Consider the following 288,358-nt stretch of genomic DNA (forward strand, 5'->3'; position numbering starts at 1 on the left):
AGCTTCATGAAACAAGTGGGGAGTCGTGTTCTGCCTTCTGCCGGGGCCTGAGTCCCACACGGAAAATGGGTCTGGACTCACTTGCAGTGCGCTCACGCATGCACACGGCAAAATGCGTCCACCCTCCGGCATGGCTACTTTAGCCGAAGCAGGAGATCTCTACAGCGTTGTTCCTTTGAGTTAGGTGGTTGGCTTTAGGCCTGCAGGCACACCCGGGGCAAGGGTACTAGCCTCATAAACAAGAGGTGAGTTGAGAGCTGCCTTCCGCTCCGGCCTGTTTCTCACTCCATTTCACGTATGGGACCCTTTCCCCGGGCTCTCAGACACGAGCACTGTCAAATTCCTCTGGCTTCAGGAACGGCAATGTTAACTAAAGCGCAGTCACTCTATAGCATTGATTCTTGGTGTTAGTAGCCTGGGAACTCGGCATCCAGGCACACAGGGTACAGCAGTGCTAATCTCCTCAAACAAGAGGTGAGTCGACAGCAGCCTTCCTTCCAGGCCTGCTTCTCACTCCGAGTTACGTTTAGGTTCCATTTCTCATGCTTTCACAAAAACACACAACAGATGAAGTGCACGCTCAGGAAGGGCGATCTTTGCTGAGGCACGGGTTCTCTGCACTTTTGTTCCTTTGCGTTGGGTGGATGGCACTGAGGACCCCACGCACACACGGGAGAGCCGATCTAGTTTCCCGAAACAAGAGTTGAGTCGATAGCTGCCTCCTGCCCATGCTTATTTCTGCCTCGGAATTCTGCGGGGACTCATTCGCCAGGTTTGCACTCAAGCAGAGTTGAAAATGCTGCCACCCTGTGGCGAGGCGAATGAGCTGAAGCTGGGATTCTTGACCGGCTTCTTTCTGCCAAATCAGTGTGGAGCACTTAGCATTCCTATGCACACATGGAGCAGGAGTGTTAGCTTCAGGTAACGAGAGCTGAGTCGAGAGGTGCCTTCTGGCCCGGACTTCTTCTCCCTCGGTCTCACGTAAGGAACCCGTTCCCCAGGCTCTCACCCACGGTAGCCTGGAAACCGCTTCCTCCCTCAGAGACGTGGATGGTAGCTAAAGCACGATTTCTCTACCGTGTTGTTTCTTCGAGTTAGAACGCTGGCGATTAGACTTCCATGCGAAAGTGGGGCCGCAGTGCTAGCTTCATGAAACACACGGCGAGTCGTGTTCTGCCTTCTGCTGGGGCCTGAGTCTCACTCGCAAAAAGCTTTGCACTCCCTTGCAGGGCTCTCACGCACGCACACAACAAAATGCTTCCACCCTCTGGAGTGGCTGTTTTAGCTGAAGCATGGATTCTCTACCGAGTTTTTCCTTCGAGTTAGGTGGTTGTCTTTGAGCCTGCACGCGCACCCGGGGCAACGGTACTAGCCCCAGAGCCATGGTATGAGTGGAGGGCTGCCTTGTGTACCGGCCTGTCTCTCCCCCGATTTTACGAAATGGAACCCGTCCCCAGGCTCTCACCCACAGTACACCCTATACTGCTTCCTCCCACAGAGGTCGACGGTAGCTAAAGCACGGTTTCTCTACCGTGTTGTTTCTCCGAGTTACAACGCTAGCGATTAGGCTTCCATGCAAAAGTGGGGCCGCAGTGCTAAGTTCATGGAACAAGTGGGGAGGCGTGTCCTCCCTTCTCCCGGGGCCTGAGTCTCACACGGAAAATGGTTTGGGACTCCATTGCACTTCTCTCACGCAGGCACACAGCAAAATGCTTCCAGCCTCAGGAATGCCTACGTTCGCTGAGGCAGGAATTCTCTACAGAGTTGTTCCTTCGACTTAGGTGCTTGGCTTTAGGCCTGCAGGCACACCCGGGGCAACTGCACTAGCCTCGTAAACAAGAGGTGAGTTGACAGCTGCCTTCTGCACTGGCCTGTCTCTCCCTCGATTTTACCTATGGAACCTGTCCCCAGGCTCTCACCCACAGTGCAGCGTAAACTGCTTTCTCACACAGAGAGGTCGATGGTAGCTAAAGCACGGTTTCTCTACACTGTCGTTTCTCCGAGTTAGAACGCTAGCGATTAGACTTCCATGCAAAAGTGGGGCCGCAGGGCTAGCTTCATGAAACAAGTGGGGAGTCGTGTTCTGCTTTCTTCCGGGGCCTGAGTCTCACACAGAAAATGGTTTGGGACTCAGTTGCAGGGCGCTCACGCTTGCACACAGCCAAATGCGTCCACCCTCAGGCATGGCTATTGTAGCCGAAGCAGGAATTCTCTAAAGAGTTGTTCCCTTGAGTTAGGTGGTTGGCTTTAGGCCTGCAGGCACCCCCGGGGCAAGGGTACTAGCATCAGAAACAAGAGGTGAGTTGAGAGCTCCCTTCCACACCGGCCTGTTTCTCACTCCATTTCACGTATGGGACCCTTTCCCGGTCTCTCGTACAGGAGCACTGTAAAATTCCTCCGTCTTCAGGAACGGCAATGTTACATAAAGGGCAGGAACTATACACCATTGCTTCTTGGCCTTAGCAGCCTGGTAGGCGAATGAGCTGCAGCTGGGAGTCTTTACAGGCTTGTTCCTTCCAAGGCAGTGTTGAGCACGGAGCATTCCAAGCACACATGGAGCAGTAGTGTTAGCTTCAGGTAGCAAGAGCTGAGTCCAGAGGTGCCTTCTGCCCGGAACGGTTTCTCCCTGGGTTTCACGTATGCAACCCGTTCCCCAGGCTCTCACCCACGGTACCCTGTATACTGCTTCCTCCGCCTGGAGGTCGACAGTAACTCAAGCACGATTTCTCTACACTGCTGTTTCTTTGAGTTAGAACGCTAGTGATGAGACTTCCATGCCAAAGTGGGGCCGCAGTGCTAGCTTGATGAAACACATGGGGAGTCGTGTTCTGCCTTCTGCTGGGGCCTGAGGCTCACTCGCAAAAGGCTTTGGACTCCCTTGCAGGGCTCTCACGCACGCACACAACAAAATGCTTCCACCCTCAGGAGCGGCTCTTTTAGCTGAAGCATGGATTCTCCAGCGAGTTTTTCCTTCGAGGTAGGCGGTTTTCATGAAGCCTGCACACACACCCGGGGCAACGGTACTAGCCCCATAACCATGGTGGGAGTTGAGAGCTGCCTTCTCTCCGGCCTGTCTCTCCCTCGATTTTACGAAACGGAACCCGTCCCCAGGCTCTCACCCACAGTACACCCTAAACTGCTAACTCCCACACAGAGGTCGTCGGTAGCTAAAGCACGGTTTCCCTTCAGTGTTGTTTCTCCGAGTTAGAACGCTTGCTATTAATGTCCACAATAGCCAAACTGTGGAAAGAGCCAAGATGTCCACCCACAGATGAATGGATAAAGAAGAGGTGGTATATGTGTATATATATATGTATATATATATACAATGGAATATTATGCAGCCATCAAAAGGAATGAGATCTTGCCATCTGCAACGACGTGGATGGAACTGGAGGGTATTACGCTGAGCGAAATAAGTCAAACAGAGAAAGACGTGTATCATATGACCTCACTGATATGAGGAATTCTTAATCTCAGGAAACAAACTGAGGGTTGCTGGAGTGGGGAGTGGGGTGGGAGGGATGGGGTCACTGGGTGTTGGACACTGGGGAGGGTACGTGTTCTGGTAAGCGCTGTGAATTGTGCAAGACTGTTGAATCTCAGATCTGTACCTCTGAAACAAATAATGCAATATATGTTAAGAAAGAAAAAAAGAAGAAGAAGAATGTAGCAGGAGGGGAAGAATGAAGGGGGGGAAATCGGAGGGGGCGAAGAACCATGAGAGACGATGGACTCTGAAAAACAAACTGAGGGTTCTAGAGGGGAGGGGGGTGGGAGGATGGCTTAGCCTGGTGATGGGTACTGAGCAGGGCACGTTCTGCATGGAGCACTGGGTGTTATGCACAAACAATGAATCATGGAACACTATATCTAAAACTAATGATGTAATGTATGGGGATTAACATAACAATAAAAACATTTAATAATAATAAAAAAAAAAGAACGCTTGCTATTAGACTTCCATGCAAAAGTGGGGCCGCAGTGCTAGCTTCATGAAACAAGTGGGGAGTCGTGTTCTGCCTTCTGCCGGGGCCTGAGTCCCACACGGAAAATGGGTCTGGACTCACTTGCAGTGCGCTCACGCATGCACACGGCAAAATGCGTCCACCCTCCGGCATGGCTACTTTAGCCGAAGCAGGAGATCTCTACAGCGTTGTTCCTTTGAGTTAGGTGGTTGGCTTTAGGCCTGCAGGCACACCCGGGGCAAGGGTACTAGCCTCATAAACAAGAGGTGAGTTGAGAGCTGCCTTCCGCTCCGGCCTGTTTCTCACTCCATTTCACGTATGGGACCCTTTCCCCGGGCTCTCAGACACGAGCACTGTCAAATTCCTCTGGCTTCAGGAACGGCAATGTTAACTAAAGCGCAGTCACTCTATAGCATTGATTCTTGGTGTTAGTAGCCTGGGAACTCGGCATCCAGGCACACAGGGTACAGCAGTGCTAATCTCCTCAAACAAGAGGTGAGTCGACAGCAGCCTTCCTTCCAGGCCTGCTTCTCACTCCGAGTTACGTTTAGGTTCCATTTCTCATGCTTTCACAAAAACACACAACAGATGAAGTGCACGCTCAGGAAGGGCGATCTTTGCTGAGGCACGGGTTCTCTGCACTTTTGTTCCTTTGCGTTGGGTGGATGGCACTGAGGACCCCACGCACACACGGGAGAGCCGATCTAGTTTCCCGAAACAAGAGTTGAGTCGATAGCTGCCTCCTGCCCATGCTTATTTCTGCCTCGGAATTCTGCGGGGACTCATTCGCCAGGTTTGCACTCAAGCAGAGTTGAAAATGCTGCCACCCTGTGGCGAGGCGAATGAGCTGAAGCTGGGATTCTTGACCGGCTTCTTTCTGCCAAATCAGTGTGGAGCACTTAGCATTCCTATGCACACATGGAGCAGGAGTGTTAGCTTCAGGTAACGAGAGCTGAGTCGAGAGGTGCCTTCTGGCCCGGACTTCTTCTCCCTCGGTCTCACGTAAGGAACCCGTTCCCCAGGCTCTCACCCACGGTAGCCTGGAAACCGCTTCCTCCCTCAGAGACGTGGATGGTAGCTAAAGCACGATTTCTCTACCGTGTTGTTTCTTCGAGTTAGAACGCTGGCGATTAGACTTCCATGCGAAAGTGGGGCCGCAGTGCTAGCTTCATGAAACACACGGCGAGTCGTGTTCTGCCTTCTGCTGGGGCCTGAGTCTCACTCGCAAAAAGCTTTGCACTCCCTTGCAGGGCTCTCACGCACGCACACAACAAAATGCTTCCACCCTCTGGAGTGGCTGTTTTAGCTGAAGCATGGATTCTCTACCGAGTTTTTCCTTCGAGTTAGGTGGTTGTCTTTGAGCCTGCACGCGCACCCGGGGCAACGGTACTAGCCCCAGAGCCATGGTATGAGTGGAGGGCTGCCTTGTGTACCGGCCTGTCTCTCCCCTGATTTTACGAAATGGAACCCGTCCCCAGGCTCTCACCCACAGTACACCCTATACTGCTTCCTCCCACAGAGGTTGACGGTAGCTAAAGCACGGTTTCTCTACCGTGTTGTTTCTCCGAGTTACAACGCTAGCGATTAGGCTTCCATGCAAAAGTGGGGCCGCAGTGCTAAGTTCATGGAACAAGTGGGGAGGCGTGTCCTCCCTTCTCCCGGGGCCTGAGTCTCACACGGAAAATGGTTTGGGACTCCATTGCACTTCTCTCACGCAGGCACACAGCAAAATGCTTCCAGCCTCAGGAATGCCTACGTTCGCTGAGGCAGGAATTCTCTACAGAGTTGTTCCTTCGACTTAGGTGCTTGGCTTTAGGCCTGCAGGCACACCCGGGGCAACTGCACTAGCCTCGTAAACAAGAGGTGAGTTGACAGCTGCCTTCTGCACTGGCCTGTCTCTCCCTCGATTTTACCTATGGAACCTGTCCCCAGGCTCTCACCCACAGTGCAGCGTAAACTGCTTTCTCACACAGAGAGGTCGATGGTAGCTAAAGCACGGTTTCTCTACACTGTCGTTTCTCCGAGTTAGAACGCTAGCGATTAGACTTCCATGCAAAAGTGGGGCCGCAGGGCTAGCTTCATGAAACAAGTGGGGAGTCGTGTTCTGCTTTCTTCCGGGGCCTGAGTCTCACACAGAAAATGGTTTGGGACTCAGTTGCAGGGCGCTCACGCTTGCACACAGCCAAATGCGTCCACCCTCAGGCATGGCTATTGTAGCCGAAGCAGGAATTCTCTAAAGAGTTGTTCCCTTGAGTTAGGTGGTTGGCTTTAGGCCTGCAGGCACCCCCGGGGCAAGGGTACTAGCATCAGAAACAAGAGGTGAGTTGAGAGCTCCCTTCCACACCGGCCTGTTTCTCACTCCATTTCACGTATGGGACCCTTTCCCGGTCTCTCGTACAGGAGCACTGTAAAATTCCTCCGTCTTCAGGAACGGCAATGTTACATAAAGGGCAGGAACTATACACCATTGCTTCTTGGCCTTAGCAGCCTGGTAGGCGAATGAGCTGCAGCTGGGAGTCTTTACAGGCTTGTTCCTTCCAAGGCAGTGTTGAGCACGGAGCATTCCAAGCACACATGGAGCAGTAGTGTTAGCTTCAGGTAGCAAGAGCTGAGTCCAGAGGTGCCTTCTGCCCGGCACGGTTTCTCCCTGGGTTTCACGTATGCAACCCGTTCCCCAGGCTCTCACCCACGGTACCCTGTATACTGCTTCCTCCGCCTGGAGGTCGACAGTAACTCAAGCACGATTTCTCTACACTGCTGTTTCTTTGAGTTAGAACGCTAGTGATGAGACTTCCATGCCAAAGTGGGGCCGCAGTGCTAGCTTGATGAAACACATGGGGAGTCGTGTTCTGCCTTCTGCTGGGGCCTGAGGCTCACTCGCAAAAGGCTTTGGACTCCCTTGCAGGGCTCTCACGCACGCACACAACAAAATGCTTCCACCCTCAGGAGCGGCTCTTTTAGCTGAAGCATGGATTCTCCAGCGAGTTTTTCCTTCGAGGTAGGCGGTTTTCATGAAGCCTGCACACACACCCGGGGCAACGGTACTAGCCCCATAACCATGGGGGGAGTTGAGAGCTGCCTTCTCTCCGGCCTGTCTCTCCCTCGATTTTACGAAACGGAACCCGTCCCCAGGCTCTCACCCACAGTACACCCTAAACTGCTAACTCCCACACAGAGGTCGTCGGTAGCTAAAGCACGGTTTCCCTTCAGTGTTGTTTCTCCGAGTTAGAACGCTTGCTATTAATGTCCACAATAGCCAAACTGTGGAAAGAGCCAAGATGTCCACCCACAGATGAATGGATAAAGAAGAGGTGGTATATGTGTATATATATATGTATATATATATACAATGGAATATTATGCAGCCATCAAAAGGAATGAGATCTTGCCATCTGCAACGACGTGGATGGAACTGGAGGGTATTACGCTGAGCGAAATAAGTCAAACAGAGAAAGACGTGTATCATATGACCTCACTGATATGAGGAATTCTTAATCTCAGGAAACAAACTGAGGGTTGCTGGAGTGGGGAGTGGGGTGGGAGGGATGGGGTCACTGGGTGTTGGACACTGGGGAGGGTACGTGTTCTGGTAAGCGCTGTGAATTGTGCAAGACTGTTGAATCTCAGATCTGTACCTCTGAAACAAATAATGCAATATATGTTAAGAAAGAAAAAAAGAAGAAGAAGAATGTAGCAGGAGGGGAAGAATGAAGGGGGGGAAATCGGAGGGGGCGAAGAACCATGAGAGACGATGGACTCTGAAAAACAAACTGAGGGTTCTAGAGGGGAGGGGGGTGGGAGGATGGCTTAGCCTGGTGATGGGTACTGAGCAGGGCACGTTCTGCATGGAGCACTGGGTGTTATGCACAAACAATGAATCATGGAACACTATATCTAAAACTAATGATGTAATGTATGGGGATTAACATAACAATAAAAACATTTAATAATAATAAAAAAAAAAGAACGCTTGCTATTAGACTTCCATGCAAAAGTGGGGCCGCAGTGCTAGCTTCATGAAACAAGTGGGGAGTCGTGTTCTGCCTTCTGCCGGGGCCTGAGTCCCACACGGAAAATGGGTCTGGACTCACTTGCAGTGCGCTCACGCATGCACACGGCAAAATGCGTCCACCCTCCGGCATGGCTACTTTAGCCGAAGCAGGAGATCTCTACAGCGTTGTTCCTTTGAGTTAGGTGGTTGGCTTTAGGCCTGCAGGCACACCCGGGGCAAGGGTACTAGCCTCATAAACAAGAGGTGAGTTGAGAGCTGCCTTCCGCTCCGGCCTGTTTCTCACTCCATTTCACGTATGGGACCCTTTCCCCGGGCTCTCAGACACGAGCACTGTCAAATTCCTCTGGCTTCAGGAACGGCAATGTTAACTAAAGCGCAGTCACTCTATAGCATTGATTCTTGGTGTTAGTAGCCTGGGAACTAGGCATCCAGGCACACAGGGTACAGCAGTGCTAATCTCCTCAAACAAGAGGTGAGTCGACAGCAGCCTTCCTTCCAGGCCTGCTTCTCACTCCGAGTTACGTTTAGGTTCCATTTCTCATGCTTTCACAAAAACACACAACAGATGAAGTGCACGCTCAGGAAGGGCGATCTTTGCTGAGGCACGGGTTCTCTGCACTTTTGTTCCTTTGCGTTGGGTGGATGGCACTGAGGACCCCACGCACACACGGGAGAGCCGATCTAGTTTCCCGAAACAAGAGTTGAGTCGATAGCTGCCTCCTGCCCATGCTTATTTCTGCCTCGGAATTCTGCGGGGACTCATTCGCCAGGTTTGCACTCAAGCAGAGTTGAAAATGCTGCCACCCTGTGGCGAGGCGAATGAGCTGAAGCTGGGATTCTTGACCGGCTTCTTTCTGCCAAATCAGTGTGGAGCACTTAGCATTCCTATGCACACATGGAGCAGGAGTGTTAGCTTCAGGTAACGAGAGCTGAGTCGAGAGGTGCCTTCTGGCCCGGACTTCTTCTCCCTCGGTCTCACGTAAGGAACCCGTTCCCCAGGCTCTCACCCACGGTAGCCTGGAAACCGCTTCCTCCCTCAGAGACGTGGATGGTAGCTAAAGCACGATTTCTCTACCGTGTTGTTTCTTCGAGTTAGAACGCTGGCGATTAGACTTCCATGCGAAAGTGGGGCCGCAGTGCTAGCTTCATGAAACACACGGCGAGTCGTGTTCTGCCTTCTGCTGGGGCCTGAGTCTCACTCGCAAAAAGCTTTGCACTCCCTTGCAGGGCTCTCACGCACGCACACAACAAAATGCTTCCACCCTCTGGAGTGGCTGTTTTAGCTGAAGCATGGATTCTCTACCGAGTTTTTCCTTCGAGTTAGGTGGTTGTCTTTGAGCCTGCACGCGCACCCGGGGCAACGGTACTAGCCCCAGAGCCATGGTATGAGTGGAGGGCTGCCTTGTGTACCGGCCTGTCTCTCCCCCGATTTTACGAAATGGAACCCGTCCCCAGGCTCTCACCCACAGTACACCCTATACTGCTTCCTCCCACAGAGGTCGACGGTAGCTAAAGCACGGTTTCTCTACCGTGTTGTTTCTCCGAGTTACAACGCTAGCGATTAGGCTTCCATGCAAAAGTGGGGCCGCAGTGCTAAGTTCATGGAACAAGTGGGGAGGCGTGTCCTCCCTTCTCCCGGGGCCTGAGTCTCACACGGAAAATGGTTTGGGACTCCATTGCACTTCTCTCACGCAGGCACACAGCAAAATGCTTCCAGCCTCAGGAATGCCTACGTTCGCTGAGGCAGGAATTCTCTACAGAGTTGTTCCTTCGACTTAGGTGCTTGGCTTTAGGCCTGCAGGCACACCCGGGGCAACTGCACTAGCCTCGTAAACAAGAGGTGAGTTGACAGCTGCCTTCTGCACTGGCCTGTCTCTCCCTCGATTTTACCTATGGAACCTGTCCCCAGGCTCTCACCCACAGTGCAGCGTAAACTGCTTTCTCACACAGAGAGGTCGATGGTAGCTAAAGCACGGTTTCTCTACACTGTCGTTTCTCCGAGTTAGAACGCTAGCGATTAGACTTCCATGCAAAAGTGGGGCCGCAGGGCTAGCTTCATGAAACAAGTGGGGAGTCGTGTTCTGCTTTCTTCCGGGGCCTGAGTCTCACACAGAAAATGGTTTGGGACTCAGTTGCAGGGCGCTCACGCTTGCACACAGCCAAATGCGTCCACCCTCAGGCATGGCTATTGTAGCCGAAGCAGGAATTCTCTAAAGAGTTGTTCCCTTGAGTTAGGTGGTTGGCTTTAGGCCTGCAGGCACCCCCGGGGCAAGGGTACTAGCATCAGAAACAAGAGGTGAGTTGAGAGCTCCCTTCCACACCGGCCTGTTTCTCACTCCATTTCACGTATGGGACCCTTTCCCGGTCTCTCGTACAGGAGCACTGTAAAATTCCTCCGTCTTCAGGAACGGCAATGTTACATAAAGGGCAGGAACTATACACCATTGCTTCTTGGCCTTAGCAGCCTGGTAGGCGAATGAGCTGCAGCTGGGAGTCTTTACAGGCTTGTTCCTTCCAAGGCAGTGTTGAGCACGGAGCATTCCAAGCACACATGGAGCAGTAGTGTTAGCTTCAGGTAGCAAGAGCTGAGTCCAGAGGTGCCTTCTGCCCGGCACGGTTTCTCCCTGGGTTTCACGTATGCAACCCGTTCCCCAGGCTCTCACCCACGGTACCCTGTATACTGCTTCCTCCGCCTGGAGGTCGACAGTAACTCAAGCACGATTTCTCTACACTGCTGTTTCTTTGAGTTAGAACGCTAGTGATGAGACTTCCATGCCAAAGTGGGGCCGCAGTGCTAGCTTGATGAAACACATGGGGAGTCGTGTTCTGCCTTCTGCTAGGGCCTGAGGCTCACTCGCAAAAGGCTTTGGACTCCCTTGCAGGGCTCTCACGCACGCACACAACAAAATGCTTCCACCCTCAGGAGCGGCTCTTTTAGCTGAAGCATGGATTCTCCAGCGAGCTTTTCCTTCGAGGTAGGCGGTTTTCATGAAGCCTGCACACACACCCGGGGCAACGGTACTAGCCCCATAACCATGGTGGGAGTTGAGAGCTGCCTTCTCTCCGGCCTGTCTCTCCCTCGATTTTACGAAACGGAACCCGTCCCCAGGCTCTCACCCACAGTACACCCTAAACTGCTAACTCCCACACAGAGGTCGTCGGTAGCTAAAGCACGGTTTCCCTTCAGTGTTGTTTCTCCGAGTTAGAACGCTTGCTATTAATGTCCACAATAGCCAAACTGTGGAAAGAGCCAAGATGTCCACCCACAGATGAATGGATAAAGAAGAGGTGGTATATGTGTATATATATATGTATATATATATACATTGGAATATTATGCAGCCATCAAAAGGAATGAGATCTTGCCATCTGCAACGACGTGGATGGAACTGGAGGGTATTACGCTGAGCGAAATAAGTCAAACAGAGAAAGACGTGTATCATATGACCTCACTGATATGAGGAATTCTTAATCTCAGGAAACAAACTGAGGGTTGCTGGAGTGGGGAGTGGGGTGGGAGGGATGGGGTCACTGGGTGTTGGACACTGGGGAGGGTACGTGTTCTGGTAAGCGCTGTGAATTGTGCAAGACTGTTGAATCTCAGATCTGTAGCTCTGAAACAAATAATGCAATATATGTTAAGAAAGAAAAAAAGAAGAAGAAGAATGTAGCAGGAGGGGAAGAATGAAGGGGGGGAAATCGGAGGGGGCGAAGAACCATGAGAGACGATGGACTCTGAAAAACAAACTGAGGGTTCTAGAGGGGAGGGGGGTGGGAGGATGGCTTAGCCTGGTGATGGGTACTGAGCAGGGCACGTTCTGCATGGAGCACTGGGTGTTATGCACAAACAATGAATCATGGAACACTATATCTAAAACTAATGATGTAATGTATGGGGATTAACATAACAATAAAAACATTTAATAATAATAAAAAAAAAAGAACGCTTGCTATTAGACTTCCATGCAAAAGTGGGGCCGCAGTGCTAGCTTCATGAAACAAGTGGGGAGTCGTGTTCTGCCTTCTGCCGGGGCCTGAGTCCCACACGGAAAATGGGTCTGGACTCACTTGCAGTGCGCTCACGCATGCACACGGCAAAATGCGTCCACCCTCCGGCATGGCTACTTTAGCCGAAGCAGGAGATCTCTACAGCGTTGTTCCTTTGAGTTAGGTGGTTGGCTTTAGGCCTGCAGGCACACCCGGGGCAAGGGTACTAGCCTCATAAACAAGAGGTGAGTTGAGAGCTGCCTTCCGCTCCGGCCTGTTTCTCACTCCATTTCACGTATGGGACCCTTTCCCCGGGCTCTCAGACACGAGCACTGTCAAATTCCTCTGGCTTCAGGAACGGCAATGTTAACTAAAGCGCAGTCACTCTATAGCATTGATTCTTGGTGTTAGTAGCCTGGGAACTCGGCATCCAGGCACACAGGGTACAGCAGTGCTAATCTCCTCAAACAAGAGGTGAGTCGACAGCAGCCTTCCTTCCAGGCCTGCTTCTCACTCCGAGTTACGTTTAGGTTCCATTTCTCATGCTTTCACAAAAACACACAACAGATGAAGTGCACGCTCAGGAAGGGCGATCTTTGCTGAGGCACGGGTTCTCTGCACTTTTGTTCCTTTGCGTTGGGTGGATGGCACTGAGGACCCCACGCACACACGGGAGAGCCGATCTAGTTTCCCGAAACAAGAGTTGAGTCGATAGCTGCCTCCTGCCCATGCTTATTTCTGCCTCGGAATTCTGCGGGGACTCATTCGCCAGGTTTGCACTCAAGCAGAGTTGAAAATGCTGCCACCCTGTGGCGAGGCGAATGAGCTGAAGCTGGGATTCTTGACCGGCTTCTTTCTGCCAAATCAGTGTGGAGCACTTAGCATTCCTATGCACACATGGAGCAGGAGTGTTAGCTTCAGGTAACGAGAGCTGAGTCGAGAGGTGCCTTCTGGCCCGGACTTCTTCTCCCTCGGTCTCACGTAAGGAACCCGTTCCCCAGGCTCTCACCCACGGTAGCCTGGAAACCGCTTCCTCCCTCAGAGACGTGGATGGTAGCTAAAGCACGATTTCTCTACCGTGTTGTTTCTTCGAGTTAGAACGCTGGCGATTAGACTTCCATGCGAAAGTGGGGCCGCAGTGCTAGCTTCATGAAACACACGGCGAGTCGTGTTCTGCCTTCTGCTGGGGCCTGAGTCTCACTCGCAAAAAGCTTTGCACTCCCTTGCAGGGCTCTCACGCACGCACACAACAAAATGCTTCCACCCTCTGGAGTGGCTGTTTTAGCTGAAGCATGGATTCTCTACCGAGTTTTTCCTTCGAGTTAGGTGGTTGTCTTTGAGCCTGCACGCGCACCCGGGGCAACGGTACTAGCCCCAGAGCCATGGTATGAGTGGAGGGCTGCCTTGTGTACCGGCCTGTCTCTCCCCCGATTTTACGAAATGGAACCCGTCCCCAGGCTCTCACCCACAGTACACCCTATACTGCTTCCTCCCACAGAGGTCGACGGTAGCTAAAGCACGGTTTCTCTACCGTGTTGTTTCTCCGAGTTACAACGCTAGCGATTAGGCTTCCATGCAAAAGTGGGGCCGCAGTGCTAAGTTCATGGAACAAGTGGGGAGGCGTGTCCTCCCTTCTCCCGGGGCCTGAGTCTCACACGGAAAATGGTTTGGGACTCCATTGCACTTCTCTCACGCAGGCACACAGCAAAATGCTTCCAGCCTCAGGAATGCCTACGTTCGCTGAGGCAGGAATTCTCTACAGAGTTGTTCCTTCGACTTAGGTGCTTGGCTTTAGGCCTGCAGGCACACCCGGGGCAACTGCACTAGCCTCGTAAACAAGAGGTGAGTTGACAGCTGCCTTCTGCACTGGCCTGTCTCTCCCTCGATTTTACCTATGGAACCTGTCCCCAGGCTCTCACCCACAGTGCAGCGTAAACTGCTTTCTCACACAGAGAGGTCGATGGTAGCTAAAGCACGGTTTCTCTACACTGTCGTTTCTCCGAGTTAGAACGCTAGCGATTAGACTTCCATGCAAAAGTGGGGCCGCAGGGCTAGCTTCATGAAACAAGTGGGGAGTCGTGTTCTGCTTTCTTCCGGGGCCTGAGTCTCACACAGAAAATGGTTTGGGACTCAGTTGCAGGGCGCTCACGCTTGCACACAGCCAAATGCGTCCACCCTCAGGCATGGCTATTGTAGCCGAAGCAGGAATTCTCTAAAGAGTTGTTCCCTTGAGTTAGGTGGTTGGCTTTAGGCCTGCAGGCACCCCCGGGGCAAGGGTACTAGCATCAGAAACAAGAGGTGAGTTGAGAGCTCCCTTCCACACCGGCCTGTTTCTCACTCCATTTCACGTATGGGACCCTTTCCCGGTCTCTCGTACAGGAGCACTGTAAAATTCCTCCGTCTTCAGGAACGGCAATGTTACATAAAGGGCAGGAACTATACACCATTGCTTCTTGGCCTTAGCAGCCTGGTAGGCGAATGAGCTGCAGCTGGGAGTCTTTACAGGCTTGTTCCTTCCAAGGCAGTGTTGAGCACGGAGCATTCCAAGCACACATGGAGCAGTAGTGTTAGCTTCAGGTAGCAAGAGCTGAGTCCAGAGGTGCCTTCTGCCCGGAACGGTTTCTCCCTGGGTTTCACGTATGCAACCCGTTCCCCAGGCTCTCACCCACGGTACCCTGTATACTGCTTCCTCCGCCTGGAGGTCGACAGTAACTCAAGCACGATTTCTCTACACTGCTGTTTCTTTGAGTTAGAACGCTAGTGATGAGACTTCCATGCCAAAGTGGGGCCGCAGTGCTAGCTTGATGAAACACATGGGGAGTCGTGTTCTGCCTTCTGCTGGGGCCTGAGGCTCACTCGCAAAAGGCTTTGGACTCCCTTGCAGGGCTCTCACGCACGCACACAACAAAATGCTTCCACCCTCAGGAGCGGCTCTTTTAGCTGAAGCATGGATTCTCCAGCGAGTTTTTCCTTCGAGGTAGGCGGTTTTCATGAAGCCTGCACACACACCCGGGGCAACGGTACTAGCCCCATAACCATGGGGGGAGTTGAGAGCTGCCTTCTCTCCGGCCTGTCTCTCCCTCGATTTTACGAAACGGAACCCGTCCCCAGGCTCTCACCCACAGTACACCTTAAACTGCTAACTCCCACACAGAGGTCGTCGGTAGCTAAAGCACGGTTTCCCTTCAGTGTTGTTTCTCCGAGTTAGAACGCTTGCTATTAATGTCCACAATAGCCAAACTGTGGAAAGAGCCAAGATGTCCACCCACAGATGAATGGATAAAGAAGAGGTGGTATATGTGTATATATATATGTATATATATATACAATGGAATATTATGCAGCCATCAAAAGGAATGAGATCTTGCCATCTGCAACGACGTGGATGGAACTGGAGGGTATTACGCTGAGCGAAATAAGTCAAACAGAGAAAGACGTGTATCATATGACCTCACTGATATGAGGAATTCTTAATCTCAGGAAACAAACTGAGGGTTGCTGGAGTGGGGAGTGGGGTGGGAGGGATGGGGTCACTGGGTGTTGGACACTGGGGAGGGTACGTGTTCTGGTAAGCGCTGTGAATTGTGCAAGACTGTTGAATCTCAGATCTGTACCTCTGAAACAAATAATGCAATATATGTTAAGAAAGAAAAAAAGAAGAAGAAGAATGTAGCAGGAGGGGAAGAATGAAGGGGGGGAAATCGGAGGGGGCGAAGAACCATGAGAGACGATGGACTCTGAAAAACAAACTGAGGGTTCTAGAGGGGAGGGGGGTGGGAGGATGGCTTAGCCTGGTGATGGGTACTGAGCAGGGCACGTTCTGCATGGAGCACTGGGTGTTATGCACAAACAATGAATCATGGAACACTATATCTAAAACTAATGATGTAATGTATGGGGATTAACATAACAATAAAAACATTTAATAATAATAAAAAAAAAAGAACGCTTGCTATTAGACTTCCATGCAAAAGTGGGGCCGCAGTGCTAGCTTCATGAAACAAGTGGGGAGTCGTGTTCTGCCTTCTGCCGGGGCCTGAGTCCCACACGGAAAATGGGTCTGGACTCACTTGCAGTGCGCTCACGCATGCATACGGCAAAATGCGTCCACCCTCCGGCATGGCTACTTTAGCCGAAGCAGGAGATCTCTACAGCGTTGTTCCTTTGAGTTAGGTGGTTGGCTTTAGGCCTGCAGGCACACCCGGGGCAAGGGTACTAGCCTCATAAACAAGAGGTGAGTTGAGAGCTGCCTTCCGCTCCGGCCTGTTTCTCACTCCATTTCACGTATGGGACCCTTTCCCCGGGCTCTCAGACACGAGCACTGTCAAATTCCTCTGGCTTCAGGAACGGCAATGTTAACTAAAGCGCAGTCACTCTATAGCATTGATTCTTGGTGTTAGTAGCCTGGGAACTCGGCATCCAGGCACACAGGGTACAGCAGTGCTAATCTCCTCAAACAAGAGGTGAGTCGACAGCAGCCTTCCTTCCAGGCCTGCTTCTCACTCCGAGTTACGTTTAGGTTCCATTTCTCATGCTTTCACAAAAACACACAACAGATGAAGTGCACGCTCAGGAAGGGCGATCTTTGCTGAGGCACGGGTTCTCTGCACTTTTGTTCCTTTGCGTTGGGTGGATGGCACTGAGGACCCCACGCACACACGGGAGAGCCGATCTAGTTTCCCGAAACAAGAGTTGAGTCGATAGCTGCCTCCTGCCCATGCTTATTTCTGCCTCGGAATTCTGCGGGGACTCATTCGCCAGGTTTGCACTCAAGCAGAGTTGAAAATGCTGCCACCCTGTGGCGAGGCGAATGAGCTGAAGCTGGGATTCTTGACCGGCTTCTTTCTGCCAAATCAGTGTGGAGCACTTAGCATTCCTATGCACACATGGAGCAGGAGTGTTAGCTTCAGGTAACGAGAGCTGAGTCGAGAGGTGCCTTCTGGCCCGGACTTCTTCTCCCTCGGTCTCACGTAAGGAACCCGTTCCCCAGGCTCTCACCCACGGTAGCCTGGAAACCGCTTCCTCCCTCAGAGACGTGGATGGTAGCTAAAGCACGATTTCTCTACCGTGTTGTTTCTTCGAGTTAGAACGCTGGCGATTAGACTTCCATGCGAAAGTGGGGCCGCAGTGCTAGCTTCATGAAACACACGGCGAGTCGTGTTCTGCCTTCTGCTGGGGCCTGAGTCTCACTCGCAAAAAGCTTTGGACTCCCTTGCAGGGCTCTCACGCACGCACACAACAAAATGCTTCCACCCTCTGGAGTGGCTGTTTTAGCTGAAGCATGGATTCTCTACCGAGTTTTTCCTTCGAGTTAGGTGGTTGTCTTTGAGCCTGCACGCGCACCCGGGGCAACGGTACTAGCCCCAGAGCCATGGTATGAGTGGAGGGCTGCCTTGTGTACCGGCCTGTCTCTCCCCCGATTTTACGAAATGGAACCCGTCCCCAGGCTCTCACCCACAGTACACCCTATACTGCTTCCTCCCACAGAGGTCGACGGTAGCTAAAGCACGGTTTCTCTACCGTGTTGTTTCTCCGAGTTACAACGCTAGCGATTAGGCTTCCATGCAAAAGTGGGGCCGCAGTGCTAAGTTCATGGAACAAGTGGGGAGGCGTGTCCTCCCTTCTCCCGGGGCCTGAGTCTCACACGGAAAATGGTTTGGGACTCCATTGCACTTCTCTCACGCAGGCACACAGCAAAATGCTTCCAGCCTCAGGAATGCCTACGTTCGCTGAGGCAGGAATTCTCTACAGAGTTGTTCCTTCGACTTAGGTGCTTGGCTTTAGGCCTGCAGGCACACCCGGGGCAACTGCACTAGCCTCGTAAACAAGAGGTGAGTTGACAGCTGCCTTCTGCACTGGCCTGTCTCTCCCTCGATTTTACCTATGGAACCTGTCCCCAGGCTCTCACCCACAGTGCAGCGTAAACTGCTTTCTCACACAGAGAGGTCGATGGTAGCTAAAGCACGGTTTCTCTACACTGTCGTTTCTCCGAGTTAGAACGCTAGCGATTAGACTTCCATGCAAAAGTGGGGCCGCAGGGCTAGCTTCATGAAACAAGTGGGGAGTCGTGTTCTGCTTTCTTCCGGGGCCTGAGTCTCACACAGAAAATGGTTTGGGACTCAGTTGCAAGGCGCTCACGCTTGCACACAGCCAAATGCGTCCACCCTCAGGCATGGCTATTGTAGCCGAAGCAGGAATTCTCTAAAGAGTTGTTCCCTTGAGTTAGGTGGTTGGCTTTAGGCCTGCAGGCACCCCCGGGGCAAGGGTACTAGCATCAGAAACAAGAGGTGAGTTGAGAGCTCCCTTCCACACCGGCCTGTTTCTCACTCCATTTCACGTATGGGACCCTTTCCCGGTCTCTCGTACAGGAGCACTGTAAAATTCCTCCGTCTTCAGGAACGGCAATGTTACATAAAGGGCAGGAACTATACACCATTGCTTCTTGGCCTTAGCAGCCTGGTAGGCGAATGAGCTGCAGCTGGGAGTCTTTACAGGCTTGTTCCTTCCAAGGCAGTGTTGAGCACGGAGCATTCCAAGCACACATGGAGCAGTAGTGTTAGCTTCAGGTAGCAAGAGCTGAGTCCAGAGGTGCCTTCTGCCCGGCACGGTTTCTCCCTGGGTTTCACGTATGCAACCCGTTCCCCAGGCTCTCACCCACGGTACCCTGTATACTGCTTCCTCCGCCTGGAGGTCGACAGTAACTCAAGCACGATTTCTCTACACTGCTGTTTCTTTGAGTTAGAACGCTAGTGATGAGACTTCCATGCCAAAGTGGGGCCGCAGTGCTAGCTTGATGAAACACATGGGGAGTCGTGTTCTGCCTTCTGCTGGGGCCTGAGGCTCACTCGCAAAAGGCTTTGGACTCCCTTGCAGGGCTCTCACGCACGCACACAACAAAATGCTTCCACCCTCAGGAGCGGCTCTTTTAGCTGAAGCATGGATTCTCCAGCGAGTTTTTCCTTCGAGGTAGGCGGTTTTCATGAAGCCTGCACACACACCCGGGGCAACGGTACTAGCCCCATAACCATGGGGGGAGTTGAGAGCTGCCTTCTCTCCGGCCTGTCTCTCCCTCGATTTTACGAAACGGAACCCGTCCCCAGGCTCTCACCCACAGTACACCCTAAACTGCTAACTCCCACACAGAGGTCGTCGGTAGCTAAAGCACGGTTTCCCTTCAGTGTTGTTTCTCCGAGTTAGAACGCTTGCTATTAATGTCCACAATAGCCAAACTGTGGAAAGAGCCAAGATGTCCACCCACAGATGAATGGATAAAGAAGAGGTGGTATATGTGTATATATATATGTATATATATATACAATGGAATATTATGCAGCCATCAAAAGGAATGAGATCTTGCCATCTGCAACGACGTGGATGGAACTGGAGGGTATTACGCTGAGCGAAATAAGTCAAACAGAGAAAGACGTGTATCATATGACCTCACTGATATGAGGAATTCTTAATCTCAGGAAACAAACTGAGGGTTGCTGGAGTGGGGAGTGGGGTGGGAGGGATGGGGTCACTGGGTGTTGGACACTGGGGAGGGTACGTGTTCTGGTAAGCGCTGTGAATTGTGCAAGACTGTTGAATCTCAGATCTGTAGCTCTGAAACAAATAATGCAATATATGTTAAGAAAGAAAAAAAGAAGAAGAAGAATGTAGCAGGAGGGGAAGAATGAAGGGGGGGAAATCGGAGGGGGCGAAGAACCATGAGAGACGATGGACTCTGAAAAACAAACTGAGGGTTCTAGAGGGGAGGGGGGTGGGAGGATGGCTTAGCCTGGTGATGGGTACTGAGCAGGGCACGTTCTGCATGGAGCACTGGGTGTTATGCACAAACAATGAATCATGGAACACTATATCTAAAACTAATGATGTAATGTATGGGGATTAACATAACAATAAAAACATTTAATAATAATAAAAAAAAAAGAACGCTTGCTATTAGACTTCCATGCAAAAGTGGGGCCGCAGTGCTAGCTTCATGAAACAAGTGGGGAGTCGTGTTCTGCCTTCTGCCGGGGCCTGAGTCCCACACGGAAAATGGGTCTGGACTCACTTGCAGTGCGCTCACGCATGCACACGGCAAAATGCGTCCACCCTCCGGCATGGCTACTTTAGCCGAAGCAGGAGATCTCTACAGCGTTGTTCCTTTGAGTTAGGTGGTTGGCTTTAGGCCTGCAGGCACACCCGGGGCAAGGGTACTAGCCTCATAAACAAGAGGTGAGTTGAGAGCTGCCTTCCGCTCCGGCCTGTTTCTCACTCCATTTCACGTATGGGACCCTTTCCCCGGGCTCTCAGACACGAGCACTGTCAAATTCCTCTGGCTTCAGGAACGGCAATGTTAACTAAAGCGCAGTCACTCTATAGCATTGATTCTTGGTGTTAGTAGCCTGGGAACTAGGCATCCAGGCACACAGGGTACAGCAGTGCTAATCTCCTCAAACAAGAGGTGAGTCGACAGCAGCCTTCCTTCCAGGCCTGCTTCTCACTCCGAGTTTCGTTTAGGTTCCATTTCTCATGCTTTCACAAAAACACACAACAGATGAAGTGCACGCTCAGGAAGGGCGATCTTTGCTGAGGCACGGGTTCTCTGCACTTTTGTTCCTTTGCGTTGGGTGGATGGCACTGAGGACCCCACGCACACACGGGAGAGCCGATCTAGTTTCCCGAAACAAGAGTTGAGTCGATAGCTGCCTCCTGCCCATGCTTATTTCTGCCTCGGAATTCTGCGGGGACTCATTCGCCAGGTTTGCACTCAAGCAGAGTTGAAAATGCTGCCACCCTGTGGCGAGGCGAATGAGCTGAAGCTGGGATTCTTGACCGGCTTCTTTCTGCCAAATCAGTGTGGAGCACTTAGCATTCCTATGCACACATGGAGCAGGAGTGTTAGCTTCAGGTAACGAGAGCTGAGTCGAGAGGTGCCTTCTGGCCCGGACTTCTTCTCCCTCGGTCTCACGTAAGGAACCCGTTCCCCAGGCTCTCACCCACGGTAGCCTGGAAACCGCTTCCTCCCTCAGAGACGTGGATGGTAGCTAAAGCACGATTTCTCTACCGTGTTGTTTCTTCGAGTTAGAACGCTGGCGATTAGACTTCCATGCGAAAGTGGGGCCGCAGTGCTAGCTTCATGAAACACACGGCGAGTCGTGTTCTGCCTTCTGCTGGGGCCTGAGTCTCACTCGCAAAAAGCTTTGCACTCCCTTGCAGGGCTCTCACGCACGCACACAACAAAATGCTTCCACCCTCTGGAGTGGCTGTTTTAGCTGAAGCATGGATTCTCTACCGAGTTTTTCCTTCGAGTTAGGTGGTTGTCTTTGAGCCTGCACGCGCACCCGGGGCAACGGTACTAGCCCCAGAGCCATGGTATGAGTGGAGGGCTGCCTTGTGTACCGGCCTGTCTCTCCCCCGATTTTACGAAATGGAACCCGTCCCCAGGCTCTCACCCACAGTACACCCTATACTGCTTCCTCCCACAGAGGTCGACGGTAGCTAAAGCACGGTTTCTCTACCGTGTTGTTTCTCCGAGTTACAACGCTAGCGATTAGGCTTCCATGCAAAAGTGGGGCCGCAGTGCTAAGTTCATGGAACAAGTGGGGAGGCGTGTCCTCCCTTCTCCCGGGGCCTGAGTCTCACACGGAAAATGGTTTGGGACTCCATTGCACTTCTCTCACGCAGGCACACAGCAAAATGCTTCCAGCCTCAGGAATGCCTACGTTCGCTGAGGCAGGAATTCTCTACAGAGTTGTTCCTTCGACTTAGGTGCTTGGCTTTAGGCCTGCAGGCACACCCGGGGCAACTGCACTAGCCTCGTAAACAAGAGGTGAGTTGACAGCTGCCTTCTGCACTGGCCTGTCTCTCCCTCGATTTTACCTATGGAACCTGTCCCCAGGCTCTCACCCACAGTGCAGCGTAAACTGCTTTCTCACACAGAGAGGTCGATGGTAGCTAAAGCACGGTTTCTCTACACTGTCGTTTCTCCGAGTTAGAACGCTAGCGATTAGACTTCCATGCAAAAGTGGGGCCGCAGGGCTAGCTTCATGAAACAAGTGGGGAGTCGTGTTCTGCTTTCTTCCGGGGCCTGAGTCTCACACAGAAAATGGTTTGGGACTCAGTTGCAGGGCGCTCACGCTTGCACACAGCCAAATGCGTCCACCCTCAGGCATGGCTATTGTAGCCGAAGCAGGAATTCTCTAAAGAGTTGTTCCCTTGAGTTAGGTGGTTGGCTTTAGGCCTGCAGGCACCCCCGGGGCAAGGGTACTAGCATCAGAAACAAGAGGTGAGTTGAGAGCTCCCTTCCACACCGGCCTGTTTCTCACTCCATTTCACGTATGGGACCCTTTCCCGGTCTCTCGTACAGGAGCACTGTAAAATTCCTCCGTCTTCAGGAACGGCAATGTTACATAAAGGGCAGGAACTATACACCATTGCTTCTTGGCCTTAGCAGCCTGGTAGGCGAATGAGCTGCAGCTGGGAGTCTTTACAGGCTTGTTCCTTCCAAGGCAGTGTTGAGCACGGAGCATTCCAAGCACACATGGAGCAGTAGTGTTAGCTTCAGGTAGCAAGAGCTGAGTCCAGAGGTGCCTTCTGCCCGGCACGGTTTCTCCCTGGGTTTCACGTATGCAACCCGTTCCCCAGGCTCTCACCCACGGTACCCTGTATACTGCTTCCTCCGCCTGGAGGTCGACAGTAACTCAAGCACGATTTCTCTACACTGCTGTTTCTTTGAGTTAGAACGCTAGTGATGAGACTTCCATGCCAAAGTGGGGCCGCAGTGCTAGCTTGATGAAACACATGGGGAGTCGTGTTCTGCCTTCTGCTGGGGCCTGAGGCTCACTCGCAAAAGGCTTTGGACTCCCTTGCAGGGCTCTCACGCACGCACACAACAAAATGCTTCCACCCTCAGGAGCGGCTCTTTTAGCTGAAGCATGGATTCTCCAGCGAGCTTTTCCTTCGAGGTAGGCGGTTTTCATGAAGCCTGCACACACACCCGGGGCAACGGTACTAGCCCCATAACCATGGGGGGAGTTGAGAGCTGCCTTCTCTCCGGCCTGTCTCTCCCTCGATTTTACGAAACGGAACCCGTCCCCAGGCTCTCACCCACAGTACACCCTAAACTGCTAACTCCCACACAGAGGTCGTCGGTAGCTAAAGCACGGTTTCTCTTCAGTGTTGTTTCTCCGAGTTAGAACGCTTGCTATTAATGTCCACAATAGCCAAACTGTGGAAAGAGCCAAGATGTCCACCCACAGATGAATGGATAAAGAAGAGGTGGTATATGTGTATATATATATGTATATATATATACAATGGAATATTATGCAGCCATCAAAAGGAATGAGATCTTGCCATCTGCAACGACGTGGATGGAACTGGAGGGTATTACGCTGAGCGAAATAAGTCAAACAGAGAAAGACGTGTATCATATGACCTCACTGATATGAGGAATTCTTAATCTCAGGAAACAAACTGAGGGTTGCTGGAGTGGGGAGTGGGGTGGGAGGGATGGGGTCACTGGGTGTTGGACACTGGGGAGGGTACGTGTTCTGGTAAGCGCTGTGAATTGTGCAAGACTGTTGAATCTCAGATCTGTACCTCTGAAACAAATAATGCAATATATGTTAAGAAAGAAAAAAAGAAGAAGAAGAATGTAGCAGGAGGGGAAGAATGAAGGGGGGGAAATCGGAGGGGGAGAAGAACCATGAGAGACGATGGACTCTGAAAAACAAACTGAGGGTTCTAGAGGGGAGGGGGGTGGGAGGATGGCTTAGCCTGGTGATGGGTACTGAGCAGGGCACGTTCTGCATGGAGCACTGGGTGTTATGCACAAACAATGAATCATGGAACACTATATCTAAAACTAATGATGTAATGTATGGGGATTAACATAACAATAAAAACATTTAATAATAATAAAAAAAAAAGAACGCTTGCTATTAGACTTCCATGCAAAAGTGGGGCCGCAGTGCTAGCTTCATGAAACAAGTGGGGAGTCGTGTTCTGCCTTCTGCCGGGGCCTGAGTCCCACACGGAAAATGGGTCTGGACTCACTTGCAGTGCGCTCACGCATGCACACGGCAAAATGCGTCCACCCTCCGGCATGGCTACTTTAGCCGAAGCAGGAGATCTCTACAGCGTTGTTCCTTTGAGTTAGGTGGTTGGCTTTAGGCCTGCAGGCACACCCGGGGCAAGGGTACTAGCCTCATAAACAAGAGGTGAGTTGAGAGCTGCCTTCCGCTCCGGCCTGTTTCTCACTCCATTTCACGTATGGGACCCTTTCCCCGGGCTCTCAGACACGAGCACTGTCAAATTCCTCTGGCTTCAGGAACGGCAATGTTAACTAAAGCGCAGTCACTCTATAGCATTGATTCTTGGTGTTAGTAGCCTGGGAACTCGGCATCCAGGCACACAGGGTACAGCAGTGCTAATCTCCTCAAACAAGAGGTGAGTCGACAGCAGCCTTCCTTCCAGGCCTGCTTCTCACTCCGAGTTACGTTTAGGTTCCATTTCTCATGCTTTCACAAAAACACACAACAGATGAAGTGCACGCTCAGGAAGGGCGATCTTTGCTGAGGCACGGGTTCTCTGCACTTTTGTTCCTTTGCGTTGGGTGGATGGCACTGAGGACCCCACGCACACACGGGAGAGCCGATCTAGTTTCCCGAAACAAGAGTTGAGTCGATAGCTGCCTCCTGCCCATGCTTATTTCTGCCTCGGAATTCTGCGGGGACTCATTCGCCAGGTTTGCACTCAAGCAGAGTTGAAAATGCTGCCACCCTGTGGCGAGGCGAATGAGCTGAAGCTGGGATTCTTGACCGGCTTCTTTCTGCCAAATCAGTGTGGAGCACTTAGCATTCCTATGCACACATGGAGCAGGAGTGTTAGCTTCAGGTAACGAGAGCTGAGTCGAGAGGTGCCTTCTGGCCCGGACTTCTTCTCCCTCGGTCTCACGTAAGGAACCCGTTCCCCAGGCTCTCACCCACGGTAGCCTGGAAACCGCTTCCTCCCTCAGAGACGTGGATGGTAGCTAAAGCACGATTTCTCTACCGTGTTGTTTCTTCGAGTTAGAACGCTGGCGATTAGACTTCCATGCGAAAGTGGGGCCGCAGTGCTAGCTTCATGAAACACACGGCGAGTCGTGTTCTGCCTTCTGCTGGGGCCTGAGTCTCACTCGCAAAAAGCTTTGCACTCCCTTGCAGGGCTCTCACGCACGCACACAACAAAATGCTTCCACCCTCTGGAGTGGCTGTTTTAGCTGAAGCATGGATTCTCTACCGAGTTTTTCCTTCGAGTTAGGTGGTTGTCTTTGAGCCTGCACGCGCACCCGGGGCAACGGTACTAGCCCCAGAGCCATGGTATGAGTGGAGGGCTGCCTTGTGTACCGGCCTGTCTCTCCCCCGATTTTACGAAATGGAACCCGTCCCCAGGCTCTCACCCACAGTACACCCTATACTGCTTCCTCCCACAGAGGTCGACGGTAGCTAAAGCACGGTTTCTCTACCGTGTTGTTTCTCCGAGTTACAACGCTAGCGATTAGGCTTCCATGCAAAAGTGGGGCCGCAGTGCTAAGTTCATGGAACAAGTGGGGAGGCGTGTCCTCCCTTCTCCCGGGGCCTGAGTCTCACACGGAAAATGGTTTGGGACTCCATTGCACTTCTCTCACGCAGGCACACAGCAAAATGCTTCCAGCCTCAGGAATGCCTACGTTCGCTGAGGCAGGAATTCTCTACAGAGTTGTTCCTTCGACTTAGGTGCTTGGCTTTAGGCCTGCAGGCACACCCGGGGCAACTGCACTAGCCTCGTAAACAAGAGGTGAGTTGACAGCTGCCTTCTGCACTGGCCTGTCTCTCCCTCGATTTTACCTATGGAACCTGTCCCCAGGCTCTCACCCACAGTGCAGCGTAAACTGCTTTCTCACACAGAGAGGTCGATGGTAGCTAAAGCACGGTTTCTCTACACTGTCGTTTCTCCGAGTTAGAACGCTAGCGATTAGACTTCCATGCAAAAGTGGGGCCGCAGGGCTAGCTTCATGAAACAAGTGGGGAGTCGTGTTCTGCTTTCTTCCGGGGCCTGAGTCTCACACAGAAAATGGTTTGGGACTCAGTTGCAGGGCGCTCACGCTTGCACACAGCCAAATGCGTCCACCCTCAGGCATGGCTATTGTAGCCGAAGCAGGAATTCTCTAAAGAGTTGTTCCCTTGAGTTAGGTGGTTGGCTTTAGGCCTGCAGGCACCCCCGGGGCAAGGGTACTAGCATCAGAAACAAGAGGTGAGTTGAGAGCTCCCTTCCACACCGGCCTGTTTCTCACTCCATTTCACGTATGGGACCCTTTCCCGGTCTCTCGTACAGGAGCACTGTAAAATTCCTCCATCTTCAGGAACGGCAATGTTACATAAAGGGCAGGAACTATACACCATTGCTTCTTGGCCTTAGCAGCCTGGTAGGCGAATGAGCTGCAGCTGGGAGTCTTTACAGGCTTGTTCCTTCCAAGGCAGTGTTGAGCACGGAGCATTCCAAGCACACATGGAGCAGTAGTGTTAGCTTCAGGTAGCAAGAGCTGAGTCCAGAGGTGCCTTCTGCCCGGCACGGTTTCTCCCTGGGTTTCACGTATGCAACCCGTTCCCCAGGCTCTCACCCACGGTACCCTGTATACTGCTTCCTCCGCCTGGAGGTCGACAGTAACTCAAGCACGATTTCTCTACACTGCTGTTTCTTTGAGTTAGAACGCTAGTGATGAGACTTCCATGCCAAAGTGGGGCCGCAGTGCTAGCTTGATGAAACACATGGGGAGTCGTGTTCTGCCTTCTGCTGGGGCCTGAGGCTCACTCGCAAAAGGCTTTGGACTCCCTTGCAGGGCTCTCACGCACGCACACAACAAAATGCTTCCACCCTCAGGAGCGGCTCTTTTAGCTGAAGCATGGATTCTCCAGCGAGTTTTTCCTTCGAGGTAGGCGGTTTTCATGAAGCCTGCACACACACCCGGGGCAACGGTACTAGCCCCATAACCATGGGGGGAGTTGAGAGCTGCCTTCTCTCCGGCCTGTCTCTCCCTCGATTTTACGAAACGGAACCCGTCCCCAGGCTCTCACCCACAGTACACCCTAAACTGCTAACTCCCACACAGAGGTCGTCGGTAGCTAAAGCACGGTTTCCCTTCAGTGTTGTTTCTCCGAGTTAGAACGCTTGCTATTAATGTCCACAATAGCCAAACTGTGGAAAGAGCCAAGATGTCCACCCACAGATGAATGGATAAAGAAGAGGTGGTATATGTGTATATATATATGTATATATATATACAATGGAATATTATGCAGCCATCAAAAGGAATGAGATCTTGCCATCTGCAACGACGTGGATGGAACTGGAGGGTATTACGCTGAGCGAAATAAGTCAAACAGAGAAAGACGTGTATCATATGACCTCACTGATATGAGGAATTCTTAATCTCAGGAAACAAACTGAGGGTTGCTGGAGTGGGGAGTGGGGTGGGAGGGATGGGGTCACTGGGTGTTGGACACTGGGGAGGGTACGTGTTCTGGTAAGCGCTGTGAATTGTGCAAGACTGTTGAATCTCAGATCTGTACCTCTGAAACAAATAATGCAATATATGTTAAGAAAGAAAAAAAGAAGAAGAAGAATGTAGCAGGAGGGGAAGAATGAAGGGGGGGAAATCGGAGGGGGCGAAGAACCATGAGAGACGATGGACTCTGAAAAACAAACTGAGGGTTCTAGAGGGGAGGGGGGTGGGAGGATGGCTTAGCCTGGTGATGGGTACTGAGCAGGGCACGTTCTGCATGGAGCACTGGGTGTTATGCACAAACAATGAATCATGGAACACTATATCTAAAACTAATGATGTAATGTATGGGGATTAACATAACAATAAAAACATTTAATAATAATAAAAAAAAAAGAACGCTTGCTATTAGACTTCCATGCAAAAGTGGGGCCGCAGTGCTAGCTTCATGAAACAAGTGGGGAGTCGTGTTCTGCCTTCTGCCGGGGCCTGAGTCCCACACGGAAAATGGGTCTGGACTCACTTGCAGTGCGCTCACGCATGCATACGGCAAAATGCGTCCACCCTCCGGCATGGCTACTTTAGCCGAAGCAGGAGATCTCTACAGCGTTGTTCCTTTGAGTTAGGTGGTTGGCTTTAGGCCTGCAGGCACACCCGGGGCAAGGGTACTAGCCTCATAAACAAGAGGTGAGTTGAGAGCTGCCTTCCGCTCCGGCCTGTTTCTCACTCCATTTCACGTATGGGACCCTTTCCCCGGGCTCTCAGACACGAGCACTGTCAAATTCCTCTGGCTTCAGGAACGGCAATGTTAACTAAAGCGCAGTCACTCTATAGCATTGATTCTTGGTGTTAGTAGCCTGGGAACTCGGCATCCAGGCACACAGGGTACAGCAGTGCTAATCTCCTCAAACAAGAGGTGAGTCGACAGCAGCCTTCCTTCCAGGCCTGCTTCTCACTCCCAGTTACGTTTAGGTTCCATTTCTCATGCTTTCACAAAAACACACAACAGATGAAGTGCACGCTCAGGAAGGGCGATCTTTGCTGAGGCACGGGTTCTCTGCACTTTTGTTCCTTTGCGTTGGGTGGATGGCACTGAGGACCCCACGCACACACGGGAGAGCCGATCTAGTTTCCCGAAACAAGAGTTGAGTCGATAGCTGCCTCCTGCCCATGCTTATTTCTGCCTCGGAATTCTGCGGGGACTCATTCGCCAGGTTTGCACTCAAGCAGAGTTGAAAATGCTGCCACCCTGTGGCGAGGCGAATGAGCTGAAGCTGGGATTCTTGACCGGCTTCTTTCTGCCAAATCAGTGTGGAGCACTTAGCATTCCTATGCACACATGGAGCAGGAGTGTTAGCTTCAGGTAACGAGAGCTGAGTCGAGAGGTGCCTTCTGGCCCGGACTTCTTCTCCCTCGGTCTCACGTAAGGAACCCGTTCCCCAGGCTCTCACCCACGGTAGCCTGGAAACCGCTTCCTCCCTCAGAGACGTGGATGGTAGCTAAAGCACGATTTCTCTACCGTGTTGTTTCTTCGAGTTAGAACGCTGGCGATTAGACTTCCATGCGAAAGTGGGGCCGCAGTGCTAGCTTCATGAAACACACGGCGAGTCGTGTTCTGCCTTCTGCTGGGGCCTGAGTCTCACTCGCAAAAAGCTTTGGACTCCCTTGCAGGGCTCTCACGCACGCACACAACAAAATGCTTCCACCCTCTGGAGTGGCTGTTTTAGCTGAAGCATGGATTCTCTACCGAGTTTTTCCTTCGAGTTAGGTGGTTGTCTTTGAGCCTGCACGCGCACCCGGGGCAACGGTACTAGCCCCAGAGCCATGGTATGAGTGGAGGGCTGCCTTGTGTACCGGCCTGTCTCTCCCCCGATTTTACGAAATGGAACCCGTCCCCAGGCTCTCACCCACAGTACACCCTATACTGCTTCCTCCCACAGAGGTCGACGGTAGCTAAAGCACGGTTTCTCTACCGTGTTGTTTCTCCGAGTTACAACGCTAGCGATTAGGCTTCCATGCAAAAGTGGGGCCGCAGTGCTAAGTTCATGGAACAAGTGGGGAGGCGTGTCCTCCCTTCTCCCGGGGCCTGAGTCTCACACGGAAAATGGTTTGGGACTCCATTGCACTTCTCTCACGCAGGCACACAGCAAAATGCTTCCAGCCTCAGGAATGCCTACGTTCGCTGAGGCAGGAATTCTCTACAGAGTTGTTCCTTCGACTTAGGTGCTTGGCTTTAGGCCTGCAGGCACACCCGGGGCAACTGCACTAGCCTCGTAAACAAGAGGTGAGTTGACAGCTGCCTTCTGCACTGGCCTGTCTCTCCCTCGATTTTACCTATGGAACCTGTCCCCAGGCTCTCACCCACAGTGCAGCGTAAACTGCTTTCTCACACAGAGAGGTCGATGGTAGCTAAAGCACGGTTTCTCTACACTGTCGTTTCTCCGAGTTAGAACGCTAGCGATTAGACTTCCATGCAAAAGTGGGGCCGCAGGGCTAGCTTCATGAAACAAGTGGGGAGTCGTGTTCTGCTTTCTTCCGGGGCCTGAGTCTCACACAGAAAATGGTTTGGGACTCAGTTGCAAGGCGCTCACGCTTGCACACAGCCAAATGCGTCCACCCTCAGGCATGGCTATTGTAGCCGAAGCAGGAATTCTCTAAAGAGTTGTTCCCTTGAGTTAGGTGGTTGGCTTTAGGCCTGCAGGCACCCCCGGGGCAAGGGTACTAGCATCAGAAACAAGAGGTGAGTTGAGAGCTCCCTTCCACACCGGCCTGTTTCTCACTCCATTTCACGTATGGGACCCTTTCCCGGTCTCTCGTACAGGAGCACTGTAAAATTCCTCCGTCTTCAGGAACGGCAATGTTACATAAAGGGCAGGAACTATACACCATTGCTTCTTGGCCTTAGCAGCCTGGTAGGCGAATGAGCTGCAGCTGGGAGTCTTTACAGGCTTGTTCCTTCCAAGGCAGTGTTGAGCACGGAGCATTCCAAGCACACATGGAGCAGTAGTGTTAGCTTCAGGTAGCAAGAGCTGAGTCCAGAGGTGCCTTCTGCCCGGCACGGTTTCTCCCTGGGTTTCACGTATGCAACCCGTTCCCCAGGCTCTCACCCACGGTACCCTGTATACTGCTTCCTCCGCCTGGAGGTCGACAGTAACTCAAGCACGATTTCTCTACACTGCTGTTTCTTTGAGTTAGAACGCTAGTGATGAGACTTCCATGCCAAAGTGGGGCCGCAGTGCTAGCTTGATGAAACACATGGGGAGTCGTGTTCTGCCTTCTGCTGGGGCCTGAGGCTCACTCGCAAAAGGCTTTGGACTCCCTTGCAGGGCTCTCACGCACGCACACAACAAAATGCTTCCACCCTCAGGAGCGGCTCTTTTAGCTGAAGCATGGATTCTCCAGCGAGTTTTTCCTTCGAGGTAGGCGGTTTTCATGAAGCCTGCACACACACCCGGGGCAACGGTACTAGCCCCATAACCATGGGGGGAGTTGAGAGCTGCCTTCTCTCCGGCCTGTCTCTCCCTCGATTTTACGAAACGGAACCCGTCCCCAGGCTCTCACCCACAGTACACCCTAAACTGCTAACTCCCACACAGAGGTCGTCGGTAGCTAAAGCACGGTTTCCCTTCAGTGTTGTTTCTCCGAGTTAGAACGCTTGCTATTAATGTCCACAATAGCCAAACTGTGGAAAGAGCCAAGATGTCCACCCACAGATGAATGGATAAAGAAGAGGTGGTATATGTGTATATATATATGTATATATATATACAATGGAATATTATGCAGCCATCAAAAGGAATGAGATCTTGCCATCTGCAACGACGTGGATGGAACTGGAGGGTATTACGCTGAGCGAAATAAGTCAAACAGAGAAAGACGTGTATCATATGACCTCACTGATATGAGGAATTCTTAATCTCAGGAAACAAACTGAGGGTTGCTGGAGTGGGGAGTGGGGTGGGAGGGATGGGGTCACTGGGTGTTGGACACTGGGGAGGGTACGTGTTCTGGTAAGCGCTGTGAATTGTGCAAGACTGTTGAATCTCAGATCTGTACCTCTGAAACAAATAATGCAATATATGTTAAGAAAGAAAAAAAGAAGAAGAAGAATGTAGCAGGAGGGGAAGAATGAAGGGGGGGAAATCGGAGGGGGCGAAGAACCATGAGAGACGATGGACTCTGAAAAACAAACTGAGGGTTCTAGAGGGGAGGGGGGTGGGAGGATGGCTTAGCCTGGTGATGGGTACTGAGCAGGGCACGTTCTGCATGGAGCACTGGGTGTTATGCACAAACAATGAATCATGGAACACTATATCTAAAACTAATGATGTAATGTATGGGGATTAACATAACAATAAAAACATTTAATAATAATAAAAAAAAAAGAACGCTTGCTATTAGACTTCCATGCAAAAGTGGGGCCGCAGTGCTAGCTTCATGAAACAAGTGGGGAGTCGTGTTCTGCCTTCTGCCGGGGCCTGAGTCCCACACGGAAAATGGGTCTGGACTCACTTGCAGTGCGCTCACGCATGCACACGGCAAAATGCGTCCACCCTCCGGCATGGCTACTTTAGCCGAAGCAGGAGATCTCTACAGCGTTGTTCCTTTGAGTTAGGTGGTTGGCTTTAGGCCTGCAGGCACACCCGGGGCAAGGGTACTAGCCTCATAAACAAGAGGTGAGTTGAGAGCTGCCTTCCGCTCCGGCCTGTTTCTCACTCCATTTCACGTATGGGACCCTTTCCCCGGGCTCTCAGACACGAGCACTGTCAAATTCCTCTGGCTTCAGGAACGGCAATGTTAACTAAAGCGCAGTCACTCTATAGCATTGATTCTTGGTGTTAGTAGCCTGGGAACTAGGCATCCAGGCACACAGGGTACAGCAGTGCTAATCTCCTCAAACAAGAGGTGAGTCGACAGCAGCCTTCCTTCCAGGCCTGCTTCTCACTCCGAGTTACGTTTAGGTTCCATTTCTCATGCTTTCACAAAAACACACAACAGATGAAGTGCACGCTCAGGAAGGGCGATCTTTGCTGAGGCACGGGTTCTCTGCACTTTTGTTCCTTTGCGTTGGGTGGATGGCACTGAGGACCCCACGCACACACGGGAGAGCCGATCTAGTTTCCCGAAACAAGAGTTGAGTCGATAGCTGCCTCCTGCCCATGCTTATTTCTGCCTCGGAATTCTGCGGGGACTCATTCGCCAGGTTTGCACTCAAGCAGAGTTGAAAATGCTGCCACCCTGTGGCGAGGCGAATGAGCTGAAGCTGGGATTCTTGACCGGCTTCTTTCTGCCAAATCAGTGTGGAGCACTTAGCATTCCTATGCACACATGGAGCAGGAGTGTTAGCTTCAGGTAACGAGAGCTGAGTCGAGAGGTGCCTTCTGGCCCGGACTTCTTCTCCCTCGGTCTCACGTAAGGAACCCGTTCCCCAGGCTCTCACCCACGGTAGCCTGGAAACCGCTTCCTCCCTCAGAGACGTGGATGGTAGCTAAAGCACGATTTCTCTACCGTGTTGTTTCTTCGAGTTAGAACGCTGGCGATTAGACTTCCATGCGAAAGTGGGGCCGCAGTGCTAGCTTCATGAAACACACGGCGAGTCGTGTTCTGCCTTCTGCTGGGGCCTGAGTCTCACTCGCAAAAAGCTTTGCACTCCCTTGCAGGGCTCTCACGCACGCACACAACAAAATGCTTCCACCCTCTGGAGTGGCTGTTTTAGCTGAAGCATGGATTCTCTACCGAGTTTTTCCTTCGAGTTAGGTGGTTGTCTTTGAGCCTGCACGCGCACCCGGGGCAACGGTACTAGCCCCAGAGCCATGGTATGAGTGGAGGGCTGCCTTGTGTACCGGCCTGTCTCTCCCCCGATTTTACGAAATGGAACCCGTCCCCAGGCTCTCACCCACAGTACACCCTATACTGCTTCCTCCCACAGAGGTCGACGGTAGCTAAAGCACGGTTTCTCTACCGTGTTGTTTCTCCGAGTTACAACGCTAGCGATTAGGCTTCCATGCAAAAGTGGGGCCGCAGTGCTAAGTTCATGGAACAAGTGGGGAGGCGTGTCCTCCCTTCTCCCGGGGCCTGAGTCTCACACGGAAAATGGTTTGGGACTCCATTGCACTTCTCTCACGCAGGCACACAGCAAAATGCTTCCAGCCTCAGGAATGCCTACGTTCGCTGAGGCAGGAATTCTCTACAGAGTTGTTCCTTCGACTTAGGTGCTTGGCTTTAGGCCTGCAGGCACACCCGGGGCAACTGCACTAGCCTCGTAAACAAGAGGTGAGTTGACAGCTGCCTTCTGCACTGGCCTGTCTCTCCCTCGATTTTACCTATGGAACCTGTCCCCAGGCTCTCACCCACAGTGCAGCGTAAACTGCTTTCTCACACAGAGAGGTCGATGGTAGCTAAAGCACGGTTTCTCTACACTGTCGTTTCTCCGAGTTAGAACGCTAGCGATTAGACTTCCATGCAAAAGTGGGGCCGCAGGGCTAGCTTCATGAAACAAGTGGGGAGTCGTGTTCTGCTTTCTTCCGGGGCCTGAGTCTCACACAGAAAATGGTTTGGGACTCAGTTGCAGGGCGCTCACGCTTGCACACAGCCAAATGCGTCCACCCTCAGGCATGGCTATTGTAGCCGAAGCAGGAATTCTCTAAAGAGTTGTTCCCTTGAGTTAGGTGGTTGGCTTTAGGCCTGCAGGCACCCCCGGGGCAAGGGTACTAGCATCAGAAACAAGAGGTGAGTTGAGAGCTCCCTTCCACACCGGCCTGTTTCTCACTCCATTTCACGTATGGGACCCTTTCCCGGTCTCTCGTACAGGAGCACTGTAAAATTCCTCCATCTTCAGGAACGGCAATGTTACATAAAGGGCAGGAACGATACACCATTGCTTCTTGGCCTTAGCAGCCTGGTAGGCGAATGAGCTGCAGCTGGGAGTCTTTACAGGCTTGTTCCTTCCAAGGCAGTGTTGAGCACGGAGCATTCCAAGCACACATGGAGCAGTAGTGTTAGCTTCAGGTAGCAAGAGCTGAGTCCAGAGGTGCCTTCTGCCCGGAACGGTTTCTCCCTGGGTTTCACGTATGCAACCCGTTCCCCAGGCTCTCACCCACGGTACCCTGTATACTGCTTCCTCCGCCTGGAGGTCGACAGTAACTCAAGCACGATTTCTCTACACTGCTGTTTCTTTGAGTTAGAACGCTAGTGATGAGACTTCCATGCCAAAGTGGGGCCGCAGTGCTAGCTTGATGAAACACATGGGGAGTCGTGTTCTGCCTTCTGCTGGGGCCTGAGGCTCACTCGCAAAAGGCTTTGGACTCCCTTGCAGGGCTCTCACGCACGCACACAACAAAATGCTTCCACCCTCAGGAGCGGCTCTTTTAGCTGAAGCATGGATTCTCCAGCGAGTTTTTCCTTCGAGGTAGGCGGTTTTCATGAAGCCTGCACACACACCCGGGGCAACGGTACTAGCCCCATAACCATGGTGGGAGTTGAGAGCTGCCTTCTCTCCGGCCTGTCTCTCCCTCGATTTTACGAAACGGAACCCGTCCCCAGGCTCTCACCCACAGTACACCCTAAACTGCTAACTCCCACACAGAGGTCGTCGGTAGCTAAAGCACGGTTTCCCTTCAGTGTTGTTTCTCCGAGTTAGAACGCTTGCTATTAATGTCCACAATAGCCAAACTGTGGAAAGAGCCAAGATGTCCACCCACAGATGAATGGATAAAGAAGAGGTGGTATATGTGTATATATATATGTATATATATATACAATGGAATATTATGCAGCCATCAAAAGGAATGAGATCTTGCCATCTGCAACGACGTGGATGGAACTGGAGGGTATTACGCTGAGCGAAATAAGTCAAACAGAGAAAGACGTGTATCATATGACCTCACTGATATGAGGAATTCTTAATCTCAGGAAACAAACTGAGGGTTGCTGGAGTGGGGAGTGGGGTGGGAGGGATGGGGTCACTGGGTGTTGGACACTGGGGAGGGTACGTGTTCTGGTAAGCGCTGTGAATTGTGCAAGACTGTTGAATCTCAGATCTGTACCTCTGAAACAAATAATGCAATATATGTTAAGAAAGAAAAAAAGAAGAAGAAGAATGTAGCAGGAGGGGAAGAATGAAGGGGGGGAAATCGGAGGGGGCGAAGAACCATGAGAGACGATGGACTCTGAAAAACAAACTGAGGGTTCTAGAGGGGAGGGGGGTGGGAGGATGGCTTAGCCTGGTGATGGGTACTGAGCAGGGCACGTTCTGCATGGAGCACTGGGTGTTATGCACAAACAATGAATCATGGAACACTATATCTAAAACTAATGATGTAATGTATGGGGATTAACATAACAATAAAAACATTTAATAATAATAAAAAAAAAAGAACGCTTGCTATTAGACTTCCATGCAAAAGTGGGGCCGCAGTGCTAGCTTCATGAAACAAGTGGGGAGTCGTGTTCTGCCTTCTGCCGGGGCCTGAGTCCCACACGGAAAATGGGTCTGGACTCACTTGCAGTGCGCTCACGCATGCACACGGCAAAATGCGTCCACCCTCCGGCATGGCTACTTTAGCCGAAGCAGGAGATCTCTACAGCGTTGTTCCTTTGAGTTAGGTGGTTGGCTTTAGGCCTGCAGGCACACCCGGGGCAAGGGTACTAGCCTCATAAACAAGAGGTGAGTTGAGAGCTGCCTTCCGCTCCGGCCTGTTTCTCACTCCATTTCACGTATGGGACCCTTTCCCCGGGCTCTCAGACACGAGCACTGTCAAATTCCTCTGGCTTCAGGAACGGCAATGTTAACTAAAGCGCAGTCACTCTATAGCATTGATTCTTGGTGTTAGTAGCCTGGGAACTAGGCATCCAGGCACACAGGGTACAGCAGTGCTAATCTCCTCAAACAAGAGGTGAGTCGACAGCAGCCTTCCTTCCAGGCCTGCTTCTCACTCCGAGTTACGTTTAGGTTCCATTTCTCATGCTTTCACAAAAACACACAACAGATGAAGTGCACGCTCAGGAAGGGCGATCTTTGCTGAGGCACGGGTTCTCTGCACTTTTGTTCCTTTGCGTTGGGTGGATGGCACTGAGGACTCCACGCACACACGGGAGAGCCGATCTAGTTTCCCGAAACAAGAGTTGAGTCGATAGCTGCCTCCTGCCCATGCTTATTTCTGCCTCGGAATTCTGCGGGGACTCATTCGCCAGGTTTGCACTCAAGCAGAGTTGAAAATGCTGCCACCCTGTGGCGAGGCGAATGAGCTGAAGCTGGGATTCTTGACCGGCTTCTTTCTGCCAAATCAGTGTGGAGCACTTAGCATTCCTATGCACACATGGAGCAGGAGTGTTAGCTTCAGGTAACGAGAGCTGAGTCGAGAGGTGCCTTCTGGCCCGGACTTCTTCTCCCTCGGTCTCACGTAAGGAACCCGTTCCCCAGGCTCTCACCCACGGTAGCCTGGAAACCGCTTCCTCCCTCAGAGACGTGGATGGTAGCTAAAGCACGATTTCTCTACCGTGTTGTTTCTTCGAGTTAGAACGCTGGCGATTAGACTTCCATGCGAAAGTGGGGCCGCAGTGCTAGCTTCATGAAACACACGGCGAGTCGTGTTCTGCCTTCTGCTGGGGCCTGAGTCTCACTCGCAAAAAGCTTTGGACTCCCTTGCAGGGCTCTCACGCACGCACACAACAAAATGCTTCCACCCTCTGGAGTGGCTGTTTTAGCTGAAGCATGGATTCTCTACCGAGTTTTTCCTTCGAGTTAGGTGGTTGTCTTTGAGCCTGCACGCGCACCCGGGGCAACGGTACTAGCCCCAGAGCCATGGTATGAGTGGAGGGCTGCCTTGTGTACCGGCCTGTCTCTCCCCCGATTTTACGAAATGGAACCCGTCCCCAGGCTCTCACCCACAGTACACCCTATACTGCTTCCTCCCACAGAGGTCGACGGTAGCTAAAGCACGGTTTCTCTACCGTGTTGTTTCTCCGAGTTACAACGCTAGCGATTAGGCTTCCATGCAAAAGTGGGGCCGCAGTGCTAAGTTCATGGAACAAGTGGGGAGGCGTGTCCTCCCTTCTCCCGGGGCCTGAGTCTCACACGGAAAATGGTTTGGGACTCCATTGCACTTCTCTCACGCAGGCACACAGCAAAATGCTTCCAGCCTCAGGAATGCCTACGTTCGCTGAGGCAGGAATTCTCTACAGAGTTGTTCCTTCGACTTAGGTGCTTGGCTTTAGGCCTGCAGGCACACCCGGGGCAACTGCACTAGCCTCGTAAACAAGAGGTGAGTTGACAGCTGCCTTCTGCACTGGCCTGTCTCTCCCTCGATTTTACCTATGGAACCTGTCCCCAGGCTCTCACCCACAGTGCAGCGTAAACTGCTTTCTCACACAGAGAGGTCGATGGTAGCTAAAGCACGGTTTCTCTACACTGTCGTTTCTCCGAGTTAGAACGCTAGCGATTAGACTTCCATGCAAAAGTGGGGCCGCAGGGCTAGCTTCATGAAACAAGTGGGGAGTCGTGTTCTGCTTTCTTCCGGGGCCTGAGTCTCACACAGAAAATGGTTTGGGACTCAGTTGCAGGGCGCTCACGCTTGCACACAGCCAAATGCGTCCACCCTCAGGCATGGCTATTGTAGCCGAAGCAGGAATTCTCTAAAGAGTTGTTCCCTTGAGTTAGGTGGTTGGCTTTAGGCCTGCAGGCACCCCCGGGGCAAGGGTACTAGCATCAGAAACAAGAGGTGAGTTGAGAGCTCCCTTCCACACCGGCCTGTTTCTCACTCCATTTCACGTATGGGACCCTTTCCCGGTCTCTCGTACAGGAGCACTGTAAAATTCCTCCGTCTTCAGGAACGGCAATGTTACATAAAGGGCAGGAACTATACACCATTGCTTCTTGGCCTTAGCAGCCTGGTAGGCGAATGAGCTGCAGCTGGGAGTCTTTACAGGCTTGTTCCTTCCAAGGCAGTGTTGAGCACGGAGCATTCCAAGCACACATGGAGCAGTAGTGTTAGCTTCAGGTAGCAAGAGCTGAGTCCAGAGGTGCCTTCTGCCCGGAACGGTTTCTCCCTGGGTTTCACGTATGCAACCCGTTCCCCAGGCTCTCACCCACGGTACCCTGTATACTGCTTCCTCCGCCTGGAGGTCGACAGTAACTCAAGCACGATTTCTCTACACTGCTGTTTCTTTGAGTTAGAACGCTAGTGATGAGACTTCCATGCCAAAGTGGGGCCGCAGTGCTAGCTTGATGAAACACATGGGGAGTCGTGTTCTGCCTTCTGCTGGGGCCTGAGGCTCACTCGCAAAAGGCTTTGGACTCCCTTGCAGGGCTCTCACGCACGCACACAACAAAATGCTTCCACCCTCAGGAGCGGCTCTTTTAGCTGAAGCATGGATTCTCCAGCGAGCTTTTCCTTCGAGGTAGGCGGTTTTCATGAAGCCTGCACACACACCCGGGGCAACGGTACTAGCCCCATAACCATGGGGGGAGTTGAGAGCTGCCTTCTCTCCGGCCTGTCTCTCCCTCGATTTTACGAAACGGAACCCGTCCCCAGGCTCTCACCCACAGTACACCCTAAACTGCTAACTCCCACACAGAGGTCGTCGGTAGCTAAAGCACGGTTTCTCTTCAGTGTTGTTTCTCCGAGTTAGAACGCTTGCTATTAATGTCCACAATAGCCAAACTGTGGAAAGAGCCAAGATGTCCACCCACAGATGAATGGATAAAGAAGAGGTGGTATATATGTATATATATATGTGTGTATATATATATATATATATATATATAATGGAATATTATGCAGCCATCAATAGGAATGAGATCTTGCCATCTGCAACGACGTGGATGGAACTGGAGGGTATTACGCTGAGAGAAATAAGTCAAACAGAGAAAGACGTGTATCATATGACCTCACTGATATGAGGAATTCTTAATCTCAGGAAACAAACTGAGGGTTGCTGGAGTGGGGAGTGGGGTGGGAGGGATGGGGTCACTGGGTGTTGGACACTGGGGAGGGTACGTGTTCTGGTAAGCGCTGTGAATTGTGCAAGACTGTTGAATCTCAGATCTGTACCTCTGAAACAAATAATGCAATATATGTTAAGAAAGGAAAAAAGAAGAAGAAGAATGTAGCAGGAGGGGAAGAATGAAGGGGGGGAAATCGGAGGGGGAGAAGAACCATGAGAGACGATGGACTCTGAAAAACAAACTGAGGGTTGTAGAAGGCAGGGGGGTGGGAGGATGGCTTAGCCTGGTGATGGGTATTGAGCAGGGCACGTTCGGCATAGAGCACTGGGTGTTATGCACAAACAATGAATCATGGAACACTATATCTAAAACTAATGATGTAATGTATGGGGATTAACATAACAATAAAAACATTTAATAATAATAAAAAAAAAAGAACGCTTGTTATTAGACTTCCATGCAAAAGTGGGGCCGCAGTGCTAGCTTCATGAAACAAGTGGGGAGTCGTGTTCTGCCTTCTGCCGGGGCCTGAGTCCCACACGGAAAATGGGTCTGGACTCACTTGCAGTGCGCTCACGCATGCACACGGCAAAATGCGTCCACCCTCCGGCATGGCTACTTTAGCCGAAGCAGGAGATCTCTACAGAGTTGTTCCTTTGAGTTAGGTGGTTGGCTTTAGGCCTGCAGGCACACCCGGGGCAAGGGTACTAGCCTCATAAACAAGAGGTGAGTTGAGAGCTGCCTTCCGCTCCGGCCTGTTTCTCACTCCATTTCACGTATGGGACCCTTTCCCCGGGCTCTCAGACACGAGCACTGTCAAATTCCTCTGGCTTCAGGAACGGCAATGTTAACTAAAGCGCAGTCACTCTATAGCATTGATTCTTGGTGTTAGTAGCCTGGGAACTCGGCATCCAGGCACACAGGGTACAGCAGTGCTAATCTCCTCAAACAAGAGGTGAGTCGACAGCAGCCTTCCTTCCAGGCCTGCTTCTCACTCCGAGTTACGTTTAGGTTCCATTTCTCATGCTTTCACAAAAACACACAACAGATGAAGTGCACGCTCAGGAAGGGCGATCTTTGCTGAGGCACGGGTTCTCTTCACTTTTGTTCCTTTGCGTTGGGTGGATGGCACTGAGGACTCCACGCACACACGGGAGAGCCGATCTAGTTTCCCGAAACAAGAGTTGAGTCGATAGCTGCCTCCTGCCCATGCTTATTTCTGCCTCGGAATTCTGCGGGGACTCATTCGCCAGGTTTGCACTCAAGCAGAGTTGAAAATGCTGCCACCCTGTGGCGAGGCGAATGAGCTGAAGCTGGGATTCTTGACCGGCTTCTTTCTGCCAAATCAGTGTGGAGCACTTAGCATTCCTATGCACACATGGAGCAGGAGTGTTAGCTTCAGGTAACGAGAGCTGAGTCGAGAGGTGCCTTCTGGCCCGGACTTCTTCTCCCTCGGTCTCACGTAAGGAACCCGTTCCCCAGGCTCTCACCCACGGTAGCCTGGAAACCGCTTCCTCCCTCAGAGACGTGGATGGTAGCTAAAGCACGATTTCTCTACCGTGTTGTTTCTTCGAGTTAGAACGCTGGCGATTAGACTTCCATGCGAAAGTGGGGCCGCAGTGCTAGCTTCATGAAACACACGGCGAGTCGTGTTCTGCCTTCTGCCGGGGCCTGAGTCTCACTCGCAAAAAGCTTTGGACTCCCTTGCAGGGCTCTCACGCACGCACACAACAAAATGCTTCCACCCTCTGGAGTGGCTGTTTTAGCTGAAGCATGGATTCTCTACCGAGTTTTTCCTTCGAGTTAGGTGGTTGTCTTTGAGCCTGCACGCGCACCCGGGGCAACGGTACTAGCCCCAGAGCCATGGTATGAGTGGAGGGCTGCCTTGTGTACCGGCCTGTCTCTCCCCCGATTTTACGAAATGGAACCCGTCCCCAGGCTCTCACCCACAGTACACCCTATACTGCTTCCTCCCACAGAGGTCGACGGTAGCTAAAGCACGGTTTCTCTACCGTGTTGTTTCTCCGAGTTACAACGCTAGCGATTAGGCTTCCATGCAAAAGTGGGGCCGCAGTGCTAAGTTCATGGAACAAGTGGGGAGGCGTGTCCTCCCTTCTCCCGGGGCCTGAGTCTCACACGGAAAATGGTTTGGGACTCCATTGCACTTCTCTCACGCAGGCACACAGCAAAATGCTTCCAGCCTCAGGAATGCCTACGTTCGCTGAGGCAGGAATTCTCTACAGAGTTGTTCCTTCGACTTAGGTGCTTGGCTTTAGGCCTGCAGGCACACCCGGGGCAACTGCACTAGCCTCGTAAACAAGAGGTGAGTTGACAGCTGCCTTCTGCACTGGCCTGTCTCTCCCTCGATTTTACCTATGGAACCTGTCCCCAGGCTCTCACCCACAGTGCAGCGTAAACTGCTTTCTCACACAGAGAGGTCGATGGTAGCTAAAGCACGGTTTCTCTACACTGTCGTTTCTCCGAGTTAGAACGCTAGCGATTAGACTTCCATGCAAAAGTGGGGCCGCAGGGCTAGCTTCATGAAACAAGTGGGGAGTCGTGTTCTGCTTTCTTCCGGGGCCTGAGTCTCACACAGAAAATGGTTTGGGACTCAGTTGCAGGGCGCTCACGCTTGCACACAGCCAAATGCGTCCACCCTCAGGCATGGCTATTGTAGCCGAAGCAGGAATTCTCTAAAGAGTTGTTCCCTTGAGTTAGGTGGTTGGCTTTAGGCCTGCAGGCACCCCCGGGGCAAGGGTACTAGCATCAGAAACAAGAGGTGAGTTGAGAGCTCCCTTCCACACCGGCCCGTTTCTCACTCCATTTCACGTATGGGACCCTTTCCCGGTCTCTCGTACAGGAGCACTGTAAAATTCCTCCGTCTTCGGGAACGGCAATGTTACATAAAGGGCAGGAACTATACACCATTGCTTCTTGGCCTTAGCAGCCTGGTAGGCGAATGAGCTGCAGCTGGGAGTCTTTACAGGCTTGTTCCTTCCAAGGCAGTGTTGAGCACGGAGCATTCCAAGCACACATGGAGCAGTAGTGTTAGCTTCAGGTAGCAAGAGCTGAGTCCAGAGGTGCCTTCTGCCCGGAACGGTTTCTCCCTGGGTTTCACGTATGCAACCCGTTCCCCAGGCTCTCACCCACGGTACCCTGTATACTGCTTCCTCCGCCTGGAGGTCGACAGTAACTCAAGCACGATTTCTCTACACTGCTGTTTCTTTGAGTTAGAACGCTAGTGATGAGACTTCCATGCCAAAGTGGGGCCGCAGTGCTAGCTTGATGAAACACATGGGGAGTCGTGTTCTGCCTTCTGCTGGGGCCTGAGGCTCACTCGCAAAAGGCTTTGGACTCCCTTGCAGGGCTCTCACGCACGCACACAACAAAATGCTTCCACCCTCAGGAGCGGCTCTTTTAGCTGAAGCATGGATTCTCCAGCGAGTTTTTCCTTCGAGGTAGGCGGTTTTCATGAAGCCTGCACACACACCCGGGGCAACGGTACTAGCCCCATAACCATGGTGGGAGTTGAGAGCTGCCTTCTCTCCGGCCTGTCTCTCCCTCGATTTTACGAAACGGAACCCGTCCCCAGGCTCTCACCCACAGTACACCCTAAACTGCTAACTCCCACACAGAGGTCGTCGGTAGCTAAAGCACGGTTTCTCTTCAGTGTTGTTTCTCCGAGTTAGAACGCTTGCTATTAATGTCCACAATAGCCAAACTGTGGAAAGAGCCAAGATGTCCACCCACAGATGAATGGATAAAGAAGAGGTGGTATATATGTATATATATATGTGTGTATATATATATATATATATATATATAATGGAATATTATGCAGCCATCAATAGGAATGAGATCTTGCCATCTGCAACGACGTGGATGGAACTGGAGGGTATTACGCTGAGAGAAATAAGTCAAACAGAGAAAGACGTGTATCATATGACCTCACTGATATGAGGAATTCTTAATCTCAGGAAACAAACTGAGGGTTGCTGGAGTGGGGAGTGGGGTGGGAGGGATGGGGTCACTGGGTGTTGGACACTGGGGAGGGTACGTGTTCTGGTAAGCGCTGTGAATTGTGCAAGACTGTTGAATCTCAGATCTGTACCTCTGAAACAAATAATGCAATATATGTTAAGAAAGGAAAAAAGAAGAAGAAGAATGTAGCAGGAGGGGAAGAATGAAGGGGGGGAAATCGGAGGGGGAGAAGAACCATGAGAGACGATGGACTCTGAAAAACAAACTGAGGGTTGTAGAAGGCAGGGGGGTGGGAGGATGGCTTAGCCTGGTGATGGGTATTGAGCAGGGCACGTTCGGCATAGAGCACTGGGTGTTATGCACAAACAATGAATCATGGAACACTATATCTAAAACTAATGATGTAATGTATGGGGATTAACATAACAATAAAAACATTTAATAATAATAAAAAAAAAAGAACGCTTGTTATTAGACTTCCATGCAAAAGTGGGGCCGCAGTGCTAGCTTCATGAAACAAGTGGGGAGTCGTGTTCTGCCTTCTGCCGGGGCCTGAGTCCCACACGGAAAATGGGTCTGGACTCACTTGCAGTGCGCTCACGCATGCACACGGCAAAATGCGTCCACCCTCCGGCATGGCTACTTTAGCCGAAGCAGGAGATCTCTACAGAGTTGTTCCTTTGAGTTAGGTGGTTGGCTTTAGGCCTGCAGGCACACCCGGGGCAAGGGTACTAGCCTCATAAACAAGAGGTGAGTTGAGAGCTGCCTTCCGCTCCGGCCTGTTTCTCACTCCATTTCACGTATGGGACCCTTTCCCCGGGCTCTCAGACACGAGCACTGTCAAATTCCTCTGGCTTCAGGAACGGCAATGTTAACTAAAGCGCAGTCACTCTATAGCATTGATTCTTGGTGTTAGTAGCCTGGGAACTCGGCATCCAGGCACACAGGGTACAGCAGTGCTAATCTCCTCAAACAAGAGGTGAGTCGACAGCAGCCTTCCTTCCAGGCCTGCTTCTCACTCCGAGTTACGTTTAGGTTCCATTTCTCATGCTTTCACAAAAACACACAACAGATGAAGTGCACGCTCAGGAAGGGCGATCTTTGCTGAGGCACGGGTTCTCTGCACTTTTGTTCCTTTGCGTTGGGTGGATGGCACTGAGGACTCCACGCACACACGGGAGAGCCGATCTAGTTTCCCGAAACAAGAGTTGAGTCGATAGCTGCCTCCTGCCCATGCTTATTTCTGCCTCGGAATTCTGCGGGGACTCATTCGCCAGGTTTGCACTCAAGCAGAGTTGAAAATGCTGCCACCCTGTGGCGAGGCGAATGAGCTGAAGCTGGGATTCTTGACCGGCTTCTTTCTGCCAAATCAGTGTGGAGCACTTAGCATTCCTATGCACACATGGAGCAGGAGTGTTAGCTTCAGGTAACGAGAGCTGAGTCGAGAGGTGCCTTCTGGCCCGGACTTCTTCTCCCTCGGTCTCACGTAAGGAACCCGTTCCCCAGGCTCTCACCCACGGTAGCCTGGAAACCGCTTCCTCCCTCAGAGACGTGGATGGTAGCTAAAGCACGATTTCTCTACCGTGTTGTTTCTTCGAGTTAGAACGCTGGCGATTAGACTTCCATGCGAAAGTGGGGCCGCAGTGCTAGCTTCATGAAACACACGGCGAGTCGTGTTCTGCCTTCTGCCGGGGCCTGAGTCTCACTCGCAAAAAGCTTTGGACTCCCTTGCAGGGCTCTCACGCACGCACACAACAAAATGCTTCCACCCTCTGGAGTGGCTGTTTTAGCTGAAGCATGGATTCTCTACCGAGTTTTTCCTTCGAGTTAGGTGGTTGTCTTTGAGCCTGCACGCGCACCCGGGGCAACGGTACTAGCCCCAGAGCCATGGTATGAGTGGAGGGCTGCCTTGTGTACCGGCCTGTCTCTCCCCCGATTTTACGAAATGGAACCCGTCCCCAGGCTCTCACCCACAGTACACCCTATACTGCTTCCTCCCACAGAGGTCGACGGTAGCTAAAGCACGGTTTCTCTACCGTGTTGTTTCTCCGAGTTACAACGCTAGCGATTAGGCTTCCATGCAAAAGTGGGGCCGCAGTGCTAAGTTCATGGAACAAGTGGGGAGGCGTGTCCTCCCTTCTCCCGGGGCCTGAGTCTCACACGGAAAATGGTTTGGGACTCCATTGCACTTCTCTCACGCAGGCACACAGCAAAATGCTTCCAGCCTCAGGAATGCCTACGTTCGCTGAGGCAGGAATTCTCTACAGAGTTGTTCCTTCGACTTAGGTGCTTGGCTTTAGGCCTGCAGGCACACCCGGGGCAACTGCACTAGCCTCGTAAACAAGAGGTGAGTTGACAGCTGCCTTCTGCACTGGCCTGTCTCTCCCTCGATTTTACCTATGGAACCTGTCCCCAGGCTCTCACCCACAGTGCAGCGTAAACTGCTTTCTCACACAGAGAGGTCGATGGTAGCTAAAGCACGGTTTCTCTACACTGTCGTTTCTCCGAGTTAGAACGCTAGCGATTAGACTTCCATGCAAAAGTGGGGCCGCAGGGCTAGCTTCATGAAACAAGTGGGGAGTCGTGTTCTGCTTTCTTCCGGGGCCTGAGTCTCACACAGAAAATGGTTTGGGACTCAGTTGCAGGGCGCTCACGCTTGCACACAGCCAAATGCGTCCACCCTCAGGCATGGCTATTGTAGCCGAAGCAGGAATTCTCTAAAGAGTTGTTCCCTTGAGTTAGGTGGTTGGCTTTAGGCCTGCAGGCACCCCCGGGGCAAGGGTACTAGCATCAGAAACAAGAGGTGAGTTGAGAGCTCCCTTCCACACCGGCCTGTTTCTCACTCCATTTCACGTATGGGACCCTTTCCCGGTCTCTCGTACAGGAGCACTGTAAAATTCCTCCGTCTTCGGGAACGGCAATGTTACATAAAGGGCAGGAACTATACACCATTGCTTCTTGGCCTTAGCAGCCTGGTAGGCGAATGAGCTGCAGCTGGGAGTCTTTACAGGCTTGTTCCTTCCAAGGCAGTGTTGAGCACGGAGCATTCCAAGCACACATGGAGCAGTAGTGTTAGCTTCAGGTAGCAAGAGCTGAGTCCAGAGGTGCCTTCTGCCCGGAACGGTTTCTCCCTGGGTTTCACGTATGCAACCCGTTCCCCAGGCTCTCACCCACGGTACCCTGTATACTGCTTCCTCCGCCTGGAGGTCGACAGTAACTCAAGCACGATTTCTCTACACTGCTGTTTCTTTGAGTTAGAACGCTAGTGATGAGACTTCCATGCCAAAGTGGGGCCGCAGTGCTAGCTTGATGAAACACATGGGGAGTCGTGTTCTGCCTTCTGCTGGGGCCTGAGGCTCACTCGCAAAAGGCTTTGGACTCCCTTGCAGGGCTCTCACGCACGCACACAACAAAATGCTTCCACCCTCAGGAGCGGCTCTTTTAGCTGAAGCATGGATTCTCCAGCGAGTTTTTCCTTCGAGGTAGGCGGTTTTCATGAAGCCTGCACACACACCCGGGGCAACGGTACTAGCCCCATAACCATGGGGGGAGTTGAGAGCTGCCTTCTCTCCGGCCTGTCTCTCCCTCGATTTTACGAAACGGAACCCGTCCCCAGGCTCTCACCCACAGTACACCCTAAACTGCTAACTCCCACACAGAGGTCGTCGGTAGCTAAAGCACGGTTTCTCTTCAGTGTTGTTTCTCCGAGTTAGAACGCTTGCTATTAATGTCCACAATAGCCAAACTGTGGAAAGAGCCAAGATGTCCACCCACAGATGAATGGATAAAGAAGAGGTGGTATATATGTATATATATATGTGTGTATATATATATATATATATATATATATATATATTGGAATATTATGCAGCCATCAATAGGAATGAGATCTTGCCATCTGCAACGACGTGGATGGAACTGGAGGGTATTACGCTGAGAGAAATAAGTCAAACAGAGAAAGACGTGTATCATATGACCTCACTGATATGAGGAATTCTTAATCTCAGGAAACAAACTGAGGGTTGCTGGAGTGGGGAGTGGGGTGGGAGGGATGGGGTCACTGGGTGTTGGACACTGGGGAGGGTACGTGTTCTGGTAAGCGCTGTGAATTGTGCAAGACTGTTGAATCTCAGATCTGTACCTCTGAAACAAATAATGCAATATATGTTAAGAAAGGAAAAAAGAAGAAGAAGAATGTAGCAGGAGGGGAAGAATGAAGGGGGGGAAATCGGAGGGGGAGAAGAACCATGAGAGACGATGGACTCTGAAAAACAAACTGAGGGTTCTAGAGGGGAGGGGGGTGGGAGGATGGCTTAGCCTGGTGATGGGTATTGAGCAGGGCACGTTCAGCATAGAGCACTGGGTGTTATGCACAAACAATGAATCATGGAACACTATATCTAAAACTAATGATGTAATGTATGGGGATTAACATAACAATAAAAACATTTAATAATAATAAAAAAAGAACGCTTGTTATTAGACTTCCATGCAAAAGTGGGGCCGCAGTGCTAGCTTCATGAAACAAGTGGGGAGTCGTGTTCTGCCTTCTGCCGGGGCCTGAGTCCCACACGGAAAATGGGTCTGGACTCACTTGCAGTGCGCTCACGCATGCACACGGCAAAATGCGTCCACCCTCCGGCATGGCTACTTTAGCCGAAGCAGGAGATCTCTACAGAGTTGTTCCTTTGAGTTAGGTGGTTGGCTTTAGGCCTGCAGGCACACCCGGGGCAAGGGTACTAGCCTCATAAACAAGAGGTGAGTTGAGAGCTGCCTTCCGCTCCGGCCTGTTTCTCACTCCATTTCACGTATGGGACCCTTTCCCCGGGCTCTCAGACACGAGCACTGTCAAATTCCTCTGGCTTCAGGAACGGCAATGTTAACTAAAGCGCAGTCACTCTATAGCATTGATTCTTGGTGTTAGTAGCCTGGGAACTCGGCATCCAGGCACACAGGGTACAGCAGTGCTAATCTCCTCAAACAAGAGGTGAGTCGACAGCAGCCTTCCTTCCAGGCCTGCTTCTCACTCCGAGTTACGTTTAGGTTCCATTTCTCATGCTTTCACAAAAACACACAACAGATGAAGTGCACGCTCAGGAAGGGCGATCTTTGCTGAGGCACGGGTTCTCTGCACTTTTGTTCCTTTGCGTTGGGTGGATGGCACTGAGGACTCCACGCACACACGGGAGAGCCGATCTAGTTTCCCGAAACAAGAGTTGAGTCGATAGCTGCCTCCTGCCCATGCTTATTTCTGCCTCGGAATTCTGCGGGGACTCATTCGCCAGGTTTGCACTCAAGCAGAGTTGAAAATGCTGCCACCCTGTGGCGAGGCGAATGAGCTGAAGCTGGGATTCTTGACCGGCTTCTTTCTGCCAAATCAGTGTGGAGCACTTAGCATTCCTATGCACACATGGAGCAGGAGTGTTAGCTTCAGGTAACGAGAGCTGAGTCGAGAGGTGCCTTCTGGCCCGGACTTCTTCTCCCTCGGTCTCACGTAAGGAACCCGTTCCCCAGGCTCTCACCCACGGTAGCCTGGAAACCGCTTCCTCCCTCAGAGACGTGGATGGTAGCTAAAGCACGATTTCTCTACCGTGTTGTTTCTTCGAGTTAGAACGCTGGCGATTAGACTTCCATGCGAAAGTGGGGCCGCAGTGCTAGCTTCATGAAACACACGGCGAGTCGTGTTCTGCCTTCTGCCGGGGCCTGAGTCTCACTCGCAAAAAGCTTTGGACTCCCTTGCAGGGCTCTCACGCACGCACACAACAAAATGCTTCCACCCTCTGGAGTGGCTGTTTTAGCTGAAGCATGGATTCTCTACCGAGTTTTTCCTTCGAGTTAGGTGGTTGTCTTTGAGCCTGCACGCGCACCCGGGGCAACGGTACTAGCCCCAGAGCCATGGTATGAGTGGAGGGCTGCCTTGTGTACCGGCCTGTCTCTCCCCCGATTTTACGAAATGGAACCCGTCCCCAGGCTCTCACCCACAGTACACCCTATACTGCTTCCTCCCACAGAGGTCGACGGTAGCTAAAGCACGGTTTCTCTACCGTGTTGTTTCTCCGAGTTACAACGCTAGCGATTAGGCTTCCATGCAAAAGTGGGGCCGCAGTGCTAAGTTCATGGAACAAGTGGGGAGGCGTGTCCTCCCTTCTCCCGGGGCCTGAGTCTCACACGGAAAATGGTTTGGGACTCCATTGCACTTCTCTCACGCAGGCACACAGCAAAATGCTTCCAGCCTCAGGAATGCCTACGTTCGCTGAGGCAGGAATTCTCTACAGAGTTGTTCCTTCGACTTAGGTGCTTGGCTTTAGGCCTGCAGGCACACCCGGGGCAACTGCACTAGCCTCGTAAACAAGAGGTGAGTTGACAGCTGCCTTCTGCACTGGCCTGTCTCTCCCTCGATTTTACCTATGGAACCTGTCCCCAGGCTCTCACCCACAGTGCAGCGTAAACTGCTTTCTCACACAGAGAGGTCGATGGTAGCTAAAGCACGGTTTCTCTACACTGTCGTTTCTCCGAGTTAGAACGCTAGCGATTAGACTTCCATGCAAAAGTGGGGCCGCAGGGCTAGCTTCATGAAACAAGTGGGGAGTCGTGTTCTGCTTTCTTCCGGGGCCTGAGTCTCACACAGAAAATGGTTTGGGACTCAGTTGCAGGGCGCTCACGCTTGCACACAGCCAAATGCGTCCACCCTCAGGCATGGCTATTGTAGCCGAAGCAGGAATTCTCTAAAGAGTTGTTCCCTTGAGTTAGGTGGTTGGCTTTAGGCCTGCAGGCACCCCCGGGGCAAGGGTACTAGCATCAGAAACAAGAGGTGAGTTGAGAGCTCCCTTCCACACCGGCCTGTTTCTCACTCCATTTCACGTATGGGACCCTTTCCCGGTCTCTCGTACAGGAGCACTGTAAAATTCCTCCGTCTTCAGGAACGGCAATGTTACATAAAGGGCAGGAACTATACACCATTGCTTCTTGGCCTTAGCAGCCTGGTAGGCGAATGAGCTGCAGCTGGGAGTCTTTACAGGCTTGTTCCTTCCAAGGCAGTGTTGAGCACGGAGCATTCCAAGCACACATGGAGCAGTAGTGTTAGCTTCAGGTAGCAAGAGCTGAGTCCAGAGGTGCCTTCTGCCCGGAACGGTTTCTCCCTGGGTTTCACGTATGCAACCCGTTCCCCAGGCTCTCACCCACGGTACCCTGTATACTGCTTCCTCCGCCTGGAGGTCGACAGTAACTCAAGCACGATTTCTCTACACTGCTGTTTCTTTGAGTTAGAACGCTAGTGATGAGACTTCCATGCCAAAGTGGGGCCGCAGTGCTAGCTTGATGAAACACATGGGGAGTCGTGTTCTGCCTTCTGCTGGGGCCTGAGGCTCACTCGCAAAAGGCTTTGGACTCCCTTGCAGGGCTCTCACGCACGCACACAACAAAATGCTTCCACCCTCAGGAGCGGCTCTTTTAGCTGAAGCATGGATTCTCCAGCGAGTTTTTCCTTCGAGGTAGGCGGTTTTCATGAAGCCTGCACACACACCCGGGGCAACGGTACTAGCCCCATAACCATGGGGGGAGTTGAGAGCTGCCTTCTCTCCGGCCTGTCTCTCCCTCGATTTTACGAAACGGAACCCGTCCCCAGGCTCTCACCCACAGTACACCCTAAACTGCTAACTCCCACACAGAGGTCGTCGGTAGCTAAAGCACGGTTTCTCTTCAGTGTTGTTTCTCCGAGTTAGAACGCTTGCTATTAATGTCCACAATAGCCAAACTGTGGAAAGAGCCAAGATGTCCACCCACAGATGAATGGATAAAGAAGAGGTGGTATATATGTATATATATATGTGTGTATATATATATATATATATATATATAATGGAATATTATGCAGCCATCAATAGGAATGAGATCTTGCCATCTGCAACGACGTGGATGGAACTGGAGGGTATTACGCTGAGCGAAATAAGTCAAACAGAGAAAGACGTGTATCATATGACCTCACTGATATGAGGAATTCTTAATCTCAGGAAACAAACTGAGGGTTGCTGGAGTGGGGAGTGGGGTGGGAGGGATGGGGTCACTGGGTGTTGGACACTGGGGAGGGTACGTGTTCTGGTAAGCGCTGTGAATTGTGCAAGACTGTTGAATCTCAGATCTGTACCTCTGAAACAAATAATGCAATATATGTTAAGAAAGGAAAAAAGAAGAAGAAGAATGTAGCAGGAGGGGAAGAATGAAGGGGGGGAAATCGGAGGGGGAGAAGAACCATGAGAGACGATGGACTCTGAAAAACAAACTGAGGGTTGTAGAAGGCAGGGGGGTGGGAGGATGGCTTAGCCTGGTGATGGGTATTGAGCAGGGCACGTTCGGCATAGAGCACTGGGTGTTATGCACAAACAATGAATCATGGAACACTATATCTAAAACTAATGATGTAATGTATGGGGATTAACATAACAATAAAAACATTTAATAATAATAAAAAAAAAAGAACGCTTGTTATTAGACTTCCATGCAAAAGTGGGGCCGCAGTGCTAGCTTCATGAAACAAGTGGGGAGTCGTGTTCTGCCTTCTGCCGGGGCCTGAGTCCCACACGGAAAATGGGTCTGGACTCACTTGCAGTGCGCTCACGCATGCACACGGCAAAATGCGTCCACCCTCCGGCATGGCTACTTTAGCCGAAGCAGGAGATCTCTACAGCGTTGTTCCTTTGAGTTAGGTGGTTGGCTTTAGGCCTGCAGGCACACCCGGGGCAAGGGTACTAGCCTCATAAACAAGAGGTGAGTTGAGAGCTGCCTTCCGCTCCGGCCTGTTTCTCACTCCATTTCACGTATGGGACCCTTTCCCCGGGCTCTCAGACACGAGCACTGTCAAATTCCTCTGGCTTCAGGAACGGCAATGTTAACTAAAGCGCAGTCACTCTATAGCATTGATTCTTGGTGTTAGTAGCCTGGGAACTCGGCATCCAGGCACACAGGGTACAGCAGTGCTAATCTCCTCAAACAAGAGGTGAGTCGACAGCAGCCTTCCTTCCAGGCCTGCTTCTCACTCCGAGTTACGTTTAGGTTCCATTTCTCATGCTTTCACAAAAACACACAACAGATGAAGTGCACGCTCAGGAAGGGCGATCTTTGCTGAGGCACGGGTTCTCTGCACTTTTGTTCCTTTGCGTTGGGTGGATGGCACTGAGGACTCCACGCACACACGGGAGAGCCGATCTAGTTTCCCGAAACAAGAGTTGAGTCGATAGCTGCCTCCTGCCCATGCTTATTTCTGCCTCGGAATTCTGCGGGGACTCATTCGCCAGGTTTGCACTCAAGCAGAGTTGAAAATGCTGCCACCCTGTGGCGAGGCGAATGAGCTGAAGCTGGGATTCTTGACCGGCTTCTTTCTGCCAAATCAGTGTGGAGCACTTAGCATTCCTATGCACACATGGAGCAGGAGTGTTAGCTTCAGGTAACGAGAGCTGAGTCGAGAGGTGCCTTCTGGCCCGGACTTCTTCTCCCTCGGTCTCACGTAAGGAACCCGTTCCCCAGGCTCTCACCCACGGTAGCCTGGAAACCGCTTCCTCCCTCAGAGACGTGGATGGTAGCTAAAGCACGATTTCTCTACCGTGTTGTTTCTTCGAGTTAGAACGCTGGCGATTAGACTTCCATGCGAAAGTGGGGCCGCAGTGCTAGCTTCATGAAACACACGGCGAGTCGTGTTCTGCCTTCTGCCGGGGCCTGAGTCTCACTCGCAAAAAGCTTTGCACTCCCTTGCAGGGCTCTCACGCACGCACACAACAAAATGCTTCCACCCTCTGGAGTGGCTGTTTTAGCTGAAGCATGGATTCTCTACCGAGTTTTTCCTTCGAGTTAGGTGGTTGTCTTTGAGCCTGCACGCGCACCCGGGGCAACGGTACTAGCCCCAGAGCCATGGTATGAGTGGAGGGCTGCCTTGTGTACCGGCCTGTCTCTCCCCCGATTTTACGAAATGGAACCCGTCCCCAGGCTCTCACCCACAGTACACCCTATACTGCTTCCTCCCACAGAGGTCGACGGTAGCTAAAGCACGGTTTCTCTACCGTGTTGTTTCTCCGAGTTACAACGCTAGCGATTAGGCTTCCATGCAAAAGTGGGGCCGCAGTGCTAAGTTCATGGAACAAGTGGGGAGGCGTGTCCTCCCTTCTCCCGGGGCCTGAGTCTCACACGGAAAATGGTTTGGGACTCCATTGCACTTCTCTCACGCAGGCACACAGCAAAATGCTTCCAGCCTCAGGAATGCCTACGTTCGCTGAGGCAGGAATTCTCTACAGAGTTGTTCCTTCGACTTAGGTGCTTGGCTTTAGGCCTGCAGGCACACCCGGGGCAACTGCACTAGCCTCGTAAACAAGAGGTGAGTTGACAGCTGCCTTCTGCACTGGCCTGTCTCTCCCTCGATTTTACCTATGGAACCTGTCCCCAGGCTCTCACCCACAGTGCAGCGTAAACTGCTTTCTCACACAGAGAGGTCGATGGTAGCTAAAGCACGGTTTCTCTACACTGTCGTTTCTCCGAGTTAGAACGCTAGCGATTAGACTTCCATGCAAAAGTGGGGCCGCAGGGCTAGCTTCATGAAACAAGTGGGGAGTCGTGTTCTGCTTTCTTCCGGGGCCTGAGTCTCACACAGAAAATGGTTTGGGACTCAGTTGCAGGGCGCTCACGCTTGCACACAGCCAAATGCGTCCACCCTCAGGCATGGCTATTGTAGCCGAAGCAGGAATTCTCTAAAGAGTTGTTCCCTTGAGTTAGGTGGTTGGCTTTAGGCCTGCAGGCACCCCCGGGGCAAGGGTACTAGCATCAGAAACAAGAGGTGAGTTGAGAGCTCCCTTCCACACCGGCCTGTTTCTCACTCCATTTCACGTATGGGACCCTTTCCCGGTCTCTCGTACAGGAGCACTGTAAAATTCCTCCGTCTTCAGGAACGGCAATGTTACATAAAGGGCAGGAACTATACACCATTGCTTCTTGGCCTTAGCAGCCTGGTAGGCGAATGAGCTGCAGCTGGGAGTCTTTACAGGCTTGTTCCTTCCAAGGCAGTGTTGAGCACGGAGCATTCCAAGCACACATGGAGCAGTAGTGTTAGCTTCAGGTAGCAAGAGCTGAGTCCAGAGGTGCCTTCTGCCCGGAACGGTTTCTCCCTGGGTTTCACGTATGCAACCCGTTCCCCAGGCTCTCACCCACGGTACCCTGTATACTGCTTCCTCCGCCTGGAGGTCGACAGTAACTCAAGCACGATTTCTCTACACTGCTGTTTCTTTGAGTTAGAACGCTAGTGATGAGACTTCCATGCCAAAGTGGGGCCGCAGTGCTAGCTTGATGAAACACATGGGGAGTCGTGTTCTGCCTTCTGCTGGGGCCTGAGGCTCACTCGCAAAAGGCTTTGGACTCCCTTGCAGGGCTCTCACGCACGCACACAACAAAATGCTTCCACCCTCAGGAGCGGCTCTTTTAGCTGAAGCATGGATTCTCCAGCGAGTTTTTCCTTCGAGGTAGGCGGTTTTCATGAAGCCTGCACACACACCCGGGGCAACGGTACTAGCCCCATAACCATGGTGGGAGTTGAGAGCTGCCTTCTCTCCGGCCTGTCTCTCCCTCGATTTTACGAAACGGAACCCGTCCCCAGGCTCTCACCCACAGTACACCCTAAACTGCTAACTCCCACACAGAGGTCGTCGGTAGCTAAAGCACGGTTTCTCTTCAGTGTTGTTTCTCCGAGTTAGAACGCTTGCTATTAATGTCCACAATAGCCAAACTGTGGAAAGAGCCAAAATGTCCACCCACAGATGAATGGATAAAGAAGAGGTGGTATATATGTATATATATATGTGTGTATATATATATATATATATATATATATATATATATATATATATAATGGAATATTATGCAGCCATCAATAGGAATGAGATCTTGCCATCTGCAACGACGTGGATGGAACTGGAGGGTATTACGCTGAGAGAAATAAGTCAAACAGAGAAAGACGTGTATCATATGACCTCACTGATATGAGGAATTCTTAATCTCAGGAAACAAACTGAGGGTTGCTGGAGTGGGGAGTGGGGTGGGAGGGATGGGGTCACTGGGTGTTGGACACTGGGGAGGGTACGTGTTCTGGTAAGCGCTGTGAATTGTGCAAGACTGTTGAATCTCAGATCTGTACCTCTGAAACAAATAATGCAATATATGTTAAGAAAGGAAAAAAGAAGAAGAAGAATGTAGCAGGAGGGGAAGAATGAAGGGGGGGAAATCGGAGGGGGCGAAGAACCATGAGAGACGATGGACTCTGAAAAACAAACTGAGGGTTCTAGAGGGGAGGGGGGTGGGAGGATGGCTTAGCCTGGTGATGGGTATTGAGCAGGGCACGTTCGGCATAGAGCACTGGGTGTTATGCACAAACAATGAATCATGGAACACTATATCTAAAACTAATGATGTAATGTATGGGGATTAACATAACAATAAAAACATTTAATAATAATAAAAAAAGAACGCTTGTTATTAGACTTCCATGCAAAAGTGGGGCCGCAGTGCTAGCTTCATGAAACAAGTGGGGAGTCGTGTTCTGCCTTCTGCCGGGGCCTGAGTCCCACACGGAAAATGGGTCTGGACTCACTTGCAGTGCGCTCACGCATGCACACGGCAAAATGCGTCCACCCTCCGGCATGGCTACTTTAGCCGAAGCAGGAGATCTCTACAGAGTTGTTCCTTTGAGTTAGGTGGTTGGCTTTCGGCCTGCAGGCACACCCGGGGCAAGGGTACTAGCCTCATAAACAAGAGGTGAGTTGAGAGCTGCCTTCCGCTCCGGCCTGTTTCTCACTCCATTTCACGTATGGGACCCTTTCCCCGGGCTCTCAGACACGAGCACTGTCAAATTCCTCTGGCTTCAGGAACGGCAATGTTAACTAAAGCGCAGTCACTCTATAGCATTGATTCTTGGTGTTAGTAGCCTGGGAACTAGGCATCCAGGCACACAGGGTACAGCAGTGCTAATCTCCTCAAACAAGAGGTGAGTCGACAGCAGCCTTCCTTCCAGGCCTGCTTCTCACTCCGAGTTACGTTTAGGTTCCATTTCTCATGCTTTCACAAAAACACACAACAGATGAAGTGCACGCTCAGGAAGGGCGATCTTTGCTGAGGCACGGGTTCTCTGCACTTTTGTTCCTTTGCGTTGGGTGGATGGCACTGAGGACTCCACGCACACACGGGAGAGCCGATCTAGTTTCCCGAAACAAGAGTTGAGTCGATAGCTGCCTCCTGCCCATGCTTATTTCTGCCTCGGAATTCTGCGGGGACTCATTCGCCAGGTTTGCACTCAAGCAGAGTTGAAAATGCTGCCACCCTGTGGCGAGGCGAATGAGCTGAAGCTGGGATTCTTGACCGGCTTCTTTCTGCCAAATCAGTGTGGAGCACTTAGCATTCCTATGCACACATGGAGCAGGAGTGTTAGCTTCAGGTAACGAGAGCTGAGTCGAGAGGTGCCTTCTGGCCCGGACTTCTTCTCCCTCGGTCTCACGTAAGGAACCCGTTCCCCAGGCTCTCACCCACGGTAGCCTGGAAACCGCTTCCTCCCTCAGAGACGTGGATGGTAGCTAAAGCACGATTTCTCTACCGTGTTGTTTCTTCGAGTTAGAACGCTGGCGATTAGACTTCCATGCGAAAGTGGGGCCGCAGTGCTAGCTTCATGAAACACACGGCGAGTCGTGTTCTGCCTTCTGCTGGGGCCTGAGTCTCACTCGCAAAAAGCTTTGCACTCCCTTGCAGGGCTCTCACGCACGCACACAACAAAATGCTTCCACCCTCTGGAGTGGCTGTTTTAGCTGAAGCATGGATTCTCTACCGAGTTTTTCCTTCGAGTTAGGTGGTTGTCTTTGAGCCTGCACGCGCACCCGGGGCAACGGTACTAGCCCCAGAGCCATGGTATGAGTGGAGGGCTGCCTTGTGTACCGGCCTGTCTCTCCCCCGATTTTACGAAATGGAACCCGTCCCCAGGCTCTCACCCACAGTACACCCTATACTGCTTCCTCCCACAGAGGTCGACGGTAGCTAAAGCACGGTTTCTCTACCGTGTTGTTTCTCCGAGTTACAACGCTAGCGATTAGGCTTCCATGCAAAAGTGGGGCCGCAGTGCTAAGTTCATGGAACAAGTGGGGAGGCGTGTCCTCCCTTCTCCCGGGGCCTGAGTCTCACACGGAAAATGGTTTGGGACTCCATTGCACTTCTCTCACGCAGGCACACAGCAAAATGCTTCCAGCCTCAGGAATGCCTACGTTCGCTGAGGCAGGAATTCTCTACAGAGTTGTTCCTTCGACTTAGGTGCTTGGCTTTAGGCCTGCAGGCACACCCGGGGCAACTGCACTAGCCTCGTAAACAAGAGGTGAGTTGACAGCTGCCTTCTGCACTGGCCTGTCTCTCCCTCGATTTTACCTATGGAACCTGTCCCCAGGCTCTCACCCACAGTGCAGCGTAAACTGCTTTCTCACACAGAGAGGTCGATGGTAGCTAAAGCACGGTTTCTCTACACTGTCGTTTCTCCGAGTTAGAACGCTAGCGATTAGACTTCCATGCAAAAGTGGGGCCGCAGGGCTAGCTTCATGAAACAAGTGGGGAGTCATGTTCTGCTTTCTTCCGGGGCCTGAGTCTCACACAGAAAATGGTTTGGGACTCAGTTGCAGGGCGCTCACGCTTGCACACAGCCAAATGCGTCCACCCTCAGGCATGGCTATTGTAGCCGAAGCAGGAATTCTCTAAAGAGTTGTTCCCTTGAGTTAGGTGGTTGGCTTTAGGCCTGCAGGCACCCCCGGGGCAAGGGTACTAGCATCAGAAACAAGAGGTGAGTTGAGAGCTCCCTTCCACACCGGCCTGTTTCTCACTCCATTTCACGTATGGGACCCTTTCCCGGTCTCTCGTACAGGAGCACTGTAAAATTCCTCCGTCTTCAGGAACGGCAATGTTACATAAAGGGCAGGAACTATACACCATTGCTTCTTGGCCTTAGCAGCCTGGTAGGCGAATGAGCTGCAGCTGGGAGTCTTTACAGGCTTGTTCCTTCCAAGGCAGTGTTGAGCACGGAGCATTCCAAGCACACATGGAGCAGTAGTGTTAGCTTCAGGTAGCAAGAGCTGAGTCCAGAGGTGCCTTCTGCCCGGAACGGTTTCTCCCTGGGTTTCACGTATGCAACCCGTTCCCCAGGCTCTCACCCACGGTACCCTGTATACTGCTTCCTCCGCCTGGAGGTCGACAGTAACTCAAGCACGATTTCTCTACACTGCTGTTTCTTTGAGTTAGAACGCTAGTGATGAGACTTCCATGCCAAAGTGGGGCCGCAGTGCTAGCTTGATGAAACACATGGGGAGTCGTGTTCTGCCTTCTGCTGGGGCCTGAGGCTCACTCGCAAAAGGCTTTGGACTCCCTTGCAGGGCTCTCACGCACGCACACAACAAAATGCTTCCACCCTCAGGAGCGGCTCTTTTAGCTGAAGCATGGATTCTCCAGCGAGTTTTTCCTTCGAGGTAGGCGGTTTTCATGAAGCCTGCACACACACCCGGGGCAACGGTACTAGCCCCATAACCATGGTGGGAGTTGAGAGCTGCCTTCTCTCCGGCCTGTCTCTCCCTCGATTTTACGAAACGGAACCCGTCCCCAGGCTCTCACCCACAGTACACCCTAAACTGCTAACTCCCACACAGAGGTCGTCGGTAGCTAAAGCACGGTTTCTCTTCAGTGTTGTTTCTCCGAGTTAGAACGCTTGCTATTAATGTCCACAATAGCCAAACTGTGGAAAGAGCCAAAATGTCCACCCACAGATGAATGGATAAAGAAGAGGTGGTATATATGTATATATATATGTGTGTATATATATATATATATATATATATATATATATATAATGGAATATTATGCAGCCATCAATAGGAATGAGATCTTGCCATCTGCAACGACGTGGATGGAACTGGAGGGTATTACGCTGAGAGAAATAAGTCAAACAGAGAAAGACGTGTATCATATGACCTCACTGATATGAGGAATTCTTAATCTCAGGAAACAAACTGAGGGTTGCTGGAGTGGGGAGTGGGGTGGGAGGGATGGGGTCACTGGGTGTTGGACACTGGGGAGGGTACGTGTTCTGGTAAGCGCTGTGAATTGTGCAAGACTGTTGAATCTCAGATCTGTACCTCTGAAACAAATAATGCAATATATGTTAAGAAAGGAAAAAAGAAGAAGAAGAATGTAGCAGGAGGGGAAGAATGAAGGGGGGGAAATCGGAGGGGGCGAAGAACCATGAGAGACGATGGACTCTGAAAAACAAACTGAGGGTTCTAGAGGGGAGGGGGGTGGGAGGATGGCTTAGCCTGGTGATGGGTATTGAGCAGGGCACGTTCGGCATAGAGCACTGGGTGTTATGCACAAACAATGAATCATGGAACACTATATCTAAAACTAATGATGTAATGTATGGGGATTAACATAACAATAAAAACATTTAATAATAATAAAAAAAGAACGCTTGTTATTAGACTTCCATGCAAAAGTGGGGCCGCAGTGCTAGCTTCATGAAACAAGTGGGGAGTCGTGTTCTGCCTTCTGCCGGGGCCTGAGTCCCACACGGAAAATGGGTCTGGACTCACTTGCAGTGCGCTCACGCATGCACACGGCAAAATGCGTCCACCCTCCGGCATGGCTACTTTAGCCGAAGCAGGAGATCTCTACAGAGTTGTTCCTTTGAGTTAGGTGGTTGGCTTTCGGCCTGCAGGCACACCCGGGGCAAGGGTACTAGCCTCATAAACAAGAGGTGAGTTGAGAGCTGCCTTCCGCTCCGGCCTGTTTCTCACTCCATTTCACGTATGGGACCCTTTCCCCGGGCTCTCAGACACGAGCACTGTCAAATTCCTCTGGCTTCAGGAACGGCAATGTTAACTAAAGCGCAGTCACTCTATAGCATTGATTCTTGGTGTTAGTAGCCTGGGAACTAGGCATCCAGGCACACAGGGTACAGCAGTGCTAATCTCCTCAAACAAGAGGTGAGTCGACAGCAGCCTTCCTTCCAGGCCTGCTTCTCACTCCGAGTTACGTTTAGGTTCCATTTCTCATGCTTTCACAAAAACACACAACAGATGAAGTGCACGCTCAGGAAGGGCGATCTTTGCTGAGGCACGGGTTCTCTGCACTTTTGTTCCTTTGCGTTGGGTGGATGGCACTGAGGACTCCACGCACACACGGGAGAGCCGATCTAGTTTCCCGAAACAAGAGTTGAGTCGATAGCTGCCTCCTGCCCATGCTTATTTCTGCCTCGGAATTCTGCGGGGACTCATTCGCCAGGTTTGCACTCAAGCAGAGTTGAAAATGCTGCCACCCTGTGGCGAGGCGAATGAGCTGAAGCTGGGATTCTTGACCGGCTTCTTTCTGCCAAATCAGTGTGGAGCACTTAGCATTCCTATGCACACATGGAGCAGGAGTGTTAGCTTCAGGTAACGAGAGCTGAGTCGAGAGGTGCCTTCTGGCCCGGACTTCTTCTCCCTCGGTCTCACGTAAGGAACCCGTTCCCCAGGCTCTCACCCACGGTAGCCTGGAAACCGCTTCCTCCCTCAGAGACGTGGATGGTAGCTAAAGCACGATTTCTCTACCGTGTTGTTTCTTCGAGTTAGAACGCTGGCGATTAGACTTCCATGCGAAAGTGGGGCCGCAGTGCTAGCTTCATGAAACACACGGCGAGTCGTGTTCTGCCTTCTGCTGGGGCCTGAGTCTCACTCGCAAAAAGCTTTGCACTCCCTTGCAGGGCTCTCACGCACGCACACAACAAAATGCTTCCACCCTCTGGAGTGGCTGTTTTAGCTGAAGCATGGATTCTCTACCGAGTTTTTCCTTCGAGTTAGGTGGTTGTCTTTGAGCCTGCACGCGCACCCGGGGCAACGGTACTAGCCCCAGAGCCATGGTATGAGTGGAGGGCTGCCTTGTGTACCGGCCTGTCTCTCCCCCGATTTTACGAAATGGAACCCGTCCCCAGGCTCTCACCCACAGTACACCCTATACTGCTTCCTCCCACAGAGGTCGACGGTAGCTAAAGCACGGTTTCTCTACCGTGTTGTTTCTCCGAGTTACAACGCTAGCGATTAGGCTTCCATGCAAAAGTGGGGCCGCAGTGCTAAGTTCATGGAACAAGTGGGGAGGCGTGTCCTCCCTTCTCCCGGGGCCTGAGTCTCACACGGAAAATGGTTTGGGACTCCATTGCACTTCTCTCACGCAGGCACACAGCAAAATGCTTCCAGCCTCAGGAATGCCTACGTTCGCTGAGGCAGGAATTCTCTACAGAGTTGTTCCTTCGACTTAGGTGCTTGGCTTTAGGCCTGCAGGCACACCCGGGGCAACTGCACTAGCCTCGTAAACAAGAGGTGAGTTGACAGCTGCCTTCTGCACTGGCCTGTCTCTCCCTCGATTTTACCTATGGAACCTGTCCCCAGGCTCTCACCCACAGTGCAGCGTAAACTGCTTTCTCACACAGAGAGGTCGATGGTAGCTAAAGCACGGTTTCTCTACACTGTCGTTTCTCCGAGTTAGAACGCTAGCGATTAGACTTCCATGCAAAAGTGGGGCCGCAGGGCTAGCTTCATGAAACAAGTGGGGAGTCATGTTCTGCTTTCTTCCGGGGCCTGAGTCTCACACAGAAAATGGTTTGGGACTCAGTTGCAGGGCGCTCACGCTTGCACACAGCCAAATGCGTCCACCCTCAGGCATGGCTATTGTAGCCGAAGCAGGAATTCTCTAAAGAGTTGTTCCCTTGAGTTAGGTGGTTGGCTTTAGGCCTGCAGGCACCCCCGGGGCAAGGGTACTAGCATCAGAAACAAGAGGTGAGTTGAGAGCTCCCTTCCACACCGGCCTGTTTCTCACTCCATTTCACGTATGGGACCCTTTCCCGGTCTCTCGTACAGGAGCACTGTAAAATTCCTCCGTCTTCAGGAACGGCAATGTTACATAAAGGGCAGGAACTATACACCATTGCTTCTTGGCCTTAGCAGCCTGGTAGGCGAATGAGCTGCAGCTGGGAGTCTTTACAGGCTTGTTCCTTCCAAGGCAGTGTTGAGCACGGAGCATTCCAAGCACACATGGAGCAGTAGTGTTAGCTTCAGGTAGCAAGAGCTGAGTCCAGAGGTGCCTTCTGCCCGGAACGGTTTCTCCCTGGGTTTCACGTATGCAACCCGTTCCCCAGGCTCTCACCCACGGTACCCTGTATACTGCTTCCTCCGCCTGGAGGTCGACAGTAACTCAAGCACGATTTCTCTACACTGCTGTTTCTTTGAGTTAGAACGCTAGTGATGAGACTTCCATGCCAAAGTGGGGCCGCAGTGCTAGCTTGATGAAACACATGGGGAGTCGTGTTCTGCCTTCTGCTGGGGCCTGAGGCTCACTCGCAAAAGGCTTTGGACTCCCTTGCAGGGCTCTCACGCACGCACACAACAAAATGCTTCCACCCTCAGGAGCGGCTCTTTTAGCTGAAGCATGGATTCTCCAGCGAGTTTTTCCTTCGAGGTAGGCGGTTTTCATGAAGCCTGCACACACACCCGGGGCAACGGTACTAGCCCCATAACCATGGTGGGAGTTGAGAGCTGCCTTCTCTCCGGCCTGTCTCTCCCTCGATTTTACGAAACGGAACCCGTCCCCAGGCTCTCACCCACAGTACACCCTAAACTGCTAACTCCCACACAGAGGTCGTCGGTAGCTAAAGCACGGTTTCTCTTCAGTGTTGTTTCTCCGAGTTAGAACGCTTGCTATTAATGTCCACAATAGCCAAACTGTGGAAAGAGCCAAAATGTCCACCCACAGATGAATGGATAAAGAAGAGGTGGTATATATGTATATATATATGTGTGTATATATATATATATATATATATATATATAATGGAATATTATGCAGCCATCAATAGGAATGAGATCTTGCCATCTGCAACGACGTGGATGGAACTGGAGGGTATTACGCTGAGAGAAATAAGTCAAACAGAGAAAGACGTGTATCATATGACCTCACTGATATGAGGAATTCTTAATCTCAGGAAACAAACTGAGGGTTGCTGGAGTGGGGAGTGGGGTGGGAGGGATGGGGTCACTGGGTGTTGGACACTGGGGAGGGTACGTGTTCTGGTAAGCGCTGTGAATTGTGCAAGACTGTTGAATCTCAGATCTGTACCTCTGAAACAAATAATGCAATATATGTTAAGAAAGGAAAAAAGAAGAAGAAGAATGTAGCAGGAGGGGAAGAATGAAGGGGGGGAAATCGGAGGGGGCGAAGAACCATGAGAGACGATGGACTCTGAAAAACAAACTGAGGGTTCTAGAGGGGAGGGGGGTGGGAGGATGGCTTAGCCTGGTGATGGGTATTGAGCAGGGCACGTTCGGCATAGAGCACTGGGTGTTATGCACAAACAATGAATCATGGAACACTATATCTAAAACTAATGATGTAATGTATGGGGATTAACATAACAATAAAAACATTTAATAATAATAAAAAAAGAACGCTTGTTATTAGACTTCCATGCAAAAGTGGGGCCGCAGTGCTAGCTTCATGAAACAAGTGGGGAGTCGTGTTCTGCCTTCTGCCGGGGCCTGAGTCCCACACGGAAAATGGGTCTGGACTCACTTGCAGTGCGCTCACGCATGCACACGGCAAAATGCGTCCACCCTCCGGCATGGCTACTTTAGCCGAAGCAGGAGATCTCTACAGAGTTGTTCCTTTGAGTTAGGTGGTTGGCTTTCGGCCTGCAGGCACACCCGGGGCAAGGGTACTAGCCTCATAAACAAGAGGTGAGTTGAGAGCTGCCTTCCGCTCCGGCCTGTTTCTCACTCCATTTCACGTATGGGACCCTTTCCCCGGGCTCTCAGACACGAGCACTGTCAAATTCCTCTGGCTTCAGGAACGGCAATGTTAACTAAAGCGCAGTCACTCTATAGCATTGATTCTTGGTGTTAGTAGCCTGGGAACTAGGCATCCAGGCACACAGGGTACAGCAGTGCTAATCTCCTCAAACAAGAGGTGAGTCGACAGCAGCCTTCCTTCCAGGCCTGCTTCTCACTCCGAGTTACGTTTAGGTTCCATTTCTCATGCTTTCACAAAAACACACAACAGATGAAGTGCACGCTCAGGAAGGGCGATCTTTGCTGAGGCACGGGTTCTCTGCACTTTTGTTCCTTTGCGTTGGGTGGATGGCACTGAGGACCCCACGCACACACGGGAGAGCCGATCTAGTTTCCCGAAACAAGAGTTGAGTCGATAGCTGCCTCCTGCCCATGCTTATTTCTGCCTCGGAATTCTGCGGGGACTCATTCGCCAGGTTTGCACTCAAGCAGAGTTGAAAATGCTGCCACCCTGTGGCGAGGCGAATGAGCTGAAGCTGGGATTCTTGACCGGCTTCTTTCTGCCAAATCAGTGTGGAGCACTTAGCATTCCTATGCACACATGGAGCAGGAGTGTTAGCTTCAGGTAACGAGAGCTGAGTCGAGAGGTACCTTCTGGCCCGGACTTCTTCTCCCTCGGTCTCACGTAAGGAACCCGTTCCCCAGGCTCTCACCCACGGTAGCCTGGAAACCGCTTCCTCCCTCAGAGACGTGGATGGTAGCTAAAGCACGATTTCTCTACCGTGTTGTTTCTTCGAGTTAGAACGCTGGCGATTAGACTTCCATGCGAAAGTGGGGCCGCAGTGCTAGCTTCATGAAACACACGGCGAGTCGTGTTCTGCCTTCTGCTGGGGCCTGAGTCTCACTCGCAAAAAGCTTTGCACTCCCTTGCAGGGCTCTCACGCACGCACACAACAAAATGCTTCCACCCTCTGGAGTGGCTGTTTTAGCTGAAGCATGGATTCTCTACCGAGTTTTTCCTTCGAGTTAGGTGGTTGTCTTTGAGCCTGCACGCGCACCCGGGGCAACGGTACTAGCCCCAGAGCCATGGTATGAGTGGAGGGCTGCCTTGTGTACCGGCCTGTCTCTCCCCCGATTTTACGAAATGGAACCCGTCCCCAGGCTCTCACCCACAGTACACCCTATACTGCTTCCTCCCACAGAGGTCGACGGTAGCTAAAGCACGGTTTCTCTACCGTGTTGTTTCTCCGAGTTACAACGCTAGCGATTAGGCTTCCATGCAAAAGTGGGGCCGCAGTGCTAAGTTCATGGAACAAGTGGGGAGGCGTGTCCTCCCTTCTCCCGGGGCCTGAGTCTCACACGGAAAATGGTTTGGGACTCCATTGCACTTCTCTCACGCAGGCACACAGCAAAATGCTTCCAGCCTCAGGAATGCCTACGTTCGCTGAGGCAGGAATTCTCTACAGAGTTGTTCCTTCGACTTAGGTGCTTGGCTTTAGGCCTGCAGGCACACCCGGGGCAACTGCACTAGCCTCGTAAACAAGAGGTGAGTTGACAGCTGCCTTCTGCACTGGCCTGTCTCTCCCTCGATTTTACCTATGGAACCTGTCCCCAGGCTCTCACCCACAGTGCAGCGTAAACTGCTTTCTCACACAGAGAGGTCGATGGTAGCTAAAGCACGGTTTCTCTACACTGTCGTTTCTCCGAGTTAGAACGCTAGCGATTAGACTTCCATGCAAAAGTGGGGCCGCAGGGCTAGCTTCATGAAACAAGTGGGGAGTCGTGTTCTGCTTTCTTCCGGGGCCTGAGTCTCACACAGAAAATGGTTTGGGACTCAGTTGCAGGGCGCTCACGCTTGCACACAGCCAAATGCGTCCACCCTCAGGCATGGCTATTGTAGCCGAAGCAGGAATTCTCTAAAGAGTTGTTCCCTTGAGTTAGGTGGTTGGCTTTAGGCCTGCAGGCACCCCCGGGGCAAGGGTACTAGCATCAGAAACAAGAGGTGAGTTGAGAGCTCCCTTCCACACCGGCCTGTTTCTCACTCCATTTCACGTATGGGACCCTTTCCCGGTCTCTCGTACAGGAGCACTGTAAAATTCCTCCGTCTTCAGGAACGGCAATGTTACATAAAGGGCAGGAACTATACACCATTGCTTCTTGGCCTTAGCAGCCTGGTAGGCGAATGAGCTGCAGCTGGGAGTCTTTACAGGCTTGTTCCTTCCAAGGCAGTGTTGAGCACGGAGCATTCCAAGCACACATGGAGCAGTAGTGTTAGCTTCAGGTAGCAAGAGCTGAGTCCAGAGGTGCCTTCTGCCCGGAACGGTTTCTCCCTGGGTTTCACGTATGCAACCCGTTCCCCAGGCTCTCACCCACGGTACCCTGTATACTGCTTCCTCCGCCTGGAGGTCGACAGTAACTCAAGCACGATTTCTCTACACTGCTGTTTCTTTGAGTTAGAACGCTAGTGATGAGACTTCCATGCCAAAGTGGGGCCGCAGTGCTAGCTTGATGAAACACATGGGGAGTCGTGTTCTGCCTTCTGCTGGGGCCTGAGGCTCACTCGCAAAAGGCTTTGGACTCCCTTGCAGGGCTCTCACGCACGCACACAACAAAATGCTTCCACCCTCAGGAGCGGCTCTTTTAGCTGAAGCATGGATTCTCCAGCGAGTTTTTCCTTCGAGGTAGGCGGTTTTCATGAAGCCTGCACACACACCCGGGGCAACGGTACTAGCCCCATAACCATGGTGGGAGTTGAGAGCTGCCTTCTCTCCGGCCTGTCTCTCCCTCGATTTTACGAAACGGAACCCGTCCCCAGGCTCTCACCCACAGTACACCCTAAACTGCTAACTCCCACACAGAGGTCGTCGGTAGCTAAAGCACGGTTTCTCTTCAGTGTTGTTTCTCCGAGTTAGAACGCTTGCTATTAATGTCCACAATAGCCAAACTGTGGAAAGAGCCAAGATGTCCACCCACAGATGAATGGATAAAGAAGAGGTGGTATATATGTATATATATATGTATATGTATATATATATACAATGGAATATTATGCAGTCATCAAAAGGAATGAGATCTTGCCATCTGCAACGACGTGGATGGAACTGGAGGGTATTACGCTGAGCGAAATAAGTCAAACAGAGAAAGACGTGTATCATATGACCTCACTGATATGAGGAATTCTTAATCTCAGGAAACAAACTGAGGGTTGCTGGAGTGGGGAGTGGGGTGGGAGTGATGGGGTCACTGGGTGTTGGACACTGGGGAGGGTACGTGTTCTGGTAAGCGCTGTGAATTGTGCAAGACTGTTGAATCTCAGATCTGTACCTCTGAAACAAATAATGCAATATATGTTAAGAAAGAAAAAAAGAAGAAGAAGAATGTAGCAGGAGGGGAAGAATGAAGGGGGGGAAATCGGAGGGGGCGAAGAACCATGAGAGACGATGGACTCTGAAAAACAAACTGAGGGTTCTAGAGGGGAGGGGGGTGGGAGGATGGCTTAGCCTGGTGATGGGTACTGAGCAGGGCACGTTCTGCATGGAGCACTGGGTGTTATGCACAAACAATGAATCATGGAACACTATATCTAAAACTAATGATGTAATGTATGGGGATTAACATAACAATAAAAACATTTAATAATAATAAAAAAAAAAAGAACGCTTGCTATTAGACTTCCATGCAAAAGTGGGGCCGCAGTGCTAGCTTCATGAAACAAGTGGGGAGTCGTGTTCTGCCTTCTGCCGGGGCCTGAGTCCCACACGGAAAATGGGTCTGGACTCACTTGCAGTGCGCTCACGCATGCACACGGCAAAATGCGTCCACCCTCCGGCATGGCTACTTTAGCCGAAGCAGGAGATCTCTACAGCGTTGTTCCTTTGAGTTAGGTGGTTGGCTTTAGGCCTGCAGGCACACCCGGGGCAAGGGTACTAGCCTCATAAACAAGAGGTGAGTTGAGAGCTGCCTTCCGCTCCGGCCTGTTTCTCACTCCATTTCACGTATGGGACCCTTTCCCCGGGCTCTCAGACACGAGCACTGTCAAATTCCTCTGGCTTCAGGAACGGCAATGTTAACTAAAGCGCAGTCACTCTATAGCATTGATTCTTGGTGTTAGTAGCCTGGGAACTCGGCATCCAGGCACACAGGGTACAGCAGTGCTAATCTCCTCAAACAAGAGGTGAGTCGACAGCAGCCTTCCTTCCAGGCCTGCTTCTCACTCCGAGTTACGTTTAGGTTCCATTTCTCATGCTTTCACAAAAACACACAACAGATGAAGTGCACGCTCAGGAAGGGCGATCTTTGCTGAGGCACGGGTTCTCTGCACTTTTGTTCCTTTGCGTTGGGTGGATGGCACTGAGGACCCCACGCACACACGGGAGAGTCGATCTAGTTTCCCGAAACAAGAGTTGAGTCGATAGCTGCCTCCTGCCCATGCTTATTTCTGCCTCGGAATTCTGCGGGGACTCATTCGCCAGGTTTGCACTCAAGCAGAGTTGAAAATGCTGCCACCCTGTGGCGAGGCGAATGAGCTGAAGCTGGGATTCTTGACCGGCTTCTTTCTGCCAAATCAGTGTGGAGCACTTAGCATTCCTATGCACACATGGAGCAGGAGTGTTAGCTTCAGGTAACGAGAGCTGAGTCGAGAGGTGCCTTCTGGCCCGGACTTCTTCTCCCTCGGTCTCACGTAAGGAACCCGTTCCCCAGGCTCTCACCCACGGTAGCCTGGAAACCGCTTCCTCCCTCAGAGACGTGGATGGTAGCTAAAGCACGATTTCTCTACCGTGTTGTTTCTTCGAGTTAGAACGCTGGCGATTAGACTTCCATGCGAAAGTGGGGCCGCAGTGCTAGCTTCATGAAACACACGGCGAGTCGTGTTCTGCCTTCTGCTGGGGCCTGAGTCTCACTCGCAAAAAGCTTTGCACTCCCTTGCAGGGCTCTCACGCACGCACACAACAAAATGCTTCCACCCTCTGGAGTGGCTGTTTTAGCTGAAGCATGGATTCTCTACCGAGTTTTTCCTTCGAGTTAGGTGGTTGTCTTTGAGCCTGCACGCGCACCCGGGGCAACGGTACTAGCCCCAGAGCCATGGTATGAGTGGAGGGCTGCCTTGTGTACCGGCCTGTCTCTCCCCCGATTTTACGAAATGGAACCCGTCCCCAGGCTCTCACCCACAGTACACCCTATACTGCTTCCTCCCACAGAGGTCGACGGTAGCTAAAGCACGGTTTCTCTACCGTGTTGTTTCTCCGAGTTACAACGCTAGCGATTAGGCTTCCATGCAAAAGTGGGGCCGCAGTGCTAAGTTCATGGAACAAGTGGGGAGGCGTGTCCTCCCTTCTCCCGGGGCCTGAGTCTCACACGGAAAATGGTTTGGGACTCCATTGCACTTCTCTCACGCAGGCACACAGCAAAATGCTTCCAGCCTCAGGAATGCCTACGTTCGCTGAGGCAGGAATTCTCTACAGAGTTGTTCCTTCGACTTAGGTGCTTGGCTTTAGGCCTGCAGGCACACCCGGGGCAACTGCACTAGCCTCGTAAACAAGAGGTGAGTTGACAGCTGCCTTCTGCACTGGCCTGTCTCTCCCTCGATTTTACCTATGGAACCTGTCCCCAGGCTCTCACCCACAGTGCAGCGTAAACTGCTTTCTCACACAGAGAGGTCGATGGTAGCTAAAGCACGGTTTCTCTACACTGTCGTTTCTCCGAGTTAGAACGCTAGCGATTAGACTTCCATGCAAAAGTGGGGCCGCAGGGCTAGCTTCATGAAACAAGTGGGGAGTCGTGTTCTGCTTTCTTCCGGGGCCTGAGTCTCACACAGAAAATGGTTTGGGACTCAGTTGCAGGGCGCTCACGCTTGCACACAGCCAAATGCGTCCACCCTCAGGCATGGCTATTGTAGCCGAAGCAGGAATTCTCTAAAGAGTTGTTCCCTTGAGTTAGGTGGTTGGCTTTAGGCCTGCAGGCACCCCCGGGGCAAGGGTACTAGCATCAGAAACAAGAGGTGAGTTGAGAGCTCCCTTCCACACCGGCCTGTTTCTCACTCCATTTCACGTATGGGACCCTTTCCCGGTCTCTCGTACAGGAGCACTGTAAAATTCCTCCGTCTTCAGGAACGGCAATGTTACATAAAGGGCAGGAACTATACACCATTGCTTCTTGGCCTTAGCAGCCTGGTAGGCGAATGAGCTGCAGCTGGGAGTCTTTACAGGCTTGTTCCTTCCAAGGCAGTGTTGAGCACGGAGCATTCCAAGCACACATGGAGCAGTAGTGTTAGCTTCAGGTAGCAAGAGCTGAGTCCAGAGGTGCCTTCTGCCCGGAACGGTTTCTCCCTGGGTTTCACGTATGCAACCCGTTCCCCAGGCTCTCACCCACGGTACCCTGTATACTGCTTCCTCCGCCTGGAGGTCGACAGTAACTCAAGCACGATTTCTCTACACTGCTGTTTCTTTGAGTTAGAACGCTAGTGATGAGACTTCCATGCCAAAGTGGGGCCGCAGTGCTAGCTTGATGAAACACATGGGGAGTCGTGTTCTGCCTTCTGCTGGGGCCTGAGGCTCACTCGCAAAAGGCTTTGGACTCCCTTGCAGGGCTCTCACGCACGCACACAACAAAATGCTTCCACCCTCAGGAGCGGCTCTTTTAGCTGAAGCATGGATTCTCCAGCGAGTTTTTCCTTCGAGGTAGGCGGTTTTCATGAAGCCTGCACACACACCCGGGGCAACGGTACTAGCCCCATAACCATGGTGGGAGTTGAGAGCTGCCTTCTCTCCGGCCTGTCTCTCCCTCGATTTTACGAAACGGAACCCGTCCCCAGGCTCTCACCCACAGTACACCCTAAACTGCTAACTCCCACACAGAGGTCGTCGGTAGCTAAAGCACGGTTTCTCTTCAGTGTTGTTTCTCCGAGTTAGAACGCTTGCTATTAATGTCCACAATAGCCAAACTGTGGAAAGAGCCAAGATGTCCACCCACAGATGAATGGATAAAGAAGAGGTGGTATATATGTATATATATATGTATATGTATATATATATACAATGGAATATTATGCAGCCATCAAAAGGAATGAGATCTTGCCATCTGCAACGACGTGGATGGAACTGGAGGGTATTACGCTGAGCGAAATAAGTCAAACAGAGAAAGACGTGTATCATATGACCTCACTGATATGAGGAATTCTTAATCTCAGGAAACAAACTGAGGGTTGCTGGAGTGGGGAGTGGGGTGGGAGGGATGGGGTCACTGGGTGTTGGACACTGGGGAGGGTACGTGTTCTGGTAAGCGCTGTGAATTGTGCAAGACTGTTGAATCTCAGATCTGTACCTCTGAAACAAATAATGCAATATATGTTAAGAAAGAAAAAAAGAAGAAGAAGAATGTAGCAGGAGGGGAAGAATGAAGGGGGGGAAATCGGAGGGGGCGAAGAACCATGAGAGACGATGGACTCTGAAAAACAAACTGAGGGTTCTAGAGGGGAGGGGGGTGGGAGGATGGCTTAGCCTGGTGATGGGTACTGAGCAGGGCACGTTCTGCATGGAGCACTGGGTGTTATGCACAAACAATGAATCATGGAACACTATATCTAAAACTAATGATGTAATGTATGGGGATTAACATAACAATAAAAACATTTAATAATAATAAAAAAAAAAAGAACGCTTGCTATTAGACTTCCATGCAAAAGTGGGGCCGCAGTGCTAGCTTCATGAAACAAGTGGGGAGTCGTGTTCTGCCTTCTGCCGGGGCCTGAGTCCCACACGGAAAATGGGTCTGGACTCACTTGCAGTGCGCTCACGCATGCACACGGCAAAATGCGTCCACCCTCCGGCATGGCTACTTTAGCCGAAGCAGGAGATCTCTACAGCGTTGTTCCTTTGAGTTAGGTGGTTGGCTTTAGGCCTGCAGGCACACCCGGGGCAAGGGTACTAGCCTCATAAACAAGAGGTGAGTTGAGAGCTGCCTTCCGCTCCGGCCTGTTTCTCACTCCATTTCACGTATGGGACCCTTTCCCCGGGCTCTCAGACACGAGCACTGTCAAATTCCTCTGGCTTCAGGAACGGCAATGTTAACTAAAGCGCAGTCACTCTATAGCATTGATTCTTGGTGTTAGTAGCCTGGGAACTCGGCATCCAGGCACACAGGGTACAGCAGTGCTAATCTCCTCAAACAAGAGGTGAGTCGACAGCAGCCTTCCTTCCAGGCCTGCTTCTCACTCCGAGTTACGTTTAGGTTCCATTTCTCATGCTTTCACAAAAACACACAACAGATGAAGTGCACGCTCAGGAAGGGCGATCTTTGCTGAGGCACGGGTTCTCTGCACTTTTGTTCCTTTGCGTTGGGTGGATGGCACTGAGGACCCCACGCACACACGGGAGAGCCGATCTAGTTTCCCGAAACAAGAGTTGAGTCGATAGCTGCCTCCTGCCCATGCTTATTTCTGCCTCGGAATTCTGCGGGGACTCATTCGCCAGGTTTGCACTCAAGCAGAGTTGAAAATGCTGCCACCCTGTGGCGAGGCGAATGAGCTGAAGCTGGGATTCTTGACCGGCTTCTTTCTGCCAAATCAGTGTGGAGCACTTAGCATTCCTATGCACACATGGAGCAGGAGTGTTAGCTTCAGGTAACGAGAGCTGAGTCGAGAGGTGCCTTCTGGCCCGGACTTCTTCTCCCTCGGTCTCACGTAAGGAACCCGTTCCCCAGGCTCTCACCCACGGTAGCCTGGAAACCGCTTCCTCCCTCAGAGACGTGGATGGTAGCTAAAGCACGATTTCTCTACCGTGTTGTTTCTTCGAGTTAGAACGCTGGCGATTAGACTTCCATGCGAAAGTGGGGCCGCAGTGCTAGCTTCATGAAACACACGGCGAGTCGTGTTCTGCCTTCTGCTGGGGCCTGAGTCTCACTCGCAAAAAGCTTTGCACTCCCTTGCAGGGCTCTCACGCACGCACACAACAAAATGCTTCCACCCTCTGGAGTGGCTGTTTTAGCTGAAGCATGGATTCTCTACCGAGTTTTTCCTTCGAGTTAGGTGGTTGTCTTTGAGCCTGCACGCGCACCCGGGGCAACGGTACTAGCCCCAGAGCCATGGTATGAGTGGAGGGCTGCCTTGTGTACCGGCCTGTCTCTCCCCCGATTTTACGAAATGGAACCCGTCCCCAGGCTCTCACCCACAGTACACCCTATACTGCTTCCTCCCACAGAGGTCGACGGTAGCTAAAGCACGGTTTCTCTACCGTGTTGTTTCTCCGAGTTACAACGCTAGCGATTAGGCTTCCATGCAAAAGTGGGGCCGCAGTGCTAAGTTCATGGAACAAGTGGGGAGGCGTGTCCTCCCTTCTCCCGGGGCCTGAGTCTCACACGGAAAATGGTTTGGGACTCCATTGCACTTCTCTCACGCAGGCACACAGCAAAATGCTTCCAGCCTCAGGAATGCCTACGTTCGCTGAGGCAGGAATTCTCTACAGAGTTGTTCCTTCGACTTAGGTGCTTGGCTTTAGGCCTGCAGGCACACCCGGGGCAACTGCACTAGCCTCGTAAACAAGAGGTGAGTTGACAGCTGCCTTCTGCACTGGCCTGTCTCTCCCTCGATTTTACCTATGGAACCTGTCCCCAGGCTCTCACCCACAGTGCAGCGTAAACTGCTTTCTCACACAGAGAGGTCGATGGTAGCTAAAGCACGGTTTCTCTACACTGTCGTTTCTCCGAGTTAGAACGCTAGCGATTAGACTTCCATGCAAAAGTGGGGCCGCAGGGCTAGCTTCATGAAACAAGTGGGGAGTCGTGTTCTGCTTTCTTCCGGGGCCTGAGTCTCACACAGAAAATGGTTTGGGACTCAGTTGCAGGGCGCTCACGCTTGCACACAGCCAAATGCGTCCACCCTCAGGCATGGCTATTGTAGCCGAAGCAGGAATTCTCTAAAGAGTTGTTCCCTTGAGTTAGGTGGTTGGCTTTAGGCCTGCAGGCACCCCCGGGGCAAGGGTACTAGCATCAGAAACAAGAGGTGAGTTGAGAGCTCCCTTCCACACCGGCCTGTTTCTCACTCCATTTCACGTATGGGACCCTTTCCCGGTCTCTCGTACAGGAGCACTGTAAAATTCCTCCGTCTTCAGGAACGGCAATGTTACATAAAGGGCAGGAACTATACACCATTGCTTCTTGGCCTTAGCAGCCTGGTAGGCGAATGAGCTGCAGCTGGGAGTCTTTACAGGCTTGTTCCTTCCAAGGCAGTGTTGAGCACGGAGCATTCCAAGCACACATGGAGCAGTAGTGTTAGCTTCAGGTAGCAAGAGCTGAGTCCAGAGGTGCCTTCTGCCCGGAACGGTTTCTCCCTGGGTTTCACGTATGCAACCCGTTCCCCAGGCTCTCACCCACGGTACCCTGTATACTGCTTCCTCCGCCTGGAGGTCGACAGTAACTCAAGCACGATTTCTCTACACTGCTGTTTCTTTGAGTTAGAACGCTAGTGATGAGACTTCCATGCCAAAGTGGGGCCGCAGTGCTAGCTTGATGAAACACATGGGGAGTCGTGTTCTGCCTTCTGCTGGGGCCTGAGGCTCACTCGCAAAAGGCTTTGGACTCCCTTGCAGGGCTCTCACGCACGCACACAACAAAATGCTTCCACCCTCAGGAGCGGCTTTTTTAGCTGAAGCATGGATTCTCCAGCGAGTTTTTCCTTCGAGGTAGGCGGTTTTCATGAAGCCTGCACACACACCCGGGGCAACGGTACTAGCCCCATAACCATGGGGGGAGTTGAGAGCTGCCTTCTCTCCGGCCTGTCTCTCCCTCGATTTTACGAAACGGAACCCGTCCCCAGGCTCTCACCCACAGTACACCCTAAACTGCTAACTCCCACACAGAGGTCGTCAGTAGCTAAAGCACGGTTTCCCTTCAGTGTTGTTTCTCTGAGTTAGAACGCTTGCTATTAATGTCCACAATAGCCAAACTGTGGAAAGAGCCAAGATGTCCACCCACAGATGAATGGATAAAGAAGAGGTGGTATATGTGTATATATATATGTATATATATATACAATGGAATATTATGCAGCCATCAAAAGGAATGAGATCTTGCCATCTGCAACGACGTGGATGGAACTGGAGGGTATTACGCTGAGCGAAATAAGTCAAACAGAGAAAGACGTGTATCATATGACCTCACTGATATGAGGAATTCTTAATCTCAGGAAACAAACTGAGGGTTGCTGGAGTGGGGAGTGGGGTGGGAGGGATGGGGTCACTGGGTGTTGGACACTGGGGAGGGTACGTGTTCTGGTAAGCGCTGTGAATTGTGCAAGACTGTTGAATCTCAGATCTGTACCTCTGAAACAAATAATGCAATATATGTTAAGAGAGAAAAAAAGAAGAAGAAGAATGTAGCAGGAGGGGAAGAATGAAGGGGGGGAAATCGGAGGGGGCGAAGAACCATGAGAGACGATGGACTCTGAAAAACAAACTGAGGGTTCTAGAGGGGAGGGGGGTGGGAGGATGGCTTAGCCTGGTGATGGGTACTGAGCAGGGCACGTTCTGCATGGAGCACTGGGTGTTATGCACAAACAATGAATCATGGAACACTATATCTAAAACTAATGATGTAATGTATGGGGATTAACATAACAATAAAAACATTTAATAATAATAAAAAAAAAAAGAACGCTTGCTATTAGACTTCCATGCAAAAGTGGGGCCGCAGTGCTAGCTTCATGAAACAAGTGGGGAGTCGTGTTCTGCCTTCTGCCGGGGCCTGAGTCCCACACGGAAAATGGGTCTGGACTCACTTGCAGTGCGCTCACGCATGCACACGGCAAAATGCGTCCACCCTCCGGCATGGCTACTTTAGCCGAAGCAGGAGATCTCTACAGCGTTGTTCCTTTGAGTTAGGTGCTTGGCTTTAGGCCTGCAGGCACACCCGGGGCAAGGGTACTAGCCTCATAAACAAGAGGTGAGTTGAGAGCTGCCTTCCGCTCCGGCCTGTTTCTCACTCCATTTCACGTATGGGACCCTTTCCCCGGGCTCTCAGACACGAGCACTGTCAAATTCCTCTGGCTTCAGGAACGGCAATGTTAACTAAAGCGCAGTCACTCTATAGCATTGATTCTTGGTGTTAGTAGCCTGGGAACTCGGCATCCAGGCACACAGGGTACAGCAGTGCTAATCTCCTCAAACAAGAGGTGAGTCGACAGCAGCCTTCCTTCCAGGCCTGCTTCTCACTCCGAGTTACGTTTAGGTTCCATTTCTCATGCTTTCACAAAAACACACAACAGATGAAGTGCACGCTCAGGAAGGGCGATCTTTGCTGAGGCACGGGTTCTCTGCACTTTTGTTCCTTTGCGTTGGGTGGATGGCACTGAGGACCCCACGCACACACGGGAGAGCCGATCTAGTTTCCCGAAACAAGAGTTGAGTCGATAGCTGCCTCCTGCCCATGCTTATTTCTGCCTCGGAATTCTGCGGGGACTCATTCGCCAGGTTTGCACTCAAGCAGAGTTGAAAATGCTGCCACCCTGTGGCGAGGCGAATGAGCTGAAGCTGGGATTCTTGACCGGCTTCTTTCTGCCAAATCAGTGTGGAGCACTTAGCATTCCTATGCACACATGGAGCAGGAGTGTTAGCTTCAGGTAACGAGAGCTGAGTCGAGAGGTGCCTTCTGGCCCGGACTTCTTCTCCCTCGGTCTCACGTAAGGAACCCGTTCCCCAGGCTCTCACCCACGGTAGCCTGGAAACCGCTTCCTCCCTCAGAGACGTGGATGGTAGCTAAAGCACGATTTCTCTACCGTGTTGTTTCTTCGAGTTAGAACGCTGGCGATTAGACTTCCATGCGAAAGTGGGGCCGCAGTGCTAGCTTCATGAAACACACGGCGAGTCGTGTTCTGCCTTCTGCTGGGGCCTGAGTCTCACTCGCAAAAAGCTTTGCACTCCCTTGCAGGGCTCTCACGCACGCACACAACAAAATGCTTCCACCCTCTGGAGTGGCTGTTTTAGCTGAAGCATGGATTCTCTACCGAGTTTTTCCTTCGAGTTAGGTGGTTGTCTTTGAGCCTGCACGCGCACCCGGGGCAACGGTACTAGCCCCAGAGCCATGGTATGAGTGGAGGGCTGCCTTGTGTACCGGCCTGTCTCTCCCCCGATTTTACGAAATGGAACCCGTCCCCAGGCTCTCACCCACAGTACACCCTATACTGCTTCCTCCCACAGAGGTCGACGGTAGCTAAAGCACGGTTTCTCTACCGTGTTGTTTCTCCGAGTTACAACGCTAGCGATTAGGCTTCCATGCAAAAGTGGGGCCGCAGTGCTAAGTTCATGGAACAAGTGGGGAGGCGTGTCCTCCCTTCTCCCGGGGCCTGAGTCTCACACGGAAAATGGTTTGGGACTCCATTGCACTTCTCTCACGCAGGCACACAGCAAAATGCTTCCAGCCTCAGGAATGCCTACGTTCGCTGAGGCAGGAATTCTCTACAGAGTTGTTCCTTCGACTTAGGTGCTTGGCTTTAGGCCTGCAGGCACACCCGGGGCAACTGCACTAGCCTCGTAAACAAGAGGTGAGTTGACAGCTGCCTTCTGCACTGGCCTGTCTCTCCCTCGATTTTACCTATGGAACCTGTCCCCAGGCTCTCACCCACAGTGCAGCGTAAACTGCTTTCTCACACAGAGAGGTCGATGGTAGCTAAAGCACGGTTTCTCTACACTGTCGTTTCTCCGAGTTAGAACGCTAGCGATTAGACTTCCATGCAAAAGTGGGGCCGCAGGGCTAGCTTCATGAAACAAGTGGGGAGTCGTGTTCTGCTTTCTTCCGGGGCCTGAGTCTCACACAGAAAATGGTTTGGGACTCAGTTGCAGGGCGCTCACGCTTGCACACAGCCAAATGCGTCCACCCTCAGGCATGGCTATTGTAGCCGAAGCAGGAATTCTCTAAAGAGTTGTTCCCTTGAGTTAGGTGGTTGGCTTTAGGCCTGCAGGCACCCCCGGGGCAAGGGTACTAGCATCAGAAACAAGAGGTGAGTTGAGAGCTCCCTTCCACACCGGCCTGTTTCTCACTCCATTTCACGTATGGGACCCTTTCCCGGTCTCTCGTACAGGAGCACTGTAAAATTCCTCCGTCTTCAGGAACGGCAATGTTACATAAAGGGCAGGAACTATACACCATTGCTTCTTGGCCTTAGCAGCCTGGTAGGCGAATGAGCTGCAGCTGGGAGTCTTTACAGGCTTGTTCCTTCCAAGGCAGTGTTGAGCACGGAGCATTCCAAGCACACATGGAGCAGTAGTGTTAGCTTCAGGTAGCAAGAGCTGAGTCCAGAGGTGCCTTCTGCCCGGAACGGTTTCTCCCTGGGTTTCACGTATGCAACCCGTTCCCCAGGCTCTCACCCACGGTACCCTGTATACTGCTTCCTCCGCCTGGAGGTCGACAGTAACTCAAGCACGATTTCTCTACACTGCTGTTTCTTTGAGTTAGAACGCTAGTGATGAGACTTCCATGCCAAAGTGGGGCCGCAGTGCTAGCTTGATGAAACACATGGGGAGTCGTGTTCTGCCTTCTGCTGGGGCCTGAGGCTCACTCGCAAAAGGCTTTGGACTCCCTTGCAGGGCTCTCACGCACGCACACAACAAAATGCTTCCACCCTCAGGAGCGGCTCTTTTAGCTGAAGCATGGATTCTCCAGCGAGTTTTTCCTTCGAGGTAGGCGGTTTTCATGAAGCCTGCACACACACCCGGGGCAACGGTACTAGCCCCATAACCATGGGGGGAGTTGAGAGCTGCCTTCTCTCCGGCCTGTCTCTCCCTCGATTTTACGAAACGGAACCCGTCCCCAGGCTCTCACCCACAGTACACCCTAAACTGCTAACTCCCACACAGAGGTCGTCGGTAGCTAAAGCACGGTTTCCCTTCAGTGTTGTTTCTCCGAGTTAGAACGCTTGCTATTAATGTCCACAATAGCCAAACTGTGGAAAGAGCCAAGATGTCCACCCACAGATGAATGGATAAAGAAGAGGTGGTATATATGTATATATATATGTATATGTATATATATATACAATGGAATATTATGCAGCCATCAAAAGGAATGAGATCTTGCCATCTGCAACGACGTGGATGGAACTGGAGGGTATTACGCTGAGCGAAATAAGTCAAACAGAGAAAGACGTGTATCATATGACCTCACTGATATGAGGAATTCTTAATCTCAGGAAACAAACTGAGGGTTGCTGGAGTGGGGAGTGGGGTGGGAGGGATGGGGTCACTGGGTGTTGGACACTGGGGAGGGTACGTGTTCTGGTAAGCGCTGTGAATTGTGCAAGACTGTTGAATCTCAGATCTGTACCTCTGAAACAAATAATGCAATATATGTTAAGAGAGAAAAAAAGAAGAAGAAGAATGTAGCAGGAGGGGAAGAATGAAGGGGGGGAAATCGGAGGGGGCGAAGAACCATGAGAGACGATGGACTCTGAAAAACAAACTGAGGGTTCTAGAGGGGAGGGGGGTGGGAGGATGGCTTAGCCTGGTGATGGGTACTGAGCAGGGCACGTTCTGCATGGAGCACTGGGTGTTATGCACAAACAATGAATCATGGAACACTATATCTAAAACTAATGATGTAATGTATGGGGATTAACATAACAATAAAAACATTTAATAATAATAAAAAAAAAAGAACGCTTGCTATTAGACTTCCATGCAAAAGTGGGGCCGCAGTGCTAGCTTCATGAAACAAGTGGGGAGTCGTGTTCTGCCTTCTGCCGGGGCCTGAGTCCCACACGGAAAATGGGTCTGGACTCACTTGCAGTGCGCTCACGCATGCACACGGCAAAATGCGTCCACCCTCCGGCATGGCTACTTTAGCCGAAGCAGGAGATCTCTACAGCGTTGTTCCTTTGAGTTAGGTGGTTGGCTTTAGGCCTGCAGGCACACCCGGGGCAAGGGTACTAGCCTCATAAACAAGAGGTGAGTTGAGAGCTGCCTTCCGCTCCGGCCTGTTTCTCACTCCATTTCACGTATGGGACCCTTTCCCCGGGCTCTCAGACACGAGCACTGTCAAATTCCTCTGGCTTCAGGAACGGCAATGTTAACTAAAGCGCAGTCACTCTATAGCATTGATTCTTGGTGTTAGTAGCCTGGGAACTCGGCATCCAGGCACACAGGGTACAGCAGTGCTAATCTCCTCAAACAAGAGGTGAGTCGACAGCAGCCTTCCTTCCAGGCCTGCTTCTCACTCCGAGTTACGTTTAGGTTCCATTTCTCATGCTTTCACAAAAACACACAACAGATGAAGTGCACGCTCAGGAAGGGCGATCTTTGCTGAGGCACGGGTTCTCTGCACTTTTGTTCCTTTGCGTTGGGTGGATGGCACTGAGGACCCCACGCACACACGGGAGAGCCGATCTAGTTTCCCGAAACAAGAGTTGAGTCGATAGCTGCCTCCTGCCCATGCTTATTTCTGCCTCGGAATTCTGCGGGGACTCATTCGCCAGGTTCGCACTCAAGCAGAGTTGAAAATGCTGCCACCCTGTGGCGAGGCGAATGAGCTGAAGCTGGGATTCTTGACCGGCTTCTTTCTGCCAAATCAGTGTGGAGCACTTAGCATTCCTATGCACACATGGAGCAGGAGTGTTAGCTTCAGGTAACGAGAGCTGAGTCGAGAGGTGCCTTCTGGCCCGGACTTCTTCTCCCTCGGTCTCACGTAAGGAACCCGTTCCCCAGGCTCTCACCCACGGTAGCCTGGAAACCGCTTCCTCCCTCAGAGACGTGGATGGTAGCTAAAGCACGATTTCTCTACCGTGTTGTTTCTTCGAGTTAGAACGCTGGCGATTAGACTTCCATGCGAAAGTGGGGCCGCAGTGCTAGCTTCATGAAACACACGGCGAGTCGTGTTCTGCCTTCTGCTGGGGCCTGAGTCTCACTCGCAAAAAGCTTTGGACTCCCTTGCAGGGCTCTCACGCACGCACACAACAAAATGCTTCCACCCTCTGGAGTGGCTGTTTTAGCTGAAGCATGGATTCTCTACCGAGTTTTTCCTTCGAGTTAGGTGGTTGTCTTTGAGCCTGCACGCGCACCCGGGGCAACGGTACTAGCCCCAGAGCCATGGTATGAGTGGAGGGCTGCCTTGTGTACCGGCCTGTCTCTCCCCCGATTTTACGAAATGGAACCCGTCCCCAGGCTCTCACCCACAGTACACCCTATACTGCTTCCTCCCACAGAGGTCGACGGTAGCTAAAGCACGGTTTCTCTACCGTGTTGTTTCTCCGAGTTACAACGCTAGCGATTAGGCTTCCATGCAAAAGTGGGGCCGCAGTGCTAAGTTCATGGAACAAGTGGGGAGGCGTGTCCTCCCTTCTCCCGGGGCCTGAGTCTCACACGGAAAATGGTTTGGGACTCCATTGCACTTCTCTCACGCAGGCACACAGCAAAATGCTTCCAGCCTCAGGAATGCCTACGTTCGCTGAGGCAGGAATTCTCTACAGAGTTGTTCCTTCGACTTAGGTGCTTGGCTTTAGGCCTGCAGGCACACCCGGGGCAACTGCACTAGCCTCGTAAACAAGAGGTGAGTTGACAGCTGCCTTCTGCACTGGCCTGTCTCTCCCTCGATTTTACCTATGGAACCTGTCCCCAGGCTCTCACCCACAGTGCAGCGTAAACTGCTTTCTCACACAGAGAGGTCGATGGTAGCTAAAGCACGGTTTCTCTACACTGTCGTTTCTCCGAGTTAGAACGCTAGCGATTAGACTTCCATGCAAAAGTGGGGCCGCAGGGCTAGCTTCATGAAACAAGTGGGGAGTCGTGTTCTGCTTTCTTCCGGGGCCTGAGTCTCACACAGAAAATGGTTTGGGACTCAGTTGCAGGGCGCTCACGCTTGCACACAGCCAAATGCGTCCACCCTCAGGCATGGCTATTGTAGCCGAAGCAGGAATTCTCTAAAGAGTTGTTCCCTTGAGTTAGGTGGTTGGCTTTAGGCCTGCAGGCACCCCCGGGGCAAGGGTACTAGCATCAGAAACAAGAGGTGAGTTGAGAGCTCCCTTCCACACCGGCCTGTTTCTCACTCCATTTCACGTATGGGACCCTTTCCCGGTCTCTCGTACAGGAGCACTGTAAAATTCCTCCGTCTTCAGGAACGGCAATGTTACATAAAGGGCAGGAACTATACACCATTGCTTCTTGGCCTTAGCAGCCTGGTAGGCGAATGAGCTGCAGCTGGGAGTCTTTACAGGCTTGTTCCTTCCAAGGCAGTGTTGAGCACGGAGCATTCCAAGCACACATGGAGCAGTAGTGTTAGCTTCAGGTAGCAAGAGCTGAGTCCAGAGGTGCCTTCTGCCCGGAACGGTTTCTCCCTGGGTTTCACGTATGCAACCCGTTCCCCAGGCTCTCACCCACGGTACCCTGTATACTGCTTCCTCCGCCTGGAGGTCGACAGTAACTCAAGCACGATTTCTCTACACTGCTGTTTCTTTGAGTTAGAACGCTAGTGATGAGACTTCCATGCCAAAGTGGGGCCGCAGTGCTAGCTTGATGAAACACATGGGGAGTCGTGTTCTGCCTTCTGCTGGGGCCTGAGGCTCACTCGCAAAAGTCTTTGGACTCCCTTGCAGGGCTCTCACGCACGCACACAACAAAATGCTTCCACCCTCAGGAGCGGCTCTTTTAGCTGAAGCATGGATTCTCCAGCGAGCTTTTCCTTCGAGGTAGGCGGTTTTCATGAAGCCTGCACACACACCCGGGGCAACGGTACTAGCCCCATAACCATGGTGGGAGTTGAGAGCTGCCTTCTCTCCGGCCTGTCTCTCCCTCGATTTTACGAAACGGAACCCGTCCCCAGGCTCTCACCCACAGTACACCCTAAACTGCTAACTCCCACACAGAGGTCGTCGGTAGCTAAAGCACGGTTTCCCTTCAGTGTTGTTTCTCCGAGTTAGAACGCTTGCTATTAATGTCCACAATAGCCAAACTGTGGAAAGAGCCAAGATGTCCACCCACAGATGAATGGATAAAGAAGAGGTGGTATATGTGTATATATATATGTATATATATATACAATGGAATATTATGCAGCCATCAAAAGGAATGAGATCTTGCCATCTGCAACGACGTGGATGGAACTGGAGGGTATTACGCTGAGCGAAATAAGTCAAACAGAGAAAGACGTGTATCATATGACCTCACTGATATGAGGAATTCTTAATCTCAGGAAACAAACTGAGGGTTGCTGGAGTGGGGAGTGGGGTGGGAGGGATGGGGTCACTGGGTGTTGGACACTGGGGAGGGTACGTGTTCTGGTAAGCGCTGTGAATTGTGCAAGACTGTTGAATCTCAGATCTGTACCTCTGAAACAAATAATGCAATATATGTTAAGAAAGAAAAAAAGAAGAAGAAGAATGTAGCAGGAGGGGAAGAATGAAGGGGGGGAAATCGGAGGGGGCGAAGAACCATGAGAGACGATGGACTCTGAAAAACAAACTGAGGGTTCTAGAGGGGAGGGGGGTGGGAGGATGGCTTAGCCTGGTGATGGGTACTGAGCAGGGCACGTTCTGCATGGAGCACTGGGTGTTATGCACAAACAATGAATCATGGAACACTATATCTAAAACTAATGATGTAATGTATGGGGATTAACATAACAATAAAAACATTTAATAATAATAATAAAAAAAAGAACGCTTGCTATTAGACTTCCATGCAAAAGTGGGGCCGCAGTGCTAGCTTCATGAAACAAGTGGGGAGTCGTGTTCTGCCTTCTGCCGGGGCCTGAGTCCCACACGGAAAATGGGTCTGGACTCACTTGCAGTGCGCTCACGCATGCACACGGCAAAATGCGTCCACCCTCCGGCATGGCTACTTTAGCCGAAGCAGGAGATCTCTACAGCGTTGTTCCTTTGAGTTAGGTGGTTGGCTTTAGGCCTGCAGGCACACCCGGGGCAAGGGTACTAGCCTCATAAACAAGAGGTGAGTTGAGAGCTGCCTTCCGCTCCGGCCTGTTTCTCACTCCATTTCACGTATGGGACCCTTTCCCCGGGCTCTCAGACACGAGCACTGTCAAATTCCTCTGGCTTCAGGAACGGCAATGTTAACTAAAGCGCAGTCACTCTATAGCATTGATTCTTGGTGTTAGTAGCCTGGGAACTCGGCATCCAGGCACACAGGGTACAGCAGTGCTAATCTCCTCAAACAAGAGGTGAGTCGACAGCAGCCTTCCTTCCAGGCCTGCTTCTCACTCCGAGTTACGTTTAGGTTCCATTTCTCATGCTTTCACAAAAACACACAACAGATGAAGTGCACGCTCAGGAAGGGCGATCTTTGCTGAGGCACGGGTTCTCTGCACTTTTGTTCCTTTGCGTTGGGTGGATGGCACTGAGGACCCCACGCACACACGGGAGAGCCGATCTAGTTTCCCGAAACAAGAGTTGAGTCGATAGCTGCCTCCTGCCCATGCTTATTTCTGCCTCGGAATTCTGCGGGGACTCATTCGCCAGGTTTGCACTCAAGCAGAGTTGAAAATGCTGCCACCCTGTGGCGAGGCGAATGAGCTGAAGCTGGGATTCTTGACCGGCTTCTTTCTGCCAAATCAGTGTGGAGCACTTAGCATTCCTATGCACACATGGAGCAGGAGTGTTAGCTTCAGGTAACGAGAGCTGAGTCGAGAGGTGCCTTCTGGCCCGGACTTCTTCTCCCTCGGTCTCACGTAAGGAACCCGTTCCCCAGGCTCTCACCCACGGTAGCCTGGAAACCGCTTCCTCCCTCAGAGACGTGGATGGTAGCTAAAGCACGATTTCTCTACCGTGTTGTTTCTTCGAGTTAGAACGCTGGCGATTAGACTTCCATGCGAAAGTGGGGCCGCAGTGCTAGCTTCATGAAACACACGGCGAGTCGTGTTCTGCCTTCTGCTGGGGCCTGAGTCTCACTCGCAAAAAGCTTTGCACTCCCTTGCAGGGCTCTCACGCACGCACACAACAAAATGCTTCCACCCTCTGGAGTGGCTGTTTTAGCTGAAGCATGGATTCTCTACCGAGTTTTTCCTTCGAGTTAGGTGGTTGTCTTTGAGCCTGCACGCGCACCCGGGGCAACGGTACTAGCCCCAGAGCCATGGTATGAGTGGAGGGCTGCCTTGTGTACCGGCCTGTCTCTCCCCCGATTTTACGAAATGGAACCCGTCCCCAGGCTCTCACCCACAGTACACCCTATACTGCTTCCTCCCACAGAGGTCGACGGTAGCTAAAGCACGGTTTCTCTACCGTGTTGTTTCAACGCTAGCGATTAGGCTTCCATGCAAAAGTGGGGCCGCAGTGCTAAGTTCATGGAACAAGTGGGGAGGCGTGTCCTCCCTTCTCCCGGGGCCTGAGTCTCACACGGAAAATGGTTTGGGACTCCATTGCACTTCTCTCACGCAGGCACACAGCAAAATGCTTCCAGCCTCAGGAATGCCTACGTTCGCTGAGGCAGGAATTCTCTACAGAGTTGTTCCTTCGACTTAGGTGCTTGGCTTTAGGCCTGCAGGCACACCCGGGGCAACTGCACTAGCCTCGTAAACAAGAGGTGAGTTGACAGCTGCCTTCTGCACTGGCCTGTCTCTCCCTCGATTTTACCTATGGAACCTGTCCCCAGGCTCTCACCCACAGTGCAGCGTAAACTGCTTTCTCACACAGAGAGGTCGATGGTAGCTAAAGCACGGTTTCTCTACACTGTCGTTTCTCCGAGTTAGAACGCTAGCGATTAGACTTCCATGCAAAAGTGGGGCCGCAGGGCTAGCTTCATGAAACAAGTGGGGAGTCGTGTTCTGCTTTCTTCCGGGGCCTGAGTCTCACACAGAAAATGGTTTGGGACTCAGTTGCAGGGCGCTCACGCTTGCACACAGCCAAATGCGTCCACCCTCAGGCATGGCTATTGTAGCCGAAGCAGGAATTCTCTAAAGAGTTGTTCCCTTGAGTTAGGTGGTTGGCTTTAGGCCTGCAGGCACCCCCGGGGCAAGGGTACTAGCATCAGAAACAAGAGGTGAGTTGAGAGCTCCCTTCCACACCGGCCTGTTTCTCACTCCATTTCACGTATGGGACCCTTTCCCGGTCTCTCGTACAGGAGCACTGTAAAATTCCTCCGTCTTCAGGAACGGCAATGTTACATAAAGGGCAGGAACTATACACCATTGCTTCTTGGCCTTAGCAGCCTGGTAGGCGAATGAGCTGCAGCTGGGAGTCTTTACAGGCTTGTTCCTTCCAAGGCAGTGTTGAGCACGGAGCATTCCAAGCACACATGGAGCAGTAGTGTTAGCTTCAGGTAGCAAGAGCTGAGTCCAGAGGTGCCTTCTGCCCGGAACGGTTTCTCCCTGGGTTTCACGTATGCAACCCGTTCCCCAGGCTCTCACCCACGGTACCCTGTATACTGCTTCCTCCGCCTGGAGGTCGACAGTAACTCAAGCACGATTTCTCTACACTGCTGTTTCTTTGAGTTAGAACGCTAGTGATGAGACTTCCATGCCAAAGTGGGGCCGCAGTGCTAGCTTGATGAAACACATGGGGAGTCGTGTTCTGCCTTCTGCTGGGGCCTGAGGCTCACTCGCAAAAGGCTTTGGACTCCCTTGCAGGGCTCTCACGCACGCACACAACAAAATGCTTCCACCCTCAGGAGCGGCTCTTTTAGCTGAAGCATGGATTCTCCAGCGAGCTTTTCCTTCGAGGTAGGCGGTTTTCATGAAGCCTGCACACACACCCGGGGCAACGGTACTAGCCCCATAACCATGGTGGGAGTTGAGAGCTGCCTTCTCTCCGGCCTGTCTCTCCCTCGATTTTACGAAACGGAACCCGTCCCCAGGCTCTCACCCACAGTACACCCTAAACTGCTAACTCCCACACAGAGGTCGTCGGTAGCTAAAGCACGGTTTCCCTTCAGTGTTGTTTCTCCGAGTTAGAACGCTTGCTATTAATGTCCACAATAGCCAAACTGTGGAAAGAGCCAAGATGTCCACCCACAGATGAATGGATAAAGAAGAGGTGGTATATGTGTATATATATATGTATATATATATACAATGGAATATTATGCAGCCATCAAAAGGAATGAGATCTTGCCATCTGCAACGACGTGGATGGAACTGGAGGGTATTACGCTGAGCGAAATAAGTCAAACAGAGAAAGACGTGTATCATATGACCTCACTGATATGAGGAATTCTTAATCTCAGGAAACAAACTGAGGGTTGCTGGAGTGGGGAGTGGGGTGGGAGGGATGGGGTCACTGGGTGTTGGACACTGGGGAGGGTACGTGTTCTGGTAAGCGCTGTGAATTGTGCAAGACTGTTGAATCTCAGATCTGTACCTCTGAAACAAATAATGCAATATATGTTAAGAAAGAAAAAAAGAAGAAGAAGAATGTAGCAGGAGGGGAAGAATGAAGGGGGGGAAATCGGAGGGGGCGAAGAACCATGAGAGACGATGGACTCTGAAAAACAAACTGAGGGTTCTAGAGGGGAGGGGGGTGGGAGGATGGCTTAGCCTGGTGATGGGTACTGAGCAGGGCACGTTCTGCATGGAGCACTGGGTGTTATGCACAAACAATGAATCATGGAACACTATATCTAAAACTAATGATGTAATGTATGGGGATTAACATAACAATAAAAACATTTAATAATAATAATAAAAAAAAGAACGCTTGCTATTAGACTTCCATGCAAAAGTGGGGCCGCAGTGCTAGCTTCATGAAACAAGTGGGGAGTCGTGTTCTGCCTTCTGCCGGGGCCTGAGTCCCACACGGAAAATGGGTCTGGACTCACTTGCAGTGCGCTCACGCATGCACACGGCAAAATGCGTCCACCCTCCGGCATGGCTACTTTAGCCGAAGCAGGAGATCTCTACAGCGTTGTTCCTTTGAGTTAGGTGGTTGGCTTTAGGCCTGCAGGCACACCCGGGGCAAGGGTACTAGCCTCATAAACAAGAGGTGAGTTGAGAGCTGCCTTCCGCTCCGGCCTGTTTCTCACTCCATTTCACGTATGGGACCCTTTCCCCGGGCTCTCAGACACGAGCACTGTCAAATTCCTCTGGCTTCAGGAACGGCAATGTTAACTAAAGCGCAGTCACTCTATAGCATTGATTCTTGGTGTTAGTAGCCTGGGAACTCGGCATCCAGGCACACAGGGTACAGCAGTGCTAATCTCCTCAAACAAGAGGTGAGTCGACAGCAGCCTTCCTTCCAGGCCTGCTTCTCACTCCGAGTTACGTTTAGGTTCCATTTCTCATGCTTTCACAAAAACACACAACAGATGAAGTGCACGCTCAGGAAGGGCGATCTTTGCTGAGGCACGGGTTCTCTGCACTTTTGTTCCTTTGCGTTGGGTGGATGGCACTGAGGACCCCACGCACACACGGGAGAGCCGATCTAGTTTCCCGAAACAAGAGTTGAGTCGATAGCTGCCTCCTGCCCATGCTTATTTCTGCCTCGGAATTCTGCGGGGACTCATTCGCCAGGTTTGCACTCAAGCAGAGTTGAAAATGCTGCCACCCTGTGGCGAGGCGAATGAGCTGAAGCTGGGATTCTTGACCGGCTTCTTTCTGCCAAATCAGTGTGGAGCACTTAGCATTCCTATGCACACATGGAGCAGGAGTGTTAGCTTCAGGTAACGAGAGCTGAGTCGAGAGGTGCCTTCTGGCCCGGACTTCTTCTCCCTCGGTCTCACGTAAGGAACCCGTTCCCCAGGCTCTCACCCACGGTAGCCTGGAAACCGCTTCCTCCCTCAGAGACGTGGATGGTAGCTAAAGCACGATTTCTCTACCGTGTTGTTTCTTCGAGTTAGAACGCTGGCGATTAGACTTCCATGCGAAAGTGGGGCCGCAGTGCTAGCTTCATGAAACACACGGCGAGTCGTGTTCTGCCTTCTGCTGGGGCCTGAGTCTCACTCGCAAAAAGCTTTGCACTCCCTTGCAGGGCTCTCACGCACGCACACAACAAAATGCTTCCACCCTCTGGAGTGGCTGTTTTAGCTGAAGCATGGATTCTCTACCGAGTTTTTCCTTCGAGTTAGGTGGTTGTCTTTGAGCCTGCACGCGCACCCGGGGCAACGGTACTAGCCCCAGAGCCATGGTATGAGTGGAGGGCTGCCTTGTGTACCGGCCTGTCTCTCCCCCGATTTTACGAAATGGAACCCGTCCCCAGGCTCTCACCCACAGTACACCCTATACTGCTTCCTCCCACAGAGGTCGACGGTAGCTAAAGCACGGTTTCTCTACCGTGTTGTTTCAACGCTAGCGATTAGGCTTCCATGCAAAAGTGGGGCCGCAGTGCTAAGTTCATGGAACAAGTGGGGAGGCGTGTCCTCCCTTCTCCCGGGGCCTGAGTCTCACACGGAAAATGGTTTGGGACTCCATTGCACTTCTCTCACGCAGGCACACAGCAAAATGCTTCCAGCCTCAGGAATGCCTACGTTCGCTGAGGCAGGAATTCTCTACAGAGTTGTTCCTTCGACTTAGGTGCTTGGCTTTAGGCCTGCAGGCACACCCGGGGCAACTGCACTAGCCTCGTAAACAAGAGGTGAGTTGACAGCTGCCTTCTGCACTGGCCTGTCTCTCCCTCGATTTTACCTATGGAACCTGTCCCCAGGCTCTCACCCACAGTGCAGCGTAAACTGCTTTCTCACACAGAGAGGTCGATGGTAGCTAAAGCACGGTTTCTCTACACTGTCGTTTCTCCGAGTTAGAACGCTAGCGATTAGACTTCCATGCAAAAGTGGGGCCGCAGGGCTAGCTTCATGAAACAAGTGGGGAGTCGTGTTCTGCTTTCTTCCGGGGCCTGAGTCTCACACAGAAAATGGTTTGGGACTCAGTTGCAGGGCGCTCACGCTTGCACACAGCCAAATGCGTCCACCCTCAGGCATGGCTATTGTAGCCGAAGCAGGAATTCTCTAAAGAGTTGTTCCCTTGAGTTAGGTGGTTGGCTTTAGGCCTGCAGGCACCCCCGGGGCAAGGGTACTAGCATCAGAAACAAGAGGTGAGTTGAGAGCTCCCTTCCACACCGGCCTGTTTCTCACTCCATTTCACGTATGGGACCCTTTCCCGGTCTCTCGTACAGGAGCACTGTAAAATTCCTCCGTCTTCAGGAACGGCAATGTTACATAAAGGGCAGGAACTATACACCATTGCTTCTTGGCCTTAGCAGCCTGGTAGGCGAATGAGCTGCAGCTGGGAGTCTTTACAGGCTTGTTCCTTCCAAGGCAGTGTTGAGCACGGAGCATTCCAAGCACACATGGAGCAGTAGTGTTAGCTTCAGGTAGCAAGAGCTGAGTCCAGAGGTGCCTTCTGCCCGGAACGGTTTCTCCCTGGGTTTCACGTATGCAACCCGTTCCCCAGGCTCTCACCCACGGTACCCTGTATACTGCTTCCTCCGCCTGGAGGTCGACAGTAACTCAAGCACGATTTCTCTACACTGCTGTTTCTTTGAGTTAGAACGCTAGTGATGAGACTTCCATGCCAAAGTGGGGCCGCAGTGCTAGCTTGATGAAACACATGGGGAGTCGTGTTCTGCCTTCTGCTGGGGCCTGAGGCTCACTCGCAAAAGGCTTTGGACTCCCTTGCAGGGCTCTCACGCACGCACACAACAAAATGCTTCCACCCTCAGGAGCGGCTCTTTTAGCTGAAGCATGGATTCTCCAGCGAGCTTTTCCTTCGAGGTAGGCGGTTTTCATGAAGCCTGCACACACACCCGGGGCAACGGTACTAGCCCCATAACCATGGTGGGAGTTGAGAGCTGCCTTCTCTCCGGCCTGTCTCTCCCTCGATTTTACGAAACGGAACCCGTCCCCAGGCTCTCACCCACAGTACACCCTAAACTGCTAACTCCCACACAGAGGTCGTCGGTAGCTAAAGCACGGTTTCCCTTCAGTGTTGTTTCTCCGAGTTAGAACGCTTGCTATTAATGTCCACAATAGCCAAACTGTGGAAAGAGCCAAGATGTCCACCCACAGATGAATGGATAAAGAAGAGGTGGTATATGTGTATATATATATGTATATATATATACAATGGAATATTATGCAGCCATCAAAAGGAATGAGATCTTGCCATCTGCAACGACGTGGATGGAACTGGAGGGTATTACGCTGAGCGAAATAAGTCAAACAGAGAAAGACGTGTATCATATGACCTCACTGATATGAGGAATTCTTAATCTCAGGAAACAAACTGAGGGTTGCTGGAGTGGGGAGTGGGGTGGGAGGGATGGGGTCACTGGGTGTTGGACACTGGGGAGGGTACGTGTTCTGGTAAGCGCTGTGAATTGTGCAAGACTGTTGAATCTCAGATCTGTACCTCTGAAACAAATAATGCAATATATGTTAAGAGAGAAAAAAAGAAGAAGAAGAATGTAGCAGGAGGGGAAGAATGAAGGGGGGGAAATCGGAGGGGGCGAAGAACCATGAGAGACGATGGACTCTGAAAAACAAACTGAGGGTTCTAGAGGGGAGGGGGGTGGGAGGATGGCTTAGCCTGGTGATGGGTACTGAGCAGGGCACGTTCTGCATGGAGCACTGGGTGTTATGCACAAACAATGAATCATGGAACACTATATCTAAAACTAATGATGTAATGTATGGGGATTAACATAACAATAAAAACATTTAATAATAATAAAAAAAAAAGAACGCTTGCTATTAGACTTCCATGCAAAAGTGGGGCCGCAGTGCTAGCTTCATGAAACAAGTGGGGAGTCGTGTTCTGCCTTCTGCCGGGGCCTGAGTCCCACACGGAAAATGGGTCTGGACTCACTTGCAGTGCGCTCACGCATGCACACGGCAAAATGCGTCCACCCTCCGGCATGGCTACTTTAGCCGAAGCAGGAGATCTCTACAGCGTTGTTCCTTTGAGTTAGGTGGTTGGCTTTAGGCCTGCAGGCACACCCGGGGCAAGGGTACTAGCCTCATAAACAAGAGGTGAGTTGAGAGCTGCCTTCCGCTCCGGCCTGTTTCTCACTCCATTTCACGTATGGGACCCTTTCCCCGGGCTCTCAGACACGAGCACTGTCAAATTCCTCTGGCTTCAGGAACGGCAATGTTAACTAAAGCGCAGTCACTCTATAGCATTGATTCTTGGTGTTAGTAGCCTGGGAACTCGGCATCCAGGCACACAGGGTACAGCAGTGCTAATCTCCTCAAACAAGAGGTGAGTCGACAGCAGCCTTCCTTCCAGGCCTGCTTCTCACTCCGAGTTACGTTTAGGTTCCATTTCTCATGCTTTCACAAAAACACACAACAGATGAAGTGCACGCTCAGGAAGGGCGATCTTTGCTGAGGCACGGGTTCTCTGCACTTTTGTTCCTTTGCGTTGGGTGGATGGCACTGAGGACTCCACGCACACACGGGAGAGCCGATCTAGTTTCCCGAAACAAGAGTTGAGTCGATAGCTGCCTCCTGCCCATGCTTATTTCTGCCTCGGAATTCTGCGGGGACTCATTCGCCAGGTTTGCACTCAAGCAGAGTTGAAAATGCTGCCACCCTGTGGCGAGGCGAATGAGCTGAAGCTGGGATTCTTGACCGGCTTCTTTCTGCCAAATCAGTGTGGAGCACTTAGCATTCCTATGCACACATGGAGCAGGAGTGTTAGCTTCAGGTAACGAGAGCTGAGTCGAGAGGTGCCTTCTGGCCCGGACTTCTTCTCCCTCGGTCTCACGTAAGGAACCCGTTCCCCAGGCTCTCACCCACGGTAGCCTGGAAACCGCTTCCTCCCTCAGAGACGTGGATGGTAGCTAAAGCACGATTTCTCTACCGTGTTGTTTCTTCGAGTTAGAACGCTGGCGATTAGACTTCCATGCGAAAGTGGGGCCGCAGTGCTAGCTTCATGAAACACACGGCGAGTCGTGTTCTGCCTTCTGCTGGGGCCTGAGTCTCACTCGCAAAAAGCTTTGCACTCCCTTGCAGGGCTCTCACGCACGCACACAACAAAATGCTTCCACCCTCTGGAGTGGCTGTTTTAGCTGAAGCATGGATTCTCTACCGAGTTTTTCCTTCGAGTTAGGTGGTTGTCTTTGAGCCTGCACGCGCACCCGGGGCAACGGTACTAGCCCCAGAGCCATGGTATGTGTGGAGGGCTGCCTTGTGTACCGGCCTGTCTCTCCCCCGATTTTACGAAATGGAACCCGTCCCCAGGCTCTCACCCACAGTACACCCTATACTGCTTCCTCCCACAGAGGTCGACGGTAGCTAAAGCACGGTTTCTCTACCGTGTTGTTTCTCCGAGTTACAACGCTAGCGATTAGGCTTCCATGCAAAAGTGGGGCCGCAGTGCTAAGTTCATGGAACAAGTGGGGAGGCGTGTCCTCCCTTCTCCCGGGGCCTGAGTCTCACACGGAAAATGGTTTGGGACTCCATTGCACTTCTCTCACGCAGGCACACAGCAAAATGCTTCCAGCCTCAGGAATGCCTACGTTCGCTGAGGCAGGAATTCTCTACAGAGTTGTTCCTTCGACTTAGGTGCTTGGCTTTAGGCCTGCAGGCACACCCGGGGCAACTGCACTAGCCTCGTAAACAAGAGGTGAGTTGACAGCTGCCTTCTGCACTGGCCTGTCTCTCCCTCGATTTTACCTATGGAACCTGTCCCCAGGCTCTCACCCACAGTGCAGCGTAAACTGCTTTCTCACACAGAGAGGTCGATGGTAGCTAAAGCACGGTTTCTCTACACTGTCGTTTCTCCGAGTTAGAACGCTAGCGATTAGACTTCCATGCAAAAGTGGGGCCGCAGGGCTAGCTTCATGAAACAAGTGGGGAGTCGTGTTCTGCTTTCTTCCGGGGCCTGAGTCTCACACAGAAAATGGTTTGGGACTCAGTTGCAGGGCGCTCACGCTTGCACACAGCCAAATGCGTCCACCCTCAGGCATGGCTATTGTAGCCGAAGCAGGAATTCTCTAAAGAGTTGTTCCCTTGAGTTAGGTGGTTGGCTTTAGGCCTGCAGGCACCCCCGGGGCAAGGGTACTAGCATCAGAAACAAGAGGTGAGTTGAGAGCTCCCTTCCACACCGGCCTGTTTCTCACTCCATTTCACGTATGGGACCCTTTCCCGGTCTCTCGTACAGGAGCACTGTAAAATTCCTCCGTCTTCAGGAACGGCAATGTTACATAAAGGGCAGGAACTATACACCATTGCTTCTTGGCCTTAGCAGCCTGGTAGGCGAATGAGCTGCAGCTGGGAGTCTTTACAGGCTTGTTCCTTCCAAGGCAGTGTTGAGCACGGAGCATTCCAAGCACACATGGAGCAGTAGTGTTAGCTTCAGGTAGCAAGAGCTGAGTCCAGAGGTGCCTTCTGCCCGGAACGGTTTCTCCCTGGGTTTCACGTATGCAACCCGTTCCCCAGGCTCTCACCCACGGTACCCTGTATACTGCTTCCTCCGCCTGGAGGTCGACAGTAACTCAAGCACGATTTCTCTACACTGCTGTTTCTTTGAGTTAGAACGCTAGTGATGAGACTTCCATGCCAAAGTGGGGCCGCAGTGCTAGCTTGATGAAACACATGGGGAGTCGTGTTCTGCCTTCTGCTGGGGCCTGAGGCTCACTCGCAAAAGGCTTTGGACTCCCTTGCAGGGCTCTCACGCACGCACACAACAAAATGCTTCCACCCTCAGGAGCGGCTCTTTTAGCCGAAGCATGGATTCTCCAGCGAGCTTTTCCTTCGAGGTAGGCGGTTTTCATGAAGCCTGCACACACACCCGGGGCAACGGTACTAGCCCCATAACCATGGTGGGAGTTGAGAGCTGCCTTCTCTCCGGCCTGTCTCTCCCTCGATTTTACGAAACGGAACCCGTCCCCAGGCTCTCACCCACAGTACACCCTAAACTGCTAACTCCCACACAGAGGTCGTCGGTAGCTAAAGCACGGTTTCCCTTCAGTGTTGTTTCTCCGAGTTAGAACGCTTGCTATTAATGTCCACAATAGCCAAACTGTGGAAAGAGCCAAGATGTCCACCCACAGATGAATGGATAAAGAAGAGGTGGTATATGTGTATATATATATGTATATATATATACAATGGAATATTATGCAGCCATCAAAAGGAATGAGATCTTGCCATCTGCAACGACGTGGATGGAACTGGAGGGTATTACGCTGAGCGAAATAAGTCAAACAGAGAAAGACGTGTATCATATGACCTCACTGATATGAGGAATTCTTAATCTCAGGAAACAAACTGAGGGTTGCTGGAGTGGGGAGTGGGGTGGGAGGGATGGGGTCACTGGGTGTTGGACACTGGGGAGGGTACGTGTTCTGGTAAGCGCTGTGAATTGTGCAAGACTGTTGAATCTCAGATCTGTACCTCTGAAACAAATAATGCAATATATGTTAAGAGAGAAAAAAAGAAGAAGAAGAATGTAGCAGGAGGGGAAGAATGAAGGGGGGGAAATCGGAGGGGGCGAAGAACCATGAGAGACGATGGACTCTGAAAAACAAACTGAGGGTTCTAGAGGGGAGGGGGGTGGGAGGATGGCTTAGCCTGGTGATGGGTACTGAGCAGGGCACGTTCTGCATGGAGCACTGGGTGTTATGCACAAACAATGAATCATGGAACACTATATCTAAAACTAATGATGTAATGTATGGGGATTAACATAACAATAAAAACATTTAATAATAATAAAAAAAAAAGAACGCTTGCTATTAGACTTCCATGCAAAAGTGGGGCCGCAGTGCTAGCTTCATGAAACAAGTGGGGAGTCGTGTTCTGCCTTCTGCCGGGGCCTGAGTCCCACACGGAAAATGGGTCTGGACTCACTTGCAGTGCGCTCACGCATGCACACGGCAAAATGCGTCCACCCTCCGGCATGGCTACTTTAGCCGAAGCAGGAGATCTCTACAGCGTTGTTCCTTTGAGTTAGGTGGTTGGCTTTAGGCCTGCAGGCACACCCGGGGCAAGGGTACTAGCCTCATAAACAAGAGGTGAGTTGAGAGCTGCCTTCCGCTCCGGCCTGTTTCTCACTCCATTTCACGTATGGGACCCTTTCCCCGGGCTCTCAGACACGAGCACTGTCAAATTCCTCTGGCTTCAGGAACGGCAATGTTAACTAAAGCGCAGTCACTCTATAGCATTGATTCTTGGTGTTAGTAGCCTGGGAACTCGGCATCCAGGCACACAGGGTACAGCAGTGCTAATCTCCTCAAACAAGAGGTGAGTCGACAGCAGCCTTCCTTCCAGGCCTGCTTCTCACTCCGAGTTACGTTTAGGTTCCATTTCTCATGCTTTCACAAAAACACACAACAGATGAAGTGCACGCTCAGGAAGGGCGATCTTTGCTGAGGCACGGGTTCTCTGCACTTTTGTTCCTTTGCGTTGGGTGGATGGCACTGAGGACTCCACGCACACACGGGAGAGCCGATCTAGTTTCCCGAAACAAGAGTTGAGTCGATAGCTGCCTCCTGCCCATGCTTATTTCTGCCTCGGAATTCTGCGGGGACTCATTCGCCAGGTTTGCACTCAAGCAGAGTTGAAAATGCTGCCACCCTGTGGCGAGGCGAATGAGCTGAAGCTGGGATTCTTGACCGGCTTCTTTCTGCCAAATCAGTGTGGAGCACTTAGCATTCCTATGCACACATGGAGCAGGAGTGTTAGCTTCAGGTAACGAGAGCTGAGTCGAGAGGTGCCTTCTGGCCCGGACTTCTTCTCCCTCGGTCTCACGTAAGGAACCCGTTCCCCAGGCTCTCACCCACGGTAGCCTGGAAACCGCTTCCTCCCTCAGAGACGTGGATGGTAGCTAAAGCACGATTTCTCTACCGTGTTGTTTCTTCGAGTTAGAACGCTGGCGATTAGACTTCCATGCGAAAGTGGGGCCGCAGTGCTAGCTTCATGAAACACACGGCGAGTCGTGTTCTGCCTTCTGCTGGGGCCTGAGTCTCACTCGCAAAAAGCTTTGCACTCCCTTGCAGGGCTCTCACGCACGCACACAACAAAATGCTTCCACCCTCTGGAGTGGCTGTTTTAGCTGAAGCATGGATTCTCTACCGAGTTTTTCCTTCGAGTTAGGTGGTTGTCTTTGAGCCTGCACGCGCACCCGGGGCAACGGTACTAGCCCCAGAGCCATGGTATGAGTGGAGGGCTGCCTTGTGTACCGGCCTGTCTCTCCCCCGATTTTACGAAATGGAACCCGTCCCCAGGCTCTCACCCACAGTACACCCTATACTGCTTCCTCCCACAGAGGTCGACGGTAGCTAAAGCACGGTTTCTCTACCGTGTTGTTTCTCCGAGTTACAACGCTAGCGATTAGGCTTCCATGCAAAAGTGGGGCCGCAGTGCTAAGTTCATGGAACAAGTGGGGAGGCGTGTCCTCCCTTCTCCCGGGGCCTGAGTCTCACACGGAAAATGGTTTGGGACTCCATTGCACTTCTCTCACGCAGGCACACAGCAAAATGCTTCCAGCCTCAGGAATGCCTACGTTCGCTGAGGCAGGAATTCTCTACAGAGTTGTTCCTTCGACTTAGGTGCTTGGCTTTAGGCCTGCAGGCACACCCGGGGCAACTGCACTAGCCTCGTAAACAAGAGGTGAGTTGACAGCTGCCTTCTGCACTGGCCTGTCTCTCCCTCGATTTTACCTATGGAACCTGTCCCCAGGCTCTCACCCACAGTGCAGCGTAAACTGCTTTCTCACACAGAGAGGTCGATGGTAGCTAAAGCACGGTTTCTCTACACTGTCGTTTCTCCGAGTTAGAACGCTAGCGATTAGACTTCCATGCAAAAGTGGGGCCGCAGGGCTAGCTTCATGAAACAAGTGGGGAGTCGTGTTCTGCTTTCTTCCGGGGCCTGAGTCTCACACAGAAAATGGTTTGGGACTCAGTTGCAGGGCGCTCACGCTTGCACACAGCCAAATGCGTCCACCCTCAGGCATGGCTATTGTAGCCGAAGCAGGAATTCTCTAAAGAGTTGTTCCCTTGAGTTAGGTGGTTGGCTTTAGGCCTGCAGGCACCCCCGGGGCAAGGGTACTAGCATCAGAAACAAGAGGTGAGTTGAGAGCTCCCTTCCACACCGGCCTGTTTCTCACTCCATTTCACGTATGGGACCCTTTCCCGGTCTCTCGTACAGGAGCACTGTAAAATTCCTCCGTCTTCAGGAACGGCAATGTTACATAAAGGGCAGGAACTATACACCATTGCTTCTTGGCCTTAGCAGCCTGGTAGGCGAATGAGCTGCAGCTGGGAGTCTTTACAGGCTTGTTCCTTCCAAGGCAGTGTTGAGCACGGAGCATTCCAAGCACACATGGAGCAGTAGTGTTAGCTTCAGGTAGCAAGAGCTGAGTCCAGAGGTGCCTTCTGCCCGGAACGGTTTCTCCCTGGGTTTCACGTATGCAACCCGTTCCCCAGGCTCTCACCCACGGTACCCTGTATACTGCTTCCTCCGCCTGGAGGTCGACAGTAACTCAAGCACGATTTCTCTACACTGCTGTTTCTTTGAGTTAGAACGCTAGTGATGAGACTTCCATGCCAAAGTGGGGCCGCAGTGCTAGCTTGATGAAACACATGGGGAGTCGTGTTCTGCCTTCTGCTGGGGCCTGAGGCTCACTCGCAAAAGGCTTTGGACTCCCTTGCAGGGCTCTCACGCACGCACACAACAAAATGCTTCCACCCTCAGGAGCGGCTCTTTTAGCCGAAGCATGGATTCTCCAGCGAGCTTTTCCTTCGAGGTAGGCGGTTTTCATGAAGCCTGCACACACACCCGGGGCAACGGTACTAGCCCCATAACCATGGTGGGAGTTGAGAGCTGCCTTCTCTCCGGCCTGTCTCTCCCTCGATTTTACGAAACGGAACCCGTCCCCAGGCTCTCACCCACAGTACACCCTAAACTGCTAACTCCCACACAGAGGTCGTCGGTAGCTAAAGCACGGTTTCCCTTCAGTGTTGTTTCTCCGAGTTAGAACGCTTGCTATTAATGTCCACAATAGCCAAACTGTGGAAAGAGCCAAGATGTCCACCCACAGATGAATGGATAAAGAAGAGGTGGTATATGTGTATATATATATGTATATATATATACAATGGAATATTATGCAGCCATCAAAAGGAATGAGATCTTGCCATCTGCAACGACGTGGATGGAACTGGAGGGTATTACGCTGAGCGAAATAAGTCAAACAGAGAAAGACGTGTATCATATGACCTCACTGATATGAGGAATTCTTAATCTCAGGAAACAAACTGAGGGTTGCTGGAGTGGGGAGTGGGGTGGGAGGGATGGGGTCACTGGGTGTTGGACACTGGGGAGGGTACGTGTTCTGGTAAGCGCTGTGAATTGTGCAAGACTGTTGAATCTCAGATCTGTACCTCTGAAACAAATAATGCAATATATGTTAAGAGAGAAAAAAAGAAGAAGAAGAATGTAGCAGGAGGGGAAGAATGAAGGGGGGGAAATCGGAGGGGGCGAAGAACCATGAGAGACGATGGACTCTGAAAAACAAACTGAGGGTTCTAGAGGGGAGGGGGGTGGGAGGATGGCTTAGCCTGGTGATGGGTACTGAGCAGGGCACGTTCTGCATGGAGCACTGGGTGTTATGCACAAACAATGAATCATGGAACACTATATCTAAAACTAATGATGTAATGTATGGGGATTAACATAACAATAAAAACATTTAATAATAATAAAAAAAAAAGAACGCTTGCTATTAGACTTCCATGCAAAAGTGGGGCCGCAGTGCTAGCTTCATGAAACAAGTGGGGAGTCGTGTTCTGCCTTCTGCCGGGGCCTGAGTCCCACACGGAAAATGGGTCTGGACTCACTTGCAGTGCGCTCACGCATGCACACGGCAAAATGCGTCCACCCTCCGGCATGGCTACTTTAGCCGAAGCAGGAGATCTCTACAGCGTTGTTCCTTTGAGTTAGGTGGTTGGCTTTAGGCCTGCAGGCACACCCGGGGCAAGGGTACTAGCCTCATAAACAAGAGGTGAGTTGAGAGCTGCCTTCCGCTCCGGCCTGTTTCTCACTCCATTTCACGTATGGGACCCTTTCCCCGGGCTCTCAGACACGAGCACTGTCAAATTCCTCTGGCTTCAGGAACGGCAATGTTAACTAAAGCGCAGTCACTCTATAGCATTGATTCTTGGTGTTAGTAGCCTGGGAACTCGGCATCCAGGCACACAGGGTACAGCAGTGCTAATCTCCTCAAACAAGAGGTGAGTCGACAGCAGCCTTCCTTCCAGGCCTGCTTCTCACTCCGAGTTACGTTTAGGTTCCATTTCTCATGCTTTCACAAAAACACACAACAGATGAAGTGCACGCTCAGGAAGGGCGATCTTTGCTGAGGCACGGGTTCTCTGCACTTTTGTTCCTTTGCGTTGGGTGGATGGCACTGAGGACTCCACGCACACACGGGAGAGCCGATCTAGTTTCCCGAAACAAGAGTTGAGTCGATAGCTGCCTCCTGCCCATGCTTATTTCTGCCTCGGAATTCTGCGGGGACTCATTCGCCAGGTTTGCACTCAAGCAGAGTTGAAAATGCTGCCACCCTGTGGCGAGGCGAATGAGCTGAAGCTGGGATTCTTGACCGGCTTCTTTCTGCCAAATCAGTGTGGAGCACTTAGCATTCCTATGCACACATGGAGCAGGAGTGTTAGCTTCAGGTAACGAGAGCTGAGTCGAGAGGTGCCTTCTGGCCCGGACTTCTTCTCCCTCGGTCTCACGTAAGGAACCCGTTCCCCAGGCTCTCACCCACGGTAGCCTGGAAACCGCTTCCTCCCTCAGAGACGTGGATGGTAGCTAAAGCACGATTTCTCTACCGTGTTGTTTCTTCGAGTTAGAACGCTGGCGATTAGACTTCCATGCGAAAGTGGGGCCGCAGTGCTAGCTTCATGAAACACACGGCGAGTCGTGTTCTGCCTTCTGCTGGGGCCTGAGTCTCACTCGCAAAAAGCTTTGCACTCCCTTGCAGGGCTCTCACGCACGCACACAACAAAATGCTTCCACCCTCTGGAGTGGCTGTTTTAGCTGAAGCATGGATTCTCTACCGAGTTTTTCCTTCGAGTTAGGTGGTTGTCTTTGAGCCTGCACGCGCACCCGGGGCAACGGTACTAGCCCCAGAGCCATGGTATGAGTGGAGGGCTGCCTTGTGTACCGGCCTGTCTCTCCCCCGATTTTACGAAATGGAACCCGTCCCCAGGCTCTCACCCACAGTACACCCTATACTGCTTCCTCCCACAGAGGTCGACGGTAGCTAAAGCACGGTTTCTCTACCGTGTTGTTTCTCCGAGTTACAACGCTAGCGATTAGGCTTCCATGCAAAAGTGGGGCCGCAGTGCTAAGTTCATGGAACAAGTGGGGAGGCGTGTCCTCCCTTCTCCCGGGGCCTGAGTCTCACACGGAAAATGGTTTGGGACTCCATTGCACTTCTCTCACGCAGGCACACAGCAAAATGCTTCCAGCCTCAGGAATGCCTACGTTCGCTGAGGCAGGAATTCTCTACAGAGTTGTTCCTTCGACTTAGGTGCTTGGCTTTAGGCCTGCAGGCACACCCGGGGCAACTGCACTAGCCTCGTAAACAAGAGGTGAGTTGACAGCTGCCTTCTGCACTGGCCTGTCTCTCCCTCGATTTTACCTATGGAACCTGTCCCCAGGCTCTCACCCACAGTGCAGCGTAAACTGCTTTCTCACACAGAGAGGTCGATGGTAGCTAAAGCACGGTTTCTCTACACTGTCGTTTCTCCGAGTTAGAACGCTAGCGATTAGACTTCCATGCAAAAGTGGGGCCGCAGGGCTAGCTTCATGAAACAAGTGGGGAGTCGTGTTCTGCTTTCTTCCGGGGCCTGAGTCTCACACAGAAAATGGTTTGGGACTCAGTTGCAGGGCGCTCACGCTTGCACACAGCCAAATGCGTCCACCCTCAGGCATGGCTATTGTAGCCGAAGCAGGAATTCTCTAAAGAGTTGTTCCCTTGAGTTAGGTGGTTGGCTTTAGGCCTGCAGGCACCCCCGGGGCAAGGGTACTAGCATCAGAAACAAGAGGTGAGTTGAGAGCTCCCTTCCACACCGGCCTGTTTCTCACTCCATTTCACGTATGGGACCCTTTCCCGGTCTCTCGTACAGGAGCACTGTAAAATTCCTCCGTCTTCAGGAACGGCAATGTTACATAAAGGGCAGGAACTATACACCATTGCTTCTTGGCCTTAGCAGCCTGGTAGGCGAATGAGCTGCAGCTGGGAGTCTTTACAGGCTTGTTCCTTCCAAGGCAGTGTTGAGCACGGAGCATTCCAAGCACACATGGAGCAGTAGTGTTAGCTTCAGGTAGCAAGAGCTGAGTCCAGAGGTGCCTTCTGCCCGGAACGGTTTCTCCCTGGGTTTCACGTATGCAACCCGTTCCCCAGGCTCTCACCCACGGTACCCTGTATACTGCTTCCTCCGCCTGGAGGTCGACAGTAACTCAAGCACGATTTCTCTACACTGCTGTTTCTTTGAGTTAGAACGCTAGTGATGAGACTTCCATGCCAAAGTGGGGCCGCAGTGCTAGCTTGATGAAACACATGGGGAGTCGTGTTCTGCCTTCTGCTGGGGCCTGAGGCTCACTCGCAAAAGGCTTTGGACTCCCTTGCAGGGCTCTCACGCACGCACACAACAAAATGCTTCCACCCTCAGGAGCGGCTCTTTTAGCTGAAGCATGGATTCTCCAGCGAGCTTTTCCTTCGAGGTAGGCGGTTTTCATGAAGCCTGCACACACACCCGGGGCAACGGTACTAGCCCCATAACCATGGTGGGAGTTGAGAGCTGCCTTCTCTCCGGCCTGTCTCTCCCTCGATTTTACGAAACGGAACCCGTCCCCAGGCTCTCACCCACAGTACACCCTAAACTGCTAACTCCCACACAGAGGTCGTCGGTAGCTAAAGCACGGTTTCCCTTCAGTGTTGTTTCTCCGAGTTAGAACGCTTGCTATTAATGTCCACAATAGCCAAACTGTGGAAAGAGCCAAGATGTCCACCCACAGATGAATGGATAAAGAAGAGGTGGTATATGTGTATATATATATGTATATATATATACAATGGAATATTATGCAGCCATCAAAAGGAATGAGATCTTGCCATCTGCAACGACGTGGATGGAACTGGAGGGTATTACGCTGAGCGAAATAAGTCAAACAGAGAAAGACGTGTATCATATGACCTCACTGATATGAGGAATTCTTAATCTCAGGAAACAAACTGAGGGTTGCTGGAGTGGGGAGTGGGGTGGGAGGGATGGGGTCACTGGGTGTTGGACACTGGGGAGGGTACGTGTTCTGGTAAGCGCTGTGAATTGTGCAAGACTGTTGAATCTCAGATCTGTACCTCTGAAACAAATAATGCAATATATGTTAAGAAAGAAAAAAAGAAGAAGAAGAATGTAGCAGGAGGGGAAGAATGAAGGGGGGGAAATCGGAGGGGGCGAAGAACCATGAGAGACGATGGACTCTGAAAAACAAACTGAGGGTTCTAGAGGGGAGGGGGGTGGGAGGATGGCTTAGCCTGGTGATGGGTACTGAGCAGGGCACGTTCTGCATGGAGCACTGGGTGTTATGCACAAACAATGAATCATGGAACACTATATCTAAAACTAATGATGTAATGTATGGGGATTAACATAACAATAAAAACATTTAATAATAATAATAAAAAAAAGAACGCTTGCTATTAGACTTCCATGCAAAAGTGGGGCCGCAGTGCTAGCTTCATGAAACAAGTGGGGAGTCGTGTTCTGCCTTCTGCCGGGGCCTGAGTCCCACACGGAAAATGGGTCTGGACTCACTTGCAGTGCGCTCACGCATGCACACGGCAAAATGCGTCCACCCTCCGGCATGGCTACTTTAGCCGAAGCAGGAGATCTCTACAGCGTTGTTCCTTTGAGTTAGGTGGTTGGCTTTAGGCCTGCAGGCACACCCGGGGCAAGGGTACTAGCCTCATAAACAAGAGGTGAGTTGAGAGCTGCCTTCCGCTCCGGCCTGTTTCTCACTCCATTTCACGTATGGGACCCTTTCCCCGGGCTCTCAGACACGAGCACTGTCAAATTCCTCTGGCTTCAGGAACGGCAATGTTAACTAAAGCGCAGTCACTCTATAGCATTGATTCTTGGTGTTAGTAGCCTGGGAACTAGGCATCCAGGCACACAGGGTACAGCAGTGCTAATCTCCTCAAACAAGAGGTGAGTCGACAGCAGCCTTCCTTCCAGGCCTGCTTCTCACTCCGAGTTACGTTTAGGTTCCATTTCTCATGCTTTCACAAAAACACACAACAGATGAAGTGCACGCTCAGGAAGGGCGATCTTTGCTGAGGCACGGGTTCTCTGCACTTTTGTTCCTTTGCGTTGGGTGGATGGCACTGAGGACTCCACGCACACACGGGAGAGCCGATCTAGTTTCCCGAAACAAGAGTTGAGTCGATAGCTGCCTCCTGCCCATGCTTATTTCTGCCTCGGAATTCTGCGGGGACTCATTCGCCAGGTTTGCACTCAAGCAGAGTTGAAAATGCTGCCACCCTGTGGCGAGGCGAATGAGCTGAAGCTGGGATTCTTGACCGGCTTCTTTCTGCCAAATCAGTGTGGAGCACTTAGCATTCCTATGCACACATGGAGCAGGAGTGTTAGCTTCAGGTAACGAGAGCTGAGTCGAGAGGTGCCTTCTGGCCTGGACTTCTTCTCCCTCGGTCTCACGTAAGGAACCCGTTCCCCAGGCTCTCACCCACGGTAGCCTGGAAACCGCTTCCTCCCTCAGAGACGTGGATGGTAGCTAAAGCACGATTTCTCTACCGTGTTGTTTCTTCGAGTTAGAACGCTGGCGATTAGACTTCCATGCGAAAGTGGGGCCGCAGTGCTAGCTTCATGAAACACACGGCGAGTCGTGTTCTGCCTTCTGCTGGGGCCTGAGTCTCACTCGCAAAAAGCTTTGCACTCCCTTGCAGGGCTCTCACGCACGCACACAACAAAATGCTTCCACCCTCTGGAGTGGCTGTTTTAGCTGAAGCATGGATTCTCTACCGAGTTTTTCCTTCGAGTTAGGTGGTTGTCTTTGAGCCTGCACGCGCACCCGGGGCAACGGTACTAGCCCCAGAGCCATGGTATGAGTGGAGGGCTGCCTTGTGTACCGGCCTGTCTCTCCCCCGATTTTACGAAATGGAACCCGTCCCCAGGCTCTCACCCACAGTACACCCTATACTGCTTCCTCCCACAGAGGTCGACGGTAGCTAAAGCACGGTTTCTCTACCGTGTTGTTTCTCCGAGTTACAACGCTAGCGATTAGGCTTCCATGCAAAAGTGGGGCCGCAGTGCTAAGTTCATGGAACAAGTGGGGAGGCGTGTCCTCCCTTCTCCCGGGGCCTGAGTCTCACACGGAAAATGGTTTGGGACTCCATTGCACTTCTCTCACGCAGGCACACAGCAAAATGCTTCCAGCCTCAGGAATGCCTACGTTCGCTGAGGCAGGAATTCTCTACAGAGTTGTTCCTTCGACTTAGGTGCTTGGCTTTAGGCCTGCAGGCACACCCGGGGCAACTGCACTAGCCTCGTAAACAAGAGGTGAGTTGACAGCTGCCTTCTGCACTGGCCTGTCTCTCCCTCGATTTTACCTATGGAACCTGTCCCCAGGCTCTCACCCACAGTGCAGCGTAAACTGCTTTCTCACACAGAGAGGTCGATGGTAGCTAAAGCACGGTTTCTCTACACTGTCGTTTCTCCGAGTTAGAACGCTAGCGATTAGACTTCCATGCAAAAGTGGGGCCGCAGGGCTAGCTTCATGAAACAAGTGGGGAGTCGTGTTCTGCTTTCTTCCGGGGCCTGAGTCTCACACAGAAAATGGTTTGGGACTCAGTTGCAGGGCGCTCACGCTTGCACACAGCCAAATGCGTCCACCCTCAGGCATGGCTATTGTAGCCGAAGCAGGAATTCTCTAAAGAGTTGTTCCCTTGAGTTAGGTGGTTGGCTTTAGGCCTGCAGGCACCCCCGGGGCAAGGGTACTAGCATCAGAAACAAGAGGTGAGTTGAGAGCTCCCTTCCACACCGGCCTGTTTCTCACTCCATTTCACGTATGGGACCCTTTCCCGGTCTCTCGTACAGGAGCACTGTAAAATTCCTCCGTCTTCAGGAACGGCAATGTTACATAAAGGGCAGGAACTATACACCATTGCTTCTTGGCCTTAGCAGCCTGGTAGGCGAATGAGCTGCAGCTGGGAGTCTTTACAGGCTTGTTCCTTCCAAGGCAGTGTTGAGCACGGAGCATTCCAAGCACACATGGAGCAGTAGTGTTAGCTTCAGGTAGCAAGAGCTGAGTCCAGAGGTGCCTTCTGCCCGGAACGGTTTCTCCCTGGGTTTCACGTATGCAACCCGTTCCCCAGGCTCTCACCCACGGTACCCTGTATACTGCTTCCTCCGCCTGGAGGTCGACAGTAACTCAAGCACGATTTCTCTACACTGCTGTTTCTTTGAGTTAGAACGCTAGTGATGAGACTTCCATGCCAAAGTGGGGCCGCAGTGCTAGCTTGATGAAACACATGGGGAGTCGTGTTCTGCCTTCTGCTGGGGCCTGAGGCTCACTCGCAAAAGGCTTTGGACTCCCTTGCAGGGCTCTCACGCACGCACACAACAAAATGCTTCCACCCTCAGGAGCGGCTCTTTTAGCTGAAGCATGGATTCTCCAGCGAGTTTTTCCTTCGAGGTAGGCGGTTTTCATGAAGCCTGCACACACACCCGGGGCAACGGTACTAGCCCCATAACCATGGTGGGAGTTGAGAGCTGCCTTCTCTCCGGCCTGTCTCTCCCTCGATTTTACGAAACGGAACCCGTCCCCAGGCTCTCACCCACAGTACACCCTAAACTGCTAACTCCCACACAGAGGTCGTCGGTAGCTAAAGCACGGTTTCCCTTCAGTGTTGTTTCTCCGAGTTAGAACGCTTGCTATTAATGTCCACAATAGCCAAACTGTGGAAAGAGCCAAGATGTCCACCCACAGATGAATGGATAAAGAAGAGGTGGTATATGTGTATATATATATGTATATATATATGTATATATATATACAATGGAATATTATGCAGCCATCAAAAGGAATGAGATCTTGCCATCTGCAACGACGTGGATGGAACTGGAGGGTATTACGCTGAGCGAAATAAGTCAAACAGAGAAAGACGTGTATCATATGACCTCACTGATATGAGGAATTCTTAATCTCAGGAAACAAACTGAGGGTTGCTGGAGTGGGGAGTGGGGTGGGAGGGATGGGGTCACTGGGTGTTGGACACTGGGGAGGGTACGTGTTCTGGTAAGCGCTGTGAATTGTGCAAGACTGTTGAATCTCAGATCTGTACCTCTGAAACAAATAATGCAATATATGTTAAGAAAGAAAAAAAGAAGAAGAAGAATGTAGCAGGAGGGGAAGAATGAAGGGGGGGAAATCGGAGGGGGCGAAGAACCATGAGAGACGATGGACTCTGAAAAACAAACTGAGGGTTCTAGAGGGGAGGGGGGTGGGAGGATGGCTTAGCCTGGTGATGGGTACTGAGCAGGGCACGTTCTGCATGGAGCACTGGGTGTTATGCACAAACAATGAATCATGGAACACTATATCTAAAACTAATGATGTAATGTATGGGGATTAACATAACAATAAAAACATTTAATAATAATAAAAAAAAAAAGAACGCTTGCTATTAGACTTCCATGCAAAAGTGGGGCCGCAGTGCTAGCTTCATGAAACAAGTGGGGAGTCGTGTTCTGCCTTCTGCCGGGGCCTGAGTCCCACACGGAAAATGGGTCTGGACTCACTTGCAGTGCGCTCACGCATGCACACGGCAAAATGCGTCCACCCTCCGGCATGGCTACTTTAGCCGAAGCAGGAGATCTCTACAGCGTTGTTCCTTTGAGTTAGGTGCTTGGCTTTAGGCCTGCAGGCACACCCGGGGCAAGGGTACTAGCCTCATAAACAAGAGGTGAGTTGAGAGCTGCCTTCCGCTCCGGCCTGTTTCTCACTCCATTTCACGTATGGGACCCTTTCCCCGGGCTCTCAGACACGAGCACTGTCAAATTCCTCTGGCTTCAGGAACGGCAATGTTAACTAAAGCGCAGTCACTCTATAGCATTGATTCTTGGTGTTAGTAGCCTGGGAACTCGGCATCCAGGCACACAGGGTACAGCAGTGCTAATCTCCTCAAACAAGAGGTGAGTCGACAGCAGCCTTCCTTCCAGGCCTGCTTCTCACTCCGAGTTACGTTTAGGTTCCATTTCTCATGCTTTCACAAAAACACACAACAGATGAAGTGCACGCTCAGGAAGGGCGATCTTTGCTGAGGCACGGGTTCTCTGCACTTTTGTTCCTTTGCGTTGGGTGGATGGCACTGAGGACCCCACGCACACACGGGAGAGCCGATCTAGTTTCCCGAAACAAGAGTTGAGTCGATAGCTGCCTCCTGCCCATGCTTATTTCTGCCTCGGAATTCTGCGGGGACTCATTCGCCAGGTTTGCACTCAAGCAGAGTTGAAAATGCTGCCACCCTGTGGCGAGGCGAATGAGCTGAAGCTGGGATTCTTGACCGGCTTCTTTCTGCCAAATCAGTGTGGAGCACTTAGCATTCCTATGCACACATGGAGCAGGAGTGTTAGCTTCAGGTAACGAGAGCTGAGTCGAGAGGTGCCTTCTGGCCCGGACTTCTTCTCCCTCGGTCTCACGTAAGGAACCCGTTCCCCAGGCTCTCACCCACGGTAGCCTGGAAACCGCTTCCTCCCTCAGAGACGTGGATGGTAGCTAAAGCACGATTTCTCTACCGTGTTGTTTCTTCGAGTTAGAACGCTGGCGATTAGACTTCCATGCGAAAGTGGGGCCGCAGTGCTAGCTTCATGAAACACACGGCGAGTCGTGTTCTGCCTTCTGCTGGGGCCTGAGTCTCACTCGCAAAAAGCTTTGGACTCCCTTGCAGGGCTCTCACGCACGCACACAACAAAATGCTTCCACCCTCTGGAGTGGCTGTTTTAGCTGAAGCATGGATTCTCTACCGAGTTTTTCCTTCGAGTTAGGTGGTTGTCTTTGAGCCTGCACGCGCACCCGGGGCAACGGTACTAGCCCCAGAGCCATGGTATGAGTGGAGGGCTGCCTTGTGTACCGGCCTGTCTCTCCCCCGATTTTACGAAATGGAACCCGTCCCCAGGCTCTCACCCACAGTACACCCTATACTGCTTCCTCCCACAGAGGTCGACGGTAGCTAAAGCACGGTTTCTCTACCGTGTTGTTTCTCCGAGTTACAACGCTAGCGATTAGGCTTCCATGCAAAAGTGGGGCCGCAGTGCTAAGTTCATGGAACAAGTGGGGAGGCGTGTCCTCCCTTCTCCCGGGGCCTGAGTCTCACACGGAAAATGGTTTGGGACTCCATTGCACTTCTCTCACGCAGGCACACAGCAAAATGCTTCCAGCCTCAGGAATGCCTACGTTCGCTGAGGCAGGAATTCTCTACAGAGTTGTTCCTTCGACTTAGGTGCTTGGCTTTAGGCCTGCAGGCACACCCGGGGCAACTGCACTAGCCTCGTAAACAAGAGGTGAGTTGACAGCTGCCTTCTGCACTGGCCTGTCTCTCCCTCGATTTTACCTATGGAACCTGTCCCCAGGCTCTCACCCACAGTGCAGCGTAAACTGCTTTCTCACACAGAGAGGTCGATGGTAGCTAAAGCACGGTTTCTCTACACTGTCGTTTCTCCGAGTTAGAACGCTAGCGATTAGACTTCCATGCAAAAGTGGGGCCGCAGGGCTAGCTTCATGAAACAAGTGGGGAGTCGTGTTCTGCTTTCTTCCGGGGCCTGAGTCTCACACAGAAAATGGTTTGGGACTCAGTTGCAGGGCGCTCACGCTTGCACACAGCCAAATGCGTCCACCCTCAGGCATGGCTATTGTAGCCGAAGCAGGAATTCTCTAAAGAGTTGTTCCCTTGAGTTAGGTGGTTGGCTTTAGGCCTGCAGGCACCCCCGGGGCAAGGGTACTAGCATCAGAAACAAGAGGTGAGTTGAGAGCTCCCTTCCACACCGGCCTGTTTCTCACTCCATTTCACGTATGGGACCCTTTCCCGGTCTCTCGTACAGGAGCACTGTAAAATTCCTCCGTCTTCAGGAACGGCAATGTTACATAAAGGGCAGGAACTATACACCATTGCTTCTTGGCCTTAGCAGCCTGGTAGGCGAATGAGCTGCAGCTGGGAGTCTTTACAGGCTTGTTCCTTCCAAGGCAGTGTTGAGCACGGAGCATTCCAAGCACACATGGAGCAGTAGTGTTAGCTTCAGGTAGCAAGAGCTGAGTCCAGAGGTGCCTTCTGCCCGGAACGGTTTCTCCCTGGGTTTCACGTATGCAACCCGTTCCCCAGGCTCTCACCCACGGTACCCTGTATACTGCTTCCTCCGCCTGGAGGTCGACAGTAACTCAAGCACGATTTCTCTACACTGCTGTTTCTTTGAGTTAGAACGCTAGTGATGAGACTTCCATGCCAAAGTGGGGCCGCAGTGCTAGCTTGATGAAACACATGGGGAGTCGTGTTCTGCCTTCTGCTGGGGCCTGAGGCTCACTCGCAAAAGGCTTTGGACTCCCTTGCAGGGCTCTCACGCACGCACACAACAAAATGCTTCCACCCTCAGGAGCGGCTCTTTTAGCTGAAGCATGGATTCTCCAGCGAGCTTTTCCTTCGAGGTAGGCGGTTTTCATGAAGCCTGCACACACACCCGGGGCAACGGTACTAGCCCCATAACCATGGTGGGAGTTGAGAGCTGCCTTCTCTCCGGCCTGTCTCTCCCTCGATTTTACGAAACGGAACCCGTCCCCAGGCTCTCACCCACAGTACACCCTAAACTGCTAACTCCCACACAGAGGTCGTCGGTAGCTAAAGCACGGTTTCCCTTCAGTGTTGTTTCTCCGAGTTAGAACGCTTGCTATTAATGTCCACAATAGCCAAACTGTGGAAAGAGCCAAGATGTCCACCCACAGATGAATGGATAAAGAAGAGGTGGTATATGTGTATATATATATGTATATATATATACAATGGAATATTATGCAGCCATCAAAAGGAATGAGATCTTGCCATCTGCAACGACGTGGATGGAACTGGAGGGTATTACGCTGAGCGAAATAAGTCAAACAGAGAAAGACGTGTATCATATGACCTCACTGATATGAGGAATTCTTAATCTCAGGAAACAAACTGAGGGTTGCTGGAGTGGGGAGTGGGGTGGGAGGGATGGGGTCACTGGGTGTTGGACACTGGGGAGGGTACGTGTTCTGGTAAGCGCTGTGAATTGTGCAAGACTGTTGAATCTCAGATCTGTACCTCTGAAACAAATAATGCAATATATGTTAAGAAAGAAAAAAAGAAGAAGAAGAATGTAGCAGGAGGGGAAGAATGAAGGGGGGGAAATCGGAGGGGGCGAAGAACCATGAGAGACGATGGACTCTGAAAAACAAACTGAGGGTTCTAGAGGGGAGGGGGGTGGGAGGATGGCTTAGCCTGGTGATGGGTACTGAGCAGGGCACGTTCTGCATGGAGCACTGGGTGTTATGCACAAACAATGAATCACGGAACACTATATCTAAAACTAATGATGTAATGTATGGGGATTAACATAACAATAAAAACATTTAATAATAATAATAAAAAAAAGAACGCTTGCTATTAGACTTCCATGCAAAAGTGGGGCCGCAGTGCTAGCTTCATGAAACAAGTGGGGAGTCGTGTTCTGCCTTCTGCCGGGGCCTGAGTCCCACACGGAAAATGGGTCTGGACTCACTTGCAGTGCGCTCACGCATGCACACGGCAAAATGCGTCCACCCTCCGGCATGGCTACTTTAGCCGAAGCAGGAGATCTCTACAGCGTTGTTCCTTTGAGTTAGGTGGTTGGCTTTAGGCCTGCAGGCACACCCGGGGCAAGGGTACTAGCCTCATAAACAAGAGGTGAGTTGAGAGCTGCCTTCCGCTCCGGCCTGTTTCTCACTCCATTTCACGTATGGGACCCTTTCCCCGGGCTCTCAGACACGAGCACTGTCAAATTCCTCTGGCTTCAGGAACGGCAATGTTAACTAAAGCGCAGTCACTCTATAGCATTGATTCTTGGTGTTAGTAGCCTGGGAACTAGGCATCCAGGCACACAGGGTACAGCAGTGCTAATCTCCTCAAACAAGAGGTGAGTCGACAGCAGCCTTCCTTCCAGGCCTGCTTCTCACTCCGAGTTACGTTTAGGTTCCATTTCTCATGCTTTCACAAAAACACACAACAGATGAAGTGCACGCTCAGGAAGGGCGATCTTTGCTGAGGCACGGGTTCTCTGCACTTTTGTTCCTTTGCGTTGGGTGGATGGCACTGAGGACTCCACGCACACACGGGAGAGCCGATCTAGTTTCCCGAAACAAGAGTTGAGTCGATAGCTGCCTCCTGCCCATGCTTATTTCTGCCTCGGAATTCTGCGGGGACTCATTCGCCAGGTTTGCACTCAAGCAGAGTTGAAAATGCTGCCACCCTGTGGCGAGGCGAATGAGCTGAAGCTGGGATTCTTGACCGGCTTCTTTCTGCCAAATCAGTGTGGAGCACTTAGCATTCCTATGCACACATGGAGCAGGAGTGTTAGCTTCAGGTAACGAGAGCTGAGTCGAGAGGTGCCTTCTGGCCCGGACTTCTTCTCCCTCGGTCTCACGTAAGGAACCCGTTCCCCAGGCTCTCACCCACGGTAGCCTGGAAACCGCTTCCTCCCTCAGAGACGTGGATGGTAGCTAAAGCACGATTTCTCTACCGTGTTGTTTCTTCGAGTTAGAACGCTGGCGATTAGACTTCCATGCGAAAGTGGGGCCGCAGTGCTAGCTTCATGAAACACACGGCGAGTCGTGTTCTGCCTTCTGCTGGGGCCTGAGTCTCACTCGCAAAAAGCTTTGCACTCCCTTGCAGGGCTCTCACGCACGCACACAACAAAATGCTTCCACCCTCTGGAGTGGCTGTTTTAGCTGAAGCATGGATTCTCTACCGAGTTTTTCCTTCGAGTTAGGTGGTTGTCTTTGAGCCTGCACGCGCACCCGGGGCAACGGTACTAGCCCCAGAGCCATGGTATGAGTGGAGGGCTGCCTTGTGTACCGGCCTGTCTCTCCCCCGATTTTACGAAATGGAACCCGTCCCCAGGCTCTCACCCACAGTACACCCTATACTGCTTCCTCCCACAGAGGTCGACGGTAGCTAAAGCACGGTTTCTCTACCGTGTTGTTTCTCCGAGTTACAACGCTAGCGATTAGGCTTCCATGCAAAAGTGGGGCCGCAGTGCTAAGTTCATGGAACAAGTGGGGAGGCGTGTCCTCCCTTCTCCCGGGGCCTGAGTCTCACACGGAAAATGGTTTGGGACTCCATTGCACTTCTCTCACGCAGGCACACAGCAAAATGCTTCCAGCCTCAGGAATGCCTACGTTCGCTGAGGCAGGAATTCTCTACAGAGTTGTTCCTTCGACTTAGGTGCTTGGCTTTAGGCCTGCAGGCACACCCGGGGCAACTGCACTAGCCTCGTAAACAAGAGGTGAGTTGACAGCTGCCTTCTGCACTGGCCTGTCTCTCCCTCGATTTTACCTATGGAACCTGTCCCCAGGCTCTCACCCACAGTGCAGCGTAAACTGCTTTCTCACACAGAGAGGTCGATGGTAGCTAAAGCACGGTTTCTCTACACTGTCGTTTCTCCGAGTTAGAACGCTAGCGATTAGACTTCCATGCAAAAGTGGGGCCGCAGGGCTAGCTTCATGAAACAAGTGGGGAGTCGTGTTCTGCTTTCTTCCGGGGCCTGAGTCTCACACAGAAAATGGTTTGGGACTCAGTTGCAGGGCGCTCACGCTTGCACACAGCCAAATGCGTCCACCCTCAGGCATGGCTATTGTAGCCGAAGCAGGAATTCTCTAAAGAGTTGTTCCCTTGAGTTAGGTGGTTGGCTTTAGGCCTGCAGGCACCCCCGGGGCAAGGGTACTAGCATCAGAAACAAGAGGTGAGTTGAGAGCTCCCTTCCACACCGGCCTGTTTCTCACTCCATTTCACGTATGGGACCCTTTCCCGGTCTCTCGTACAGGAGCACTGTAAAATTCCTCCGTCTTCAGGAACGGCAATGTTACATAAAGGGCAGGAACTATACACCATTGCTTCTTGGCCTTAGCAGCCTGGTAGGCGAATGAGCTGCAGCTGGGAGTCTTTACAGGCTTGTTCCTTCCAAGGCAGTGTTGAGCACGGAGCATTCCAAGCACACATGGAGCAGTAGTGTTAGCTTCAGGTAGCAAGAGCTGAGTCCAGAGGTGCCTTCTGCCCGGAACGGTTTCTCCCTGGGTTTCACGTATGCAACCCGTTCCCCAGGCTCTCACCCACGGTACCCTGTATACTGCTTCCTCCGCCTGGAGGTCGACAGTAACTCAAGCACGATTTCTCTACACTGCTGTTTCTTTGAGTTAGAACGCTAGTGATGAGACTTCCATGCCAAAGTGGGGCCGCAGTGCTAGCTTGATGAAACACATGGGGAGTCGTGTTCTGCCTTCTGCTGGGGCCTGAGGCTCACTCGCAAAAGGCTTTGGACTCCCTTGCAGGGCTCTCACGCACGCACACAACAAAATGCTTCCACCCTCAGGAGCGGCTCTTTTAGCTGAAGCATGGATTCTCCAGCGAGCTTTTCCTTCGAGGTAGGCGGTTTTCATGAAGCCTGCACACACACCCGGGGCAACGGTACTAGCCCCATAACCATGGTGGGAGTTGAGAGCTGCCTTCTCTCCGGCCTGTCTCTCCCTCGATTTTACGAAACGGAACCCGTCCCCAGGCTCTCACCCACAGTACACCCTAAACTGCTAACTCCCACACAGAGGTCGTCGGTAGCTAAAGCACGGTTTCTCTTCAGTGTTGTTTCTCCGAGTTAGAACGCTTGCTATTAATGTCCACAATAGCCAAACTGTGGAAAGAGCCAAGATGTCCACCCACAGATGAATGGATAAAGAAGAGGTGGTATATGTGTATATATATATGTATATATATATACAATGGAATATTATGCAGCCATCAAAAGGAATGAGATCTTGCCATCTGCAACGACGTGGATGGAACTGGAGGGTATTACGCTGAGCGAAATAAGTCAAACAGAGAAAGACGTGTATCATATGACCTCACTGATATGAGGAATTCTTAATCTCAGGAAACAAACTGAGGGTTGCTGGAGTGGGGAGTGGGGTGGGAGGGATGGGGTCACTGGGTGTTGGACACTGGGGAGGGTACGTGTTCTGGTAAGCGCTGTGAATTGTGCAAGACTGTTGAATCTCAGATCTGTACCTCTGAAACAAATAATGCAATATATGTTAAGAAAGAGAAAAAGAAGAAGAAGAATGTAGCAGGAGGGGAAGAATGAAGGGGGGGAAATCGGAGGGGGCGAAGAACCATGAGAGACGATGGACTCTGAAAAACAAACTGAGGGTTCTAGAGGGGAGGGGGGTGGGAGGATGGCTTAGCCTGGTGATGGGTACTGAGCAGGGCACGTTCTGCATGGAGCACTGGGTGTTATGCACAAACAATGAATCATGGAACACTATATCTAAAACTAATGATTTAATGTATGGGGATTAACATAACAATAAAAACATTTAATAATAATAATAAAAAAAAGAACGCTTGCTATTAGACTTCCATGCAAAAGTGGGGCCGCAGTGCTAGCTTCATGAAACAAGTGGGGAGTCGTGTTCTGCCTTCTGCCGGGGCCTGAGTCCCACACGGAAAATGGGTCTGGACTCACTTGCAGTGCGCTCACGCATGCACACGGCAAAATGCGTCCACCCTCCGGCATGGCTACTTTAGCCGAAGCAGGAGATCTCTACAGCGTTGTTCCTTTGAGTTAGGTGGTTGGCTTTAGGCCTGCAGGCACACCCGGGGCAAGGGTACTAGCCTCATAAACAAGAGGTGAGTTGAGAGCTGCCTTCCGCTCCGGCCTGTTTCTCACTCCATTTCACGTATGGGACCCTTTCCCCGGGCTCTCAGACACGAGCACTGTCAAATTCCTCTGGCTTCAGGAACGGCAATGTTAACTAAAGCGCAGTCACTCTATAGCATTGATTCTTGGTGTTAGTAGCCTGGGAACTAGGCATCCAGGCACACAGGGTACAGCAGTGCTAATCTCCTCAAACAAGAGGTGAGTCGACAGCAGCCTTCCTTCCAGGCCTGCTTCTCACTCCGAGTTACGTTTAGGTTCCATTTCTCATGCTTTCACAAAAACACACAACAGATGAAGTGCACGCTCAGGAAGGGCGATCTTTGCTGAGGCACGGGTTCTCTGCACTTTTGTTCCTTTGCGTTGGGTGGATGGCACTGAGGACTCCACGCACACACGGGAGAGCCGATCTAGTTTCCCGAAACAAGAGTTGAGTCGATAGCTGCCTCCTGCCCATGCTTATTTCTGCCTCGGAATTCTGCGGGGACTCATTCGCCAGGTTTGCACTCAAGCAGAGTTGAAAATGCTGCCACCCTGTGGCGAGGCGAATGAGCTGAAGCTGGGATTCTTGACCGGCTTCTTTCTGCCAAATCAGTGTGGAGCACTTAGCATTCCTATGCACACATGGAGCAGGAGTGTTAGCTTCAGGTAACGAGAGCTGAGTCGAGAGGTGCCTTCTGGCCCGGACTTCTTCTCCCTCGGTCTCACGTAAGGAACCCGTTCCCCAGGCTCTCACCCACGGTAGCCTGGAAACCGCTTCCTCCCTCAGAGACGTGGATGGTAGCTAAAGCACGATTTCTCTACCGTGTTGTTTCTTCGAGTTAGAACGCTGGCGATTAGACTTCCATGCGAAAGTGGGGCCGCAGTGCTAGCTTCATGAAACACACGGCGAGTCGTGTTCTGCCTTCTGCCGGGGCCTGAGTCTCACTCGCAAAAAGCTTTGCACTCCCTTGCAGGGCTCTCACGCACGCACACAACAAAATGCTTCCACCCTCTGGAGTGGCTGTTTTAGCTGAAGCATGGATTCTCTACCGAGTTTTTCCTTCGAGTTAGGTGGTTGTCTTTGAGCCTGCACGCGCACCCGGGGCAACGGTACTAGCCCCAGAGCCATGGTATGAGTGGAGGGCTGCCTTGTGTACCGGCCTGTCTCTCCCCCGATTTTACGAAATGGAACCCGTCCCCAGGCTCTCACCCACAGTACACCCTATACTGCTTCCTCCCACAGAGGTCGACGGTAGCTAAAGCACGGTTTCTCTACCGTGTTGTTTCTCCGAGTTACAACGCTAGCGATTAGGCTTCCATGCAAAAGTGGGGCCGCAGTGCTAAGTTCATGGAACAAGTGGGGAGGCGTGTCCTCCCTTCTCCCGGGGCCTGAGTCTCACACGGAAAATGGTTTGGGACTCCATTGCACTTCTCTCACGCAGGCACACAGCAAAATGCTTCCAGCCTCAGGAATGCCTACGTTCGCTGAGGCAGGAATTCTCTACAGAGTTGTTCCTTCGACTTAGGTGCTTGGCTTTAGGCCTGCAGGCACACCCGGGGCAACTGCACTAGCCTCGTAAACAAGAGGTGAGTTGACAGCTGCCTTCTGCACTGGCCTGTCTCTCCCTCGATTTTACCTATGGAACCTGTCCCCAGGCTCTCACCCACAGTGCAGCGTAAACTGCTTTCTCACACAGAGAGGTCGATGGTAGCTAAAGCACGGTTTCTCTACACTGTCGTTTCTCCGAGTTAGAACGCTAGCGATTAGACTTCCATGCAAAAGTGGGGCCGCAGGGCTAGCTTCATGAAACAAGTGGGGAGTCGTGTTCTGCTTTCTTCCGGGGCCTGAGTCTCACACAGAAAATGGTTTGGGACTCAGTTGCAGGGCGCTCACGCTTGCACACAGCCAAATGCGTCCACCCTCAGGCATGGCTATTGTAGCCAAAGCAGGAATTCTCTAAAGAGTTGTTCCCTTGAGTTAGGTGGTTGGCTTTAGGCCTGCAGGCACCCCCGGGGCAAGGGTACTAGCATCAGAAACAAGAGGTGAGTTGAGAGCTCCCTTCCACACCGGCCTGTTTCTCACTCCATTTCACGTATGGGACCCTTTCCCGGTCTCTCGTACAGGAGCACTGTAAAATTCCTCCGTCTTCAGGAACGGCAATGTTACATAAAGGGCAGGAACTATACACCATTGCTTCTTGGCCTTAGCAGCCTGGTAGGCGAATGAGCTGCAGCTGGGAGTCTTTACAGGCTTGTTCCTTCCAAGGCAGTGTTGAGCACGGAGCATTCCAAGCACACATGGAGCAGTAGTGTTAGCTTCAGGTAGCAAGAGCTGAGTCCAGAGGTGCCTTCTGCCCGGAACGGTTTCTCCCTGGGTTTCACGTATGCAACCCGTTCCCCAGGCTCTCACCCACGGTACCCTGTATACTGCTTCCTCCGCCTGGAGGTCGACAGTAACTCAAGCACGATTTCTCTACACTGCTGTTTCTTTGAGTTAGAACGCTAGTGATGAGACTTCCATGCCAAAGTGGGGCCGCAGTGCTAGCTTGATGAAACACATGGGGAGTCGTGTTCTGCCTTCTGCTGGGGCCTGAGGCTCACTCGCAAAAGGCTTTGGACTCCCTTGCAGGGCTCTCACGCACGCACACAACAAAATGCTTCCACCCTCAGGAGCGGCTCTTTTAGCTGAAGCATGGATTCTCCAGCGAGTTTTTCCTTCGAGGTAGGCGGTTTTCATGAAGCCTGCACACACACCCGGGGCAACGGTACTAGCCCCATAACCATGGTGGGAGTTGAGAGCTGCCTTCTCTCCGGCCTGTCTCTCCCTCGATTTTACGAAACGGAACCCGTCCCCAGGCTCTCACCCACAGTACACCCTAAACTGCTAACTCCCACACAGAGGTCGTCGGTAGCTAAAGCACGGTTTCCCTTCAGTGTTGTTTCTCCGAGTTAGAACGCTTGCTATTAATGTCCACAATAGCCAAACTGTGGAAAGAGCCAAGATGTCCACCCACAGATGAATGGATAAAGAAGAGGTGGTATATGTGTATATATATATGTATATATATATACAATGGAATATTATGCAGCCATCAAAAGGAATGAGATCTTGCCATCTGCAACGACATGGATGGAACTGGAGGGTATTACGCTGAGCGAAATAAGTCAAACAGAGAAAGACGTGTATCATATGACCTCACTGATATGAGGAATTCTTAATCTCAGGAAACAAACTGAGGGTTGCTGGAGTGGGGAGTGGGGTGGGAGGGATGGGGTCACTGGGTGTTGGACACTGGGGAGGGTACGTGTTCTGGTAAGCGCTGTGAATTGTGCAAGACTGTTGAATCTCAGATCTGTACCTCTGAAACAAATAATGCAATATATGTTAAGAAAGAAAAAAAGAAGAAGAAGAATGTAGCAGGAGGGGAAGAATGAAGGGGGGGAAATCGGAGGGGGCGAAGAACCATGAGAGACGATGGACTCTGAAAAACAAACTGAGGGTTCTAGAGGGGAGGGGGGTGGGAGGATGGCTTAGCCTGGTGATGGGTACTGAGCAGGGCACGTTCTGCATGGAGCACTGGGTGTTATGCACAAACAATGAATCACGGAACACTATATCTAAAACTAATGATGTAATGTATGGGGATTAACATAACAATAAAAACATTTAATAATAATAATAAAAAAAAGAACGCTTGCTATTAGACTTCCATGCAAAAGTGGGGCCGCAGTGCTAGCTTCATGAAACAAGTGGGGAGTCGTGTTCTGCCTTCTGCCGGGGCCTGAGTCCCACACGGAAAATGGGTCTGGACTCACTTGCAGTGCGCTCACGCATGCACACGGCAAAATGCGTCCACCCTCCGGCATGGCTACTTTAGCCGAAGCAGGAGATCTCTACAGCGTTGTTCCTTTGAGTTAGGTGGTTGGCTTTAGGCCTGCAGGCACACCCGGGGCAAGGGTACTAGCCTCATAAACAAGAGGTGAGTTGAGAGCTGCCTTCCGCTCCGGCCTGTTTCTCACTCCATTTCACGTATGGGACCCTTTCCCCGGGCTCTCAGACACGAGCACTGTCAAATTCCTCTGGCTTCAGGAACGGCAATGTTAACTAAAGCGCAGTCACTCTATAGCATTGATTCTTGGTGTTAGTAGCCTGGGAACTAGGCATCCAGGCACACAGGGTACAGCAGTGCTAATCTCCTCAAACAAGAGGTGAGTCGACAGCAGCCTTCCTTCCAGGCCTGCTTCTCACTCCGAGTTACGTTTAGGTTCCATTTCTCATGCTTTCACAAAAACACACAACAGATGAAGTGCACGCTCAGGAAGGGCGATCTTTGCTGAGGCACGGGTTCTCTGCACTTTTGTTCCTTTGCGTTGGGTGGATGGCACTGAGGACTCCACGCACACACGGGAGAGCCGATCTAGTTTCCCGAAACAAGAGTTGAGTCGATAGCTGCCTCCTGCCCATGCTTATTTCTGCCTCGGAATTCTGCGGGGACTCATTCGCCAGGTTTGCACTCAAGCAGAGTTGAAAATGCTGCCACCCTGTGGCGAGGCGAATGAGCTGAAGCTGGGATTCTTGACCGGCTTCTTTCTGCCAAATCAGTGTGGAGCACTTAGCATTCCTATGCACACATGGAGCAGGAGTGTTAGCTTCAGGTAACGAGAGCTGAGTCGAGAGGTGCCTTCTGGCCCGGACTTCTTCTCCCTCGGTCTCACGTAAGGAACCCGTTCCCCAGGCTCTCACCCACGGTAGCCTGGAAACCGCTTCCTCCCTCAGAGACGTGGATGGTAGCTAAAGCACGATTTCTCTACCGTGTTGTTTCTTCGAGTTAGAACGCTGGCGATTAGACTTCCATGCGAAAGTGGGGCCGCAGTGCTAGCTTCATGAAACACACGGCGAGTCGTGTTCTGCCTTCTGCTGGGGCCTGAGTCTCACTCGCAAAAAGCTTTGCACTCCCTTGCAGGGCTCTCACGCACGCACACAACAAAATGCTTCCACCCTCTGGAGTGGCTGTTTTAGCTGAAGCATGGATTCTCTACCGAGTTTTTCCTTCGAGTTAGGTGGTTGTCTTTGAGCCTGCACGCGCACCCGGGGCAACGGTACTAGCCCCAGAGCCATGGTATGAGTGGAGGGCTGCCTTGTGTACCGGCCTGTCTCTCCCCCGATTTTACGAAATGGAACCCGTCCCCAGGCTCTCACCCACAGTACACCCTATACTGCTTCCTCCCACAGAGGTCGACGGTAGCTAAAGCACGGTTTCTCTACCGTGTTGTTTCTCCGAGTTACAACGCTAGCGATTAGGCTTCCATGCAAAAGTGGGGCCGCAGTGCTAAGTTCATGGAACAAGTGGGGAGGCGTGTCCTCCCTTCTCCCGGGGCCTGAGTCTCACACGGAAAATGGTTTGGGACTCCATTGCACTTCTCTCACGCAGGCACACAGCAAAATGCTTCCAGCCTCAGGAATGCCTACGTTCGCTGAGGCAGGAATTCTCTACAGAGTTGTTCCTTCGACTTAGGTGCTTGGCTTTAGGCCTGCAGGCACACCCGGGGCAACTGCACTAGCCTCGTAAACAAGAGGTGAGTTGACAGCTGCCTTCTGCACTGGCCTGTCTCTCCCTCGATTTTACCTATGGAACCTGTCCCCAGGCTCTCACCCACAGTGCAGCGTAAACTGCTTTCTCACACAGAGAGGTCGATGGTAGCTAAAGCACGGTTTCTCTACACTGTCGTTTCTCCGAGTTAGAACGCTAGCGATTAGACTTCCATGCAAAAGTGGGGCCGCAGGGCTAGCTTCATGAAACAAGTGGGGAGTCGTGTTCTGCTTTCTTCCGGGGCCTGAGTCTCACACAGAAAATGGTTTGGGACTCAGTTGCAGGGCGCTCACGCTTGCACACAGCCAAATGCGTCCACCCTCAGGCATGGCTATTGTAGCCGAAGCAGGAATTCTCTAAAGAGTTGTTCCCTTGAGTTAGGTGGTTGGCTTTAGGCCTGCAGGCACCCCCGGGGCAAGGGTACTAGCATCAGAAACAAGAGGTGAGTTGAGAGCTCCCTTCCACACCGGCCTGTTTCTCACTCCATTTCACGTATGGGACCCTTTCCCGGTCTCTCGTACAGGAGCACTGTAAAATTCCTCCGTCTTCAGGAACGGCAATGTTACATAAAGGGCAGGAACTATACACCATTGCTTCTTGGCCTTAGCAGCCTGGTAGGCGAATGAGCTGCAGCTGGGAGTCTTTACAGGCTTGTTCCTTCCAAGGCAGTGTTGAGCACGGAGCATTCCAAGCACACATGGAGCAGTAGTGTTAGCTTCAGGTAGCAAGAGCTGAGTCCAGAGGTGCCTTCTGCCCGGAACGGTTTCTCCCTGGGTTTCACGTATGCAACCCGTTCCCCAGGCTCTCACCCACGGTACCCTGTATACTGCTTCCTCCGCCTGGAGGTCGACAGTAACTCAAGCACGATTTCTCTACACTGCTGTTTCTTTGAGTTAGAACGCTAGTGATGAGACTTCCATGCCAAAGTGGGGCCGCAGTGCTAGCTTGATGAAACACATGGGGAGTCGTGTTCTGCCTTCTGCTGGGGCCTGAGGCTCACTCGCAAAAGGCTTTGGACTCCCTTGCAGGGCTCTCACGCACGCACACAACAAAATGCTTCCACCCTCAGGAGGGGCTCTTTTAGCTAAGCATGGATTCTCCAGCGAGTTTTTCCTTCGAGGTAGGCGGTTTTCATGAAGCCTGCACACACACCCGGGGCAACGGTACTAGCCCCATAACCATGGTGGGAGTTGAGAGCTGCCTTCTCTCCGGCCTGTCTCTCCCTCGATTTTACGAAACGGAACCCGTCCCCAGGCTCTCACCCACAGTACACCCTAAACTGCTAACTCCCACACAGAGGTCGTCGGTAGCTAAAGCACGGTTTCCCTTCAGTGTTGTTTCTCCGAGTTAGAACGCTTGCTATTAATGTCCACAATAGCCAAACTGTGGAAAGAGCCAAGATGTCCACCCACAGATGAATGGATAAAGAAGAGGTGGTATATGTGTATATATATATGTATATATATATACAATGGAATATTATGTAGCCATCAAAAGGAATGAGATCTTGCCATCTGCAACGACGTGGATGGAACTGGAGGGTATTACGCTGAGCGAAATAAGTCAAACAGAGAAAGACGTGTATCATATGACCTCACTGATATGAGGAATTCTTAATCTCAGGAAATAAACTGAGGGTTGCTGGAGTGGGGAGTGGGGTGGGAGGGATGGGGTCACTGGGTGTTGGACACTGGGGAGGGTACGTGTTCTGGTAAGCGCTGTGAATTGTGCAAGACTGTTGAATCTCAGATCTGTACCTCTGAAACAAATAATGCAATATATGTTAAGAAAGAAAAAAAGAAGAAGAAGAATGTAGCAGGAGGGGAAGAATGAAGGGGGGGAAATCGGAGGGGGCGAAGAACCATGAGAGACGATGGACTCTGAAAAACAAACTGAGGGTTCTAGAGGGGAGGGGGGTGGGAGGATGGCTTAGCCTGGTGATGGGTACTGAGCAGGGCACGTTCTGCATGGAGCACTGGGTGTTATGCACAAACAATGAATCATGGAACACTATATCTAAAACTAATGATGTAATGTATGGGGATTAACATAACAATAAAAACATTTAATAATAATAAAAAAAAAAGAACGCTTGCTATTAGACTTCCATGCAAAAGTGGGGCCGCAGTGCTAGCTTCATGAAACAAGTGGGGAGTCGTGTTCTGCCTTCTGCCGGGGCCTGAGTCCCACACGGAAAATGGGTCTGGACTCACTTGCAGTGCGCTCACGCATGCACACGGCAAAATGCGTCCACCCTCCGGCATGGCTACTTTAGCCGAAGCAGGAGATCTCTACAGCGTTGTTCCTTTGAGTTAGGTGGTTGGCTTTAGGCCTGCAGGCACACCCGGGGCAAGGGTACTAGCCTCATAAACAAGAGGTGAGTTGAGAGCTGCCTTCCGCTCCGGCCTGTTTCTCACTCCATTTCACGTATGGGACCCTTTCCCCGGGCTCTCAGACACGAGCACTGTCAAATTCCTCTGGCTTCAGGAACGGCAATGTTAACTAAAGCGCAGTCACTCTATAGCATTGATTCTTGGTGTTAGTAGCCTGGGAACTAGGCATCCAGGCACACAGGGTACAGCAGTGCTAATCTCCTCAAACAAGAGGTGAGTCGACAGCAGCCTTCCTTCCAGGCCTGCTTCTCACTCCGAGTTACGTTTAGGTTCCATTTCTCATGCTTTCACAAAAACACACAACAGATGAAGTGCACGCTCAGGAAGGGCGATCTTTGCTGAGGCACGGGTTCTCTGCACTTTTGTTCCTTTGCGTTGGGTGGATGGCACTGAGGACTCCACGCACACACGGGAGAGCCGATCTAGTTTCCCGAAACAAGAGTTGAGTCGATAGCTGCCTCCTGCCCATGCTTATTTCTGCCTCGGAATTCTGCGGGGACTCATTCGCCAGGTTTGCACTCAAGCAGAGTTGAAAATGCTGCCACCCTGTGGCGAGGCGAATGAGCTGAAGCTGGGATTCTTGACCGGCTTCTTTCTGCCAAATCAGTGTGGAGCACTTAGCATTCCTATGCACACATGGAGCAGGAGTGTTAGCTTCAGGTAACGAGAGCTGAGTCGAGAGGTGCCTTCTGGCCCGGACTTCTTCTCCCTCGGTCTCACGTAAGGAACCCGTTCCCCAGGCTCTCACCCACGGTAGCCTGGAAACCGCTTCCTCCCTCAGAGACGTGGATGGTAGCTAAAGCACGATTTCTCTACCGTGTTGTTTCTTCGAGTTAGAACGCTGGCGATTAGACTTCCATGCGAAAGTGGGGCCGCAGTGCTAGCTTCATGAAACACACGGCGAGTCGTGTTCTGCCTTCTGCTGGGGCCTGAGTCTCACTCGCAAAAAGCTTTGGACTCCCTTGCAGGGCTCTCACGCACGCACACAACAAAATGCTTCCACCCTCTGGAGTGGCTGTTTTAGCTGAAGCATGGATTCTCTACCGAGTTTTTCCTTCGAGTTAGGTGGTTGTCTTTGAGCCTGCACGCGCACCCGGGGCAACGGTACTAGCCCCAGAGCCATGGTATGAGTGGAGGGCTGCCTTGTGTACCGGCCTGTCTCTCCCCCGATTTTACGAAATGGAACCCGTCCCCAGGCTCTCACCCACAGTACACCCTATACTGCTTCCTCCCACAGAGGTCGACGGTAGCTAAAGCACGGTTTCTCTACCGTGTTGTTTCTCCGAGTTACAACGCTAGCGATTAGGCTTCCATGCAAAAGTGGGGCCGCAGTGCTAAGTTCATGGAACAAGTGGGGAGGCGTGTCCTCCCTTCTCCCGGGGCCTGAGTCTCACACGGAAAATGGTTTGGGACTCCATTGCACTTCTCTCACGCAGGCACACAGCAAAATGCTTCCAGCCTCAGGAATGCCTACGTTCGCTGAGGCAGGAATTCTCTACAGAGTTGTTCCTTCGACTTAGGTGCTTGGCTTTAGGCCTGCAGGCACACCCGGGGCAACTGCACTAGCCTCGTAAACAAGAGGTGAGTTGACAGCTGCCTTCTGCACTGGCCTGTCTCTCCCTCGATTTTACCTATGGAACCTGTCCCCAGGCTCTCACCCACAGTGCAGCGTAAACTGCTTTCTCACACAGAGAGGTCGATGGTAGCTAAAGCACGGTTTCTCTACACTGTCGTTTCTCCGAGTTAGAACGCTAGCGATTAGACTTCCATGCAAAAGTGGGGCCGCAGGGCTAGCTTCATGAAACAAGTGGGGAGTCGTGTTCTGCTTTCTTCCGGGGCCTGAGTCTCACACAGAAAATGGTTTGGGACTCAGTTGCAGGGCGCTCACGCTTGCACACAGCCAAATGCGTCCACCCTCAGGCATGGCTATTGTAGCCGAAGCAGGAATTCTCTAAAGAGTTGTTCCCTTGAGTTAGGTGGTTGGCTTTAGGCCTGCAGGCACCCCCGGGGCAAGGGTACTAGCATCAGAAACAAGAGGTGAGTTGAGAGCTCCCTTCCACACCGGCCTGTTTCTCACTCCATTTCACGTATGGGACCCTTTCCCGGTCTCTCGTACAGGAGCACTGTAAAATTCCTCCGTCTTCAGGAACGGCAATGTTACATAAAGGGCAGGAACTATACACCATTGCTTCTTGGCCTTAGCAGCCTGGTAGGCGAATGAGCTGCAGCTGGGAGTCTTTACAGGCTTGTTCCTTCCAAGGCAGTGTTGAGCACGGAGCATTCCAAGCACACATGGAGCAGTAGTGTTAGCTTCAGGTAGCAAGAGCTGAGTCCAGAGGTGCCTTCTGCCCGGAACGGTTTCTCCCTGGGTTTCACGTATGCAACCCGTTCCCCAGGCTCTCACCCACGGTACCCTGTATACTGCTTCCTCCGCCTGGAGGTCGACAGTAACTCAAGCACGATTTCTCTACACTGCTGTTTCTTTGAGTTAGAACGCTAGTGATGAGACTTCCATGCCAAAGTGGGGCCGCAGTGCTAGCTTGATGAAACACATGGGGAGTCGTGTTCTGCCTTCTGCTGGGGCCTGAGGCTCACTCGCAAAAGGCTTTGGACTCCCTTGCAGGGCTCTCACGCACGCACACAACAAAATGCTTCCACCCTCAGGAGGGGCTCTTTTAGCTAAGCATGGATTCTCCAGCGAGTTTTTCCTTCGAGGTAGGCGGTTTTCATGAAGCCTGCACACACACCCGGGGCAACGGTACTAGCCCCATAACCATGGTGGGAGTTGAGAGCTGCCTTCTCTCCGGCCTGTCTCTCCCTCGATTTTACGAAACGGAACCCGTCCCCAGGCTCTCACCCACAGTACACCCTAAACTGCTAACTCCCACACAGAGGTCGTCGGTAGCTAAAGCACGGTTTCCCTTCAGTGTTGTTTCTCCGAGTTAGAACGCTTGCTATTAATGTCCACAATAGCCAAACTGTGGAAAGAGCCAAGATGTCCACCCACAGATGAATGGATAAAGAAGAGGTGGTATATGTGTATATATATATGTATATATATATACAATGGAATATTATGTAGCCATCAAAAGGAATGAGATCTTGCCATCTGCAACGACGTGGATGGAACTGGAGGGTATTACGCTGAGCGAAATAAGTCAAACAGAGAAAGACGTGTATCATATGACCTCACTGATATGAGGAATTCTTAATCTCAGGAAATAAACTGAGGGTTGCTGGAGTGGGGAGTGGGGTGGGAGGGATGGGGTCACTGGGTGTTGGACACTGGGGAGGGTACGTGTTCTGGTAAGCGCTGTGAATTGTGCAAGACTGTTGAATCTCAGATCTGTACCTCTGAAACAAATAATGCAATATATGTTAAGAAAGAAAAAAAGAAGAAGAAGAATGTAGCAGGAGGGGAAGAATGAAGGGGGGGAAATCGGAGGGGGCGAAGAACCATGAGAGACGATGGACTCTGAAAAACAAACTGAGGGTTCTAGAGGGGAGGGGGGTGGGAGGATGGCTTAGCCTGGTGATGGGTACTGAGCAGGGCACGTTCTGCATGGAGCACTGGGTGTTATGCACAAACAATGAATCATGGAACACTATATCTAAAACTAATGATGTAATGTATGGGGATTAACATAACAATAAAAACATTTAATAATAATAAAAAAAAAAGAACGCTTGCTATTAGACTTCCATGCAAAAGTGGGGCCGCAGTGCTAGCTTCATGAAACAAGTGGGGAGTCGTGTTCTGCCTTCTGCCGGGGCCTGAGTCCCACACGGAAAATGGGTCTGGACTCACTTGCAGTGCGCTCACGCATGCACACGGCAAAATGCGTCCACCCTCCGGCATGGCTACTTTAGCCGAAGCAGGAGATCTCTACAGCGTTGTTCCTTTGAGTTAGGTGGTTGGCTTTAGGCCTGCAGGCACACCCGGGGCAAGGGTACTAGCCTCATAAACAAGAGGTGAGTTGAGAGCTGCCTTCCGCTCCGGCCTGTTTCTCACTCCATTTCACGTATGGGACCCTTTCCCCGGGCTCTCAGACACGAGCACTGTCAAATTCCTCTGGCTTCAGGAACGGCAATGTTAACTAAAGCGCAGTCACTCTATAGCATTGATTCTTGGTGTTAGTAGCCTGGGAACTAGGCATCCAGGCACACAGGGTACAGCAGTGCTAATCTCCTCAAACAAGAGGTGAGTCGACAGCAGCCTTCCTTCCAGGCCTGCTTCTCACTCCGAGTTACGTTTAGGTTCCATTTCTCATGCTTTCACAAAAACACACAACAGATGAAGTGCACGCTCAGGAAGGGCGATCTTTGCTGAGGCACGGGTTCTCTGCACTTTTGTTCCTTTGCGTTGGGTGGATGGCACTGAGGACTCCACGCACACACGGGAGAGCCGATCTAGTTTCCCGAAACAAGAGTTGAGTCGATAGCTGCCTCCTGCCCATGCTTATTTCTGCCTCGGAATTCTGCGGGGACTCATTCGCCAGGTTTGCACTCAAGCAGAGTTGAAAATGCTGCCACCCTGTGGCGAGGCGAATGAGCTGAAGCTGGGATTCTTGACCGGCTTCTTTCTGCCAAATCAGTGTGGAGCACTTAGCATTCCTATGCACACATGGAGCAGGAGTGTTAGCTTCAGGTAACGAGAGCTGAGTCGAGAGGTGCCTTCTGGCCCGGACTTCTTCTCCCTCGGTCTCACGTAAGGAACCCGTTCCCCAGGCTCTCACCCACGGTAGCCTGGAAACCGCTTCCTCCCTCAGAGACGTGGATGGTAGCTAAAGCACGATTTCTCTACCGTGTTGTTTCTTCGAGTTAGAACGCTGGCGATTAGACTTCCATGCGAAAGTGGGGCCGCAGTGCTAGCTTCATGAAACACACGGCGAGTCGTGTTCTGCCTTCTGCTGGGGCCTGAGTCTCACTCGCAAAAAGCTTTGCACTCCCTTGCAGGGCTCTCACGCACGCACACAACAAAATGCTTCCACCCTCTGGAGTGGCTGTTTTAGCTGAAGCATGGATTCTCTACCGAGTTTTTCCTTCGAGTTAGGTGGTTGTCTTTGAGCCTGCACGCGCACCCGGGGCAACGGTACTAGCCCCAGAGCCATGGTATGAGTGGAGGGCTGCCTTGTGTACCGGCCTGTCTCTCCCCCGATTTTACGAAATGGAACCCGTCCCCAGGCTCTCACCCACAGTACACCCTATACTGCTTCCTCCCACAGAGGTCGACGGTAGCTAAAGCACGGTTTCTCTACCGTGTTGTTTCTCCGAGTTACAACGCTAGCGATTAGGCTTCCATGCAAAAGTGGGGCCGCAGTGCTAAGTTCATGGAACAAGTGGGGAGGCGTGTCCTCCCTTCTCCCGGGGCCTGAGTCTCACACGGAAAATGGTTTGGGACTCCATTGCACTTCTCTCACGCAGGCACACAGCAAAATGCTTCCAGCCTCAGGAATGCCTACGTTCGCTGAGGCAGGAATTCTCTACAGAGTTGTTCCTTCGACTTAGGTGCTTGGCTTTAGGCCTGCAGGCACACCCGGGGCAACTGCACTAGCCTCGTAAACAAGAGGTGAGTTGACAGCTGCCTTCTGCACTGGCCTGTCTCTCCCTCGATTTTACCTATGGAACCTGTCCCCAGGCTCTCACCCACAGTGCAGCGTAAACTGCTTTCTCACACAGAGAGGTCGATGGTAGCTAAAGCACGGTTTCTCTACACTGTCGTTTCTCCGAGTTAGAACGCTAGCGATTAGACTTCCATGCAAAAGTGGGGCCGCAGGGCTAGCTTCATGAAACAAGTGGGGAGTCGTGTTCTGCTTTCTTCCGGGGCCTGAGTCTCACACAGAAAATGGTTTGGGACTCAGTTGCAGGGCGCTCACGCTTGCACACAGCCAAATGCGTCCACCCTCAGGCATGGCTATTGTAGCCGAAGCAGGAATTCTCTAAAGAGTTGTTCCCTTGAGTTAGGTGGTTGGCTTTAGGCCTGCAGGCACCCCCGGGGCAAGGGTACTAGCATCAGAAACAAGAGGTGAGTTGAGAGCTCCCTTCCACACCGGCCTGTTTCTCACTCCATTTCACGTATGGGACCCTTTCCCGGTCTCTCGTACAGGAGCACTGTAAAATTCCTCCGTCTTCAGGAACGGCAATGTTACATAAAGGGCAGGAACTATACACCATTGCTTCTTGGCCTTAGCAGCCTGGTAGGCGAATGAGCTGCAGCTGGGAGTCTTTACAGGCTTGTTCCTTCCAAGGCAGTGTTGAGCACGGAGCATTCCAAGCACACATGGAGCAGTAGTGTTAGCTTCAGGTAGCAAGAGCTGAGTCCAGAGGTGCCTTCTGCCCGGAACGGTTTCTCCCTGGGTTTCACGTATGCAACCCGTTCCCCAGGCTCTCACCCACGGTACCCTGTATACTGCTTCCTCCGCCTGGAGGTCGACAGTAACTCAAGCACGATTTCTCTACACTGCTGTTTCTTTGAGTTAGAACGCTAGTGATGAGACTTCCATGCCAAAGTGGGGCCGCAGTGCTAGCTTGATGAAACACATGGGGAGTCGTGTTCTGCCTTCTGCTGGGGCCTGAGGCTCACTCGCAAAAGGCTTTGGACTCCCTTGCAGGGCTCTCACGCACGCACACAACAAAATGCTTCCACCCTCAGGAGCGGCTCTTTTAGCTGAAGCATGGATTCTCCAGCGAGTTTTTCCTTCGAGGTAGGCGGTTTTCATGAAGCCTGCACACACACCCGGGGCAACGGTACTAGCCCCATAACCATGGTGGGAGTTGAGAGCTGCCTTCTCTCCGGCCTGTCTCTCCCTCGATTTTACGAAACGGAACCCGTCCCCAGGCTCTCACCCACAGTACACCCTAAACTGCTAACTCCCACACAGAGGTCGTCGGTAGCTAAAGCACGGTTTCCCTTCAGTGTTGTTTCTCCGAGTTAGAACGCTTGCTATTAATGTCCACAATAGCCAAACTGTGGAAAGAGCCAAGATGTCCACCCACAGATGAATGGATAAAGAAGAGGTGGTATATGTGTATATATATATGTATATATATATATACAATGGAATATTATGTAGCCATCAAAAGGAATGAGATCTTGCCATCTGCAACGACGTGGATGGAACTGGAGGGTATTACGCTGAGCGAAATAAGTCAAACAGAGAAAGACGTGTATCATATGACCTCACTGATATGAGGAATTCTTAATCTCAGGAAATAAACTGAGGGTTGCTGGAGTGGGGAGTGGGGTGGGAGGGATGGGGTCACTGGGTGTTGGACACTGGGGAGGGTACGTGTTCTGGTAAGCGCTGTGAATTGTGCAAGACTGTTGAATCTCAGATCTGTACCTCTGAAACAAATAATGCAATATATGTTAAGAAAGAAAAAAAGAAGAAGAAGAATGTAGCAGGAGGGGAAGAATGAAGGGGGGGAAATCGGAGGGGGCGAAGAACCATGAGAGACGATGGACTCTGAAAAACAAACTGAGGGTTCTAGAGGGGAGGGGGGTGGGAGGATGGCTTAGCCTGGTGATGGGTACTGAGCAGGGCACGTTCTGCATGGAGCACTGGGTGTTATGCACAAACAATGAATCATGGAACACTATATCTAAAACTAATGATGTAATGTATGGGGATTAACATAACAATAAAAACATTTAATAATAATAAAAAAAAAAGAACGCTTGCTATTAGACTTCCATGCAAAAGTGGGGCCGCAGTGCTAGCTTCATGAAACAAGTGGGGAGTCGTGTTCTGCCTTCTGCCGGGGCCTGAGTCCCACACGGAAAATGGGTCTGGACTCACTTGCAGTGCGCTCACGCATGCACACGGCAAAATGCGTCCACCCTCCGGCATGGCTACTTTAGCCGAAGCAGGAGATCTCTACAGCGTTGTTCCTTTGAGTTAGGTGGTTGGCTTTAGGCCTGCAGGCACACCCGGGGCAAGGGTACTAGCCTCATAAACAAGAGGTGAGTTGAGAGCTGCCTTCCGCTCCGGCCTGTTTCTCACTCCATTTCACGTATGGGACCCTTTCCCCGGGCTCTCAGACACGAGCACTGTCAAATTCCTCTGGCTTCAGGAACGGCAATGTTAACTAAAGCGCAGTCACTCTATAGCATTGATTCTTGGTGTTAGTAGCCTGGGAACTCGGCATCCAGGCACACAGGGTACAGCAGTGCTAATCTCCTCAAACAAGAGGTGAGTCGACAGCAGCCTTCCTTCCAGGCCTGCTTCTCACTCCCAGTTACGTTTAGGTTCCATTTCTCATGCTTTCACAAAAACACACAACAGATGAAGTGCACGCTCAGGAAGGGCGATCTTTGCTGAGGCACGGGTTCTCTGCACTTTTGTTCCTTTGCGTTGGGTGGATGGCACTGAGGACCCCACGCACACACGGGAGAGCCGATCTAGTTTCCCGAAACAAGAGTTGAGTCGATAGCTGCCTCCTGCCCATGCTTATTTCTGCCTCGGAATTCTGCGGGGACTCATTCGCCAGGTTTGCACTCAAGCAGAGTTGAAAATGCTGCCACCCTGTGGCGAGGCGAATGAGCTGAAGCTGGGATTCTTGACCGGCTTCTTTCTGCCAAATCAGTGTGGAGCACTTAGCATTCCTATGCACACATGGAGCAGGAGTGTTAGCTTCAGGTAACGAGAGCTGAGTCGAGAGGTGCCTTCTGGCCCGGACTTCTTCTCCCTCGGTCTCACGTAAGGAACCCGTTCCCCAGGCTCTCACCCACGGTAGCCTGGAAACCGCTTCCTCCCTCAGAGACGTGGATGGTAGCTAAAGCACGATTTCTCTACCGTGTTGTTTCTTCGAGTTAGAACGCTGGCGATTAGACTTCCATGCGAAAGTGGGGCCGCAGTGCTAGCTTCATGAAACACACGGCGAGTCGTGTTCTGCCTTCTGCTGGGGCCTGAGTCTCACTCGCAAAAAGCTTTGCACTCCCTTGCAGGGCTCTCACGCACGCACACAACAAAATGCTTCCACCCTCTGGAGTGGCTGTTTTAGCTGAAGCATGGATTCTCTACCGAGTTTTTCCTTCGAGTTAGGTGGTTGTCTTTGAGCCTGCACGCGCACCCGGGGCAACGGTACTAGCCCCAGAGCCATGGTATGAGTGGAGGGCTGCCTTGTGTACCGGCCTGTCTCTCCCCCGATTTTACGAAATGGAACCCGTCCCCAGGCTCTCACCCACAGTACACCCTATACTGCTTCCTCCCACAGAGGTCGACGGTAGCTAAAGCACGGTTTCTCTACCGTGTTGTTTCTCCGAGTTACAACGCTAGCGATTAGGCTTCCATGCAAAAGTGGGGCCGCAGTGCTAAGTTCATGGAACAAGTGGGGAGGCGTGTCCTCCCTTCTCCCGGGGCCTGAGTCTCACACGGAAAATGGTTTGGGACTCCATTGCACTTCTCTCACGCAGGCACACAGCAAAATGCTTCCAGCCTCAGGAATGCCTACGTTCGCTGAGGCAGGAATTCTCTACAGAGTTGTTCCTTCGACTTAGGTGCTTGGCTTTAGGCCTGCAGGCACACCCGGGGCAACTGCACTAGCCTCGTAAACAAGAGGTGAGTTGACAGCTGCCTTCTGCACTGGCCTGTCTCTCCCTCGATTTTACCTATGGAACCTGTCCCCAGGCTCTCACCCACAGTGCAGCGTAAACTGCTTTCTCACACAGAGAGGTCGATGGTAGCTAAAGCACGGTTTCTCTACACTGTCGTTTCTCCGAGTTAGAACGCTAGCGATTAGACTTCCATGCAAAAGTGGGGCCGCAGGGCTAGCTTCATGAAACAAGTGGGGAGTCGTGTTCTGCTTTCTTCCGGGGCCTGAGTCTCACACAGAAAATGGTTTGGGACTCAGTTGCAGGGCGCTCACGCTTGCACACAGCCAAATGCGTCCACCCTCAGGCATGGCTATTGTAGCCGAAGCAGGAATTCTCTAAAGAGTTGTTCCCTTGAGTTAGGTGGTTGGCTTTAGGCCTGCAGGCACCCCCGGGGCAAGGGTACTAGCATCAGAAACAAGAGGTGAGTTGAGAGCTCCCTTCCACACCGGCCTGTTTCTCACTCCATTTCACGTATGGGACCCTTTCCCGGTCTCTCGTACAGGAGCACTGTAAAATTCCTCCGTCTTCAGGAACGGCAATGTTACATAAAGGGCAGGAACTATACACCATTGCTTCTTGGCCTTAGCAGCCTGGTAGGCGAATGAGCTGCAGCTGGGAGTCTTTACAGGCTTGTTCCTTCCAAGGCAGTGTTGAGCACGGAGCATTCCAAGCACACATGGAGCAGTAGTGTTAGCTTCAGGTAGCAAGAGCTGAGTCCAGAGGTGCCTTCTGCCCGGAACGGTTTCTCCCTGGGTTTCACGTATGCAACCCGTTCCCCAGGCTCTCACCCACGGTACCCTGTATACTGCTTCCTCCGCCTGGAGGTCGACAGTAACTCAAGCACGATTTCTCTACACTGCTGTTTCTTTGAGTTAGAACGCTAGTGATGAGACTTCCATGCCAAAGTGGGGCCGCAGTGCTAGCTTGATGAAACACATGGGGAGTCGTGTTCTGCCTTCTGCTGGGGCCTGAGGCTCACTCGCAAAAGGCTTTGGACTCCCTTGCAGGGCTCTCACGCACGCACACAACAAAATGCTTCCACCCTCAGGAGCGGCTCTTTTAGCTGAAGCATGGATTCTCCAGCGAGTTTTTCCTTCGAGGTAGGCGGTTTTCATGAAGCCTGCACACACACCCGGGGCAACGGTACTAGCCCCATAACCATGGGGGGAGTTGAGAGCTGCCTTCTCTCCGGCCTGTCTCTCCCTCGATTTTACGAAACGGAACCCGTCCCCAGGCTCTCACCCACAGTACACCCTAAACTGCTAACTCCCACACAGAGGTCGTCGGTAGCTAAAGCACGGTTTCCCTTCAGTGTTGTTTCTCCGAGTTAGAACGCTTGCTATTAATGTCCACAATAGCCAAACTGTGGAAAGAGCCAAGATGTCCACCCACAGATGAATGGATAAAGAAGAGGTGGTATATATGTATATATATATGTATATGTATATATATATATACAATGGAATATTATGCAGCCATCAAAAGGAATGAGATCTTGCCATCTGCAACGACGTGGATGGAACTGGAGGGTATTACGCTGAGCGAAATAAGTCAAACAGAGAAAGACGTGTATCATATGACCTCACTGATATGAGGAATTCTTAATCTCAGGAAACAAACTGAGGGTTGCTAGAGTGGGGAGTGGGGTGGGAGGGATGGGGTCACTGGGTGTTGGACACTGGGGAGGGTACGTGTTCTGGTAAGCGCTGTGAATTGTGCAAGACTGTTGAATCTCAGATCTGTACCTCTGAAACAAATAATGCAATATATGTTAAGAAAGGAAAAAAGAAGAAGAAGAATGTAGCAGGAGGGGAAGAATGAAGGGGGGGAAATCGGAGGGGGCGAAGAACCATGAGAGACGATGGACTCTGAAAAACAAACTGAGGGTTCTAGAGGGGAGGGGGGTGGGAGGATGGCTTAGCCTGGTGATGGGTACTGAGCAGGGCACGTTCTGCATGGAGCACTGGGTGTTATGCACAAACAATGAATCATGGAACACTATATCTAAAACTAATGATGTAATGTATGGGGATTAACATAACAATAAAAACATTTAATAATAATAAAAAAAAAAAGAACGCTTGCTATTAGACTTCCATGCAAAAGTGGGGCCGCAGTGCTAGCTTCATGAAACAAGTGGGGAGTCGTGTTCTGCCTTCTGCCGGGGCCTGAGTCCCACACGGAAAATGGGTCTGGACTCACTTGCAGTGCGCTCACGCATGCACACGGCAAAATGCGTCCACCCTCCGGCATGGCTACTTTAGCCGAAGCAGGAGATCTCTACAGCGTTGTTCCTTTGAGTTAGGTGGTTGGCTTTAGGCCTGCAGGCACACCCGGGGCAAGGGTACTAGCCTCATAAACAAGAGGTGAGTTGAGAGCTGCCTTCCGCTCCGGCCTGTTTCTCACTCCATTTCACGTATGGGACCCTTTCCCCGGGCTCTCAGACACGAGCACTGTCAAATTCCTCTGGCTTCAGGAACGGCAATGTTAACTAAAGCGCAGTCACTCTATAGCATTGATTCTTGGTGTTAGTAGCCTGGGAACTCGGCATCCAGGCACACAGGGTACAGCAGTGCTAATCTCCTCAAACAAGAGGTGAGTCGACAGCAGCCTTCCTTCCAGGCCTGCTTCTCACTCCGAGTTACGTTTAGGTTCCATTTCTCATGCTTTCACAAAAACACACAACAGATGAAGTGCACGCTCAGGAAGGGCGATCTTTGCTGAGGCACGGGTTCTCTGCACTTTTGTTCCTTTGCGTTGGGTGGATGGCACTGAGGACCCCACGCACACACGGGAGAGCCGATCTAGTTTCCCGAAACAAGAGTTGAGTCGATAGCTGCCTCCTGCCCATGCTTATTTCTGCCTCGGAATTCTGCGGGGACTCATTCGCCAGGTTTGCACTCAAGCAGAGTTGAAAATGCTGCCACCCTGTGGCGAGGCGAATGAGCTGAAGCTGGGATTCTTGACCGGCTTCTTTCTGCCAAATCAGTGTGGAGCACTTAGCATTCCTATGCACACATGGAGCAGGAGTGTTAGCTTCAGGTAACGAGAGCTGAGTCGAGAGGTGCCTTCTGGCCCGGACTTCTTCTCCCTCGGTCTCACGTAAGGAACCCGTTCCCCAGGCTCTCACCCACGGTAGCCTGGAAACCGCTTCCTCCCTCAGAGACGTGGATGGTAGCTAAAGCACGATTTCTCTACCGTGTTGTTTCTTCGAGTTAGAACGCTGGCGATTAGACTTCCATGCGAAAGTGGGGCCGCAGTGCTAGCTTCATGAAACACACGGCGAGTCGTGTTCTGCCTTCTGCTGGGGCCTGAGTCTCACTCGCAAAAAGCTTTGCACTCCCTTGCAGGGCTCTCACGCACGCACACAACAAAATGCTTCCACCCTCTGGAGTGGCTGTTTTAGCTGAAGCATGGATTCTCTACCGAGTTTTTCCTTCGAGTTAGGTGGTTGTCTTTGAGCCTGCACGCGCACCCGGGGCAACGGTACTAGCCCCAGAGCCATGGTATGAGTGGAGGGCTGCCTTGTGTACCGGCCTGTCTCTCCCCCGATTTTACGAAATGGAACCCGTCCCCAGGCTCTCACCCACAGTACACCCTATACTGCTTCCTCCCACAGAGGTCGACGGTAGCTAAAGCACGGTTTCTCTACCGTGTTGTTTCTCCGAGTTACAACGCTAGCGATTAGGCTTCCATGCAAAAGTGGGGCCGCAGTGCTAAGTTCATGGAACAAGTGGGGAGGCGTGTCCTCCCTTCTCCCGGGGCCTGAGTCTCACACGGAAAATGGTTTGGGACTCCATTGCACTTCTCTCACGCAGGCACACAGCAAAATGCTTCCAGCCTCAGGAATGCCTACGTTCGCTGAGGCAGGAATTCTCTACAGAGTTGTTCCTTCGACTTAGGTGCTTGGCTTTAGGCCTGCAGGCACACCCGGGGCAACTGCACTAGCCTCGTAAACAAGAGGTGAGTTGACAGCTGCCTTCTGCACTGGCCTGTCTCTCCCTCGATTTTACCTATGGAACCTGTCCCCAGGCTCTCACCCACAGTGCAGCGTAAACTGCTTTCTCACACAGAGAGGTCGATGGTAGCTAAAGCACGGTTTCTCTACACTGTCGTTTCTCCGAGTTAGAACGCTAGCGATTAGACTTCCATGCAAAAGTGGGGCCGCAGGGCTAGCTTCATGAAACAAGTGGGGAGTCGTGTTCTGCTTTCTTCCGGGGCCTGAGTCTCACACAGAAAATGGTTTGGGACTCAGTTGCAGGGCGCTCACGCTTGCACACAGCCAAATGCGTCCACCCTCAGGCATGGCTATTGTAGCCGAAGCAGGAATTCTCTAAAGAGTTGTTCCCTTGAGTTAGGTGGTTGGCTTTAGGCCTGCAGGCACCCCCGGGGCAAGGGTACTAGCATCAGAAACAAGAGGTGAGTTGAGAGCTCCCTTCCACACCGGCCTGTTTCTCACTCCATTTCACGTATGGGACCCTTTCCCGGTCTCTCGTACAGGAGCACTGTAAAATTCCTCCGTCTTCAGGAACGGCAATGTTACATAAAGGGCAGGAACTATACACCATTGCTTCTTGGCCTTAGCAGCCTGGTAGGCGAATGAGCTGCAGCTGGGAGTCTTTACAGGCTTGTTCCTTCCAAGGCAGTGTTGAGCACGGAGCATTCCAAGCACACATGGAGCAGTAGTGTTAGCTTCAGGTAGCAAGAGCTGAGTCCAGAGGTGCCTTCTGCCCGGAACGGTTTCTCCCTGGGTTTCACGTATGCAACCCGTTCCCCAGGCTCTCACCCACGGTACCCTGTATACTGCTTCCTCCGCCTGGAGGTCGACAGTAACTCAAGCACGATTTCTCTACACTGCTGTTTCTTTGAGTTAGAACGCTAGTGATGAGACTTCCATGCCAAAGTGGGGCCGCAGTGCTAGCTTGATGAAACACATGGGGAGTCGTGTTCTGCCTTCTGCTGGGGCCTGAGGCTCACTCGCAAAAGGCTTTGGACTCCCTTGCAGGGCTCTCACGCACGCACACAACAAAATGCTTCCACCCTCAGGAGCGGCTCTTTTAGCTGAAGCATGGATTCTCCAGCGAGTTTTTCCTTCGAGGTAGGCGGTTTTCATGAAGCCTGCACACACACCCGGGGCAACGGTACTAGCCCCATAACCATGGGGGGAGTTGAGAGCTGCCTTCTCTCCGGCCTGTCTCTCCCTCGATTTTACGAAACGGAACCCGTCCCCAGGCTCTCACCCACAGTACACCCTAAACTGCTAACTCCCACACAGAGGTCGTCGGTAGCTAAAGCACGGTTTCCCTTCAGTGTTGTTTCTCCGAGTTAGAACGCTTGCTATTAATGTCCACAATAGCCAAACTGTGGAAAGAGCCAAGATGTCCACCAACAGATGAATGGATAAAGAAGAGGTGGTATATATGTATATATATATGTGTGTGTATATATATATATATATATATATATATATATATATATATAATGGAATATTATGAGGCCATCAAAAGGAATGAGATCTTGCCATCTGCAACGACGTGGATGGAACTGGAGGGTATTACGCTGACCGAAATAAGTCAAACAGAGAAAGACGTGTATCATATGACCTCACTGATATGAGGAATTCTTAATCTCAGGAAACAAACTGAGGGTTGCTGGAGTGGGGAGTGGGGTGGGAGGGATGGGGTCACTGGGTGTTGGACACTGGGGAGGGTACGTGTTCTGGTAAGCGCTGTGAATTGTGCAAGACTGTTGAATCTCAGATCTGTACCTCTGAAACAAATAATGCAATATATGTTAAGAAAGAAAAAAAGAAGAAGAAGAATGTAGCAGGAGGGGAAGAATGAAGGGGGGGAAATCGGAGGGGGCGAAGAACCATGAGAGACGATGGACTCTGAAAAACAAACTGAGGGTTCTAGAGGGGAGGGGGGTGGGAGGATGGCTTAGCCTGGTGATGGGTACTGAGCAGGGCACGTTCTGCATGGAGCACTGGGTGTTATGCACAAACAATGAATCATGGAACACTATATCTAAAACTAATGATGTAATGTATGGGGATTAACATAACAATAAAAACATTTAATAATAATAAAAAAAAAAGAACGCTTGCTATTAGACTTCCATGCAAAAGTGGGGCCGCAGTGCTAGCTTCATGAAACAAGTGGGGAGTCGTGTTCTGCCTTCTGCCGGGGCCTGAGTCCCACACGGAAAATGGGTCTGGACTCACTTGCAGTGCGCTCACGCATGCACACGGCAAAATGCGTCCACCCTCCGGCATGGCTACTTTAGCCGAAGCAGGAGATCTCTACAGCGTTGTTCCTTTGAGTTAGGTGGTTGGCTTTAGGCCTGCAGGCACACCCGGGGCAAGGGTACTAGCCTCATAAACAAGAGGTGAGTTGAGAGCTGCCTTCCGCTCCGGCCTGTTTCTCACTCCATTTCACGTATGGGACCCTTTCCCCGGGCTCTCAGACACGAGCACTGTCAAATTCCTCTGGCTTCAGGAACGGCAATGTTAACTAAAGCGCAGTCACTCTATAGCATTGATTCTTGGTGTTAGTAGTCTGGGAACTCGGCATCCAGGCACACAGGGTACAGCAGTGCTAATCTCCTCAAACAAGAGGTGAGTCGACAGCAGCCTTCCTTCCAGGCCTGCTTCTCACTCCGAGTTACCTTTAGGTTCCATTTCTCATGCTTTCACAAAAACACACAACAGATGAAGTGCACGCTCAGGAAGGGCGATCTTTGCTGAGGCACGGGTTCTCTGCACTTTTGTTCCTTTGCGTTGGGTGGATGGCACTGAGGACCCCACGCACACACGGGAGAGCCGATCTAGTTTCCCGAAACAAGAGTTGAGTCGATAGCTGCCTCCTGCCCATGCTTATTTCTGCCTCGGAATTCTGCGGGGACTCATTCGCCAGGTTTGCACTCAAGCAGAGTTGAAAATGCTGCCACCCTGTGGCGAGGCGAATGAGCTGAAGCTGGGATTCTTGACCGGCTTCTTTCTGCCAAATCAGTGTGGAGCACTTAGCATTCCTATGCACACATGGAGCAGGAGTGTTAGCTTCAGGTAACGAGAGCTGAGTCGAGAGGTGCCTTCTGGCCCGGACTTCTTCTCCCTCGGTCTCACGTAAGGAACCCGTTCCCCAGGCTCTCACCCACGGTAGCCTGGAAACCGCTTCCTCCCTCAGAGACGTGGATGGTAGCTAAAGCACGATTTCTCTACCGTGTTGTTTCTTCGAGTTAGAACGCTGGCGATTAGACTTCCATGCGAAAGTGGGGCCGCAGTGCTAGCTTCATGAAACACACGGCGAGTCGTGTTCTGCCTTCTGCCGGGGCCTGAGTCTCACTCGCAAAAAGCTTTGCACTCCCTTGCAGGGCTCTCACGCACGCACACAACAAAATGCTTCCACCCTCTGGAGTGGCTGTTTTAGCTGAAGCATGGATTCTCTACCGAGTTTTTCCTTCGAGTTAGGTGGTTGTCTTTGAGCCTGCACGCGCACCCGGGGCAACGGTACTAGCCCCAGAGCCATGGTATGAGTGGAGGGCTGCCTTGTGTACCGGCCTGTCTCTCCCCCGATTTTACGAAATGGAACCCGTCCCCAGGCTCTCACCCACAGTACACCCTATACTGCTTCCTCCCACAGAGGTCGACGGTAGCTAAAGCACGGTTTCTCTACCGTGTTGTTTCTCCGAGTTACAACGCTAGCGATTAGGCTTCCATGCAAAGTGGGGCCGCAGTGCTAAGTTCATGGAACAAGTGGGGAGGCGTGTCCTCCCTTCTCCCGGGGCCTGAGTCTCACACGGAAAATGGTTTGGGACTCCATTGCACTTCTCTCACGCAGGCACACAGCAAAATGCTTCCAGCCTCAGGAATGCCTACGTTCGCTGAGGCAGGAATTCTCTACAGAGTTGTTCCTTCGACTTAGGTGCTTGGCTTTAGGCCTGCAGGCACACCCGGGGCAACTGCACTAGCCTCGTAAACAAGAGGTGAGTTGACAGCTGCCTTCTGCACTGGCCTGTCTCTCCCTCGATTTTACCTATGGAACCTGTCCCCAGGCTCTCACCCACAGTGCAGCGTAAACTGCTTTCTCACACAGAGAGGTCGATGGTAGCTAAAGCACGGTTTCTCTACACTGTCGTTTCTCCGAGTTAGAACGCTAGCGATTAGACTTCCATGCAAAAGTGGGGCCGCAGGGCTAGCTTCATGAAACAAGTGGGGAGTCGTGTTCTGCTTTCTTCCGGGGCCTGAGTCTCACACAGAAAATGGTTTGGGACTCAGTTGCAGGGCGCTCACGCTTGCACACAGCCAAATGCGTCCACCCTCAGGCATGGCTATTGTAGCCGAAGCAGGAATTCTCTAAAGAGTTGTTCCCTTGAGTTAGGTGGTTGGCTTTAGGCCTGCAGGCACCCCCGGGGCAAGGGTACTAGCATCAGAAACAAGAGGTGAGTTGAGAGCTCCCTTCCACACCGGCCTGTTTCTCACTCCATTTCACGTATGGGACCCTTTCCCGGTCTCTCGTACAGGAGCACTGTAAAATTCCTCCGTCTTCAGGAACGGCAATGTTACATAAAGGGCAGGAACTATACACCATTGCTTCTTGGCCTTAGCAGCCTGGTAGGCGAATGAGCTGCAGCTGGGAGTCTTTACAGGCTTGTTCCTTCCAAGGCAGTGTTGAGCACGGAGCATTCCAAGCACACATGGAGCAGTAGTGTTAGCTTCAGGTAGCAAGAGCTGAGTCCAGAGGTGCCTTCTGCCCGGAACGGTTTCTCCCTGGGTTTCACGTATGCAACCCGTTCCCCAGGCTCTCACCCACGGTACCCTGTATACTGCTTCCTCCGCCTGGAGGTCGACAGTAACTCAAGCACGATTTCTCTACACTGCTGTTTCTTTGAGTTAGAACGCTAGTGATGAGACTTCCATGCCAAAGTGGGGCCGCAGTGCTAGCTTGATGAAACACATGGGGAGTCGTGTTCTGCCTTCTGCTGGGGCCTGAGGCTCACTCGCAAAAGGCTTTGGACTCCCTTGCAGGGCTCTCACGCACGCACACAACAAAATGCTTCCACCCTCAGGAGCGGCTCTTTTAGCTGAAGCATGGATTCTCCAGCGAGTTTTTCCTTCGAGGTAGGCGGTTTTCATGAAGCCTGCACACACACCCGGGGCAACGGTACTAGCCCCATAACCATGGGGGGAGTTGAGAGCTGCCTTCTCTCCGGCCTGTCTCTCCCTCGATTTTACGAAACGGAACCCGTCCCCAGGCTCTCACCCACAGTACACCCTAAACTGCTAACTCCCACACAGAGGTCGTCGGTAGCTAAAGCACGGTTTCCCTTCAGTGTTGTTTCTCCGAGTTAGAACGCTTGCTATTAATGTCCACAATAGCCAAACTGTGGAAAGAGCCAAGATGTCCACCCACAGATGAATGGATAAAGAAGAGGTGGTATATATGTATATATATATGTATATGTATATATATATACAATGGAATATTATGCAGCCATCAAAAGGAATGAGATCTTGCCATCTGCAACGACGTGGATGGAACTGGAGGGTATTACGCTGAGCGAAATAAGTCAAACAGAGAAAGACGTGTATCATATGACCTCACTGATATGAGGAATTCTTAATCTCAGGAAACAAACTGAGGGTTGCTGGAGTGGGGAGTGGGGTGGGAGGGATGGGGTCACTGGGTGTGGGACACTGGGGAGGGTACGTGTTCTGGTAAGCGCTGTGAATTGTGCAAGACTGTTGAATCTCAGATCTGTACCTCTGAAACAAATAATGCAATATATGTTAAGAAAGGAAAAAAGAAGAAGAAGAATGTAGCAGGAGGGGAAGAATGAAGGGGGGGAAATCGGAGGGGGCGAAGAACCATGAGAGACGATGGACTCTGAAAAACAAACTGAGGGTTCTAGAGGGGAGGGGGGTGGGAGGATGGCTTAGCCTGGTGATGGGTACTGAGCAGGGCACGTTCTGCATGGAGCACTGGGTGTTATGCACAAACAATGAATCATGGAACACTATATCTAAAACTAATGATGTAATGTATGGGGATTAACATAACAATAAAAACATTTAATAATAATAAAAAAAAAAGAACGCTTGCTATTAGACTTCCATGCAAAAGTGGGGCCGCAGTGCTAGCTTCATGAAACAAGTGGGGAGTCGTGTTCTGCCTTCTGCCGGGGCCTGAGTCCCACACGGAAAATGGGTCTGGACTCACTTGCAGTGCGCTCACGCATGCACACGGCAAAATGCGTCCACCCTCCGGCATGGCTACTTTAGCCGAAGCAGGAGATCTCTACAGCGTTGTTCCTTTGAGTTAGGTGGTTGGCTTTAGGCCTGCAGGCACACCCGGGGCAAGGGTACTAGCCTCATAAACAAGAGGTGAGTTGAGAGCTGCCTTCCGCTCCGGCCTGTTTCTCACTCCATTTCACGTATGGGACCCTTTCCCCGGGCTCTCAGACACGAGCACTGTCAAATTCCTCTGGCTTCAGGAACGGCAATGTTAACTAAAGCGCAGTCACTCTATAGCATTGATTCTTGGTGTTAGTAGCCTGGGAACTCGGCATCCAGGCACACAGGGTACAGCAGTGCTAATCTCCTCAAACAAGAGGTGAGTCGACAGCAGCCTTCCTTCCAGGCCTGCTTCTCACTCCGAGTTACGTTTAGGTTCCATTTCTCATGCTTTCACAAAAACACACAACAGATGAAGTGCACGCTCAGGAAGGGCGATCTTTGCTGAGGCACGGGTTCTCTGCACTTTTGTTCCTTTGCGTTGGGTGGATGGCACTGAGGACCCCACGCACACACGGGAGAGCCGATCTAGTTTCCCGAAACAAGAGTTGAGTCCATAGCTGCCTCCTGCCCATGCTTATTTCTGCCTCGGAATTCTGCGGGGACTCATTCGCCAGGTTTGCACTCAAGCAGAGTTGAAAATGCTGCCACCCTGTGGCGAGGCGAATGAGCTGAAGCTGGGATTCTTGACCGGCTTCTTTCTGCCAAATCAGTGTGGAGCACTTAGCATTCCTATGCACACATGGAGCAGGAGTGTTAGCTTCAGGTAACGAGAGCTGAGTCGAGAGGTGCCTTCTGGCCCGGACTTCTTCTCCCTCGGTCTCACGTAAGGAACCCGTTCCCCAGGCTCTCACCCACGGTAGCCTGGAAACCGCTTCCTCCCTCAGAGACGTGGATGGTAGCTAAAGCACGATTTCTCTACCGTGTTGTTTCTTCGAGTTAGAACGCTGGCGATTAGACTTCCATGCGAAAGTGGGGCCGCAGTGCTAGCTTCATGAAACACACGGCGAGTCGTGTTCTGCCTTCTGCCGGGGCCTGAGTCTCACTCGCAAAAAGCTTTGCACTCCCTTGCAGGGCTCTCACGCACGCACACAACAAAATGCTTCCACCCTCTGGAGTGGCTGTTTTAGCTGAAGCATGGATTCTCTACCGAGTTTTTCCTTCGAGTTAGGTGGTTGTCTTTGAGCCTGCACGCGCACCCGGGGCAACGGTACTAGCCCCAGAGCCATGGTATGAGTGGAGGGCTGCCTTGTGTACCGGCCTGTCTCTCCCCCGATTTTACGAAATGGAACCCGTCCCCAGGCTCTCACCCACAGTACACCCTATACTGCTTCCTCCCACAGAGGTCGACGGTAGCTAAAGCACGGTTTCTCTACCGTGTTGTTTCTCCGAGTTACAACGCTAGCGATTAGGCTTCCATGCAAAAGTGGGGCCGCAGTGCTAAGTTCATGGAACAAGTGGGGAGGCGTGTCCTCCCTTCTCCCGGGGCCTGAGTCTCACACGGAAAATGGTTTGGGACTCCATTGCACTTCTCTCACGCAGGCACACAGCAAAATGCTTCCAGCCTCAGGAATGCCTACGTTCGCTGAGGCAGGAATTCTCTACAGAGTTGTTCCTTCGACTTAGGTGCTTGGCTTTAGGCCTGCAGGCACACCCGGGGCAACTGCACTAGCCTCGTAAACAAGAGGTGAGTTGACAGCTGCCTTCTGCACTGGCCTGTCTCTCCCTCGATTTTACCTATGGAACCTGTCCCCAGGCTCTCACCCACAGTGCAGCGTAAACTGCTTTCTCACACAGAGAGGTCGATGGTAGCTAAAGCACGGTTTCTCTACACTGTCGTTTCTCCGAGTTAGAACGCTAGCGATTAGACTTCCATGCAAAAGTGGGGCCGCAGGGCTAGCTTCATGAAACAAGTGGGGAGTCGTGTTCTGCTTTCTTCCGGGGCCTGAGTCTCACACAGAAAATGGTTTGGGACTCAGTTGCAGGGCGCTCACGCTTGCACACAGCCAAATGCGTCCACCCTCAGGCATGGCTATTGTAGCCGAAGCAGGAATTCTCTAAAGAGTTGTTCCCTTGAGTTAGGTGGTTGGCTTTAGGCCTGCAGGCACCCCCGGGGCAAGGGTACTAGCATCAGAAACAAGAGGTGAGTTGAGAGCTCCCTTCCACACCGGCCTGTTTCTCACTCCATTTCACGTATGGGACCCTTTCCCGGTCTCTCGTACAGGAGCACTGTAAAATTCCTCCGTCTTCAGGAACGGCAATGTTACATAAAGGGCAGGAACTATACACCATTGCTTCTTGGCCTTAGCAGCCTGGTAGGCGAATGAGCTGCAGCTGGGAGTCTTTACAGGCTTGTTCCTTCCAAGGCAGTGTTGAGCACGGAGCATTCCAAGCACACATGGAGCAGTAGTGTTAGCTTCAGGTAGCAAGAGCTGAGTCCAGAGGTGCCTTCTGCCCGGAACGGTTTCTCCCTGGGTTTCACGTATGCAACCCGTTCCCCAGGCTCTCACCCACGGTACCCTGTATACTGCTTCCTCCGCCTGGAGGTCGACAGTAACTCAAGCACGATTTCTCTACACTGCTGTTTCTTTGAGTTAGAACGCTAGTGATGAGACTTCCATGCCAAAGTGGGGCCGCAGTGCTAGCTTGATGAAACACATGGGGAGTCGTGTTCTGCCTTCTGCTGGGGCCTGAGGCTCACTCGCAAAAGGCTTTGGACTCCCTTGCAGGGCTCTCACGCACGCACACAACAAAATGCTTCCACCCTCAGGAGCGGCTCTTTTAGCTGAAGCATGGATTCTCCAGCGAGTTTTTCCTTCGAGGTAGGCGGTTTTCATGAAGCCTGCACACACACCCGGGGCAACGGTACTAGCCCCATAACCATGGTGGGAGTTGAGAGCTGCCTTCTCTCCGGCCTGTCTCTCCCTCGATTTTACGAAACGGAACCCGTCCCCAGGCTCTCACCCACAGTACACCCTAAACTGCTAACTCCCACACAGAGGTCGTCGGTAGCTAAAGCACGGTTTCTCTTCAGTGTTGTTTCTCCGAGTTAGAACGCTTGCTATTAATGTCCACAATAGCCAAACTGTGGAAAGAGCCAAGATGTCCACCCACAGATGAATGGATAAAGAAGAGGTGGTATATATGTATATATATATGTATATGTATATATATATACAATGGAATATTATGCAGCCATCAAAAGGAATGAGATCTTGCCATCTGCAACGACGTGGATGGAACTGGAGGGTATTACGCTGAGCGAAATAAGTCAAACAGAGAAAGACGTGTATCATATGACCTCACTGATATGAGGAATTCTTAATCTCAGGAAACAAACTGAGGGTTGCTGGAGTGGGGAGTGGGGTGGGAGGGATGGGGTCACTGGGTGTTGGACACTGGGGAGGGTACGTGTTCTGGTAAGCGCTGTGAATTGTGCAAGACTGTTGAATCTCAGATCTGTACCTCTGAAACAAATAATGCAATATATGTTAAGAGAGAAAAAAAGAAGAAGAAGAATGTAGCAGGAGGGGAAGAATGAAGGGGGGGAAATCGGAGGGGGCGAAGAACCATGAGAGACGATGGACTCTGAAAAACAAACTGAGGGTTCTAGAGGGGAGGGGGGTGGGAGGATGGCTTAGCCTGGTGATGGGTACTGAGCAGGGCACGTTCTGCATGGAGCACTGGGTGTTATGCACAAACAATGAATCATGGAACACTATATCTAAAACTAATGATGTAATGTATGGGGATTAACATAACAATAAAAACATTTAATAATAATAAAAAAAAAAAGAACGCTTGCTATTAGACTTCCATGCAAAAGTGGGGCCGCAGTGCTAGCTTCATGAAACAAGTGGGGAGTCGTGTTCTGCCTTCTGCCGGGGCCTGAGTCCCACACGGAAAATGGGTCTGGACTCACTTGCAGTGCGCTCACGCATGCACACGGCAAAATGCGTCCACCCTCCGGCATGGCTACTTTAGCCGAAGCAGGAGATCTCTACAGCGTTGTTCCTTTGAGTTAGGTGGTTGGCTTTAGGCCTGCAGGCACACCCGGGGCAAGGGTACTAGCCTCATAAACAAGAGGTGAGTTGAGAGCTGCCTTCCGCTCCGGCCTGTTTCTCACTCCATTTCACGTATGGGACCCTTTCCCCGGGCTCTCAGACACGAGCACTGTCAAATTCCTCTGGCTTCAGGAACGGCAATGTTAACTAAAGCGCAGTCACTCTATAGCATTGATTCTTGGTGTTAGTAGCCTGGGAACTCGGCATCCAGGCACACAGGGTACAGCAGTGCTAATCTCCTCAAACAAGAGGTGAGTCGACAGCAGCCTTCCTTCCAGGCCTGCTTCTCACTCCCAGTTACGTTTAGGTTCCATTTCTCATGCTTTCACAAAAACACACAACAGATGAAGTGCACGCTCAGGAAGGGCGATCTTTGCTGAGGCACGGGTTCTCTGCACTTTTGTTCCTTTGCGTTGGGTGGATGGCACTGAGGACCCCACGCACACACGGGAGAGCCGATCTAGTTTCCCGAAACAAGAGTTGAGTCGATAGCTGCCTCCTGCCCATGCTTATTTCTGCCTCGGAATTCTGCGGGGACTCATTCGCCAGGTTTGCACTCAAGCAGAGTTGAAAATGCTGCCACCCTGTGGCGAGGCGAATGAGCTGAAGCTGGGATTCTTGACCGGCTTCTTTCTGCCAAATCAGTGTGGAGCACTTAGCATTCCTATGCACACATGGAGCAGGAGTGTTAGCTTCAGGTAACGAGAGCTGAGTCGAGAGGTGCCTTCTGGCCCGGACTTCTTCTCCCTCGGTCTCACGTAAGGAACCCGTTCCCCAGGCTCTCACCCACGGTAGCCTGGAAACCGCTTCCTCCCTCAGAGACGTGGATGGTAGCTAAAGCACGATTTCTCTACCGTGTTGTTTCTTCGAGTTAGAACGCTGGCGATTAGACTTCCATGCGAAAGTGGGGCCGCAGTGCTAGCTTCATGAAACACACGGCGAGTCGTGTTCTGCCTTCTGCTGGGGCCTGAGTCTCACTCGCAAAAAGCTTTGCACTCCCTTGCAGGGCTCTCACGCACGCACACAACAAAATGCTTCCACCCTCTGGAGTGGCTGTTTTAGCTGAAGCATGGATTCTCTACCGAGTTTTTCCTTCGAGTTAGGTGGTTGTCTTTGAGCCTGCACGCGCACCCGGGGCAACGGTACTAGCCCCAGAGCCATGGTATGAGTGGAGGGCTGCCTTGTGTACCGGCCTGTCTCTCCCCCGATTTTACGAAATGGAACCCGTCCCCAGGCTCTCACCCACAGTACACCCTATACTGCTTCCTCCCACAGAGGTCGACGGTAGCTAAAGCACGGTTTCTCTACCGTGTTGTTTCTCCGAGTTACAACGCTAGCGATTAGGCTTCCATGCAAAAGTGGGGCCGCAGTGCTAAGTTCATGGAACAAGTGGGGAGGCGTGTCCTCCCTTCTCCCGGGGCCTGAGTCTCACACGGAAAATGGTTTGGGACTCCATTGCACTTCTCTCACGCAGGCACACAGCAAAATGCTTCCAGCCTCAGGAATGCCTACGTTCGCTGAGGCAGGAATTCTCTACAGAGTTGTTCCTTCGACTTAGGTGCTTGGCTTTAGGCCTGCAGGCACACCCGGGGCAACTGCACTAGCCTCGTAAACAAGAGGTGAGTTGACAGCTGCCTTCTGCACTGGCCTGTCTCTCCCTCGATTTTACCTATGGAACCTGTCCCCAGGCTCTCACCCACAGTGCAGCGTAAACTGCTTTCTCACACAGAGAGGTCGATGGTAGCTAAAGCACGGTTTCTCTACACTGTCGTTTCTCCGAGTTAGAACGCTAGCGATTAGACTTCCATGCAAAAGTGGGGCCGCAGGGCTAGCTTCATGAAACAAGTGGGGAGTCGTGTTCTGCTTTCTTCCGGGGCCTGAGTCTCACACAGAAAATGGTTTGGGACTCAGTTGCAGGGCGCTCACGCTTGCACACAGCCAAATGCGTCCACCCTCAGGCATGGCTATTGTAGCCGAAGCAGGAATTCTCTAAAGAGTTGTTCCCTTGAGTTAGGTGGTTGGCTTTAGGCCTGCAGGCACCCCCGGGGCAAGGGTACTAGCATCAGAAACAAGAGGTGAGTTGAGAGCTCCCTTCCACACCGGCCTGTTTCTCACTCCATTTCACGTATGGGACCCTTTCCCGGTCTCTCGTACAGGAGCACTGTAAAATTCCTCCGTCTTCAGGAACGGCAATGTTACATAAAGGGCAGGAACTATACACCATTGCTTCTTGGCCTTAGCAGCCTGGTAGGCGAATGAGCTGCAGCTGGGAGTCTTTACAGGCTTGTTCCTTCCAAGGCAGTGTTGAGCACGGAGCATTCCAAGCACACATGGAGCAGTAGTGTTAGCTTCAGGTAGCAAGAGCTGAGTCCAGAGGTGCCTTCTGCCCGGAACGGTTTCTCCCTGGGTTTCACGTATGCAACCCGTTCCCCAGGCTCTCACCCACGGTACCCTGTATACTGCTTCCTCCGCCTGGAGGTCGACAGTAACTCAAGCACGATTTCTCTACACTGCTGTTTCTTTGAGTTAGAACGCTAGTGATGAGACTTCCATGCCAAAGTGGGGCCGCAGTGCTAGCTTGATGAAACACATGGGGAGTCGTGTTCTGCCTTCTGCTGGGGCCTGAGGCTCACTCGCAAAAGGCTTTGGACTCCCTTGCAGGGCTCTCACGCACGCACACAACAAAATGCTTCCACCCTCAGGAGCGGCTCTTTTAGCTGAAGCATGGATTCTCCAGCGAGTTTTTCCTTCGAGGTAGGCGGTTTTCATGAAGCCTGCACACACACCCGGGGCAACGGTACTAGCCCCATAACCATGGGGGGAGTTGAGAGCTGCCTTCTCTCCGGCCTGTCTCTCCCTCGATTTTACGAAACGGAACCCGTCCCCAGGCTCTCACCCACAGTACACCCTAAACTGCTAACTCCCACACAGAGGTCGTCGGTAGCTAAAGCACGGTTTCTCTTCAGTGTTGTTTCTCCGAGTTAGAACGCTTGCTATTAATGTCCACAATAGCCAAACTGTGGAAAGAGCCAAGATGTCCACCCACAGATGAATGGATAAAGAAGAGGTGGTATATATGTATATATATATGTATATGTATATATATATACAATGGAATATTATGCAGCCATCAAAAGGAATGAGATCTTGCCATCTGCAACGACGTGGATGGAACTGGAGGGTATTACGCTGAGCGAAATAAGTCAAACAGAGAAAGACGTGTATCATATGACCTCACTGATATGAGGAATTCTTAATCTCAGGAAACAAACTGAGGGTTGCTGGAGTGGGGAGTGGGGTGGGAGGGATGGGGTCACTGGGTGTTGGACACTGGGGAGGGTACGTGTTCTGGTAAGCGCTGTGAATTGTGCAAGACTGTTGAATCTCAGATCTGTACCTCTGAAACAAATAATGCAATATATGTTAAGAGAGAAAAAAAGAAGAAGAAGAATGTAGCAGGAGGGGAAGAATGAAGGGGGGGAAATCGGAGGGGGCGAAGAACCATGAGAGACGATGGACTCTGAAAAACAAACTGAGGGTTCTAGAGGGGAGGGGGGTGGGAGGATGGCTTAGCCTGGTGATGGGTACTGAGCAGGGCACGTTCTGCATGGAGCACTGGGTGTTATGCACAAACAATGAATCATGGAACACTATATCTAAAACTAATGATGTAATGTATGGGGATTAACATAACAATAAAAACATTTAATAATAATAAAAAAAAAAGAACGCTTGCTATTAGACTTCCATGCAAAAGTGGGGCCGCAGTGCTAGCTTCATGAAACAAGTGGGGAGTCGTGTTCTGCCTTCTGCCGGGGCCTGAGTCCCACACGGAAAATGGGTCTGGACTCACTTGCAGTGCGCTCACGCATGCACACGGCAAAATGCGTCCACCCTCCGGCATGGCTACTTTAGCCGAAGCAGGAGATCTCTACAGCGTTGTTCCTTTGAGTTAGGTGGTTGGCTTTAGGCCTGCAGGCACACCCGGGGCAAGGGTACTAGCCTCATAAACAAGAGGTGAGTTGAGAGCTGCCTTCCGCTCCGGCCTGTTTCTCACTCCATTTCACGTATGGGACCCTTTCCCCGGGCTCTCAGACACGAGCACTGTCAAATTCCTCTGGCTTCAGGAACGGCAATGTTAACTAAAGCGCAGTCACTCTATAGCATTGATTCTTGGTGTTAGTAGCCTGGGAACTCGGCATCCAGGCACACAGGGTACAGCAGTGCTAATCTCCTCAAACAAGAGGTGAGTCGACAGCAGCCTTCCTTCCAGGCCTGCTTCTCACTCCCAGTTACGTTTAGGTTCCATTTCTCATGCTTTCACAAAAACACACAACAGATGAAGTGCACGCTCAGGAAGGGCGATCTTTGCTGAGGCACGGGTTCTCTGCACTTTTGTTCCTTTGCGTTGGGTGGATGGCACTGAGGACCCCACGCACACACGGGAGAGCCGATCTAGTTTCCCGAAACAAGAGTTGAGTCGATAGCTGCCTCCTGCCCATGCTTATTTCTGCCTCGGAATTCTGCGGGGACTCATTCGCCAGGTTTGCACTCAAGCAGAGTTGAAAATGCTGCCACCCTGTGGCGAGGCGAATGAGCTGAAGCTGGGATTCTTGACCGGCTTCTTTCTGCCAAATCAGTGTGGAGCACTTAGCATTCCTATGCACACATGGAGCAGGAGTGTTAGCTTCAGGTAACGAGAGCTGAGTCGAGAGGTGCCTTCTGGCCCGGACTTCTTCTCCCTCGGTCTCACGTAAGGAACCCGTTCCCCAGGCTCTCACCCACGGTAGCCTGGAAACCGCTTCCTCCCTCAGAGACGTGGATGGTAGCTAAAGCACGATTTCTCTACCGTGTTGTTTCTTCGAGTTAGAACGCTGGCGATTAGACTTCCATGCGAAAGTGGGGCCGCAGTGCTAGCTTCATGAAACACACGGCGAGTCGTGTTCTGCCTTCTGCTGGGGCCTGAGTCTCACTCGCAAAAAGCTTTGCACTCCCTTGCAGGGCTCTCACGCACGCACACAACAAAATGCTTCCACCCTCTGGAGTGGCTGTTTTAGCTGAAGCATGGATTCTCTACCGAGTTTTTCCTTCGAGTTAGGTGGTTGTCTTTGAGCCTGCACGCGCACCCGGGGCAACGGTACTAGCCCCAGAGCCATGGTATGAGTGGAGGGCTGCCTTGTGTACCGGCCTGTCTCTCCCCCGATTTTACGAAATGGAACCCGTCCCCAGGCTCTCACCCACAGTACACCCTATACTGCTTCCTCCCACAGAGGTCGACGGTAGCTAAAGCACGGTTTCTCTACCGTGTTGTTTCTCCGAGTTACAACGCTAGCGATTAGGCTTCCATGCAAAAGTGGGGCCGCAGTGCTAAGTTCATGGAACAAGTGGGGAGGCGTGTCCTCCCTTCTCCCGGGGCCTGAGTCTCACACGGAAAATGGTTTGGGACTCCATTGCACTTCTCTCACGCAGGCACACAGCAAAATGCTTCCAGCCTCAGGAATGCCTACGTTCGCTGAGGCAGGAATTCTCTACAGAGTTGTTCCTTCGACTTAGGTGCTTGGCTTTAGGCCTGCAGGCACACCCGGGGCAACTGCACTAGCCTCGTAAACAAGAGGTGAGTTGACAGCTGCCTTCTGCACTGGCCTGTCTCTCCCTCGATTTTACCTATGGAACCTGTCCCCAGGCTCTCACCCACAGTGCAGCGTAAACTGCTTTCTCACACAGAGAGGTCGATGGTAGCTAAAGCACGGTTTCTCTACACTGTCGTTTCTCCGAGTTAGAACGCTAGCGATTAGACTTCCATGCAAAAGTGGGGCCGCAGGGCTAGCTTCATGAAACAAGTGGGGAGTCGTGTTCTGCTTTCTTCCGGGGCCTGAGTCTCACACAGAAAATGGTTTGGGACTCAGTTGCAGGGCGCTCACGCTTGCACACAGCCAAATGCGTCCACCCTCAGGCATGGCTATTGTAGCCGAAGCAGGAATTCTCTAAAGAGTTGTTCCCTTGAGTTAGGTGGTTGGCTTTAGGCCTGCAGGCACCCCCGGGGCAAGGGTACTAGCATCAGAAACAAGAGGTGAGTTGAGAGCTCCCTTCCACACCGGCCTGTTTCTCACTCCATTTCACGTATGGGACCCTTTCCCGGTCTCTCGTACAGGAGCACTGTAAAATTCCTCCGTCTTCAGGAACGGCAATGTTACATAAAGGGCAGGAACTATACACCATTGCTTCTTGGCCTTAGCAGCCTGGTAGGCGAATGAGCTGCAGCTGGGAGTCTTTACAGGCTTGTTCCTTCCAAGGCAGTGTTGAGCACGGAGCATTCCAAGCACACATGGAGCAGTAGTGTTAGCTTCAGGTAGCAAGAGCTGAGTCCAGAGGTGCCTTCTGCCCGGAACGGTTTCTCCCTGGGTTTCACGTATGCAACCCGTTCCCCAGGCTCTCACCCACGGTACCCTGTATACTGCTTCCTCCGCCTGGAGGTCGACAGTAACTCAAGCACGATTTCTCTACACTGCTGTTTCTTTGAGTTAGAACGCTAGTGATGAGACTTCCATGCCAAAGTGGGGCCGCAGTGCTAGCTTGATGAAACACATGGGGAGTCGTGTTCTGCCTTCTGCTGGGGCCTGAGGCTCACTCGCAAAAGGCTTTGGACTCCCTTGCAGGGCTCTCACGCACGCACACAACAAAATGCTTCCACCCTCAGGAGCGGCTCTTTTAGCTGAAGCATGGATTCTCCAGCGAGTTTTTCCTTCGAGGTAGGCGGTTTTCATGAAGCCTGCACACACACCCGGGGCAACGGTACTAGCCCCATAACCATGGGGGGAGTTGAGAGCTGCCTTCTCTCCGGCCTGTCTCTCCCTCGATTTTACGAAACGGAACCCGTCCCCAGGCTCTCACCCACAGTACACCCTAAACTGCTAACTCCCACACAGAGGTCGTCGGTAGCTAAAGCACGGTTTCTCTTCAGTGTTGTTTCTCCGAGTTAGAACGCTTGCTATTAATGTCCACAATAGCCAAACTGTGGAAAGAGCCAAGATGTCCACCCACAGATGAATGGATAAAGAAGAGGTGGTATATATGTATATATATATGTATATGTATATATATATACAATGGAATATTATGCAGCCATCAAAAGGAATGAGATCTTGCCATCTGCAACGACGTGGATGGAACTGGAGGGTATTACGCTGACCGAAATAAGTCAAACAGAGAAAGACGTGTATCATATGACCTCACTGATATGAGGAATTCTTAATCTCAGGAAACAAACTGAGGGTTGCTGGAGTGGGGAGTGGGGTGGGAGGGATGGGGTCACTGGGTGTTGGACACTGGGGAGGGTACGTGTTCTGGTAAGCGCTGTGAATTGTGCAAGACTGTTGAATCTCAGATCTGTACCTCTGAAACAAATAATGCAATATATGTTAAGAGAGAAAAAAAGAAGAAGAAGAATGTAGCAGGAGGGGAAGAATGAAGGGGGGGAAATCGGAGGGGGCGAAGAACCATGAGAGACGATGGACTCTGAAAAACAAACTGAGGGTTCTAGAGGGGAGGGGGGTGGGAGGATGGCTTAGCCTGGTGATGGGTACTGAGCAGGGCACGTTCTGCATGGAGCACTGGGTGTTATGCACAAACAATGAATCATGGAACACTATATCTAAAACTAATGATGTAATGTATGGGGATTAACATAACAATAAAAACATTTAATAATAATAAAAAAAAAAGAACGCTTGCTATTAGACTTCCATGCAAAAGTGGGGCCGCAGTGCTAGCTTCATGAAACAAGTGGGGAGTCGTGTTCTGCCTTCTGCCGGGGCCTGAGTCCCACACGGAAAATGGGTCTGGACTCACTTGCAGTGCGCTCACGCATGCACACGGCAAAATGCGTCCACCCTCCGGCATGGCTACTTTAGCCGAAGCAGGAGATCTCTACAGCGTTGTTCCTTTGAGTTAGGTGGTTGGCTTTAGGCCTGCAGGCACACCCGGGGCAAGGGTACTAGCCTCATAAACAAGAGGTGAGTTGAGAGCTGCCTTCCGCTCCGGCCTGTTTCTCACTCCATTTCACGTATGGGACCCTTTCCCCGGGCTCTCAGACACGAGCACTGTCAAATTCCTCTGGCTTCAGGAACGGCAATGTTAACTAAAGCGCAGTCACTCTATAGCATTGATTCTTGGTGTTAGTAGCCTGGGAACTCGGCATCCAGGCACACAGGGTACAGCAGTGCTAATCTCCTCAAACAAGAGGTGAGTCGACAGCAGCCTTCCTTCCAGGCCTGCTTCTCACTCCGAGTTACGTTTAGGTTCCATTTCTCATGCTTTCACAAAAACACACAACAGATGAAGTGCACGCTCAGGAAGGGCGATCTTTGCTGAGGCACGGGTTCTCTGCACTTTTGTTCCTTTGCGTTGGGTGGATGGCACTGAGGACCCCACGCACACACGGGAGAGCCGATCTAGTTTCCCGAAACAAGAGTTGAGTCGATAGCTGCCTCCTGCCCATGCTTATTTCTGCCTCGGAATTCTGCGGGGACTCATTCGCCAGGTTTGCACTCAAGCAGAGTTGAAAATGCTGCCACCCTGTGGCGAGGCGAATGAGCTGAAGCTGGGATTCTTGACCGGCTTCTTTCTGCCAAATCAGTGTGGAGCACTTAGCATTCCTATGCACACATGGAGCAGGAGTGTTAGCTTCAGGTAACGAGAGCTGAGTCGAGAGGTGCCTTCTGGCCCGGACTTCTTCTCCCTCGGTCTCACGTAAGGAACCCGTTCCCCGGGCTCTCACCCACGGTAGCCTGGAAACCGCTTCCTCCCTCAGAGACGTGGATGGTAGCTAAAGCACGATTTCTCTACCGTGTTGTTTCTTCGAGTTAGAACGCTGGCGATTAGACTTCCATGCGAAAGTGGGGCCGCAGTGCTAGCTTCATGAAACACACGGCGAGTCGTGTTCTGCCTTCTGCTGGGGCCTGAGTCTCACTCGCAAAAAGCTTTGCACTCCCTTGCAGGGCTCTCACGCACGCACACAACAAAATGCTTCCACCCTCTGGAGTGGCTGTTTTAGCTGAAGCATGGATTCTCTACCGAGTTTTTCCTTCGAGTTAGGTGGTTGTCTTTGAGCCTGCACGCGCACCCGGGGCAACGGTACTAGCCCCAGAGCCATGGTATGAGTGGAGGGCTGCCTTGTGTACCGGCCTGTCTCTCCCCCGATTTTACGAAATGGAACCCGTCCCCAGGCTCTCACCCACAGTACACCCTATACTGCTTCCTCCCACAGAGGTCGACGGTAGCTAAAGCACAGTTTCTCTACCGTGTTGTTTCTCCGAGTTACAACGCTAGCGATTAGGCTTCCATGCAAAAGTGGGGCCGCAGTGCTAAGTTCATGGAACAAGTGGGGAGGCGTGTCCTCCCTTCTCCCGGGGCCTGAGTCTCACACGGAAAATGGTTTGGGACTCCATTGCACTTCTCTCACGCAGGCACACAGCAAAATGCTTCCAGCCTCAGGAATGCCTACGTTCGCTGAGGCAGGAATTCTCTACAGAGTTGTTCCTTCGACTTAGGTGCTTGGCTTTAGGCCTGCAGGCACACCCGGGGCAACTGCACTAGCCTCGTAAACAAGAGGTGAGTTGACAGCTGCCTTCTGCACTGGCCTGTCTCTCCCTCGATTTTACCTATGGAACCTGTCCCCAGGCTCTCACCCACAGTGCAGCGTAAACTGCTTTCTCACACAGAGAGGTCGATGGTAGCTAAAGCACGGTTTCTCTACACTGTCGTTTCTCCGAGTTAGAACGCTAGCGATTAGACTTCCATGCAAAAGTGGGGCCGCAGGGCTAGCTTCATGAAACAAGTGGGGAGTCGTGTTCTGCTTTCTTCCGGGGCCTGAGTCTCACACAGAAAATGGTTTGGGACTCAGTTGCAGGGCGCTCACGCTTGCACACAGCCAAATGCGTCCACCCTCAGGCATGGCTATTGTAGCCGAAGCAGGAATTCTCTAAAGAGTTGTTCCCTTGAGTTAGGTGGTTGGCTTTAGGCCTGCAGGCACCCCCGGGGCAAGGGTACTAGCATCAGAAACAAGAGGTGAGTTGAGAGCTCCCTTCCACACCGGCCTGTTTCTCACTCCATTTCACGTATGGGACCCTTTCCCGGTCTCTCGTACAGGAGCACTGTAAAATTCCTCCGTCTTCAGGAACGGCAATGTTACATAAAGGGCAGGAACTATACACCATTGCTTCTTGGCCTTAGCAGCCTGGTAGGCGAATGAGCTGCAGCTGGGAGTCTTTACAGGCTTGTTCCTTCCAAGGCAGTGTTGAGCACGGAGCATTCCAAGCACACATGGAGCAGTAGTGTTAGCTTCAGGTAGCAAGAGCTGAGTCCAGAGGTGCCTTCTGCCCGGAACGGTTTCTCCCTGGGTTTCACGTATGCAACCCGTTCCCCAGGCTCTCACCCACGGTACCCTGTATACTGCTTCCTCCGCCTGGAGGTCGACAGTAACTCAAGCACGATTTCTCTACACTGCTGTTTCTTTGAGTTAGAACGCTAGTGATGAGACTTCCATGCCAAAGTGGGGCCGCAGTGCTAGCTTGATGAAACACATGGGGAGTCGTGTTCTGCCTTCTGCTGGGGCCTGAGGCTCACTCGCAAAAGGCTTTGGACTCCCTTGCAGGGCTCTCACGCACGCACACAACAAAATGCTTCCACCCTCAGGAGCGGCTCTTTTAGCTGAAGCATGGATTCTCCAGCGAGTTTTTCCTTCGAGGTAGGCGGTTTTCATGAAGCCTGCACACACACCCGGGGCAACGGTACTAGCCCCATAACCATGGTGGGAGTTGAGAGCTGCCTTCTCTCCGGCCTGTCTCTCCCTCGATTTTACGAAACGGAACCCGTCCCCAGGCTCTCACCCACAGTACACCCTAAACTGCTAACTCCCACACAGAGGTCGTCGGTAGCTAAAGCACGGTTTCTCTTCAGTGTTGTTTCTCCGAGTTAGAACGCTTGCTATTAATGTCCACAATAGCCAAACTGTGGAAAGAGCCAAGATGTCCACCCACAGATGAATGGATAAAGAAGAGGTGGTATATATGTATATATATATGTATATGTATATATATATACAATGGAATATTATGCAGCCATCAAAAGGAATGAGATCTTGCCATCTGCAACGACGTGGATGGAACTGGAGGGTATTACGCTGACCGAAATAAGTCAAACAGAGAAAGACGTGTATCATATGACCTCACTGATATGAGGAATTCTTAATCTCAGGAAACAAACTGAGGGTTGCTGGAGTGGGGAGTGGGGTGGGAGGGATGGGGTCACTGGGTGTTGGACACTGGGGAGGGTACGTGTTCTGGTAAGCGCTGTGAATTGTGCAAGACTGTTGAATCTCAGATCTGTACCTCTGAAACAAATAATGCAATATATGTTAAGAGAGAAAAAAAGAAGAAGAAGAATGTAGCAGGAGGGGAAGAATGAAGGGGGGGAAATCGGAGGGGGCGAAGAACCATGAGAGACGATGGACTCTGAAAAACAAACTGAGGGTTCTAGAGGGGAGGGGGGTGGGAGGATGGCTTAGCCTGGTGATGGGTACTGAGCAGGGCACGTTCTGCATGGAGCACTGGGTGTTATGCACAAACAATGAATCATGGAACACTATATCTAAAACTAATGATGTAATGTATGGGGATTAACATAACAATAAAAACATTTAATAATAATAAAAAAAAAAGAACGCTTGCTATTAGACTTCCATGCAAAAGTGGGGCCGCAGTGCTAGCTTCATGAAACAAGTGGGGAGTCGTGTTCTGCCTTCTGCCGGGGCCTGAGTCCCACACGGAAAATGGGTCTGGACTCACTTGCAGTGCGCTCACGCATGCACACGGCAAAATGCGTCCACCCTCCGGCATGGCTACTTTAGCCGAAGCAGGAGATCTCTACAGCGTTGTTCCTTTGAGTTAGGTGGTTGGCTTTAGGCCTGCAGGCACACCCGGGGCAAGGGTACTAGCCTCATAAACAAGAGGTGAGTTGAGAGCTGCCTTCCGCTCCGGCCTGTTTCTCACTCCATTTCACGTATGGGACCCTTTCCCCGGGCTCTCAGACACGAGCACTGTCAAATTCCTCTGGCTTCAGGAACGGCAATGTTAACTAAAGCGCAGTCACTCTATAGCATTGATTCTTGGTGTTAGTAGCCTGGGAACTCGGCATCCAGGCACACAGGGTACAGCAGTGCTAATCTCCTCAAACAAGAGGTGAGTCGACAGCAGCCTTCCTTCCAGGCCTGCTTCTCACTCCGAGTTACGTTTAGGTTCCATTTCTCATGCTTTCACAAAAACACACAACAGATGAAGTGCACGCTCAGGAAGGGCGATCTTTGCTGAGGCACGGGTTCTCTGCACTTTTGTTCCTTTGCGTTGGGTGGATGGCACTGAGGACCCCACGCACACACGGGAGAGCCGATCTAGTTTCCCGAAACAAGAGTTGAGTCGATAGCTGCCTCCTGCCCATGCTTATTTCTGCCTCGGAATTCTGCGGGGACTCATTCGCCAGGTTTGCACTCAAGCAGAGTTGAAAATGCTGCCACCCTGTGGCGAGGCGAATGAGCTGAAGCTGGGATTCTTGACCGGCTTCTTTCTGCCAAATCAGTGTGGAGCACTTAGCATTCCTATGCACACATGGAGCAGGAGTGTTAGCTTCAGGTAACGAGAGCTGAGTCGAGAGGTGCCTTCTGGCCCGGACTTCTTCTCCCTCGGTCTCACGTAAGGAACCCGTTCCCCGGGCTCTCACCCACGGTAGCCTGGAAACCGCTTCCTCCCTCAGAGACGTGGATGGTAGCTAAAGCACGATTTCTCTACCGTGTTGTTTCTTCGAGTTAGAACGCTGGCGATTAGACTTCCATGCGAAAGTGGGGCCGCAGTGCTAGCTTCATGAAACACACGGCGAGTCGTGTTCTGCCTTCTGCTGGGGCCTGAGTCTCACTCGCAAAAAGCTTTGCACTCCCTTGCAGGGCTCTCACGCACGCACACAACAAAATGCTTCCACCCTCTGGAGTGGCTGTTTTAGCTGAAGCATGGATTCTCTACCGAGTTTTTCCTTCGAGTTAGGTGGTTGTCTTTGAGCCTGCACGCGCACCCGGGGCAACGGTACTAGCCCCAGAGCCATGGTATGAGTGGAGGGCTGCCTTGTGTACCGGCCTGTCTCTCCCCCGATTTTACGAAATGGAACCCGTCCCCAGGCTCTCACCCACAGTACACCCTATACTGCTTCCTCCCACAGAGGTCGACGGTAGCTAAAGCACAGTTTCTCTACCGTGTTGTTTCTCCGAGTTACAACGCTAGCGATTAGGCTTCCATGCAAAAGTGGGGCCGCAGTGCTAAGTTCATGGAACAAGTGGGGAGGCGTGTCCTCCCTTCTCCCGGGGCCTGAGTCTCACACGGAAAATGGTTTGGGACTCCATTGCACTTCTCTCACGCAGGCACACAGCAAAATGCTTCCAGCCTCAGGAATGCCTACGTTCGCTGAGGCAGGAATTCTCTACAGAGTTGTTCCTTCGACTTAGGTGCTTGGCTTTAGGCCTGCAGGCACACCCGGGGCAACTGCACTAGCCTCGTAAACAAGAGGTGAGTTGACAGCTGCCTTCTGCACTGGCCTGTCTCTCCCTCGATTTTACCTATGGAACCTGTCCCCAGGCTCTCACCCACAGTGCAGCGTAAACTGCTTTCTCACACAGAGAGGTCGATGGTAGCTAAAGCACGGTTTCTCTACACTGTCGTTTCTCCGAGTTAGAACGCTAGCGATTAGACTTCCATGCAAAAGTGGGGCCGCAGGGCTAGCTTCATGAAACAAGTGGGGAGTCGTGTTCTGCTTTCTTCCGGGGCCTGAGTCTCACACAGAAAATGGTTTGGGACTCAGTTGCAGGGCGCTCACGCTTGCACACAGCCAAATGCGTCCACCCTCAGGCATGGCTATTGTAGCCGAAGCAGGAATTCTCTAAAGAGTTGTTCCCTTGAGTTAGGTGGTTGGCTTTAGGCCTGCAGGCACCCCCGGGGCAAGGGTACTAGCATCAGAAACAAGAGGTGAGTTGAGAGCTCCCTTCCACACCGGCCTGTTTCTCACTCCATTTCACGTATGGGACCCTTTCCCGGTCTCTCGTACAGGAGCACTGTAAAATTCCTCCGTCTTCAGGAACGGCAATGTTACATAAAGGGCAGGAACTATACACCATTGCTTCTTGGCCTTAGCAGCCTGGTAGGCGAATGAGCTGCAGCTGGGAGTCTTTACAGGCTTGTTCCTTCCAAGGCAGTGTTGAGCACGGAGCATTCCAAGCACACATGGAGCAGTAGTGTTAGCTTCAGGTAGCAAGAGCTGAGTCCAGAGGTGCCTTCTGCCCGGAACGGTTTCTCCCTGGGTTTCACGTATGCAACCCGTTCCCCAGGCTCTCACCCACGGTACCCTGTATACTGCTTCCTCCGCCTGGAGGTCGACAGTAACTCAAGCACGATTTCTCTACACTGCTGTTTCTTTGAGTTAGAACGCTAGTGATGAGACTTCCATGCCAAAGTGGGGCCGCAGTGCTAGCTTGATGAAACACATGGGGAGTCGTGTTCTGCCTTCTGCTGGGGCCTGAGGCTCACTCGCAAAAGGCTTTGGACTCCCTTGCAGGGCTCTCACGCACGCACACAACAAAATGCTTCCACCCTCAGGAGCGGCTCTTTTAGCTGAAGCATGGATTCTCCAGCGAGTTTTTCCTTCGAGGTAGGCGGTTTTCATGAAGCCTGCACACACACCCGGGGCAACGGTACTAGCCCCATAACCATGGGGGGAGTTGAGAGCTGCCTTCTCTCCGGCCTGTCTCTCCCTCGATTTTACGAAACGGAACCCGTCCCCAGGCTCTCACCCACAGTACACCCTAAACTGCTAACTCCCACACAGAGGTCGTCGGTAGCTAAAGCACGGTTTCTCTTCAGTGTTGTTTCTCCGAGTTAGAACGCTTGCTATTAATGTCCACAATAGCCAAACTGTGGAAAGAGCCAAGATGTCCACCCACAGATGAATGGATAAAGAAGAGGTGGTATATATGTATATATATATGTATATGTATATATATATACAATGGAATATTATGCAGCCATCAAAAGGAATGAGATCTTGCCATCTGCAACGACGTGGATGGAACTGGAGGGTATTACGCTGAGCGAAATAAGTCAAACAGAGAAAGACGTGTATCATATGACCTCACTGATATGAGGAATTCTTAATCTCAGGAAACAAACTGAGGGTTGCTGGAGTGGGGAGTGGGGTGGGAGGGATGGGGTCACTGGGTGTTGGACACTGGGGAGGGTACGTGTTCTGGTAAGCGCTGTGAATTGTGCAAGACTGTTGAATCTCAGATCTGTACCTCTGAAACAAATAATGCAATATATGTTAAGAGAGAAAAAAAGAAGAAGAAGAATGTAGCAGGAGGGGAAGAATGAAGGGGGGGAAATCGGAGGGGGCGAAGAACCATGAGAGACGATGGACTCTGAAAAACAAACTGAGGGTTCTAGAGGGGAGGGGGGTGGGAGGATGGCTTAGCCTGGTGATGGGTACTGAGCAGGGCACGTTCTGCATGGAGCACTGGGTGTTATGCACAAACAATGAATCATGGAACACTATATCTAAAACTAATGATGTAATGTATGGGGATTAACATAACAATAAAAACATTTAATAATAATAAAAAAAAAAGAACGCTTGCTATTAGACTTCCATGCAAAAGTGGGGCCGCAGTGCTAGCTTCATGAAACAAGTGGGGAGTCGTGTTCTGCCTTCTGCCGGGGCCTGAGTCCCACACGGAAAATGGGTCTGGACTCACTTGCAGTGCGCTCACGCATGCACACGGCAAAATGCGTCCACCCTCCGGCATGGCTACTTTAGCCGAAGCAGGAGATCTCTACAGCGTTGTTCCTTTGAGTTAGGTGGTTGGCTTTAGGCCTGCAGGCACACCCGGGGCAAGGGTACTAGCCTCATAAACAAGAGGTGAGTTGAGAGCTGCCTTCCGCTCCGGCCTGTTTCTCACTCCATTTCACGTATGGGACCCTTTCCCCGGGCTCTCAGACACGAGCACTGTCAAATTCCTCTGGCTTCAGGAACGGCAATGTTAACTAAAGCGCAGTCACTCTATAGCATTGATTCTTGGTGTTAGTAGCCTGGGAACTCGGCATCCAGGCACACAGGGTACAGCAGTGCTAATCTCCTCAAACAAGAGGTGAGTCGACAGCAGCCTTCCTTCCAGGCCTGCTTCTCACTCCCAGTTACGTTTAGGTTCCATTTCTCATGCTTTCACAAAAACACACAACAGATGAAGTGCACGCTCAGGAAGGGCGATCTTTGCTGAGGCACGGGTTCTCTGCACTTTTGTTCCTTTGCGTTGGGTGGATGGCACTGAGGACCCCACGCACACACGGGAGAGCCGATCTAGTTTCCCGAAACAAGAGTTGAGTCGATAGCTGCCTCCTGCCCATGCTTATTTCTGCCTCGGAATTCTGCGGGGACTCATTCGCCAGGTTTGCACTCAAGCAGAGTTGAAAATGCTGCCACCCTGTGGCGAGGCGAATGAGCTGAAGCTGGGATTCTTGACCGGCTTCTTTCTGCCAAATCAGTGTGGAGCACTTAGCATTCCTATGCACACATGGAGCAGGAGTGTTAGCTTCAGGTAACGAGAGCTGAGTCGAGAGGTGCCTTCTGGCCCGGACTTCTTCTCCCTCGGTCTCACGTAAGGAACCCGTTCCCCAGGCTCTCACCCACGGTAGCCTGGAAACCGCTTCCTCCCTCAGAGACGTGGATGGTAGCTAAAGCACGATTTCTCTACCGTGTTGTTTCTTCGAGTTAGAACGCTGGCGATTAGACTTCCATGCGAAAGTGGGGCCGCAGTGCTAGCTTCATGAAACACACGGCGAGTCGTGTTCTGCCTTCTGCCGGGGCCTGAGTCTCACTCGCAAAAAGCTTTGCACTCCCTTGCAGGGCTCTCACGCACGCACACAACAAAATGCTTCCACCCTCTGGAGTGGCTGTTTTAGCTGAAGCATGGATTCTCTACCGAGTTTTTCCTTCGAGTTAGGTGGTTGTCTTTGAGCCTGCACGCGCACCCGGGGCAACGGTACTAGCCCCAGAGCCATGGTATGAGTGGAGGGCTGCCTTGTGTACCGGCCTGTCTCTCCCCCGATTTTACGAAATGGAACCCGTCCCCAGGCTCTCACCCACAGTACACCCTATACTGCTTCCTCCCACAGAGGTCGACGGTAGCTAAAGCACGGTTTCTCTACCGTGTTGTTTCTCCGAGTTACAACGCTAGCGATTAGGCTTCCATGCAAAAGTGGGGCCGCAGTGCTAAGTTCATGGAACAAGTGGGGAGGCGTGTCCTCCCTTCTCCCGGGGCCTGAGTCTCACACGGAAAATGGTTTGGGACTCCATTGCACTTCTCTCACGCAGGCACACAGCAAAATGCTTCCAGCCTCAGGAATGCCTACGTTCGCTGAGGCAGGAATTCTCTACAGAGTTGTTCCTTCGACTTAGGTGCTTGGCTTTAGGCCTGCAGGCACACCCGGGGCAACTGCACTAGCCTCGTAAACAAGAGGTGAGTTGACAGCTGCCTTCTGCACTGGCCTGTCTCTCCCTCGATTTTACCTATGGAACCTGTCCCCAGGCTCTCACCCACAGTGCAGCGTAAACTGCTTTCTCACACAGAGAGGTCGATGGTAGCTAAAGCACGGTTTCTCTACACTGTCGTTTCTCCGAGTTAGAACGCTAGCGATTAGACTTCCATGCAAAAGTGGGGCCGCAGGGCTAGCTTCATGAAACAAGTGGGGAGTCGTGTTCTGCTTTCTTCCGGGGCCTGAGTCTCACACAGAAAATGGTTTGGGACTCAGTTGCAGGGCGCTCACGCTTGCACACAGCCAAATGCGTCCACCCTCAGGCATGGCTATTGTAGCCGAAGCAGGAATTCTCTAAAGAGTTGTTCCCTTGAGTTAGGTGGTTGGCTTTAGGCCTGCAGGCACCCCCGGGGCAAGGGTACTAGCATCAGAAACAAGAGGTGAGTTGAGAGCTCCCTTCCACACCGGCCTGTTTCTCACTCCATTTCACGTATGGGACCCTTTCCCGGTCTCTCGTACAGGAGCACTGTAAAATTCCTCCGTCTTCAGGAACGGCAATGTTACATAAAGGGCAGGAACTATACACCATTGCTTCTTGGCCTTAGCAGCCTGGTAGGCGAATGAGCTGCAGCTGGGAGTCTTTACAGGCTTGTTCCTTCCAAGGCAGTGTTGAGCACGGAGCATTCCAAGCACACATGGAGCAGTAGTGTTAGCTTCAGGTAGCAAGAGCTGAGTCCAGAGGTGCCTTCTGCCCGGAACGGTTTCTCCCTGGGTTTCACGTATGCAACCCGTTCCCCAGGCTCTCACCCACGGTACCCTGTATACTGCTTCCTCCGCCTGGAGGTCGACAGTAACTCAAGCACGATTTCTCTACACTGCTGTTTCTTTGAGTTAGAACGCTAGTGATGAGACTTCCATGCCAAAGTGGGGCCGCAGTGCTAGCTTGATGAAACACATGGGGAGTCGTGTTCTGCCTTCTGCTGGGGCCTGAGGCTCACTCGCAAAAGGCTTTGGACTCCCTTGCAGGGCTCTCACGCACGCACACAACAAAATGCTTCCACCCTCAGGAGCGGCTCTTTTAGCTGAAGCATGGATTCTCCAGCGAGTTTTTCCTTCGAGGTAGGCGGTTTTCATGAAGCCTGCACACACACCCGGGGCAACGGTACTAGCCCCATAACCATGGGGGGAGTTGAGAGCTGCCTTCTCTCCGGCCTGTCTCTCCCTCGATTTTACGAAACGGAACCCGTCCCCAGGCTCTCACCCACAGTACACCCTAAACTGCTAACTCCCACACAGAGGTCGTCGGTAGCTAAAGCACGGTTTCTCTTCAGTGTTGTTTCTCCGAGTTAGAACGCTTGCTATTAATGTCCACAATAGCCAAACTGTGGAAAGAGCCAAGATGTCCACCCACAGATGAATGGATAAAGAAGAGGTGGTATATATGTATATATATATGTATATGTATATATATATACAATGGAATATTATGCAGCCATCAAAAGGAATGAGATCTTGCCATCTGCAACGACGTGGATGGAACTGGAGGGTATTACGCTGACCGAAATAAGTCAAACAGAGAAAGACGTGTATCATATGACCTCACTGATATGAGGAATTCTTAATCTCAGGAAACAAACTGAGGGTTGCTGGAGTGGGGAGTGGGGTGGGAGGGATGGGGTCACTGGGTGTTGGACACTGGGGAGGGTACGTGTTCTGGTAAGCGCTGTGAATTGTGCAAGACTGTTGAATCTCAGATCTGTACCTCTGAAACAAATAATGCAATATATGTTAAGAGAGAAAAAAAGAAGAAGAAGAATGTAGCAGGAGGGGAAGAATGAAGGGGGGGAAATCGGAGGGGGCGAAGAACCATGAGAGACGATGGACTCTGAAAAACAAACTGAGGGTTCTAGAGGGGAGGGGGGTGGGAGGATGGCTTAGCCTGGTGATGGGTACTGAGCAGGGCACGTTCTGCATGGAGCACTGGGTGTTATGCACAAACAATGAATCATGGAACACTATATCTAAAACTAATGATGTAATGTATGGGGATTAACATAACAATAAAAACATTTAATAATAATAAAAAAAAAAGAACGCTTGCTATTAGACTTCCATGCAAAAGTGGGGCCGCAGTGCTAGCTTCATGAAACAAGTGGGGAGTCGTGTTCTGCCTTCTGCCGGGGCCTGAGTCCCACACGGAAAATGGGTCTGGACTCACTTGCAGTGCGCTCACGCATGCACACGGCAAAATGCGTCCACCCTCCGGCATGGCTACTTTAGCCGAAGCAGGAGATCTCTACAGCGTTGTTCCTTTGAGTTAGGTGGTTGGCTTTAGGCCTGCAGGCACACCCGGGGCAAGGGTACTAGCCTCATAAACAAGAGGTGAGTTGAGAGCTGCCTTCCGCTCCGGCCTGTTTCTCACTCCATTTCACGTATGGGACCCTTTCCCCGGGCTCTCAGACACGAGCACTGTCAAATTCCTCTGGCTTCAGGAACGGCAATGTTAACTAAAGCGCAGTCACTCTATAGCATTGATTCTTGGTGTTAGTAGCCTGGGAACTCGGCATCCAGGCACACAGGGTACAGCAGTGCTAATCTCCTCAAACAAGAGGTGAGTCGACAGCAGCCTTCCTTCCAGGCCTGCTTCTCACTCCCAGTTACGTTTAGGTTCCATTTCTCATGCTTTCACAAAAACACACAACAGATGAAGTGCACGCTCAGGAAGGGCGATCTTTGCTGAGGCACGGGTTCTCTGCACTTTTGTTCCTTTGCGTTGGGTGGATGGCACTGAGGACCCCACGCACACACGGGAGAGCCGATCTAGTTTCCCGAAACAAGAGTTGAGTCGATAGCTGCCTCCTGCCCATGCTTATTTCTGCCTCGGAATTCTGCGGGGACTCATTCGCCAGGTTTGCACTCAAGCAGAGTTGAAAATGCTGCCACCCTGTGGCGAGGCGAATGAGCTGAAGCTGGGATTCTTGACCGGCTTCTTTCTGCCAAATCAGTGTGGAGCACTTAGCATTCCTATGCACACATGGAGCAGGAGTGTTAGCTTCAGGTAACGAGAGCTGAGTCGAGAGGTGCCTTCTGGCCCGGACTTCTTCTCCCTCGGTCTCACGTAAGGAACCCGTTCCCCGGGCTCTCACCCACGGTAGCCTGGAAACCGCTTCCTCCCTCAGAGACGTGGATGGTAGCTAAAGCACGATTTCTCTACCGTGTTGTTTCTTCGAGTTAGAACGCTGGCGATTAGACTTCCATGCGAAAGTGGGGCCGCAGTGCTAGCTTCATGAAACACACGGCGAGTCGTGTTCTGCCTTCTGCCGGGGCCTGAGTCTCACTCGCAAAAAGCTTTGCACTCCCTTGCAGGGCTCTCACGCACGCACACAACAAAATGCTTCCACCCTCTGGAGTGGCTGTTTTAGCTGAAGCATGGATTCTCTACCGAGTTTTTCCTTCGAGTTAGGTGGTTGTCTTTGAGCCTGCACGCGCACCCGGGGCAACGGTACTAGCCCCAGAGCCATGGTATGAGTGGAGGGCTGCCTTGTGTACCGGCCTGTCTCTCCCCCGATTTTACGAAATGGAACCCGTCCCCAGGCTCTCACCCACAGTACACCCTATACTGCTTCCTCCCACAGAGGTCGACGGTAGCTAAAGCACGGTTTCTCTACCGTGTTGTTTCTCCGAGTTACAACGCTAGCGATTAGGCTTCCATGCAAAAGTGGGGCCGCAGTGCTAAGTTCATGGAACAAGTGGGGAGGCGTGTCCTCCCTTCTCCCGGGGCCTGAGTCTCACACGGAAAATGGTTTGGGACTCCATTGCACTTCTCTCACGCAGGCACACAGCAAAATGCTTCCAGCCTCAGGAATGCCTACGTTCGCTGAGGCAGGAATTCTCTACAGAGTTGTTCCTTCGACTTAGGTGCTTGGCTTTAGGCCTGCAGGCACACCCGGGGCAACTGCACTAGCCTCGTAAACAAGAGGTGAGTTGACAGCTGCCTTCTGCACTGGCCTGTCTCTCCCTCGATTTTACCTATGGAACCTGTCCCCAGGCTCTCACCCACAGTGCAGCGTAAACTGCTTTCTCACACAGAGAGGTCGATGGTAGCTAAAGCACGGTTTCTCTACACTGTCGTTTCTCCGAGTTAGAACGCTAGCGATTAGACTTCCATGCAAAAGTGGGGCCGCAGGGCTAGCTTCATGAAACAAGTGGGGAGTCGTGTTCTGCTTTCTTCCGGGGCCTGAGTCTCACACAGAAAATGGTTTGGGACTCAGTTGCAGGGCGCTCACGCTTGCACACAGCCAAATGCGTCCACCCTCAGGCATGGCTATTGTAGCCGAAGCAGGAATTCTCTAAAGAGTTGTTCCCTTGAGTTAGGTGGTTGGCTTTAGGCCTGCAGGCACCCCCGGGGCAAGGGTACTAGCATCAGAAACAAGAGGTGAGTTGAGAGCTCCCTTCCACACCGGCCTGTTTCTCACTCCATTTCACGTATGGGACCCTTTCCCGGTCTCTCGTACAGGAGCACTGTAAAATTCCTCCGTCTTCAGGAACGGCAATGTTACATAAAGGGCAGGAACTATACACCATTGCTTCTTGGCCTTAGCAGCCTGGTAGGCGAATGAGCTGCAGCTGGGAGTCTTTACAGGCTTGTTCCTTCCAAGGCAGTGTTGAGCACGGAGCATTCCAAGCACACATGGAGCAGTAGTGTTAGCTTCAGGTAGCAAGAGCTGAGTCCAGAGGTGCCTTCTGCCCGGAACGGTTTCTCCCTGGGTTTCACGTATGCAACCCGTTCCCCAGGCTCTCACCCACGGTACCCTGTATACTGCTTCCTCCGCCTGGAGGTCGACAGTAACTCAAGCACGATTTCTCTACACTGCTGTTTCTTTGAGTTAGAACGCTAGTGATGAGACTTCCATGCCAAAGTGGGGCCGCAGTGCTAGCTTGATGAAACACATGGGGAGTCGTGTTCTGCCTTCTGCTGGGGCCTGAGGCTCACTCGCAAAAGGCTTTGGACTCCCTTGCAGGGCTCTCACGCACGCACACAACAAAATGCTTCCACCCTCAGGAGCGGCTCTTTTAGCTGAAGCATGGATTCTCCAGCGAGTTTTTCCTTCGAGGTAGGCGGTTTTCATGAAGCCTGCACACACACCCGGGGCAACGGTACTAGCCCCATAACCATGGGGGGAGTTGAGAGCTGCCTTCTCTCCGGCCTGTCTCTCCCTCGATTTTACGAAACGGAACCCGTCCCCAGGCTCTCACCCACAGTACACCCTAAACTGCTAACTCCCACACAGAGGTCGTCGGTAGCTAAAGCACGGTTTCTCTTCAGTGTTGTTTCTCCGAGTTAGAACGCTTGCTATTAATGTCCACAATAGCCAAACTGTGGAAAGAGCCAAGATGTCCACCCACAGATGAATGGATAAAGAAGAGGTGGTATATATGTATATATATATGTATATGTATATATATATACAATGGAATATTATGCAGCCATCAAAAGGAATGAGATCTTGCCATCTGCAACGACGTGGATGGAACTGGAGGGTATTACGCTGACCGAAATAAGTCAAACAGAGAAAGACGTGTATCATATGACCTCACTGATATGAGGAATTCTTAATCTCAGGAAACAAACTGAGGGTTGCTGGAGTGGGGAGTGGGGTGGGAGGGATGGGGTCACTGGGTGTTGGACACTGGGGAGGGTACGTGTTCTGGTAAGCGCTGTGAATTGTGCAAGACTGTTGAATCTCAGATCTGTACCTCTGAAACAAATAATGCAATATATGTTAAGAGAGAAAAAAAGAAGAAGAAGAATGTAGCAGGAGGGGAAGAATGAAGGGGGGGAAATCGGAGGGGGCGAAGAACCATGAGAGACGATGGACTCTGAAAAACAAACTGAGGGTTCTAGAGGGGAGGGGGGTGGGAGGATGGCTTAGCCTGGTGATGGGTACTGAGCAGGGCACGTTCTGCATGGAGCACTGGGTGTTATGCACAAACAATGAATCATGGAACACTATATCTAAAACTAATGATGTAATGTATGGGGATTAACATAACAATAAAAACATTTAATAATAATAAAAAAAAAAGAACGCTTGCTATTAGACTTCCATGCAAAAGTGGGGCCGCAGTGCTAGCTTCATGAAACAAGTGGGGAGTCGTGTTCTGCCTTCTGCCGGGGCCTGAGTCCCACACGGAAAATGGGTCTGGACTCACTTGCAGTGCGCTCACGCATGCACACGGCAAAATGCGTCCACCCTCCGGCATGGCTACTTTAGCCGAAGCAGGAGATCTCTACAGCGTTGTTCCTTTGAGTTAGGTGGTTGGCTTTAGGCCTGCAGGCACACCCGGGGCAAGGGTACTAGCCTCATAAACAAGAGGTGAGTTGAGAGCTGCCTTCCGCTCCGGCCTGTTTCTCACTCCATTTCACGTATGGGACCCTTTCCCCGGGCTCTCAGACACGAGCACTGTCAAATTCCTCTGGCTTCAGGAACGGCAATGTTAACTAAAGCGCAGTCACTCTATAGCATTGATTCTTGGTGTTAGTAGCCTGGGAACTCGGCATCCAGGCACACAGGGTACAGCAGTGCTAATCTCCTCAAACAAGAGGTGAGTCGACAGCAGCCTTCCTTCCAGGCCTGCTTCTCACTCCGAGTTACGTTTAGGTTCCATTTCTCATGCTTTCACAAAAACACACAACAGATGAAGTGCACGCTCAGGAAGGGCGATCTTTGCTGAGGCACGGGTTCTCTGCACTTTTGTTCCTTTGCGTTGGGTGGATGGCACTGAGGACCCCACGCACACACGGGAGAGCCGATCTAGTTTCCCGAAACAAGAGTTGAGTCGATAGCTGCCTCCTGCCCATGCTTATTTCTGCCTCGGAATTCTGCGGGGACTCATTCGCCAGGTTTGCACTCAAGCAGAGTTGAAAATGCTGCCACCCTGTGGCGAGGCGAATGAGCTGAAGCTGGGATTCTTGACCGGCTTCTTTCTGCCAAATCAGTGTGGAGCACTTAGCATTCCTATGCACACATGGAGCAGGAGTGTTAGCTTCAGGTAACGAGAGCTGAGTCGAGAGGTGCCTTCTGGCCCGGACTTCTTCTCCCTCGGTCTCACGTAAGGAACCCGTTCCCCGGGCTCTCACCCACGGTAGCCTGGAAACCGCTTCCTCCCTCAGAGACGTGGATGGTAGCTAAAGCACGATTTCTCTACCGTGTTGTTTCTTCGAGTTAGAACGCTGGCGATTAGACTTCCATGCGAAAGTGGGGCCGCAGTGCTAGCTTCATGAAACACACGGCGAGTCGTGTTCTGCCTTCTGCTGGGGCCTGAGTCTCACTCGCAAAAAGCTTTGCACTCCCTTGCAGGGCTCTCACGCACGCACACAACAAAATGCTTCCACCCTCTGGAGTGGCTGTTTTAGCTGAAGCATGGATTCTCTACCGAGTTTTTCCTTCGAGTTAGGTGGTTGTCTTTGAGCCTGCACGCGCACCCGGGGCAACGGTACTAGCCCCAGAGCCATGGTATGAGTGGAGGGCTGCCTTGTGTACCGGCCTGTCTCTCCCCCGATTTTACGAAATGGAACCCGTCCCCAGGCTCTCACCCACAGTACACCCTATACTGCTTCCTCCCACAGAGGTCGACGGTAGCTAAAGCACAGTTTCTCTACCGTGTTGTTTCTCCGAGTTACAACGCTAGCGATTAGGCTTCCATGCAAAAGTGGGGCCGCAGTGCTAAGTTCATGGAACAAGTGGGGAGGCGTGTCCTCCCTTCTCCCGGGGCCTGAGTCTCACACGGAAAATGGTTTGGGACTCCATTGCACTTCTCTCACGCAGGCACACAGCAAAATGCTTCCAGCCTCAGGAATGCCTACGTTCGCTGAGGCAGGAATTCTCTACAGAGTTGTTCCTTCGACTTAGGTGCTTGGCTTTAGGCCTGCAGGCACACCCGGGGCAACTGCACTAGCCTCGTAAACAAGAGGTGAGTTGACAGCTGCCTTCTGCACTGGCCTGTCTCTCCCTCGATTTTACCTATGGAACCTGTCCCCAGGCTCTCACCCACAGTGCAGCGTAAACTGCTTTCTCACACAGAGAGGTCGATGGTAGCTAAAGCACGGTTTCTCTACACTGTCGTTTCTCCGAGTTAGAACGCTAGCGATTAGACTTCCATGCAAAAGTGGGGCCGCAGGGCTAGCTTCATGAAACAAGTGGGGAGTCGTGTTCTGCTTTCTTCCGGGGCCTGAGTCTCACACAGAAAATGGTTTGGGACTCAGTTGCAGGGCGCTCACGCTTGCACACAGCCAAATGCGTCCACCCTCAGGCATGGCTATTGTAGCCGAAGCAGGAATTCTCTAAAGAGTTGTTCCCTTGAGTTAGGTGGTTGGCTTTAGGCCTGCAGGCACCCCCGGGGCAAGGGTACTAGCATCAGAAACAAGAGGTGAGTTGAGAGCTCCCTTCCACACCGGCCTGTTTCTCACTCCATTTCACGTATGGGACCCTTTCCCGGTCTCTCGTACAGGAGCACTGTAAAATTCCTCCGTCTTCAGGAACGGCAATGTTACATAAAGGGCAGGAACTATACACCATTGCTTCTTGGCCTTAGCAGCCTGGTAGGCGAATGAGCTGCAGCTGGGAGTCTTTACAGGCTTGTTCCTTCCAAGGCAGTGTTGAGCACGGAGCATTCCAAGCACACATGGAGCAGTAGTGTTAGCTTCAGGTAGCAAGAGCTGAGTCCAGAGGTGCCTTCTGCCCGGAACGGTTTCTCCCTGGGTTTCACGTATGCAACCCGTTCCCCAGGCTCTCACCCACGGTACCCTGTATACTGCTTCCTCCGCCTGGAGGTCGACAGTAACTCAAGCACGATTTCTCTACACTGCTGTTTCTTTGAGTTAGAACGCTAGTGATGAGACTTCCATGCCAAAGTGGGGCCGCAGTGCTAGCTTGATGAAACACATGGGGAGTCGTGTTCTGCCTTCTGCTGGGGCCTGAGGCTCACTCGCAAAAGGCTTTGGACTCCCTTGCAGGGCTCTCACGCACGCACACAACAAAATGCTTCCACCCTCAGGAGCGGCTCTTTTAGCTGAAGCATGGATTCTCCAGCGAGTTTTTCCTTCGAGGTAGGCGGTTTTCATGAAGCCTGCACACACACCCGGGGCAACGGTACTAGCCCCATAACCATGGTGGGAGTTGAGAGCTGCCTTCTCTCCGGCCTGTCTCTCCCTCGATTTTACGAAACGGAACCCGTCCCCAGGCTCTCACCCACAGTACACCCTAAACTGCTAACTCCCACACAGAGGTCGTCGGTAGCTAAAGCACGGTTTCTCTTCAGTGTTGTTTCTCCGAGTTAGAACGCTTGCTATTAATGTCCACAATAGCCAAACTGTGGAAAGAGCCAAGATGTCCACCCACAGATGAATGGATAAAGAAGAGGTGGTATATATGTATATATATATGTATATGTATATATATATACAATGGAATATTATGCAGCCATCAAAAGGAATGAGATCTTGCCATCTGCAACGACGTGGATGGAACTGGAGGGTATTACGCTGACCGAAATAAGTCAAACAGAGAAAGACGTGTATCATATGACCTCACTGATATGAGGAATTCTTAATCTCAGGAAACAAACTGAGGGTTGCTGGAGTGGGGAGTGGGGTGGGAGGGATGGGGTCACTGGGTGTTGGACACTGGGGAGGGTACGTGTTCTGGTAAGCGCTGTGAATTGTGCAAGACTGTTGAATCTCAGATCTGTACCTCTGAAACAAATAATGCAATATATGTTAAGAGAGAAAAAAAGAAGAAGAAGAATGTAGCAGGAGGGGAAGAATGAAGGGGGGGAAATCGGAGGGGGCGAAGAACCATGAGAGACGATGGACTCTGAAAAACAAACTGAGGGTTCTAGAGGGGAGGGGGGTGGGAGGATGGCTTAGCCTGGTGATGGGTACTGAGCAGGGCACGTTCTGCATGGAGCACTGGGTGTTATGCACAAACAATGAATCATGGAACACTATATCTAAAACTAATGATGTAATGTATGGGGATTAACATAACAATAAAAACATTTAATAATAATAAAAAAAAAAGAACGCTTGCTATTAGACTTCCATGCAAAAGTGGGGCCGCAGTGCTAGCTTCATGAAACAAGTGGGGAGTCGTGTTCTGCCTTCTGCCGGGGCCTGAGTCCCACACGGAAAATGGGTCTGGACTCACTTGCAGTGCGCTCACGCATGCACACGGCAAAATGCGTCCACCCTCCGGCATGGCTACTTTAGCCGAAGCAGGAGATCTCTACAGCGTTGTTCCTTTGAGTTAGGTGGTTGGCTTTAGGCCTGCAGGCACACCCGGGGCAAGGGTACTAGCCTCATAAACAAGAGGTGAGTTGAGAGCTGCCTTCCGCTCCGGCCTGTTTCTCACTCCATTTCACGTATGGGACCCTTTCCCCGGGCTCTCAGACACGAGCACTGTCAAATTCCTCTGGCTTCAGGAACGGCAATGTTAACTAAAGCGCAGTCACTCTATAGCATTGATTCTTGGTGTTAGTAGCCTGGGAACTCGGCATCCAGGCACACAGGGTACAGCAGTGCTAATCTCCTCAAACAAGAGGTGAGTCGACAGCAGCCTTCCTTCCAGGCCTGCTTCTCACTCCGAGTTACGTTTAGGTTCCATTTCTCATGCTTTCACAAAAACACACAACAGATGAAGTGCACGCTCAGGAAGGGCGATCTTTGCTGAGGCACGGGTTCTCTGCACTTTTGTTCCTTTGCGTTGGGTGGATGGCACTGAGGACCCCACGCACACACGGGAGAGCCGATCTAGTTTCCCGAAACAAGAGTTGAGTCGATAGCTGCCTCCTGCCCATGCTTATTTCTGCCTCGGAATTCTGCGGGGACTCATTCGCCAGGTTTGCACTCAAGCAGAGTTGAAAATGCTGCCACCCTGTGGCGAGGCGAATGAGCTGAAGCTGGGATTCTTGACCGGCTTCTTTCTGCCAAATCAGTGTGGAGCACTTAGCATTCCTATGCACACATGGAGCAGGAGTGTTAGCTTCAGGTAACGAGAGCTGAGTCGAGAGGTGCCTTCTGGCCCGGACTTCTTCTCCCTCGGTCTCACGTAAGGAACCCGTTCCCCGGGCTCTCACCCACGGTAGCCTGGAAACCGCTTCCTCCCTCAGAGACGTGGATGGTAGCTAAAGCACGATTTCTCTACCGTGTTGTTTCTTCGAGTTAGAACGCTGGCGATTAGACTTCCATGCGAAAGTGGGGCCGCAGTGCTAGCTTCATGAAACACACGGCGAGTCGTGTTCTGCCTTCTGCTGGGGCCTGAGTCTCACTCGCAAAAAGCTTTGCACTCCCTTGCAGGGCTCTCACGCACGCACACAACAAAATGCTTCCACCCTCTGGAGTGGCTGTTTTAGCTGAAGCATGGATTCTCTACCGAGTTTTTCCTTCGAGTTAGGTGGTTGTCTTTGAGCCTGCACGCGCACCCGGGGCAACGGTACTAGCCCCAGAGCCATGGTATGAGTGGAGGGCTGCCTTGTGTACCGGCCTGTCTCTCCCCCGATTTTACGAAATGGAACCCGTCCCCAGGCTCTCACCCACAGTACACCCTATACTGCTTCCTCCCACAGAGGTCGACGGTAGCTAAAGCACAGTTTCTCTACCGTGTTGTTTCTCCGAGTTACAACGCTAGCGATTAGGCTTCCATGCAAAAGTGGGGCCGCAGTGCTAAGTTCATGGAACAAGTGGGGAGGCGTGTCCTCCCTTCTCCCGGGGCCTGAGTCTCACACGGAAAATGGTTTGGGACTCCATTGCACTTCTCTCACGCAGGCACACAGCAAAATGCTTCCAGCCTCAGGAATGCCTACGTTCGCTGAGGCAGGAATTCTCTACAGAGTTGTTCCTTCGACTTAGGTGCTTGGCTTTAGGCCTGCAGGCACACCCGGGGCAACTGCACTAGCCTCGTAAACAAGAGGTGAGTTGACAGCTGCCTTCTGCACTGGCCTGTCTCTCCCTCGATTTTACCTATGGAACCTGTCCCCAGGCTCTCACCCACAGTGCAGCGTAAACTGCTTTCTCACACAGAGAGGTCGATGGTAGCTAAAGCACGGTTTCTCTACACTGTCGTTTCTCCGAGTTAGAACGCTAGCGATTAGACTTCCATGCAAAAGTGGGGCCGCAGGGCTAGCTTCATGAAACAAGTGGGGAGTCGTGTTCTGCTTTCTTCCGGGGCCTGAGTCTCACACAGAAAATGGTTTGGGACTCAGTTGCAGGGCGCTCACGCTTGCACACAGCCAAATGCGTCCACCCTCAGGCATGGCTATTGTAGCCGAAGCAGGAATTCTCTAAAGAGTTGTTCCCTTGAGTTAGGTGGTTGGCTTTAGGCCTGCAGGCACCCCCGGGGCAAGGGTACTAGCATCAGAAACAAGAGGTGAGTTGAGAGCTCCCTTCCACACCGGCCTGTTTCTCACTCCATTTCACGTATGGGACCCTTTCCCGGTCTCTCGTACAGGAGCACTGTAAAATTCCTCCGTCTTCAGGAACGGCAATGTTACATAAAGGGCAGGAACTATACACCATTGCTTCTTGGCCTTAGCAGCCTGGTAGGCGAATGAGCTGCAGCTGGGAGTCTTTACAGGCTTGTTCCTTCCAAGGCAGTGTTGAGCACGGAGCATTCCAAGCACACATGGAGCAGTAGTGTTAGCTTCAGGTAGCAAGAGCTGAGTCCAGAGGTGCCTTCTGCCCGGAACGGTTTCTCCCTGGGTTTCACGTATGCAACCCGTTCCCCAGGCTCTCACCCACGGTACCCTGTATACTGCTTCCTCCGCCTGGAGGTCGACAGTAACTCAAGCACGATTTCTCTACACTGCTGTTTCTTTGAGTTAGAACGCTAGTGATGAGACTTCCATGCCAAAGTGGGGCCGCAGTGCTAGCTTGATGAAACACATGGGGAGTCGTGTTCTGCCTTCTGCTGGGGCCTGAGGCTCACTCGCAAAAGGCTTTGGACTCCCTTGCAGGGCTCTCACGCACGCACACAACAAAATGCTTCCACCCTCAGGAGCGGCTCTTTTAGCTGAAGCATGGATTCTCCAGCGAGTTTTTCCTTCGAGGTAGGCGGTTTTCATGAAGCCTGCACACACACCCGGGGCAACGGTACTAGCCCCATAACCATGGGGGGAGTTGAGAGCTGCCTTCTCTCCGGCCTGTCTCTCCCTCGATTTTACGAAACGGAACCCGTCCCCAGGCTCTCACCCACAGTACACCCTAAACTGCTAACTCCCACACAGAGGTCGTCGGTAGCTAAAGCACGGTTTCTCTTCAGTGTTGTTTCTCCGAGTTAGAACGCTTGCTATTAATGTCCACAATAGCCAAACTGTGGAAAGAGCCAAGATGTCCACCCACAGATGAATGGATAAAGAAGAGGTGGTATATATGTATATATATATGTATATGTATATATATATACAATGGAATATTATGCAGCCATCAAAAGGAATGAGATCTTGCCATCTGCAACGACGTGGATGGAACTGGAGGGTATTACGCTGAGCGAAATAAGTCAAACAGAGAAAGACGTGTATCATATGACCTCACTGATATGAGGAATTCTTAATCTCAGGAAACAAACTGAGGGTTGCTGGAGTGGGGAGTGGGGTGGGAGGGATGGGGTCACTGGGTGTTGGACACTGGGGAGGGTACGTGTTCTGGTAAGCGCTGTGAATTGTGCAAGACTGTTGAATCTCAGATCTGTACCTCTGAAACAAATAATGCAATATATGTTAAGAGAGAAAAAAAGAAGAAGAAGAATGTAGCAGGAGGGGAAGAATGAAGGGGGGGAAATCGGAGGGGGCGAAGAACCATGAGAGACGATGGACTCTGAAAAACAAACTGAGGGTTCTAGAGGGGAGGGGGGTGGGAGGATGGCTTAGCCTGGTGATGGGTACTGAGCAGGGCACGTTCTGCATGGAGCACTGGGTGTTATGCACAAACAATGAATCATGGAACACTATATCTAAAACTAATGATGTAATGTATGGGGATTAACATAACAATAAAAACATTTAATAATAATAAAAAAAAAAGAACGCTTGCTATTAGACTTCCATGCAAAAGTGGGGCCGCAGTGCTAGCTTCATGAAACAAGTGGGGAGTCGTGTTCTGCCTTCTGCCGGGGCCTGAGTCCCACACGGAAAATGGGTCTGGACTCACTTGCAGTGCGCTCACGCATGCACACGGCAAAATGCGTCCACCCTCCGGCATGGCTACTTTAGCCGAAGCAGGAGATCTCTACAGCGTTGTTCCTTTGAGTTAGGTGGTTGGCTTTAGGCCTGCAGGCACACCCGGGGCAAGGGTACTAGCCTCATAAACAAGAGGTGAGTTGAGAGCTGCCTTCCGCTCCGGCCTGTTTCTCACTCCATTTCACGTATGGGACCCTTTCCCCGGGCTCTCAGACACGAGCACTGTCAAATTCCTCTGGCTTCAGGAACGGCAATGTTAACTAAAGCGCAGTCACTCTATAGCATTGATTCTTGGTGTTAGTAGCCTGGGAACTCGGCATCCAGGCACACAGGGTACAGCAGTGCTAATCTCCTCAAACAAGAGGTGAGTCGACAGCAGCCTTCCTTCCAGGCCTGCTTCTCACTCCGAGTTACGTTTAGGTTCCATTTCTCATGCTTTCACAAAAACACACAACAGATGAAGTGCACGCTCAGGAAGGGCGATCTTTGCTGAGGCACGGGTTCTCTGCACTTTTGTTCCTTTGCGTTGGGTGGATGGCACTGAGGACCCCACGCACACACGGGAGAGCCGATCTAGTTTCCCGAAACAAGAGTTGAGTCGATAGCTGCCTCCTGCCCATGCTTATTTCTGCCTCGGAATTCTGCGGGGACTCATTCGCCAGGTTTGCACTCAAGCAGAGTTGAAAATGCTGCCACCCTGTGGCGAGGCGAATGAGCTGAAGCTGGGATTCTTGACCGGCTTCTTTCTGCCAAATCAGTGTGGAGCACTTAGCATTCCTATGCACACATGGAGCAGGAGTGTTAGCTTCAGGTAACGAGAGCTGAGTCGAGAGGTGCCTTCTGGCCCGGACTTCTTCTCCCTCGGTCTCACGTAAGGAACCCGTTCCCCAGGCTCTCACCCACGGTAGCCTGGAAACCGCTTCCTCCCTCAGAGACGTGGATGGTAGCTAAAGCACGATTTCTCTACCGTGTTGTTTCTTCGAGTTAGAACGCTGGCGATTAGACTTCCATGCGAAAGTGGGGCCGCAGTGCTAGCTTCATGAAACACACGGCGAGTCGTGTTCTGCCTTCTGCCGGGGCCTGAGTCTCACTCGCAAAAAGCTTTGCACTCCCTTGCAGGGCTCTCACGCACGCACACAACAAAATGCTTCCACCCTCTGGAGTGGCTGTTTTAGCTGAAGCATGGATTCTCTACCGAGTTTTTCCTTCGAGTTAGGTGGTTGTCTTTGAGCCTGCACGCGCACCCGGGGCAACGGTACTAGCCCCAGAGCCATGGTATGAGTGGAGGGCTGCCTTGTGTACCGGCCTGTCTCTCCCCCGATTTTACGAAATGGAACCCGTCCCCAGGCTCTCACCCACAGTACACCCTATACTGCTTCCTCCCACAGAGGTCGACGGTAGCTAAAGCACGGTTTCTCTACCGTGTTGTTTCTCCGAGTTACAACGCTAGCGATTAGGCTTCCATGCAAAAGTGGGGCCGCAGTGCTAAGTTCATGGAACAAGTGGGGAGGCGTGTCCTCCCTTCTCCCGGGGCCTGAGTCTCACACGGAAAATGGTTTGGGACTCCATTGCACTTCTCTCACGCAGGCACACAGCAAAATGCTTCCAGCCTCAGGAATGCCTACGTTCGCTGAGGCAGGAATTCTCTACAGAGTTGTTCCTTCGACTTAGGTGCTTGGCTTTAGGCCTGCAGGCACACCCGGGGCAACTGCACTAGCCTCGTAAACAAGAGGTGAGTTGACAGCTGCCTTCTGCACTGGCCTGTCTCTCCCTCGATTTTACCTATGGAACCTGTCCCCAGGCTCTCACCCACAGTGCAGCGTAAACTGCTTTCTCACACAGAGAGGTCGATGGTAGCTAAAGCACGGTTTCTCTACACTGTCGTTTCTCCGAGTTAGAACGCTAGCGATTAGACTTCCATGCAAAAGTGGGGCCGCAGGGCTAGCTTCATGAAACAAGTGGGGAGTCGTGTTCTGCTTTCTTCCGGGGCCTGAGTCTCACACAGAAAATGGTTTGGGACTCAGTTGCAGGGCGCTCACGCTTGCACACAGCCAAATGCGTCCACCCTCAGGCATGGCTATTGTAGCCGAAGCAGGAATTCTCTAAAGAGTTGTTCCCTTGAGTTAGGTGGTTGGCTTTAGGCCTGCAGGCACCCCCGGGGCAAGGGTACTAGCATCAGAAACAAGAGGTGAGTTGAGAGCTCCCTTCCACACCGGCCTGTTTCTCACTCCATTTCACGTATGGGACCCTTTCCCGGTCTCTCGTACAGGAGCACTGTAAAATTCCTCCGTCTTCAGGAACGGCAATGTTACATAAAGGGCAGGAACTATACACCATTGCTTCTTGGCCTTAGCAGCCTGGTAGGCGAATGAGCTGCAGCTGGGAGTCTTTACAGGCTTGTTCCTTCCAAGGCAGTGTTGAGCACGGAGCATTCCAAGCACACATGGAGCAGTAGTGTTAGCTTCAGGTAGCAAGAGCTGAGTCCAGAGGTGCCTTCTGCCCGGAACGGTTTCTCCCTGGGTTTCACGTATGCAACCCGTTCCCCAGGCTCTCACCCACGGTACCCTGTATACTGCTTCCTCCGCCTGGAGGTCGACAGTAACTCAAGCACGATTTCTCTACACTGCTGTTTCTTTGAGTTAGAACGCTAGTGATGAGACTTCCATGCCAAAGTGGGGCCGCAGTGCTAGCTTGATGAAACACATGGGGAGTCGTGTTCTGCCTTCTGCTGGGGCCTGAGGCTCACTCGCAAAAGGCTTTGGACTCCCTTGCAGGGCTCTCACGCACGCACACAACAAAATGCTTCCACCCTCAGGAGCGGCTCTTTTAGCTGAAGCATGGATTCTCCGGCGAGTTTTTCCTTCGAGGTAGGCGGTTTTCATGAAGCCTGCACACACACCCGGGGCAACGGTACTAGCCCCATAACCATGGGGGGAGTTGAGAGCTGCCTTCTCTCCGGCCTGTCTCTCCCTCGATTTTACGAAACGGAACCCGTCCCCAGGCTCTCACCCACAGTACACCCTAAACTGCTAACTCCCACACAGAGGTCGTCGGTAGCTAAAGCACGGTTTCTCTTCAGTGTTGTTTCTCCGAGTTAGAACGCTTGTTATTAATGTCCACAATAGCCAAACTGTGGAAAGAGCCAAGATGTCCACCCACAGATGAATGGATAAAGAAGAGGTGGTATATATGTATATATATATGTATATGTATATATATATACAATGGAATATTATGCAGCCATCAAAAGGAATGAGATCTTGCCATCTGCAACGACGTGGATGGAACTGGAGGGTATTACGCTGAGCGAAATAAGTCAAACAGAGAAAGACGTGTATCATATGACCTCACTGATATGAGGAATTCTTAATCTCAGGAAACAAACTGAGGGTTGCTGGAGTGGGGAGTGGGGTGGGAGGGATGGGGTCACTGGGTGTTGGACACTGGGGAGGGTACGTGTTCTGGTAAGCGCTGTGAATTGTGCAAGACTGTTGAATCTCAGATCTGTACCTCTGAAACAAATAATGCAATATATGTTAAGAAAGAAAAAAAGAAGAAGAAGAATGTAGCAGGAGGGGAAGAATGAAGGGGGGGAAATCGGAGGGGGCGAAGAACCATGAGAGACGATGGACTCTGAAAAACAAACTGAGGGTTCTAGAGGGGAGGGGGGTGGGAGGATGGCTTAGCCTGGTGATGGGTACTGAGCAGGGCACGTTCTGCATGGAGCACTGGGTGTTATGCACAAACAATGAATCATGGAACACTATATCTAAAACTAATGATGTAATGTATGGGGATTAACATAACAATAAAAACATTTAATAATAATAATAAAAAAAAGAACGCTTGCTATTAGACTTCCATGCAAAAGTGGGGCCGCAGTGCTAGCTTCATGAAACAAGTGGGGAGTCGTGTTCTGCCTTCTGCCGGGGCCTGAGTCCCACACGGAAAATGGGTCTGGACTCACTTGCAGTGCGCTCACGCATGCACACGGCAAAATGCGTCCACCCTCCGGCATGGCTACTTTAGCCGAAGCAGGAGATCTCTACAGCGTTGTTCCTTTGAGTTAGGTGGTTGGCTTTAGGCCTGCAGGCACACCCGGGGCAAGGGTACTAGCCTCATAAACAAGAGGTGAGTTGAGAGCTGCCTTCCGCTCCGGCCTGTTTCTCACTCCATTTCACGTATGGGACCCTTTCCCCGGGCTCTCAGACACGAGCACTGTCAAATTCCTCTGGCTTCAGGAACGGCAATGTTAACTAAAGCGCAGTCACTCTATAGCATTGATTCTTGGTGTTAGTAGCCTGGGAACTCGGCATCCAGGCACACAGGGTACAGCAGTGCTAATCTCCTCAAACAAGAGGTGAGTCGACAGCAGCCTTCCTTCCAGGCCTGCTTCTCACTCCGAGTTACGTTTAGGTTCCATTTCTCATGCTTTCACAAAAACACACAACAGATGAAGTGCACGCTCAGGAAGGGCGATCTTTGCTGAGGCACGGGTTCTCTGCACTTTTGTTCCTTTGCGTTGGGTGGATGGCACTGAGGACCCCACGCACACACGGGAGAGCCGATCTAGTTTCCCGAAACAAGAGTTGAGTCGATAGCTGCCTCCTGCCCATGCTTATTTCTGCCTCGGAATTCTGCGGGGACTCATTCGCCAGGTTTGCACTCAAGCAGAGTTGAAAATGCTGCCACCCTGTGGCGAGGCGAATGAGCTGAAGCTGGGATTCTTGACCGGCTTCTTTCTGCCAAATCAGTGTGGAGCACTTAGCATTCCTATGCACACATGGAGCAGGAGTGTTAGCTTCAGGTAACGAGAGCTGAGTCGAGAGGTGCCTTCTGGCCCGGACTTCTTCTCCCTCGGTCTCACGTAAGGAACCCGTTCCCCGGGCTCTCACCCACGGTAGCCTGGAAACCGCTTCCTCCCTCAGAGACGTGGATGGTAGCTAAAGCACGATTTCTCTACCGTGTTGTTTCTTCGAGTTAGAACGCTGGCGATTAGACTTCCATGCGAAAGTGGGGCCGCAGTGCTAGCTTCATGAAACACACGGCGAGTCGTGTTCTGCCTTCTGCTGGGGCCTGAGTCTCACTCGCAAAAAGCTTTGCACTCCCTTGCAGGGCTCTCACGCACGCACACAACAAAATGCTTCCACCCTCTGGAGTGGCTGTTTTAGCTGAAGCATGGATTCTCTACCGAGTTTTTCCTTCGAGTTAGGTGGTTGTCTTTGAGCCTGCACGCGCACCCGGGGCAACGGTACTAGCCCCAGAGCCATGGTATGAGTGGAGGGCTGCCTTGTGTACCGGCCTGTCTCTCCCCCGATTTTACGAAATGGAACCCGTCCCCAGGCTCTCACCCACAGTACACCCTATACTGCTTCCTCCCACAGAGGTCGACGGTAGCTAAAGCACGGTTTCTCTACCGTGTTGTTTCTCCGAGTTACAACGCTAGCGATTAGGCTTCCATGCAAAAGTGGGGCCGCAGTGCTAAGTTCATGGAACAAGTGGGGAGGCGTGTCCTCCCTTCTCCCGGGGCCTGAGTCTCACACGGAAAATGGTTTGGGACTCCATTGCACTTCTCTCACGCAGGCACACAGCAAAATGCTTCCAGCCTCAGGAATGCCTACGTTCGCTGAGGCAGGAATTCTCTACAGAGTTGTTCCTTCGACTTAGGTGCTTGGCTTTAGGCCTGCAGGCACACCCGGGGCAACTGCACTAGCCTCGTAAACAAGAGGTGAGTTGACAGCTGCCTTCTGCACTGGCCTGTCTCTCCCTCGATTTTACCTATGGAACCTGTCCCCAGGCTCTCACCCACAGTGCAGCGTAAACTGCTTTCTCACACAGAGAGGTCGATGGTAGCTAAAGCACGGTTTCTCTACACTGTCGTTTCTCCGAGTTAGAACGCTAGCGATTAGACTTCCATGCAAAAGTGGGGCCGCAGGGCTAGCTTCATGAAACAAGTGGGGAGTCGTGTTCTGCTTTCTTCCGGGGCCTGAGTCTCACACAGAAAATGGTTTGGGACTCAGTTGCAGGGCGCTCACGCTTGCACACAGCCAAATGCGTCCACCCTCAGGCATGGCTATTGTAGCCGAAGCAGGAATTCTCTAAAGAGTTGTTCCCTTGAGTTAGGTGGTTGGCTTTAGGCCTGCAGGCACCCCCGGGGCAAGGGTACTAGCATCAGAAACAAGAGGTGAGTTGAGAGCTCCCTTCCACACCGGCCTGTTTCTCACTCCATTTCACGTATGGGACCCTTTCCCGGTCTCTCGTACAGGAGCACTGTAAAATTCCTCCGTCTTCAGGAACGGCAATGTTACATAAAGGGCAGGAACTATACACCATTGCTTCTTGGCCTTAGCAGCCTGGTAGGCGAATGAGCTGCAGCTGGGAGTCTTTACAGGCTTGTTCCTTCCAAGGCAGTGTTGAGCACGGAGCATTCCAAGCACACATGGAGCAGTAGTGTTAGCTTCAGGTAGCAAGAGCTGAGTCCAGAGGTGCCTTCTGCCCGGAACGGTTTCTCCCTGGGTTTCACGTATGCAACCCGTTCCCCAGGCTCTCACCCACGGTACCCTGTATACTGCTTCCTCCGCCTGGAGGTCGACAGTAACTCAAGCACGATTTCTCTACACTGCTGTTTCTTTGAGTTAGAACGCTAGTGATGAGACTTCCATGCCAAAGTGGGGCCGCAGTGCTAGCTTGATGAAACACATGGGGAGTCGTGTTCTGCCTTCTGCTGGGGCCTGAGGCTCACTCGCAAAAGGCTTTGGACTCCCTTGCAGGGCTCTCACGCACGCACACAACAAAATGCTTCCACCCTCAGGAGCGGCTCTTTTAGCTGAAGCATGGATTCTCCAGCGAGTTTTTCCTTCGAGGTAGGCGGTTTTCATGAAGCCTGCACACACACCCGGGGCAACGGTACTAGCCCCATAACCATGGTGGGAGTTGAGAGCTGCCTTCTCTCCGGCCTGTCTCTCCCTCGATTTTACGAAACGGAACCCGTCCCCAGGCTCTCACCCACAGTACACCCTAAACTGCTAACTCCCACACAGAGGTCGTCGGTAGCTAAAGCACGGTTTCTCTTCAGTGTTGTTTCTCCGAGTTAGAACGCTTGCTATTAATGTCCACAATAGCCAAACTGTGGAAAGAGCCAAGATGTCCACCCACAGATGAATGGATAAAGAAGAGGTGGTATATATGTATATATATATGTATATGTATATATATATACAATGGAATATTATGCAGCCATCAAAAGGAATGAGATCTTGCCATCTGCAACGACGTGGATGGAACTGGAGGGTATTACGCTGAGCGAAATAAGTCAAACAGAGAAAGACGTGTATCATATGACCTCACTGATATGAGGAATTCTTAATCTCAGGAAACAAACTGAGGGTTGCTGGAGTGGGGAGTGGGGTGGGAGGGATGGGGTCACTGGGTGTTGGACACTGGGGAGGGTACGTGTTCTGGTAAGCGCTGTGAATTGTGCAAGACTGTTGAATCTCAGATCTGTACCTCTGAAACAAATAATGCAATATATGTTAAGAGAGAAAAAAAGAAGAAGAAGAATGTAGCAGGAGGGGAAGAATGAAGGGGGGGAAATCGGAGGGGGCGAAGAACCATGAGAGACGATGGACTCTGAAAAACAAACTGAGGGTTCTAGAGGGGAGGGGGGTGGGAGGATGGCTTAGCCTGGTGATGGGTACTGAGCAGGGCACGTTCTGCATGGAGCACTGGGTGTTATGCACAAACAATGAATCATGGAACACTATATCTAAAACTAATGATGTAATGTATGGGGATTAACATAACAATAAAAACATTTAATAATAATAAAAAAAAAAGAACGCTTGCTATTAGACTTCCATGCAAAAGTGGGGCCGCAGTGCTAGCTTCATGAAACAAGTGGGGAGTCGTGTTCTGCCTTCTGCCGGGGCCTGAGTCCCACACGGAAAATGGGTCTGGACTCACTTGCAGTGCGCTCACGCATGCACACGGCAAAATGCGTCCACCCTCCGGCATGGCTACTTTAGCCGAAGCAGGAGATCTCTACAGCGTTGTTCCTTTGAGTTAGGTGGTTGGCTTTAGGCCTGCAGGCACACCCGGGGCAAGGGTACTAGCCTCATAAACAAGAGGTGAGTTGAGAGCTGCCTTCCGCTCCGGCCTGTTTCTCACTCCATTTCACGTATGGGACCCTTTCCCCGGGCTCTCAGACACGAGCACTGTCAAATTCCTCTGGCTTCAGGAACGGCAATGTTAACTAAAGCGCAGTCACTCTATAGCATTGATTCTTGGTGTTAGTAGCCTGGGAACTCGGCATCCAGGCACACAGGGTACAGCAGTGCTAATCTCCTCAAACAAGAGGTGAGTCGACAGCAGCCTTCCTTCCAGGCCTGCTTCTCACTCCGAGTTACGTTTAGGTTCCATTTCTCATGCTTTCACAAAAACACACAACAGATGAAGTGCACGCTCAGGAAGGGCGATCTTTGCTGAGGCACGGGTTCTCTGCACTTTTGTTCCTTTGCGTTGGGTGGATGGCACTGAGGACCCCACGCACACACGGGAGAGCCGATCTAGTTTCCCGAAACAAGAGTTGAGTCGATAGCTGCCTCCTGCCCATGCTTATTTCTGCCTCGGAATTCTGCGGGGACTCATTCGCCAGGTTTGCACTCAAGCAGAGTTGAAAATGCTGCCACCCTGTGGCGAGGCGAATGAGCTGAAGCTGGGATTCTTGACCGGCTTCTTTCTGCCAAATCAGTGTGGAGCACTTAGCATTCCTATGCACACATGGAGCAGGAGTGTTAGCTTCAGGTAACGAGAGCTGAGTCGAGAGGTGCCTTCTGGCCCGGACTTCTTCTCCCTCGGTCTCACGTAAGGAACCCGTTCCCCGGGCTCTCACCCACGGTAGCCTGGAAACCGCTTCCTCCCTCAGAGACGTGGATGGTAGCTAAAGCACGATTTCTCTACCGTGTTGTTTCTTCGAGTTAGAACGCTGGCGATTAGACTTCCATGCGAAAGTGGGGCCGCAGTGCTAGCTTCATGAAACACACGGCGAGTCGTGTTCTGCCTTCTGCTGGGGCCTGAGTCTCACTCGCAAAAAGCTTTGCACTCCCTTGCAGGGCTCTCACGCACGCACACAACAAAATGCTTCCACCCTCTGGAGTGGCTGTTTTAGCTGAAGCATGGATTCTCTACCGAGTTTTTCCTTCGAGTTAGGTGGTTGTCTTTGAGCCTGCACGCGCACCCGGGGCAACGGTACTAGCCCCAGAGCCATGGTATGAGTGGAGGGCTGCCTTGTGTACCGGCCTGTCTCTCCCCCGATTTTACGAAATGGAACCCGTCCCCAGGCTCTCACCCACAGTACACCCTATACTGCTTCCTCCCACAGAGGTCGACGGTAGCTAAAGCACGGTTTCTCTACCGTGTTGTTTCTCCGAGTTACAACGCTAGCGATTAGGCTTCCATTCAAAAGTGGGGCCGCAGTGCTAAGTTCATGGAACAAGTGGGGAGGCGTGTCCTCCCTTCTCCCGGGGCCTGAGTCTCACACGGAAAATGGTTTGGGACTCCATTGCACTTCTCTCACGCAGGCACACAGCAAAATGCTTCCAGCCTCAGGAATGCCTACGTTCGCTGAGGCAGGAATTCTCTACAGAGTTGTTCCTTCGACTTAGGTGCTTGGCTTTAGGCCTGCAGGCACACCCGGGGCAACTGCACTAGCCTCGTAAACAAGAGGTGAGTTGACAGCTGCCTTCTGCACTGGCCTGTCTCTCCCTCGATTTTACCTATGGAACCTGTCCCCAGGCTCTCACCCACAGTGCAGCGTAAACTGCTTTCTCACACAGAGAGGTCGATGGTAGCTAAAGCACGGTTTCTCTACACTGTCGTTTCTCCGAGTTAGAACGCTAGCGATTAGACTTCCATGCAAAAGTGGGGCCGCAGGGCTAGCTTCATGAAACAAGTGGGGAGTCGTGTTCTGCTTTCTTCCGGGGCCTGAGTCTCACACAGAAAATGGTTTGGGACTCAGTTGCAGGGCGCTCACGCTTGCACACAGCCAAATGCGTCCACTCTCAGGCATGGCTATTGTAGCCGAAGCAGGAATTCTCTAAAGAGTTGTTCCCTTGAGTTAGGTGGTTGGCTTTAGGCCTGCAGGCACCCCCGGGGCAAGGGTACTAGCATCAGAAACAAGAGGTGAGTTGAGAGCTCCCTTCCACACCGGCCTGTTTCTCACTCCATTTCACGTATGGGACCCTTTCCCGGTCTCTCGTACAGGAGCACTGTAAAATTCCTCCGTCTTCAGGAACGGCAATGTTACATAAAGGGCAGGAACTATACACCATTGCTTCTTGGCCTTAGCAGCCTGGTAGGCGAATGAGCTGCAGCTGGGAGTCTTTACAGGCTTGTTCCTTCCAAGGCAGTGTTGAGCACGGAGCATTCCAAGCACACATGGAGCAGTAGTGTTAGCTTCAGGTAGCAAGAGCTGAGTCCAGAGGTGCCTTCTGCCCGGAACGGTTTCTCCCTGGGTTTCACGTATGCAACCCGTTCCCCAGGCTCTCACCCACGGTACCCTGTATACTGCTTCCTCCGCCTGGAGGTCGACAGTAACTCAAGCACGATTTCTCTACACTGCTGTTTCTTTGAGTTAGAACGCTAGTGATGAGACTTCCATGCCAAAGTGGGGCCGCAGTGCTAGCTTGATGAAACACATGGGGAGTCGTGTTCTGCCTTCTGCTGGGGCCTGAGGCTCACTCGCAAAAGGCTTTGGACTCCCTTGCAGGGCTCTCACGCACGCACACAACAAAATGCTTCCACCCTCAGGAGCGGCTCTTTTAGCTGAAGCATGGATTCTCCAGCGAGTTTTTCCTTCGAGGTAGGCGGTTTTCATGAAGCCTGCACACACACCCGGGGCAACGGTACTAGCCCCATAACCATGGGGGGAGTTGAGAGCTGCCTTCTCTCCGGCCTGTCTCTCCCTCGATTTTACGAAACGGAACCCGTCCCCAGGCTCTCACCCACAGTACACCCTAAACTGCTAACTCCCACACAGAGGTCGTCGGTAGCTAAAGCACGGTTTCTCTTCAGTGTTGTTTCTCCGAGTTAGAACGCTTGCTATTAATGTCCACAATAGCCAAACTGTGGAAAGAGCCAAGATGTCCACCCACAGATGAATGGATAAAGAAGAGGTGGTATATATGTATATATATATGTATATGTATATATATATACAATGGAATATTATGCAGCCATCAAAAGGAATGAGATCTTGCCATCTGCAACGACGTGGATGGAACTGGAGGGTATTACGCTGAGCGAAATAAGTCAAACAGAGAAAGACGTGTATCATATGACCTCACTGATATGAGGAATTCTTAATCTCAGGAAACAAACTGAGGGTTGCTGGAGTGGGGAGTGGGGTGGGAGGGATGGGGTCACTGGGTGTTGGACACTGGGGAGGGTACGTGTTCTGGTAAGCGCTGTGAATTGTGCAAGACTGTTGAATCTCAGATCTGTACCTCTGAAACAAATAATGCAATATATGTTAAGAGAGAAAAAAAGAAGAAGAAGAATGTAGCAGGAGGGGAAGAATGAAGGGGGGGAAATCGGAGGGGGCGAAGAACCATGAGAGACGATGGACTCTGAAAAACAAACTGAGGGTTCTAGAGGGGAGGGGGGTGGGAGGATGGCTTAGCCTGGTGATGGGTACTGAGCAGGGCACGTTCTGCATGGAGCACTGGGTGTTATGCACAAACAATGAATCATGGAACACTATATCTAAAACTAATGATGTAATGTATGGGGATTAACATAACAATAAAAACATTTAATAATAATAAAAAAAAAAAGAACGCTTGCTATTAGACTTCCATGCAAAAGTGGGGCCGCAGTGCTAGCTTCATGAAACAAGTGGGGAGTCGTGTTCTGCCTTCTGCCGGGGCCTGAGTCCCACACGGAAAATGGGTCTGGACTCACTTGCAGTGCGCTCACGCATGCACACGGCAAAATGCGTCCACCCTCCGGCATGGCTACTTTAGCCGAAGCAGGAGATCTCTACAGCGTTGTTCCTTTGAGTTAGGTGGTTGGCTTTAGGCCTGCAGGCACACCCGGGGCAAGGGTACTAGCCTCATAAACAAGAGGTGAGTTGAGAGCTGCCTTCCGCTCCGGCCTGTTTCTCACTCCATTTCACGTATGGGACCCTTTCCCCGGGCTCTCAGACACGAGCACTGTCAAATTCCTCTGGCTTCAGGAACGGCAATGTTAACTAAAGCGCAGTCACTCTATAGCATTGATTCTTGGTGTTAGTAGCCTGGGAACTCGGCATCCAGGCACACAGGGTACAGCAGTGCTAATCTCCTCAAACAAGAGGTGAGTCGACAGCAGCCTTCCTTCCAGGCCTGCTTCTCACTCCGAGTTACGTTTAGGTTCCATTTCTCATGCTTTCACAAAAACACACAACAGATGAAGTGCACGCTCAGGAAGGGCGATCTTTGCTGAGGCACGGGTTCTCTGCACTTTTGTTCCTTTGCGTTGGGTGGATGGCACTGAGGACCCCACGCACACACGGGAGAGCCGATCTAGTTTCCCGAAACAAGAGTTGAGTCGATAGCTGCCTCCTGCCCATGCTTATTTCTGCCTCGGAATTCTGCGGGGACTCATTCGCCAGGTTTGCACTCAAGCAGAGTTGAAAATGCTGCCACCCTGTGGCGAGGCGAATGAGCTGAAGCTGGGATTCTTGACCGGCTTCTTTCTGCCAAATCAGTGTGGAGCACTTAGCATTCCTATGCACACATGGAGCAGGAGTGTTAGCTTCAGGTAACGAGAGCTGAGTCGAGAGGTGCCTTCTGGCCCGGACTTCTTCTCCCTCGGTCTCACGTAAGGAACCCGTTCCCCGGGCTCTCACCCACGGTAGCCTGGAAACCGCTTCCTCCCTCAGAGACGTGGATGGTAGCTAAAGCACGATTTCTCTACCGTGTTGTTTCTTCGAGTTAGAACGCTGGCGATTAGACTTCCATGCGAAAGTGGGGCCGCAGTGCTAGCTTCATGAAACACACGGCGAGTCGTGTTCTGCCTTCTGCTGGGGCCTGAGTCTCACTCGCAAAAAGCTTTGCACTCCCTTGCAGGGCTCTCACGCACGCACACAACAAAATGCTTCCACCCTCTGGAGTGGCTGTTTTAGCTGAAGCATGGATTCTCTACCGAGTTTTTCCTTCGAGTTAGGTGGTTGTCTTTGAGCCTGCACGCGCACCCGGGGCAACGGTACTAGCCCCAGAGCCATGGTATGAGTGGAGGGCTGCCTTGTGTACCGGCCTGTCTCTCCCCCGATTTTACGAAATGGAACCCGTCCCCAGGCTCTCACCCACAGTACACCCTATACTGCTTCCTCCCACAGAGGTCGACGGTAGCTAAAGCACGGTTTCTCTACCGTGTTGTTTCTCCGAGTTACAACGCTAGCGATTAGGCTTCCATGCAAAAGTGGGGCCGCAGTGCTAAGTTCATGGAACAAGTGGGGAGGCGTGTCCTCCCTTCTCCCGGGGCCTGAGTCTCACACGGAAAATGGTTTGGGACTCCATTGCACTTCTCTCACGCAGGCACACAGCAAAATGCTTCCAGCCTCAGGAATGCCTACGTTCGCTGAGGCAGGAATTCTCTACAGAGTTGTTCCTTCGACTTAGGTGCTTGGCTTTAGGCCTGCAGGCACACCCGGGGCAACTGCACTAGCCTCGTAAACAAGAGGTGAGTTGACAGCTGCCTTCTGCACTGGCCTGTCTCTCCCTCGATTTTACCTATGGAACCTGTCCCCAGGCTCTCACCCACAGTGCAGCGTAAACTGCTTTCTCACACAGAGAGGTCGATGGTAGCTAAAGCACGGTTTCTCTACACTGTCGTTTCTCCGAGTTAGAACGCTAGCGATTAGACTTCCATGCAAAAGTGGGGCCGCAGGGCTAGCTTCATGAAACAAGTGGGGAGTCGTGTTCTGCTTTCTTCCGGGGCCTGAGTCTCACACAGAAAATGGTTTGGGACTCAGTTGCAGGGCGCTCACGCTTGCACACAGCCAAATGCGTCCACCCTCAGGCATGGCTATTGTAGCCGAAGCAGGAATTCTCTAAAGAGTTGTTCCCTTGAGTTAGGTGGTTGGCTTTAGGCCTGCAGGCACCCCCGGGGCAAGGGTACTAGCATCAGAAACAAGAGGTGAGTTGAGAGCTCCCTTCCACACCGGCCTGTTTCTCACTCCATTTCACGTATGGGACCCTTTCCCGGTCTCTCGTACAGGAGCACTGTAAAATTCCTCCGTCTTCAGGAACGGCAATGTTACATAAAGGGCAGGAACTATACACCATTGCTTCTTGGCCTTAGCAGCCTGGTAGGCGAATGAGCTGCAGCTGGGAGTCTTTACAGGCTTGTTCCTTCCAAGGCAGTGTTGAGCACGGAGCATTCCAAGCACACATGGAGCAGTAGTGTTAGCTTCAGGTAGCAAGAGCTGAGTCCAGAGGTGCCTTCTGCCCGGAACGGTTTCTCCCTGGGTTTCACGTATGCAACCCGTTCCCCAGGCTCTCACCCACGGTACCTTGTATACTGCTTCCTCCGCCTGGAGGTCGACAGTAACTCAAGCACGATTTCTCTACACTGCTGTTTCTTTGAGTTAGAACGCTAGTGATGAGACTTCCATGCCAAAGTGGGGCCGCAGTGCTAGCTTGATGAAACACATGGGGAGTCGTGTTCTGCCTTCTGCTGGGGCCTGAGGCTCACTCGCAAAAGGCTTTGGACTCCCTTGCAGGGCTCTCACGCACGCACACAACAAAATGCTTCCACCCTCAGGAGCGGCTCTTTTAGCTGAAGCATGGATTCTCCAGCGAGTTTTTCCTTCGAGGTAGGCGGTTTTCATGAAGCCTGCACACACACCCGGGGCAACGGTACTAGCCCCATAACCATGGTGGGAGTTGAGAGCTGCCTTCTCTCCGGCCTGTCTCTCCCTCGATTTTACGAAACGGAACCCGTCCCCAGGCTCTCACCCACAGTACACCCTAAACTGCTAACTCCCACACAGAGGTCGTCGGTAGCTAAAGCACGGTTTCTCTTCAGTGTTGTTTCTCCGAGTTAGAACGCTTGCTATTAATGTCCACAATAGCCAAACTGTGGAAAGAGCCAAGATGTCCACCCACAGATGAATGGATAAAGAAGAGGTGGTATATATGTATATATATATGTATATGTATATATATATACAATGGAATATTATGCAGCCATCAAAAGGAATGAGATCTTGCCATCTGCAACGACGTGGATGGAACTGGAGGGTATTACGCTGAGCGAAATAAGTCAAACAGAGAAAGACGTGTATCATATGACCTCACTGATATGAGGAATTCTTAATCTCAGGAAACAAACTGAGGGTTGCTGGAGTGGGGAGTGGGGTGGGAGGGATGGGGTCACTGGGTGTTGGACACTGGGGAGGGTACGTGTTCTGGTAAGCGCTGTGAATTGTGCAAGACTGTTGAATCTCAGATCTGTACCTCTGAAACAAATAATGCAATATATGTTAAGAGAGAAAAAAAGAAGAAGAAGAATGTAGCAGGAGGGGAAGAATGAAGGGGGGGAAATCGGAGGGGGCGAAGAACCATGAGAGACGATGGACTCTGAAAAACAAACTGAGGGTTCTAGAGGGGAGGGGGGTGGGAGGATGGCTTAGCCTGGTGATGGGTACTGAGCAGGGCACGTTCTGCATGGAGCACTGGGTGTTATGCACAAACAATGAATCATGGAACACTATATCTAAAACTAATGATGTAATGTATGGGGATTAACATAACAATAAAAACATTTAATAATAATAAAAAAAAAAGAACGCTTGCTATTAGACTTCCATGCAAAAGTGGGGCCGCAGTGCTAGCTTCATGAAACAAGTGGGGAGTCGTGTTCTGCCTTCTGCCGGGGCCTGAGTCCCACACGGAAAATGGGTCTGGACTCACTTGCAGTGCGCTCACGCATGCACACGGCAAAATGCGTCCACCCTCCGGCATGGCTACTTTAGCCGAAGCAGGAGATCTCTACAGCGTTGTTCCTTTGAGTTAGGTGGTTGGCTTTAGGCCTGCAGGCACACCCGGGGCAAGGGTACTAGCCTCATAAACAAGAGGTGAGTTGAGAGCTGCCTTCCGCTCCGGCCTGTTTCTCACTCCATTTCACGTATGGGACCCTTTCCCCGGGCTCTCAGACACGAGCACTGTCAAATTCCTCTGGCTTCAGGAACGGCAATGTTAACTAAAGCGCAGTCACTCTATAGCATTGATTCTTGGTGTTAGTAGCCTGGGAACTCGGCATCCAGGCACACAGGGTACAGCAGTGCTAATCTCCTCAAACAAGAGGTGAGTCGACAGCAGCCTTCCTTCCAGGCCTGCTTCTCACTCCGAGTTACGTTTAGGTTCCATTTCTCATGCTTTCACAAAAACACACAACAGATGAAGTGCACGCTCAGGAAGGGCGATCTTTGCTGAGGCACGGGTTCTCTGCACTTTTGTTCCTTTGCGTTGGGTGGATGGCACTGAGGACCCCACGCACACACGGGAGAGCCGATCTAGTTTCCCGAAACAAGAGTTGAGTCGATAGCTGCCTCCTGCCCATGCTTATTTCTGCCTCGGAATTCTGCGGGGACTCATTCGCCAGGTTTGCACTCAAGCAGAGTTGAAAATGCTGCCACCCTGTGGCGAGGCGAATGAGCTGAAGCTGGGATTCTTGACCGGCTTCTTTCTGCCAAATCAGTGTGGAGCACTTAGCATTCCTATGCACACATGGAGCAGGAGTGTTAGCTTCAGGTAACGAGAGCTGAGTCGAGAGGTGCCTTCTGGCCCGGACTTCTTCTCCCTCGGTCTCACGTAAGGAACCCGTTCCCCAGGCTCTCACCCACGGTAGCCTGGAAACCGCTTCCTCCCTCAGAGACGTGGATGGTAGCTAAAGCACGATTTCTCTACCGTGTTGTTTCTTCGAGTTAGAACGCTGGCGATTAGACTTCCATGCGAAAGTGGGGCCGCAGTGCTAGCTTCATGAAACACACGGCGAGTCGTGTTCTGCCTTCTGCTGGGGCCTGAGTCTCACTCGCAAAAAGCTTTGCACTCCCTTGCAGGGCTCTCACGCACGCACACAACAAAATGCTTCCACCCTCTGGAGTGGCTGTTTTAGCTGAAGCATGGATTCTCTACCGAGTTTTTCCTTCGAGTTAGGTGGTTGTCTTTGAGCCTGCACGCGCACCCGGGGCAACGGTACTAGCCCCAGAGCCATGGTATGAGTGGAGGGCTGCCTTGTGTACCGGCCTGTCTCTCCCCCGATTTTACGAAATGGAACCCGTCCCCAGGCTCTCACCCACAGTACACCCTATACTGCTTCCTCCCACAGAGGTCGACGGTAGCTAAAGCACGGTTTCTCTACCGTGTTGTTTCTCCGAGTTACAACGCTAGCGATTAGGCTTCCATGCAAAAGTGGGGCCGCAGTGCTAAGTTCATGGAACAAGTGGGGAGGCGTGTCCTCCCTTCTCCCGGGGCCTGAGTCTCACACGGAAAATGGTTTGGGACTCCATTGCACTTCTCTCACGCAGGCACACAGCAAAATGCTTCCAGCCTCAGGAATGCCTACGTTCGCTGAGGCAGGAATTCTCTACAGAGTTGTTCCTTCGACTTAGGTGCTTGGCTTTAGGCCTGCAGGCACACCCGGGGCAACTGCACTAGCCTCGTAAACAAGAGGTGAGTTGACAGCTGCCTTCTGCACTGGCCTGTCTCTCCCTCGATTTTACCTATGGAACCTGTCCCCAGGCTCTCACCCACAGTGCAGCGTAAACTGCTTTCTCACACAGAGAGGTCGATGGTAGCTAAAGCACGGTTTCTCTACACTGTCGTTTCTCCGAGTTAGAACGCTAGCGATTAGACTTCCATGCAAAAGTGGGGCCGCAGGGCTAGCTTCATGAAACAAGTGGGGAGTCGTGTTCTGCTTTCTTCCGGGGCCTGAGTCTCACACAGAAAATGGTTTGGGACTCAGTTGCAGGGCGCTCACGCTTGCACACAGCCAAATGCGTCCACCCTCAGGCATGGCTATTGTAGCCGAAGCAGGAATTCTCTAAAGAGTTGTTCCCTTGAGTTAGGTGGTTGGCTTTAGGCCTGCAGGCACCCCCGGGGCAAGGGTACTAGCATCAGAAACAAGAGGTGAGTTGAGAGCTCCCTTCCACACCGGCCTGTTTCTCACTCCATTTCACGTATGGGACCCTTTCCCGGTCTCTCGTACAGGAGCACTGTAAAATTCCTCCGTCTTCAGGAACGGCAATGTTACATAAAGGGCAGGAACTATACACCATTGCTTCTTGGCCTTAGCAGCCTGGTAGGCGAATGAGCTGCAGCTGGGAGTCTTTACAGGCTTGTTCCTTCCAAGGCAGTGTTGAGCACGGAGCATTCCAAGCACACATGGAGCAGTAGTGTTAGCTTCAGGTAGCAAGAGCTGAGTCCAGAGGTGCCTTCTGCCCGGAACGGTTTCTCCCTGGGTTTCACGTATGCAACCCGTTCCCCAGGCTCTCACCCACGGTACCCTGTATACTGCTTCCTCCGCCTGGAGGTCGACAGTAACTCAAGCACGATTTCTCTACACTGCTGTTTCTTTGAGTTAGAACGCTAGTGATGAGACTTCCATGCCAAAGTGGGGCCGCAGTGCTAGCTTGATGAAACACATGGGGAGTCGTGTTCTGCCTTCTGCTGGGGCCTGAGGCTCACTCGCAAAAGGCTTTGGACTCCCTTGCAGGGCTCTCACGCACGCACACAACAAAATGCTTCCACCCTCAGGAGCGGCTCTTTTAGCTGAAGCATGGATTCTCCAGCGAGTTTTTCCTTCGAGGTAGGCGGTTTTCATGAAGCCTGCACACACACCCGGGGCAACGGTACTAGCCCCATAACCATGGTGGGAGTTGAGAGCTGCCTTCTCTCCGGCCTGTCTCTCCCTCGATTTTACGAAACGGAACCCGTCCCCAGGCTCTCACCCACAGTACACCCTAAACTGCTAACTCCCACACAGAGGTCGTCGGTAGCTAAAGCACGGTTTCTCTTCAGTGTTGTTTCTCCGAGTTAGAACGCTTGCTATTAATGTCCACAATAGCCAAACTGTGGAAAGAGCCAAGATGTCCACCCACAGATGAATGGATAAAGAAGAGGTGGTATATATGTATATATATATGTATATGTATATATATATACAATGGAATATTATGCAGCCATCAAAAGGAATGAGATCTTGCCATCTGCAACGACGTGGATGGAACTGGAGGGTATTACGCTGAGCGAAATAAGTCAAACAGAGAAAGACGTGTATCATATGACCTCACTGATATGAGGAATTCTTAATCTCAGGAAACAAACTGAGGGTTGCTGGAGTGGGGAGTGGGGTGGGAGGGATGGGGTCACTGGGTGTTGGACACTGGGGAGGGTACGTGTTCTGGTAAGCGCTGTGAATTGTGCAAGACTGTTGAATCTCAGATCTGTACCTCTGAAACAAATAATGCAATATATGTTAAGAGAGAAAAAAAGAAGAAGAAGAATGTAGCAGGAGGGGAAGAATGAAGGGGGGGAAATCGGAGGGGGCGAAGAACCATGAGAGACGATGGACTCTGAAAAACAAACTGAGGGTTCTAGAGGGGAGGGGGGTGGGAGGATGGCTTAGCCTGGTGATGGGTACTGAGCAGGGCACGTTCTGCATGGAGCACTGGGTGTTATGCACAAACAATGAATCATGGAACACTATATCTAAAACTAATGATGTAATGTATGGGGATTAACATAACAATAAAAACATTTAATAATAATAAAAAAAAAAGAACGCTTGCTATTAGACTTCCATGCAAAAGTGGGGCCGCAGTGCTAGCTTCATGAAACAAGTGGGGAGTCGTGTTCTGCCTTCTGCCGGGGCCTGAGTCCCACACGGAAAATGGGTCTGGACTCACTTGCAGTGCGCTCACGCATGCACACGGCAAAATGCGTCCACCCTCCGGCATGGCTACTTTAGCCGAAGCAGGAGATCTCTACAGCGTTGTTCCTTTGAGTTAGGTGGTTGGCTTTCGGCCTGCAGGCACACCCGGGGCAAGGGTACTAGCCTCATAAACAAGAGGTGAGTTGAGAGCTGCCTTCCGCTCCGGCCTGTTTCTCACTCCATTTCACGTATGGGACCCTTTCCCCGGGCTCTCAGACACGAGCACTGTCAAATTCCTCTGGCTTCAGGAACGGCAATGTTAACTAAAGCGCAGTCACTCTATAGCATTGATTCTTGGTGTTAGTAGCCTGGGAACTCGGCATCCAGGCACACAGGGTACAGCAGTGCTAATCTCCTCAAACAAGAGGTGAGTCGACAGCAGCCTTCCTTCCAGGCCTGCTTCTCACTCCGAGTTACGTTTAGGTTCCATTTCTCATGCTTTCACAAAAACACACAACAGATGAAGTGCACGCTCAGGAAGGGCGATCTTTGCTGAGGCACGGGTTCTCTGCACTTTTGTTCCTTTGCGTTGGGTGGATGGCACTGAGGACCCCACGCACACACGGGAGAGCCGATCTAGTTTCCCGAAACAAGAGTTGAGTCGATAGCTGCCTCCTGCCCATGCTTATTTCTGCCTCGGAATTCTGCGGGGACTCATTCGCCAGGTTTGCACTCAAGCAGAGTTGAAAATGCTGCCACCCTGTGGCGAGGCGAATGAGCTGAAGCTGGGATTCTTGACCGGCTTCTTTCTGCCAAATCAGTGTGGAGCACTTAGCATTCCTATGCACACATGGAGCAGGAGTGTTAGCTTCAGGTAACGAGAGCTGAGTCGAGAGGTGCCTTCTGGCCCGGACTTCTTCTCCCTCGGTCTCACGTAAGGAACCCGTTCCCCAGGCTCTCACCCACGGTAGCCTGGAAACCGCTTCCTCCCTCAGAGACGTGGATGGTAGCTAAAGCACGATTTCTCTACCGTGTTGTTTCTTCGAGTTAGAACGCTGGCGATTAGACTTCCATGCGAAAGTGGGGCCGCAGTGCTAGCTTCATGAAACACACGGCGAGTCGTGTTCTGCCTTCTGCTGGGGCCTGAGTCTCACTCGCAAAAAGCTTTGCACTCCCTTGCAGGGCTCTCACGCACGCACACAACAAAATGCTTCCACCCTCTGGAGTGGCTGTTTTAGCTGAAGCATGGATTCTCTACCGAGTTTTTCCTTCGAGTTAGGTGGTTGTCTTTGAGCCTGCACGCGCACCCGGGGCAACGGTACTAGCCCCAGAGCCATGGTATGAGTGGAGGGCTGCCTTGTGTACCGGCCTGTCTCTCCCCCGATTTTACGAAATGGAACCCGTCCCCAGGCTCTCACCCACAGTACACCCTATACTGCTTCCTCCCACAGAGGTCGACGGTAGCTAAAGCACGGTTTCTCTACCGTGTTGTTTCTCCGAGTTACAACGCTAGCGATTAGGCTTCCATGCAAAAGTGGGGCCGCAGTGCTAAGTTCATGGAACAAGTGGGGAGGCGTGTCCTCCCTTCTCCCGGGGCCTGAGTCTCACACGGAACATGGTTTGGGACTCCATTGCACTTCTCTCACGCAGGCACACAGCAAAATGCTTCCAGCCTCAGGAATGCCTACGTTCGCTGAGGCAGGAATTCTCTACAGAGTTGTTCCTTCGACTTAGGTGCTTGGCTTTAGGCCTGCAGGCACACCCGGGGCAACTGCACTAGCCTCGTAAACAAGAGGTGAGTTGACAGCTGCCTTCTGCACTGGCCTGTCTCTCCCTCGATTTTACCTATGGAACCTGTCCCCAGGCTCTCACCCACAGTGCAGCGTAAACTGCTTTCTCACACAGAGAGGTCGATGGTAGCTAAAGCACGGTTTCTCTACACTGTCGTTTCTCCGAGTTAGAACGCTAGCGATTAGACTTCCATGCAAAAGTGGGGCCGCAGGGCTAGCTTCATGAAACAAGTGGGGAGTCGTGTTCTGCTTTCTTCCGGGGCCTGAGTCTCACACAGAAAATGGTTTGGGACTCAGTTGCAGGGCGCTCACGCTTGCACACAGCCAAATGCGTCCACCCTCAGGCATGGCTATTGTAGCCGAAGCAGGAATTCTCTAAAGAGTTGTTCCCTTGAGTTAGGTGGTTGGCTTTAGGCCTGCAGGCACCCCCGGGGCAAGGGTACTAGCATCAGAAACAAGAGGTGAGTTGAGAGCTCCCTTCCACACCGGCCTGTTTCTCACTCCATTTCACGTATGGGACCCTTTCCCGGTCTCTCGTACAGGAGCACTGTAAAATTCCTCCGTCTTCAGGAACGGCAATGTTACATAAAGGGCAGGAACTATACACCATTGCTTCTTGGCCTTAGCAGCCTGGTAGGCGAATGAGCTGCAGCTGGGAGTCTTTACAGGCTTGTTCCTTCCAAGGCAGTGTTGAGCACGGAGCATTCCAAGCACACATGGAGCAGTAGTGTTAGCTTCAGGTAGCAAGAGCTGAGTCCAGAGGTGCCTTCTGCCCGGAACGGTTTCTCCCTGGGTTTCACGTATGCAACCCGTTCCCCAGGCTCTCACCCACGGTACCCTGTATACTGCTTCCTCCGCCTGGAGGTCGACAGTAACTCAAGCACGATTTCTCTACACTGCTGTTTCTTTGAGTTAGAACGCTAGTGATGAGACTTCCATGCCAAAGTGGGGCCGCAGTGCTAGCTTGATGAAACACATGGGGAGTCGTGTTCTGCCTTCTGCTGGGGCCTGAGGCTCACTCGCAAAAGGCTTTGGACTCCCTTGCAGGGCTCTCACGCACGCACACAAGAAAATGCTTCCACCCTCAGGAGCGGCTCTTTTAGCTGAAGCATGGATTCTCCAGCGAGCTTTCCCTTCGAGGTAGGCGGTTTTCATGAAGCCTGCACACACACCCGGGGCAACGGTACTAGCCCCATAACCATGGTGGGAGTTGAGAGCTGCCTTCTCTCCGGCCTGTCTCTCCCTCGATTTTACGAAACGGAACCCGTCCCCAGGCTCTCACCCACAGTACACCCTAAACTGCTAACTCCCACACAGAGGTCGTCGGTAGCTAAAGCACGGTTTCCCTTCAGTGTTGTTTCTCCGAGTTAGAACGCTTGCTATTAATGTCCACAATAGCCAAACTGTGGAAAGAGCCAAGATGTCCACCCACAGATGAATGGATAAAGAAGAGGTGGTATATATGTATATATATATGTATATGTATATATATATACAATGGAATATTATGCAGCCATCAAAAGGAATGAGATCTTGCCATCTGCAACGACGTGGATGGAACTGGAGGGTATTACGCTGAGCGAAATAAGTCAAACAGAGAAAGACGTGTATCATATGACCTCACTGATATGAGGAATTCTTAATCTCAGGAAACAAACTGAGGGTTGCTGGAGTGGGGAGTGGGGTGGGAGGGATGGGGTCACTGGGTGTTGGACACTGGGGAGGGTACGTGTTCTGGTAAGCGCTGTGAATTGTGCAAGACTGTTGAATCTCAGATCTGTACCTCTGAAACAAATAATGCAATATATGTTAAGAGAGAAAAAAAGAAGAAGAAGAATGTAGCAGGAGGGGAAGAATGAAGGGGGGGAAATCGGAGGGGGCGAAGAACCATGAGAGACGATGGACTCTGAAAAACAAACTGAGGGTTCTAGAGGGGAGGGGGGTGGGAGGATGGCTTAGCCTGGTGATGGGTACTGAGCAGGGCACGTTCTGCATGGAGCACTGGGTGTTATGCACAAACAATGAATCATGGAACACTATATCTAAAACTAATGATGTAATGTATGGGGATTAACATAACAATAAAAACATTTAATAATAATAAAAAAAAAAGAACGCTTGCTATTAGACTTCCATGCAAAAGTGGGGCCGCAGTGCTAGCTTCATGAAACAAGTGGGGAGTCGTGTTCTGCCTTCTGCCGGGGCCTGAGTCCCACACGGAAAATGGGTCTGGACTCACTTGCAGTGCGCTCACGCATGCACACGGCAAAATGCGTCCACCCTCCGGCATGGCTACTTTAGCCGAAGCAGGAGATCTCTACAGCGTTGTTCCTTTGAGTTAGGTGGTTGGCTTTAGGCCTGCAGGCACACCCGGGGCAAGGGTACTAGCCTCATAAACAAGAGGTGAGTTGAGAGCTGCCTTCCGCTCCGGCCTGTTTCTCACTCCATTTCACGTATGGGACCCTTTCCCCGGGCTCTCAGACACGAGCACTGTCAAATTCCTCTGGCTTCAGGAACGGCAATGTTAACTAAAGCGCAGTCACTCTATAGCATTGATTCTTGGTGTTAGTAGCCTGGGAACTCGGCATCCAGGCACACAGGGTACAGCAGTGCTAATCTCCTCAAACAAGAGGTGAGTCGACAGCAGCCTTCCTTCCAGGCCTGCTTCTCACTCCGAGTTACGTTTAGGTTCCATTTCTCATGCTTTCACAAAAACACACAACAGATGAAGTGCACGCTCAGGAAGGGCGATCTTTGCTGAGGCACGGGTTCTCTGCACTTTTGTTCCTTTGCGTTGGGTGGATGGCACTGAGGACCCCACGCACACACAGGAGAGCCGATCTAGTTTCCCGAAACAAGAGTTGAGTCGATAGCTGCCTCCTGCCCATGCTTATTTCTGCCTCGGAATTCTGCGGGGACTCATTCGCCAGGTTTGCACTCAAGCAGAGTTGAAAATGCTGCCACCCTGTGGCGAGGCGAATGAGCTGAAGCTGGGATTCTTGACCGGCTTCTTTCTGCCAAATCAGTGTGGAGCACTTAGCATTCCTATGCACACATGGAGCAGGAGTGTTAGCTTCAGGTAACGAGAGCTGAGTCGAGAGGTGCCTTCTGGCCCGGACTTCTTCTCCCTCGGTCTCACGTAAGGAACCCGTTCCCCAGGCTCTCACCCACGGTAGCCTGGAAACCGCTTCCTCCCTCAGAGACGTGGATGGTAGCTAAAGCACGATTTCTCTACCGTGTTGTTTCTTCGAGTTAGAACGCTGGCGATTAGACTTCCATGCGAAAGTGGGGCCGCAGTGCTAGCTTCATGAAACACACGGCGAGTCGTGTTCTGCCTTCTGCTGGGGCCTGAGTCTCACTCGCAAAAAGCTTTGCACTCCCTTGCAGGGCTCTCACGCACGCACACAACAAAATGCTTCCACCCTCTGGAGTGGCTGTTTTAGCTGAAGCATGGATTCTCTACCGAGTTTTTCCTTCGAGTTAGGTGGTTGTCTTTGAGCCTGCACGCGCACCCGGGGCAACGGTACTAGCCCCAGAGCCATGGTATGAGTGGAGGGCTGCCTTGTGTACCGGCCTGTCTCTCCCCCGATTTTACGAAATGGAACCCGTCCCCAGGCTCTCACCCACAGTACACCCTATACTGCTTCCTCCCACAGAGGTCGATGGTAGCTAAAGCACGGTTTCTCTACCGTGTTGTTTCTCCGAGTTACAACGCTAGCGATTAGCCTTCCATGCAAAAGTGGGGCCGCAGTGCTAAGTTCATGGAACAAGTGGGGAGGCGTGTCCTCCCTTCTCCCGGGGCCTGAGTCTCACACGGAACATGGTTTGGGACTCCATTGCACTTCTCTCACGCAGGCACACAGCAAAATGCTTCCAGCCTCAGGAATGCCTACGTTCGCTGAGGCAGGAATTCTCTACAGAGTTGTTCCTTCGACTTAGGTGCTTGGCTTTAGGCCTGCAGGCACACCCGGGGCAACTGCACTAGCCTCGTAAACAAGAGGTGAGTTGACAGCTGCCTTCTGCACTGGCCTGTCTCTCCCTCGATTTTACCTATGGAACCTGTCCCCAGGCTCTCACCCACAGTGCAGCGTAAACTGCTTTCTCACACAGAGAGGTCGATGGTAGCTAAAGCACGGTTTCTCTACACTGTCGTTTCTCCGAGTTAGAACGCTAGCGATTAGACTTCCATGCAAAAGTGGGGCCGCAGGGCTAGCTTCATGAAACAAGTGGGGAGTCGTGTTCTGCTTTCTTCCGGGGCCTGAGTCTCACACAGAAAATGGTTTGGGACTCAGTTGCAGGGCGCTCACGCTTGCACACAGCCAAATGCGTCCACCCTCAGGCATGGCTATTGTAGCCGAAGCAGGAATTCTCTAAAGAGTTGTTCCCTTGAGTTAGGTGGTTGGCTTTAGGCCTGCAGGCACCCCCGGGGCAAGGGTACTAGCATCAGAAACAAGAGGTGAGTTGAGAGCTCCCTTCCACACCGGCCTGTTTCTCACTCCATTTCACGTATGGGACCCTTTCCCGGTCTCTCGTACAGGAGCACTGTAAAATTCCTCCGTCTTCAGGAACGGCAATGTTACATAAAGGGCAGGAACTATACACCATTGCTTCTTGGCCTTAGCAGCCTGGTAGGCGAATGAGCTGCAGCTGGGAGTCTTTACAGGCTTGTTCCTTCCAAGGCAGTGTTGAGCACGGAGCATTCCAAGCACACATGGAGCAGTAGTGTTAGCTTCAGGTAGCAAGAGCTGAGTCCAGAGGTGCCTTCTGCCCGGAACGGTTTCTCCCTGGGTTTCACGTATGCAACCCGTTCCCCAGGCTCTCACCCACGGTACCCTGTATACTGCTTCCTCCGCCTGGAGGTCGACAGTAACTCAAGCACGATTTCTCTACACTGCTGTTTCTTTGAGTTAGAACGCTAGTGATGAGACTTCCATGCCAAAGTGGGGCCGCAGTGCTAGCTTGATGAAACACATGGGGAGTCGTGTTCTGCCTTCTGCTGGGGCCTGAGGCTCACTCGCAAAAGGCTTTGGACTCCCTTGCAGGGCTCTCACGCACGCACACAACAAAATGCTTCCACCCTCAGGAGCGGCTCTTTTAGCTGAAGCATGGATTCTCCAGCGAGCTTTTCCTTCGAGGTAGGCGGTTTTCATGAAGCCTGCACACACACCCGGGGCAACGGTACTAGCCCCATAACCATGGGGGGAGTTGAGAGCTGCCTTCTCTCCGGCCTGTCTCTCCCTCGATTTTACGAAACGGAACCCGTCCCCAGGCTCTCACCCACAGTACACCCTAAACTGCTAACTCCCACACAGAGGTCGTCGGTAGCTAAAGCACGGTTTCCCTTCAATGTTGTTTCTCCGAGTTAGAACGCTTGCTATTAATGTCCACAATAGCCAAACTGTGGAAAGAGCCAAGATGTCCACCAACAGATCAATGGATAAAGAAGAGGTGGTATATATGTATATATATATGTGTGTATATATATATATATATATATATATATATATATATATAATGGAATATTATGCAGCCATCAAAAGGAATGAGATCTTGTCATCTGCAACGACGTGGATGGAACTGGAGGGTATTACACTGAGCGAAATAAGTCAAACAGAGAAAGACGTGTATCATATGACCTCACTGATATGAGGAATTCTTAATCTCAGGAAACAAACTGAGGGTTGCTGGAGTGGGGAGTGGGGTGGGAGGGATGGGGTCACTGGGTGTTGGACACTGGGGAGGGTACGTGTTCTGGTAAGCGCTGTGAATTGTGCAAGACTGTTGAATCTCAGATCTGTACCTCTGAAACAAATAATGCAATATATGTTAAGAAACGAAAAAAGAAGAAGAAGAATGTAGCAGGAGGGGAAGAATGAAGGGGGGGAAATCGGAGGGGGAGAAGAACCATGAGAGACGATGGACTCTGAAAAACAAACTGAGGGTTGTAGAAGGCAGGGGGGTGGGAGGATGGCTTAGCCTGGTGATGGGTATTGAGCAGGGCACGTTCGGCATAGAGCACTGGGTGTTATGCACAAACAATGAATCATGGAACACTATATCTAAAACTAATGATGTAATGTATGGGGATTAACATAACAATAAAAACATTTAATAATAATAAAAAAAAAAGAACGCTTGTTATTAGACTTCCATGCAAAAGTGGGGCCGCAGTGCTAGCTTCATGAAACAAGTGGGGAGTCGTGTTCTGCCTTCTGCCGGGGCCTGAGTCCCACACGGAAAATGGGTCTGGACTCACTTGCAGTGCGCTCACGCATGCACACGGCAAAATGCGTCCACCCTCCGGCATGGCTACTTTAGCCGAAGCAGGAGATCTCTACAGAGTTGTTCCTTTGAGTTAGGTGGTTGGCTTTAGGCCTGCAGGCACACCCGGGGCAAGGGTACTAGCCTCATAAACAAGAGGTGAGTTGAGAGCTGCCTTCCGCTCCGGCCTGTTTCTCACTCCATTTCACGTATGGGACCCTTTCCCCGGGCTCTCAGACACGAGCACTGTCAAATTCCTCTGGCTTCAGGAACGGCAATGTTAACTAAAGCGCAGTCACTCTATAGCATTGATTCTTGGTGTTAGTAGCCTGGGAACTCGGCATCCAGGCACACAGGGTACAGCAGTGCTAATCTCCTCAAACAAGAGGTGAGTCGACAGCAGCCTTCCTTCCAGGCCTGCTTCTCACTCCGAGTTACGTTTAGGTTCCATTTCTCATGCTTTCACAAAAACACACAACAGATGAAGTGCACGCTCAGGAAGGGCGATCTTTGCTGAGGCACGGGTTCTCTGCACTTTTGTTCCTTTGCGTTGGGTGGATGGCACTGAGGACCCCACGCACACACGGGAGAGCCGATCTAGTTTCCCGAAACAAGAGTTGAGTCGATAGCTGCCTCCTGCCCATGCTTATTTCTGCCTCGGAATTCTGCGGGGACTCATTCGCCAGGTTTGCACTCAAGCAGAGTTGAAAATGCTGCCACCCTGTGGCGAGGCGAATGAGCTGAAGCTGGGATTCTTGACCGGCTTCTTTCTGCCAAATCAGTGTGGAGCACTTAGCATTCCTATGCACACATGGAGCAGGAGTGTTAGCTTCAGGTAACGAGAGCTGAGTCGAGAGGTGCCTTCTGGCCCGGACTTCTTCTCCCTCGGTCTCATGTAAGGAACCCGTTCCCCAGGCTCTCACCCACGGTAGCCTGGAAACCGCTTCCTCCCTCAGAGACGTGGATGGTAGCTAAAGCACGATTTCTCTACCGTGTTGTTTCTTCGAGTTAGAACGCTGGCGATTAGACTTCCATGCGAAAGTGGGGCCGCAGTGCTAGCTTCATGAAACACACGGCGAGTCGTGTTCTGCCTTCTGCTGGGGCCTGAGTCTCACTCGCAAAAAGCTTTGCACTCCCTTGCAGGGCTCTCACGCACGCACACAACAAAATGCTTCCACCCTCTGGAGTGGCTGTTTTAGCTGAAGCATGGATTCTCTACCGAGTTTTTCCTTCGAGTTAGGTGGTTGTCTTTGAGCCTGCACGCGCACCCGGGGCAACGGTACTAGCCCCAGAGCCATGGTATGAGTGGAGGGCTGCCTTGTGTACCGGCCTGTCTCTCCCCCGATTTTACGAAATGGAACCCGTCCCCAGGCTCTCACCCACAGTACACCCTATACTGCTTCCTCCCACAGAGGTCGACGGTAGCTAAAGCACGGTTTCTCTACCGTGTTGTTTCTCCGAGTTACAACGCTAGCGATTAGGCTTCCATGCAAAAGTGGGGCCGCAGTGCTAAGTTCATGGAACAAGTGGGGAGGCGTGTCCTCCCTTCTCCCGGGGCCTGAGTCTCACACGGAAAATGGTTTGGGACTCCATTGCACTTCTCTCACGCAGGCACACAGCAAAATGCTTCCAGCCTCAGGAATGCCTACGTTCGCTGAGGCAGGAATTCTCTACAGAGTTGTTCCTTCGACTTAGGTGCTTGGCTTTAGGCCTGCAGGCACACCCGGGGCAACTGCACTAGCCTCGTAAACAAGAGGTGAGTTGACAGCTGCCTTCTGCACTGGCCTGTCTCTCCCTCGATTTTACCTATGGAACCTGTCCCCAGGCTCTCACCCACAGTGCAGCGTAAACTGCTTTCTCACACAGAGAGGTCGATGGTAGCTAAAGCACGGTTTCTCTACACTGTCGTTTCTCCGAGTTAGAACGCTAGCGATTAGACTTCCATGCAAAAGTGGGGCCGCAGGGCTAGCTTCATGAAACAAGTGGGGAGTCGTGTTCTGCTTTCTTCCGGGGCCTGAGTCTCACACAGAAAATGGTTTGGGACTCAGTTGCAGGGCGCTCACGCTTGCACACAGCCAAATGCGTCCACCCTCAGGCATGGCTATTGTAGCCGAAGCAGGAATTCTCTAAAGAGTTGTTCCCTTGAGTTAGGTGGTTGGCTTTAGGCCTGCAGGCACCCCCGGGGCAAGGGTACTAGCATCAGAAACAAGAGGTGAGTTGAGAGCTCCCTTCCACACCGGCCTGTTTCTCACTCCATTTCACGTATGGGACCCTTTCCCGGTCTCTCGTACAGGAGCACTGTAAAATTCCTCCGTCTTCAGGAACGGCAATGTTACATAAAGGGCAGGAACTATACACCATTGCTTCTTGGCCTTAGCAGCCTGGTAGGCGAATGAGCTGCAGCTGGGAGTCTTTACAGGCTTGTTCCTTCCAAGGCAGTGTTGAGCACGGAGCATTCCAAGCACACATGGAGCAGTAGTGTTAGCTTCAGGTAGCAAGAGCTGAGTCCAGAGGTGCCTTCTGCCCGGAACGGTTTCTCCCTGGGTTTCACGTATGCAACCCGTTCCCCAGGCTCTCACCCACGGTACCCTGTATACTGCTTCCTCCGCCTGGAGGTCGACAGTAACTCAAGCACGATTTCTCTACACTGCTGTTTCTTTGAGTTAGAACGCTAGTGATGAGACTTCCATGCCAAAGTGGGGCCGCAGTGCTAGCTTGATGAAACACATGGGGAGTCGTGTTCTGCCTTCTGCTGGGGCCTGAGGCTCACTCGCAAAAGGCTTTGGACTCCCTTGCAGGGCTCTCACGCACGCACACAACAAAATGCTTCCACCCTCAGGAGCGGCTCTTTTAGCTGAAGCATGGATTCTCCAGCGAGTTTTTCCTTCGAGGTAGGCGGTTTTCATGAAGCCTGCACACACACCCGGGGCAACGGTACTAGCCCCATAACCATGGTGGGAGTTGAGAGCTGCCTTCTCTCCGGCCTGTCTCTCCCTCGATTTTACGAAACGGAACCCGTCCCCAGGCTCTCACCCACAGTACACCCTAAACTGCTAACTCCCACACAGAGGTCGTCGGTAGCTAAAGCACGGTTTCTCTTCAGTGTTGTTTCTCCGAGTTAGAACGCTTGCTATTAATGTCCACAATAGCCAAACTGTGGAAAGAGCCAAGATGTCCACCCACAGATGAATGGATAAAGAAGAGGTGGTATATATGTATATATATATGTATATGTATATATATATATACAATGGAATATTATGCAGCCATCAAAAGGAATGAGATCTTGCCATCTGCAACGACGTGGATGGAACTGGAGGGTATTACGCTGAGCGAAATAAGTCAAACAGAGAAAGACGTGTATCATATGACCTCACTGATATGAGGAATTCTTAATCTCAGGAAACAAACTGAGGGTTGCTGGAGTGGGGAGTGGGGTGGGAGGGATGGGGTCACTGGGTGTTGGACACTGGGGAGGGTACGTGTTCTGGTAAGCGCTGTGAATTGTGCAAGACTGTTGAATCTCAGATCTGTACCTCTGAAACAAATAATGCAATATATGTTAAGAGAGAAAAAAAGAAGAAGAAGAATGTAGCAGGAGGGGAAGAATGAAGGGGGGGAAATCGGAGGGGGCGAAGAACCATGAGAGACGATGGACTCTGAAAAACAAACTGAGGGTTCTAGAGGGGAGGGGGGTGGGAGGATGGCTTAGCCTGGTGATGGGTACTGAGCAGGGCACGTTCTGCATGGAGCACTGGGTGTTATGCACAAACAATGAATCATGGAACACTATATCTAAAACTAATGATGTAATGTATGGGGATTAACATAACAATAAAAACATTTAATAATAATAAAAAAAAAAGAACGCTTGCTATTAGACTTCCATGCAAAAGTGGGGCCGCAGTGCTAGCTTCATGAAACAAGTGGGGAGTCGTGTTCTGCCTTCTGCCGGGGCCTGAGTCCCACACGGAAAATGGGTCTGGACTCACTTGCAGTGCGCTCACGCATGCACACGGCAAAATGCGTCCACCCTCCGGCATGGCTACTTTAGCCGAAGCAGGAGATCTCTACAGCGTTGTTCCTTTGAGTTAGGTGGTTGGCTTTAGGCCTGCAGGCACACCCGGGGCAAGGGTACTAGCCTCATAAACAAGAGGTGAGTTGAGAGCTGCCTTCCGCTCCGGCCTGTTTCTCACTCCATTTCACGTATGGGACCCTTTCCCCGGGCTCTCAGACACGAGCACTGTCAAATTCCTCTGGCTTCAGGAACGGCAATGTTAACTAAAGCGCAGTCACTCTATAGCATTGATTCTTGGTGTTAGTAGCCTGGGAACTCGGCATCCAGGCACACAGGGTACAGCAGTGCTAATCTCCTCAAACAAGAGGTGAGTCGACAGCAGCCTTCCTTCCAGGCCTGCTTCTCACTCCGAGTTACGTTTAGGTTCCATTTCTCATGCTTTCACAAAAACACACAACAGATGAAGTGCACGCTCAGGAAGGGCGATCTTTGCTGAGGCACGGGTTCTCTGCACTTTTGTTCCTTTGCGTTGGGTGGATGGCACTGAGGACCCCACGCACACACGGGAGAGCCGATCTAGTTTCCCGAAACAAGAGTTGAGTCGATAGCTGCCTCCTGCCCATGCTTATTTCTGCCTCGGAATTCTGCGGGGACTCATTCGCCAGGTTTGCACTCAAGCAGAGTTGAAAATGCTGCCACCCTGTGGCGAGGCGAATGAGCTGAAGCTGGGATTCTTGACCGGCTTCTTTCTGCCAAATCAGTGTGGAGCACTTAGCATTCCTATGCACACATGGAGCAGGAGTGTTAGCTTCAGGTAACGAGAGCTGAGTCGAGAGGTGCCTTCTGGCCCGGACTTCTTCTCCCTCGGTCTCACGTAAGGAACCCGTTCCCCAGGCTCTCACCCACGGTAGCCTGGAAACCGCTTCCTCCCTCAGAGACGTGGATGGTAGCTAAAGCACGATTTCTCTACCGTGTTGTTTCTTCGAGTTAGAACGCTGGCGATTAGACTTCCATGCGAAAGTGGGGCCGCAGTGCTAGCTTCATGAAACACACGGCGAGTCGTGTTCTGCCTTCTGCTGGGGCCTGAGTCTCACTCGCAAAAAGCTTTGCACTCCCTTGCAGGGCTCTCACGCACGCACACAACAAAATGCTTCCACCCTCTGGAGTGGCTGTTTTAGCTGAAGCATGGATTCTCTACCGAGTTTTTCCTTCGAGTTAGGTGGTTGTCTTTGAGCCTGCACGCGCACCCGGGGCAACGGTACTAGCCCCAGAGCCATGGTATGAGTGGAGGGCTGCCTTGTGTACCGGCCTGTCTCTCCCCCGATTTTACGAAATGGAACCCGTCCCCAGGCTCTCACCCACAGTACACCCTATACTGCTTCCTCCCACAGAGGTCGACGGTAGCTAAAGCACGGTTTCTCTACCGTGTTGTTTCTCCGAGTTACAACGCTAGCGATTAGGCTTCCATGCAAAAGTGGGGCCGCAGTGCTAAGTTCATGGAACAAGTGGGGAGGCGTGTCCTCCCTTCTCCCGGGGCCTGAGTCTCACACGGAAAATGGTTTGGGACTCCATTGCACTTCTCTCACGCAGGCACACAGCAAAATGCTTCCAGCCTCAGGAATGCCTACGTTCGCTGAGGCAGGAATTCTCTACAGAGTTGTTCCTTCGACTTAGGTGCTTGGCTTTAGGCCTGCAGGCACACCCGGGGCAACTGCACTAGCCTCGTAAACAAGAGGTGAGTTGACAGCTGCCTTCTGCACTGGCCTGTCTCTCCCTCGATTTTACCTATGGAACCTGTCCCCAGGCTCTCACCCACAGTGCAGCGTAAACTGCTTTCTCACACAGAGAGGTCGATGGTAGCTAAAGCACGGTTTCTCTACACTGTCGTTTCTCCGAGTTAGAACGCTAGCGATTAGACTTCCATGCAAAAGTGGGGCCGCAGGGCTAGCTTCATGAAACAAGTGGGGAGTCGTGTTCTGCTTTCTTCCGGGGCCTGAGTCTCACACAGAAAATGGTTTGGGACTCAGTTGCAGGGCGCTCACGCTTGCACACAGCCAAATGCGTCCACCCTCAGGCATGGCTATTGTAGCCGAAGCAGGAATTCTCTAAAGAGTTGTTCCCTTGAGTTAGGTGGTTGGCTTTAGGCCTGCAGGCACCCCCGGGGCAAGGGTACTAGCATCAGAAACAAGAGGTGAGTTGAGAGCTCCCTTCCACACCGGCCTGTTTCTCACTCCATTTCACGTATGGGACCCTTTCCCGGTCTCTCGTACAGGAGCACTGTAAAATTCCTCCGTCTTCAGGAACGGCAATGTTACATAAAGGGCAGGAACTATACACCATTGCTTCTTGGCCTTAGCAGCCTGGTAGGCGAATGAGCTGCAGCTGGGAGTCTTTACAGGCTTGTTCCTTCCAAGGCAGTGTTGAGCACGGAGCATTCCAAGCACACATGGAGCAGTAGTGTTAGCTTCAGGTAGCAAGAGCTGAGTCCAGAGGTGCCTTCTGCCCGGAACGGTTTCTCCCTGGGTTTCACGTATGCAACCCGTTCCCCAGGCTCTCACCCACGGTACCCTGTATACTGCTTCCTCCGCCTGGAGGTCGACAGTAACTCAAGCACGATTTCTCTACACTGCTGTTTCTTTGAGTTAGAACGCTAGTGATGAGACTTCCATGCCAAAGTGGGGCCGCAGTGCTAGCTTGATGAAACACATGGGGAGTCGTGTTCTGCCTTCTGCTGGGGCCTGAGGCTCACTCGCAAAAGGCTTTGGACTCCCTTGCAGGGCTCTCACGCACGCACACAACAAAATGCTTCCACCCTCAGGAGCGGCTCTTTTAGCTGAAGCATGGATTCTCCAGCGAGTTTTTCCTTCGAGGTAGGCGGTTTTCATGAAGCCTGCACACACACCCGGGGCAACGGTACTAGCCCCATAACCATGGTGGGAGTTGAGAGCTGCCTTCTCTCCGGCCTGTCTCTCCCTCGATTTTACGAAACGGAACCCGTCCCCAGGCTCTCACCCACAGTACACCCTAAACTGCTAACTCCCACACAGAGGTCGTCGGTAGCTAAAGCACGGTTTCTCTTCAGTGTTGTTTCTCCGAGTTAGAACGCTTGCTATTAATGTCCACAATAGCCAAACTGTGGAAAGAGCCAAGATGTCCACCCACAGATGAATGGATAAAGAAGAGGTGGTATATATGTATATATATATGTATATGTATATATATATATACAATGGAATATTATGCAGCCATCAAAAGGAATGAGATCTTGCCATCTGCAACGACGTGGATGGAACTGGAGGGTATTACGCTGAGCGAAATAAGTCAAACAGAGAAAGACGTGTATCATATGACCTCACTGATATGAGGAATTCTTAATCTCAGGAAACAAACTGAGGGTTGCTGGAGTGGGGAGTGGGGTGGGAGGGATGGGGTCACTGGGTGTTGGACACTGGGGAGGGTACGTGTTCTGGTAAGCGCTGTGAATTGTGCAAGACTGTTGAATCTCAGATCTGTACCTCTGAAACAAATAATGCAATATATGTTAAGAGAGAAAAAAAGAAGAAGAAGAATGTAGCAGGAGGGGAAGAATGAAGGGGGGGAAATCGGAGGGGGCGAAGAACCATGAGAGACGATGGACTCTGAAAAACAAACTGAGGGTTCTAGAGGGGAGGGGGGTGGGAGGATGGCTTAGCCTGGTGATGGGTACTGAGCAGGGCACGTTCTGCATGGAGCACTGGGTGTTATGCACAAACAATGAATCATGGAACACTATATCTAAAACTAATGATGTAATGTATGGGGATTAACATAACAATAAAAACATTTAATAATAATAAAAAAAAAAGAACGCTTGCTATTAGACTTCCATGCAAAAGTGGGGCCGCAGTGCTAGCTTCATGAAACAAGTGGGGAGTCGTGTTCTGCCTTCTGCCGGGGCCTGAGTCCCACACGGAAAATGGGTCTGGACTCACTTGCAGTGCGCTCACGCATGCACACGGCAAAATGCGTCCACCCTCCGGCATGGCTACTTTAGCCGAAGCAGGAGATCTCTACAGCGTTGTTCCTTTGAGTTAGGTGGTTGGCTTTAGGCCTGCAGGCACACCCGGGGCAAGGGTACTAGCCTCATAAACAAGAGGTGAGTTGAGAGCTGCCTTCCGCTCCGGCCTGTTTCTCACTCCATTTCACGTATGGGACCCTTTCCCCGGGCTCTCAGACACGAGCACTGTCAAATTCCTCTGGCTTCAGGAACGGCAATGTTAACTAAAGCGCAGTCACTCTATAGCATTGATTCTTGGTGTTAGTAGCCTGGGAACTCGGCATCCAGGCACACAGGGTACAGCAGTGCTAATCTCCTCAAACAAGAGGTGAGTCGACAGCAGCCTTCCTTCCAGGCCTGCTTCTCACTCCGAGTTACGTTTAGGTTCCATTTCTCATGCTTTCACAAAAACACACAACAGATGAAGTGCACGCTCAGGAAGGGCGATCTTTGCTGAGGCACGGGTTCTCTGCACTTTTGTTCCTTTGCGTTGGGTGGATGGCACTGAGGACCCCACGCACACACGGGAGAGCCGATCTAGTTTCCCGAAACAAGAGTTGAGTCGATAGCTGCCTCCTGCCCATGCTTATTTCTGCCTCGGAATTCTGCGGGGACTCATTCGCCAGGTTTGCACTCAAGCAGAGTTGAAAATGCTGCCACCCTGTGGCGAGGCGAATGAGCTGAAGCTGGGATTCTTGACCGGCTTCTTTCTGCCAAATCAGTGTGGAGCACTTAGCATTCCTATGCACACATGGAGCAGGAGTGTTAGCTTCAGGTAACGAGAGCTGAGTCGAGAGGTGCCTTCTGGCCCGGACTTCTTCTCCCTCGGTCTCACGTAAGGAACCCGTTCCCCAGGCTCTCACCCACGGTAGCCTGGAAACCGCTTCCTCCCTCAGAGACGTGGATGGTAGCTAAAGCACGATTTCTCTACCGTGTTGTTTCTTCGAGTTAGAACGCTGGCGATTAGACTTCCATGCGAAAGTGGGGCCGCAGTGCTAGCTTCATGAAACACACGGCGAGTCGTGTTCTGCCTTCTGCCGGGGCCTGAGTCTCACTCGCAAAAAGCTTTGGACTCCCTTGCAGGGCTCTCACGCACGCACACAACAAAATGCTTCCACCCTCTGGAGTGGCTGTTTTAGCTGAAGCATGGATTCTCTACCGAGTTTTTCCTTCGAGTTAGGTGGTTGTCTTTGAGCCTGCACGCGCACCCGGGGCAACGGTACTAGCCCCAGAGCCATGGTATGAGTGGAGGGCTGCCTTGTGTACCGGCCTGTCTCTCCCCCGATTTTACGAAATGGAACCCGTCCCCAGGCTCTCACCCACAGTACACCCTATACTGCTTCCTCCCACAGAGGTCGACGGTAGCTAAAGCACGGTTTCTCTACCGTGTTGTTTCTCCGAGTTACAACGCTAGCGATTAGGCTTCCATGCAAAAGTGGGGCCGCAGTGCTAAGTTCATGGAACAAGTGGGGAGGCGTGTCCTCCCTTCTCCCGGGGCCTGAGTCTCACACGGAAAATGGTTTGGGACTCCATTGCACTTCTCTCACGCAGGCACACAGCAAAATGCTTCCAGCCTCAGGAATGCCTACGTTCGCTGAGGCAGGAATTCTCTACAGAGTTGTTCCTTCGACTTAGGTGCTTGGCTTTAGGCCTGCAGGCACACCCGGGGCAACTGCACTAGCCTCGTAAACAAGAGGTGAGTTGACAGCTGCCTTCTGCACTGGCCTGTCTCTCCCTCGATTTTACCTATGGAACCTGTCCCCAGGCTCTCACCCACAGTGCAGCGTAAACTGCTTTCTCACACAGAGAGGTCGATGGTAGCTAAAGCACGGTTTCTCTACACTGTCGTTTCTCCGAGTTAGAACGCTAGCGATTAGACTTCCATGCAAAAGTGGGGCCGCAGGGCTAGCTTCATGAAACAAGTGGGGAGTCGTGTTCTGCTTTCTTCCGGGGCCTGAGTCTCACACAGAAAATGGTTTGGGACTCAGTTGCAGGGCGCTCACGCTTGCACACAGCCAAATGCGTCCACCCTCAGGCATGGCTATTGTAGCCGAAGCAGGAATTCTCTAAAGAGTTGTTCCCTTGAGTTAGGTGGTTGGCTTTAGGCCTGCAGGCACCCCCGGGGCAAGGGTACTAGCATCAGAAACAAGAGGTGAGTTGAGAGCTCCCTTCCACACCGGCCTGTTTCTCACTCCATTTCACGTATGGGACCCTTTCCCGGTCTCTCGTACAGGAGCACTGTAAAATTCCTCCGTCTTCAGGAACGGCAATGTTACATAAAGGGCAGGAACTATACACCATTGCTTCTTGGCCTTAGCAGCCTGGTAGGCGAATGAGCTGCAGCTGGGAGTCTTTACAGGCTTGTTCCTTCCAAGGCAGTGTTGAGCACGGAGCATTCCAAGCACACATGGAGCAGTAGTGTTAGCTTCAGGTAGCAAGAGCTGAGTCCAGAGGTGCCTTCTGCCCGGAACGGTTTCTCCCTGGGTTTCACGTATGCAACCCGTTCCCCAGGCTCTCACCCACGGTACCCTGTATACTGCTTCCTCCGCCTGGAGGTCGACAGTAACTCAAGCACGATTTCTCTACACTGCTGTTTCTTTGAGTTAGAACGCTAGTGATGAGACTTCCATGCCAAAGTGGGGCCGCAGTGCTAGCTTGATGAAACACATGGGGAGTCGTGTTCTGCCTTCTGCTGGGGCCTGAGGCTCACTCGCAAAAGGCTTTGGACTCCCTTGCAGGGCTCTCACGCACGCACACAACAAAATGCTTCCACCCTCAGGAGCGGCTCTTTTAGCTGAAGCATGGATTCTCCAGCGAGTTTTTCCTTCGAGGTAGGCGGTTTTCATGAAGCCTGCACACACACCCGGGGCAACGGTACTAGCCCCATAACCATGGGGGGAGTTGAGAGCTGCCTTCTCTCCAGCCTGTCTCTCCCTCGATTTTACGAAACGGAACCCGTCCCCAGGCTCTCACCCACAGTACACCCTAAACTGCTAACTCCCACACAGAGGTCGTCGGTAGCTAAAGCACAGTTTCACTTCAGTGTTGTTTCTCCGAGTTAGAACGCTTGCTATTAATGTCCACAATAGCCAAACTGTGGAAAAAGCCAAGATGTCCACCAACAGATGAATGGATAAAGAAGAGGTGGTATATGTGTATATATATATGTGTGTATATATATATATATATATATATATAATGGAATATTATGCAGCCATCAAAAGGAATGAGATCTTGTCATCTGCAACGACGTGGATGGAACTGGAGGGTATTACGCTGAGCGAAATAAGTCAAACAGAGAAAGACGTGTATCATATGACCTCACTGATATGAGGAATTCTTAATCTCAGGAAACAAACTGAGGGTTGCTGGAGTGGGGAGTGGGGTGGGAGGGATGGGGTCACTGGGTGTTGGACACTGGGGAGGGTACGTGTTCTGGTAAGCGCTGTGAATTGTGCAAGACTGTTGAATCTCAGATCTGTACCTCTGAAACAAATAATGCAATATATGTTAAGAGAGAAAAAAAGAAGAAGAAGAATGTAGCAGGAGGGGAAGAATGGAGGGGGGGAAATCGGAGGGGGAGAAGAACCATGAGAGACGATGGACTCTGAAAAACAAACTGAGGGTTGTAGAAGGCAGGGGGGTGGGAGGATGGCTTAGCCTGGTGATGGGTATTGAGCAGGGCACGTTCGGCATAGAGCACTGGGTGTTATGCACAAACAATGAATCATGGAACACTATATCTAAAACTAATGATGTAATGTATGGGGATTAACATAACAATAAAAACATTTAATAATAATAAAAAAAAAGAACGCTTGTTATTAGACTTCCATGCAAAAGTGGGGCCGCAGTGCTAGCTTCATGAAACAAGTGGGGAGTCGTGTTCTGCCTTCTGCCGGGGCCTGAGTCCCACACGGAAAATGGGTCTGGACTCACTTGCAGTGCGCTCACGCATGCACACGGCAAAATGCGTCCACCCTCCGGCATGGCTACTTTAGCCGAAGCAGGAGATCTCTACAGAGTTGTTCCTTTGAGTTAGGTGGTTGGCTTTAGGCCTGCAGGCACACCCGGGGCAAGGGTACTAGCCTCATAAACAAGAGGTGAGTTGAGAGCTGCCTTCCGCTCCGGCCTGTTTCTCACTCCATTTCACGTATGGGACCCTTTCCCCGGGCTCTCAGACACGAGCACTGTCAAATTCCTCTGGCTTCAGGAACGGCAATGTTAACTAAAGCGCAGTCACTCTATAGCATTGATTCTTGGTGTTAGTAGCCTGGGAACTCGGCATCCAGGCACACAGGGTACAGCAGTGCTAATCTCCTCAAACAAGAGGTGAGTCGACAGCAGCCTTCCTTCCAGGCCTGCTTCTCACTCCGAGTTACGTTTAGGTTCCATTTCTCATGCTTTCACAAAAACACACAACAGATGAAGTGCACGCTCAGGAAGGGCGATCTTTGCTGAGGCACGGGTTCTCTGCACTTTTGTTCCTTTGCGTTGGGTGGATGGCACTGAGGACTCCACGCACACACGGGAGAGCCGATCTAGTTTCCCGAAACAAGAGTTGAGTCGATAGCTGCCTCCTGCCCATGCTTATTTCTGCCTCGGAATTCTGCGGGGACTCATTCGCCAGGTTTGCACTCAAGCAGAGTTGAAAATGCTGCCACCCTGTGGCGAGGCGAATGAGCTGAAGCTGGGATTCTTGACCGGCTTCTTTCTGCCAAATCAGTGTGGAGCACTTAGCATTCCTATGCACACATGGAGCAGGAGTGTTAGCTTCAGGTAACGAGAGCTGAGTCGAGAGGTGCCTTCTGGCCCGGACTTCTTCTCCCTCGGTCTCACGTAAGGAACCCGTTCCCCAGGCTCTCACCCACGGTAGCCTGGAAACCGCTTCCTCCCTCAGAGACGTGGATGGTAGCTAAAGCACGATTTCTCTACCGTGTTGTTTCTTCGAGTTAGAACGCTGGCGATTAGACTTCTATGCGAAAGTGGGGCCGCAGTGCTAGCTTCATGAAACACACGGCGAGTCGTGTTCTGCCTTCTGCTGGGGCCTGAGTCTCACTCGCAAAAAGCTTTGCACTCCCTTGCAGGGCTCTCACGCACGCACACAACAAAATGCTTCCACCCTCTGGAGTGGCTGTTTTAGCTGAAGCATGGATTCTCTACCGAGTTTTTCCTTCGAGTTAGGTGGTTGTCTTTGAGCCTGCACGCGCACCCGGGGCAACGGTACTAGCCCCAGAGCCATGGTATGAGTGGAGGGCTGCCTTGTGTACCGGCCTGTCTCTCCCCCGATTTTACGAAATGGAACCCGTCCCCAGGCTCTCATCCACAGTACACCCTATACTGCTTCCTCCCACAGAGGTCGACGGTAGCTAAAGCACGGTTTCTCTACCGTGTTGTTTCTCCGAGTTACAACGCTAGCGATTAGGCTTCCATGCAAAAGTGGGGCCGCAGTGCTAAGTTCATGGAACAAGTGGGGAGGCGTGTCCTCCCTTCTCCCGGGGCCTGAGTCTCACACGGAAAATGGTTTGGGACTCCATTGCACTTCTCTCACGCAGGCACACAGCAAAATGCTTCCAGCCTCAGGAATGCCTACGTTCGCTGAGGCAGGAATTCTCTACAGAGTTGTTCCTTCGACTTAGGTGCTTGGCTTTAGGCCTGCAGGCACACCCGGGGCAACTGCACTAGCCTCGTAAACAAGAGGTGAGTTGACAGCTGCCTTCTGCACTGGCCTGTCTCTCCCTCGATTTTACCTATGGAACCTGTCCCCAGGCTCTCACCCACAGTGCAGCGTAAACTGCTTTCTCACACAGAGAGGTCGATGGTAGCTAAAGCACGGTTTCTCTACACTGTCGTTTCTCCGAGTTAGAACGCTAGCGATTAGACTTCCATGCAAAAGTGGGGCCGCAGGGCTAGCTTCATGAAACAAGTGGGGAGTCGTGTTCTGCTTTCTTCCGGGGCCTGAGTCTCACACAGAAAATGGTTTGGGACTCAGTTGCAGGGCGCTCACGCTTGCACACAGCCAAATGCGTCCACCCTCAGGCATGGCTATTGTAGCCGAAGCAGGAATTCTCTAAAGAGTTGTTCCCTTGAGTTAGGTGGTTGGCTTTAGGCCTGCAGGCACCCCCGGGGCAAGGGTACTAGCATCAGAAACAAGAGGTGAGTTGAGAGCTCCCTTCCACACCGGCCTGTTTCTCACTCCATTTCACGTATGGGACCCTTTCCCGGTCTCTCGTACAGGAGCACTGTAAAATTCCTCCGTCTTCAGGAACGGCAATGTTACATAAAGGGCAGGAACTATACACCATTGCTTCTTGGCCTTAGCAGCCTGGTAGGCGAATGAGCTGCAGCTGGGAGTCTTTACAGGCTTGTTCCTTCCAAGGCAGTGTTGAGCACGGAGCATTCCAAGCACACATGGAGCAGTAGTGTTAGCTTCAGGTAGCAAGAGCTGAGTCCAGAGGTGCCTTCTGCCCGGAACGGTTTCTCCCTGGGTTTCACGTATGCAACCCGTTCCCCAGGCTCTCACCCACGGTACCCTGTATACTGCTTCCTCCGCCTGGAGGTCGACAGTAACTCAAGCACGATTTCTCTACACTGCTGTTTCTTTGAGTTAGAACGCTAGTGATGAGACTTCCATGCCAAAGTGGGGCCGCAGTGCTAGCTTGATGAAACACATGGGGAGTCGTGTTCTGCCTTCTGCTGGGGCCTGAGGCTCACTCGCAAAAGGCTTTGGACTCCCTTGCAGGGCTCTCACGCACGCACACAACAAAATGCTTCCACCCTCAGGAGCGGCTCTTTTAGCTGAAGCATGGATTCTCCAGCGAGCTTTTCCTTCGAGGTAGGCGGTTTTCATGAAGCCTGCACACACACCCGGGGCAACGGTACTAGCCCCATAACCATGGTGGGAGTTGAGAGCTGCCTTCTCTCCGGCCTGTCTCTCCCTCGATTTTACGAAACGGAACCCGTCCCCAGGCTCTCACCCACAGTACACCCTAAACTGCTAACTCCCACACAGAGGTCGTCGGTAGCTAAAGCACGGTTTCCCTTCAGTGTTGTTTCTCCGAGTTAGAACGCTTGCTATTAATGTCCACAATAGCCAAACTGTGGAAAGAGCCAAGATGTCCACCCACAGATGAATGGATAAAGAAGAGGTGGTATATGTGTATATATATATGTATATATATATACAATGGAATATTATGCAGCCATCAAAAGGAATGAGATCTTGCCATCTGCAACGACGTGGATGGAACTGGAGGGTATTACGCTGAGCGAAATAAGTCAAACAGAGAAAGACGTGTATCATATGACCTCACTGATATGAGGAATTCTTAATCTCAGGAAACAAACTGAGGGTTGCTGGAGTGGGGAGTGGGGTGGGAGGGATGGGGTCACTGGGTGTTGGACACTGGGGAGGGTACGTGTTCTGGTAAGCGCTGTGAATTGTGCAAGACTGTTGAATCTCAGATCTGTACCTCTGAAACAAATAATGCAATATATGTTAAGAAAGAAAAAAAGAAGAAGAAGAATGTAGCAGGAGGGGAAGAATGAAGGGGGGGAAATCGGAGGGGGCGAAGAACCATGAGAGACGATGGACTCTGAAAAACAAACTGAGGGTTCTAGAGGGGAGGGGGGTGGGAGGATGGCTTAGCCTGGTGATGGGTACTGAGCAGGGCACGTTCTGCATGGAGCACTGGGTGTTATGCACAAACAATGAATCACGGAACACTATATCTAAAACTAATGATGTAATGTATGGGGATTAACATAACAATAAAAACATTTAATAATAATAATAAAAAAAAGAACGCTTGCTATTAGACTTCCATGCAAAAGTGGGGCCGCAGTGCTAGCTTCATGAAACAAGTGGGGAGTCGTGTTCTGCCTTCTGCCGGGGCCTGAGTCCCACACGGAAAATGGGTCTGGACTCACTTGCAGTGCGCTCACGCATGCACACGGCAAAATGCGTCCACCCTCCGGCATGGCTACTTTAGCCGAAGCAGGAGATCTCTACAGCGTTGTTCCTTTGAGTTAGGTGGTTGGCTTTAGGCCTGCAGGCACACCCGGGGCAAGGGTACTAGCCTCATAAACAAGAGGTGAGTTGAGAGCTGCCTTCCGCTCCGGCCTGTTTCTCACTCCATTTCACGTATGGGACCCTTTCCCCGGGCTCTCAGACACGAGCACTGTCAAATTCCTCTGGCTTCAGGAACGGCAATGTTAACTAAAGCGCAGTCACTCTATAGCATTGATTCTTGGTGTTAGTAGCCTGGGAACTCGGCATCCAGGCACACAGGGTACAGCAGTGCTAATCTCCTCAAACAAGAGGTGAGTCGACAGCAGCCTTCCTTCCAGGCCTGCTTCTCACTCCGAGTTACGTTTAGGTTCCATTTCTCATGCTTTCACAAAAACACACAACAGATGAAGTGCACGCTCAGGAAGGGCGATCTTTGCTGAGGCACGGGTTCTCTGCACTTTTGTTCCTTTGCGTTGGGTGGATGGCACTGAGGACCCCACGCACACACGGGAGAGCCGATCTAGTTTCCCGAAACAAGAGTTGAGTCGATAGCTGCCTCCTGCCCATGCTTATTTCTGCCTCGGAATTCTGCGGGGACTCATTCGCCAGGTTTGCACTCAAGCAGAGTTGAAAATGCTGCCACCCTGTGGCGAGGCGAATGAGCTGAAGCTGGGATTCTTGACCGGCTTCTTTCTGCCAAATCAGTGTGGAGCACTTAGCATTCCTATGCACACATGGAGCAGGAGTGTTAGCTTCAGGTAACGAGAGCTGAGTCGAGAGGTGCCTTCTGGCCCGGACTTCTTCTCCCTCGGTCTCACGTAAGGAACCCGTTCCCCAGGCTCTCACCCACGGTAGCCTGGAAACCGCTTCCTCCCTCAGAGACGTGGATGGTAGCTAAAGCACGATTTCTCTACCGTGTTGTTTCTTCGAGTTAGAACGCTGGCGATTAGACTTCCATGCGAAAGTGGGGCCGCAGTGCTAGCTTCATGAAACACACGGCGAGTCGTGTTCTGCCTTCTGCCGGGGCCTGAGTCTCACTCGCAAAAAGCTTTGCACTCCCTTGCAGGGCTCTCACGCACGCACACAACAAAATGCTTCCACCCTCTGGAGTGGCTGTTTTAGCTGAAGCATGGATTCTCTACCGAGTTTTTCCTTCGAGTTAGGTGGTTGTCTTTGAGCCTGCACGCGCACCCGGGGCAACGGTACTAGCCCCAGAGCCATGGTATGAGTGGAGGGCTGCCTTGTGTACCGGCCTGTCTCTCCCCCGATTTTACGAAATGGAACCCGTCCCCAGGCTCTCACCCACAGTACACCCTATACTGCTTCCTCCCACAGAGGTCGACGGTAGCTAAAGCACGGTTTCTCTACCGTGTTGTTTCTCCGAGTTACAACGCTAGCGATTAGGCTTCCATGCAAAAGTGGGGCCGCAGTGCTAAGTTCATGGAACAAGTGGGGAGGCGTGTCCTCCCTTCTCCCGGGGCCTGAGTCTCACACGGAAAATGGTTTGGGACTCCATTGCACTTCTCTCACGCAGGCACACAGCAAAATGCTTCCAGCCTCAGGAATGCCTACGTTCGCTGAGGCAGGAATTCTCTACAGAGTTGTTCCTTCGACTTAGGTGCTTGGCTTTAGGCCTGCAGGCACACCCGGGGCAACTGCACTAGCCTCGTAAACAAGAGGTGAGTTGACAGCTGCCTTCTGCACTGGCCTGTCTCTCCCTCGATTTTACCTATGGAACCTGTCCCCAGGCTCTCACCCACAGTGCAGCGTAAACTGCTTTCTCACACAGAGAGGTCGATGGTAGCTAAAGCACGGTTTCTCTACACTGTCGTTTCTCCGAGTTAGAACGCTAGCGATTAGACTTCCATGCAAAAGTGGGGCCGCAGGGCTAGCTTCATGAAACAAGTGGGGAGTCGTGTTCTGCTTTCTTCCGGGGCCTGAGTCTCACACAGAAAATGGTTTGGGACTCAGTTGCAGGGCGCTCACGCTTGCACACAGCCAAATGCGTCCACCCTCAGGCATGGCTATTGTAGCCGAAGCAGGAATTCTCTAAAGAGTTGTTCCCTTGAGTTAGGTGGTTGGCTTTAGGCCTGCAGGCACCCCCGGGGCAAGGGTACTAGCATCAGAAACAAGAGGTGAGTTGAGAGCTCCCTTCCACACCGGCCTGTTTCTCACTCCATTTCACGTATGGGACCCTTTCCCGGTCTCTCGTACAGGAGCACTGTAAAATTCCTCCGTCTTCAGGAACGGCAATGTTACATAAAGGGCAGGAACTATACACCATTGCTTCTTGGCCTTAGCAGCCTGGTAGGCGAATGAGCTGCAGCTGGGAGTCTTTACAGGCTTGTTCCTTCCAAGGCAGTGTTGAGCACGGAGCATTCCAAGCACACATGGAGCAGTAGTGTTAGCTTCAGGTAGCAAGAGCTGAGTCCAGAGGTGCCTTCTGCCCGGAACGGTTTCTCCCTGGGTTTCACGTATGCAACCCGTTCCCCAGGCTCTCACCCACGGTACCCTGTATACTGCTTCCTCCGCCTGGAGGTCGACAGTAACTCAAGCACGATTTCTCTACACTGCTGTTTCTTTGAGTTAGAACGCTAGTGATGAGACTTCCATGCCAAAGTGGGGCCGCAGTGCTAGCTTGATGAAACACATGGGGAGTCGTGTTCTGCCTTCTGCTGGGGCCTGAGGCTCACTCGCAAAAGGCTTTGGACTCCCTTGCAGGGCTCTCACGCACGCACACAACAAAATGCTTCCACCCTCAGGAGCGGCTCTTTTAGCTGAAGCATGGATTCTCCAGCGAGCTTTTCCTTCGAGGTAGGCGGTTTTCATGAAGCCTGCACACACACCCGGGGCAACGGTACTAGCCCCATAACCATGGTGGGAGTTGAGAGCTGCCTTCTCTCCGGCCTGTCTCTCCCTCGATTTTACGAAACGGAACCCGTCCCCAGGCTCTCACCCACAGTACACCCTAAACTGCTAACTCCCACACAGAGGTCATCGGTAGCTAAAGCACGGTTTCCCTTCAGTGTTGTTTCTCCGAGTTAGAACGCTTGCTATTAATGTCCACAATAGCCAAACTGTGGAAAGAGCCAAGATGTCCACCCACAGATGAATGGATAAAGAAGAGGTGGTATATGTGTATATATATATGTATATATATATACATTGGAATATTATGCAGCCATCAAAAGGAATGAGATCTTGCCATCTGCAACGACGTGGATGGAACTGGAGGGTATTACGCTGAGCGAAATAAGTCAAACAGAGAAAGACGTGTATCATATGACCTCACTGATATGAGGAATTCTTAATCTCAGGAAACAAACTGAGGGTTGCTGGAGTGGGGAGTGGGGTGGGAGGGATGGGGTCACTGGGTGTTGGACACTGGGGAGGGTACGTGTTCTGGTAAGCGCTGTGAATTGTGCAAGACTGTTGAATCTCAGATCTGTACCTCTGAAACAAATAATGCAATATATGTTAAGAAAGAAAAAAAGAAGAAGAAGAATGTAGCAGGAGGGGAAGAATGAAGGGGGGGAAATCGGAGGGGGCGAAGAACCATGAGAGACGATGGACTCTGAAAAACAAACTGAGGGTTCTAGAGGGGAGGGGGGTGGGAGGATGGCTTAGCCTGGTGATGGGTACTGAGCAGGGCACGTTCTGCATGGAGCACTGGGTGTTATGCACAAACAATGAATCATGGAACACTATATCTAAAACTAATGATGTAATGTATGGGGATTAACATAACAATAAAAACATTTAATAATAATAAAAAAAAAAGAACGCTTGCTATTAGACTTCCATGCAAAAGTGGGGCCGCAGTGCTAGCTTCATGAAACAAGTGGGGAGTCGTGTTCTGCCTTCTGCCGGGGCCTGAGTCCCACACGGAAAATGGGTCTGGACTCACTTGCAGTGCGCTCACGCATGCACACGGCAAAATGCGTCCACCCTCCGGCATGGCTACTTTAGCCGAAGCAGGAGATCTCTACAGAGTTGTTCCTTTGAGTTAGGTGGTTGGCTTTAGGCCTGCAGGCACACCCGGGGCAAGGGTACTAGCCTCATAAACAAGAGGTGAGTTGAGAGCTGCCTTCCGCTCCGGCCTGTTTCTCACTCCATTTCACGTATGGGACCCTTTCCCCGGGCTCTCAGACACGAGCACTGTCAAATTCCTCTGGCTTCAGGAACGGCAATGTTAACTAAAGCGCAGTCACTCTATAGCATTGATTCTTGGTGTTAGTAGCCTGGGAACTCGGCATCCAGGCACACAGGGTACAGCAGTGCTAATCTCCTCAAACAAGAGGTGAGTCGACAGCAGCCTTCCTTCCAGGCCTGCTTCTCACTCCGAGTTACGTTTAGGTTCCATTTCTCATGCTTTCACAAAAACACACAACAGATGAAGTGCACGCTCAGGAAGGGCGATCTTTGCTGAGGCACGGGTTCTCTGCACTTTTGTTCCTTTGCGTTGGGTGGATGGCACTGAGGACCCCACGCACACACGGGAGAGCCGATCTAGTTTCCCGAAACAAGAGTTGAGTCGATAGCTGCCTCCTGCCCATGCTTATTTCTGCCTCGGAATTCTGCGGGGACTCATTCGCCAGGTTTGCACTCAAGCAGAGTTGAAAATGCTGCCACCCTGTGGCGAGGCGAATGAGCTGAAGCTGGGATTCTTGACCGGCTTCTTTCTGCCAAATCAGTGTGGAGCACTTAGCATTCCTATGCACACATGGAGCAGGAGTGTTAGCTTCAGGTAACGAGAGCTGAGTCGAGAGGTGCCTTCTGGCCCGGACTTCTTCTCCCTCGGTCTCACGTAAGGAACCCGTTCCCCAGGCTCTCACCCACGGTAGCCTGGAAACCGCTTCCTCCCTCAGAGACGTGGATGGTAGCTAAAGCACGATTTCTCTACCGTGTTGTTTCTTCGAGTTAGAACGCTGGCGATTAGACTTCCATGCGAAAGTGGGGCCGCAGTGCTAGCTTCATGAAACACACGGCGAGTCGTGTTCTGCCTTCTGCTGGGGCCTGAGTCTCACTCGCAAAAAGCTTTGCACTCCCTTGCAGGGCTCTCACGCACGCACACAACAAAATGCTTCCACCCTCTGGAGTGGCTGTTTTAGCTGAAGCATGGATTCTCTACCGAGTTTTTCCTTCGAGTTAGGTGGTTGTCTTTGAGCCTGCACGCGCACCCGGGGCAACGGTACTAGCCCCAGAGCCATGGTATGAGTGGAGGGCTGCCTTGTGTACCGGCCTGTCTCTCCCCCGATTTTACGAAATGGAACCCGTCCCCAGGCTCTCACCCACAGTACACCCTATACTGCTTCCTCCCACAGAGGTCGACGGTAGCTAAAGCACGGTTTCTCTACCGTGTTGTTTCTCCGAGTTACAACGCTAGCGATTAGGCTTCCATGCAAAAGTGGGGCCGCAGTGCTAAGTTCATGGAACAAGTGGGGAGGCGTGTCCTCCCTTCTCCCGGGGCCTGAGTCTCACACGGAAAATGGTTTGGGACTCCATTGCACTTCTCTCACGCAGGCACACAGCAAAATGCTTCCAGCCTCAGGAATGCCTACGTTCGCTGAGGCAGGAATTCTCTACAGAGTTGTTCCTTCGACTTAGGTGCTTGGCTTTAGGCCTGCAGGCACACCCGGGGCAACTGCACTAGCCTCGTAAACAAGAGGTGAGTTGACAGCTGCCTTCTGCACTGGCCTGTCTCTCCCTCGATTTTACCTATGGAACCTGTCCCCAGGCTCTCACCCACAGTGCAGCGTAAACTGCTTTCTCACACAGAGAGGTCGATGGTAGCTAAAGCACGGTTTCTCTACACTGTCGTTTCTCCGAGTTAGAACGCTAGCGATTAGACTTCCATGCAAAAGTGGGGCCGCAGGGCTAGCTTCATGAAACAAGTGGGGAGTCGTGTTCTGCTTTCTTCCGGGGCCTGAGTCTCACACAGAAAATGGTTTGGGACTCAGTTGCAGGGCGCTCACGCTTGCACACAGCCAAATGCGTCCACCCTCAGGCATGGCTATTGTAGCCGAAGCAGGAATTCTCTAAAGAGTTGTTCCCTTGAGTTAGGTGGTTGGCTTTAGGCCTGCAGGCACCCCCGGGGCAAGGGTACTAGCATCAGAAACAAGAGGTGAGTTGAGAGCTCCCTTCCACACCGGCCTGTTTCTCACTCCATTTCACGTATGGGACCCTTTCCCGGTCTCTCGTACAGGAGCACTGTAAAATTCCTCCGTCTTCAGGAACGGCAATGTTACATAAAGGGCAGGAACTATACACCATTGCTTCTTGGCCTTAGCAGCCTGGTAGGCGAATGAGCTGCAGCTGGGAGTCTTTACAGGCTTGTTCCTTCCAAGGCAGTGTTGAGCACGGAGCATTCCAAGCACACATGGAGCAGTAGTGTTAGCTTCAGGTAGCAAGAGCTGAGTCCAGAGGTGCCTTCTGCCCGGAACGGTTTCTCCCTGGGTTTCACGTATGCAACCCGTTCCCCAGGCTCTCACCCACGGTACCCTGTATACTGCTTCCTCCGCCTGGAGGTCGACAGTAACTCAAGCACGATTTCTCTACACTGCTGTTTCTTTGAGTTAGAACGCTAGTGATGAGACTTCCATGCCAAAGTGGGGCCGCAGTGCTAGCTTGATGAAACACATGGGGAGTCGTGTTCTGCCTTCTGCTGGGGCCTGAGGCTCACTCGCAAAAGGCTTTGGACTCCCTTGCAGGGCTCTCACGCACGCACACAACAAAATGCTTCCACCCTCAGGAGCGGCTCTTTTAGCTGAAGCATGGATTCTCCAGCGAGCTTTTCCTTCGAGGTAGGCGGTTTTCATGAAGCCTGCACACACACCCGGGGCAACGGTACTAGCCCCATAACCATGGTGGGAGTTGAGAGCTGCCTTCTCTCCGGCCTGTCTCTCCCTCGATTTTACGAAACGGAACCCGTCCCCAGGCTCTCACCCACAGTACACCCTAAACTGCTAACTCCCACACAGAGGTCGTCGGTAGCTAAAGCACGGTTTCCCTTCAGTGTTGTTTCTCCGAGTTAGAACGCTTGCTATTAATGTCCACAATAGCCAAACTGTGGAAAGAGCCAAGATGTCCACCCACAGATGAATGGATAAAGAAGAGGTGGTATATGTGTATATATATATGTATATATATATACAATGGAATATTATGCAGCCATCAAAAGGAATGAGATCTTGCCATCTGCAACGACGTGGATGGAACTGGAGGGTATTACGCTGAGCGAAATAAGTCAAACAGAGAAAGACGTGTATCATATGACCTCACTGATATGAGGAATTCTTAATCTCAGGAAACAAACTGAGGGTTGCTGGAGTGGGGAGTGGGGTGGGAGGGATGGGGTCACTGGGTGTTGGACACTGGGGAGGGTACGTGTTCTGGTAAGCGCTGTGAATTGTGCAAGACTGTTGAATCTCAGATCTGTACCTCTGAAACAAATAATGCAATATATGTTAAGAAAGAAAAGAAGAAGAAGAATGTAGCAGGAGGGGAAGAATGAAGGGGGGGAAATCGGAGGGGGCGAAGAACCATGAGAGACGATGGACTCTGAAAAACAAACTGAGGGTTCTAGAGGGGAGGGGGGTGGGAGGATGGCTTAGCCTGGTGATGGGTACTGAGCAGGGCACGTTCTGCATGGAGCACTGGGTGTTATGCACAAACAATGAATCACGGAACACTATATCTAAAACTAATGATGTAATGTATGGGGATTAACATAACAATAAAAACATTTAATAATAATAAAAAAAAAAGAACGCTTGCTATTAGACTTCCATGCAAAAGTGGGGCCGCAGTGCTAGCTTCATGAAACAAGTGGGGAGTCGTGTTCTGCCTTCTGCCGGGGCCTGAGTCCCACACGGAAAATGGGTCTGGACTCACTTGCAGTGCGCTCACGCATGCACACGGCAAAATGCGTCCACCCTCCGGCATGGCTACTTTAGCCGAAGCAGGAGATCTCTACAGCGTTGTTCCTTTGAGTTAGGTGGTTGGCTTTAGGCCTGCAGGCACACCCGGGGCAAGGGTACTAGCCTCATAAACAAGAGGTGAGTTGAGAGCTGCCTTCCGCTCCGGCCTGTTTCTCACTCCATTTCACGTATGGGACCCTTTCCCCGGGCTCTCAGACACGAGCACTGTCAAATTCCTCTGGCTTCAGGAACGGCAATGTTAACTAAAGCGCAGTCACTCTATAGCATTGATTCTTGGTGTTAGTAGCCTGGGAACTCGGCATCCAGGCACACAGGGTACAGCAGTGCTAATCTCCTCAAACAAGAGGTGAGTCGACAGCAGCCTTCCTTCCAGGCCTGCTTCTCACTCCGAGTTACGTTTAGGTTCCATTTCTCATGCTTTCACAAAAACACACAACAGATGAAGTGCACGCTCAGGAAGGGCGATCTTTGCTGAGGCACGGGTTCTCTGCACTTTTGTTCCTTTGCGTTGGGTGGATGGCACTGAGGACCCCACGCACACACGGGAGAGCCGATCTAGTTTCCCGAAACAAGAGTTGAGTCGATAGCTGCCTCCTGCCCATGCTTATTTCTGCCTCGGAATTCTGCGGGGACTCATTCGCCAGGTTTGCACTCAAGCAGAGTTGAAAATGCTGCCACCCTGTGGCGAGGCGAATGAGCTGAAGCTGGGATTCTTGACCGGCTTCTTTCTGCCAAATCAGTGTGGAGCACTTAGCATTCCTATGCACACATGGAGCAGGAGTGTTAGCTTCAGGTAACGAGAGCTGAGTCGAGAGGTGCCTTCTGGCCCGGACTTCTTCTCCCTCGGTCTCACGTAAGGAACCCGTTCCCCAGGCTCTCACCCACGGTAGCCTGGAAACCGCTTCCTCCCTCAGAGACGTGGATGGTAGCTAAAGCACGATTTCTCTACCGTGTTGTTTCTTCGAGTTAGAACGCTGGCGATTAGACTTCCATGCGAAAGTGGGGCCGCAGTGCTAGCTTCATGAAACACACGGCGAGTCGTGTTCTGCCTTCTGCTGGGGCCTGAGTCTCACTCGCAAAAAGCTTTGCACTCCCTTGCAGGGCTCTCACGCACGCACACAACAAAATGCTTCCACCCTCTGGAGTGGCTGTTTTAGCTGAAGCATGGATTCTCTACCGAGTTTTTCCTTCGAGTTAGGTGGTTGTCTTTGAGCCTGCACGCGCACCCGGGGCAACGGTACTAGCCCCAGAGCCATGGTATGAGTGGAGGGCTGCCTTGTGTACCGGCCTGTCTCTCCCCCGATTTTACGAAATGGAACCCGTCCCCAGGCTCTCACCCACAGTACACCCTATACTGCTTCCTCCCACAGAGGTCGACGGTAGCTAAAGCACGGTTTCTCTACCGTGTTGTTTCTCCGAGTTACAACGCTAGCGATTAGGCTTCCATGCAAAAGTGGGGCCGCAGTGCTAAGTTCATGGAACAAGTGGGGAGGCGTGTCCTCCCTTCTCCCGGGGCCTGAGTCTCACACGGAAAATGGTTTGGGACTCCATTGCACTTCTCTCACGCAGGCACACAGCAAAATGCTTCCAGCCTCAGGAATGCCTACGTTCGCTGAGGCAGGAATTCTCTACAGAGTTGTTCCTTCGACTTAGGTGCTTGGCTTTAGGCCTGCAGGCACACCCGGGGCAACTGCACTAGCCTCGTAAACAAGAGGTGAGTTGACAGCTGCCTTCTGCACTGGCCTGTCTCTCCCTCGATTTTACCTATGGAACCTGTCCCCAGGCTCTCACCCACAGTGCAGCGTAAACTGCTTTCTCACACAGAGAGGTCGATGGTAGCTAAAGCACGGTTTCTCTACACTGTCGTTTCTCCGAGTTAGAACGCTAGCGATTAGACTTCCATGCAAAAGTGGGGCCGCAGGGCTAGCTTCATGAAACAAGTGGGGAGTCGTGTTCTGCTTTCTTCCGGGGCCTGAGTCTCACACAGAAAATGGTTTGGGACTCAGTTGCAGGGCGCTCACGCTTGCACACAGCCAAATGCGTCCACCCTCAGGCATGGCTATTGTAGCCGAAGCAGGAATTCTCTAAAGAGTTGTTCCCTTGAGTTAGGTGGTTGGCTTTAGGCCTGCAGGCACCCCCGGGGCAAGGGTACTAGCATCAGAAACAAGAGGTGAGTTGAGAGCTCCCTTCCACACCGGCCTGTTTCTCACTCCATTTCACGTATGGGACCCTTTCCCGGTCTCTCGTACAGGAGCACTGTAAAATTCCTCCGTCTTCAGGAACGGCAATGTTACATAAAGGGCAGGAACTATACACCATTGCTTCTTGGCCTTAGCAGCCTGGTAGGCGAATGAGCTGCAGCTGGGAGTCTTTACAGGCTTGTTCCTTCCAAGGCAGTGTTGAGCACGGAGCATTCCAAGCACACATGGAGCAGTAGTGTTAGCTTCAGGTAGCAAGAGCTGAGTCCAGAGGTGCCTTCTGCCCGGCACGGTTTCTCCCTGGGTTTCACGTATGCAACCCGTTCCCCAGGCTCTCACCCACGGTACCCTGTATACTGCTTCCTCCGCCTGGAGGTCGACAGTAACTCAAGCACGATTTCTCTACACTGCTGTTTCTTTGAGTTAGAACGCTAGTGATGAGACTTCCATGCCAAAGTGGGGCCGCAGTGCTAGCTTGATGAAACACATGGGGAGTCGTGTTCTGCCTTCTGCTGGGGCCTGAGGCTCACTCGCAAAAGGCTTTGGACTCCCTTGCAGGGCTCTCACGCACGCACACAACAAAATGCTTCCACCCTCAGGAGCGGCTCTTTTAGCTGAAGCATGGATTCTCCAGCGAGCTTTTCCTTCGAGGTAGGCGGTTTTCATGAAGCCTGCACACACACCCGGGGCAACGGTACTAGCCCCATAACCATGGGGGGAGTTGAGAGCTGCCTTCTCTCCGGCCTGTCTCTCCCTCGATTTTACGAAACGGAACCCGTCCCCAGGCTCTCACCCACAGTACACCCTAAACTGCTAACTCCCACACAGAGGTCGTCGGTAGCTAAAGCACGGTTTCCCTTCAGTGTTGTTTCTCCGAGTTAGAACGCTTGCTATTAATGTCCACAATAGCCAAACTGTGGAAAGAGCCAAGATGTCCACCCACAGATGAATGGATAAAGAAGAGGTGGTATATGTGTATATATATATGTATATATATATACAATGGAATATTATGCAGCCATCAAAAGGAATGAGATCTTGCCATCTGCAACGACGTGGATGGAACTGGAGGGTATTACGCTGAGCGAAATAAGTCAAACAGAGAAAGACGTGTATCATATGACCTCACTGATATGAGGAATTCTTAATCTCAGGAAACAAACTGAGGGTTGCTGGAGTGGGGAGTGGGGTGGGAGGGATGGGGTCACTGGGTGTTGGACACTGGGGAGGGTACGTGTTCTGGTAAGCGCTGTGAATTGTGCAAGACTGTTGAATCTCAGATCTGTACCTCTGAAACAAATAATGCAATATATGTTAAGAAAGAAAAAAAGAAGAAGAAGAATGTAGCAGGAGGGGAAGAATGAAGGGGGGGAAATCGGAGGGGGCGAAGAACCATGAGAGACGATGGACTCTGAAAAACAAACTGAGGGTTCTAGAGGGGAGGGGGGTGGGAGGATGGCTTAGCCTGGTGATGGGTACTGAGCAGGGCACGTTCTGCATGGAGCACTGGGTGTTATGCACAAACAATGAATCATGGAACACTATATCTAAAACTAATGATGTAATGTATGGGGATTAACATAACAATAAAAACATTTAATAATAATAAAAAAAAAAGAACGCTTGCTATTAGACTTCCATGCAAAAGTGGGGCCGCAGTGCTAGCTTCATGAAACAAGTGGGGAGTCGTGTTCTGCCTTCTGCCGGGGCCTGAGTCCCACACGGAAAATGGGTCTGGACTCACTTGCAGTGCGCTCACGCATGCACACGGCAAAATGCGTCCACCCTCCGGCATGGCTACTTTAGCCGAAGCAGGAGATCTCTACAGCGTTGTTCCTTTGAGTTAGGTGGTTGGCTTTAGGCCTGCAGGCACACCCGGGGCAAGGGTACTAGCCTCATAAACAAGAGGTGAGTTGAGAGCTGCCTTCCGCTCCGGCCTGTTTCTCACTCCATTTCACGTATGGGACCCTTTCCCCGGGCTCTCAGACACGAGCACTGTCAAATTCCTCTGGCTTCAGGAACGGCAATGTTAACTAAAGCGCAGTCACTCTATAGCATTGATTCTTGGTGTTAGTAGCCTGGGAACTCGGCATCCAGGCACACAGGGTACAGCAGTGCTAATCTCCTCAAACAAGAGGTGAGTCGACAGCAGCCTTCCTTCCAGGCCTGCTTCTCACTCCGAGTTACGTTTAGGTTCCATTTCTCATGCTTTCACAAAAACACACAACAGATGAAGTGCACGCTCAGGAAGGGCGATCTTTGCTGAGGCACGGGTTCTCTGCACTTTTGTTCCTTTGCGTTGGGTGGATGGCACTGAGGACCCCACGCACACACGGGAGAGCCGATCTAGTTTCCCGAAACAAGAGTTGAGTCGATAGCTGCCTCCTGCCCATGCTTATTTCTGCCTCGGAATTCTGCGGGGACTCATTCGCCAGGTTTGCACTCAAGCAGAGTTGAAAATGCTGCCACCCTGTGGCGAGGCGAATGAGCTGAAGCTGGGATTCTTGACCGGCTTCTTTCTGCCAAATCAGTGTGGAGCACTTAGCATTCCTATGCACACATGGAGCAGGAGTGTTAGCTTCAGGTAACGAGAGCTGAGTCGAGAGGTGCCTTCTGGCCCGGACTTCTTCTCCCTCGGTCTCACGTAAGGAACCCGTTCCCCAGGCTCTCACCCACGGTAGCCTGGAAACCGCTTCCTCCCTCAGAGACGTGGATGGTAGCTAAAGCACGATTTCTCTACCGTGTTGTTTCTTCGAGTTAGAACGCTGGCGATTAGACTTCCATGCGAAAGTGGGGCCGCAGTGCTAGCTTCATGAAACACACGGCGAGTCGTGTTCTGCCTTCTGCTGGGGCCTGAGTCTCACTCGCAAAAAGCTTTGCACTCCCTTGCAGGGCTCTCACGCACGCACACAACAAAATGCTTCCACCCTCTGGAGTGGCTGTTTTAGCTGAAGCATGGATTCTCTACCGAGTTTTTCCTTCGAGTTAGGTGGTTGTCTTTGAGCCTGCACGCGCACCCGGGGCAACGGTACTAGCCCCAGAGCCATGGTATGAGTGGAGGGCTGCCTTGTGTACCGGCCTGTCTCTCCCCCGATTTTACGAAATGGAACCCGTCCCCAGGCTCTCACCCACAGTACACCCTATACTGCTTCCTCCCACAGAGGTCGACGGTAGCTAAAGCACGGTTTCTCTACCGTGTTGTTTCTCCGAGTTACAACGCTAGCGATTAGGCTTCCATGCAAAAGTGGGGCCGCAGTGCTAAGTTCATGGAACAAGTGGGGAGGCGTGTCCTCCCTTCTCCCGGGGCCTGAGTCTCACACGGAAAATGGTTTGGGACTCCATTGCACTTCTCTCACGCAGGCACACAGCAAAATGCTTCCAGCCTCAGGAATGCCTACGTTCGCTGAGGCAGGAATTCTCTACAGAGTTGTTCCTTCGACTTAGGTGCTTGGCTTTAGGCCTGCAGGCACACCCGGGGCAACTGCACTAGCCTCGTAAACAAGAGGTGAGTTGACAGCTGCCTTCTGCACTGGCCTGTCTCTCCCTCGATTTTACCTATGGAACCTGTCCCCAGGCTCTCACCCACAGTGCAGCGTAAACTGCTTTCTCACACAGAGAGGTCGATGGTAGCTAAAGCACGGTTTCTCTACACTGTCGTTTCTCCGAGTTAGAACGCTAGCGATTAGACTTCCATGCAAAAGTGGGGCCGCAGGGCTAGCTTCATGAAACAAGTGGGGAGTCGTGTTCTGCTTTCTTCCGGGGCCTGAGTCTCACACAGAAAATGGTTTGGGACTCAGTTGCAGGGCGCTCACGCTTGCACACAGCCAAATGCGTCCACCCTCAGGCATGGCTATTGTAGCCGAAGCAGGAATTCTCTAAAGAGTTGTTCCCTTGAGTTAGGTGGTTGGCTTTAGGCCTGCAGGCACCCCCGGGGCAAGGGTACTAGCATCAGAAACAAGAGGTGAGTTGAGAGCTCCCTTCCACACCGGCCTGTTTCTCACTCCATTTCACGTATGGGACCCTTTCCCGGTCTCTCGTACAGGAGCACTGTAAAATTCCTCCGTCTTCAGGAACGGCAATGTTACATAAAGGGCAGGAACTATACACCATTGCTTCTTGGCCTTAGCAGCCTGGTAGGCGAATGAGCTGCAGCTGGGAGTCTTTACAGGCTTGTTCCTTCCAAGGCAGTGTTGAGCACGGAGCATTCCAAGCACACATGGAGCAGTAGTGTTAGCTTCAGGTAGCAAGAGCTGAGTCCAGAGGTGCCTTCTGCCCGGCACGGTTTCTCCCTGGGTTTCACGTATGCAACCCGTTCCCCAGGCTCTCACCCACGGTACCCTGTATACTGCTTCCTCCGCCTGGAGGTCGACAGTAACTCAAGCACGATTTCTCTACACTGCTGTTTCTTTGAGTTAGAACGCTAGTGATGAGACTTCCATGCCAAAGTGGGGCCGCAGTGCTAGCTTGATGAAACACATGGGGAGTCGTGTTCTGCCTTCTGCTGGGGCCTGAGGCTCACTCGCAAAAGGCTTTGGACTCCCTTGCAGGGCTCTCACGCACGCACACAACAAAATGCTTCCACCCTCAGGAGCGGCTCTTTTAGCTGAAGCATGGATTCTCCAGCGAGCTTTTCCTTCGAGGTAGGCGGTTTTCATGAAGCCTGCACACACACCCGGGGCAACGGTACTAGCCCCATAACCATGGGGGGAGTTGAGAGCTGCCTTCTCTCCGGCCTGTCTCTCCCTCGATTTTACGAAACGGAACCCGTCCCCAGGCTCTCACCCACAGTACACCCTAAACTGCTAACTCCCACACAGAGGTCGTCGGTAGCTAAAGCACGGTTTCCCTTCAGTGTTGTTTCTCCGAGTTAGAACGCTTGCTATTAATGTCCACAATAGCCAAACTGTGGAAAGAGCCAAGATGTCCACCCACAGATGAATGGATAAAGAAGAGGTGGTATATGTGTATATATATATGTATATATATATACAATGGAATATTATGCAGCCATCAAAAGGAATGAGATCTTGCCATCTGCAACGACGTGGATGGAACTGGAGGGTATTACGCTGAGCGAAATAAGTCAAACAGAGAAAGACGTGTATCATATGACCTCACTGATATGAGGAATTCTTAATCTCAGGAAACAAACTGAGGGTTGCTGGAGTGGGGAGTGGGGTGGGAGGGATGGGGTCACTGGGTGTTGGACACTGGGGAGGGTACGTGTTCTGGTAAGCGCTGTGAATTGTGCAAGACTGTTGAATCTCAGATCTGTACCTCTGAAACAAATAATGCAATATATGTTAAGAAAGAAAAAAAGAAGAAGAAGAATGTAGCAGGAGGGGAAGAATGAAGGGGGGGAAATCGGAGGGGGCGAAGAACCATGAGAGACGATGGACTCTGAAAAACAAACTGAGGGTTCTAGAGGGGAGGGGGGTGGGAGGATGGCTTAGCCTGGTGATGGGTACTGAGCAGGGCACGTTCTGCATGGAGCACTGGGTGTTATGCACAAACAATGAATCATGGAACACTATATCTAAAACTAATGATGTAATGTATGGGGATTAACATAACAATAAAAACATTTAATAATAATAAAAAAAAAAGAACGCTTGCTATTAGACTTCCATGCAAAAGTGGGGCCGCAGTGCTAGCTTCATGAAACAAGTGGGGAGTCGTGTTCTGCCTTCTGCCGGGGCCTGAGTCCCACACGGAAAATGGGTCTGGACTCACTTGCAGTGCGCTCACGCATGCACACGGCAAAATGCGTCCACCCTCCGGCATGGCTACTTTAGCCGAAGCAGGAGATCTCTACAGCGTTGTTCCTTTGAGTTAGGTGGTTGGCTTTAGGCCTGCAGGCACACCCGGGGCAAGGGTACTAGCCTCATAAACAAGAGGTGAGTTGAGAGCTGCCTTCCGCTCCGGCCTGTTTCTCACTCCATTTCACGTATGGGACCCTTTCCCCGGGCTCTCAGACACGAGCACTGTCAAATTCCTCTGGCTTCAGGAACGGCAATGTTAACTAAAGCGCAGTCACTCTATAGCATTGATTCTTGGTGTTAGTAGCCTGGGAACTCGGCATCCAGGCACACAGGGTACAGCAGTGCTAATCTCCTCAAACAAGAGGTGAGTCGACAGCAGCCTTCCTTCCAGGCCTGCTTCTCACTCCGAGTTACGTTTAGGTTCCATTTCTCATGCTTTCACAAAAACACACAACAGATGAAGTGCACGCTCAGGAAGGGCGATCTTTGCTGAGGCACGGGTTCTCTGCACTTTTGTTCCTTTGCGTTGGGTGGATGGCACTGAGGACCCCACGCACACACGGGAGAGCCGATCTAGTTTCCCGAAACAAGAGTTGAGTCGATAGCTGCCTCCTGCCCATGCTTATTTCTGCCTCGGAATTCTGCGGGGACTCATTCGCCAGGTTTGCACTCAAGCAGAGTTGAAAATGCTGCCACCCTGTGGCGAGGCGAATGAGCTGAAGCTGGGATTCTTGACCGGCTTCTTTCTGCCAAATCAGTGTGGAGCACTTAGCATTCCTATGCACACATGGAGCAGGAGTGTTAGCTTCAGGTAACGAGAGCTGAGTCGAGAGGTGCCTTCTGGCCCGGACTTCTTCTCCCTCGGTCTCACGTAAGGAACCCGTTCCCCAGGCTCTCACCCACGGTAGCCTGGAAACCGCTTCCTCCCTCAGAGACGTGGATGGTAGCTAAAGCACGATTTCTCTACCGTGTTGTTTCTTCGAGTTAGAACGCTGGCGATTAGACTTCCATGCGAAAGTGGGGCCGCAGTGCTAGCTTCATGAAACACACGGCGAGTCGTGTTCTGCCTTCTGCTGGGGCCTGAGTCTCACTCGCAAAAAGCTTTGCACTCCCTTGCAGGGCTCTCACGCACGCACACAACAAAATGCTTCCACCCTCTGGAGTGGCTGTTTTAGCTGAAGCATGGATTCTCTACCGAGTTTTTCCTTCGAGTTAGGTGGTTGTCTTTGAGCCTGCACGCGCACCCGGGGCAACGGTACTAGCCCCAGAGCCATGGTATGAGTGGAGGGCTGCCTTGTGTACCGGCCTGTCTCTCCCCCGATTTTACGAAATGGAACCCGTCCCCAGGCTCTCACCCACAGTACACCCTATACTGCTTCCTCCCACAGAGGTCGACGGTAGCTAAAGCACGGTTTCTCTACCGTGTTGTTTCTCCGAGTTACAACGCTAGCGATTAGGCTTCCATGCAAAAGTGGGGCCGCAGTGCTAAGTTCATGGAACAAGTGGGGAGGCGTGTCCTCCCTTCTCCCGGGGCCTGAGTCTCACACGGAAAATGGTTTGGGACTCCATTGCACTTCTCTCACGCAGGCACACAGCAAAATGCTTCCAGCCTCAGGAATGCCTACGTTCGCTGAGGCAGGAATTCTCTACAGAGTTGTTCCTTCGACTTAGGTGCTTGGCTTTAGGCCTGCAGGCACACCCGGGGCAACTGCACTAGCCTCGTAAACAAGAGGTGAGTTGACAGCTGCCTTCTGCACTGGCCTGTCTCTCCCTCGATTTTACCTATGGAACCTGTCCCCAGGCTCTCACCCACAGTGCAGCGTAAACTGCTTTCTCACACAGAGAGGTCGATGGTAGCTAAAGCACGGTTTCTCTACACTGTCGTTTCTCCGAGTTAGAACGCTAGCGATTAGACTTCCATGCAAAAGTGGGGCCGCAGGGCTAGCTTCATGAAACAAGTGGGGAGTCGTGTTCTGCTTTCTTCCGGGGCCTGAGTCTCACACAGAAAATGGTTTGGGACTCAGTTGCAGGGCGCTCACGCTTGCACACAGCCAAATGCGTCCACCCTCAGGCATGGCTATTGTAGCCGAAGCAGGAATTCTCTAAAGAGTTGTTCCCTTGAGTTAGGTGGTTGGCTTTAGGCCTGCAGGCACCCCCGGGGCAAGGGTACTAGCATCAGAAACAAGAGGTGAGTTGAGAGCTCCCTTCCACACCGGCCTGTTTCTCACTCCATTTCACGTATGGGACCCTTTCCCGGTCTCTCGTACAGGAGCACTGTAAAATTCCTCCGTCTTCAGGAACGGCAATGTTACATAAAGGGCAGGAACTATACACCATTGCTTCTTGGCCTTAGCAGCCTGGTAGGCGAATGAGCTGCAGCTGGGAGTCTTTACAGGCTTGTTCCTTCCAAGGCAGTGTTGAGCACGGAGCATTCCAAGCACACATGGAGCAGTAGTGTTAGCTTCAGGTAGCAAGAGCTGAGTCCAGAGGTGCCTTCTGCCCGGCACGGTTTCTCCCTGGGTTTCACGTATGCAACCCGTTCCCCAGGCTCTCACCCACGGTACCCTGTATACTGCTTCCTCCGCCTGGAGGTCGACAGTAACTCAAGCACGATTTCTCTACACTGCTGTTTCTTTGAGTTAGAACGCTAGTGATGAGACTTCCATGCCAAAGTGGGGCCGCAGTGCTAGCTTGATGAAACACATGGGGAGTCGTGTTCTGCCTTCTGCTGGGGCCTGAGGCTCACTCGCAAAAGGCTTTGGACTCCCTTGCAGGGCTCTCACGCACGCACACAACAAAATGCTTCCACCCTCAGGAGCGGCTCTTTTAGCTGAAGCATGGATTCTCCAGCGAGTTTTTCCTTCGAGGTAGGCGGTTTTCATGAAGCCTGCACACACACCCGGGGCAACGGTACTAGCCCCATAACCATGGGGGGAGTTGAGAGCTGCCTTCTCTCCGGCCTGTCTCTCCCTCGATTTTACGAAACGGAACCCGTCCCCAGGCTCTCACCCACAGTACACCCTAAACTGCTAACTCCCACACAGAGGTCGTCGGTAGCTAAAGCACGGTTTCCCTTCAGTGTTGTTTCTCCGAGTTAGAACGCTTGCTATTAATGTCCACAATAGCCAAACTGTGGAAAGAGCCAAGATGTCCACCCACAGATGAATGGATAAAGAAGAGGTGGTATATGTGTATATATATATGTATATATATATACAATGGAATATTATGCAGCCATCAAAAGGAATGAGATCTTGCCATCTGCAACGACGTGGATGGAACTGGAGGGTATTACGCTGAGCGAAATAAGTCAAACAGAGAAAGACGTGTATCATATGACCTCACTGATATGAGGAATTCTTAATCTCAGGAAACAAACTGAGGGTTGCTGGAGTGGGGAGTGGGGTGGGAGGGATGGGGTCACTGGGTGTTGGACACTGGGGAGGGTACGTGTTCTGGTAAGCGCTGTGAATTGTGCAAGACTGTTGAATCTCAGATCTGTACCTCTGAAACAAATAATGCAATATATGTTAAGAAAGAAAAAAAGAAGAAGAAGAATGTAGCAGGAGGGGAAGAATGAAGGGGGGGAAATCGGAGGGGGCGAAGAACCATGAGAGACGATGGACTCTGAAAAACAAACTGAGGGTTCTAGAGGGGAGGGGGGTGGGAGGATGGCTTAGCCTGGTGATGGGTACTGAGCAGGGCACGTTCTGCATGGAGCACTGGGTGTTATGCACAAACAATGAATCATGGAACACTATATCTAAAACTAATGATGTAATGTATGGGGATTAACATAACAATAAAAACATTTAATAATAATAAAAAAAAAAGAACGCTTGCTATTAGACTTCCATGCAAAAGTGGGGCCGCAGTGCTAGCTTCATGAAACAAGTGGGGAGTCGTGTTCTGCCTTCTGCCGGGGCCTGAGTCCCACACGGAAAATGGGTCTGGACTCACTTGCAGTGCGCTCACGCATGCACACGGCAAAATGCGTCCACCCTCCGGCATGGCTACTTTAGCCGAAGCAGGAGATCTCTACAGCGTTGTTCCTTTGAGTTAGGTGGTTGGCTTTAGGCCTGCAGGCACACCCGGGGCAAGGGTACTAGCCTCATAAACAAGAGGTGAGTTGAGAGCTGCCTTCCGCTCCGGCCTGTTTCTCACTCCATTTCACGTATGGGACCCTTTCCCCGGGCTCTCAGACACGAGCACTGTCAAATTCCTCTGGCTTCAGGAACGGCAATGTTAACTAAAGCGCAGTCACTCTATAGCATTGATTCTTGGTGTTAGTAGCCTGGGAACTCGGCATCCAGGCACACAGGGTACAGCAGTGCTAATCTCCTCAAACAAGAGGTGAGTCGACAGCAGCCTTCCTTCCAGGCCTGCTTCTCACTCCGAGTTACGTTTAGGTTCCATTTCTCATGCTTTCACAAAAACACACAACAGATGAAGTGCACGCTCAGGAAGGGCGATCTTTGCTGAGGCACGGGTTCTCTGCACTTTTGTTCCTTTGCGTTGGGTGGATGGCACTGAGGACCCCACGCACACACGGGAGAGCCGATCTAGTTTCCCGAAACAAGAGTTGAGTCGATAGCTGCCTCCTGCCCATGCTTATTTCTGCCTCGGAATTCTGCGGGGACTCATTCGCCAGGTTTGCACTCAAGCAGAGTTGAAAATGCTGCCACCCTGTGGCGAGGCGAATGAGCTGAAGCTGGGATTCTTGACCGGCTTCTTTCTGCCAAATCAGTGTGGAGCACTTAGCATTCCTATGCACACATGGAGCAGGAGTGTTAGCTTCAGGTAACGAGAGCTGAGTCGAGAGGTGCCTTCTGGCCCGGACTTCTTCTCCCTCGGTCTCACGTAAGGAACCCGTTCCCCAGGCTCTCACCCACGGTAGCCTGGAAACCGCTTCCTCCCTCAGAGACGTGGATGGTAGCTAAAGCACGATTTCTCTACCGTGTTGTTTCTTCGAGTTAGAACGCTGGCGATTAGACTTCCATGCGAAAGTGGGGCCGCAGTGCTAGCTTCATGAAACACACGGCGAGTCGTGTTCTGCCTTCTGCTGGGGCCTGAGTCTCACTCGCAAAAAGCTTTGGACTCCCTTGCAGGGCTCTCACGCACGCACACAACAAAATGCTTCCACCCTCTGGAGTGGCTGTTTTAGCTGAAGCATGGATTCTCTACCGAGTTTTTCCTTCGAGTTAGGTGGTTGTCTTTGAGCCTGCACGCGCACCCGGGGCAACGGTACTAGCCCCAGAGCCATGGTATGAGTGGAGGGCTGCCTTGTGTACCGGCCTGTCTCTCCCCCGATTTTACGAAATGGAACCCGTCCCCAGGCTCTCACCCACAGTACACCCTATACTGCTTCCTCCCACAGAGGTCGACGGTAGCTAAAGCACGGTTTCTCTACCGTGTTGTTTCTCCGAGTTACAACGCTAGCGATTAGGCTTCCATGCAAAAGTGGGGCCGCAGTGCTAAGTTCATGGAACAAGTGGGGAGGCGTGTCCTCCCTTCTCCCGGGGCCTGAGTCTCACACGGAAAATGGTTTGGGACTCCATTGCACTTCTCTCACGCAGGCACACAGCAAAATGCTTCCAGCCTCAGGAATGCCTACGTTCGCTGAGGCAGGAATTCTCTACAGAGTTGTTCCTTCGACTTAGGTGCTTGGCTTTAGGCCTGCAGGCACACCCGGGGCAACTGCACTAGCCTCGTAAACAAGAGGTGAGTTGACAGCTGCCTTCTGCACTGGCCTGTCTCTCCCTCGATTTTACCTATGGAACCTGTCCCCAGGCTCTCACCCACAGTGCAGCGTAAACTGCTTTCTCACACAGAGAGGTCGATGGTAGCTAAAGCACGGTTTCTCTACACTGTCGTTTCTCCGAGTTAGAACGCTAGCGATTAGACTTCCATGCAAAAGTGGGGCCGCAGGGCTAGCTTCATGAAACAAGTGGGGAGTCGTGTTCTGCTTTCTTCCGGGGCCTGAGTCTCACACAGAAAATGGTTTGGGACTCAGTTGCAAGGCGCTCACGCTTGCACACAGCCAAATGCGTCCACCCTCAGGCATGGCTATTGTAGCCGAAGCAGGAATTCTCTAAAGAGTTGTTCCCTTGAGTTAGGTGGTTGGCTTTAGGCCTGCAGGCACCCCCGGGGCAAGGGTACTAGCATCAGAAACAAGAGGTGAGTTGAGAGCTCCCTTCCACACCGGCCTGTTTCTCACTCCATTTCACGTATGGGACCCTTTCCCGGTCTCTCGTACAGGAGCACTGTAAAATTCCTCCGTCTTCAGGAACGGCAATGTTACATAAAGGGCAGGAACTATACACCATTGCTTCTTGGCCTTAGCAGCCTGGTAGGCGAATGAGCTGCAGCTGGGAGTCTTTACAGGCTTGTTCCTTCCAAGGCAGTGTTGAGCACGGAGCATTCCAAGCACACATGGAGCAGTAGTGTTAGCTTCAGGTAGCAAGAGCTGAGTCCAGAGGTGCCTTCTGCCCGGCACGGTTTCTCCCTGGGTTTCACGTATGCAACCCGTTCCCCAGGCTCTCACCCACGGTACCCTGTATACTGCTTCCTCCGCCTGGAGGTCGACAGTAACTCAAGCACGATTTCTCTACACTGCTGTTTCTTTGAGTTAGAACGCTAGTGATGAGACTTCCATGCCAAAGTGGGGCCGCAGTGCTAGCTTGATGAAACACATGGGGAGTCGTGTTCTGCCTTCTGCTGGGGCCTGAGGCTCACTCGCAAAAGGCTTTGGACTCCCTTGCAGGGCTCTCACGCACGCACACAACAAAATGCTTCCACCCTCAGGAGCGGCTCTTTTAGCTGAAGCATGGATTCTCCAGCGAGCTTTTCCTTCGAGGTAGGCGGTTTTCATGAAGCCTGCACACACACCCGGGGCAACGGTACTAGCCCCATAACCATGGGGGGAGTTGAGAGCTGCCTTCTCTCCGGCCTGTCTCTCCCTCGATTTTACGAAACGGAACCCGTCCCCAGGCTCTCACCCACAGTACACCCTAAACTGCTAACTCCCACACAGAGGTCGTCGGTAGCTAAAGCACGGTTTCCCTTCAGTGTTGTTTCTCCGAGTTAGAACGCTTGCTATTAATGTCCACAATAGCCAAACTGTGGAAAGAGCCAAGATGTCCACCCACAGATGAATGGATAAAGAAGAGGTGGTATATGTGTATATATATATGTATATATATATACAATGGAATATTATGCAGCCATCAAAAGGAATGAGATCTTGCCATCTGCAACGACGTGGATGGAACTGGAGGGTATTACGCTGAGCGAAATAAGTCAAACAGAGAAAGACGTGTATCATATGACCTCACTGATATGAGGAATTCTTAATCTCAGGAAACAAACTGAGGGTTGCTGGAGTGGGGAGTGGGGTGGGAGGGATGGGGTCACTGGGTGTTGGACACTGGGGAGGGTACGTGTTCTGGTAAGCGCTGTGAATTGTGCAAGACTGTTGAATCTCAGATCTGTAGCTCTGAAACAAATAATGCAATATATGTTAAGAAAGAAAAAAAGAAGAAGAAGAATGTAGCAGGAGGGGAAGAATGAAGGGGGGGAAATCGGAGGGGGCGAAGAACCATGAGAGACGATGGACTCTGAAAAACAAACTGAGGGTTCTAGAGGGGAGGGGGGTGGGAGGATGGCTTAGCCTGGTGATGGGTACTGAGCAGGGCACGTTCTGCATGGAGCACTGGGTGTTATGCACAAACAATGAATCATGGAACACTATATCTAAAACTAATGATGTAATGTATGGGGATTAACATAACAATAAAAACATTTAATAATAATAAAAAAAAAAGAACGCTTGCTATTAGACTTCCATGCAAAAGTGGGGCCGCAGTGCTAGCTTCATGAAACAAGTGGGGAGTCGTGTTCTGCCTTCTGCCGGGGCCTGAGTCCCACACGGAAAATGGGTCTGGACTCACTTGCAGTGCGCTCACGCATGCACACGGCAAAATGCGTCCACCCTCCGGCATGGCTACTTTAGCCGAAGCAGGAGATCTCTACAGCGTTGTTCCTTTGAGTTAGGTGGTTGGCTTTAGGCCTGCAGGCACACCCGGGGCAAGGGTACTAGCCTCATAAACAAGAGGTGAGTTGAGAGCTGCCTTCCGCTCCGGCCTGTTTCTCACTCCATTTCACGTATGGGACCCTTTCCCCGGGCTCTCAGACACGAGCACTGTCAAATTCCTCTGGCTTCAGGAACGGCAATGTTAACTAAAGCGCAGTCACTCTATAGCATTGATTCTTGGTGTTAGTAGCCTGGGAACTAGGCATCCAGGCACACAGGGTACAGCAGTGCTAATCTCCTCAAACAAGAGGTGAGTCGACAGCAGCCTTCCTTCCAGGCCTGCTTCTCACTCCGAGTTACGTTTAGGTTCCATTTCTCATGCTTTCACAAAAACACACAACAGATGAAGTGCACGCTCAGGAAGGGCGATCTTTGCTGAGGCACGGGTTCTCTGCACTTTTGTTCCTTTGCGTTGGGTGGATGGCACTGAGGACCCCACGCACACACGGGAGAGCCGATCTAGTTTCCCGAAACAAGAGTTGAGTCGATAGCTGCCTCCTGCCCATGCTTATTTCTGCCTCGGAATTCTGCGGGGACTCATTCGCCAGGTTTGCACTCAAGCAGAGTTGAAAATGCTGCCACCCTGTGGCGAGGCGAATGAGCTGAAGCTGGGATTCTTGACCGGCTTCTTTCTGCCAAATCAGTGTGGAGCACTTAGCATTCCTATGCACACATGGAGCAGGAGTGTTAGCTTCAGGTAACGAGAGCTGAGTCGAGAGGTGCCTTCTGGCCCGGACTTCTTCTCCCTCGGTCTCACGTAAGGAACCCGTTCCCCAGGCTCTCACCCACGGTAGCCTGGAAACCGCTTCCTCCCTCAGAGACGTGGATGGTAGCTAAAGCACGATTTCTCTACCGTGTTGTTTCTTCGAGTTAGAACGCTGGCGATTAGACTTCCATGCGAAAGTGGGGCCGCAGTGCTAGCTTCATGAAACACACGGCGAGTCGTGTTCTGCCTTCTGCTGGGGCCTGAGTCTCACTCGCAAAAAGCTTTGCACTCCCTTGCAGGGCTCTCACGCACGCACACAACAAAATGCTTCCACCCTCTGGAGTGGCTGTTTTAGCTGAAGCATGGATTCTCTACCGAGTTTTTCCTTCGAGTTAGGTGGTTGTCTTTGAGCCTGCACGCGCACCCGGGGCAACGGTACTAGCCCCAGAGCCATGGTATGAGTGGAGGGCTGCCTTGTGTACCGGCCTGTCTCTCCCCCGATTTTACGAAATGGAACCCGTCCCCAGGCTCTCACCCACAGTACACCCTATACTGCTTCCTCCCACAGAGGTCGACGGTAGCTAAAGCACGGTTTCTCTACCGTGTTGTTTCTCCGAGTTACAACGCTAGCGATTAGGCTTCCATGCAAAAGTGGGGCCGCAGTGCTAAGTTCATGGAACAAGTGGGGAGGCGTGTCCTCCCTTCTCCCGGGGCCTGAGTCTCACACGGAAAATGGTTTGGGACTCCATTGCACTTCTCTCACGCAGGCACACAGCAAAATGCTTCCAGCCTCAGGAATGCCTACGTTCGCTGAGGCAGGAATTCTCTACAGAGTTGTTCCTTCGACTTAGGTGCTTGGCTTTAGGCCTGCAGGCACACCCGGGGCAACTGCACTAGCCTCGTAAACAAGAGGTGAGTTGACAGCTGCCTTCTGCACTGGCCTGTCTCTCCCTCGATTTTACCTATGGAACCTGTCCCCAGGCTCTCACCCACAGTGCAGCGTAAACTGCTTTCTCACACAGAGAGGTCGATGGTAGCTAAAGCACGGTTTCTCTACACTGTCGTTTCTCCGAGTTAGAACGCTAGCGATTAGACTTCCATGCAAAAGTGGGGCCGCAGGGCTAGCTTCATGAAACAAGTGGGGAGTCGTGTTCTGCTTTCTTCCGGGGCCTGAGTCTCACACAGAAAATGGTTTGGGACTCAGTTGCAGGGCGCTCACGCTTGCACACAGCCAAATGCGTCCACCCTCAGGCATGGCTATTGTAGCCGAAGCAGGAATTCTCTAAAGAGTTGTTCCCTTGAGTTAGGTGGTTGGCTTTAGGCCTGCAGGCACCCCCGGGGCAAGGGTACTAGCATCAGAAACAAGAGGTGAGTTGAGAGCTCCCTTCCACACCGGCCTGTTTCTCACTCCATTTCACGTATGGGACCCTTTCCCGGTCTCTCGTACAGGAGCACTGTAAAATTCCTCCGTCTTCAGGAACGGCAATGTTACATAAAGGGCAGGAACTATACACCATTGCTTCTTGGCCTTAGCAGCCTGGTAGGCGAATGAGCTGCAGCTGGGAGTCTTTACAGGCTTGTTCCTTCCAAGGCAGTGTTGAGCACGGAGCATTCCAAGCACACATGGAGCAGTAGTGTTAGCTTCAGGTAGCAAGAGCTGAGTCCAGAGGTGCCTTCTGCCCGGAACGGTTTCTCCCTGGGTTTCACGTATGCAACCCGTTCCCCAGGCTCTCACCCACGGTACCCTGTATACTGCTTCCTCCGCCTGGAGGTCGACAGTAACTCAAGCACGATTTCTCTACACTGCTGTTTCTTTGAGTTAGAACGCTAGTGATGAGACTTCCATGCCAAAGTGGGGCCGCAGTGCTAGCTTGATGAAACACATGGGGAGTCGTGTTCTGCCTTCTGCTGGGGCCTGAGGCTCACTCGCAAAAGGCTTTGGACTCCCTTGCAGGGCTCTCACGCACGCACACAACAAAATGCTTCCACCCTCAGGAGCGGCTCTTTTAGCTGAAGCATGGATTCTCCAGCGAGTTTTTCCTTCGAGGTAGGCGGTTTTCATGAAGCCTGCACACACACCCGGGGCAACGGTACTAGCCCCATAACCATGGTGGGAGTTGAGAGCTGCCTTCTCTCCGGCCTGTCTCTCCCTCGATTTTACGAAACGGAACCCGTCCCCAGGCTCTCACCCACAGTACACCCTAAACTGCTAACTCCCACACAGAGGTCGTCGGTAGCTAAAGCACGGTTTCCCTTCAGTGTTGTTTCTCCGAGTTAGAACGCTTGCTATTAATGTCCACAATAGCCAAACTGTGGAAAGAGCCAAGATGTCCACCCACAGATGAATGGATAAAGAAGAGGTGGTATATGTGTATATATATATGTATATATATATACAATGGAATATTATGCAGCCATCAAAAGGAATGAGATCTTGCCATCTGCAACGACGTGGATGGAACTGGAGGGTATTACGCTGAGCGAAATAAGTCAAACAGAGAAAGACGTGTATCATATGACCTCACTGATATGAGGAATTCTTAATCTCAGGAAACAAACTGAGGGTTGCTGGAGTGGGGAGTGGGGTGGGAGGGATGGGGTCACTGGGTGTTGGACACTGGGGAGGGTACGTGTTCTGGTAAGCGCTGTGAATTGTGCAAGACTGTTGAATCTCAGATCTGTAGCTCTGAAACAAATAATGCAATATATGTTAAGAAAGAAAAAAAGAAGAAGAAGAATGTAGCAGGAGGGGAAGAATGAAGGGGGGGAAATCGGAGGGGGCGAAGAACCATGAGAGACGATGGACTCTGAAAAACAAACTGAGGGTTCTAGAGGGGAGGGGGGTGGGAGGATGGCTTAGCCTGGTGATGGGTACTGAGCAGGGCACGTTCTGCATGGAGCACTGGGTGTTATGCACAAACAATGAATCATGGAACACTATATCTAAAACTAATGATGTAATGTATGGGGATTAACATAACAATAAAAACATTTAATAATAATAAAAAAAAAAGAACGCTTGCTATTAGACTTCCATGCAAAAGTGGGGCCGCAGTGCTAGCTTCATGAAACAAGTGGGGAGTCGTGTTCTGCCTTCTGCCGGGGCCTGAGTCCCACACGGAAAATGGGTCTGGACTCACTTGCAGTGCGCTCACGCATGCACACGGCAAAATGCGTCCACCCTCCGGCATGGCTACTTTAGCCGAAGCAGGAGATCTCTACAGCGTTGTTCCTTTGAGTTAGGTGGTTGGCTTTAGGCCTGCAGGCACACCCGGGGCAAGGGTACTAGCCTCATAAACAAGAGGTGAGTTGAGAGCTGCCTTCCGCTCCGGCCTGTTTCTCACTCCATTTCACGTATGGGACCCTTTCCCCGGGCTCTCAGACACGAGCACTGTCAAATTCCTCTGGCTTCAGGAACGGCAATGTTAACTAAAGCGCAGTCACTCTATAGCATTGATTCTTGGTGTTAGTAGCCTGGGAACTCGGCATCCAGGCACACAGGGTACAGCAGTGCTAATCTCCTCAAACAAGAGGTGAGTCGACAGCAGCCTTCCTTCCAGGCCTGCTTCTCACTCCGAGTTACGTTTAGGTTCCATTTCTCATGCTTTCACAAAAACACACAACAGATGAAGTGCACGCTCAGGAAGGGCGATCTTTGCTGAGGCACGGGTTCTCTGCACTTTTGTTCCTTTGCGTTGGGTGGATGGCACTGAGGACCCCACGCACACACGGGAGAGCCGATCTAGTTTCCCGAAACAAGAGTTGAGTCGATAGCTGCCTCCTGCCCATGCTTATTTCTGCCTCGGAATTCTGCGGGGACTCATTCGCCAGGTTTGCACTCAAGCAGAGTTGAAAATGCTGCCACCCTGTGGCGAGGCGAATGAGCTGAAGCTGGGATTCTTGACCGGCTTCTTTCTGCCAAATCAGTGTGGAGCACTTAGCATTCCTATGCACACATGGAGCAGGAGTGTTAGCTTCAGGTAACGAGAGCTGAGTCGAGAGGTGCCTTCTGGCCCGGACTTCTTCTCCCTCGGTCTCACGTAAGGAACCCGTTCCCCAGGCTCTCACCCACGGTAGCCTGGAAACCGCTTCCTCCCTCAGAGACGTGGATGGTAGCTAAAGCACGATTTCTCTACCGTGTTGTTTCTTCGAGTTAGAACGCTGGCGATTAGACTTCCATGCGAAAGTGGGGCCGCAGTGCTAGCTTCATGAAACACACGGCGAGTCGTGTTCTGCCTTCTGCCGGGGCCTGAGTCTCACTCGCAAAAAGCTTTGGACTCCCTTGCAGGGCTCTCACGCACGCACACAACAAAATGCTTCCACCCTCTGGAGTGGCTGTTTTAGCTGAAGCATGGATTCTCTACCGAGTTTTTCCTTCGAGTTAGGTGGTTGTCTTTGAGCCTGCACGCGCACCCGGGGCAACGGTACTAGCCCCAGAGCCATGGTATGAGTGGAGGGCTGCCTTGTGTACCGGCCTGTCTCTCCCCCGATTTTACGAAATGGAACCCGTCCCCAGGCTCTCACCCACAGTACACCCTATACTGCTTCCTCCCACAGAGGTCGACGGTAGCTAAAGCACGGTTTCTCTACCGTGTTGTTTCTCCGAGTTACAACGCTAGCGATTAGGCTTCCATGCAAAAGTGGGGCCGCAGTGCTAAGTTCATGGAACAAGTGGGGAGGCGTGTCCTCCCTTCTCCCGGGGCCTGAGTCTCACACGGAAAATGGTTTGGGACTCCATTGCACTTCTCTCACGCAGGCACACAGCAAAATGCTTCCAGCCTCAGGAATGCCTACGTTCGCTGAGGCAGGAATTCTCTACAGAGTTGTTCCTTCGACTTAGGTGCTTGGCTTTAGGCCTGCAGGCACACCCGGGGCAACTGCACTAGCCTCGTAAACAAGAGGTGAGTTGACAGCTGCCTTCTGCACTGGCCTGTCTCTCCCTCGATTTTACCTATGGAACCTGTCCCCAGGCTCTCACCCACAGTGCAGCGTAAACTGCTTTCTCACACAGAGAGGTCGATGGTAGCTAAAGCACGGTTTCTCTACACTGTCGTTTCTCCGAGTTAGAACGCTAGCGATTAGACTTCCATGCAAAAGTGGGGCCGCAGGGCTAGCTTCATGAAACAAGTGGGGAGTCGTGTTCTGCTTTCTTCCGGGGCCTGAGTCTCACACAGAAAATGGTTTGGGACTCAGTTGCAAGGCGCTCACGCTTGCACACAGCCAAATGCGTCCACCCTCAGGCATGGCTATTGTAGCCGAAGCAGGAATTCTCTAAAGAGTTGTTCCCTTGAGTTAGGTGGTTGGCTTTAGGCCTGCAGGCACCCCCGGGGCAAGGGTACTAGCATCAGAAACAAGAGGTGAGTTGAGAGCTCCCTTCCACACCGGCCTGTTTCTCACTCCATTTCACGTATGGGACCCTTTCCCGGTCTCTCGTACAGGAGCACTGTAAAATTCCTCCGTCTTCAGGAACGGCAATGTTACATAAAGGGCAGGAACTATACACCATTGCTTCTTGGCCTTAGCAGCCTGGTAGGCGAATGAGCTGCAGCTGGGAGTCTTTACAGGCTTGTTCCTTCCAAGGCAGTGTTGAGCACGGAGCATTCCAAGCACACATGGAGCAGTAGTGTTAGCTTCAGGTAGCAAGAGCTGAGTCCAGAGGTGCCTTCTGCCCGGCACGGTTTCTCCCTGGGTTTCACGTATGCAACCCGTTCCCCAGGCTCTCACCCACGGTACCCTGTATACTGCTTCCTCCGCCTGGAGGTCGACAGTAACTCAAGCACGATTTCTCTACACTGCTGTTTCTTTGAGTTAGAACGCTAGTGATGAGACTTCCATGCCAAAGTGGGGCCGCAGTGCTAGCTTGATGAAACACATGGGGAGTCGTGTTCTGCCTTCTGCTGGGGCCTGAGGCTCACTCGCAAAAGGCTTTGGACTCCCTTGCAGGGCTCTCACGCACGCACACAACAAAATGCTTCCACCCTCAGGAGCGGCTCTTTTAGCTGAAGCATGGATTCTCCAGCGAGTTTTTCCTTCGAGGTAGGCGGTTTTCATGAAGCCTGCACACACACCCGGGGCAACGGTACTAGCCCCATAACCATGGGGGGAGTTGAGAGCTGCCTTCTCTCCGGCCTGTCTCTCCCTCGATTTTACGAAACGGAACCCGTCCCCAGGCTCTCACCCACAGTACACCCTAAACTGCTAACTCCCACACAGAGGTCGTCGGTAGCTAAAGCACGGTTTCCCTTCAGTGTTGTTTCTCCGAGTTAGAACGCTTGCTATTAATGTCCACAATAGCCAAACTGTGGAAAGAGCCAAGATGTCCACCCACAGATGAATGGATAAAGAAGAGGTGGTATATGTGTATATATATATGTATATATATATACAATGGAATATTATGCAGCCATCAAAAGGAATGAGATCTTGCCATCTGCAACGACGTGGATGGAACTGGAGGGTATTACGCTGAGCGAAATAAGTCAAACAGAGAAAGACGTGTATCATATGACCTCACTGATATGAGGAATTCTTAATCTCAGGAAACAAACTGAGGGTTGCTGGAGTGGGGAGTGGGGTGGGAGGGATGGGGTCACTGGGTGTTGGACACTGGGGAGGGTACGTGTTCTGGTAAGCGCTGTGAATTGTGCAAGACTGTTGAATCTCAGATCTGTAGCTCTGAAACAAATAATGCAATATATGTTAAGAAAGAAAAAAAGAAGAAGAAGAATGTAGCAGGAGGGGAAGAATGAAGGGGGGGAAATCGGAGGGGGCGAAGAACCATGAGAGACGATGGACTCTGAAAAACAAACTGAGGGTTCTAGAGGGGAGGGGGGTGGGAGGATGGCTTAGCCTGGTGATGGGTACTGAGCAGGGCACGTTCTGCATGGAGCACTGGGTGTTATGCACAAACAATGAATCATGGAACACTATATCTAAAACTAATGATGTAATGTATGGGGATTAACATAACAATAAAAACATTTAATAATAATAAAAAAAAAAGAACGCTTGCTATTAGACTTCCATGCAAAAGTGGGGCCGCAGTGCTAGCTTCATGAAACAAGTGGGGAGTCGTGTTCTGCCTTCTGCCGGGGCCTGAGTCCCACACGGAAAATGGGTCTGGACTCACTTGCAGTGCGCTCACGCATGCACACGGCAAAATGCGTCCACCCTCCGGCATGGCTACTTTAGCCGAAGCAGGAGATCTCTACAGCGTTGTTCCTTTGAGTTAGGTGGTTGGCTTTAGGCCTGCAGGCACACCCGGGGCAAGGGTACTAGCCTCATAAACAAGAGGTGAGTTGAGAGCTGCCTTCCGCTCCGGCCTGTTTCTCACTCCATTTCACGTATGGGACCCTTTCCCCGGGCTCTCAGACACGAGCACTGTCAAATTCCTCTGGCTTCAGGAACGGCAATGTTAACTAAAGCGCAGTCACTCTATAGCATTGATTCTTGGTGTTAGTAGCCTGGGAACTCGGCATCCAGGCACACAGGGTACAGCAGTGCTAATCTCCTCAAACAAGAGGTGAGTCGACAGCAGCCTTCCTTCCAGGCCTGCTTCTCACTCCGAGTTACGTTTAGGTTCCATTTCTCATGCTTTCACAAAAACACACAACAGATGAAGTGCACGCTCAGGAAGGGCGATCTTTGCTGAGGCACGGGTTCTCTGCACTTTTGTTCCTTTGCGTTGGGTGGATGGCACTGAGGACTCCACGCACACACGGGAGAGCCGATCTAGTTTCCCGAAACAAGAGTTGAGTCGATAGCTGCCTCCTGCCCATGCTTATTTCTGCCTCGGAATTCTGCGGGGACTCATTCGCCAGGTTTGCACTCAAGCAGAGTTGAAAATGCTGCCACCCTGTGGCGAGGCGAATGAGCTGAAGCTGGGATTCTTGACCGGCTTCTTTCTGCCAAATCAGTGTGGAGCACTTAGCATTCCTATGCACACATGGAGCAGGAGTGTTAGCTTCAGGTAACGAGAGCTGAGTCGAGAGGTGCCTTCTGGCCCGGACTTCTTCTCCCTCGGTCTCACGTAAGGAACCCGTTCCCCAGGCTCTCACCCACGGTAGCCTGGAAACCGCTTCCTCCCTCAGAGACGTGGATGGTAGCTAAAGCACGATTTCTCTACCGTGTTGTTTCTTCGAGTTAGAACGCTGGCGATTAGACTTCCATGCGAAAGTGGGGCCGCAGTGCTAGCTTCATGAAACACACGGCGAGTCGTGTTCTGCCTTCTGCCGGGGCCTGAGTCTCACTCGCAAAAAGCTTTGGACTCCCTTGCAGGGCTCTCACGCACGCACACAACAAAATGCTTCCACCCTCTGGAGTGGCTGTTTTAGCTGAAGCATGGATTCTCTACCGAGTTTTTCCTTCGAGTTAGGTGGTTGTCTTTGAGCCTGCACGCGCACCCGGGGCAACGGTACTAGCCCCAGAGCCATGGTATGAGTGGAGGGCTGCCTTGTGTACCGGCCTGTCTCTCCCCCGATTTTACGAAATGGAACCCGTCCCCAGGCTCTCACCCACAGTACACCCTATACTGCTTCCTCCCACAGAGGTCGACGGTAGCTAAAGCACGGTTTCTCTACCGTGTTGTTTCTCCGAGTTACAACGCTAGCGATTAGGCTTCCATGCAAAAGTGGGGCCGCAGTGCTAAGTTCATGGAACAAGTGGGGAGGCGTGTCCTCCCTTCTCCCGGGGCCTGAGTCTCACACGGAAAATGGTTTGGGACTCCATTGCACTTCTCTCACGCAGGCACACAGCAAAATGCTTCCAGCCTCAGGAATGCCTACGTTCGCTGAGGCAGGAATTCTCTACAGAGTTGTTCCTTCGACTTAGGTGCTTGGCTTTAGGCCTGCAGGCACACCCGGGGCAACTGCACTAGCCTCGTAAACAAGAGGTGAGTTGACAGCTGCCTTCTGCACTGGCCTGTCTCTCCCTCGATTTTACCTATGGAACCTGTCCCCAGGCTCTCACCCACAGTGCAGCGTAAACTGCTTTCTCACACAGAGAGGTCGATGGTAGCTAAAGCACGGTTTCTCTACACTGTCGTTTCTCCGAGTTAGAACGCTAGCGATTAGACTTCCATGCAAAAGTGGGGCCGCAGGGCTAGCTTCATGAAACAAGTGGGGAGTCGTGTTCTGCTTTCTTCCGGGGCCTGAGTCTCACACAGAAAATGGTTTGGGACTCAGTTGCAGGGCGCTCACGCTTGCACACAGCCAAATGCGTCCACCCTCAGGCATGGCTATTGTAGCCGAAGCAGGAATTCTCTAAAGAGTTGTTCCCTTGAGTTAGGTGGTTGGCTTTAGGCCTGCAGGCACCCCCGGGGCAAGGGTACTAGCATCAGAAACAAGAGGTGAGTTGAGAGCTCCCTTCCACACCGGCCTGTTTCTCACTCCATTTCACGTATGGGACCCTTTCCCGGTCTCTCGTACAGGAGCACTGTAAAATTCCTCCGTCTTCAGGAACGGCAATGTTACATAAAGGGCAGGAACTATACACCATTGCTTCTTGGCCTTAGCAGCCTGGTAGGCGAATGAGCTGCAGCTGGGAGTCTTTACAGGCTTGTTCCTTCCAAGGCAGTGTTGAGCACGGAGCATTCCAAGCACACATGGAGCAGTAGTGTTAGCTTCAGGTAGCAAGAGCTGAGTCCAGAGGTGCCTTCTGCCCGGAACGGTTTCTCCCTGGGTTTCACGTATGCAACCCGTTCCCCAGGCTCTCACCCACGGTACCCTGTATACTGCTTCCTCCGCCTGGAGGTCGACAGTAACTCAAGCACGATTTCTCTACACTGCTGTTTCTTTGAGTTAGAACGCTAGTGATGAGACTTCCATGCCAAAGTGGGGCCGCAGTGCTAGCTTGATGAAACACATGGGGAGTCGTGTTCTGCCTTCTGCTGGGGCCTGAGGCTCACTCGCAAAAGGCTTTGGACTCCCTTGCAGGGCTCTCACGCACGCACACAACAAAATGCTTCCACCCTCAGGAGCGGCTCTTTTAGCTGAAGCATGGATTCTCCAGCGAGTTTTTCCTTCGAGGTAGGCGGTTTTCATGAAGCCTGCACACACACCCGGGGCAACGGTACTAGCCCCATAACCATGGGGGGAGTTGAGAGCTGCCTTCTCTCCGGCCTGTCTCTCCCTCGATTTTACGAAACGGAACCCGTCCCCAGGCTCTCACCCACAGTACACCCTAAACTGCTAACTCCCACACAGAGGTCGTCGGTAGCTAAAGCACGGTTTCTCTTCAGTGTTGTTTCTCCGAGTTAGAACGCTTGCTATTAATGTCCACAATAGCCAAACTGTGGAAAGAGCCAAGATGTCCACCCACAGATGAATGGATAAAGAAGAGGTGGTATATATGTATATATATATGTATATATATATATACAATGGAATATTATGCAGCCATCAAAAGGAATGAGATCTTGCCATCTGCAACGACGTGGATGGAACTGGAGGGTATTACGCTGAGCGAAATAAGTCAAACAGAGAAAGACGTGTATCATATGACCTCACTGATATGAGGAATTCTTAATCTCAGGAAACAAACTGAGGGTTGCTGGAGTGGGGAGTGGGGTGGGAGGGATGGGGTCACTGGGTGTTGGACACTGGGGAGGGTACGTGTTCTGGTAAGCGCTGTGAATTGTGCAAGACAGTTGAATCTCAGATCTGTACCTCTGAAACAAATAATGCAATATATGTTAAGAAAGAAAAAAAGAAGAAGAAGAATGTAGCAGGAGGGGAAGAATGAAGGGGGGGAAATCGGAGGGGGCGAAGAACCATGAGAGACGATGGACTCTGAAAAACAAACTGAGGGTTCTAGAGGGGAGGGGGGTGGGAGGATGGCTTAGCCTGGTGATGGGTACTGAGCAGGGCACGTTCTGCATGGAGCACTGGGTGTTATGCACAAACAATGAATCATGGAACACTATATCTAAAACTAATGATGTAATGTATGGGGATTAACATAACAATAAAAACATTTAATAATAATAAAAAAAAAAGAACGCTTGCTATTAGACTTCCATGCAAAAGTGGGGCCGCAGTGCTAGCTTCATGAAACAAGTGGGGAGTCGTGTTCTGCCTTCTGCCGGGGCCTGAGTCCCACACGGAAAATGGGTCTGGACTCACTTGCAGTGCGCTCACGCATGCACACGGCAAAATGCGTCCACCCTCCGGCATGGCTACTTTAGCCGAAGCAGGAGATCTCTACAGCGTTGTTCCTTTGAGTTAGGTGGTTGGCTTTAGGCCTGCAGGCACACCCGGGGCAAGGGTACTAGCCTCATAAACAAGAGGTGAGTTGAGAGCTGCCTTCCGCTCCGGCCTGTTTCTCACTCCATTTCACGTATGGGACCCTTTCCCCGGGCTCTCAGACACGAGCACTGTCAAATTCCTCTGGCTTCAGGAACGGCAATGTTAACTAAAGCGCAGTCACTCTATAGCATTGATTCTTGGTGTTAGTAGCCTGGGAACTCGGCATCCAGGCACACAGGGTACAGCAGTGCTAATCTCCTCAAACAAGAGGTGAGTCGACAGCAGCCTTCCTTCCAGGCCTGCTTCTCACTCCGAGTTACGTTTAGGTTCCATTTCTCATGCTTTCACAAAAACACACAACAGATGAAGTGCACGCTCAGGAAGGGCGATCTTTGCTGAGGCACGGGTTCTCTGCACTTTTGTTCCTTTGCGTTGGGTGGATGGCACTGAGGACTCCACGCACACACGGGAGAGCCGATCTAGTTTCCCGAAACAAGAGTTGAGTCGATAGCTGCCTCCTGCCCATGCTTATTTCTGCCTCGGAATTCTGCGGGGACTCATTCGCCAGGTTTGCACTCAAGCAGAGTTGAAAATGCTGCCACCCTGTGGCGAGGCGAATGAGCTGAAGCTGGGATTCTTGACCGGCTTCTTTCTGCCAAATCAGTGTGGAGCACTTAGCATTCCTATGCACACATGGAGCAGGAGTGTTAGCTTCAGGTAACGAGAGCTGAGTCGAGAGGTGCCTTCTGGCCCGGACTTCTTCTCCCTCGGTCTCACGTAAGGAACCCGTTCCCCAGGCTCTCACCCACGGTAGCCTGGAAACCGCTTCCTCCCTCAGAGACGTGGATGGTAGCTAAAGCACGATTTCTCTACCGTGTTGTTTCTTCGAGTTAGAACGCTGGCGATTAGACTTCCATGCGAAAGTGGGGCCGCAGTGCTAGCTTCATGAAACACACGGCGAGTCGTGTTCTGCCTTCTGCCGGGGCCTGAGTCTCACTCGCAAAAAGCTTTGGACTCCCTTGCAGGGCTCTCACGCACGCACACAACAAAATGCTTCCACCCTCTGGAGTGGCTGTTTTAGCTGAAGCATGGATTCTCTACCGAGTTTTTCCTTCGAGTTAGGTGGTTGTCTTTGAGCCTGCACGCGCACCCGGGGCAACGGTACTAGCCCCAGAGCCATGGTATGAGTGGAGGGCTGCCTTGTGTACCGGCCTGTCTCTCCCCCGATTTTACGAAATGGAACCCGTCCCCAGGCTCTCACCCACAGTACACCCTATACTGCTTCCTCCCACAGAGGTCGACGGTAGCTAAAGCACGGTTTCTCTACCGTGTTGTTTCTCCGAGTTACAACGCTAGCGATTAGGCTTCCATGCAAAAGTGGGGCCGCAGTGCTAAGTTCATGGAACAAGTGGGGAGGCGTGTCCTCCCTTCTCCCGGGGCCTGAGTCTCACACGGAAAATGGTTTGGGACTCCATTGCACTTCTCTCACGCAGGCACACAGCAAAATGCTTCCAGCCTCAGGAATGCCTACGTTCGCTGAGGCAGGAATTCTCTACAGAGTTGTTCCTTCGACTTAGGTGCTTGGCTTTAGGCCTGCAGGCACACCCGGGGCAACTGCACTAGCCTCGTAAACAAGAGGTGAGTTGACAGCTGCCTTCTGCACTGGCCTGTCTCTCCCTCGATTTTACCTATGGAACCTGTCCCCAGGCTCTCACCCACAGTGCAGCGTAAACTGCTTTCTCACACAGAGAGGTCGATGGTAGCTAAAGCACGGTTTCTCTACACTGTCGTTTCTCCGAGTTAGAACGCTAGCGATTAGACTTCCATGCAAAAGTGGGGCCGCAGGGCTAGCTTCATGAAACAAGTGGGGAGTCGTGTTCTGCTTTCTTCCGGGGCCTGAGTCTCACACAGAAAATGGTTTGGGACTCAGTTGCAGGGCGCTCACGCTTGCACACAGCCAAATGCGTCCACCCTCAGGCATGGCTATTGTAGCCGAAGCAGGAATTCTCTAAAGAGTTGTTCCCTTGAGTTAGGTGGTTGGCTTTAGGCCTGCAGGCACCCCCGGGGCAAGGGTACTAGCATCAGAAACAAGAGGTGAGTTGAGAGCTCCCTTCCACACCGGCCTGTTTCTCACTCCATTTCACGTATGGGACCCTTTCCCGGTCTCTCGTACAGGAGCACTGTAAAATTCCTCCGTCTTCAGGAACGGCAATGTTACATAAAGGGCAGGAACGATACACCATTGCTTCTTGGCCTTAGCAGCCTGGTAGGCGAATGAGCTGCAGCTGGGAGTCTTTACAGGCTTGTTCCTTCCAAGGCAGTGTTGAGCACGGAGCATTCCAAGCACACATGGAGCAGTAGTGTTAGCTTCAGGTAGCAAGAGCTGAGTCCAGAGGTGCCTTCTGCCCGGAACGGTTTCTCCCTGGGTTTCACGTATGCAACCCGTTCCCCAGGCTCTCACCCACGGTACCCTGTATACTGCTTCCTCCGCCTGGAGGTCGACAGTAACTCAAGCACGATTTCTCTACACTGCTGTTTCTTTGAGTTAGAACGCTAGTGATGAGACTTCCATGCCAAAGTGGGGCCGCAGTGCTAGCTTGATGAAACACATGGGGAGTCGTGTTCTGCCTTCTGCTGGGGCCTGAGGCTCACTCGCAAAAGGCTTTGGACTCCCTTGCAGGGCTCTCACGCACGCACACAACAAAATGCTTCCACCCTCAGGAGCGGCTCTTTTAGCTGAAGCATGGATTCTCCAGCGAGTTTTTCCTTCGAGGTAGGCGGTTTTCATGAAGCCTGCACACACACCCGGGGCAACGGTACTAGCCCCATAACCATGGGGGGAGTTGAGAGCTGCCTTCTCTCCGGCCTGTCTCTCCCTCGATTTTACGAAACGGAACCCGTCCCCAGGCTCTCACCCACAGTACACCCTAAACTGCTAACTCCCACACAGAGGTCGTCGGTAGCTAAAGCACGGTTTCTCTTCAGTGTTGTTTCTCCGAGTTAGAACGCTTGCTATTAATGTCCACAATAGCCAAACTGTGGAAAGAGCCAAGATGTCCACCCACAGATGAATGGATAAAGAAGAGGTGGTATATATGTATATATATATGTATATATATATATACAATGGAATATTATGCAGCCATCAAAAGGAATGAGATCTTGCCATCTGCAACGACGTGGATGGAACTGGAGGGTATTACGCTGAGCGAAATAAGTCAAACAGAGAAAGACGTGTATCATATGACCTCACTGATATGAGGAATTCTTAATCTCAGGAAACAAACTGAGGGTTGCTGGAGTGGGGAGTGGGGTGGGAGGGATGGGGTCACTGGGTGTTGGACACTGGGGAGGGTACGTGTTCTGGTAAGCGCTGTGAATTGTGCAAGACAGTTGAATCTCAGATCTGTACCTCTGAAACAAATAATGCAATATATGTTAAGAAAGAAAAAAAGAAGAAGAAGAATGTAGCAGGAGGGGAAGAATGAAGGGGGGGAAATCGGAGGGGGCGAAGAACCATGAGAGACGATGGACTCTGAAAAACAAACTGAGGGTTCTAGAGGGGAGGGGGGTGGGAGGATGGCTTAGCCTGGTGATGGGTACTGAGCAGGGCACGTTCTGCATGGAGCACTGGGTGTTATGCACAAACAATGAATCATGGAACACTATATCTAAAACTAATGATGTAATGTATGGGGATTAACATAACAATAAAAACATTTAATAATAATAAAAAAAAAAGAACGCTTGCTATTAGACTTCCATGCAAAAGTGGGGCCGCAGTGCTAGCTTCATGAAACAAGTGGGGAGTCGTGTTCTGCCTTCTGCCGGGGCCTGAGTCCCACACGGAAAATGGGTCTGGACTCACTTGCAGTGCGCTCACGCATGCACACGGCAAAATGCGTCCACCCTCCGGCATGGCTACTTTAGCCGAAGCAGGAGATCTCTACAGCGTTGTTCCTTTGAGTTAGGTGGTTGGCTTTAGGCCTGCAGGCACACCCGGGGCAAGGGTACTAGCCTCATAAACAAGAGGTGAGTTGAGAGCTGCCTTCCGCTCCGGCCTGTTTCTCACTCCATTTCACGTATGGGACCCTTTCCCCGGGCTCTCAGACACGAGCACTGTCAAATTCCTCTGGCTTCAGGAACGGCAATGTTAACTAAAGCGCAGTCACTCTATAGCATTGATTCTTGGTGTTAGTAGCCTGGGAACTCGGCATCCAGGCACACAGGGTACAGCAGTGCTAATCTCCTCAAACAAGAGGTGAGTCGACAGCAGCCTTCCTTCCAGGCCTGCTTCTCACTCCGAGTTACGTTTAGGTTCCATTTCTCATGCTTTCACAAAAACACACAACAGATGAAGTGCACGCTCAGGAAGGGCGATCTTTGCTGAGGCACGGGTTCTCTGCACTTTTGTTCCTTTGCGTTGGGTGGATGGCACTGAGGACTCCACGCACACACGGGAGAGCCGATCTAGTTTCCCGAAACAAGAGTTGAGTCGATAGCTGCCTCCTGCCCATGCTTATTTCTGCCTCGGAATTCTGCGGGGACTCATTCGCCAGGTTTGCACTCAAGCAGAGTTGAAAATGCTGCCACCCTGTGGCGAGGCGAATGAGCTGAAGCTGGGATTCTTGACCGGCTTCTTTCTGCCAAATCAGTGTGGAGCACTTAGCATTCCTATGCACACATGGAGCAGGAGTGTTAGCTTCAGGTAACGAGAGCTGAGTCGAGAGGTGCCTTCTGGCCCGGACTTCTTCTCCCTCGGTCTCACGTAAGGAACCCGTTCCCCAGGCTCTCACCCACGGTAGCCTGGAAACCGCTTCCTCCCTCAGAGACGTGGATGGTAGCTAAAGCACGATTTCTCTACCGTGTTGTTTCTTCGAGTTAGAACGCTGGCGATTAGACTTCCATGCGAAAGTGGGGCCGCAGTGCTAGCTTCATGAAACACACGGCGAGTCGTGTTCTGCCTTCTGCCGGGGCCTGAGTCTCACTCGCAAAAAGCTTTGGACTCCCTTGCAGGGCTCTCACGCACGCACACAACAAAATGCTTCCACCCTCTGGAGTGGCTGTTTTAGCTGAAGCATGGATTCTCTACCGAGTTTTTCCTTCGAGTTAGGTGGTTGTCTTTGAGCCTGCACGCGCACCCGGGGCAACGGTACTAGCCCCAGAGCCATGGTATGAGTGGAGGGCTGCCTTGTGTACCGGCCTGTCTCTCCCCCGATTTTACGAAATGGAACCCGTCCCCAGGCTCTCACCCACAGTACACCCTATACTGCTTCCTCCCACAGAGGTCGACGGTAGCTAAAGCACGGTTTCTCTACCGTGTTGTTTCTCCGAGTTACAACGCTAGCGATTAGGCTTCCATGCAAAAGTGGGGCCGCAGTGCTAAGTTCATGGAACAAGTGGGGAGGCGTGTCCTCCCTTCTCCCGGGGCCTGAGTCTCACACGGAAAATGGTTTGGGACTCCATTGCACTTCTCTCACGCAGGCACACAGCAAAATGCTTCCAGCCTCAGGAATGCCTACGTTCGCTGAGGCAGGAATTCTCTACAGAGTTGTTCCTTCGACTTAGGTGCTTGGCTTTAGGCCTGCAGGCACACCCGGGGCAACTGCACTAGCCTCGTAAACAAGAGGTGAGTTGACAGCTGCCTTCTGCACTGGCCTGTCTCTCCCTCGATTTTACCTATGGAACCTGTCCCCAGGCTCTCACCCACAGTGCAGCGTAAACTGCTTTCTCACACAGAGAGGTCGATGGTAGCTAAAGCACGGTTTCTCTACACTGTCGTTTCTCCGAGTTAGAACGCTAGCGATTAGACTTCCATGCAAAAGTGGGGCCGCAGGGCTAGCTTCATGAAACAAGTGGGGAGTCGTGTTCTGCTTTCTTCCGGGGCCTGAGTCTCACACAGAAAATGGTTTGGGACTCAGTTGCAGGGCGCTCACGCTTGCACACAGCCAAATGCGTCCACCCTCAGGCATGGCTATTGTAGCCGAAGCAGGAATTCTCTAAAGAGTTGTTCCCTTGAGTTAGGTGGTTGGCTTTAGGCCTGCAGGCACCCCCGGGGCAAGGGTACTAGCATCAGAAACAAGAGGTGAGTTGAGAGCTCCCTTCCACACCGGCCTGTTTCTCACTCCATTTCACGTATGGGACCCTTTCCCGGTCTCTCGTACAGGAGCACTGTAAAATTCCTCCGTCTTCAGGAACGGCAATGTTACATAAAGGGCAGGAACGATACACCATTGCTTCTTGGCCTTAGCAGCCTGGTAGGCGAATGAGCTGCAGCTGGGAGTCTTTACAGGCTTGTTCCTTCCAAGGCAGTGTTGAGCACGGAGCATTCCAAGCACACATGGAGCAGTAGTGTTAGCTTCAGGTAGCAAGAGCTGAGTCCAGAGGTGCCTTCTGCCCGGAACGGTTTCTCCCTGGGTTTCACGTATGCAACCCGTTCCCCAGGCTCTCACCCACGGTACCCTGTATACTGCTTCCTCCGCCTGGAGGTCGACAGTAACTCAAGCACGATTTCTCTACACTGCTGTTTCTTTGAGTTAGAACGCTAGTGATGAGACTTCCATGCCAAAGTGGGGCCGCAGTGCTAGCTTGATGAAACACATGGGGAGTCGTGTTCTGCCTTCTGCTGGGGCCTGAGGCTCACTCGCAAAAGGCTTTGGACTCCCTTGCAGGGCTCTCACGCACGCACACAACAAAATGCTTCCACCCTCAGGAGCGGCTCTTTTAGCTGAAGCATGGATTCTCCAGCGAGTTTTTCCTTCGAGGTAGGCGGTTTTCATGAAGCCTGCACACACACCCGGGGCAACGGTACTAGCCCCATAACCATGGGGGGAGTTGAGAGCTGCCTTCTCTCCGGCCTGTCTCTCCCTCGATTTTACGAAACGGAACCCGTCCCCAGGCTCTCACCCACAGTACACCCTAAACTGCTAACTCCCACACAGAGGTCGTCGGTAGCTAAAGCACGGTTTCTCTTCAGTGTTGTTTCTCCGAGTTAGAACGCTTGCTATTAATGTCCACAATAGCCAAACTGTGGAAAGAGCCAAGATGTCCACCCACAGACGAATGGATAAAGAAGAGGTGGTATATATGTATATATATATGTGTGTATATATATATATATATATATATATAATGGAATATTATGCAGCCATCAATAGGAATGAGATCTTGCCATCTGCAACGACGTGGATGGAACTGGAGGGTATTACGCTGAGAGAAATAAGTCAAACAGAGAAAGACGTGTATCATATGACCTCACTGATATGAGGAATTCTTAATCTCAGGAAACAAACTGAGGGTTGCTGGAGTGGGGAGTGGGGTGGGAGGGATGGGGTCACTGGGTGTTGGACACTGGGGAGGGTACGTGTTCTGGTAAGCGCTGTGAATTGTGCAAGACTGTTGAATCTCAGATCTGTACCTCTGAAACAAATAATGCAATATATGTTAAGAAAGGAAAAAAGAAGAAGAAGAATGTAGCAGGAGGGGAAGAATGAAGGGGGGGAAATCGGAGGGGGAGAAGAACCATGAGAGACGATGGACTCTGAAAAACAAACTGAGGGTTCTAGAGGGGAGGGGGGTGGGAGGATGGCTTAGCCTGGTGATGGGTATTGAGCAGGGCACGTTCAGCATAGAGCACTGGGTGTTATGCACAAACAATGAATCATGGAACACTATATCTAAAACTAATGATGTAATGTATGGGGATTAACATAACAATAAAAACATTTAATAATAATAAAAAAAGAACGCTTGTTATTAGACTTCCATGCAAAAGTGGGGCCGCAGTGCTAGCTTCATGAAACAAGTGGGGAGTCGTGTTCTGCCTTCTGCCGGGGCCTGAGTCCCACACGGAAAATGGGTCTGGACTCACTTGCAGTGCGCTCACGCATGCACACGGCAAAATGCGTCCACCCTCCGGCATGGCTACTTTAGCCGAAGCAGGAGATCTCTACAGAGTTGTTCCTTTGAGTTAGGTGGTTGGCTTTAGGCCTGCAGGCACACCCGGGGCAAGGGTACTAGCCTCATAAACAAGAGGTGAGTTGAGAGCTGCCTTCCGCTCCGGCCTGTTTCTCACTCCATTTCACGTATGGGACCCTTTCCCCGGGCTCTCAGACACGAGCACTGTCAAATTCCTCTGGCTTCAGGAACGGCAATGTTAACTAAAGCGCAGTCACTCTATAGCATTGATTCTTGGTGTTAGTAGCCTGGGAACTCGGCATCCAGGCACACAGGGTACAGCAGTGCTAATCTCCTCAAACAAGAGGTGAGTCGACAGCAGCCTTCCTTCCAGGCCTGCTTCTCACTCCGAGTTACGTTTAGGTTCCATTTCTCATGCTTTCACAAAAACACACAACAGATGAAGTGCACGCTCAGGAAGGGCGATCTTTGCTGAGGCACGGGTTCTCTGCACTTTTGTTCCTTTGCGTTGGGTGGATGGCACTGAGGACTCCACGCACACACGGGAGAGCCGATCTAGTTTCCCGAAACAAGAGTTGAGTCGATAGCTGCCTCCTGCCCATGCTTATTTCTGCCTCGGAATTCTGCGGGGACTCATTCGCCAGGTTTGCACTCAAGCAGAGTTGAAAATGCTGCCACCCTGTGGCGAGGCGAATGAGCTGAAGCTGGGATTCTTGACCGGCTTCTTTCTGCCAAATCAGTGTGGAGCACTTAGCATTCCTATGCACACATGGAGCAGGAGTGTTAGCTTCAGGTAACGAGAGCTGAGTCGAGAGGTGCCTTCTGGCCCGGACTTCTTCTCCCTCGGTCTCACGTAAGGAACCCGTTCCCCAGGCTCTCACCCACGGTAGCCTGGAAACCGCTTCCTCCCTCAGAGACGTGGATGGTAGCTAAAGCACGATTTCTCTACCGTGTTGTTTCTTCGAGTTAGAACGCTGGCGATTAGACTTCCATGCGAAAGTGGGGCCGCAGTGCTAGCTTCATGAAACACACGGCGAGTCGTGTTCTGCCTTCTGCCGGGGCCTGAGTCTCACTCGCAAAAAGCTTTGGACTCCCTTGCAGGGCTCTCACGCACGCACACAACAAAATGCTTCCACCCTCTGGAGTGGCTGTTTTAGCTGAAGCATGGATTCTCTACCGAGTTTTTCCTTCGAGTTAGGTGGTTGTCTTTGAGCCTGCACGCGCACCCGGGGCAACGGTACTAGCCCCAGAGCCATGGTATGAGTGGAGGGCTGCCTTGTGTACCGGCCTGTCTCTCCCCCGATTTTACGAAATGGAACCCGTCCCCAGGCTCTCACCCACAGTACACCCTATACTGCTTCCTCCCACAGAGGTCGACGGTAGCTAAAGCACGGTTTCTCTACCGTGTTGTTTCTCCGAGTTACAACGCTAGCGATTAGGCTTCCATGCAAAAGTGGGGCCGCAGTGCTAAGTTCATGGAACAAGTGGGGAGGCGTGTCCTCCCTTCTCCCGGGGCCTGAGTCTCACACGGAAAATGGTTTGGGACTCCATTGCACTTCTCTCACGCAGGCACACAGCAAAATGCTTCCAGCCTCAGGAATGCCTACGTTCGCTGAGGCAGGAATTCTCTACAGAGTTGTTCCTTCGACTTAGGTGCTTGGCTTTAGGCCTGCAGGCACACCCGGGGCAACTGCACTAGCCTCGTAAACAAGAGGTGAGTTGACAGCTGCCTTCTGCACTGGCCTGTCTCTCCCTCGATTTTACCTATGGAACCTGTCCCCAGGCTCTCACCCACAGTGCAGCGTAAACTGCTTTCTCACACAGAGAGGTCGATGGTAGCTAAAGCACGGTTTCTCTACACTGTCGTTTCTCCGAGTTAGAACGCTAGCGATTAGACTTCCATGCAAAAGTGGGGCCGCAGGGCTAGCTTCATGAAACAAGTGGGGAGTCGTGTTCTGCTTTCTTCCGGGGCCTGAGTCTCACACAGAAAATGGTTTGGGACTCAGTTGCAGGGCGCTCACGCTTGCACACAGCCAAATGCGTCCACCCTCAGGCATGGCTATTGTAGCCGAAGCAGGAATTCTCTAAAGAGTTGTTCCCTTGAGTTAGGTGGTTGGCTTTAGGCCTGCAGGCACCCCCGGGGCAAGGGTACTAGCATCAGAAACAAGAGGTGAGTTGAGAGCTCCCTTCCACACCGGCCTGTTTCTCACTCCATTTCACGTATGGGACCCTTTCCCGGTCTCTCGTACAGGAGCACTGTAAAATTCCTCCGTCTTCAGGAACGGCAATGTTACATAAAGGGCAGGAACTATACACCATTGCTTCTTGGCCTTAGCAGCCTGGTAGGCGAATGAGCTGCAGCTGGGAGTCTTTACAGGCTTGTTCCTTCCAAGGCAGTGTTGAGCACGGAGCATTCCAAGCACACATGGAGCAGTAGTGTTAGCTTCAGGTAGCAAGAGCTGAGTCCAGAGGTGCCTTCTGCCCGGAACGGTTTCTCCCTGGGTTTCACGTATGCAACCCGTTCCCCAGGCTCTCACCCACGGTACCCTGTATACTGCTTCCTCCGCCTGGAGGTCGACAGTAACTCAAGCACGATTTCTCTACACTGCTGTTTCTTTGAGTTAGAACGCTAGTGATGAGACTTCCATGCCAAAGTGGGGCCGCAGTGCTAGCTTGATGAAACACATGGGGAGTCGTGTTCTGCCTTCTGCTGGGGCCTGAGGCTCACTCGCAAAAGGCTTTGGACTCCCTTGCAGGGCTCTCACGCACGCACACAACAAAATGCTTCCACCCTCAGGAGCGGCTCTTTTAGCTGAAGCATGGATTCTCCAGCGAGTTTTTCCTTCGAGGTAGGCGGTTTTCATGAAGCCTGCACACACACCCGGGGCAACGGTACTAGCCCCATAACCATGGGGGGAGTTGAGAGCTGCCTTCTCTCCGGCCTGTCTCTCCCTCGATTTTACGAAACGGAACCCGTCCCCAGGCTCTCACCCACAGTACACCCTAAACTGCTAACTCCCACACAGAGGTCGTCGGTAGCTAAAGCACGGTTTCTCTTCAGTGTTGTTTCTCCGAGTTAGAACGCTTGCTATTAATGTCCACAATAGCCAAACTGTGGAAAGAGCCAAGATGTCCACCCACAGATGAATGGATAAAGAAGAGGTGGTATATATGTATATATATATGTGTGTATATATATATATATATATATATATAATGGAATATTATGCAGCCATCAATAGGAATGAGATCTTGCCATCTGCAACGACGTGGATGGAACTGGAGGGTATTACGCTGAGAGAAATAAGTCAAACAGAGAAAGACGTGTATCATATGACCTCACTGATATGAGGAATTCTTAATCTCAGGAAACAAACTGAGGGTTGCTGGAGTGGGGAGTGGGGTGGGAGGGATGGGGTCACTGGGTGTTGGACACTGGGGAGGGTACGTGTTCTGGTAAGCGCTGTGAATTGTGCAAGACTGTTGAATCTCAGATCTGTACCTCTGAAACAAATAATGCAATATATGTTAAGAAAGGAAAAAAGAAGAAGAAGAATGTAGCAGGAGGGGAAGAATGAAGGGGGGGAAATCGGAGGGGGAGAAGAACCATGAGAGACGATGGACTCTGAAAAACAAACTGAGGGTTGTAGAAGGCAGGGGGGTGGGAGGATGGCTTAGCCTGGTGATGGGTATTGAGCAGGGCACGTTCGGCATAGAGCACTGGGTGTTATGCACAAACAATGAATCATGGAACACTATATCTAAAACTAATGATGTAATGTATGGGGATTAACATAACAATAAAAACATTTAATAATAATAAAAAAAAAAGAACGCTTGTTATTAGACTTCCATGCAAAAGTGGGGCCGCAGTGCTAGCTTCATGAAACAAGTGGGGAGTCGTGTTCTGCCTTCTGCCGGGGCCTGAGTCCCACACGGAAAATGGGTCTGGACTCACTTGCAGTGCGCTCACGCATGCACACGGCAAAATGCGTCCACCCTCCGGCATGGCTACTTTAGCCGAAGCAGGAGATCTCTACAGAGTTGTTCCTTTGAGTTAGGTGGTTGGCTTTAGGCCTGCAGGCACACCCGGGGCAAGGGTACTAGCCTCATAAACAAGAGGTGAGTTGAGAGCTGCCTTCCGCTCCGGCCTGTTTCTCACTCCATTTCACGTATGGGACCCTTTCCCCGGGCTCTCAGACACGAGCACTGTCAAATTCCTCTGGCTTCAGGAACGGCAATGTTAACTAAAGCGCAGTCACTCTATAGCATTGATTCTTGGTGTTAGTAGCCTGGGAACTCGGCATCCAGGCACACAGGGTACAGCAGTGCTAATCTCCTCAAACAAGAGGTGAGTCGACAGCAGCCTTCCTTCCAGGCCTGCTTCTCACTCCGAGTTACGTTTAGGTTCCATTTCTCATGCTTTCACAAAAACACACAACAGATGAAGTGCACGCTCAGGAAGGGCGATCTTTGCTGAGGCACGGGTTCTCTGCACTTTTGTTCCTTTGCGTTGGGTGGATGGCACTGAGGACTCCACGCACACACGGGAGAGCCGATCTAGTTTCCCGAAACAAGAGTTGAGTCGATAGCTGCCTCCTGCCCATGCTTATTTCTGCCTCGGAATTCTGCGGGGACTCATTCGCCAGGTTTGCACTCAAGCAGAGTTGAAAATGCTGCCACCCTGTGGCGAGGCGAATGAGCTGAAGCTGGGATTCTTGACCGGCTTCTTTCTGCCAAATCAGTGTGGAGCACTTAGCATTCCTATGCACACATGGAGCAGGAGTGTTAGCTTCAGGTAACGAGAGCTGAGTCGAGAGGTGCCTTCTGGCCCGGACTTCTTCTCCCTCGGTCTCACGTAAGGAACCCGTTCCCCAGGCTCTCACCCACGGTAGCCTGGAAACCGCTTCCTCCCTCAGAGACGTGGATGGTAGCTAAAGCACGATTTCTCTACCGTGTTGTTTCTTCGAGTTAGAACGCTGGCGATTAGACTTCCATGCGAAAGTGGGGCCGCAGTGCTAGCTTCATGAAACACACGGCGAGTCGTGTTCTGCCTTCTGCCGGGGCCTGAGTCTCACTCGCAAAAAGCTTTGGACTCCCTTGCAGGGCTCTCACGCACGCACACAACAAAATGCTTCCACCCTCTGGAGTGGCTGTTTTAGCTGAAGCATGGATTCTCTACCGAGTTTTTCCTTCGAGTTAGGTGGTTGTCTTTGAGCCTGCACGCGCACCCGGGGCAACGGTACTAGCCCCAGAGCCATGGTATGAGTGGAGGGCTGCCTTGTGTACCGGCCTGTCTCTCCCCCGATTTTACGAAATGGAACCCGTCCCCAGGCTCTCACCCACAGTACACCCTATACTGCTTCCTCCCACAGAGGTCGACGGTAGCTAAAGCACGGTTTCTCTACCGTGTTGTTTCTCCGAGTTACAACGCTAGCGATTAGGCTTCCATGCAAAAGTGGGGCCGCAGTGCTAAGTTCATGGAACAAGTGGGGAGGCGTGTCCTCCCTTCTCCCGGGGCCTGAGTCTCACACGGAAAATGGTTTGGGACTCCATTGCACTTCTCTCACGCAGGCACACAGCAAAATGCTTCCAGCCTCAGGAATGCCTACGTTCGCTGAGGCAGGAATTCTCTACAGAGTTGTTCCTTCGACTTAGGTGCTTGGCTTTAGGCCTGCAGGCACACCCGGGGCAACTGCACTAGCCTCGTAAACAAGAGGTGAGTTGACAGCTGCCTTCTGCACTGGCCTGTCTCTCCCTCGATTTTACCTATGGAACCTGTCCCCAGGCTCTCACCCACAGTGCAGCGTAAACTGCTTTCTCACACAGAGAGGTCGATGGTAGCTAAAGCACGGTTTCTCTACACTGTCGTTTCTCCGAGTTAGAACGCTAGCGATTAGACTTCCATGCAAAAGTGGGGCCGCAGGGCTAGCTTCATGAAACAAGTGGGGAGTCGTGTTCTGCTTTCTTCCGGGGCCTGAGTCTCACACAGAAAATGGTTTGGGACTCAGTTGCAGGGCGCTCACGCTTGCACACAGCCAAATGCGTCCACCCTCAGGCATGGCTATTGTAGCCGAAGCAGGAATTCTCTAAAGAGTTGTTCCCTTGAGTTAGGTGGTTGGCTTTAGGCCTGCAGGCACCCCCGGGGCAAGGGTACTAGCATCAGAAACAAGAGGTGAGTTGAGAGCTCCCTTCCACACCGGCCTGTTTCTCACTCCATTTCACGTATGGGACCCTTTCCCGGTCTCTCGTACAGGAGCACTGTAAAATTCCTCCGTCTTCAGGAACGGCAATGTTACATAAAGGGCAGGAACTATACACCATTGCTTCTTGGCCTTAGCAGCCTGGTAGGCGAATGAGCTGCAGCTGGGAGTCTTTACAGGCTTGTTCCTTCCAAGGCAGTGTTGAGCACGGAGCATTCCAAGCACACATGGAGCAGTAGTGTTAGCTTCAGGTAGCAAGAGCTGAGTCCAGAGGTGCCTTCTGCCCGGAACGGTTTCTCCCTGGGTTTCACGTATGCAACCCGTTCCCCAGGCTCTCACCCACGGTACCCTGTATACTGCTTCCTCCGCCTGGAGGTCGACAGTAACTCAAGCACGATTTCTCTACACTGCTGTTTCTTTGAGTTAGAACGCTAGTGATGAGACTTCCATGCCAAAGTGGGGCCGCAGTGCTAGCTTGATGAAACACATGGGGAGTCGTGTTCTGCCTTCTGCTGGGGCCTGAGGCTCACTCGCAAAAGGCTTTGGACTCCCTTGCAGGGCTCTCACGCACGCACACAACAAAATGCTTCCACCCTCAGGAGCGGCTCTTTTAGCTGAAGCATGGATTCTCCAGCGAGTTTTTCCTTCGAGGTAGGCGGTTTTCATGAAGCCTGCACACACACCCGGGGCAACGGTACTAGCCCCATAACCATGGGGGGAGTTGAGAGCTGCCTTCTCTCCGGCCTGTCTCTCCCTCGATTTTACGAAACGGAACCCGTCCCCAGGCTCTCACCCACAGTACACCCTAAACTGCTAACTCCCACACAGAGGTCGTCGGTAGCTAAAGCACGGTTTCTCTTCAGTGTTGTTTCTCCGAGTTAGAACGCTTGCTATTAATGTCCACAATAGCCAAACTGTGGAAAGAGCCAAGATGTCCACCCACAGATGAATGGATAAAGAAGAGGTGGTATATATGTATATATATATGTATATATATATATATACAATGGAATATTATGCAGCCATCAAAAGGAATGAGATCTTGCCATCTGCAACGACGTGGATGGAACTGGAGGGTATTACGCTGAGCGAAATAAGTCAAACAGAGAAAGACGTGTATCATATGACCTCACTGATATGAGGAATTCTTAATCTCAGGAAACAAACTGAGGGTTGCTGGAGTGGGGAGTGGGGTGGGAGGGATGGGGTCACTGGGTGTTGGACACTGGGGAGGGTACGTGTTCTGGTAAGCGCTGTGAATTGTGCAAGACTGTTGAATCTCAGATCTGTACCTCTGAAACAAATAATGCAATATATGTTAAGAAAGAAAAAAAGAAGAAGAAGAATGTAGCAGGAGGGGAAGAATGAAGGGGGGGAAATCGGAGGGGGCGAAGAACCATGAGAGACGATGGACTCTGAAAAACAAACTGAGGGTTCTAGAGGGGAGGGGGGTGGGAGGATGGCTTAGCCTGGTGATGGGTACTGAGCAGGGCACGTTCTGCATGGAGCACTGGGTGTTATGCACAAACAATGAATCATGGAACACTATATCTAAAACTAATGATGTAATGTATGGGGATTAACATAACAATAAAAACATTTAATAATAATAAAAAAAAAAGAACGCTTGCTATTAGACTTCCATGCAAAAGTGGGGCCGCAGTGCTAGCTTCATGAAACAAGTGGGGAGTCGTGTTCTGCCTTCTGCCGGGGCCTGAGTCCCACACGGAAAATGGGTCTGGACTCACTTGCAGTGCGCTCACGCATGCACACGGCAAAATGCGTCCACCCTCCGGCATGGCTACTTTAGCCGAAGCAGGAGATCTCTACAGCGTTGTTCCTTTGAGTTAGGTGCTTGGCTTTCGGCCTGCAGGCACACCCGGGGCAAGGGTACTAGCCTCATAAACAAGAGGTGAGTTGAGAGCTGCCTTCCGCTCCGGCCTGTTTCTCACTCCATTTCACGTATGGGACCCTTTCCCCGGGCTCTCAGACACGAGCACTGTCAAATTCCTCTGGCTTCAGGAACGGCAATGTTAACTAAAGCGCAGTCACTCTATAGCATTGATTCTTGGTGTTAGTAGCCTGGGAACTCGGCATCCAGGCACACAGGGTACAGCAGTGCTAATCTCCTCAAACAAGAGGTGAGTCGACAGCAGCCTTCCTTCCAGGCCTGCTTCTCACTCCGAGTTACGTTTAGGTTCCATTTCTCATGCTTTCACAAAAACACACAACAGATGAAGTGCACGCTCAGGAAGGGCGATCTTTGCTGAGGCACGGGTTCTCTGCACTTTTGTTCCTTTGCGTTGGGTGGATGGCACTGAGGACCCCACGCACACACGGGAGAGCCGATCTAGTTTCCCGAAACAAGAGTTGAGTCGATAGCTGCCTCCTGCCCATGCTTATTTCTGCCTCGGAATTCTGCGGGGACTCATTCGCCAGGTTTGCACTCAAGCAGAGTTGAAAATGCTGCCACCCTGTGGCGAGGCGAATGAGCTGAAGCTGGGATTCTTGACCGGCTTCTTTCTGCCAAATCAGTGTGGAGCACTTAGCATTCCTATGCACACATGGAGCAGGAGTGTTAGCTTCAGGTAACGAGAGCTGAGTCGAGAGGTGCCTTCTGGCCCGGACTTCTTCTCCCTCGGTCTCACGTAAGGAACCCGTTCCCCAGGCTCTCACCCACGGTAGCCTGGAAACCGCTTCCTCCCTCAGAGACGTGGATGGTAGCTAAAGCACGATTTCTCTACCGTGTTGTTTCTTCGAGTTAGAACGCTGGCGATTAGACTTCCATGCGAAAGTGGGGCCGCAGTGCTAGCTTCATGAAACACACGGCGAGTCGTGTTCTGCCTTCTGCCGGGGCCTGAGTCTCACTCGCAAAAAGCTTTGCACTCCCTTGCAGGGCTCTCACGCACGCACACAACAAAATGCTTCCACCCTCTGGAGTGGCTGTTTTAGCTGAAGCATGGATTCTCTACCGAGTTTTTCCTTCGAGTTAGGTGGTTGTCTTTGAGCCTGCACGCGCACCCGGGGCAACGGTACTAGCCCCAGAGCCATGGTATGAGTGGAGGGCTGCCTTGTGTACCGGCCTGTCTCTCCCCCGATTTTACGAAATGGAACCCGTCCCCAGGCTCTCACCCACAGTACACCCTATACTGCTTCCTCCCACAGAGGTCGACGGTAGCTAAAGCACGGTTTCTCTACCGTGTTGTTTCTCCGAGTTACAACGCTAGCGATTAGGCTTCCATGCAAAAGTGGGGCCGCAGTGCTAAGTTCATGGAACAAGTGGGGAGGCGTGTCCTCCCTTCTCCCGGGGCCTGAGTCTCACACGGAAAATGGTTTGGGACTCCATTGCACTTCTCTCACGCAGGCACACAGCAAAATGCTTCCAGCCTCAGGAATGCCTACGTTCGCTGAGGCAGGAATTCTCTACAGAGTTGTTCCTTCGACTTAGGTGCTTGGCTTTAGGCCTGCAGGCACACCCGGGGCAACTGCACTAGCCTCGTAAACAAGAGGTGAGTTGACAGCTGCCTTCTGCACTGGCCTGTCTCTCCCTCGATTTTACCTATGGAACCTGTCCCCAGGCTCTCACCCACAGTGCAGCGTAAACTGCTTTCTCACACAGAGAGGTCGATGGTAGCTAAAGCACGGTTTCTCTACACTGTCGTTTCTCCGAGTTAGAACGCTAGCGATTAGACTTCCATGCAAAAGTGGGGCCGCAGGGCTAGCTTCATGAAACAAGTGGGGAGTCGTGTTCTGCTTTCTTCCGGGGCCTGAGTCTCACACAGAAAATGGTTTGGGACTCAGTTGCAGGGCGCTCACGCTTGCACACAGCCAAATGCGTCCACCCTCAGGCATGGCTATTGTAGCCGAAGCAGGAATTCTCTAAAGAGTTGTTCCCTTGAGTTAGGTGGTTGGCTTTAGGCCTGCAGGCACCCCCGGGGCAAGGGTACTAGCATCAGAAACAAGAGGTGAGTTGAGAGCTCCCTTCCACACCGGCCTGTTTCTCACTCCATTTCACGTATGGGACCCTTTCCCGGTCTCTCGTACAGGAGCACTGTAAAATTCCTCCGTCTTCAGGAACGGCAATGTTACATAAAGGGCAGGAACTATACACCATTGCTTCTTGGCCTTAGCAGCCTGGTAGGCGAATGAGCTGCAGCTGGGAGTCTTTACAGGCTTGTTCCTTCCAAGGCAGTGTTGAGCACGGAGCATTCCAAGCACACATGGAGCAGTAGTGTTAGCTTCAGGTAGCAAGAGCTGAGTCCAGAGGTGCCTTCTGCCCGGCACGGTTTCTCCCTGGGTTTCACGTATGCAACCCGTTCCCCAGGCTCTCACCCACGGTACCCTGTATACTGCTTCCTCCGCCTGGAGGTCGACAGTAACTCAAGCACGATTTCTCTACACTGCTGTTTCTTTGAGTTAGAACGCTAGTGATGAGACTTCCATGCCAAAGTGGGGCCGCAGTGCTAGCTTGATGAAACACATGGGGAGTCGTGTTCTGCCTTCTGCTGGGGCCTGAGGCTCACTCGCAAAAGGCTTTGGACTCCCTTGCAGGGCTCTCACGCACGCACACAACAAAATGCTTCCACCCTCAGGAGCGGCTCTTTTAGCTGAAGCATGGATTCTCCAGCGAGTTTTTCCTTCGAGGTAGGCGGTTTTCATGAAGCCTGCACACACACCCGGGGCAACGGTACTAGCCCCATAACCATGGTGGGAGTTGAGAGCTGCCTTCTCTCCGGCCTGTCTCTCCCTCGATTTTACGAAACGGAACCCGTCCCCAGGCTCTCACCCACAGTACACCCTAAACTGCTAACTCCCACACAGAGGTCGTCGGTAGCTAAAGCACGGTTTCTCTTCAGTGTTGTTTCTCCGAGTTAGAACGCTTGCTATTAATGTCCACAATAGCCAAACTGTGGAAAGAGCCAAGATGTCCACCCACAGATGAATGGATAAAGAAGAGGTGGTATATATGTATATATATATGTGTGTATATATATATATATATATATATATATATATATATATATATATATATAATGGAATACTATGCAGCCATCAATAGGAATGAGATCTTGCCATCTGCAACGACGTGGATGGAACTGGAGGGTATTACGCTGAGAGAAATAAGTCAAACAGAGAAAGACGTGTATCATATGACCTCACTGATATGAGGAATTCTTAATCTCAGGAAACAAACTGAGGGTTGCTGGAGTGGGGAGTGGGGTGGGAGGGATGGGGTCACTGGGTGTTGGACACTGGGGAGGGTACGTGTTCTGGTAAGCGCTGTGAATTGTGCAAGACTGTTGAATCTCAGATCCGTACCTCTGAAACAAATAATGCAATATATGTTAAGAAAGGAAAAAAGAAGAAGAAGAATGTAGCAGGAGGGGAAGAATGAAGGGGGGGAAATCGGAGGGGGCGAAGAACCATGAGAGACGATGGACTCTGAAAAACAAACTGAGGGTTCTAGAGGGGAGGGGGGTGGGAGGATGGCTTAGCCTGGTGATGGGTATTGAGCAGGGCACGTTCGGCATAGAGCACTGGGTGTTATGCACAAACAATGAATCATGGAACACTATATCTAAAACTAATGATGTAATGTATGGGGATTAACATAACAATAAAAACATTTAATAATAATAAAAAAAGAACGCTTGTTATTAGACTTCCATGCAAAAGTGGGGCCGCAGTGCTAGCTTCATGAAACAAGTGGGGAGTCGTGTTCTGCCTTCTGCCGGGGCCTGAGTCCCACACGGAAAATGGGTCTGGACTCACTTGCAGTGCGCTCACGCATGCACACGGCAAAATGCGTCCACCCTCCGGCATGGCTACTTTAGCCGAAGCAGGAGATCTCTACAGAGTTGTTCCTTTGAGTTAGGTGGTTGGCTTTCGGCCTGCAGGCACACCCGGGGCAAGGGTACTAGCCTCATAAACAAGAGGTGAGTTGAGAGCTGCCTTCCGCTCCGGCCTGTTTCTCACTCCATTTCACGTATGGGACCCTTTCCCCGGGCTCTCAGACACGAGCACTGTCAAATTCCTCTGGCTTCAGGAACGGCAATGTTAACTAAAGCGCAGTCACTCTATAGCATTGATTCTTGGTGTTAGTAGCCTGGGAACTCGGCATCCAGGCACACAGGGTACAGCAGTGCTAATCTCCTCAAACAAGAGGTGAGTCGACAGCAGCCTTCCTTCCAGGCCTGCTTCTCACTCCGAGTTACGTTTAGGTTCCATTTCTCATGCTTTCACAAAAACACACAACAGATGAAGTGCACGCTCAGGAAGGGCGATCTTTGCTGAGGCACGGGTTCTCTGCACTTTTGTTCCTTTGCGTTGGGTGGATGGCACTGAGGACCCCACGCACACACGGGAGAGCCGATCTAGTTTCCCGAAACAAGAGTTGAGTCGATAGCTGCCTCCTGCCCATGCTTATTTCTGCCTCGGAATTCTGCGGGGACTCATTCGCCAGGTTTGCACTCAAGCAGAGTTGAAAATGCTGCCACCCTGTGGCGAGGCGAATGAGCTGAAGCTGGGATTCTTGACCGGCTTCTTTCTGCCAAATCAGTGTGGAGCACTTAGCATTCCTATGCACACATGGAGCAGGAGTGTTAGCTTCAGGTAACGAGAGCTGAGTCGAGAGGTGCCTTCTGGCCCGGACTTCTTCTCCCTCGGTCTCACGTAAGGAACCCGTTCCCCAGGCTCTCACCCACGGTAGCCTGGAAACCGCTTCCTCCCTCAGAGACGTGGATGGTAGCTAAAGCACGATTTCTCTACCGTGTTGTTTCTTCGAGTTAGAACGCTGGCGATTAGACTTCCATGCGAAAGTGGGGCCGCAGTGCTAGCTTCATGAAACACACGGCGAGTCGTGTTCTGCCTTCTGCCGGGGCCTGAGTCTCACTCGCAAAAAGCTTTGCACTCCCTTGCAGGGCTCTCACGCACGCACACAACAAAATGCTTCCACCCTCTGGAGTGGCTGTTTTAGCTGAAGCATGGATTCTCTACCGAGTTTTTCCTTCGAGTTAGGTGGTTGTCTTTGAGCCTGCACGCGCACCCGGGGCAACGGTACTAGCCCCAGAGCCATGGTATGAGTGGAGGGCTGCCTTGTGTACCGGCCTGTCTCTCCCCCGATTTTACGAAATGGAACCCGTCCCCAGGCTCTCACCCACAGTACACCCTATACTGCTTCCTCCCACAGAGGTCGACGGTAGCTAAAGCACGGTTTCTCTACCGTGTTGTTTCTCCGAGTTACAACGCTAGCGATTAGGCTTCCATGCAAAAGTGGGGCCGCAGTGCTAAGTTCATGGAACAAGTGGGGAGGCGTGTCCTCCCTTCTCCCGGGGCCTGAGTCTCACACGGAAAATGGTTTGGGACTCCATTGCACTTCTCTCACGCAGGCACACAGCAAAATGCTTCCAGCCTCAGGAATGCCTACGTTCGCTGAGGCAGGAATTCTCTACAGAGTTGTTCCTTCGACTTAGGTGCTTGGCTTTAGGCCTGCAGGCACACCCGGGGCAACTGCACTAGCCTCGTAAACAAGAGGTGAGTTGACAGCTGCCTTCTGCACTGGCCTGTCTCTCCCTCGATTTTACCTATGGAACCTGTCCCCAGGCTCTCACCCACAGTGCAGCGTAAACTGCTTTCTCACACAGAGAGGTCGATGGTAGCTAAAGCACGGTTTCTCTACACTGTCGTTTCTCCGAGTTAGAACGCTAGCGATTAGACTTCCATGCAAAAGTGGGGCCGCAGGGCTAGCTTCATGAAACAAGTGGGGAGTCGTGTTCTGCTTTCTTCCGGGGCCTGAGTCTCACACAGAAAATGGTTTGGGACTCAGTTGCAGGGCGCTCACGCTTGCACACAGCCAAATGCGTCCACCCTCAGGCATGGCTATTGTAGCCGAAGCAGGAATTCTCTAAAGAGTTGTTCCCTTGAGTTAGGTGGTTGGCTTTAGGCCTGCAGGCACCCCCGGGGCAAGGGTACTAGCATCAGAAACAAGAGGTGAGTTGAGAGCTCCCTTCCACACCGGCCTGTTTCTCACTCCATTTCACGTATGGGACCCTTTCCCGGTCTCTCGTACAGGAGCACTGTAAAATTCCTCCGTCTTCAGGAACGGCAATGTTACATAAAGGGCAGGAACTATACACCATTGCTTCTTGGCCTTAGCAGCCTGGTAGGCGAATGAGCTGCAGCTGGGAGTCTTTACAGGCTTGTTCCTTCCAAGGCAGTGTTGAGCACGGAGCATTCCAAGCACACATGGAGCAGTAGTGTTAGCTTCAGGTAGCAAGAGCTGAGTCCAGAGGTGCCTTCTGCCCGGCACGGTTTCTCCCTGGGTTTCACGTATGCAACCCGTTCCCCAGGCTCTCACCCACGGTACCCTGTATACTGCTTCCTCCGCCTGGAGGTCGACAGTAACTCAAGCACGATTTCTCTACACTGCTGTTTCTTTGAGTTAGAACGCTAGTGATGAGACTTCCATGCCAAAGTGGGGCCGCAGTGCTAGCTTGATGAAACACATGGGGAGTCGTGTTCTGCCTTCTGCTGGGGCCTGAGGCTCACTCGCAAAAGGCTTTGGACTCCCTTGCAGGGCTCTCACGCACGCACACAACAAAATGCTTCCACCCTCAGGAGCGGCTCTTTTAGCTGAAGCATGGATTCTCCAGCGAGTTTTTCCTTCGAGGTAGGCGGTTTTCATGAAGCCTGCACACACACCCGGGGCAACGGTACTAGCCCCATAACCATGGGGGGAGTTGAGAGCTGCCTTCTCTCCGGCCTGTCTCTCCCTCGATTTTACGAAACGGAACCCGTCCCCAGGCTCTCACCCACAGTACACCCTAAACTGCTAACTCCCACACAGAGGTCGTCGGTAGCTAAAGCACGGTTTCCCTTCAGTGTTGTTTCTCCGAGTTAGAACGCTTGCTATTAATGTCCACAATAGCCAAACTGTGGAAAGAGCCAAGATGTCCACCCACAGATGAATGGATAAAGAAGAGGTGGTATATGTGTATATATATATGTATATATATATACAATGGAATATTATGCAGCCATCAAAAGGAATGAGATCTTGCCATCTGCAACGACGTGGATGGAACTGGAGGGTATTACGCTGAGCGAAATAAGTCAAACAGAGAAAGACGTGTATCATATGACCTCACTGATATGAGGAATTCTTAATCTCAGGAAACAAACTGAGGGTTGCTGGAGTGGGGAGTGGGGTGGGAGGGATGGGGTCACTGGGTGTTGGACACTGGGGAGGGTACGTGTTCTGGTAAGCGCTGTGAATTGTGCAAGACTGTTGAATCTCAGATCTGTACCTCTGAAACAAATAATGCAATATATGTTAAGAAAGAAAAAAAGAAGAAGAAGAATGTAGCAGGAGGGGAAGAATGAAGGGGGGGAAATCGGAGGGGGCGAAGAACCATGAGAGACGATGGACTCTGAAAAACAAACTGAGGGTTCTAGAGGGGAGGGGGGTGGGAGGATGGCTTAGCCTGGTGATGGGTACTGAGCAGGGCACGTTCTGCATGGAGCACTGGGTGTTATGCACAAACAATGAATCATGGAACACTATATCTAAAACTAATGATGTAATGTATGGGGATTAACATAACAATAAAAACATTTAATAATAATAAAAAAAAAAGAACGCTTGCTATTAGACTTCCATGCAAAAGTGGGGCCGCAGTGCTAGCTTCATGAAACAAGTGGGGAGTCGTGTTCTGCCTTCTGCCGGGGCCTGAGTCCCACACGGAAAATGGGTCTGGACTCACTTGCAGTGCGCTCACGCATGCACACGGCAAAATGCGTCCACCCTCCGGCATGGCTACTTTAGCCGAAGCAGGAGATCTCTACAGCGTTGTTCCTTTGAGTTAGGTGGTTGGCTTTAGGCCTGCAGGCACACCCGGGGCAAGGGTACTAGCCTCATAAACAAGAGGTGAGTTGAGAGCTGCCTTCCGCTCCGGCCTGTTTCTCACTCCATTTCACGTATGGGACCCTTTCCCCGGGCTCTCAGACACGAGCACTGTCAAATTCCTCTGGCTTCAGGAACGGCAATGTTAACTAAAGCGCAGTCACTCTATAGCATTGATTCTTGGTGTTAGTAGCCTGGGAACTCGGCATCCAGGCACACAGGGTACAGCAGTGCTAATCTCCTCAAACAAGAGGTGAGTCGACAGCAGCCTTCCTTCCAGGCCTGCTTCTCACTCCGAGTTACGTTTAGGTTCCATTTCTCATGCTTTCACAAAAACACACAACAGATGAAGTGCACGCTCAGGAAGGGCGATCTTTGCTGAGGCACGGGTTCTCTGCACTTTTGTTCCTTTGCGTTGGGTGGATGGCACTGAGGACCCCACGCACACACGGGAGAGCCGATCTAGTTTCCCGAAACAAGAGTTGAGTCGATAGCTGCCTCCTGCCCATGCTTATTTCTGCCTCGGAATTCTGCGGGGACTCATTCGCCAGGTTTGCACTCAAGCAGAGTTGAAAATGCTGCCACCCTGTGGCGAGGCGAATGAGCTGAAGCTGGGATTCTTGACCGGCTTCTTTCTGCCAAATCAGTGTGGAGCACTTAGCATTCCTATGCACACATGGAGCAGGAGTGTTAGCTTCAGGTAACGAGAGCTGAGTCGAGAGGTGCCTTCTGGCCCGGACTTCTTCTCCCTCGGTCTCACGTAAGGAACCCGTTCCCCAGGCTCTCACCCACGGTAGCCTGGAAACCGCTTCCTCCCTCAGAGACGTGGATGGTAGCTAAAGCACGATTTCTCTACCGTGTTGTTTCTTCGAGTTAGAACGCTGGCGATTAGACTTCCATGCGAAAGTGGGGCCGCAGTGCTAGCTTCATGAAACACACGGCGAGTCGTGTTCTGCCTTCTGCTGGGGCCTGAGTCTCACTCGCAAAAAGCTTTGCACTCCCTTGCAGGGCTCTCACGCACGCACACAACAAAATGCTTCCACCCTCTGGAGTGGCTGTTTTAGCTGAAGCATGGATTCTCTACCGAGTTTTTCCTTCGAGTTAGGTGGTTGTCTTTGAGCCTGCACGCGCACCCGGGGCAACGGTACTAGCCCCAGAGCCATGGTATGAGTGGAGGGCTGCCTTGTGTACCGGCCTGTCTCTCCCCCGATTTTACGAAATGGAACCCGTCCCCAGGCTCTCACCCACAGTACACCCTATACTGCTTCCTCCCACAGAGGTCGACGGTAGCTAAAGCACGGTTTCTCTACCGTGTTGTTTCTCCGAGTTACAACGCTAGCGATTAGGCTTCCATGCAAAAGTGGGGCCGCAGTGCTAAGTTCATGGAACAAGTGGGGAGGCGTGTCCTCCCTTCTCCCGGGGCCTGAGTCTCACACGGAAAATGGTTTGGGACTCCATTGCACTTCTCTCACGCAGGCACACAGCAAAATGCTTCCAGCCTCAGGAATGCCTACGTTCGCTGAGGCAGGAATTCTCTACAGAGTTGTTCCTTCGACTTAGGTGCTTGGCTTTAGGCCTGCAGGCACACCCGGGGCAACTGCACTAGCCTCGTAAACAAGAGGTGAGTTGACAGCTGCCTTCTGCACTGGCCTGTCTCTCCCTCGATTTTACCTATGGAACCTGTCCCCAGGCTCTCACCCACAGTGCAGCGTAAACTGCTTTCTCACACAGAGAGGTCGATGGTAGCTAAAGCACGGTTTCTCTACACTGTCGTTTCTCCGAGTTAGAACGCTAGCGATTAGACTTCCATGCAAAAGTGGGGCCGCAGGGCTAGCTTCATGAAACAAGTGGGGAGTCGTGTTCTGCTTTCTTCCGGGGCCTGAGTCTCACACAGAAAATGGTTTGGGACTCAGTTGCAGGGCGCTCACGCTTGCACACAGCCAAATGCGTCCACCCTCAGGCATGGCTATTGTAGCCGAAGCAGGAATTCTCTAAAGAGTTGTTCCCTTGAGTTAGGTGGTTGGCTTTAGGCCTGCAGGCACCCCCGGGGCAAGGGTACTAGCATCAGAAACAAGAGGTGAGTTGAGAGCTCCCTTCCACACCGGCCTGTTTCTCACTCCATTTCACGTATGGGACCCTTTCCCGGTCTCTCGTACAGGAGCACTGTAAAATTCCTCCGTCTTCAGGAACGGCAATGTTACATAAAGGGCAGGAACTATACACCATTGCTTCTTGGCCTTAGCAGCCTGGTAGGCGAATGAGCTGCAGCTGGGAGTCTTTACAGGCTTGTTCCTTCCAAGGCAGTGTTGAGCACGGAGCATTCCAAGCACACATGGAGCAGTAGTGTTAGCTTCAGGTAGCAAGAGCTGAGTCCAGAGGTGCCTTCTGCCCGGCACGGTTTCTCCCTGGGTTTCACGTATGCAACCCGTTCCCCAGGCTCTCACCCACGGTACCCTGTATACTGCTTCCTCCGCCTGGAGGTCGACAGTAACTCAAGCACGATTTCTCTACACTGCTGTTTCTTTGAGTTAGAACGCTAGTGATGAGACTTCCATGCCAAAGTGGGGCCGCAGTGCTAGCTTGATGAAACACATGGGGAGTCGTGTTCTGCCTTCTGCTGGGGCCTGAGGCTCACTCGCAAAAGGCTTTGGACTCCCTTGCAGGGCTCTCACGCACGCACACAACAAAATGCTTCCACCCTCAGGAGCGGCTCTTTTAGCTGAAGCATGGATTCTCCAGCGAGCTTTTCCTTCGAGGTAGGCGGTTTTCATGAAGCCTGCACACACACCCGGGGCAACGGTACTAGCCCCATAACCATGGTGGGAGTTGAGAGCTGCCTTCTCTCCGGCCTGTCTCTCCCTCGATTTTACGAAACGGAACCCGTCCCCAGGCTCTCACCCACAGTACACCCTAAACTGCTAACTCCCACACAGAGGTCGTCGGTAGCTAAAGCACGGTTTCCCTTCAGTGTTGTTTCTCCGAGTTAGAACGCTTGCTATTAATGTCCACAATAGCCAAACTGTGGAAAGAGCCAAGATGTCCACCCACAGATGAATGGATAAAGAAGAGGTGGTATATGTGTATATATATATGTATATATATATACAATGGAATATTATGCAGCCATCAAAAGGAATGAGATCTTGCCATCTGCAACGACGTGGATGGAACTGGAGGGTATTACGCTGAGCGAAATAAGTCAAACAGAGAAAGACGTGTATCATATGACCTCACTGATATGAGGAATTCTTAATCTCAGGAAACAAACTGAGGGTTGCTGGAGTTGGGAGTGGGGTGGGAGGGATGGGGTCACTGGGTGTTGGACACTGGGGAGGGTACGTGTTCTGGTAAGCGCTGTGAATTGTGCAAGACTGTTGAATCTCAGATCTGTACCTCTGAAACAAATAATGCAATATATGTTAAGAAAGAAAAAAAGAAGAAGAAGAATGTAGCAGGAGGGGAAGAATGAAGGGGGGGAAATCGGAGGGGGCGAAGAACCATGAGAGACGATGGACTCTGAAAAACAAACTGAGGGTTCTAGAGGGGAGGGGGGTGGGAGGATGGCTTAGCCTGGTGATGGGTACTGAGCAGGGCACGTTCTGCATGGAGCACTGGGTGTTATGCACAAACAATGAATCATGGAACACTATATCTAAAACTAATGATGTAATGTATGGGGATTAACATAACAATAAAAACATTTAATAATAATAAAAAAAAAAGAACGCTTGCTATTAGACTTCCATGCAAAAGTGGGGCCGCAGTGCTAGCTTCATGAAACAAGTGGGGAGTCGTGTTCTGCCTTCTGCCGGGGCCTGAGTCCCACACGGAAAATGGGTCTGGACTCACTTGCAGTGCGCTCACGCATGCACACGGCAAAATGCGTCCACCCTCCGGCATGGCTACTTTAGCCGAAGCAGGAGATCTCTACAGCGTTGTTCCTTTGAGTTAGGTGGTTGGCTTTAGGCCTGCAGGCACACCCGGGGCAAGGGTACTAGCCTCATAAACAAGAGGTGAGTTGAGAGCTGCCTTCCGCTCCGGCCTGTTTCTCACTCCATTTCACGTATGGGACCCTTTCCCCGGGCTCTCAGACACGAGCACTGTCAAATTCCTCTGGCTTCAGGAACGGCAATGTTAACTAAAGCGCAGTCACTCTATAGCATTGATTCTTGGTGTTAGTAGCCTGGGAACTCGGCATCCAGGCACACAGGGTACAGCAGTGCTAATCTCCTCAAACAAGAGGTGAGTCGACAGCAGCCTTCCTTCCAGGCCTGCTTCTCACTCCGAGTTACGTTTAGGTTCCATTTCTCATGCTTTCACAAAAACACACAACAGATGAAGTGCACGCTCAGGAAGGGCGATCTTTGCTGAGGCACGGGTTCTCTGCACTTTTGTTCCTTTGCGTTGGGTGGATGGCACTGAGGACCCCACGCACACACGGGAGAGCCGATCTAGTTTCCCGAAACAAGAGTTGAGTCGATAGCTGCCTCCT

Source organism: Halichoerus grypus, chromosome 1 (genome assembly GCF_964656455.1).
Source record: "Halichoerus grypus chromosome 1, mHalGry1.hap1.1, whole genome shotgun sequence".
Classification (NCBI taxonomy): domain Eukaryota; kingdom Metazoa; phylum Chordata; class Mammalia; order Carnivora; family Phocidae; genus Halichoerus; species Halichoerus grypus.